We start from the raw sequence: 288,358 nt of genomic DNA on the forward strand, positions 1-288,358 counted from the left end.
TGAGAAGAGGAAAGAGCTGCCTTGCTCACTATTTCCTCAAACCATCATTGACTAGGGCATTGAATTTCCCAGCATGCCTTTGGCCAGGGCCTTGAATTTCCTAGCATGCTCATGGACCAGTACTTACTTCTGAAGGAAGGGACTGGAGAGAGCAACAGAAGCTAGTCAAATCCATCCAACTCTGGATGAGACCATATATGTACAAATACATGAGCAGAAACATCACTATATTAACAAACATGTGAAAACGCACACCTTGGAATGCCTTAGCCTGTTGTTTTATGTGAATTATTCTTGAATCCTCTAAGAGAGAAGTGTGTGTGCCTCTGACAGTAAGAAAAGAAACATATTTATCCAATAAACTTTCACCTGCATTTCAGAGCGTCACGGCAAGATTAGGGGTGGAAGGGTAAAAAGGCAAAAAGAAAGGAATGGCACATTAGTGCTGTCTACCACTCACAAAGCCTCCTGTGGTTCCCATTTCATGCCTAGGTTCCCTACCCTCCCCACATGAACTGCTTGTTCGTTAAATTGCTTCCAAACACACCTTGTCTTCACTGGGGCAATAGTGGGGAAAGGGAGAAGAAAGGTAAAAGATCAGAATGGAAAGTCCTAGAGAAATTTATGATTAGCTAAACAAGAGCCAAAAGAAAGAAGAAAAAGAGAGAGAGAGAGAGAGAAGCCACAAGAAAATTTGCTGATGTGGACAGGGCTGGAAAAGTTACCTTGGATGATACATGCAACCTCAAAGCAGGCTGAGCTCTGAAAACAGCGTTCCCCTCCTTGACCATGACCAGAGGACCACACCCCTGCCACCCTTCCTTCCCCGCCAGTGGCTTTTCCATCACCTTCCCCAGACATCTCCCTCTTCTGTTTCTGAGCAATCATTCTAGTCCGTGAACAGTGCCCTTACACAGATGTAAACAGTTCTCACCGCCCTGTTCACGGCAGGCAGATCTCATTCTGTCTGCCTCCTTCAATCTCTTCTGAAGATAAAGACAAAAAGAATGGTGAGTTAACTAGGTTTCCAGGACCCAGCAACCAAAGACCAAATGGTCTGATTTGGAGCAAGACTGAGAAGAGGTAGAAGAAAGATTAGCAACACTGTAAATTAGCTTATAGGAGCTACAGTACACGCTCTTGATTGCAGCAAGGAGGACCTCCAGCAATTCAGGGTATTATTCCTGAGAATTTGACTCATGCTTGCTGCTTTGCTTCAAGATCTTCCTAACTTTTTTGTGGTTCCCATATGCTGAGAAAGCCATTCTTTAGAAGGGAACTGTTATCCATTCCTCAAGTTGTACAATCATCAATTTGCAAAACCAAAGCTTATTACTGCTCTGCCAGATTTCATCTGGCCCCAAATAACTAAGGGACCAGGGCTGGTCATTTGCATGGCATTTGGGATCCCAAAAAGAAATACTGAAAAGAAGCGCTCATCCTTAAAACATCGGCTGAAATGATCTTATAGCAGTTTTTCAACTCTGTTAGCCCCCAGAAGGCTTGCAAATCCCTTCTGACACTAGACACGGGCCAGTAATGATCTACCAGATAGAAATTGTACAAAGGAGTATAGTATTAGAGCTCCAAAATTCGACCCCAATTCAAAAAATCACGGCCAGATTTCCTTTCAGCCCAGCCTAGGTTTTCAACCTCTTCTCTCTGGTCAACTTTGAAACAACTGGCTCCATACTAGGATAGCTTCTTTATTTCATTTACAAGTCAGGGGAGAGGTGGTCACACTGTATACATTCAGATATGCCTGTCTCCAAACCAAGGCACATTTGCGTACAACCCTAACCCATTAAACCATCCATGCCTTCCTTGCCAGAAACATTCTAGCAAACCCAAGGAGCGAGGGTCATCTCTACCTTTTTCTCAGGGTGGATCAGTCCTAAAAGAGCTCTCGAATACATCTTGTTACATCCCTGTCTCTAAGATCTCCACTTAACTTTTCTACACTTTTGAGTCCAGGAAACTGAGGCTCTCTTCCACACTTTCCTACCTAGGAGAGACTTCTATCCATTAATAGCCATTCTTTCTCACTCCCCACCCCCAATCCAACATTTCCTATATTTCTGAATCAGCAGTTGTGCATATCTGGCACAAACAAGCTTTTTTTTTTTTCCATTTGTTACATCCTAGTCTTCTGTTTTCCTCAGTTTTATTGAGCTCTAACTGACGTATGGCATTGTATTATTGTAAGATGTATGCCATAATGAATTGTTAGGTGTATATTTTGCAAAATGATTGCCACAGTAAGTTAACATCCATCACTTCACATAGTTACAACTTTTTTCCCTAAGAGATGGCAGATTCTACCAATTTCAGCATCCACCCCTAATTTTTTCTGCCTTCGCTCCAAAAGCTTGGGGAAATATTGCCAAATTACTCTGCTAATCCTACCTTAGCAAGAGGATCCACTCCAAGATTTAATCTCCTTCCAGATTGTCTCTATAACACTTCTTTCTGATTTTTCCATTTCCCTTGGAAGGGAGACTGGTTCTATCTCAATCTGGCGGGACAACAGATCGTTTTTAGTCATTCGCTTTCTCACTACGTGCTGGCAGCAGCTTCATGTGTCCCCTTAACTCCTTAGTAACTTTTGATCTTTTAATAATCTGGAGAGTAGTGAGGTGAAGGAATTGACAGCCATCTGAAGAGAATTCTCTGGCTGATATATCTATTGTCTGTTTTCTAAGATTTCTCTGTCTTCTGAAACACCTCAATCTCCAAGGAGAATTGGGCTGAGTACTCATCCTATGACTCAGTCCCCGCACCTCATGTTGGGTGAAATTATGTCTATGTTGAGATATTGTATACCCATTTTTCTTTTCTTAACATCATACTTAACTATTGCTACGAACTGGCCCAGGTCCAATCAGTGAAAGAGAAAAAAAAAAAAAGTGACTTGAAGGATATGAGAATCTAAATCATAAGAGAACGATTGTAATATTTTTTTTCTAAGGATGTTAGGTCATATTCCATTCCCAGTAAGTTCCATTACATCAAACATCTCTAGTGAGCACAATAATTTCTAACACCCAGCTAAGGGACCACTTATTTCAATAAGTATTAGATGTATCTACCTACATTTAAGAACATCTTAAGAATCAGGTAGATCCAACAAACATGAAAAATTGTTCAACATCACTGGGCATCAGGGAAATACAAATCAAAACCACAATGAGATACCACCTCACACTGGTCAGAATGGCTAAAATTAACAAGACAGGAAACAACAGATATTGGTGAGGATGAGGGAAAAAGGGGAACGCTTACACTGTTGGTGGGAAAACAGCATGGAAGTTTCCTCAAAACAGCATCTGAAGTTTCCAGGTTCCACTCTGGAAAACAGCATGGAGGTTCCTCAAAAAGTTAAAAACAGAGCTACCCTGTGACCCAGCAATTACATTACTAGGTACTTATCCTAAAGATACAAAGAGTGATTCAAAGGGACACATGCACCCCAATGTTTAAAGCAGCAATAACCACAAGAGTCAAACTATGGAAAGAGCCCAGATGTCCATCAACAGATGAATGGATGAAGAAGATGTGGTATATATACACAATGGACTATTACTCAGCTATTGAAAAGAATGAAATCTTACCATTTGCAATGACATGCACGGAACTAGAAGGTGTTATGCTAAGTGAAATAAGTCAGTCAGAGAAAGACAAATATCAAATTATTTCACACATATGTGGAATTTAAGAAACAAAAACAGAGGATTGTAGGGGAAAGGAGGGAAAAATAAAACAAGATGAAGTCAGAGGGGGAGACAAACCATAAGAGACTCTTAATTATAGAAAACAAATGGAGGGTTGCTGGAGAAATGGGTGGAGGGGGTGGGGTAACTCGGTGATGGGCATTAAGGGGGGCACTTGATGGAATGAGCACTGGGTGTTACATGCAACTAATGAATATCTAAATTTTACCTCTAAAACTAATAATACACCATATGTTTATTAAATTGAAGTTGAATTAAAATTTTTAAAAATAAAATAAAATCTTAAAAAATTAAAATAAAAATTAGGTAGATCCTTGGGATTATACAGGAAAGTTGCCCATGGAATACTATAGTCACCCTGGTAAATTTCCTTGATCCGTGTCCTCATTTAGTCTTCTGTCTACCCTCTCTTGATGCATATAGCTACATTAAAACCAAAAAGATAAAGGCTTTACTGTGATCTGCAATGTCTGATGTAATCTGATGCCTGTTGCATTTCCAACCTACTCACCTGCCCTGCCCATCTTTCCTTATTTATTTTTTTAATCACATCAGCCAGAAATATACCATGTTCTTCCCTACCACACTCTCTGACAATCTCTCACATGCTGTTCCCTCGATCTGGAAGACTTTTCATCTTCTCTAAAAAGTCACTAACTTCTACACATCCTTCAGATCACAAATACTATATCTTCCAGAAAGAAGCCTTCTCTGCTGTTACCACACTAATTCACTCATGGTGAACACTTGTGGCTTTTGCGCCCCTTTATCCATTCAACTTTCTAATGATAAGCCTAGTCCATCATTTCTGAGGAACCATGTGCTGTCCCCTCATTCATAGACCATAGTCTCCTGGTGGGGATCCATAGAGTCTAGACATAAGCCAAAATGATTTGTACAGACATGGGTTTATTAACCAACCAATCAGAATTTTTTAAAAAGATTTATTTATTTATTTATTTATATCTATTTATGGGAGGGAGTATACACACAAGATGGGGGGAGAAGTAGAGGGAGAGGGAGAGAGAGAATCTCAGGAAGGCTTCCCTGAATGCAGAGCCAGGCTTTGGGCTCCATCTCATGACCCTAAGATCATAACTCAAACTGAAATCAAAAGTCAGATGCTTAACCCACTGAATCCCCCCAGAAGCCCCTACCCAATCAGAATTTTTTTTAATCTAAGAATGCTAGAATACAGATTCTTGTTCTTTTCCATTGGGCTTAAAGCTGAGATACAAGATCTAAAGCTACTTCATTTACAAGCCTTCTGAAAAGGGCATCCACAAAGTAGGAACAGATCTGTGAAATGGAGAAAAATAAACCAGGTTCAGATGGCTTTGGAACCCCTATTGCCAGATATGCCTACAGATTTCAACTTTTTAATTACGTGAATACATAACACCCCCCCTCATTTCTTAAAATTTATTTTGTATCATTGATGTATTGATTTTTTTTTATTTTGCTTAAGCCATTTGATTTGGATTTTCTTCCATTCTCAAGAGAAAAATCCCTGAGAGCCCTGTGTTTTCTTGCATTTTGGCAAGCCCTGATGTGACTAAGCTTTGTCCAATTTCTGTTTTTCACATTAGATTGGGAATTTTATGAGACTGGAAACCATGTGAGTCTTATTTATTGTTGTGTTCCAGTTGCTAGTACAATGTGGAGCACGTAGTAAAATACCAATATTTTTGAATGAACAAAGGAATGAAGAATGCATGAATGGGAAATTCAAGGATTCCCAGTGCCTGTCAGGCTCTTTCTTTCAAGGTCTTAACCTCAAAAACGAAACATAGTTCCCTGTGTCTGATGTTGATCTTCATGTGCTGTCAGAGGACACTCTTGCCCTCCTTTTCCTCCTCCATTCCCCAGAAGAGTAACTTATCCGTGTACACCTTAGCTGTGTAGACAAGTAGCCTCCTCTCCCACTGCAACAAGCCCAGGAACTCTGCTTTGGTTTGGTTTGAGGAGGAAGTGTTCATGCAATGAACACACTCTCTAGCAAGATCATGTGACCTTCACTCCTGAGCCATCTTCTCCAAATACTTCTTTACTAACAAAGACAATAAGTTCATCTTCAGCCCATTGGCTCCATAGGCTGCCTCTCAGTGTCTAAACTGGGACAAGAAACAAATGAGAAGCTATTTACTCTCCCTATGAACCCCAACATCCTGTTTATTGGGTTGGAAGTCTTCAGAGATACACAAAGTTTGCAACTTGGAAAACCAAGTTGTACTTCAGTGGGTCCAGGATTGAAGGCTTGAGGCCCTAGATTTTAGCAACTGTGGGTATTGTGAGGTTTTGACCTTATGCCATGGGACTGGTTTTTATAGTTGTGTGGTTGACTTGTAACTAGAGCAACCTGTGGAGGCGGATTTCAGCCTTAGGCTTTAGAAGTAAACCATATGGGATTCTGACCTTTGTAAGTCACTATAGTTTATGGCAGATTTAGGTGCAGGTGAGCAGCTTTTCTTAACACCCACAGACCTTAGCAAAATGCCAAACAAATGGGGAGGGAGGGCTTAGTAAACACGTGCAAACTGTACCATTTCTGGCAAGGATTCGATCAAAGGGAAAAGTCCTGCTCATCCACCACTTTGGGCATTGTGGTAGAACAGGGAAGTTGCTGGGGCTGAATGGGGACTCCTCCAGTTGTGTTTCTTAGTCCAGAAGGTAGATCTAGACATTAAACTTCAAAGGTAGCTACTTTCCATTTGTGCAACAGAGCATTATAATGTGAGATGTGAGCTTTAAATCTGAAACAAGTAAAGGTGTATCTGAGATCAGCTACACATAATTTTATCTCATCTTATTCTGAAAAGGGATATAACTTTAGAAGGAATAACTTTGCATTCCTGTAGCTGACTCACAGGTTCAAAGTCACCCCCCCTCAGTAAACTGAATAACTAATCACAAAGGTTTAGAAGGAGGTTTTAGACTTCAGAGTCCCACACTACAGCTTCTCCCATAGAATAGACTGTTTACATAAACAAATGAAAAAGGAAAGAGGGTTTTTAACATTTAAAAAAAAAAATTCCATTCATTATCTTGGGATGATAGAGAAACAATTGAATTGTTATTGGAATTATTACAAAAATTATCAATGGAATTACTAAAAACTAAAAGACTAGAAAAGAAATTTAAATACCTATGTCTATAACACTTGATCTCTGGGAATCAAGCCAGCTCGGGAGACCCAAGAGAAACTGGAATAGTTTGCAAAATCAAAACATTTGAGTCATACAAACAGAACGAGGGCAATAAAAGAGTAGGAAAAATTGTTTAAAACCTGGAAAAAAACAAAAGGGGAGGATGGTATTTTCTTTCAATATCATACGAAAGCATTGTATAATAAGCCAGCCTGAGGATGATTTAATTTTCTTGGGGAATTTGTTTATGTTTGGCTTTCCCATTACAATTTGATTAGAGCCCAGACATTGTAAAGTTTGGGTTAACAAGAATATTTGTCTGGTAGAGAAGATAATCCCAAAGGTTAAGTTTTATTGCCCTGTAGGACATTAACTGATTTGGTGTCTACTCTAGCAACCTTATTCCAACATTCTTTTCTTTAATGCCCATAGAATACCTAGTTCCTCACAGCTCCTCACTTTGAACCAAGTTCGCATTTTTACTGGTTCCCTCAATAATGAACAATTATGAATAAGGTTTGAGAAGTAATCCTTCCGTGTTTGAATGAGAGTCATGTTTTTAACTTTTTGAAAATGGTTCTTTAGCAGTTTGCGAGGTCCTACTGAGATGCCCACAGAGGCAATTAAGCTGTAATTGTCCATTTCATGGATTAAGTCCAAGAATGTCATTTCTTGGTTCCTATAGGGAGTCTCAAGAGGCACTACAACTTAATTGATCCTGACTCCTCTTTTTTGGTCTTTTTTTTTTTTTTTAATCTCATTCTGCATTTTTATTTCTGCTTCTGTACTTAACCAACCTTGGTTCTGGCTCCGACTGGTTCATGACCAAGGCGCTCTTCCCCATACATGGCATCACTGACAGGCAACCTAGTCTTAATGTCTGACCCTTTGGTGATCTTTCTTGGATGATGGGGATCTCTTCTAAGGTGAGACACAGCAAAGACTCTGGTTTCTTGACTTTTGTCTTGTTGTCTCCTCATGAATGCAAATAAATACTATATACCCTCTGTGAAAAAGAATAAATCTTTGAGACCTAGTCTGGTGAGTTTCTATGTTTACTTTGACCCATGGCCAAAGTTGTAAAATTGTATCCATGAGTGTGAAACGTCTTTATCTCTCAGTGTGTGAATGTGAAATAGTTTTCTACCTCTGGAGTATATTAAGAAATTAGATCATAAAGCACTTTAAGTTAAAGAAGCTGTATTTTAATTAGTTTAGAGAGAATAATAAACACTTACATAAAGCTTCTTCCAGAATTCAGAATATTTTCCTAGAAAATTAAGAAACTAAACATCTCGTACTTTGATTTTTTATAGAAATAAAAATTCTTTCTTGTAAGAAATCACTCTATGAAAAGTATTTTTATGTAAAGATCCAAATTTGTGTAATTAAGGTGAACCCCCACTGGTTTGGTCATTTCATTTGAAGACATTTCATATGAAGACATATTTTTAAATATGGATATATTTTAAATATGTATAATATAAGCATATGTCTTATTTTTATAAGTTTTGAATTATTCTCTCATGAAGGAATTAGTTATTCTGAACTTCCTAAATTTCTTATATTGGCTTAGGGATCAGGTTAGCCAATATTACTCCTACATAATCACTATGATTGTGAAAACAGAAACACTATGTGTTCACCTAAATTAAAATATAATTTCAACAAAGTTTTTAAATGTTCTATAATGTTTCAGCTTAAAAATAACTCCCAAGATTCTTTGTTAACTTTAACTAGGACTATCATTAAATTTGGCTAATCTTTGCACACTTCGATAATCTCTAAGTAAGATAGAATACTCAAACACTGATCATAATATATATCCTAATTTATAAACCTTTGTTTCTTACTTTTATGTTACATGTTATATGGTATGGAGTGAATATAAGTCTGGGTCACACTATTGGTGATATTCATTTTCATCCATTTAGAAAGGTGAGAGCGTCTATAGGCAGTTGTACCATGTTATAGCTTTGTAATTCTGCTAAACTGCTTGCACGTGGACAAGTAATTATCAGTCATCTACCTTCCAGTTTTTTCCCTATAAAAGTAGAAGTTAAGTAATTTAGCTACAAGTTATAGTTAATATGGGTAATTATGACTATACTAGTGGAGACAGTGTGCATAATGATAAGCATGTCCTTGTTTGTCAAGAAAAATATGAGTGGAGGCCAGAAGGCTAGAGACCCAGGACAGAACTGATGTTGTAGTTTAAATCCAAAGGCTATTTGCTGACAGAATTCCCTTCTGGGACAAAGAGCCTTTTGTCCTAAGTTAAACCTTCAACTGATTAGATATGGCCCACCTGCATTATAGAGAGTAACCTGCTCTACTCAAAATCCACCAATTTAAATGTTAATCTCAGCCAAAAACATCCCCACAGACACATCCAGAACAATGTCTGACCAATTATCTGGACACCTTGGCTTAATGAAGTTGACACACAAATTAACTGACATACTATTGTTTCTCAGGTGCCCAAAATGCTGTCTTAATATACTTTGAGAACTCTTGAATTTGTTTTCCTGAGATCATATTCTAAATTGGGGAAAAAAAAATTAACCACTATAGTGTACACCTGCAACTAACATAACACTGTATGTTAACCATACTGCAATTAAAATCTAAAAACTTAATACAAAATAAACAAATAAATAAATTGGGACACACACACACACACACACACACACACACACCCTGCTAAAAAGCAGTTTCATTTACATCCGAAACTATTTTGGGGAATTTCCAGGAAAGGCCTGGACAATCACAAAGATTTATTCTTTCATGTAATATAAACACAAATACTAGAAGTGATTAGGTATACTTGGTATGGCCTGTACTTTTTAATTAGCTCAGTGATATTTCCAGAGCTGCATGGGAAGGGTTGTTAAATCAAAGGATAATTTTATGTAGGTAAAATGTCATTAATATAAATATTTCAGAGAGTGTACACTTTATGAATTAAAAGTACCTGGAGATTTATTAATGTCTTCACTCTCTATAATATGTTCTTATCCTCAGGAGAAACATTTGTCAAACCCTTATGAAACAGTTATGTATTGTCCTCCAATAGAGAAGTTTGCGTACCTCATTTTGGATATTATTGATGACTGTAATAAATTAAGGACACAAGCTATGATTAATTTAATTTCACCCACAAATATTTTCTTCTTCACCCTAATGCTTACCTGAAGGCTCTCAGCCTTTTTTCTGTGTGTTCAACAAAGGACAATCTCAGAGCCTCATGCAAATGACTCTATTTTTAATTGCTGAAATTTCAGAGTAGAATTTCCTAAGTATGGGCTTCAGAGCTTAAAACTTAAAGGCATTTTAATTCAAAAACAGATAAATTCAAGAGCACAGATTGAATCCAACATCTAGCAGCACAAGAATTGATTGCATGGACAAAATGAATCGATAAGGGATAGTTCATTATGGTTACTTACTTGGCAGATTCCTTCTTCATATTGAATTTTCTGATGGAAATAATAAGGAAGACCTTTCCTTTCCTTACATAATCCACCTCAAACTTGCAGTGTGGTAAACTATGCTTTTGTGAACTTAAACTTGTGTAAATGATATCTGATTCTCAATGACCACTCAGAAGTCAGAAGCCATTTGAAGGTTTGCAGACCACATGGTCTCTGTTGCCACTGCTCCATTCTGGTAAATAGATTGAAATAAACATGGTGGTGAGTATATCTAAATTCTAAGGCAGCCATGGCTTATACACAAATGAATACATATAGTTGTGTTCCAGTAAAACTTTATTTAGAAAAACAGGTACTGGGCGTGCTTGACCAGGTGGGTCATAGTTCACCAACCCCTGGTCTCAAGCATCCATAAATGTCTCATTTGCAGCCCTTGGACCTTGACTATTCCAGTATCAACCTAATTGCTAAGTCTAATGTTTATCAGGCAGAAGCTTTTGTGGGTGAATCTTCTTTAGGGTCTTTGGATTGGTGAGGCTTTTCCTCTACCTCTGTCTAAATGGATATTTTATCTCTAATGTGGAAGAGGCACAAGTCATCTTCCACCCGAGTGAAAATTAATTAAGAAACACAGGAGTTAGGTAGGAACCAAAATGGCCCTTTTCGTGCAGATAAAATGTATTTTGGGAGAATGTAGCTGAGGTTTGCCGCCAAGTGGGAATGCTAGTACTTGATTCTGAGTTAGGCAGTCTTGTTTACCCAATCACAGGTGCCGTTGGAAGCAGACCTCTCCGTGCAGACCTATCCCTGTAAGAATCAGAGAGCAGATAACAAGAATGAAAATATGTTGCGGTAGTAGCTCAGCAGAGACGTGAGAAGGGCGCTGTATAATTCATGCTCGGCTTTATCTCCCAAATTCTCAATCAGAAAAATAATTCCTCCTCCCTAGGGGGGGAATTGCATTGGGGCATTCTGAGGCCAGGAGTATTTCTGTAATGGAGGTTTATTCACAGTGAAGTATAAACCTGGGGAAAAAAGAAAGGGTTTCTCCCAACACCTAAATAATCTCTGATCCTTAAACGCTCCTGATCAAAATGTTCAATAACCTCTCTTTCCTCAGAGCACCAATTCTAGTATCTTAGCCTGGTATTAAGATGCTTAACTATCTGGCTCTAGTTTACCAATGTAATCTTATTAGCTACGACCTACTGTGACTCTGGCTAGATGAGTGGAATCATCATTTCTAGAATATGACATTCACATTCCTGCCTCCTTTATTTTCCCATGCCACTGCTTCTACCCAAAGTGCCCTCCCTAATTTTCTTCTTTGATTCCTATCTATCCTTTAGGGCCCGATCCAGTCTCTGGGGAAACTTCCTTGGTCATTCTAATTCTCTTCACCCTTGAACTTCTAAAGCCCTTCATGACCGTACCACTCATTAGGTATTGGTAGTGTGTGTTGTCAGTAAATTATGCAGGATGGTATTCTACTGCCAAACTCAGATCTTTTTTCCAGTTCCTTAAAGATCGGAAACATTTTGTAGGATTTTTGGATATTCGAAGTGACTAACACAGTAATTTCACCTAAGGTCGGTACTCAAATGTTCACCCGTTGATTGTACGTACCTTTTAGAATGACTTGTTAAACGCTTACAAATTTCTAACACTACGATTCTTCACTAATCCAAGCTACTCCCATCACTAAAAATTAATGAGGAATTGCTCTATTCAGAATAAGTCTCCAGGCAATTTTACATGTTTTTGTGCTGTTGTTGACCCAGAACGATGAAATGAGTTTTCAGCCGGGTTGTTCTCAGCATTCTGGAAATGCAGGCATGCTGGACTTCCTGTCCACTCCTTCTGGGAACAGCTCCGATATTAAGGTTATTTGCTTCCAGGGATAGAAATGGAGCAGTATCTTTCTTTCTCCTTCAAGGAAGTGTCGAATCATCTCTCGCAATAAGACCAAGGTAATTTGGAAGTGTTAGAACACTTGTGTGGATGGCTTGCGTTCTTCTAAACAACACTGTTCTGTAAAACATCAAAGTTAATCTGTCAAAGAAGTTTTTTTGCATCAATAGTTTAGTGCAGATGTAGCTCCACACTGGTAAGATAGTCTTAGAAATTTGAAGTGAATTTTAGGTTGTCACAGTTATCAAGAGGGGATACTACTGCCATTTAGCAGGCAATGGGCAGGAATGCTAATCATGGATGTATAGAACATCACCATGCAATCAACAACTGATCCATACTCCAGAGAGTTTTCAAATGTCCCTCCAGGCATTTACATGGGTAGAAACCGATTCATAAATCTCTGAGCCTAATACTTAATTGCATTTACATATAAACATCTAAGACCTAACTTTTGTATAATTTTAAAACATAGTTTTGTGCAGTTTGAATTTTCCATAAATGCAACTGCTACATTAATCGAGAGAAGATTGCATTTTGGCTTGCATGGAAATTTAACAAACTTTGTTAATCATTCTGAAAGCCATATTTCCAATGGCAGAACCACTTCCATCATTGGAACCCCCATTGGAACACACTCTTCAGATGTAGAATCATCATTTCAGATATTTCCTCTGTAAAGCATTTTTCATAAACTTCTTTTCTCCAGCTCTATTCAATCCTAATCTACCCTGACCTTATCAATACTAAAAACATCATCAATTATACTTATTTAGGTGGGCTACAATTTTTATTAATGGTCATGTCCCAGTTTCTAAACTGTGAGCTACCTTAGGAGCAAAGACTATGCCTTATTCTTTCTTATATCTTTAAAATCTCACATGGTACCCGATATATAAAAGGCACTTTAGAAACGTTTTGTGACTATGTTCAATAATCCTTATATTTGTTTTATAAAAAAATATTTATTTAGCATTTACTATGTATAAAATAATACTAGATGATAGGAACATTTCAGGGGCAAATCAGAGGTCTCTGATCTCATGGAGCTGATCCTCTAATCGGAGAGGGAAAAAAGTAATATTTACACAATTTTTAACTTTGGTAGAATTGTCATACCTACTACAGTTGACAAGCATAAGGTGCTGTGAAAGTGGTAAGTGGAGACCATATCCAGGCTAGAAGAGAAATAGGAAGTGATATTAAACTGTGTCAGCCATCTACTCCTGCATAACAAATCAACCCAAAGTGTGTGGCTTAAAACAACCACCATTTATTGTTCCTCACAAGTCTGCAGATCAGTTGAAACGTTCTGTTGATCTAGGCCAGGCTCTGATCTCCACTGGGCTTCCTCATGAGTTTGTGGGCTGGGGTTGGTTGGTCTGGGACGGCCTCAGCTAGGATTCTCTGGGAGATCAAACCAGGGTCATTCACAGGGTGCTGGTGGGGTTTCAGGAGAGGAAGCAGAAGCCTCAGATTCCAAGGGTGGGAAAAGAGAACTCCCACCTCTCAATGGAAAGAGCTACAAAGCCATATGCCAAAAAGTGCAGATGGAGGAGAGGTAGAGAATTATGGCCCTTTTTGTAATCAGTTGCACCAAGGTAAGACCAAAAGAATAAGCAGGAGATAACCAGATAACTGCTATCTGTGTGTAAAGACCCTAAGGCAGAAAGCTTGGATCCTTCCAGGAAGTCAAGAAAGCCAGAGAGGCAGTGTGCTGAGCGAGAAGATGAACTGTATCAAAGGAAGCTGGTGAGGAAGGAGGGACCACAGGCGGCAGAACTGCGTCATCTAGTCATGTTAGGATCTGGACCTTTCTCCAAGAAAATGGCTTACACACACAAGGGACGTGGTCAGAATTTAGACTCATGTATATTTCAGATCTCTTATGTTATACATGGACCACATTTCGGAGAAGTTAAATTAGTATTTCTTGGACCAGGTCTCTGTACTAGTAAAATCATCACAGGTCATACCGGTGTGCAGCCAAGGTGGAAACTCTCTGTATCAGAGAGAGGCAAGACATAGGAAGTTATTAGCGCCGGCTGTCCAGGTTAAAGATGGTAGTAGCTTGAACTGGTCTCTTTACAGAGCGAATGAATGAGTGAGTAAATGAGTGAATGAATGACATGGAACCTGAGTGAGAGGTTGAGGACCTGCCTCAGAACTGCCTCATTTCAAAGCACAGCTCCATCGCATCCTAGCTGGGGGACCTTGGACACCCACTTACTCTCTTTGAGCTACCCTATCTTCATCTCCAAGATGAGGATGGCAACCATACCCACCTGTGCAGTGTCTTATGCAAATGGATGAGACAACCCTCCCAGGGCACCAAACGCTGTGCCAGTAGAATGGTAGGCACACAGTGAACTCTGCCATTACTAGCGAATGGATGGTAAATGGATGAGAGCTCCAAAAGGCCGTGGTCTCACACAGTAAGCAGCTTCATCCCCATTAGTCTCCCCGAGGACACTCTATTCTAACTGGAATTATGCTATGCAGTCCCAAGTTGGTTCATGTGGTTGCGATTAAGCCAAAGTCTGAGCTGGGACGAGATAGTGTCCATTTCTGCTTGGCTAGCTGTCGACCCCCGGGGCTGCTCCTCCTCGGGTCTAACGCTCTGTCATCTGGCTTCAGCCCATCTGGGGGAGGACAGGGAGAAGCCAGACAGCCATAAATCTTGCTGTCTGCTCGCAATGTCTGCTGTCTAGGGAGGACTGAGAGGAGCTCCTGTCAGGGGGAATGTATAGCTCAGTAGCAAAAGCGGGTGCCCTTTGGCTGTGCCACAGCCCAGGGTCAGCTGAAACCCTTTCAGAGACAGCAGGGCTCAAGTGGGGCCTGGGTTGACCACAAACTCCCGTGCAACTCAAAGTGATAAGCAGAGGGGAAAGGGAGGGCACCAGAGCCTTAGCCAGAGCTGTCTCTGGAGCTAGGGACTGGAGTAGAGTTCAATTCCCAAGAAAGAGGTGATCTTGCACCATTATGCATAAAAAAATCTTTTGAATCAATTACCTGTTTTAAGGAGGCCTGGATGGAAGATGGAACACTAAGATAGCGGAATGGTAATGGTGATTGTCTCTGAGTAGTAAGATAAGGGGTGTTTTCATTTTCTTCACCCCCCTCAATATTCTCATGTTTTGCCCCTAAGCATGCATTTTAATAATCAACAAAAGTGAAAATGTTAAAAATCCAATGTTTGGGATGTCAGAACTTTCCCCAGCATTCTTACTGAGTTAACAAATTGTTCTTTACAATGCTCTGGTGTGGTCCTAGAGAAAGGGAGGTTTCACTTACAAACAATCCCAACGTACCCCACTGGGGTGTCTTAGCTAATGATGGGACCCCCAGGAAGCAGACCCACAGTCTCCCCTGCCTTTCCCCCTTTATGCCTCCTCTCCATCAGTTCTTGCCACTTGAGATCTCCTGTACCCATTCCCTAGGACTCAAGAGCTCAGTTTATGGTATAAGAGGTGAGGTGAAGGGGCACCTGGGTGGCTCAGTAGGTTAAGCCTCTGCCTTCGGCTCAGGTCATGATCTCAGTGTCCTGGGATCGAGCCCCGCATCGGGTTCTCTGCTCAGTAGGGAGGCTGCTCCCCCCACCCTGCCTGCTTCTCTGCCTACTTGTGGTCTCTCTTTCTCTGTCAAATAAATAAAATCTTAAAAAAAAAAAAAGAAAGAAAGAAAAGAAAGAAAGAAAAGGTGAGGTGAATGTAAATCAGACACTTCTCAGTCATCCAAGCCTAACTGAATCCTCAACCCAACCTCGTCATCTGTAAAATGGAGATAAAAGCAGTGCCTGTATCACAGGATATTTGTGAAAATTAAGTGAGACCCTAGATAGAAAGTACGTAACAGCACCTGGCCTAGAGTGACATTTAAGGAGGTGTCATCCTTAGTCCATCCTCTCTTGCTATACCGTACTGGATGTTGACTGTCATCTGTGGGCTCTGGTCCTTTGCCTGACAGGAAATATAACAGGAAATCAAAATTAAGTCACATAGTAAAGACAGGCTAGTTTTTTATTATGCCAGCATGTGCCCTGTTGACAACACCTGGGGGGCTGAGGAATCTGAGTGGAGACGACCCTGCCCCAAATATCTCCCCACCTGAGAAGATACCTCTGAAACCGATGGTGGTGAGAGGCAGAGCTGTGAAGACAGACCTTGGTCCACACCCTCTGTCCCGTCATGACAGCTGTGGGACTTGAGCAAGCTGCTCTGGGGGTTTTTATCTCTCCCTGCGGAGAGGACACCAACCCTGGAGAGCCGGGGCACAGGTCCTACTCCGTGATGCCTTCCAGCATGTGCCTGAGGGCTCCCTCGCTTCTCTCAGGCTCTACTCAAGCAGCAACTTTGTGGAAGGCCTTCTCTGATCTCCCTGCCTCCCTTACAGACGCTCTCCTCCATCCACCCCCACACAGGCCCGGACTGGCTCTCCCTCACCTCCAAGATGGACACCACAGCTCCAGGGGAGCGGAAGTCCTGATTGGTCCCAGCCAGTTAATCACTCACTGATACAATGCTGGGCTACTACAGTGCTCTCTGAGCCTCAGTTTCTCCACCTCTAAAGACAATACCATACTTCCCTCAAACAGGTGGAGGATAAATTTCAACTGTGGAAATAAATCTGCCTTGAACACTGTAAACCACCATATAAAAAGGAGATGTTAGCATCATTTTTTTTTTTTTTAAGTAACTCAGCAGTTTATTTCCTGGGTGACACCCTAAAATAAGAAAAAAAAAGTTCTAGTCAGAATGGGACAAAGAGCACGCTTCATTTGGGATCAACATCTGATTTGAAACCTTGCCTCCTCTACCTGACTCACTCAACGCCCCTTCACCCCCTCATTCCCCCGGCAGGCCTCCCAGCTAGCTGCACTGGCACTGCTGGGAGCTGGGCTCCGGAACCCTCCATCCGCCCTCGCCAGCAACATGCCTTTGGCACATCCCGCCCTGGAGCCAGCCCAGGCTTAGTAATGGGATACAGAGCTTCTCGCTGGGCGAAGTAGAGTTTGCGTCAGGAGAGTTGTCGCTTTCTGCTGGTTGCCTGGTGACCCTAATGGAAAATGAGCTGTGGAGGACAATACCACAGAAACCTCTCCCTCAGCTGGCGGGCTCCACGGAAAGCCCAAGTGCCATAGGAGGTGGAGGGGGCTGCCTCCAGAAGCCTTGTCACCCGGTGCCTCCGCGTTGGTGACGGTAGGAAAAGGCACACGAGGGCAAGGCCCAAGGGGGCTGGGCCATAGCAGGGCTCTCCTTTCTGCCTGGCCTGTTGCTCATGAGGGAAGGGTGGGCCCGGAACACTCATGAATGCTGGCCCCAGGCCCAATTTTAGATAAAAGCGCACACACACACACACACAAAGTTCCATCTCTGTTGACACTTCCTGGCTCCCACATCATGTGAGGCACATTCTGAAGCTGGATGAAGCCCTCTCTCAGACTCATTGTATTGATCATATTGAGAGACAGGGAAAACTGGGCATCTGGAGTGGAGGGACCCAGCCAAGAGCAGCAGCTCCCCCAGGACTGGAGGAGGCTTTCTGGTTGGGTGGCCTATAGGAGAGAACACCAGGAGGACCCTGGTTAGTTGGGAAAATATGTGGTCAGGGCCATCAGAGGGAAAATAAATTACGGAGTACATTTACAAGAGCTTGAGCCAAAGCCAGGCCTGCTAAAAAGGCCAACTTATCAAAAATGTGCAGAGGTCCTACTGTGTGCCGGACACACTCTCCCATTCTCATCTCATTCAATCTCTAGGTGATTATGATAATATTTGTAGCTATCAAAAATCTGGATTTAGGGACGCCTGGGTGGCTCAGTCAGTTAAGCGGCTGCCTTCGGCCTGAGTCACGATCCCAGCGTCCTGGGATCGAGCCCTGCATCCGGCTCCCTGCTCAGTGGAGAGCCTGCTTCTCCCTCTCCCTCTGCCTGCCGCTCCGCCTACTTGTACTCTCTCTCTCTCTACTTCTCTGTCAAGTAAACAGATAAAATCTTAAAAAAAAAAAAAAAGAAAGAAAGAAAGAAAAAAAAGATAAAATCGAAGCTCAGAGAGATTGGACAATTTGTCCGAGGGTCACACAGCTACTCGGAGTCAGGATTTGACACTTGCTTTTCTGATTTGAAGTCTAGTGTTCGTTCCCTATCATCCGCCCGTTACGCCCCAAAGAAAATTCTTTTCCACCCCCACACCACCCGCACCCCTCTTTCCCTCCCCTGTTCCACTTCACCTTTACCCAGTCTCTGGCAAGCAACATGCCCTGCTCCAGTGGTGCCTCAGTCTGACCTCGATTCATGGAGAACAAAGGTTATTTATTTATTCAGTCAGTCAGTCATTTGGTCCTTGATCAACTATTCTTTTTTTTTTAAGATTTTATTTATTTATTCATGAGAGAGGGAGAGAGAGAGAGAGGCAGAGCGAGCAAGAAGCAGGCTCCCCACTGAGCAAGGAGCCCGATGTGGGACTCGATCCCAGGACCCTGGGATCATGACCTGAGCCAAAGGCAGACACTTAACCGACTGAGCCACTGAGGTGCCCTTGACCAACTATTCTGTGAGGCAAATTTCAAGCCCCCAAGCTAGGGGCTGGGGCTGCCACAGCAAACAGAGAGACTCACTCCCCATCCTCAAGGAGCGTGTCATTTATTTATCCTTTAACAAGATAGTTTCCAGACTTGTGAAGCAGTTTCACAAATATGCGACAGCCAATACCCAGCTACTCGCGGCGCTCCCCATTAGTCCTCCTGCTATATTTGGAAAGAAATATAATCTGCATTTTTTTTTCCATCCTCCTCTATTCAAAGTACCGCCTGAGCAGCACGTCCCTCATCTTCCCGGTCAGGCTAGTGATTAGTGTCTGTCCAGTGAAAAGGTTATGAAAAATAACAAGTAATATTGTCTTGATTCATATTTTTGTTTTAGGATTGAAAAGGATTTTGCTGAAAGTATTTCAATGAATTTGTTACCAGCACTTACATAATGGTCTGAGTGCAATGAATAATGGCTGAGAGCACAGCTGAGATCAATCCCATTCATGAGCAAATGAGTCAGGGAGACCCAGCCAGGAGTTCAACCCTCCCTGTCTGCCTCCAGGCCTCGGAGTTTGGAGCAGCCCTCAGGTTTCTGGGTGCTTCAGTTCATTTGTACTTGGCTGAAGACAGTTTCCTGTTTCTAAGAAAAGACTGCTCGGATGTCTTCTGAGGTTCTTTGGACAGCAAGTCCTGCAGGCCTAGCTAGGCACGGCCCAGGGGTAGCGCGGTGGGGGAAGGGAAGCTACACAGGCAGGGTTGGTTCTCATTAATCCCCTGCCGCCGAGAGGCGTCCTGGGATTCACAGAACAAGGCTATTACAAATATTTGTCAGACTGGCTGAAAAATGAAGAGAAGGGTAAGGACTGGGCCAAATAACACCCCAGCTCTTCGGAGAACATCTGGATTTGCTAAGCCTCAACCGAAAGACACGACAGGAAAGGGCCCAGGGAAAGGGACAGGTGCGTGTCGCACCTTCCAGCCCTGGCGGGGGAAGCCGCCTCCCTGAGGCTGTGGCTCAGGCTCTCTCCGGGCTGGGCTCCCTGCCTGCAGCTCTCCAGTCCTACAGATCACTTTTCCAGCCACACGGCAGGCCGTTACCATGGAGGCAGATGTTAGGGCAAAACAGAGCTGTCCGATCTTCACCCTGTGGCTTGCAACCCTAGGCCCAATGTGGAGGAGAGCCATGCTGCGGCCACAGGCCTCGGTGGGGCGCTCTGGGGACAGACGTATTGGGGACCGCAGGGAGGTGCCCTGGCAGGAATGAGACCCCCTGGGGAAAACCCAGAGGAGGGCGGAGCGGAGCCCTTCTGCTATAAGGAGGCCAGCTCCCCAGCCACCAACCCCAACTCCACCCCAGCAGGACTCCTCTCTGTCCCAAGGATTGGCTAGCCACCGTTGACAGCGTCAGGCAGTGACTTACACAGGCTTTTGAAGGGAGAAACAATGCACTGAAGGTTTATCAACGTGGGCCCCGCAAGCAGAGCCGCCAGGGTTGGAATCCTGCCTCTACTGCTTAGTGGGGGTATGGCCTCCCTAAGGCCGCTCAGGCTCCCTGAAGCCTCAGTTTCTCAATTAAGAAAACAGATTGTCACCCATTGTCAGGTTGTTGTGATCAGCAGTTGAGATAATCCTCCCAATGGATCTCCTCATTTTCACTCTTGCTTCATTCTGATTCTTACCAAGAGCCAGAGAGCTCTTGTTAAAATGTGAATCAGATTGTGTTGTTCCCCTTCTGAAATGTTCCAGTGGCCTCCACTGGAAATAAGCGTCTTAGCGTGTCCCACAAGGCCATACCCACCCCCCAAGCCACTGCCTAAAGCTCAGCTCCTAGTCCAGTCCTACTCACGAATCTGCTGCACCACCCAGGACCACTTTCAGCTCATCGAGTTTGCCTTTGCCTCAGGACCTTTGCAATGGCTCCCAGGAACACCTCCCCCACTTCACATGGGTGGTTTCTTGGTTGGTCCCTTCTATCTTAGTCAACATCTCAGGAGGCAACCTTCTATGTAAAATAGTTCTGTTCCCGCCCCCAGAGACTCTCTATCCCATTTTGTTTAGCATTTAATTCTTGATAATCCTTCATGTCCGAAATCATCTTCATTACTTTTGTATAATTGTTTACTATCTTTCTCCCCCAGAGGAAAGTAAGCCCCAGGACAGCAGGGATTTTGTGTTCAACCTTATTGCCAGTTCCTACAACAGTGCCTGATGCATAAAGGGCACTTAAATAAATGTCTCATTAAATTAAATTATTTAATGAAATGTCCGTTAAATAAATTGGTTGGTTATATTATTAACTGATAGCATAATAAACATATATTACTAACTCTAACACACAACCTTGTTTTCGTGGTGATGGTAGTCCCCTCAGACACAGCAGGGTTCATCAGATTTATGGAGGTTTTCACATTCACGCCTTACTTGAGCCTTATGGCTAGCCCACACAATGGCCACCATTATTTTCCCTTGTAGATGAGCCTGAAGGAGACTCGGCAACATGCTGGACCTGAAACCAGGCCTTCGCCTCCAAACACCAAAACAGAGTTTCAACCACCTACATGATCCGCCTTGAGATAACATCACATCTCAAGCTAGGAAAAATTCGTGCTCTTCAGAAGGCCTCACTCCTGAGGTGAGCGGAGGCGAGGACTTCAGGCCCTGTGGCAGGCAGTGGTGGGAGCCCCCTCTGGTCACCTTTCAAATCTCAGTGGCCTCCATTGCCGAGAAGGGCTGTTTCTGACTGGTGTCATCGCGGTTGGCGGATCTTCCAGCACTCCTGGTCTGAGGCAGAGTCCCTCGGTCTCATTAGCTTTCTCCCTGGCATCCTTCCCCTAGCCCATGTCTGTTTAAGGCAGTTAGAAGATATGCAAATCAAGGCCTGGGAGAGCCTACTGTGGGCTCTGAGGGCCCCAAGAAATCAGAGCTTGCTTAAAGGTCACAGCTAAGGGAAGAGGGTTTGGAACCCACTCACCCACTCTCTTTTTTCTCGTGTCTCCAAGAGGTCAACAGGGAGTTCCCCGTCCGAGGGTGGAGCACTGAGGCCAAAGGAAGAGAAAAGGCTCTGGGGCTAGAGCCTTTGTGCAGGCTGAGGCAAGGGGGCATTCCCTTCTTCACACTGTGGGACGCATTCATCGAAATAGGCAAACTAGTAATTGCACAGGAGTGACGACCTATGAGGTACCTCACTGGGCTCTAGGATATTGTGGAAGGACCCAGTTCCCTCTGGCTGAGATGGTTGGTCCTAGGATGTTCCCCTTGGGTCACTCAGACCCAAGAATATTTACCACTGTTCGCTGGCATGCTCACCTTTCTCGTTCTTTCCATCACGTCAAATTGGGAGAGGAAGGTTGGAGGGATAGAATCACCTGCCTCTTCTCACCTTTCCTTTGGATTTGCTCAAGGAAATTATATAGCTGTGTCCTGGCATTTCCAGGAATAATAATACTCCTTTACCCATTTTCAGTAGGTAACAACAGCTAAGGCTTCCATTCTCACCCACATCCAACCACTGGAATGGAACTAACCAGAACCACCAGAGCTAGAGAGCTGACCAGGAAATATTCTCAGGGAAATGGAAAAGAAAGGTGCAGAGCGTCCAACTTCTGGAGACCTGTCGTCTCAGTACCGCACATATCAGTAGTGGGACTAGTTAAGGTAGCAAGGATAGGTCATGTGACACTGTAAGGATGTTCAAGGCTAAATGTTGACTTAGGATTCAGAGCTCTCAGTTTCTAGAGAAGGAGCAAACACAGCTGCGATGTGTATACCCTCTGTAGTCAATCAGCCGGATTACAAATAATGACTTGTTAGTTGCTAATTTGGGCAGGATGTCATCCTCTCCCTGCTGGCCTCAGTGTTCCCATACACAAAATGGGGGTGATTAGAGTACTTTTCTTTGAGCATCATTGTGACAATTAAATGACATAATTCATGCAGCGTGATTGGCACAGTGCCTGCCACAGACCCAGAGAATGTTAGATGTTGTCATTGCCATTACTATTATCATTCAGCTGAGGCTGTGTACGCTGCTGGATTCAAACATGCTGGTGTATTTTTGTCAGATTCATAGATGAGATTACCGCCAAATTTTTACTTTTATTAGCCTTGTAGGGTCTTTGGAGAGAACTCATTCAAGGGAAAGTTGGAGCTAGGTACAGCTATAGCGAATTGTCTCAGAAGCAAAGCTTTAGCCAAACAAGGCTGTGGGGCGATTCTCAGAGGCTCCTGTAAATGGAATCAAGGCTCTTCTAATGGGACCTTGCACTTTTGTCTCTAGTAGGGATGGGGGGGTGGTCATCTGTTCACTTCAATTTAGACATTCACAATCTCTCCATCTCCCTTGGGCTCTGATATTAGTCATTTACCTCTTAGTATGAATTCTGCCTGGCTCTCAGCTCTCCCTCACAGTAGAAGCATTGAAAACTCATTCTCTGGGTCAAATGGAAGTTTGTAGCAAGTGTTGTGGAAAGTGAGAAGTTCTTCCTTGAGATTCTAAAACACACATGGGAAAGACACTAGTACAATGGGAACTTTGAGTCCTAGGTTGTCAGGAATAGTCTCAATTTCAAATAATCTCATCTGTTATTCTCATGACCCATCAACTTTTTCTGGAAACTACATATCCCTGGCTTATCCTCACACTTGGATGTAGTACAGAAATCCTTTTTTATAACATGCAAGTCTCAGATTTGATCTGTTAGAGGCAGCCAGTTCATTAACGAGAAGAACTCTAGATGAGAATCATTTCTGCTGTCAGCTGAGGGCTTTGATGGGCTAAGAAGTGGAAGAATTCATGGAACATAACTCAAACCAAGCACTATACCACAAAAGCCTATTCTGGATTCTTTCAAGGCCTTCAGAAAGAAACACCAGTCCCTGAAGTTTCAGTAAAAATCTCCCTGCAAGAATGATGGAATTCATAATAGAGAAATAGATTAACACCATCCCTTGGCAATCATAAAACAAAATCTACTTAGTCCTAGCACGGCATCACTTGAATTTAAAAGGCTGATGTAGCAAAGATCTGATGCCTGAACCATCTGTGGCAAGTTTCGGTGTCTATCAGAGGGATGGGACTGGAACTTGATTGTCCTAACAGATTCATCTGTGATTGTCTTAGCCCGTGGAACCTAATGCCTTAACCTCGCTCTCATCAAATGTCAACATAAAATAGCTTCATTGGGACGCCTGGGTGGCTCGGTCGGTTAAGCGTTTGCCTTTGGCTCAGGTCATGATCTCAAGATCCTGGGATGGAGCCCTACATCAGGCTCCCTGCTCAACAGGGGGCCTGCTTCTCCCTCTGCCTCCCACTCCCCCTGGTTGCGCTCTCTCTCTCTCTCTCTCTCTCTTTGACAAATAAATAAAATCTTTTTTTTTTAGTAGCCCCATTAAGTAGAAAGCAGCCTAAATTTAAAAGATGACATTGTTACAGAGAAACTCTGTTTCACCACCAGCCCTAGAGATTCCACAAACGGCATTTCCTATTACTTAATTTTGATGCTCTCAGCCTCTGCCTCGCTCTGCTCTCATTTGGCCACTATCCCAAGTCGTTTGGGTGTGCTCTCCCGACCCCTGTTTACTTTGCTCTAAAGTCTGTGGGCGGCAAGCAGGGAGAGGAGCCCAGTGGCTCAGACCTAGCCTCTGCAGAGAGAGTTCCTCATGGAGGGACACCCTTGTGCTTAGCGGTTTGGGGCAGGCGAGTGCAGGGAGGGCTGTCAGGGCTCAGCCACCTACAGACTTTGACTCTGATTCCTACCTCAAGCTGTAAGGAAGGGTCTGAGCCCTCATCTGGACTCACGCACACAGGCACACACACACACACACACACACACACACACAAATATATGCTGCCCCCATCCTCCCACCTCCCACTCATTGTACAGAGGAGAAAAAGAGCCGGGATATCCCACGCCTGGCTTTCTTTACCAGCGCTCACCAGCCCTCACCAGCCTCTGCCGGATTTGGCTCTTTCCAGTGAAAAATGAGCCCTAAAGCCCTGGAGCCTTCTTGGTGATTTACCGAGAACTTTACTTCCACATGGGCTTTCCGGCTGCAATAGACCCCAAAGAGGCAGGGGGAGGAAGAGGGAGAAAATCATAAATGGATAGTGAGATGAGAAACAGATGTTTGGAACCTTCACTGGCAGGGAATTCTCCACCTCGACCTGCTCTCTTCATGAGATTAGAAAGGCTGAGTCCCTGAGAGCAGACTTCTACTCTACCTGCATTTCTCCTGCCTCCCTACCAGTGCCCTAACTGCCACTCCATCTTGTAAAAGTCTTCATGGCACCTTGCCATGTGGGTATCTACCTGTTAGGTTATTTCTTTCTGATAACAGATGGATGCTAGGTGCTCTGACTGTAGGCATGTATTAGACACGATCATTTGGCACTGAGCAGCTCACGAGCTAGCAAGGGAGACAGAAATAAATAGGCAGTTCCAAGATGGTAGAGTCTATCCTAGGACAGAGATCGATACTGCACATTCTGGAAGCACGTGGGAGGGACTCTGAACCCTGTCTTAGGGCTCAGATGAGTGCTGGAATGTCAGAAGACATGTGATCTGGGTTTTGAAGATGTTAGTAGATGGAAGGTGGTAGAAGTCACTTTGGATGTATTAACTTAGCAGCCTTCAAGAGCTTCATATATTTATTTAGTATAACATAACGGTTAGGGGAAACCTCTCCAAAGCCGGGCTGCCTGAGCTTGAAACCTGGATCAGCAACTTATTATCCCATCAGGCAAGTTAATGATTCTCTGTACCTCACTTTCCTAATTTGTCATGGGAAGACAATTATACCTGTCTTAGGGCTGCTGCAGGAAATACGTGAAATATTATTTGTAAAGCCTTTAGGTGAGTCCTTGGCACATAGTAAGCACTCTATGTTTTTCAAAGAAAAAAAAAAGGAAAATTCAAGAAGTATTTTGAGCCTGCTGCATATCAGGCAATGTGCAAAGTCTTCTGGATACTTAAAAGTCATAGTCTGTCTTTTTGAGGAAGCCCTGAACGAGTGTGGTTGAATTCTCAACGAATTATGATGCGGTGGTGAGAGGGGGCTGGAACAACAAGGAATATCGTTGTTTGTCTATAACCAATGGGGGATCAATGGAGAAATTCTGAATTGAGGATTGCTATGAGGACATTTGAGTGCAAAAAACATGACTCTAGCTCAGTAAAAAACAGATTTGATAATTAAAACTGTATGGTATCGGCCTTAAAAAAGACATTATAGACCAATGGAGCAGAAGAGAGAACCCAGAAATAAATCCAGGCATATATGGTCAACTGATCTTTGACTAGGGTGCCAAGAATATACAATAGTAAATGACAGTTTTTTCAACAACCAGTGCTGGGAAAACTGGATATTCACATGCAAAAGGATGAAAATGGACCCCTTTTACATCCTGCACAAAAATCAACTCAAAACGGATTAAAGGTTTAAAATGAGACCTTAACTGCAAAACCCTTGGAAGAAAACATAGGGGGAAAGTGTGGCATCTTCTCCATCCTTCCAGATGATCGAACCTGATCTAGGAGCCAGCATGGACCCTTCCACGGCCCACCCCCAACCTCTCATACTCTATCACCATATCCTACAGAGTTGACTTCTTTACTATCTGCCAGATCCCATCACTTCGCTCCTTTTCTGTTGTTAATGCTGCCTCTGTTTCCGTGCCACCTCTGGTGAGTACAGAACTGCTCTCCCTTCCTCCAGCTCTCTCTTCATCTCCACTGAGTCAGTTCCTTTCCTTCTTCGGTTCCTTTTTCTTCAGAGAAATGTTTGTTCAAGTTCTTCTTAAAATTGTGCTATTTGGGGATTTTTTGCTATTGAGCTATAGGAGTTCCTCGCATATTTTGGAAATTAACCCCTTATACCATATATATGCTTTGTAATATTTTCTCCAATTATATAGGTTGCCTTTTCACTCTGTTGGTGCTTTCCTTTGCCATGCAGAAGCTTTTCAGTTTGAAGGAGTCCCACTTGTCTATCTTTGCTTTGGCTGCCAGTGCCTTCGGTGCCATAGCCATGAAATCATCAGACCAGTGTGGTGACACTTTCCCCCTATGTTTTCTTCCAAGGGTTTTGCAGTTAAGGTCTCATTTTAAACCTTTAATCCGTTTTGAGTTGATTTTTGTGCAGGATGTAAAAGGGGTCCGTTTTCATCCTTTTGCATGTGAATATCCAGTTTTCCCAGCACTGGTTGTTGAAAAAACTGTCATTTACTATTGTATATTCTTGGCACCCTAGTCAAAGATCAGTTGACCATATATGCCTGGATTTATTTCTGGGTTCTCTCTTCTGCTCCATTGGTCTATAATGTCTTTTTTAAGGCCGATACCATACAGTTTTAATTATCAAATCTGTTTTTTACTGAGCTAGAGTCATGTTTTTTGCACTCAAATGTCCTCATAGCAATCCTCAATTCAGAATTTCTCCATTGATCCCCCATTGGTTATAGACAAACAACGATATTCCTTAACGTGAAAGAGCCCTTCGTGAGCTGATCCTTATTTTTATTCCCACTTATGAGGATGTCTCTGGACATCCTCAACCCCTCAACCCCGGTGACACAACCTTCCGTGAAATCGCTGTGCTGTTCACGTGACCGTTGCTCTCCATGTTAGGAATGGCATCCTAATTTACTAAAGAATGCATGCATCCTCTGTAATAAATTCTCTGATTCCTCCAGTTCTGCCTTTATCAAAGTTCCTTGCACCTAACTACACAATGATGGGGAGAATCTGAGGGGTCAGCCCACAGCACCCATTTTTCCTACACGAGCTCTGAAATAAATTTTTAAAAAAGACCCAAAAAAGCAGATGGAATGGGATCCCCAAATGTTACCCTTATCAGTAATAAAGCCAACATCACACTGTGAAGTTAATAGCAATGGGCAACTGGATAAGGGAGCTTCCTAATAATGACCCCAGAATTTGGCCATCTTAACCTTCAAGGCACAGGTTCTGATGGGCTGGGTCAGTCTTCCTCACAACAGGGCCGACCACTGTAAGATTTAGAACGTGGGCTAACACAGGAGGATATGAATCCCTCATAAGCAGGAAAATGAAGCCATATGGGATCGGGAGGGAGACAAACCATAAGAGACTCTTAATCTCACCAAACAAACTGAGGGTTGCTGGGGGAAGGGGGTTAGGGAGAGGGTGGTGGGGTTATGGACATTGGGGAGGGTGTGTGCTATGGTGAGTGCTGTGAAGTGTGTAAACCTGGCGATTCACAGACCTGTACCCCTGGAGCTAATAATACATTATATGTTAATAAAAAATTAAAACAAAACTCAGCAATCAAACATATTAGTCCTTGGAGTGGGGCAAGTAAAGGACAGAGAAAGGCTAGGAGTGTTACACTAATGGAGCACCCTCCCCGTTAAAGAAAACACCAGGAGTAGAGAAGAAAATTACCTATCCCTTCCACTACACACACATACACACACACAAACACACACATTATAACTCCAACTCATGTTCTATGGTATTTTCCTTTTTTGTCTATGAGATTAAAAGATACTTGTAGACAAGAAATATGACTTTTCATCCTATATAAGTATAAATCAAATACTTATACTTGACGCAAAGTGGGTGTCCTGCCTATTTGTCAAACGCTGTTGAAGAGTGAAGAGCCAAAGCGTAGCGGGTTCACTGGAGAAGGAACAGCTCTTTTGGTAGAAGTTGGAAGGGAAGGAAAAATTGAGAGGAAGACTTCATGAAAGAAGGACTATCAGAGCTGGACTTTGGGAAATATGTAGGTTCTTACTACACAGAAAAGCCAAAGACAACAACAGTTGCATAAACCCAGAAGCGTGAGATTATATAGCAGATCCCTGGATGAATGTTGTATATAAATGTGGGAGATGAGGCAGGAAGGGCTAACTGTGTTTCTCCACCCTGGAATACTTAATAGAAATACTGAAAAACTTAGCAGCCTAAAGAGTGACTCTTTCCCTGAGTTTAATTTTTTTTTTCTTTTAGTTTACTTTTAATCATTAGTACTATAGGGACAGTATTTGAAGGTATAGGGAAGCCTTTTCTAGACCTGTCTGCTTACTCTCCGTGATCCAAAAACAACTCGTACTAAGAGTACTAAGAGCCTCTGGGCTCACATCTGGGAAAACCCACAATGCTGATGTCACTCCAGCAGTATGAAGCAACGGGGAGTTGGAGGCCACAAACCTTGGCATCAGAGGAATCACATACTGCATGTCTAGATGATGAAGAATGAGAGTCTGAAAAGGCTGCTGGTTGCAGATGGTATGATTTTTCTGTTTAAATAAAAACCAGGAAGACAAGATGATGTTTTCTTTATTTGCATTTTTAGGATTTTTTTTTTTTCATGAAATAATCACCAAAAAAATTCCGGCATAAAATTAAGCTTTATTTACTCAGGAAATCTGTATTTGAACCCTAAAGTTCATCAACAATGTGTGGAATATATCCCAAATTTTTATTTTGGGTAATACTCGAGATTCTATGATGTTTTGGTGACTCATGTAATGACCACCTACAGGGTTTTCCTCCTGGACCCTCTTCTGGGAACAACATGCCCCACCCATGGGGCCAGGTAACCAGTCATATTTCTGTTGTGTGACCCTGACCCCTGGTTATACCTAATTGGCTCAGAAATAGGAACTTGACTCATGCAGAGAATTTGGGATTAGGGCTGAGTTAATCTGTCCTTTATGTGACTTAAATTATAAAATCTAAACTTGGGAGCTGATGATCTGCCATCTGTTGCCTTTGTATGGACTGAATAATAGAGATGGATGGTGAGCAGAAAGGGAAGAAAGATGCCTACATGGATGGCCAAAAAACTTGGCGAGAGACTGGACACAGCAAAGGAAGGAAAAGGAGTGGTCCAGGTTGATGTCTCCATTTCCAGCCATGAATAGTGTAGGAAATTGCCATACTAATAACAGAATAGAAGAGCAGATAGGAAGGGGATATGGATATTGAAGATCAATATTACAACAGTGCTAAATGAAGTTATGAGAGTTGATAAGTTCTTGAAAGGGTGCACTCCCTGAGTGTCAAGCCCAGATCCTCTGAGGCCAACCAAAATCAGGGGCAGAAGAAAAGGAGACTCTAGGAAAGGAGTATAGGAATGAGTTAAAGACACAGGAGAGATGTTCCATTTTAGGAAAAAGAAGAAACGTTAGATTCTCCCTCTCCAATATTTTAGTTATCTATTCTTTTAAAGATTTTATTCATTTATTAGAAAGAGAGTGACAGAGAGAGCGCCAGCAGGGGGAGGAGGGGGAGAAGGAGAAGTAGGCAAGGAACCTGATGCGGGGCTCCATCCCAGGACCCTCTGAGATCATGACGTGAACCGAAGGCAGACACTTAACCCACTGAGCCACCCAGGCACCCCTCCAATATTTTGATTATCTAAGTTGAATATTAAATAATTACTTGGATGTCGTGGGACAGACTACGGAGTTCTTATTTTGATTTAGATATAGTTCCTCATATATACTGTCTTAGGACTGTAGACCATTTTGGAGGAAAACATGGTAATATACATTAAAATTGTTACGTGCCTAGACTTTGACTCAGTAGAGCGCCTACCCAGACAATCTTCTCTAGACACTGCCTGTCCTACCCACAAGAGAAGCTCCCTGAAAGAGGGTACCTTTCCCATTGCTACAGGGCCAGAGGTGAGCATCTGACCCATGCTGAACTACTCAGAGCCCTTTCCTTGGGATTTTAAAAATTATGACTGAAAAAGAGAGAGATTTGGTTTCTTGTTATATGGTTGGACCCATGCCACCTAAACTCTGGAACTTTGCAAGGCCGTGTTTCCTATGAAGTGGAGCAAGAGAAACAGTGGAAGCTTGCCTAGAAAGAAAAGGAATAAAGCTGCAGAAATACAGAAAGGAGAAATCAGAGATGGACAGGAAGTCCTGATGATCTTTCAGTCCCTGGTTCTGGAACCTTCACAGTTCCAGCTGCCTTCCTGACCGCCACGGAGGCCCATCACTCACCACCGAATCCATAAAATGCGTATTTCCCTAGGAGACCTCAAGATGTCTTCTATTACTTGTAGCTAAACAAGTCTCAGCAGTAATCCCATTGGATGGTGATGGATGTTAACTAGACTTATTGTGGTGATGATTTTGCATTATATACAGATATTGAATTATTATGTTGTCTACCTGAAACTAATATAATGTTGTGTGTCAATTATACCTCAACAAAACGTTTTTAATAAAAGACACTAAGAGTTTGGCCTTAGGAAACACTAGCAGATGTGTGAAGTTATACATACGTTAAGGATAAATGTCACTCTTCCCATAAAATCCAGCAATCACACTCCTTGATGTTATCCCAAAGGAGTGGAAAACTTCCTATACATAAATACCTCAGTAAAGTTTCTTTATGATGTTATCAGTGGCTGGTTAGCTCAGTTGGTTGATGTCCAATGCCAGTGAGGCCAAAGCCATGAGCTTGAGTTGTTCATAGGCAAGTTAGTTTCTCTATTTCCAGCAGCAAGAAAATGCACCTGTATTTTTACTCAAATTTGGGTCATTGAATTGCCATGTGAATGGCTTATAGAAACTCATAACCACTAAGAGGAAAATATAATTTCTCCAAGTAAATCGTTTATGGGCCATGGATCTTAGCAGATCCTTGGCTGTAATGGAGAGCATTGTATTTTCTAAAAATTGTTTCTAACTAAAGTACACTAAACTGCACCCAATGTAAAGTGTATAATTTGATCTGCTTTGAAATATGTAAGGTATCGTGAGACTGTCACCACAATCAAAATACAAAATATTTCAACAACTTCAAAATTTCCTTCATGTCCCTTGGTAATCCATTCTTCCCTCCCCCTTATTCCCGGGTAAGAAAGAACTGCTTTCTTCAAAGCTGAATTATTTGCTTTTTTCTATAATTTCATATATATGAAATCATACAGTAGGTACTATTGTATCCCTTATTATATTTTAATATCTTTAGAAACTAGCTATGCTACCTTTCTTATTCCTGCTATTTGTAATTTGGGTCCTCTCCATTTTTTTCTTTTTTCCTGACCAGTCTAGTTAGAAGTTAATTGATTTTTAACTGTTTTGTACATTAGAAAGTTCTAAGTCTTAAAACATCACAATTGTAACTATGTGTGTTAATCATTGTTAGACTTAATTGCTCCAATTTTACCATATATATAAATACTGAATCATATGCTGTATGCCTCAAACCAACCTATTGTATGTTAATAAAAATATTTTTTTAAAGCTTGAAAAGAAAAGAAGTTAATTGATTTTAATGAGTTTCTTGAAGAACCATCTTTTAATTTCTTTGATTTTCTCGGGCGCCTGGGTGGCTCAGTGGGTTAAAGCCTCTGCCTTCAGCTCGGGTCGTGATCCCAGAGTCCTGGGATTGAGCCCCATGTCAGGCTCTCTGCTTAGCGGGTAGCCCGCTTCCTCCTCTCTCTCTGCCTGCCTCTCTGCCTATTTGTGATCTCTGTCTGTCAAATAAATAAAATCTTTTTAAAAAAATTTCTTTGATTTTCCCAATTGCTTTTCTATTTTCTAGTTCATTGATTTGGGTTCCGATCATTCTGTCTTTTCTTGCTTTAGGTTTCATTTGCTTTTCTTTTTTTAGTTTTATTTATTTATTTATTTATTTACGCTTTTAATTTCAATTCCGGTATAATTAACATACAGTGTTATGTTAGTTTAGGGGGTACAATATAGTGATTCAAGACCTCTGTACATTACTCAGTGCCTATCACGGTAAGTGTACTCTTAATCCCCACCGCCTTTACCTACCCCCTTCACCCACCTCCTCTCTGGTAACCTTGAGTTTGTTCTCTATAGTTAAGAGTCTGTTTCTTGGTTTGTTTTTCTTTATTTTTTCCCCTTTGCCCATTTGTTTTGTTTCTTAAATTCCACAGGTGAGTGAAATCGTATAGTATTTGTCTTTCTCTGACTGACTTATTTTGCTTAGTATAATATTCTCTAGTTCTACCCGTGTTGTAGCAAATGGCAAGATTTCATTCCTTTTTATGGCTGAGTAATAGTCCATTGTATGTGTCTACCACAGCTTTCTTTATCCATTCATCTGCTGATGGACACCTGAGCTGCTTCCGTAATGTGGCTATCATAGATAACGCTGTAATAAACATGTGGGGTGCATGTATCCCTTTAAATTAGTGCTTTCATATTTCTGAGGTAAATATCCAGTAGTGTGATTACTGGATCATAGGGTAGTTCTATTTTTGACTTTGTAAGGAACCTCCATACTGTGAGAGCAGCCAGAGTGGCTCCTCCAGTTTACATTCCCACAGAGTGCAGGAGCGTTCCTTTTTCTCCTCATCCTTGCCAACACTTGCTATTCTTGTGTTTTGTTTTTAGCCATTTCAGCAGGTAGGAGGCGATATCTCATTGGAGGTTTGCTTTGTGTTTCCCTAACGATGAGAGGTGTTGAGCATCTTTTCACGTGTCTGTTGGCCCTCTGGAAGTCTTCTTAAAGTGGAAGCTGAGTTCATTGATTTGAAGCTTTTTTTTCTTTTTCTTTTCTACTATGAGCACTTCTGTGCTATAAATGGTCCTGTAGGTATGCTTGAATCCATCTTCTAGTGTTAGGTTTGTGTGTGTTCAGTTCAAGATACTTGGCACTTTCTCTCTTGATTTATTCTAAAACCCAGGAGTTATTTATGAATGTTAGCTTTAGACTACTTGGGAATTTTGTTCAGTTCAAGATACTTGGCACTTTCTCTCTTGATTTATTCTAAAACCCAGGAGTTATTTATGAATGTTAGCTTTAGACTACTTGGGAATTTTCCAGCTATCTTTCTGATACTAATTTGTAATTTAATTCCATGTGACTATAGAACAGATTTTCTATTATTTGACTCCTTTTAAATTAATTAGATTTGTTTTATAGTACAACATATGGTCTGTCTTGGTAAATGTTTCATTGATACTTGAAAGTATATTCTGCTATTGTTGATACAGTGTTCTATAATTGTTAATTAAGTCAATTTGATTAATAGTGTTGGTTGAATCTTCTGGATACTTACTAACTTTCTATAATTTCTATCAATTATTGAAATCTTTGACCATAACTGTGGATCTGTTTATTTCTCCCATTGGTTCATCTTTTTTTTTGTCTCATGTTTAGTGTAGCTCAGTTATTAAGGGCATAAATATTTAGGATTATTATATCATCTTGGTGAATTGACTAGTTTATCATTATTAAATGGCCCTCTTTATCACTCATTATATTCTTTGTTCTAAAATCTACTTTTCCTGATATTAATATACCTACTCTAGCTTCATTTTGACTGGTATTAACATTGTATATCACTTTCCTTCTTTTAATTTTAACCCATTGATTTGGGTGTACCTTTATTTTTGAAGTGCATTCTTCTAGTGAACATATAGCTGGGGCTTCTTTTTATCACTGTGACATTTCTGACTTTCAATTTGGGCTATTTATTTCTATTTAATGTGATTATGTATGTGATTGGTTTTAAATTTACCAGCTGTCTAATTTTTTCAGTTTGTTCCATCTGGGTTTTGTGTCTCTTCCCTATCCCTTATGCTCTCTTTTGGGACTCACAGCATATTTTTATTATTCTATTTTATCTCTTTTTTGTATTTTTTTTAATGGTTGACTTAGGGTTCATAGAATATGTCTTTAATTTATCACAGCCAGCCCTCAAGTAATACTGTACCACTTTACATACATTAAAAGAAACTTAAAACAACACACTTCCCTTCCCTGCTTCATGGACTTTGGGTGACTGTTGCCATACATTTTTATTTCTTCATATCTAATAAGCCCCACATACAGTGCTCTTATGTTTGCCTTAAACAATCAGTGTTCTTGCAGAAAGATTTGCGTACCAAGAAAAAAGTATATTTTATATTTCTCCATATTATTACCATTTCCAAAGCTTTTAATTCAGTTGCACACATTTCCATCTGGGATTATTTTCCATCCTTTCTGATAGCTTTTTAAAAAATTGCTTATCTTGTTTTCCACTTTTTAAAAAAATATTTTAAATTTCATTTTAATTCCAATGTTGTTAACATTCAGTGTTACATCAGTTTTGAGTGTACAATATAGTGATTCAACAATTCTATACATCACTCAGTGTTCATCAAGATAAGTGTGTGCTTAATCCCCTCCACACATTTCACCCACCCACCTCCACCTCCACTCTAATAACCATTGACGTGTTTTCTATAGTTAAGACTCTGTTTTTTGGTTTGTCTCTTTTCTTTTCCCTTTGTCCTTTTCTTTTGTTTCTTAAATTCCACATATAAGTGAAATCATATGATATTTGTCCTACTTTGACTGACTTATTTTGGTTAGGATTGTAATCATTAGATCCTTCTCCTGGTGTTGTACATAGCAAGATGTTTTTCTTTTTTATGGCTAAGTTATATTCATATATATACATGCCACATCTTCTTTATCCATTCATCTATCAACAGACACTTGGGCTGTTTCTATAATTTGCCTATTGTAAATAATGCTGCAATAAACATAGGGGTGTATATATCCTTTCAGATTAGTGTTTTCATATTATTTGGGGAAACCCAGTAGCATCATTACTGGATCATAGTATAGTTCTATTTTTAATTTTTTTAAGATTTTATATATTTGACAGAGAGAGAAAAAGCAAAAGAGAGAACACAAGCAGGAGGAGTGGGAGAGGGAGAAGCAGGCTTCTCACTGAGCAGGGATCCTGAATTGGGGTTCAATCTCAGGACCCTGGGATCATGACCTGAGCCAAAGGCAGATGCTTAATGACTGAACTAGCCAGGCACCCCTGTTTTTAATTTTTAAAAATATTTTTATGTATTTATTTGAGAGAGAGAATGAGAGAGAAAGAGAGGGCATGAGAAGTATGACGGTCAGAGGGAGAAGCAGACTCCCCACTGAGCATGGACCAACCCCCACCCCAGCCCAATGCAGAGCTTGATCTTGATCCTGGGATTCTGGGATCATGACCCAAGCCAAAGGCAGATGCTTAACCTACTGAGCCACTCAGGTGGCTCAGGATTTTTAATTGTTTGCAGAAACTTCATACCGTCTTCTGGAGTTGTTGCACCCACTTGCATTCCCAACCACAGCTTAAGAAGTTCCTTTTTCTCCACATCCTCACCAACACTTATTGTTTCTTGCGGTTTTGATTTTATCCATTCTGACGAGTGTGAGGTTATTTTATGTTCTTCTTGATTCAATATCTCTGTGTGCTGTGAAATGATCACAGTAAGTCTAGTTAACATTTCTCACCACATATAATTACAAATGGCTTTGAAGACTTGATGATTATCATAGTGCAGTTCTGCTGGTGATAAAATATTTTAATATTTTACATCTGAAAAAGCCTTTGTTTTGCTGTTGTGTTTGATATCTTCACTAGGTATAAATTCTAGGTTGACTTATTTTTTTCCCTTGTTCTTTAAAGAGGTATACTGTCTTCTTGCTTGAATTGCTTTTGATGAGAAATCTGCTATGATTCTTACTCCTTGTTCTCTGTATATATATCTTTTTTCTTTCATCATCTTTAAGGTTCTCTTTTTTATCACTTTTCAGCAATTTAATTTATGAGTTTTCAGCAATTTAAACTGTCATGTACTTTGCTATAATTGTTTTCTAATTTCTTGTGGTTGGAGTTAGTTGGACTTTATACCTTGGATCTTCGAGTCTATAGTTTTAAGCAAATCTGGGACAATTTCAGGCATTAACAATTTCTTAAATATTTTTCTCTATAGCATTCTCTGACCTTTGGGGACTCCAGTTACATGCTTATTCAGATACCTAAAATTTTCCCACAGGTCACTGTCTCTCTGTTCATTTTTCTTTCAGTCTTTCTTTTCTATGTGTTTGATTTTGGCTAGTTGCTATTGCTAGTACTTTAGCTTCGCTACTTTTTTTTCCTTTCTGCTGTGCTAAATCTTCCACCATCAATTGTATCTTTCACCTCTTCCCTTACAGTCTTCATCCCAGAAGTCTTCATCCCTGGGTCTCTTTTTTTTCCTTTTTTTTTATGTTCCACATCTCTACTTACCATGTTCAATATTTCCAATAGCTGTTTGCACATGTGAAATTGTTACACTCCTGTAATATCCTGGGCACTAATTCTATTATCTGTGTCATTTCTGGGAAATTTCCTGACCAATTTTTTTCCTTTTTATGGGTCATATTTTTCTGCTTCTTTGTATGCCTGGTAATTTTTTATTGGATGCCAGACACTGTGGGCTTCTTGGATATTTTTGTATTCCTAAAAATACTTGAGCTAAGTTACTTGGAAATAGTTTGACCGTTTTGAGTCTTGGTCTTAAGCTTTATTAGGCAGGAGTACACTGTCTTTAGACTAGGGCTAATTTTGTTCCATGACTGATGCGAAACCTTTCTCTGTACTCTACCCAATGCCTTGTGAATTATGAAGTCCAAGAACAGGGAAAACTAACCAATGGTCATAGTAATCAGAATAGTGTATATTGTATATAAGTTTTACCTCAATAAAAATCATTTTTAGTGTTAAATACACACATATTAATAGTTAAGAACGTAAGATGACTTGTAAAATTATCTTCTGAGTATTTTTCAGTTACTTAAATTGTCAATAAATGTACAATCTTTTTAAAACATAGATAAAACTATGGGGCACCTGGGTGGCTCAGTCATTAAGCATCTGCCTTCAGCTCAGGTTATGATCACAGGGTCCTGGAATCAAGCCCCACATTGGGCTTCCTGCTCAGCAAAGAACCTGCTTCTCCCTCTTCCCCTACCCCTGCTTATGTTTTCTCTCTTGCTGTCTCTCTTTGTCAAATAAATAAAATCTTTAATTTTTTTTTTTTTAAACATAGATATGGAGGTATTTCAGGGGCGGGATTCTCTGTCTTGTAGAATGGATGAAGGAGAGGAAACAAATGTTTACTGGGCATTTGCCAGATATTAGCCCTTTAAAAGTCACTTTATGACATTGTTCCATTCGGTCAATGTGAAAATCTTATAAAGTAGATATTATCCCATTTGCAAAAGGCAAATAGTTATTAGTTCAATGTCCCTAGGCTTGATTGTAGGTCTGCTGGCTTCTGGAGTCCACGTTTTGATTCTAAAAAGAGACTTAAGCTCCTGGTATGGTCTTTTGAAATTCAGAGAATAAAATAGGCTTGGCGGGGTGGGAAAGTCCCAGGAATATATCACTGTCCACAGGCTGATGAATTGGCACCCGGACTGGGGGAGTTCACTCTCCTGGCAAAGTGCATTTTTCATCAAAGCAGTCATGAATCAAATATAGTTCATCTGAAACTCAAGGAAGTCTGATCTAAGGCAAGAGAATTGGGTGTTTCAGAGAAAATCCAACCAACCTAGGACCCTGCGTAGCTAATGGTGGGAGCCGGAGTGATGTTTCTTCCTAACAATTTGTCAACATCTTCTAAGGACAAAGGCTGCTTTGTTCACAGATGGAGTAACCCCTCCAAGGTCAAGGGTCATGGCTGTCAGGTTACAGAAATGGGTGCATTCCCTGTATTGGCTGCCTCCTGCCCAGGCAAGCCTGACTCACAGGTTGGTCACCTGTCTGGAATGGACTGTGGGAGAGCACACCAGGGAGGTCAACCAGAGAGCAGTGGTCCAGAGCAGTTTCCTTGTCAACTTGTTCAGGTCACATCGGCTCCCTCCACTTTGTGTTGAATGCTGTTTCTTTGTGTAGTGAGTCTCTTTCAATATCTACAATGTACTTTGACTGCTGGGCTTTAAAGAAAAAAAAAAACTCATTTGCTTGCTGTTTATTGATCCTTTTCTTAAAGTTTGGGATAAGGAAATTCTGATTCCAACCCCCCACCCTCACCCCCCAAAAAACCCTCCCAGGTCCAACTACAAGGGCTGCAGGGAGATCTGGGATTGACTTGAACCTAAAGCTCTGTTTAGAATGGGGTTGGGGTGGGCTCTGACGGATTGTGTGCAAGCTGGTTGGGGTTCTCTCAAAGCTAGCCTGTGACCATTAGGAGATCGTCGAAATCCTAGTTTGATCATCAGTTACCTACGGGAGTTGGCAGAGAGGAAGATTATGGCTCTCTCACTCCAGTGGCTCCAGTGTCCTTCCTTGTGTCCTTTGCTTGCAAAATGGGAGCTGGGGGAAAGAACCAGAAGAACTGAGCCTGACTCCCCACGCCACCCCCACACACTGCCTCTTTTATAACAGGGCTGGGCTCTGCCAAATCCTCTGCCAAAGGCCAGGCCCCAAGCTCGGCAGGGGCTTCCCAGTTTCCATGGCTCATTCGCTTCTGAGACTTTTGGCTGAGTTGCATCACGGGGGGGGGGGTGGTGGTGGTGGCTAATTACTGCCCTTTGTGGCGCTGTTGAGTGCTACCTTCTGACGTAAAAAATGGTCTGCTGGGAACTGGGCTAAAACCAACATACAACCATGTATTGCACAGTTGTTAGGAAGCCACCAGGAAGGCTTACCCACAGTGGTTTTTAAACATATACATGCAAACCTTCTTTCCTCTGTGAGCCAAGAGCAGCCTATCAACGATTGTTTTGAAAAACACACATAGGTTGACCTTCCCAACCTCAAGGGAAGGACCCTCTCCGAGGATGGGTAGGAAGATTCCATGGAGAATGAGCTTCACCTTAAACCCTTGGATATTCCCTAGTTTCCTAGCAGAAGCAAGAGGAGAATGGGAAAAGCAAAACACTTCTTGAGTGCTTACTATAGGGTGAGTACTATTCTGTGCATTTACTATAAATGAACTGATCCTCAAAATTGTCCGGTGAGATAACTGCCCTCATTGTCATTTTGTGGAAAATGAGGCTCAGAAATTATATGGATTCTGAAAGTCACATAGCTTATTAAGTGGTGGAGTCAGAATTTAAACTCAGATTTTAACTGAGTGCAAATGCCAAGGTTTCTCCACCATGAACAGAAATCTTGCTGGCCCACAGCAATTACTCTTTTAGAATAGTCATCTCCAAGCTTTTCTGACCCTATATTCCCATCAGTAAATATCTGAAGCACCGCCTCAGATATATGCATATTTATTTATAAATTCGAAGCACTAATTAATATCTGTCAGCATTGATTGATAATATAATACCCCATGGCATTAATTCTCATTAGTGACAATAGTTGTAAATCAACATTTAATATTGAAGGGCACCTGGGTTGTTAAGCATCTGCTTTCAGCTCAGATCATGATCCCAGGGTCCTGGGATAGAGCCCTGCATCAGGCTTCCTGCTCGACAGGAAGCCTGCTTCTTCCTATCCCACTCCCCCTGCTGTGTTCCTACTCTTGCTGCATATCTCTCTGTCAAATAAATAAATAAAATCTTTAAAAATATATATTATATATAATGTTGATAATTTGGAAATTTTTTTGGCCGAATCTAGTTAAATTACTGTTGTTTTAGCTTCAGTGCGTGACTGACAAATAATTTGTTCCAGGAGTAGAAGTCACCTGGCTTCTTTTCTTGTCTGTGTGCCACAGTGGTTTCTATGGGTATACCCCAGTTTCGTTGCAGAAAACACTGGAAGGCACTGGTCCATTCTGCGAAGGTTATTTGGTTAAAATTAGATATTCTGGTTTATAAATCTACTCACTGTGTACATGTAAACCATAAAACACTGTAAGATGCTAAAAATGAGAAAAGAAATAAGAGCACCGGCGTACACACCCCTTTTCCATCGTATAATTCCCACTTTCCCCTAGGGTGCTTGGAATATATGCAAATGACCCAAGGAAGGCCAACCGCAGGCACCAGGATCAACATGTATATTCAATATTAGTAAATAAAAATGCATTTCCTAGTTTTAGCTAACAACAGATATGACTAGAAGTTGTAAATGATTTCTTCCATACCCCACGTCTTCCTCTGCAATTCCCGGAGCGTGCCACGACCTCCCTGGGAGACCCCTGCCCTAGAGGAAGCTGACGCTATATTCCCACGCAGATACAGAAGGCTGAGGTTTTGGAGGAGAAAAGCAGCCCGTTAGGAACTGTGGATTCAGCACGTGGGGCTGGGATGAGAAGATGCCCAGGCTGGAGGTCCACAGTACATGTGCTCAGAGCACAGGCAAAGGAAAGGCTCCGGGGCCATCCGTCAGACCCCCACCCAGGAAGGGTCCATCAGTCCCACAGCCTGGTTTTCTGGATTTTGTCCTTTCTGAATCCAGGTCTTTGAGAGGCCTCCCTCCTAACTGCGTGAATACCAGAGTAAATGAAAACACTCCGCATCACAATGACCCCTTAAGGTTTGAGTTCCAAGATGGAAAATAAAGGCATTTCAGCCCTTCCATGGATAAAAATAACTTGCTGTCGATTTTGAAATCCCTTTCATTTGTCTCCCACAGACCAGCCCCATACAATGGCACTTTGTGTGAGAACTTTCGGCATGGGCCAGCCAGGCCCTGCTTCGTTCTGCCTGCCAACGGGAGGAGACAAGAGGCGGGCTCCGAGCCCGGCGGTGGGAGAGGACTTTGGGCAGGCCCGACGTTGCTGTTGGACGTCATTCAGAAGTCCCCACTCCGTGGGGGAGTCCATAGAGGAAAGCAAACAGAGCAAGGAGTAGTGGAAAATGCTGAGTCCTGGAGCTGGCTGGAACAGCATTCGCCTTTCCATGCTTGGAGCCAGGCGTTCTGTGACACCCACAGCTGTTACAGCGAACAGGGAGGCCTGGGCACCCAGCGTCCCCAGCCAAGGGCCAGGAGGGCAGGGAACAGATGCTCCCATCTCTTCAGACAGGCCCTCCAGAACTAGAGCCGGTGCTGTGCCCTAATGATGAAGTCTTCTCCTTGTCCAGGGAATCTGGGGGTGGGATGGAGTGGGAAAATGTTTTCAAAGAAAGGAGAGGAAGACTGTCTTGAGCTGTGGTTTCAGATTTACTAATAGCTCCCATTTCCATGATACTACGTGTCAAACACCAACATAGATTAATCAGCAATCGCCATATCGGTGGGGTCGGTACTATTGTTCCTGTTTTATGGATGAAGAAATTGAGGAACAGAGAGGTTAAATAATTTGCCCAAGCCACACAGCTAAAAAGCAGCAGGACTAGGAATTATCACTGTGCAGTTTTGCCTCAGAGCCTGTGTTGTTCAAAGTTACAGACCTTCTCTTTAGCCTGTCACGTATATTTCCTCTCTAGGAATAGACAATATGAAGGACAGAGTGAGGGAACTCAGATGAAGAGTAAAAGGAATGGATGAGGAAAGAGTGAGGCGTGATCCCCAAGGACGGGAATAATAAAAAAAAAAAAAAAGGCTGGAGGCTCTCAGTCCAGGAGAAGTCGTGTGAAACCAAGGTAGAGAGATGGCAGGAAATGCTGGGTAGGGAATGGAAGCCATGACACCACAGGCCCAACAGACACCTGTTCTTTTGTATGCCCCCAAGAGGACTCTGGAAATAATACTCAGAGATCACTCAGCAAATGGGGCTCAGACAGCTCTCAGGAGGCTGGAGAGCAGGCAGCTGGAGCAGAGAAACGAGCACCTTCCCTCTCTTCCAATTACAGTCTGGGTTGGAGGCAGGTGTCCACGGCTCAAGGGAGAGATTAGGCCCCTGATGAGAAGAGACAGCTTGTGTCAGTTACCCAGGGAGGCCTGTCACATCCATTTGTAAGCTGAATAGTTCCTGTCCCTGGAGGAAGGAAGGGAAGGAAAGAGTGAACGGATGGAGGAAAAAGGGAGGAAAGGAAGAGTTAAGTTATTTGTAGGGAAGAGCCCTTGACCTTCATCAGACACATAGGATTGGCCTTGGAGTCAAAAGACCTAAGATCTAATTTTGCCTCTGTCACTAGTTAGCAAGGTGATCTCAGATCAGTCACCTAAACCCTCTAACCTTAAACCCTTACCGCTATGGTTCTTTCCAGATCTGAACTCCACAGAATGGTGATCTTGGGACCAAGGACAAGTCATCTTTCCCCACCCCCCAAGTTCTGGTCCTAGCACAACAGTCCACCACCCATCCACACCAACCAATCACCAAGTCCTAGCTATTCTATCTCCCGAGTACCTCTCTGATCTGCTTATTGCTGTTTCTCTTGGAGACAAATGAAGCCATTTTCTAAATGGTCTGCCCACTTCCATCCTTGGGCCCTCTAATGCTTTCTCTGTTTACAGACAGAATGATTTTTTTAAGCATAGATCAAATAGTGTGACTTGGCCTGCAGGAAGGTCCTCAGGCCTGTGCCTTGAGCTTCCCATGGGACATGAGGCTCTGCATCATCTCTCCTTCTCCCTCTCCCCCTCCCTACTCCATTTCACCCTCAGCTCTGGTACCTCAAAAGGACTTCCAGCTTCTCTAGCAGCCCATGAACTTTCTCACCTCTAGGCCTCAACCTGAACCTCCTTCCCTTTCTGCTTGGCTCACTGCTTCTCATCTTTAGGGCATAAATTCTTCCAGCTGGGTGCTCCTCCTAGATGTCAAACCATACTGTACTTGCCCTGGATAGTCATTGACCCTTTACCTGCCAATAGTCTTCATCTACTAAAGGCAGAGTCAAGGTAAAAGTTGTGTCTATCTTTTCCTTACAGCTCCATAATACTGAGTTCAGTGTCAACCACAGAGCACGTGTTCGATGAATGTTCACTACCTGAATAATTTGTTGAGTGGTATCCTCACATAGGGCACCTTCCAGCTATGACATACTATAGTCTCATAGACAGCAATCCCATACCTCCTGCATGTTCAGTTTCTGAAAAGCAGATCTTAGACCTTCCACCATCCTAGGATCTCCTGATCCCAGCCTGAACATGAATACTTAGCAGATTGCCGGACTCTATCAGAACTAATAGAAAGAATTGCCATGATCAATTATGAATCAACTATGATCAATTATGAATCAACTTTAAACTAGGTTGTGTTGTCTGGCAATCAGATGAGATCCAATACAGTAGAGGAAGAAAGAGAGGGCTGGGAGGACTCGGGGACAATCAGAGTTACTTTCTAGTAGAAAGTCTGGCTAGTTCTAGACCTACTAGAACAAGAGAGCCATCTAAGATCCATCTAAGATCTAGACATACTAGAACAGGAGATCTTAGATGGATCTCCTGTTCTAGTAGAAAGTCTATTTCTGTCACTAATCAGGTAACTTTGGGCAACTCTTTTGGCCTTTCTGGACCTTGAGTTCATGCATGCCTCATTGAAGAGGCTGGACTAGATAATATTTTAGGTCCCCTTTAACTCAAAAATGTAGAATTTCAAATTCTGGTGTTTGCTCTCCCACTCAACAGCAGCTAAGCCATCCATGGGTTTTGTAAGGAGACTGTGTAAAGTATCATGGAAGTGGAAGGAATTGCTGTGAATAATTATTCCAGGACAATGGGTTGACCCTGGGACTGTCCCAGGTACACCAGTCTTTGTGGTCACCCTTGTTTTAATTTAGCCTCTGTTGGCAGGGTTTCAGGTTTGTGGTTGTTACTTGTGGTGGCCGAGAAGACGATTTGGAATTTGTGGGATTTCTGTATTGGGATTTTAAGCAGACTGCACACACGGGTACCCAGAATAGCTTACATGCTTCACCATCATGCAGGAGGCCCAACCAGTTCCCCTACCTGCTCCCAAGTCAGAAGCCTGAGCCCAGATGAGTCCATTCCCTACCCCAGTGGTCTGAAGTTGGTCAGTGAAGAAAATACTTTAAATCCCCTTGGGTTCAAGTACACAGCTCTGTGCTATGCTCATGAAACCTTGACCATAGAGAAAACAGACACCCTGAATGAAATGTCTATGTACCCTCCAAACACTGGTCATTGTCTTCACCATCACTTACCCTTCCCCTAATATGTATAAACATCTCAGACAAAAGGTGCCTTGGCTACACTATGATAGTAAACTTTCTTATTCCTGTGGGAACCAGAACAAATGGGACAAAATCGGTCTGCCCAATAAGTAGATTAGCAGAGAAGATTCAATTACTCTCAAGTTCAATTACTCTCAAGGTTCTGAACTTGTGTTTCCTTCAGATTTATATAAGCAAGGTCCAGTTCATATGAACACTATACCATTCTCAAAGCCCTTTCAAAGTTCCCAATCCCATCACTCCTTCTCACATTTGGAATATTCTTGCCTCAAAAAGGCAGTCCCAGATCAAGGCCCAGAGTCCTCATCAAACTTTCCAGCCTTGTGAAGACTGGGGCCACCTCTTCGAGTCACTATTTCTAGCACATCTGGGGGACAGCCCTCAAAAGGGAAGAAGAAGCGTCACAACTGAAATTTTGAGATTTGCCTGTAAAAAGATGAAAAACAGCCTGCTACTGCCCAGGGTCAGTGTGGAATGCGCAGGGAGAAGAAGGTAGTGGCTATCTCTTGACCCCTTATAATTCCCACAGGTGGCTGCCAGAAACCTCCTTGCCCCTCCCCATGGTATCCCGTGGAGTGAGCAAAGCTGACCCAACATCAAAGCTCTGTGAAAATACGGTGGCTGAGAGAGCAGGGGAGCCTGAGTGGCAGGAGGAGAGATTAAGGACAGGGCTATGAACTCATGAGGGCTTTGGGAATCACACAGTACGTCATGAGACCTGGTCACTGTTGATTGTCCCGCGTTGCCATGGACAGATAAGCGTCACTGTCATAACTCTGGACGTCAGCAACGTTGAGATAGACCAGGCAATTAAATGAACCTGGTTTTCTCAGTACAGAAATATTTTCCAGGAAAATGGAAAAGGGAAAAAGGATCGGAACCCCGAGTAAAACAGGAAATGGCAGTGGTCAAGGGGCAGAGGCAGAGCCACCTGAGTTTCTGATGTGCAGCTTGAAATTCTCAATAAGGGCTTCTTACCTCAATTTCAAGCCTTTTCTAATTTTCATCAACTGATCAACTCCTACTTTTATCAACTTCCTTAAATCTCTGTCTCCTTGTAGGAGGTGCCAGGCAAGTGCTTTTCTCTTCTCTCCTTTGCTGTTCTTAGGTGAGGATCCTCATAGCATGGAGGAACCCCAAGAGCAGTGAACAACCAGCAGCACGCTGAGTCTATTTCCCCACTGAAAGGCAAGGGCCACCTGCCCAGGTCAAGTGTCCCTGCATTTGAGCCAGAGAAAGGCCTCTGTACCCCTGAACTTGCATTATAAACTGCTTTCCCGGAGTCACCCCTGGGGACAGGCAGAGGAAATGTTGTAGAAGTGGAAAAGCTTCCTTCTAGGGAGAAGGCTGTCCTTGTCCTGTGTTTGATGTAGGAAGTGTACCTCCTGGTAACTGGGGCTGTGGCTCCTGTGGACGGGGGCCCATTAGCCAACATCATCAAAGGAGACCTTCTGGAGCTGTTGGGTGGTAATGTGGCCTAATGGAAAGAACAAGGGCTCAGAAGTCAGGTGGTGCTGATGAACATGATGACCTTTTGTACTCCCTTCCACGGTAGGTTCTAGAATAAAATGAGCTTCCTGCCAAGTAAATATGGAACGTGAATAGATAGATATCTTCATAAGGGTCACAAAGTCAAGTTCTGCAGGGACCGGGCAAGAGTGTAAATGTGTGGGGCTGACCTCCTGGAGAAAGGAGACCCACGTTCACTTTGAGGGCACCTCACACTCAGTGTCAACCACAGGTGCTTGCTATGAGGAAATACCAGTTATTCAAAGACCTCCCATGACCCTACTGGATACATGGGTCCCAACGCTGTGAAGGCCGAACTGAACATCTTTACGGTGCACCATCAGTCTGTCCACATGTAACTTCTCACCTACATTGCTTGCCTCATTTCACCTAAAACACAAATCACAATCCTCTTCCTTTTCAGGTTAAAATAGTTACACCTCATTATACAGGAAGCTCTGTTGCTGTGTTTTGTTTGTTTGCTTGCTTATTTGTCTATGTGGTTTGAGTGTCCTATCTCGCTCTAAAGCCATACCTATTGTGAGCCAGATTAGCCTTGGGCAATTACTTTATCCCATAGCTTCCCAAAAGCCTGTCAAATCTTGATTTTTGATGACCCGCTTCTTCTGAATGACCCCCCTTTCCCTTGCATCTTTTTTTATCCTCACCCTACCCTACACCCCCAAATCCTGCAGTCGTTTTAGAAGACACAGTCTCTGGCCCAAAAACAATATGGTAGCCTTGGCAGTATCATTAAGAGAAATCACCAAAGCCCCGTTACCTGAGACTTTCCCTCTCAACTCTAGCTCCTAGTTGGAGAAACTGAGGTCTAAGCTTATTTCATTCAAGGATATCCTGTATCTTTTAACCTGGTCAGCATTAAATCAGATACTTTGGGAGAGAACAGCCACTTGGCACCAAAGGTAAGCTCTCCAACCAAATTCTTGATGGAGGCAGAAACCTATTCTCTGTGCACTGTTTGTTCAAAGGGAGAGAGCTCAGATGTGGCCTCAGGTTGGCTCAGGAGTTGTGGCTTTGCTTGGGTTTGCAGCTGAAGTCTAAAAAATATAGGGACCTCAAGCCAACTTCCCAAAGTCTCCCAGTGAGTGGTGGCAGCTTGACTGAGGTGTAGAACACCGAACCCCCTCATGGCCGGTCCAGCTCTAGAACCACTAGACCACACAGTCAGTGTTCAACGTGCACTCAGCAAACCTCAACCTCCAGGCTGGGAGAAACAGATTTTCCAAAAACAGAGCTCTCTTTGTGAACAATTCAGCAAAAATTCTCTTTCCAGCTGTGAGTAGAGGACTCAAGTTGCAAATGCTGGTGTTAATTAAAAACATCCACCTTCTACAGTTTCAACAACAAGAGAAAAGTACCACGTAGGATGTGTTCCCAAGCACTCCTCCCCGAAGCACTTATAAATATGATTTTATTTATAACACGGGCTGCTGAGGTTCGGGCTGATATTATCATTCCCCATTTTCAACCCCCAGTGGAAGAGTTGGGCCAAAGGAGACAAATGTGATGGGTCCCAATTTGCACAGACCAAAATTAGCATCAGAAGAACAAACCAAAATACTGTTCATGTCCAGAGCATGAGCTAAGCTGTTCAACTTTCCGTGTTCCTATCAGGAAATTTACTCCCTTGAAATCAAATGTTTATCCGTTGAGTCACTAGAAAACTTGTTTCACGTGGGCTCTTCAGTCCTTCAGACATGAATAAAATGTGGTGTGACGAGGCCAGGCACATTCCACCAAGGATGACCCCCATATATTCAATAATTGGGATAATGCACTATACTTCCCTGTATTCTCATTACACGTTTATTAGGAAATCTTTATCTGAGCTGGTCTTGAGATCGTGAGATCAGCAAGACTGAGCTGCCTTTCTTCCTCAGCTTGTCTCTGGTTGGTGAGTCTGTCCTGCTTTTCACACATGCACCAGACAGGAAAGAATCGAGCCAAACCCACATTGTTATGAATGAATTTCTTTGTTTTTAATCTCACACAGTTTAAAATACAATATGAAATCAGGCTACAGTATATAAAAAACTCTCCAGCAAAATGATGTGCCAGCATCAGCTACTAAAATAAACAAACAAAAAAACTCCCCCATAAGAAATTTTTTTTGCATTAAAAAAAAAAACACATAGACACTTACATCGCTACATCTCTAAGCTACCTCAGTTCTGATTTTTAAAAAGCACCTGCTTTTCTTTTTTTCATCTTGCTTTTAAATTTTCAGCTTTTTAAAAAATATAAATTATATGAAAATACAAGTTGGAAAATAGTCAAACACAATATAACATCTTTTTCACCCCTATACTTCTCAGCTTAAAAAAAAAAAGTATTCTTAAAAAAAGTTCAGTAACTGAGGCAGTATTCCTGATAGAGATAATTTCATTTTAATATATATATACTTTATATATGTATATGCATACATATATTTATGGTTCCTTGAAACTTCTTTGGAATGTAGATATGAGTTCAACACATTTATATAGACCCCAACAGAAAGCAGCACGCACAGCATGACTAGAACAGAGAAGGTGTGATTTTTCACCATGAAGATTAGGCAGGTTAATGCTCTAAAACCCGGAGTGTTCGTCTCCAAAGTGAGGAAAAGCACATCTGATCTTTGAATGCTACCTCCAATCCCCAAAGCCACAAAACCAGGGCTCTGTGTAGGGAAGTTCTTCCCCTGCTGGGAGAAGGAAACAAAAGTGACCCCGAACCCGACAGCCAAAACCAACACGGGTTAAGGCATCTCCAGGAAAATAAGGGTTTCATCATCTCAACCAGATTTGCCCATCCTTCCTCTGAAGTTAACATGTGTTTTTAAAAAGCATAAATGCAACAAGTCTGCTACATTTCCAGTGTATAAACCACCCACCACTCTTCCTGGGATGGTCTCTGGCCCCTGGACAGAAGGAGAAAAAGCATCTGGCCAGATGGACAAAGCTGTCTTCTCTAACTAGCGCACTATCTACAAATACTGAAAATGGCGGACCTAGAGAGAGAGGCATCTTAGCAAACAAGCGGGCTGAGGAGCAGGAGGAGACACTTTCTTATCTCTTATCTGCTATGGAGTTCTTGCAGGACTTAGACATGCTCACACAAGGGGAGTTTCCAGCAGAAACGCAAGAGGAAATGTGGGTGCACTGAGAAAGTCATGTTCTGCCTGGTTGCCAACAGCAAGCAAGACCGATGCCCTGCCTTGGTTCTACTCTTGCCTGTTGCTGAAATGTGGAAAGACTTAACCGAAAAACCCAGGTATTATTTTAGCGGCAGTTCTACATGTCTGCAAGCATGCACACACGCACACGTACACGTGCACGGGCACACACACACGCCTTTGCCAGTGCCCAACAAAGATCCCATAATCTAAGAGAAAACAATGTAATCCAACAGTTCCGCCTAACACTCCCTGAGCAGCTCCTAAAATATTCGAGAGCTTCATTAAGGCACCTGCACCCGGAAGAAGATGAGAATACACAGCTGGGCCAACTCTGTCTTTGCTTTCCAAGGAGACACTGCAATTTAACAGTGTAAGGAGACTCATGAATCACAGAGCTGGTTTCCTGATAATTCAGGGTCTGCAAGAGGACCTGGGAGTAAACAACCCACTTTCTGGAAGCTATGCTAGCAGGTAGTTAGTACTTCTGGTCTCTCCCTTGGAGCCCAAGAAGGGCTCACCCTGAGAAGCCCACCTTAAATATCTCTTCGCCTCTCCCACTGAAGTCCGCGAGAGCTGTCCCTCGGTCATCATCCTTTTTAATCAGGCATCTATTGGGGGGGGGGGGGTTCAAGTGTTTTAGGCACTTTTCTTCACTGGTTAGATGTCGGTTCCCACCCTCCCCACCCTGGAGAAAGACCCAAACCTTTGCAGACCACCCTTCAGCACTGCCCCAGTCAATGGAGTTTGTCGCTGAACTTTGGAGGAACCAGAAATCTACTCGAATCGCACGGACCACCTCATTTTCTTCACTCAAGCTCCTTTTCTTATGTTTCTTTTGCCTTCAAGTCATTTGTCTCTTCTGCAATTATTAACTTTCACTTACCCTGTGCCAAGATAACAGATCCAAGCACGGGCCCAGATAGGGTCTGCACTCTTCACGCTGCATGCACAGCCTACTCGACACCTGACTCCACCAGCTGACACTCCTCAAAGGAAAGCCATGCATTTCTCCTCCCAAAGACAGCCAAGCCACATTTTACTTCCACGCAACCTTAATTTCCATTGTTCCTAAAGCCCAGGACATCTAAACGGCTTTGCCAGCCACTCTCCATCTCATGGCATGACAGCATTGCTCTTTCTCTCACCAATCAGAAAGTCGGACATTTCTCTCCACTGGGTAACAGGGTGGGGGGAAGCAATAAATGTGGGATGCCGGGACAATGAGACATAAAGGAGAAAGTGTAGAGTGCTGGTGTGGAATGACAAGCATTCAGGACTTACTTCCTAAGACCTGAGGGGTAATGCCCATGCACACAGCTTTTATTCCAAGTCATAAATGTTACAGGTATAGAACCGATAAAGAACCAAGACAGTCTTCCTCCTTCGATCTCCTTTCTATGACCTCAACAGTGCTCCTACATTGACTGTGGTCCAAAACCAGGGCTGCAAAATACATTCAGTTCAAAGACTTAATGCTTCTTAGTTCAACGTTAAGTCCAAACCCCGAGAATCCACTAATGGTAAGTAAGTAGAGGGGTGTGATCATTTTTTAAAACACAGATGAAATTCACATGCACAGGTCTCTTGTACCCAAATCAGCATGATTTTTTTCCTTCATATAGAAGTCATATGAATTTGGGATCCCCGATCTCAGTGACAGCACTTTGCATTTCCAGTGGGGTCTATATAAACAGTTTCCTTGCACTGTGACAGAATCCTCAGCCGGCAAATAAAAAACAAACTTGCATGACACCGCAATACTGAGACCACCTTAGAGCTTAAGACGATTTTTAAGGAAAAAAAAAAAAAAATACTGGCACAAAATTTAATAAAATAAATTTTAACACAAAAACAGTTTGGGCTCTTCCCCACTGAAGTCCATCTTTGTTTCGAAAGTTGAGTAAAAATTAAATAGTCCTTGGTTTTTAGTGCATCCCCCAAACAAATGTTTCATCCCACCTCCCTCTTTTTTGCCCTCCCAGACCTAAAACCAAAAGCAAATTAATTGCCTTTTCATGGGTCTCAGAACTCCTGATGTGTCAATTTCTTTTGCTAATAGGTCCATAACTCAAGACATGCCTTTTTTTTTTTTTCATGGATGATTTTTAAAAAATAATGGGACGTGTTAGTCTCCCCCTCCCCTTAAGCCAGATCCTTCAAGCTTCTAAGAAGAACCCTTCTCTCTCTCTTCCTCTCTCTCTCTCCCTCTCCTGAAAATTTGCTCATGAATTTCTCGTCCCACCCACCCCACAAGTCCCGGCTCTCTTTTTCCAACTGTTCACAATTGATTAAGCTGCAGCTCACTTAGCTCCCACCCCTGAATGTAAAAAACGAGTTCTGGAAAATTAAAAATAGAATAACGATTAAAAATTAAGAGTCCGACCAACATGGTTGTTCTTCGAAATGTCTCAGCAGACTTTTCCCCAACCCCTTGGGTGTCCATCACTCATCGGCATCGGGTTTGACATCCAGCATGGCGTGGAGCTCCTCGGGCGTGTATCCCAGAAGGCTTTGTAGGTCGCACACAAAGCGGTACACGTAGCGTTTACCCGCGGTCTTGTGGATGATGTTTTTGTCATAATAGTAGCGTAGGCCACGGCTCAGTTTCTCATAATTCATCTTGGGCTTGTTTTTCCTTTTTCCCCATCTCCTGGCCACCTGAAATTAAACGAATAAAAAAGTGAAAAAGAGACGGGGTAAAAACCTAGAGGATAACCCAAGTAGACACGCTGATATGCCTGTGTATCCATCCACTCATGGTGACCCATGATGTCCAAGGAAGATGGGTGGAGACTCACGTGCACGGGAGATCTTGTTCTCACCCATCTATTCTGAATTCCCATTTTTAAGAGATGGGCAAGATTCTTTAAATTAATGAAAATACATTGATCCTGTGTTTCTGTGTAATGAAATGCTGGAAAGTATTAAAGTATTGGGGGGGGGGAAAAGACAACACTACACTACAGACTCTCCTCTTTCCTTCTGTTGCTGGTAGGCTATGCTCGCTTTGCAAGCGTGAAATTTAGTGTGAGGGAGTGGAGCCGATCATGCCTGCGTTTCATCAAAGGGCAGCATTTTTTCCGTACTGGGCGTGCTATCTTCTCTTGTCTGCCAGACCAGAGATGTCATCTCTCTTGTTCAGTGTTTTCAGCTCTGTCATGCTCAGACTAGGGCCTGGCAGAGATATGCATTTGTTGAAACCGATATATTAACGAACAGATTGTACTGATCTTCCTGTCCGACCCATTCCAGAAAAGGCAACCCATGTGTATGAAGGGCCCACAATGTGAATCCCGGAACACAAATGGGCAGTGTCGCTATGTCCTCTGCTGTCTGAAGGATGCAACTCAGTCTCAGACAGGCTACGTAACTGGCTCAAGATCATACAAGCACCGAGGGGCAGAGGTGGGGCTGGAATCCTAGGAAAGGGGCAGAGGTGGGGCTGGAATCCTAGGAAATGTCATCCCGGCCCACATAACCACTTTCCAGAGTTCCAGAGTTCACTCTCATCCCCCTTCCACACAGCGCTCGCTCGTCACTCCCTTCTTACCTCATCTGGGTCAGAAAGCTTGAACTCCCAGCCATCTCCTGTCCAGCTGATAAAAGACTGACAGGATTTATCAGTGAGTAATTCCAGAAGAAACTGCCACAGCTGGATTGGTCCACTGCCTGAAAACACAAGCCATTGTGAATCATTACACCAGACGCTCAACAGCACCAGCAATGAGTCCCATTACGCAGCGCCCCTCTTGCCTCCTCTCCAATCTGTCCAGCCCCGGGAGGATGAAGGCGGCATACAGCACAAAAGTTAGAGGAGGTACTGTGAGTTCACAAGGACTGAAAGGTAAAAAACTTTCTACCCCCCCCCAAAAAAAGCACTTACAATATACCATTGTCTTATCAATATTATTTTGATTGACTTAACGTTCAGTCCATTTTTACTGCAATGAAAATTCTAGAAAGAAAATTACTGGATCCATCCTCTGAGACATTCTAAGGCAGCATAATCCTTCGTGCCTTCAAGAACTAAGTCATGTTTGCTTTAATTAGTAATACAGTCATTAACTAAGGAATACCTTGCCACTTCCCATCTTAAGTCAAAGCTCTTAAGTGCTTCTCTGTATTAGAGAGCCTCCAGTCCCTGATTTGTAAGTGACAAGGATTGCTATCCTAAGGTCATCTAACAAGGACACAGAGGTTAGACATTCTTTTGGTCATAAGGTCATAATACTCTCCACCACCATCCCGTTCCCCCAGGCCACTTACAGGCAGCCTCACAAACTAAGAAAGGAGAGAATCAGCACTGTATAAGGGATTAACCTGCCACCCATGAAATCTTCAGAGGTCAGGTGAGGGCGGTCTCAGAAATTCTTCCTGGGTCAGTGTATTCTAACTTACACACACACACACACACACACACACAGTCCTCTTGTCTTAGCCACCAACACTGCCAAGATCTTAGTTCTGGAAAGCCAGACACACTCTGATAGTCCACTTATCTCACACTAAAGGATTTATGCTCATAGATTTCCTTGTAAGATAACTTTCTATTCAGATATGACAATGCTGCCAGTGATTCCAATCTCGTTCATGGGCGTAGCTGGAGGGAGAAACAACATGGTTCAACATTACGGTTCAAGTCCGTGGTGCTTGCTACAGGTCTACACTTATAGCACCATCTTAGAAGCCATCTTGGCAGAGGAGGAAAGACGAAGGAAGCAGGAGCACTCCAGCTCATACAGAGACACTTGACTTTCTAAGGCTCTCATCCTTAACCTGAGCTTCAGATCTGTCTGATCCAAAGGAAAGTGAGATTCAATGGGAAATAAACTTTTTTCATCTAGAAAGAGAAATGTTCTTATGATCTAGAGGGGTCAACTCTTGTTATACCTTATACTTCTACAAAATATGTTCCCATGCATCATTTTGCTAACTCCTAAAATCCACTCCCCAGCCCTCTCTACAGGCAAGGCACAACGAGTCTTAGTGTTTCCGTCCTATTAAGAAACAAAAAGAAAAATGTTCAGAAAATCAAGGTGACTTTGCTCTGGGGCATGGTGTGAACGTGATGGTTCTGGGTCCGGTGTCCAGGCCTCCAGACTCCAAGCAGCAGGGCAACAGCAGCTGACGTGGACATTCACTGGACAGCCAAAGGAAGCATCCCGCCCCCCCCCCCAACCCCAGCGGCTACTTGCTGGGGGCAAACCCCAGCGTGTCTCCAGCACAAGCCAAGCTAAAACTGGAAGATGAAACAGCTTCACTTCATCCTTCTAAGAATGCACCTTGCACTCTCGAAAACCATCCTGTAAGAAATACCTTATGCATATTCTAGAATGAGATGATCCCGTGGACCTACAAAATAACTGAGCATTCAAAGAAACAACCCAGAAGGTGACCCCAGGAAAGCCTTACCCTCTTCTGTTTCTCAGCCTGTTAAAACACGGTTTTGCTTACAACTCGGGCATACTGGCAGGTTTCATGGGCCTTGAGTTCAAGGTGCCAGTCACTACTGCCTGCCTGGGCTCACAGGACGACACGGGACATTATGGGAGGAATTGGTGGAGAAGCCATTCTGGACAGGAGGCATCAGTCCACACGTCTCTATTAAGAAAGGCTGTGGAATCTCTGCTAGCCAAGAAATTCACAAATAGCCACTGAAACAACCCGGCAAAAGAGCAGCCTTCCAGAAGAGGCGCAAAGAGGACACTACACCCAACAGGACAGCACTGTCTTCCTACTCTTTGGGAGAGAGACATAACCAGGAACAGTCAACTACTCGGAAACCGCGTGAAGGAGCCCTGGAGTCCGCAGTCAGTCGTCTCCCGGGCCACGCCCACAGACAAGCGACGGAACACGGAGAGAGAGGAGTCACTGTAAGACCCCGGATGAGGAAAAGTGCAAACGAGAGCTCGGGCGTGTCGCACACTCACGTGCACTGGACACTGTGCGTAATGCTTTATGTTCATCTCATTTATTCCTTATAGTAACTCCAAGGAGTAGGTACTAGGACTCGCAAATTTGTTTTTCCATTTTCACAACAGAGGACACTGAGTTCCTGGGTCACTTGTCCCCTGGCCTCATCCAAGGCCATTCGGAAGTAAAATGGCCGTGAATGGAACCCAGGTGGACTGACCCCCAAATCCTTCAGCTTGGCACTGCTTTGTCCTTATGTAAGACCCACCCAGAGGCAGAAATCTGAACGGGCGGCCTGGTTGAGAGGAGCCACGGGATAAAAGGACCAAGCTTTAAAAAAAAAAAAAAAAAAAAATCTCTTCCTCACCGCTTATAGCAGACACGGGACACTGGGCTGGCCGGTGGTTTTCCTGATTGACCATCCAACCACTGGGGACATTGGTATTCACCTTGGTATGTCCAGCCCCATGAGTCCGTCCCCTCCTGGTAGCTGTGAGGCTAATGTTACTTCACTGTTTCTCCCTCTCACTATTTACCTACAAACCTCTTTCCCATTATCTTCACATTCCTTTGGGGAGTGGAGGGCTAGTCACACCAAGCTCAGCAAAGGGGAAGGAAGGACATTTTGGGATCCTTCTACCCAGGCAAGTCCTAGTCCCTGGCAGGGAGCAGCAGGCACATCTCAAGTCCTAAAGAGAGAGACTCAGGAACATATCCCAGGTCCTCGCCCTTGGGATCCCTGGGGCAGCCAGAAAGTGCAAAGGGGATGCGTAAGCCCTGTCGCCGGAACCAGCTCACGGAGGCACAGATGTCAGACAGAATTATTCCTGCTCTTTCTCCTGCCCAGTGCCATTTCCCAAACTGAAATGTCAGAGGGACAAGTTCTATCTGTCTGTGCCAACCCTGCCTCTCTGGGTGGCCAGGGGTGGGAGGGGGGCAGGGTAAACCCTTATCTGTGGGTTTGGTGGGTTTTTTGTGTGTTTTTTGTTTGTTTGCTTTTTGTTTTTTTGGTCTCATTGTGAATTTTCCTCTGTTCAAAAGGAACATAAAACTGTGAAATCTGGGAACTAGGAGCCCAGGTCGTGGGTGAGATACTATCAGCTTTTTTTTTTACTATTAACAACAAAGGCAAGAGGGAGCATATATAGGAAAGCCAGATGCCTAACCAAAGCACAGGAACTTGAACAGGGAGGAATGTCTCTTGAAAGCTTCACAACAAGAAAGTCAAAATAGGGTGATGTCAGCTCGAGTCTCTGTTCCCTGACTCTCCAAGGAAGATCCCGGAAGCCCAGCCAGGGCTGACAGGCACACGCAGGGCTCCTGCCGTGGGATTCCTAAAGTGGCTGTTCGCCCTTCAGAAAGCTCAGGATGTGGTGCCAAATGAAAGGAATCCATGAGATTAGCCCCCCTCCAAAGATTCCTCCCTTTGGCTGACTCCCAAAGGGCGCTTTTGGTGGTGGGGAGCCATAAATAGGAAGGACGTGGAATTATTCTCCCAGTTGGAAACGCCAGGTCTCGGTAAGAGCTCTGGGTCCGGGGTAGGTCCATTATCCAGCTGGAATTGTGGACAGTCCTGCACAGGAGCCTGGTCACGTTCATTGCAGGTCTGGGAAGGGATATCAGGATCCCCGGAGGGAAGCACACAGCTGGCAGGGAGCTCCAGGATGGCAATGCACACTGGGTGACCCCGCCTGTCCCATCCATGTCTATAGGCCCACAGGAACTTCCTAGGCCCCAGACTTGTTGAAACCCGGAAATGAGACTCGCAGTGCTGGTCACAGACTCTCCCAGAGGATGTTTCTAGGTGGCTTAGTGTATCTCAGCCCAAATCCCTGGGGCTGCAGGGCTCCTCCCTCCCTCGCCCTTGCTCCAACATATCCTCAAATTGTAAAGCCTCTTCCTCATTCTCCCTGTGCCTCCTCTCACTCTGGGCCCAGCCCCATCCACCCACCCAACTGGACGGTGCTCCCAGTGACCTTTGTCCCAGGGAGCAGAGAATGGTACTAAGAATAGTGCCAGTCATGGGAAGGGGGAGTTCACACACTCAATGTGACTCACAATGGTGTCCCTGTCTGGGGGCCCCAAGGCAGTCAACGGCGTCCTTCACCATGCTGCCCCGGGGTGTCACACATCAGGAATCCGGTGGCATCACTGGGAAACTATGCTTCTCAAGTATAAACTCTCAGCCACAACAACAGAGGGGTCCCTGTTAGAAGGAAGTCTCTCTCCGAAGAAGTGAAGGAGGGAGGGCTACACACACATACACACACACACACACACACACACACACACTGGCTGGGCCCCACACACCCTGACGACTGCTCCCTCCAGCCCCCTCGCCGGCTGCAGCTGGGGGATTTCCTCTGCTGGCTTTGTTCTTCTAAGCTTCTGGGTAAGAGGAGAGTTCTTAGTACAACAGTGACAGTCCTGATCTGAAGAACGTGACCGAACCTCAGAAGCAGAAGTGTCAGGTGGGGACCCTCAAAGCACTTGAGATCCAAGTTGTTAGTCTCATTTTTTTTTTTTTTTTAAGACAAAGCTTCAGGTAAATTCCTTCTCATCCAGGTGATGTTTTAAGTCCCTTCTCTTTGTCTAGGAACTGGAAGGCCCACCATCTCTCTTGAGGAGGGCTAGTTATAAAAAATCCCCTATAGTTTTGCTGCTATGGTTGCATGTTCCCCAACTCCAAGTCTAAGTGAACAAGTTCAATACACAGCCATGGGCAAGGACAAGATCTTACTAAGATCCTCCTGGGAATCATCCTTTCCACTTGACCACCTGTCAATGTCTTCTCGTTTTCAGGTCCATGGTCACGGACTCACTGCTGGTGAATGGCAACCGGGACTGGACGGCCATGTTTCCTTTTCCTTTCACCTGCAAGTCCTCAGCCCCTCGTCTGTGCCCCAGCGTGTGGCTAACCTATGAGAGGTGCTTTCTGTGCAGACGGAGGTCAGCACGGGGCAGTCGCGCTCTCTGGTAGCTTCTTTTATGGGTTTGCTTCTACCGAGGCCAAGCCGGATGGCCTGTCTCTCTCGTCATGGGATGCACACTTTTACAGCAGAGATGGTGCTTTCTCACTGGTGCAAGGCAAAGCGTAGACGATGCCTCACCCCGAAATACCAACAGTCCGAAAGCGACTTGCTGTTGAATGACACCTGCCGTTGGCCCCCTGTGCACCTAGACTCAAGCTTCGTGAGCCTTCTTTTCTCGGTGGCAGGTATGGGGTTTCGGACAAGTGCTCAACAGACATTTACTGGTTCATGCTGCTGAGACATTCATCCTCCCTCTGCAGAAAGGTGTCTACCCCAGCTGCCTCTCTCTCTATTAAACCCTATCCGGGACTAATCAACATGAGTGACTCCCAGGCTGTAGGAGCAACATGTTCCCCCAAATAAAAACATACCCACACGGCCTGTCCTTTGGGGATTCATTTGCTACTTTGAGAAGTTAATCTCTTCATCTTGACTCTAAAAGTCAAATCAAACACCTCAGTGCGAGCAAGACACCACATTTATTTTAACCTATGAAACTCGCATGGTTGGTCACCCTTGCAACAGGGAAGACTCTGCCCTCAGAGCACACATCTGGCAGGTGGTCCTAAAGCAGAGGAACGGGCCTTGACTGCCCCTCCCTTCCACCCAGGTGTCTCTACCCACAGCCAAACCAAGATGGCAAAAACAGCACACGCGAATCCAGAAATGACCCATCTGCTCACCAATCTATCTTCCTCTGCTGCCACCGTGAAGGTGCCCACCGTGGCTGGTACGGGGTGGAGGGACCCCGGAGCCTCATAAGCACCACGCCCTTCCTGTCAACCCGCTTCTGAACGATCATTCACAGAAGATGCCCAAATCCCTGTCCACTGAGTCCTTACGAAATGAAGTTGAATGACAAACAGGAAACCTCCTGACAGTGGCTTGCCCTCCTGCTCCTGACAGTTTCTTGCCCTCTGGACCCAAAGCAGCCGTGAAGCGCCGATGTCTTCTGCCTGGGGATAAACGACTGTTGGATGGTTTGGCCACCGAAGCACTGGGAAGATTGTTGAAAGGAAAGGAAGGGCAGAGACTGCTTGATATTTTGGCATGGGGCTATGTCTGTAAGTACCTTTTTCCCACTTCTTCGGAGTGATGCCCATCTCCTGCCTCCACCCCAACCTGATCTCCTCTCAACTCCAGCACAATCTAACTATGGTACATTGCATAACCAGCCAAGAGTGCCTTGGTCCAATGAGTCACATATTCCATCACTAAGTTCCTGTATCAATGGCTAATAACTCAAGGGTAGCAGTGGGGCATACAGGTTCTAGTAATTCAGCACACAACCACAAAGAATATTATCTGACAGGGGCTTGAAAAACACGCTCCATGAACATAATGGACGATAACTTTACGAACATGCATGGGTTTATTGCCAAAAGAGCCAGCAGCTGACAACGGAAGCCAGTCAGAAAACAGCTCTCAAATCATGTGAAACCTGCTTTTGATGTCAAGTCTGTGTCCCTGGCACGTTAGACCAAAAGAGAGAAAGAATTTCAAAAAAATCAAAAACAAACAAACGTGTGAGGCAGTGGAAAACTGGAAGAGGAGAGCAGACAGTACCCTCAGAAATTAAAAAAATATATATGCCCAAGGAATGCCCCAAGTGGGGAGGTCAAGCCTCCAGCACTTTGCTCCCACTTCCTCCCTGATTCACTCCACGAACTTACACAACTAATTTAACCTCTCTGGGCTCTAGTTTTCCCATCCCTAAAATGGAAATAGTTATCCCTGTCCTCCCTACTTTATAGAGATGTCCATTGAGTCCCTGTTATTAAAAAACATATAAATATAAATTTAAATACACACACACACACACACACACATATATGCAGTGCTGAACATTTTAGGAACAATATAAAATATGACAGTGGGACCGACTAGAAGAATGAATCAACAGAAAATGTATTTTTAAAAGCACACTTTTCAAAGAAAGACAAGCAAAAAGGATGAAATTTTAAAAAAAATAAACACAGCAAAAACACAAGATAAAATTCAATTATTCTTCCAAGAATTAAATTGGCCTTTCTCATGGCAACTTTGGAAAAGGATAATGTTGCAGGCTACGAGTAAGGTTAAAGTATATATATGTGACCTTTTTAAAAAATCCTGTACATGAAAACAACCAGTGTGGATCTGTTCAAGCTCAGGATAACTCTGTGAAGTGCTGGCCCTGATTCAAAGTAGGTGAGCACAAAAAGAACACATGCAAACTGTTTTGCAAGTGAAAGTATGACAGACACTTACGGTTTGGGGAAATCTTGGCCACAGACAGACTTAGATCCTCTTTTCCCCCAATGTGCTTTTCTCCCTAATCATTTATGCTCCTCACAAAATACACTCTACCTCATTATTATGTAGGGCTGACCCAGGAATGCAACAGCATTGCCCGCCAACGTCGGGCCTAGAGACAGAGCCCATGCCATGAACCAAAGGTAAAGCCAAAAGTCCTGTCCAGCTAATCAATGTCTAAGACAGACTGGGCCACAAGCCCAGGTGGCGGGCCACAGGTCGGCCAGGCTGTCCCACCTGGGACAGACATAAGCGAGGCTCCCCAGCCCGTCTGTCTTGGTCCTGAGAACAAGATCACCCCACGCTTTAGCATGTGAAGGAGAGACCCTTGTTTTTGCTTGGGCTCCTTGCACCTGCACGTTTCAAGTCCACCTGTGTGGGGGTGGAAGGAGAAAGGAGACTGGTCTTCTCTTAAAGGGGCAGCCTATATTCAAATGCAGTGCCCCCTCCCTCCAAACCCAAGGGCTCTGTCTACCCATACTCAACCAACCACTGAGACACAGACTTGGACCGAGAGCTGGGGAAGCTCAAGTCAGGAAGTGGGTTCTTCAGAGCTTTTCCTTCTGATGTCTTCTAGGTAACTGACTGTTTTCAGAAGTCACCAGAAATGGGTTACGTTTGGATTTGAGGGTACGGGGTGAGAATTTTGTTCGAAACCCAAGAAATGCTTTTTTGAACCAATGCAAATGTCTAAAAACAATGCCTCCCTACGATGTATCGAGGTAACAGGAAGAAAGAGAGATGTGTTTGTTGATTAGGATTAGAAAGATGAAGTTGAGGAGTCTGAAGACCATAGTTTGTGGCCTGAGTGGAACCTCTGGGATTTAATTTATCCTCGCCATATAGTTGCGCCTGCATATCAAGGGTGAGAGGAATGACGAACAAAGTCTGCTAGAAGTCTTGGGGAGGTGACATACATCCCAAGTGGTCTTCAGGGCACCGAAGTTTTCAAACTTTAATCCAGAAAAGAATTTTCATGCACCCCCCATATGTAAGGCATGGTCGCCACATTGGGTTGGACGACAAAGAGAACGTGCATGACAGCAAGGGGCATCAGAAGAAACATGTTTTGTTCCACCGTTGTGTGAAGAGCTGAGAACGTCCTACTTATGCCTTGCTTTTAAAGAAGAAAGGACCGAGAACATAGCCTTGGGGACTTGCACGAGAAAGTGCATCCACCTCGGCTCTGAATGTCAGTCCCCTCCATAGGGCTGTGCCCCGTGGGCACGGCTCCAGCAAAGAGCCTTCCAGCGTCCCGCCAAAGTTCAAACTTTCACATTCACTCACCTTAGGAGAACTTTCACTCTTGTGATTCTCAGGGAGAGGTGAGTCACACAGAAGACAATGCCATATGCTTTGTTAGAGTCAACGGTATAAATGCACGGAGCTCTGAAGCCTACCGCGGGCCACCGGGAGCATCGGGACCAGGGTCTGGAGCCCCACTGTACTAACAGCCAGACAGAAAAGCCATGGCGGCCTATCTGACAACACACAGTCATCAGTCGGGCGTGATGTGGTAGTCACCCGAGCGGCGGCAGCCACGACAAGAGGCGACTGAGACCTCCCGCTGCAGGAGGAGGGAACGCGGGCTCCTCCACTGGGCAGCTTTGACCTGAGGGTTTCCCGGGAGCCTGGCCAAACCTCTCTTGGACCCGAGCTGCAGAGGGAGGCTCTTCTCTATCCAGATCCTCCTTCCCTCTCTCCTTTTCCAGGGGAGAGACCTGCAGCTGGTCGAAAGCCTCCCCCGCCCTCCCTGACCATCCCCCACTTTGTCCTTCACAGATCCCCCCTCACACACCAACACATGTCTTGCGAGTCTAACCACGTCTTGCCATCTGCACCTTTGCAGACCCAAACAACACAGGAACATGTCCACTGAGAGTGACTGTTTCCCAACTAATTGTCTGACAACGTGAAAAACTTCAAAAGGCATCTTCCTTGTGGTTTTCTGTGTGACTTCAGGCTAGACCCCTTTCCCTGTCTGAACCTTGATTCTCTCATTGGTACAGTAAGAATGACTGAAGCTACCTTGTGCGATTGCTGGTGACAGTTAAAAAAAAAAAAAAAAAAAAGGGTAATGTACCTGAAAGCGACTAGGACACAGGGGGGGCTTAATGCACCGGTGGGCTGAGCTGACAAGCTGAAATGACCTGATCGGATATTAAGAATCTTCTGTGACCTAAGTCACTGCTACCAATTACTGGCATTTGCTAAATAAAATACACTGTCCCCTGACCTTGAGGAATATAAATATAGAATTATAGCAGAGGGGCTCCTGGGTGGCCCAGTCGATTAAACACATGCCTTGGGCTCAGGTCACGATCCCGGGTCCTGGGATCGAGTCCCACGTCGTGCTCCCTGCTCAGCGGGGAGCCTGCTTGTCCCTCTGCCTCTGCCCTTTCCCCCATCTTGTGCATGCTCTTTCTCTCTCAAATAAATAATAAATAAAATCTTTTAAAAAAAGAATTATATGGGAAAGGTGGAGGTTGGGGGATAATACGGAACAGCGGTACTTGCTATGTGCCTAGCGGGTTCCGGGTGCTTTCCACAAACTCTGCCTTCAGTGCTCCCAACAACCCCCTGAGATAGAAACTATTATTATCAGCATCTTGCCGATGGGAATCCCAAGGCACAGGAAGGCGAGCCTGCCTGAGGTCACACATGGTCCAAGGCAGAGCCGGACCACACTCAGGCTGCGTGGCTCCCGACTCTGGCTCTTTACGCCTACGGGAAACATACCAGGGCTCACGGAGCCTGGCAAGGCCTCCCTCTCAGATGCTTTACCAGGACTGAGAAGAGAAGGCAGTTCCAGGGGACAGGCGGTCCAGCCAGGGGGCTGCACAGGAAAGCAGCCGTCGGCGGGATGGGAAGAGAACAGCTTCCCTTGAACGGAGTCCCCAGGTGGAGGGACCAGTGAAGGTGCCACTCATTCCCCAGAGCAGCGAAGGCCATACAGGAGAAGGATGCCAAGGGGTGCGAGCAGGACGATCTGGGACCTCTGGCAGGGCCTTTCCCAGTGGAAGCTGCAGGGAGTTTCCCAGGCCTGCTGGTGAAGGGCAAAAGGTACCGAGGCCTCGGCAGCACCCGGGCTGAATTTGGCTCAGTGGAAACATTTTACTTCAAAGACAAAAAAGGTGGAGCCTCTAACTGGAGACGGAGCCGAATTCCAGAACCGTCACCACCCAGTTCCAGCCTCTGTAGTTAGATGTGGTTAAAGAAACAGTGACCCACAAAATGCGAGACTTCGGGACGCCTCCCAAACAGGCAGGGGACCTGTCCCCAGAAGGAAGGGGTCACCTGGTGAGTTTCCTGCCATCCCAAACCCACACACCCGCTCGGCCTCGGGTGGCTGGAAACAGCACCAGGGACACGACGCACGTTTTGTGAAGTGGAAATGGGTAGAGTCGGTTTGCAAGGGGTTGCTGTAACTGAATTAAGACAAGGAGGGGGTTCAGTCAGCAGAGGCCTTCATAAACAACTGGCGGAAAAGGGGAACCTCCCTTTCCATATTTTTTAAAAAGACATTTAGGAAAAAACAACAATAACAAAAAACGAACAGGGAGGCCGAATCCTGCCACCCTGTGATCTTTGCTCGTGGCAGAGGGTGAAAAACGGTCAGAAAGCCAGGCAGGAGGCAGAGCAGTGAAAGTGCTCTATGGGGCCACAGAAAGGGACTTCTCCTCTCCCAAGGGGTTTCCCTCCCCCATGCTCCAAAGTATTTTCCCATCAGTCTCAGCACTGGGCAGCATGTTAACCCACAGCACGGAGAATGGGAATCCCACCCAGCTTCTGAGATGCAGGTCCCATTTAGGCCACAGGGGTCCTCCTGGCTTCCTGCAACCTGGTAATCACAGGGCCTCTGAGCCAGAAAGGCAAGACGCTCTCTCTGGGCCACTATTTCTCATTTCTAAGCTCTTTTCTTCCTTTCCATCCAGGTGCTGCCCAAGGATTCTCCACAGGGAGATGTGGTAGGCCCCCCTGAAAGCCTGAGGGCCAGCTCCAACTTTGCCTGTCCAAGAACCTCAGGGCCCCCGGAAAAGGCAGCTCAGGCCCCAACAAGGAACCAGAGTTCTATATTCATGTCAACAAGTTGTTTCTTCTTCAATTCACAGTCTTATACTGATAGCATTTGTACAAACACAATATTCTAGAGCCTGGGTGGGGTAATCACCCCTCCCTTCACCCTCAAATTAAAAAGCTCCACGCTGTTCCTGATAACATACCCACCTGGGTTTAGAATTTTAGAACTCTTGTGCACAAATTCACACTGCACTGTGACCCCTCTCCCCTTTCCTTATCAGGAACGCAGGCTCAAACCAAAAGCTTCCTTAGTTGTTATTCGTACCCGAGTGCCCTGAGAGTATTTTGTAACCCAGTTTTGCTTCAGAAAACTGTGATTTCAGGTAACGCTGCCAAATCTCAGGTTTCATTCTGCACTGAAGGGCTTTGAAGCACTTCCTTTGCAATGAAGTTGTTTATTTTCAAAAACATGTTTTAGCAGCAGCTCTGGGTTACTGAACCCTAAAACTTAACTACGAGCCAGAACTCCAAGGTTCTGGGCTTGGCCTAGGGACTTTCTTACTGTATGACTTGAGACTGTCTCTAGAGCTTCCTAGGACTTGGCAAGATTTCTTTCAGGCCAGAAGCAATTTGAGAGAACCTAGAGAGAATGTACGGGGCTTCTTCCTCTACGGGACTAGCACTGTGTGTGTGTGTGTTTGTATGTGTGATGTTTCATGCAAAAGTATCTAAAAGTTGAATTTCAGATAGTGCCAGATTGAGCCATAAGGAGAATGAGGGATTGCATTTTCATAGATCTGCGCAGCACTAGAAGACAGAATTTGGTGACGGTTGACAAGTAGCTTTGGGTTTAGTCTTTTTCAGTCTTCCAGATGAAAAAGAGACCCTTGCCACCTCGTTCACAATATCTCAACTGTGGGTGGGGACATACCCGGGCACAGGAGAACAATGGCTTTACTACCAGGCCGGCTCAGAAACAGCTGCAGAAGTGCTGGGAACAGATGTCTTATCTGCACCAATGCCTTATCTGTCTGGCAATCTGGAATGAAGTTCAGCAAAGGTGACTTGTAGGCCGATGACTCCAGATTGAAGCCAAAGGCTAGTACTATGTCCTACACAGCCCTAACCCATATACAATTGGTAACAAGTGCTAATTGGTAACAGGTGAGACTCAAGGCTCCCTACTCTACTGTAGGAAAGCAACTGAGATAACCCATAGGTATTCTTTCTTTAACACGGGGAAAGATTTCCTGGTCAAGTGAGACATCTGGCACTTAAGATTCAATTCAGGAGCTATTTCTGTGTACATGCCAATTATCTGGTCTTGAATAAGTCACTTTTTGTGCCTCAGTTTCACCATCCATTAAATGGGGCTGGGAGAGGAGAGAATACCAGTTGACAATCCAGTATATTTTTCTATAGCTCCTGCATTTGGGAAAAAAAAAAATCATAGATCCCTACCTTTTTCAGGGATCTGGAAAGCATTTTGCTTAGGTCTATTAAATAGATAGAAAACACTGGGGCACTTCTCTCGGATTGTTTTGTAATTAGATGGGGTTCATAATGTATCTTCAAATAAGAGAAAATGGAGCTTTCTGATTGTATCAGTCTGATAACCGTAAGCAGTTCACAGTAAGGTAAGAAGGTACATTTTGGCGGAAGCCAGCACTGCATTTGATGTATTCTTAACTCCGCGCACAGGCAGGCTTTCAAGCCATGTTATCTGCCCCCACATCTTGACCTAATTTAACAAGTTGCCATGGGAGCCCAGTGAAGGTTGATGCAATTTTCTTATCTTCGGAGGAAGAATGTAACTGTGCAAGAGAATGTGAAAATTCAGTTTCTAACTGATTTCCACACGTACAGTGCAGTAACGAAGACATCACATGAAGAAGGGAAATGTATTCCTTTGAAGGTGATATAGACAAAGGCCCCCCGCGTGTAATGGCAGGGAAATGACTCTCTTCCCGGCTCGAGGGAGCCATGTGTACACACTGTAGTTCAGGCCAAAGAATGCTGATATAACGATGCCACTGCTCCTTCAGGGCGGCCACATATACTCTGGAGTATTCGGATTTTGAGGGAATGAACAAAAAGGAGGCAGCCCGTGAACTAGAAAACGGGTCTGATTTTTATGAGCAATAAAAAGTTTGCCAGCATTTAACCAATGCTTCCTACTTTCCAAAGCACTTTTCCAAACTTCAGCTCACCTTAACACATCTATGTAAGGTTAGGCGTAAGGTCATGCTCCCAGGCTGGTGGAGGGGGCTGCCTAGGGATGTTCCTCTATCCCTCTCCCCGCTCCCTAGGATGTACCTGGAATGATGAGGGACCACAAGGAACGTGCAAGGGCAAGGGAACCACCGTGTAGAATTAGTCTGCAGGGTGGACAGATACTCGTAGGCACTGAGCCCAGGGTAAACGTCACCAAAATTTCAGCTGGCCCCCACATGCCTCACAAATCCTGACCTTCATTCAGACCGCAGCATGAAGAAAATCCAGTCCAAGTCTAAGGACAATTATAATATCTTGAACTCGACCAGATAATGAACCCCCCAAGGGCAACTGGCGCTCGACATGTGCTCAGAAACATTTGCTGAAACAACGGATTTATTAAAACGGAGCTCCCGGCACCCCATGTCTAGTACAACGTCTAGCACTCATTTGTTTAATTAATTGATTTAGTTAAATTACATTTTCACAGATCTCCCACCACCAAGATAAGGATGAACACTTCCACTTCACTAAAAGTAGAAAAGGGTACAAGGTAAATTTGCCTAAAATCACACAGTGTGCTAGAGCTGGGGCGGGGGAGGGGGCAGGGGACTTCTTGTTTTCTGGGCTATTGTTCTTACCACCGTCTGAGATGGTGGGAACAGTTACATCCCCAGGGTCAGAGAGCAACACTGGGTGGTGAGATGCTTAAAACGTACTTTTAAATTCAAGGGACTACTTTAGTCTTTGAGACCTTTCACTAAGTCACCTTGGCTTTTCTTCCACTCACTCAATGTTTTATTCCCTTAGAGAGAGAGAAAGAGAGACAGAGAGACAGAGGGAGGAAGGGTGGGGGGGGCGCTGAGAGCACCTTTTAAAAAAACCCATCCAGATAAAGGGGGACATCCATCATAACTGAGATCTCCAGGACATAACTACGTTTGTGCTGAAAGAACTTTCTAAGGCTCTTATTGGTTTGGCTCTGAGTCTAGATCGCCAGAGAAGATTCTTGGGCAGCACACGGATGTTAGCTATCTTGACGGCAGTTCATGTCTCTAATTTGTATTTCATATTTGTTCCTAGTTCTTAGAATTCCCAACTCACCCCTTTCTGTCTCACCCTGAAACTGGGACACTTGGAAAGATTCCCCAACTCTTTTCTTCGGAGATACTAAGATCATCTCAAATCACCTTGAGTCACTCTCATAGACTGTTAGCTCTGCAGATTTCTCCCAACAGAAAAGGCAGTAACTAATACATGTCACACTTTCAGAGCGGTTTCTAGCTGAGGTGCACATCAGGCTTTTACCCTTACCAGAAACTTCTAGATCTTCTGCAGTGCAGCCAGAGATCCTTACCAGAATCTTATCCCATGAAGGCTGACCTCAACCGTAAGGCTTTCTTTGACCATAACCTGACTTTAGAACTTCAAGTTAGTTTATTCATCTCGTTATCCACAAAACCACCCTAAGTAGCAAACTTTTCATTATGACGTACCTAGCTAAGAGAGAATAATGCCATGGGAGAAGAACGGTGATCGTCAATGCTGGTGGTTATAAGGGAGATGATGCCAGAAAGAATACAGAAATACTTCCAATAAGGACAAAGCAATGTAAGGGCTTGCTGGAAGCTGCAGACGAGCTGGACTTTACCCTTGGCAAATGGCAGAGCCCAGGGGAAAGGAAGCAAGCACCACCAGTTAGAGACCCCGCCACCTGCAAAGTCCTCGGGATCATGCTGGAGGCTCCCTGGCCCTTCCTTTCTCCCCTTGATTAAGCTGCACTTCTCCCTCCTTCATCAGTATCCAACCGGAGTACAGGGCTTAAAATACCTAGGAGCTAAAGCTACAGGAGCCAGCAGTCTCACACATCTTGAAAGACACTGAATGTGCTTCTCCTCATTCCAGGCGTCCTTAATGGAAAGGGGCCTCCTCTCTAACAGTCTGCGGTCCAGAGATGGAAGAGGATTCACTTGAAAGGCAGTATGTTCCCACTAGTGACACACTAGTGATGTCCAAGCAAAGACTATGGGAGGTTCCAGTAGGAAGAACAGGGTAGGGGGCGTTTACGTCTTTCCAGGTCCTGACTCTCTATAGAGACCTTGTCACTTCCCCAAAACACAGACATAAGTCCTGAGCACCAATTTGTGCAACGCACAGCCCGAGGAGCTGTGTGGGATGTGGCATAAAAGGCGTACTTCTGATCTCTGAAGGAGTCATTTCTCCAAGCTTCTGAGTTGTTCAAAGCTCAGCTGGCTTTCCTAGTAAAATCTCGAGACCTCCCTGACACAAGAATAAGGATCAAGCACGCTCCTAAGATCAGACCGGTACATCCCTGGAAACGCAGGTAGGACAGTTTGCCTCCATCCACAGAAAGGGTCCCCACGTGTCAACCTGTCCAGCGTGGAGCTGAAGAGAAGAGTGGCCTACACCACAGCTGAGTGATCAAAGCTTAAAGTAAGCTCCACTCACAACACAATTCCTAATTCTTAGAAAATACTACATTCCTACAGAAAGGATCTAAGTTAACCCGTGAATGCTCCTTGGATATTTCTCAGATACACTCATCACATATCTCCAAGGTTAGGCAGCACCCGTGCTAACAACTCACTCAGACAATGAACTATTTTATCAGCAGCTTCTCAATCAAAGCCTAAGCTCTCAACATCCATCTTCCTTTCCCTATGTTCTTTCTTCATTCACCACTGCTAGAACTTTCACTCCTAGAGGAAAGTCAGTAATAAAGCTAAATGAGAAAAAAACAAACAAAAAAAGGGTTTCCTACAGAGGCCAAGATCTGGACAGAGCATAGGGTGACTAAGGCTTCTCTTCCTATTTGAACAGCTAGCCTAATGAGAATGCTACTACGGAAGAATCTAGAGTGTGGCCATTCAATGATGCCCTTGAGAGAGAAGTTCTTCCTACCACTCTTGGAAATGATCCCCTGGGATAGAACGATACTGTTTACTTCCAAAAATCGATGGCCATTCACAAACAGAGTGGTGTGAGAGACTGACCAGACCTCCTACTGTCTTCTTCTCCCCACTCAGCCAAAAAAGAGAGTCTCTAGGGATCTGTGCATGATGCCTTCCAGCACCGAGCCCACCCATGGCAACAAGCCCACAGAGGCTGCTGAGGTAGGGGCAGGACGCCTACCTGTGTAGCCAGCCAGGGCAGCAGCAGGAATGACAGGCTTGTCCTTGTTGAGGTCAGCACGGTCACGCACATAGTCCTTGAAGGTGCCCTTGGGCTTGTGGTTGGGCAGGGCGGCTGGATAGTCCTCTGAGTCGAAGCTGTCATAGGAGGGGACGCGCTGCAGGCTGTTGAAGGATGACTGGCTGCTCCAGGACTGGGTGAGGCGGTCACAGCTATCGTAGCTCTCCACGCTCTCAAAAGAGTCCTGGCCCCCGAGCTTACCTGGAGGTAAAGGAGGTGGGAAGAGGGCAGGGGAGGAGGAATTGGGAAGAGACAACTGTAAAAACCCTCTTAGTGAGGACGGATTGCTAATCAGACCTGCAGGAGGGATGGAAGAAGGGAGAGGCCAGTGGAAACGGAAGCTCAGGGGTTTACGCTGGGGAAGGGCGCCCCACGGGGCTGAAATCATGCTGCTCTTGTCTGTCAGAGAGAGACGGCAGTCTGTGGGGCCTCAAGATTCCTGGGGCCGGAAATCCAAAAGTGGAGAATCACACTGGATCTTACGGAATTTCCGGCTGACGTATTCGACTCAACGAAGAGATGAAGAAATTGCAGCAGTCAGGCTCAACTCCCTATTCCCACTCAGGCCAATGAGCTGATTTCAAAAGGCCCAATTTGGCAAAATATTTTGGTCATAAGAAAAAATATTCCATTAGACTAAGAGTGGATTGACCTTCCCTGACCTTGGAACTTAAGTGTTATTTTTTAGCATTTTTTTCCAAATACTATTTTAAAATGAAATCTACGCCCTGCCTCCATGCCTTCTCAAATAGAGAAAGAAGTTATGAGATGCTTTTTCCAGGAGGTTAAAAAAAAAGAACCACTATCGCTCTTCTAAATAGAAATCCATGGTCTTCATCTTCTCCAAGTACAATTTTGTGTTTGAAATTTATACTTCAGTGGGGGAGTGGGGGCAATAAAACATAAAAGAGTTGATTGAAGGGTTAAGGTCCATAGCTATGTCAGAAATCCTTTACTCCATGAGTTGCTTAAGGCATTCTTAACTGACCACAAGATCATGCAAGTTCATTAATTTCCCAAACCAGGTTATAAACAGCTGCTATGATTGCGTAATAGCTCCTAGAGAAATTTCCATTGGCAAAAATGCCATGAAAAGGGAGACAAACCAAAGAAAATAAATAATTTGGAGGAAAATAAATGTATCTAAAAGCTGAAAAGCTCACAGGAATATTTTCTGTGTTCCCCTTTCAGAGACTTTTCAGGCAACCTAAATTAAATTACGGGAGACTCCATGACCGTCTCAGGTCAGCACAAGCCAAGAGGCAAACGGACGTGACAGACGTGTGTGTAGAAATAACAGGTCAATCCTCCATTGTTTAGGGGCGGCAGGTCTGCTATAAAGTTCAAATCCCAGAATGCGGCTGGCCGATACAAGCTAATACTGGTGGGTTTCTGGCATATTCTCCCCTTCATAATAGTGAGGATTGGTTAAAAGAATGGAATTCAAATACTTAATTATGGTGTCCAAACCAAAATTAGATGTATAGTAATTGGGAGGGAAGATATGTTGCTCATAAAATTTAAACACGCAACCAAAAAAATCCACAATAAAAGGTATTCAGTTTAATATATACTTTTTGCAAAGCCACTGTTGTAAGAAGATTTCCCAAACCTCTTATCCCCTCCAGTGTTGCTGCAAACAGAATGGTAGGTATATCCACTTAATCTCATTCCTTCCTCGAGTCGTCCGAAGAAGAGTAATCTCCAGAAGGCAAACTAGGAGATCTCCATGAGTTCCTGGCACTGCCTACCCCACCCACTGGCATATCTGTAAGTTTTTTATTATCCTAACAAATGAAAGAATCATCTCTTCCAGAAATTCACAGGAAAAGACTCAAGAAAACAGCCTACAACCGGAATCCAATAGCCTCTTTTTAACAGAACAAGGAAAATTGGCGGCATCTCTTCAAGAGGTGTTTGCTGAGACCAGACACCCATCTTAATGGTCATTCAGGTTCTCCACAAGGCAAACACACCAACAGCTTAAGAAAGACAACTCATCTCTTCGAACACCCAGCAAGTGACTGATACTTAGGCAGTATTTCTACCTCAATCTCTCTGAAACTGTCACTTTTCCATTTGAAGGGCACGTAGACTGAACTTTCCAAAGCAGGCGAGCTGAGTTTCCAAGGAGCCCCAAGAAGCAAGGGCACGAAACTAGGCCATAACCACCCTCTGGCAGCTTCTCAAACATGAGCCAAATGTAACTCTGTTGAGAGTTGTGGTTTAGAGCAGTAGGCTGCTTTCATTTTAGCTCTATTTCACAATCCTGGAGCTGGGAACCTTCGTTTACGGGTATTTTCTCCAAAAATGGGTTGGCTCCAACTGGATGAGGCACTCAGTTATGCTACTGTGCTCAGGCAGGGAAGCCTGTGTCCTCTAAGACGCCCACTGGCTACCTTCTCTGTGAACTGTCTCAGAGCAAGGCCTTCCAAAGCCATCTGACTCCACCAGACAGACCTCAGAGCACGCTACGCAGCAGAGGGGGACCCTCCCCAGCCATACTCTGGACAGACTGACACAAAGACAGTACTTAGAGTCCGAAGAAGGGGGACACAGAAGCGCTTTGTATCCTATAATGCGGTCCACAGATACTGTGATCATTACTACTAATCACCAGCCAACAGTCATGCTTTCTGTCTAACCAATCACCACGCGTCCGAGGGCAGGTCTGCAGGACCTCTAACATGCAAACAGCAGCCGTGAACAACAAGGGCTTCCTCTCCAGGGCCAACGCCATGGTCGGTTTGCTGTGAGGGAGGGGGAATGGGGTCAGAGAGAAACAACTCCTGCCTCTTTGTACAGGTCGCTATCTGGTCCCCAGAAACTGACATGGGGTTGGAAGGATGGTGGAGCCCCAAACCCAGGACTGAGAGAAGGAGAGAGAGAAGGGACGATCATAGAAAAGCAAGGCCAGGCACAATTTAGAAACAAGGTGACGGCAGAGCTCCCCGAGTGACTCCATGGCTAGGACCAACCCTCAGCCCTGGCCTCATCACATACATGCACAGAAAGCCCCGGGAGAAAGAAAGTGGTTTTGTTGCTTTGACCTGCCTGAGGAAAAAAAAAAAAAAAAGATACACACACATGTGTGTGTGTATTTAAATAGACATGCATCCAAAAATAAGAAAAAAGAGTCAGAAAGGGGAAGGCAAAACTGGTTCCACCCATCCCCTTCAGTCTGAGACACAAACACCCTAGGGCCCTAAGAAGGAAGACTGCAGGTTCAGATTTTGCTAGGGACTTTCCCTCTGCAGGGCCTGCCACTTTTCCTAGGGCCTGCTGGGAGGAAGCATGAGACTGACGGTCGAAGAAGACGACAACGACGTTTATGGCCCCTGGTGGCTGCTGGGTGATTCTTCAAAGTAAAGATGTTTTTGGGCTCCACTCTGAGAGACTCAGAGGAGGAGAGCAGGGTCAACCCTGAGCAGAAATCCCTATGAGGCCTGACTCCCGTGACTAAAAGCCTCAGATCACCACTTGGATGAGCTCCTGTTCTCTCCCTGTCTGTAGTGTTTTCACCTTTATCCACTCGAAAAGTCTTTTTTTTTTCAACTCTCTAGAAATTAGCTAGTTCTTCCTCGATGAACAAATCCCTCCGTACAGGGGACTGAACCTCCCTCAGACACAAAGCTATCCAGGCACCTGAGGAATCAGGCTGCACCTCTGAGCATTAGTGTCCTGATCTTAAATTCAGGTGTACTTAACCGTTTTCTTTCCTTTTCTTTTCTTTTCTTTCTTTCTTTCTTTTTTTTTTTTTTAACAAAGTCAGTCAGCTCTATTTTGAAACATTTACTTCACTGTCGGTGAATATTTTATCATTATCATAATGGTCATGTCAACAGGAGTACCTTCTTTTGGAAGCCTCTGGCCACCTCTTTCCCTGGTCCTTTAGCTAAATACACAGTTTCACCACACTGCTGATGACTGGTTCCAAATAAACCGTTGGTTAACCATCTTATATCTTCCCAAACCAGAGAAGTCACAGGAGGCTGGAGAGCCCAGGCTGAGATGCAGAGGTCATTCAGATAACATGCCCGGGTAGGCAGTCTGACACAAGACGACTCTAAGAGGATTGCTAGGCTACATGGGAAGCTAAGGGCTTTCCAGGAGGGTCACCTGAACCATTCTTATTGGATTATGTCTTCCCCAAGCAAAATGCTCTCAAAGAAGATAAATCACACCTTAAAAAACAACCACCTTCCACTAGAGTTATCACTTAATGAAATATTTTACCCAAATGAGAAATGGGATTGGTCATCACGCCAATTCCACCATGGACACACGGTCTTTGTCATCATGGCGGACTGGGCCACACTTTCATGTTGGAAAGCTCTTAATATCTAGACATCCTAACGGAAAGGCTGAAACTCAGGAATATACAGGGCCAATAACAAAGAAAAAAATAACGGGACCTGAAAAACTCACAAAGTCAGTTACATCTGAAAACCCAAGAGCTTCTAGAGAAGAAATCTGACCCACCACGACTGGTCCTCCCCATGCACATGTTGTCCGGGGTTACGACTTCTTGCTTGATGGCAAAGTAGTCAGTCTGCAAGGTGTCTGTCTGCAGAGGGTCTCGGAGAATGACCGAGGGGTAGTCGTTCTCATACTTGAGGGAGAGGAGCTCCTCCGAGCTGATGGGATGGAGTGTCTGGTAGGACTCTGTGATGAAGCTAGGCTCTGAGAACTCTGAGGGAGGAACACACTGAGCATGCTCGATACCATAACCTGGAAACAGAGAACATGTGCCGTTGGAGAGAGGGCCAATTTGGACCTACAACAGGCAGCTCTTCGCCATTCGCAGCAGCCCCACAAGACGAAAACAAGCTGACTACCTTAGAGAAGGAAAGGAGCATATGTTAGGTCGGAAGGGTCTGGGTGCTTCAGCTTGCTCAACTAGTTAACAAGAGACTTCCCTTTTCTGGCTTAATTTACACATCTCTAAAATAGGGATGATTGCAATCCCCCTCAGAGCGCTGTGAAGAAAAGCAAAGACTACGTGTGTAAAACGCCGGCCAACCCTTCTTGCTCTCGCCATCTCAATACTTAATATCATTGCTGCTATTAGAATAAAAATCAAAATAAAATAAAAAGGTAAAAGGAAAACAAACCTGCTCAAGACTCCGCTCAAAAGCAAGGTCATCAGATAAGAACAGCCCTACCCTAATCCGCTTCTTCTGGCCCCCTCTCCCGTAGGGTCAGGTATCGTTTACCACAAGGGAAAAAGGCTTTACCTTCTCTAACAGAATCTAAAGCCACACGGCACACTCTTGAGGAAGGATCAGAGGAAATGCTGTCGTATCTACTAGTAAAAGGGGAAAGAACAAGGGCCACAACCAAATCCCTAACCCCAACATCTGATGGCCACCATGGTACGCAGGATCAAGGAAGATCAAAGTTCAGGGGCCAAGTTGCAGTCCCTCTACATGACTTCCATGCTGAAGGTATTGGGAGAGATCCTGGTGTGTAGAGGAGTTGGCAGGTTAATAAAAATACCAACATGTAAAGAGGTTGAAGCCTCGTGCCTCGGGGGAACAGCAAAATAAATAACAGAGAGGCCACATTGAAGAAAATGTTATTTTCCACAGAATTACCATGAAGGAGCCTGAGGTCATGTGGGACGGGAATCCTTTCCTAGGTTCCCACTACAGCAAGCAAAATGAGAGAAGAGCGGGAGACAAACTTACTAATGAAGTAATCCGAGGTATAGCGGGATTCTGGATAGGTAGGGTTGACTCCATTCACTTGATATGGTTTCACATCCTCTGTAACAGACAGGGTGGGGAACCAAACAGAGAGGTCAACCGACAAGTAACGTTTGGCCTAAAAGGACCTTGGACGCAAGGACTACAATGATCTCAGTCCCTCCTCCAAGAAATCGGCATGTTCATTAACTGAGCTGGTGTCTGAGTCTACCCTGACTGGGGCCTTGTCTAGAGATGAGATCACAAAAGTATGGCTAAGTCGATTATTTCAGTAGCAGCAAAATGGGATTTAATATCTTGGAAGCAGCACCAGTGAGTAATCCCTAAGGCTTGGGAAGGCATCCCACCCTCATTCTGATGCATGGTTGCTCCACGTTACCATGAGAGGCTTCAAGATGTCTTGGGAATTTACCCGAATCGGTCCCGAATGCTCGAACCAATCGGTTCCAAAACTTTTTTTGGAAATATATTATCATCTTCAGGTGGTTATACTTCAGGGCCTCCACTTCTAACAGATGTCTGGTTTTTGTGTTGTGCTGTTGGTTTTTTTTTTTTTTTCCCATCACCCCCAGGCTCAGAGAAGAACGGGATACTGGTGAGGTGACCATTGGGTGGATGGATACGGTGGGGCTCGCGTGAAGACAGAGAACCGTTATCACCAACTGCTGTTGGCAACCAGGTGCCAGCTCCCCTTGGCATGAGAACGGAATGTAGGTGAGCTGAGGTGAGCTGGGGGATCCTCTCGTTACCCTGGAATCCAGTGGTGTGACCCCAGACATTGCATGGAATGCTCTGATTCTATTTCCCTGCAAGACTCAGACACATAGAAGGAGTGTTGGCTTGGGTTTTTCCTCCGATATCTGATAGCTTGTTGGGAGCAGAGGCTGCTAGGAAAACAAGTTTATGCCTGTACAGAGAAAACAGTTCCCAGTGGAGATAAAATGATTAAACTCTGCTTTAGCCCCTTATCAGATTGAAACATCCCTGTCCCTTTGGCCTTCCACCCCACCCCAAACAGCTATGTTCTGGGGCTGTGTTGTTCTGGTTTAATTACAGAACAAAAGCTGTAGCCTCCACACACACCTAGAGCTGGGCTCTTCAAGAGTCTAAGGAGAAATGGTTCCTACCACCTTTCCCAGTAGCAAATGGGTGGGATGATAGGACGTTTTGTCCTCCAATATTCTCAATGACTTCCTGATCAGCCTACACTCCTGATCTGAAACTGGTCCTTCGCAGGAAGGTAGGTCACACCCATCTTGGCAGCCCAGACACAGCCCTGCGAGTCCATATTATTATACAAAGAATGCAGGGCAGGAAATTAAATCAAAAAGACCAAGTTTAAGGAAATGAGCGATCTTGAGGAAACCACCTAATCTGCCCTCATTTTACAGATGAGGACACCAACAGCACACAGCCCTCTTATTTCATGGGGCTGTTTTGAGAATCCAGTGAGAAAATGGATCGGAAAGCACTCGGGAAACAGGAGCTGTGCTACAGTTATTAGTCATGACTGTGATCACAGGTACTCTGGCACACCTGGTCGCTCCACGGGGACAAATACAGGGAAAGTGCGTATTACTGGGATATATTTGGGTTACACGGTCGGGTAGAATCCACCATTGTGTTTATACACCAACGATTACATCAGCTCTGTTAGGAGCCTGCCCTGTCTTTTCCCTCTATAAACAGGTCACTCGTGTCAACACGTAGGAGTGGGTGTTGGAGCAGTTAACACGGACACGGCCTCGGGCCTTCGGGAAGCCTGGGCCCCGCCGTCCCCAGCGGAGGCAGCCGCAGCAAGATTCACCTAGTTCTGGACTGTGTTTATTTATTTATTTTCCAGCGCAGACGCTGAAGAGAAGGAAGAAAGATAACACTTCTGGGCCCAGAGGAATCTAATTTGGGGCTCTCCTGAGCATTACGGAGTGGAAAATATCCTTACACAAAGGAAGGTATTATATGGAAGAAAAGTGCTAATCCAGAGCTTTGCTCCCTGGCCCCCCCACCCCCACCGTGGCATCTGCGCCAAGGGTTGGAGCTGGTGACCACAGGGAAAGGGTGGGCCTGGGTCAGAGAGGGCAACGGGCTTCTAGGCTTACAGTCAGCTGGAGGGCACCACTGACTGCTGGTAACTGCAATTTATTTTAAGAAGAAATTCAGAAAAATAAGTGCAAAAACACCCAAGTTTGCAGCCTGCTGCTGTTTCTATACTCGGCCAGGACTGTGGTACATGAGTCACTTGGTCCAAAAAGGTTGGAAGAGGCTGGTAGGGGAGGCCATGTCATTACAAGGTTGCAACACGGTGTCCCGACCTAACCCCCCATTTGTGCTCCTGATGAAAAAGGTAGCCCACAGCGCGCCAATCCCTTCCCACCCTCCCAGGCAGGGGGCCAAGAAGCCAGTCTTAGTAAGTAGCTCTGAGAAGCGAAGCTCTCTAGTGGAGGTGGACAGGTATCACACTGCCATGGATCAAGGGACTGTGTATTAAGGGGCCAGGAAAAAAATACAACCAACGATCTGTCTTGGGAGCTGGCTGCTGACCTTGTTCGAATAGCCCATGAGTCCAAGGTAAGGACTGGGATCAGAATTCCAGCTAGCCAAATGCCTCGGGAGTGCCATCTTGCAAAACATTAAAATCTGAACCTCCGATACATAAAAGAAAAAAACTGACATTTATTGAGCACCTGCTGCATTTATTGAGCACCTGCTGCATGCCAGCCAGGCATGTCTCCAGAGACAGTATACACCATCATGGGACACCCACAGGTACTGGCATGGATGTCCCACCCTCAGGTATCCTCCCCCACCCACCGCAGCAGCAACCCCACACGGCTTCCTCCTCACTCCCTCCCCACACCTTTACCTTTCTGCAGGATCTCGAGATGTTCCCACAAGATGTCCCCAACGAAGTCCGGGGCCAGCTCGAGAAAGCAGTCCTTCCCGAGTGCACAGAGGGCTGCTCCATTCATACAGAACTTCTGGAAGTCCACACCTTTCAGGCTGAACTCATTCACGGCCCACATCACCCAGTCCCGAACATGGGTTTCTGTCCACTGCCGGGGGTCTGAGGAAAGAGATCAAATGAAGACCCAGCAGGTCAGGCTTTCCCTTGTGCCCAGGCCTTAGGGAGGACACTGAGGATCTGTTCTCTGATTCACAGGTTTAGGAAGCACCAGCCTATAAAGGCATGTAATGGGGCACTCTCCGTAACCTTCTCCCTGCCCCACACTCAACATCCCTAGCCTGCAAGCTCAGAGATCACGCCGATTAGCCAAAAAGTAAGATAGAAGTAGACCCCCACACCTCTATTCAGACAGAGACTGATGAACCTCCTCTCTCACAACCTTACTTTCATGAGGCTTTTTTTTTTTTTTTTAAAGCCCAGGACCGAGGAACAGAATGATGTCTTCCATAGCAATAAGAACAAAGTCAAGTGCGTTCTGGAGACTGCTCCCTCCTATCCCTGCTCTTCGCTGTCATGATTGACCTGAGATGTTAGAATTAATCATTTTTATCCTCGCTAATGATGGCTAGTCATAATCATAGCAACTAGTAATAGTAAGCCATTCAAATGGTCCTTAGTCATAACAGCATTATCAGGCACCTGATTTCATCATACCAGACACCCCGCAAGTGTGGAGCAGCATCAGAGAAGAGACAAGACGTGCTCTTCCCGCGTGGCTGGGGTTGAGCACGACTGAACCAGCGTGGCGCTCTCAGAGCTCCGAGGATGGCAGGAAGGCCGGCTGCGGGGCTCACAGTGCACCTGCTGCCCAGCCACACCCCACCCCCTTCAATCCAGCAGATGACTTTATGAGATGCTAGAAAACCCAAGCTCAATATTCACTTGATTCTGCTTTGTGATGCTAATAGGATGTTGGGCATTGCTGTCAGCCGAGGTTTGTGATGAAGCAGTATATACATGAGGAAAGGTTTGGAGGTACATTCACAGACTCTGTCTAAGATGTGGGTGTGACTGGACTGGAGGCAGCAGACGCATCGCTCTTACTCGAGAAAAAAGTGTTCTCTCTGCTCTCAGTTGCTCAGGAAATGTTGCCTGCTGGAGGCTTAAGTGTTCCCCAGTCATTTGTCCTTTCTGACCACTCCAGTCCCCTTACATCCCTGAACAAACCCTTTCAGAGGAGAACACCCATGCATAAACACATTTCACCAAAGCACATGGAAAAGAGAAGAGCAATCAGTTAAATTCCAAGGAATGTATCTCACTAAATTCATCCAGTGATGGCCCAGAATGACTCTAAGACTGTTTTCCAAGCTCAACTGTGCTCTGGAATTACCAGGAATTTCAACTTCACGGGCCTGGGACACGACCTGAGCTGTGGGATTTCTTGAAGTCCTGAATCTCGTGTGCAAACAACTTTGGGAACCACTGTCCAAGACCAAGATGGCAGTGTCAAAACCTGGGAGATGGGGAAGCACTGGCATGGGCCTACGATTGTTCTAGGAGACATGTGCCGCCATTTCCAGGGCCTGACGGAAGTGGTTAGTCATAATGTCTATCTCACACTACAGCTGAGATAACGAACCTCACCCAAGAGTCTGATCCCATCCCTCTCTTCTCCCAACAACAAAACACACCTTTGGGAATTCCCAGGCGTTGCTGTTCTTTAGAGAAACCACTGAAAGTAGCTTTCAATGCTTGAGACATCATTTCTTTGCTGCTTGGAGTCAAGAGTGGGACATCAGCACATTCCATATCTGTAAAGAAAAAAATAGATGAATAATAAAACAACACAGGTGATAAAGACTAGACACTGTCGTCATCATTAAGCAACAGATACAAATATCAAATCATTATGTCGTATACCTCAAACTAATATAAGCTAATTGTACCTCAGTTTTAAAAAAACTACTAGGTAGTTAACCACCCATAAAAGATAACAGGGCATGAATGGCTTGAAGAAGGCAATCTGAGAAATAACTGTACTAATGTCCTCACCAGGGCAGGTAAAATTTGGGGGGCTTTCCACCGTGTGCTAGGTCCCTAAAAAAAAAAAAAAAAAAAGACCAAAAAAAACCAAACCTGACATTTGACTAGAATGTTCTACATCCTTGACACACAAAAAAAAAAAAATTAAAAAATGCTTACTTTTTCTGCAGAGCTTTACTAATTCAGTCATAGCCCCTGCTCAACCTTCACATTCACTGAGAGAATTAATGTTGCTACCTACTTCCATGAAAAGGAAATGACAACATTCATTCATTCAATGCATCATCACTGAGCACTCGCTATGTGCAAGGAATTAGGGAAGCAAGCAGTAAGCAAGACAGAAATGATCTCTGCCCTCATGGAGCTGGATATCAGCGGCTGCCAGGAGATTCAGGCATTATAAAACTAGTTAATACAATTAAACATTCAAACACATCAATACGTGTTTCATAGGAGATGCAGAAGATGAGAAGTTAACATAGAACAAGAATTCCCGGAAGTTTGGAGGACTCAGAAAAGGCCTCTCTTAGGAGAACAGAGATGCTTGACGTGAGATCTAAAACATGCATACTTGTTTAAAAAAGAAAAAATACTCTAGACCAGTATGCCCCAGGTGTGGTCCCCAGACCACCTGCATCATCATCATCATCATCACCGGGAAACTGTTAAAAATTCAAATTCTCAGCTCTGCTCCGGACCTCCTAAATCAGAACCTCTGGGAGGGGGTAGGGGGAGCCCAGAAATCTGTGCTTTTAACACACAATCCAGGGGCTCCTGATGACCACCCAATTAGAGAACCATGGTCCTAGACAACGGGAAGAGCACAGACGAACTTTATGAAATGGGGGGAGGAGGGGAAATGTGGCCCATTTTCCTATCAAAAAGATCAATGCAGTTGGAGCAGAGGAACCAGGACAGTTGATTGAGAGGAGGTGGCAAGGTAAGCATGGGCTTTTTTAAGGCACCCTAATGGACATGAAGTGGTACCACACTGTAGTTCTGATTTGAATTTTCCTAATGACTAATGAACGTTAGCATCTTTCCATGTGCTTATTGGCCATTTTTGTATCTTCTCCGCAGAAATGTCTATTCTAGGGTTGTGCTCATTTTTAATAGAGTTGTTGGGCTTTTGTTGTTGAGTTTTAGGAGCTCTCAATATACCTGAAAGAGCTGAAGCAGGGTCCTAAAGATAGATTTGTATACCTCTGTTCACAGCAGCATTGTTCACCATAGCTAAAATGTGGAGGCAGCCCAAGTATCCATCAACATATGAATGGATAAGCAAAGTAGTATATACATACAAGGCGGTAGTATTCAGCCTTAAAGAAGGGCATTCTGACATGGACTATGGCATGGATGAACCTTCACATTATGCTAGGTGAGACAAGCCAATCACCAAAAGACAGATTACATGAGGTCCTTCAAATAATCAAATTCATGGAGACAGAAAGGGGAATGGTAGCTCCTAGAGCCTGGAGGGAGAAAGGGAACAGGGGGTTGTTATTTAATGGGAACAAAGTTTCAGTTTTACAAGATGGAAAAAGTTCTGGAGATGGATGGTGTTGACGGTTGTACAACGCTATGAATGTACATAACACCACCGACCTGCACACTTGAAAAGGGTTCAGGTGCTGAATTTTATGGCAGGTATATTTTATCACAATATAAAAATGGAAAAAGAGAGAGAGAGAAGATCACCTATTTGGTAAAGAATGGTTGAGCAGATAACTAGGAATAGTGGGAACACTTGGTAAAAAGTTCTTACAGTAGCTGTGGTGAAAGGGAGATGGTGATACATGTAGCATAAGAGGACGAAGTTGAAGTGCATATGTGAGGTAATATCTACCCTGAAGGTGGCGAGGAAGAGTGAAGGCTCAAAGTCCGCACGTCCATGAACGTGTCATCCTTTGCTACATCCATCTCTATTTTTATCTCTATGTCCAATCCCTCTTGTAATGACAGACAATGTTCAAAGCAAAGATACATAAATATGGCTCAGGTTAAAAATCCCCAGTATTCACCTTAAGTACAAGTTCCCGCAAAAAGCTCATGGGCAAAAAAAAAAAAAAAAAAAAGTAAAACAAAAAACCAAAACAAAACCCCTGAGAATTCCTACTAACCATGGCATGATCTTAGGGCAGTGGTACACTTTGCTGTAGTAATTTCCAGAAGCCCTCTTCCTCACCCTGGGTCTTGAGGGTATCATATGAAACTGACTCATACAATGGCTGGGTTCCAGGCAATGCTGCCATTGGTGTTCCTCAACTAGCCATCCCGGCCCCCTGACCAGTAAAAAAAAATTCCCTGGACATCTGTATCTGTACTGGCTGAATTAAATGGAAACACAGAAGGGAAAAGATGATGACTGGTGATCTCTGAAAAAAGGAGCAAATAAATTGCCTCCAAACGTCAAAATGAACGGAAACTGCATTGCAAGAGAGAAGAGCGAGCACTTTCTCTCTGGTTTGCTTTGAGTGATGCCTTCAGGAAACAGCTTGCAGTCCAGCTCTCCCCTAAAAGCACAGAAGAACTCATAGCAGCTACTCCCCAGGCCCTGCCACCGAGGGTGGATTTGAAGTTCTAGGGAGGGGAGAGCTTGGGCTGCCCTGGGCCAAGCCCAAAAAAATCTAGTAATCTAGTGGAAAAATCAACATGCCTCCAGGAAGGTTGACAAAAAGATGGAAAATCCCAGATTGTTAAGAGGGAAAAATGGGGGGAGGGGATAAAATTTTGATTACATAACATCTAGCCCTTCAAACAATGGAGTAATCATCAAATGAGTCACCGAGACAGACATCAATACTGCCCCTTTGTCCCCACTCTACACACCCAAGAACAGCCAAGTGCCAGGTCCAGAAATGTCTCCACTTAGAGTAGAAGTCGGTGTCACCTCAGAGAAAGGGACTTTTTATTTCACCTAAGAACATTCCTTTTGAAAGCATCCTGGCCTCCTAGCACAGGGCAGAACACAGGAGTCAATCAACAAATGTTTAGTGAATTCACTGTTTTCCAAATTTGAATCAACTTCCCATCCCTTCACTCCTGTCCAACACAAATGCATGAATTTGAACTGTGTGGGTTTTGTTTTGTGTGTTTGTTCCCGCCACTGATTTATGATTCGATGAAAAGAACTTTACTGATGGCGGAAATTGTCCAGGACAACACATGTGGAAAATACAGGCCGGGCCAAAGGCACAATGGTTGTGCGAGAGGCTGGAACTGAAGGATGGGATTGGCTAGGAGGCCCCAGGCATCTCCTACACGGAAGATGTCAAGGGGATGTGAAGGCCAAGGATGACAGCAGAAAGCCTAAGAAAGAGGTTTCCTGGAGTCTACTTCCTATAACCCTGCACGCTTTGACAGTAGGGTCTGGACATAACCACTGGCCTGACAACACTCCATGCAGGTTCCTGCTTCCTGTTAGGGAACCAGCCCTTCCAGGCTCTCACTCGCTCTCTCCAAGAGAAGCAGCTGGAATACTTTTGCCTGTCTACCTCAATGCCATCTCCAAAAGCCTGGTCCCCATGCTGTCAGCTGCAGCTGCGCCATGCCCATCAGCTCTGTCCCTGGCTGCTGGATCTCTTGGAAAAGTGCTCACAGCCTCACAGCCCAGCTGGCTGGCGAAGGCCAACCCCGCACACTTGGGACACCTGCATTTGGGCTCGATGAGCTCAGGAGAAGGCATGTTATTGCCCTTGGACACAAAGGATTCAGACAGGAAAAGTAAGAGCTTTTCTCCCTTGTTAAACAGCAGGGAGCATTGGTTTAAAAAAAAAAAAAAAATGCAAACCCTCCCCTCTCTAAGTGAATGAACAATTAGCCAGGATTGGCTTTATCAGTAGTAGCCTGGGCATTGCATTTAAATGATGATGAATAATCATATTTGGAAGCAGACATTAATCTAAAAGATTAAATTGTCTTCATAGAAAATATGAACGCAAAAATTCCACCTATGGTGCTAGTTTGTAATCGCAGCAGTTCTGTTAATTACACTGATTGACAACAATAACAAAATCATTACACAGGTGGAGAATCCGACCTAGTTTAGCCCAAACAGGCCTCTCTGTTATTCCTGCCACATTTTAGCTCATGGTCTGTTATAATAGTTTTGCATCAGGTACCAAATATTTCTAATTGGAGGGATGGCATGTAGAAATTAATCAACCCCCCCCATCCCGGAAATTCACTAACTGTATTTCATGGACAAGTACTAAAATTGCCTTTGTGTTAATATTTGTAATTGCAGTATCTTAAATTCAAATAACACACTTGTCTCAAAATGCTGAGAACCTGTCCTGAAGATATATTACCCCAATACAGTAGAGACTCTAAACACAACACATGGGAAACTGAAAATATTTACGAGCATATTGGATTTCCTACCCAGCGATTATCCCTCAGGACCCTAAATGTGAGTTAATATTTATAAGAATCACCCAAAGTTTCAGAGAAAAGAGTTGTACAGAAGCCAGTGAATGAGTAACAGGCCCAAACTCTCATCTTAGCAAGACTGCACAGTATCGAGTCAGAAACGAGCAGGTAGCACTTCCTGAATTAGTAGGGGCGTAACAAACCAGGGCCATTCTGAATGCATGGAAACATCTGCTCATTTTGCATTGTGGCCTGACCCTGAACAAAAGTTTATATGCAACCCCAAGGATGTTTTAAGTCAAATGCAGAACAACGGTTTCAATTCAGTTATATGTAAGTCAAGGGTAAGGGCTATTCAATGTCCAAGAACCTGTCCAGGATGTTTTCATGTGACTTTTCATGCCATTCTGTTCAGTTGTTTGGAACCAAATGGCTCATATCAACCATGTTACATAGACTCTATGCCAGAAGTGATGTTTGTCCCAGGAGAAGTAAGGACAGCACCTTATTGACCTAAGATGTCTCTCTCCTCAAACTACACAATAAAGCAAAGCATTTAGGATCTGAATCTGAGGGTTAGTTGATGAGAAACAAAGCTAAGAACTAGAAATGCCAGGTGAATTATTCCAGTCTGCACAACCATCTAACTGGCCAAACCCTAGCAGGTTACCATGATGATACTATCTATGAGGGGGGGGGTGCACAGGTTGGGGGGGGGTTACTCTTCCCATCAAGAGCAGCATGCAAGAAACAACAACAATGGATAATATGCCTGACATCTGAAAACCAGTTTATGGTCCACTAAGACCCTTCATGAATACTATTTCATGGTATCATACATGAAATTTCCAAGGGTCCTTGGGAGGTACTACTGGATCCCCATTTTACAGATGAGGAAACAGAGCTCTGAGAGATCAAAAGCTTTGTGTAAAATCACAGGGCTGGACCTCTGTCTTTCAATTCTTAAACTCAAGCTCTTCCTACTCCATTCCACGGCTGCAGCAAATAGGATTAGATCAGAGATCCAAGGAAACTAAAATTTGGACAACTCAGAGAGAGAAAATGGGACTTCTATTTGTTAGTTGGAAAGTTAGATACATTTGAGAAAATAATTAAAAACTTAAAACCTTTCCTGGGCTGAACAAATCCAGAATTATGGAGCTAGCTCCATAAAGACATAATTAAAAGCCATTTACAGAATCAACTGTAATCTTGCCCTTTCTCGGGACCATGGGTAGCGACGCTTCCTTCCTTCCATACAAAGTGACACAGGTTAAATGACAACCTGGCTTCCTTCCCTGTCTGTGTTCACCCCTGAGTCACCTTGATGGGCAATTGTGTGCATAATATAAGGTTAATTAGTTACATAAAGTCTTACTGAAACATGTTTCTTAAAGTGAAAAGAAACCAAGAAGAAGCCTTCTGGTCCATCCCAGGAGGAAACAGAACAGTAGTCCCAGCTGGAAAGAGAATTCTGAAGACAAGGAAAAAAGACATAGTGGGGCACGCACAGGGCTTGCCTTGGCTTGTTGGTCAAAACCCATGGACTCTTATCTCAGTTTTGCCACTAGTATAATCACACTGGATAAGTCACTTAATCAGTGCCTCGCTAAAAAGAAGTCTATTAATAGGTTCTACGTTAATGTTGAATAACATTTTTAATTTCCCTTATCGCAATTTTCAAACATCCACCAAAGCGGAGGGAAGAGTACAATGAAATCATATTCGAAATCTATCAACACTACTGGTTCCTAATTCATCTCCTTCCCTACACACTGAAGAACTATAAAGCTAATCCCAGACCACATGTCATTTCACCCACAAACATTTTATTGTCAGGCAAACATTCTCTAGATAAAGGAGGATCATAATAGGAAAGCTGACAAGAGACAGATAAACTCTTGGAAAAGGAAAATAAGGCTTCAGATTACCTTCCACGGTGCTTACAGCTAGGTCTACATTTTGTTTAACAGCCCATCTGAACCACAGAGCTTGTCTGAAAGCAACACTGCCATTATCTGGAAAGTGAGGACGTCAGATCAGAGAAAGAGGAGCTCAAATCAGGATGGAAAGCCAGTCCCTTGGATTCCCCTTCCTATAAGCAGAGAGCATGGGGATCATTCTTCCTAACGGTTCATGTCCGCATGACCTTATAACTGTAGCTAGGAGCGTGCAAGAAAAGGCTGGGGACGCTGGCGAGAATCCAAGGGGCAGTGCCAAGCCGCCTAGAAAGTCCCAGTGTGGGAAAGAAGGCATCTTTACTCCTTTAGATCAGTAGAAATAGAAAAATAGAAATAGAAAAAACTCTGACCCCAGAGTTGACTGTCCCTGGAAAGCTGTTACTGGTCTCTAAGAGGACTTACCCCGTGAAGACACTAATATCTCATTACAGTGTGACAGGGAATCTCAAATCCCTTCTCTGTTGCTCTCTCTCTCATTCGTGGACAGTGGATTGGAACTAGGGATCAAGAGACCTGTCAGGGTCCTCTTTCTCCCACACTCCTGATTCTAAATCCTGTGAAAGGCACTAGCAACTTGGCAGGCGGGCATTCCAGTGGAGGGCGATGGTCTAATCCACAAAGCCTCTGGGCTGAGGTTACCGCAAAGAAGGGAAATAAATGTCCCTCCCCGGCCCCTCAGCTCTGTTTTCACAGACCTAATGATGGGACAGAGTGATGAGGGACAGGCAAGGTGGTGCTCTGGCAAGCAGGGAGCAAGGTAGGGCTTGGGCGCCCCTTCTGAAACCACCCATCTCGACCCAACAGTCCATTGCTGCCCCACATAAGGGGACACCAGGAGCTCTGAAACAGACTCCTATCAGTTAGGAAAACCTACAACCAGGCTTCCGCCCTCCTCTTAATACCTAGTCTCCTACAAGTCACCCAACAATTAAAAAAACAAAAAACAGTCCAAAAAAGTGGTACAGAAAAATTCCCAATTCGCCCTCCAACAACCAGGCTGACCAAAAAGGCAAGCCAGTGTCCAGTTACAGCCTCTCGGCCCTGCTGCCCACGCACACTCCCACCGGGGAGTACACAGGGCTTGGGTACCCCGGGGCCACCTCCGAGGTGGGCGCCACTTCTTGGCCGGAAGCTGCCACAGGACAAGAGAGGTGGCCTCAAGGGAGGCAAAGCATGCTCCCCACCGCACTGGGAAACCGGCCCCGGGTCCCGCAGCCGGGCCTGGGAAAGAAGCCTTCGGAGAGGGCTTCTGAAAATCTGAACATCTGTAGGAAGTGACTTCAGTGCTCTCCCTTCTTCCCTCCATCCACCCCGGCCCCATCCCCCACAAGGAGTTTTAACACATTATTACCACTGAAGTCCTGAGGATTTGGTGACTCACCAGGCTCACACATGGTTCCAATGAGCCCTTGACCATTACATGGTAGGGGAGCAGGAAAAACAAATGAAAGCGGTTGTAATTCGGCAGCGCTGGAGTTCAGACCTGCCAGACAAAAGGGATTGCAGGCATGTTCCCAAATCCGTTCAGGCACCTGACATGCAAAGCTATTTTTAATCACTGGATTTATTTCTTTCCTACGCCCTCCACCATCCTCCACCTCAGCAAATGTTTCGAAGTCAGAGCAGAATCCAAATTAATTCCAGGTGTTCAGGGAAACCCAGAGAGGCTCTTCCGTTCCAGAATCGGAGCCAGAAAACAGAACTGCCCCCTGGGTCCTGCAGCTAAATTTTCTTGCTCTCTACTTAAGAGTAGTTCAACTCTCCTACCCTACACATTGGGCACATGGCCTGAAAGAGGAAATATTTGAATGAGTGCGCCCCGCTGGAATGACTCCTCGGTTCTGCGTTTTTTCTAGCAGCCCTGGCAAGAGAAGGTGCACAAGGACAGGTCTCCAAGAGCAACGAGACGGAGCATTCTTTCGTTATCCGGGATTCTCTCCCCACCTTACCAGGACATTTTCTTCCGTCCCCCCCCCCATTATTTTCATTACTAGGAGGTGCTCAGTAAGTAACCAGTGACTTGGACAGAACTAAAAAGCATCTTGTAAAATATCAAGACTACAAGAAAAAATACACAATTTTACTTCCTAATGCTTTGAGAGACAGCGAGGAGAAGGAATCTGGCAATTTTCCCAGGTACAAGGAAGCAACTGAGAAAATAAGAAAAAAATGAACACAAAAATCCGATTCTGAGATGTCAACGGAAATTGACATCTCCTCAATCTGGCTCTTTGCTTTAACGGAACAGACTAATATCTGACCATTCTGCACCCTCCAGTCTGTTAAGGGGGAAACCTGTTTCACAGCAATTATCATCTCAAATGTGCCTTGCCAGGACAACACCTCACAGCTCCAGGATCCAGCGCACCTAAGAAGCCTTTTGGTTTCCAAAAGGCCCTAAGAGTGCCATTTCAGAGTCAATATGGCACAAAACAAAATTGTAATTTGGGGCTCAAAACCCTTTTCTAGGTGTTCGAAATTTGCCAAACCCAAGCTGCATTTTATCCTCGTCATTCACGTGCCCTTCGATGAAAGACACTCTCACGATTTAAAATGGGTGGCTCAGTGGGTTAAGCGTCTGCTTTCAGCTCAGGTAATGATTCCAGAGTACTGGGATCGAGCCCCACGTCGAGCTCTCTGCTAAGTAGGGAGCCGGCTCCCCCTGCTCTCTCTGCCTGCCTCTCTGCCTACTTGTGATCTCTCTCTCTGTGTCAAATAAAAATAAAATCTTAAAAAAAAAAATAAAAATAAGTACACTTAGCCTCTTTAAAAAATAAATAAATAAAAAATAAAAGAATGTTTTAATTGTGGAGATTCGGATCCCTGCATAAAAAGGGACAGCGCAACAGAGTATTTTAAATAATCAAAAGTTCTGACATGATCCTTTCAAGCCATTTATTGCGTATGTCTCATGCTTCATATCATTTGCTATGTAGAGGATTACACTTGACTCCCACCACACCACACATTTTACAAGTCCTGAATCTCCCAGAACTGTGTGACTTCTTTGTCATGAAAAATACAGAGAAAAACAAAGAGCCCCGTTTCTGTATTACTCAGGAGGAAAGCCTGAATTGGCCCCTTTCGGCCCCAAAGCTTTGCAGATGGCCTCAGGATCTCCTATGGGCTCTTCTGTCACACCTCTAGGTGAGGCCAAACTCTGGCCCTGCCATCAGCTAAAATCCTCATGATGGGACCATAAGGCTTTTGGTGCCAACGTAGCCCAGGATCACCCACTCAAGAAGACTCGGGAAAATATGTGACAGGCTTCATCTTGTTATAATCCCAGCATCCTCTTCTTCAACTTCACACATGGGCCTTTGATGCCTCCCTCCCTGAGGCCCTGGAGATGCTCGTTAATTGTGGGCTGAGTAATTTATTTTCACTTCACTTGCCTCCCGCCCTTGATTTTTCAGGACTGTTATCAGAACAGAATCTCACATTTTACAGAACCTTCTCCCCCATATTCTAACATAATCCTGAAAACGACCAAGTTTGTGGCATTATCTCCACCACATAGGTGAGGACACTGAGGCTCGAAGAGGTCACTTGAGTGACTTTGCTAAGATGGTCAGGCCAGTGCAGTGGTCCAAGCAGCACACAAACCCAGATCCTCAGATACCAAAGCCAGGTGTTTTGTACCCAGACCTATTCGCAGAGGTAAAGCAGGGCCGGCAGAAATGCTGAACACCAGGACATTTCTTTCCGTTTCCCCCCATCATTTTCATTATAGAGAACATTCCTCCCGGAGAAGGAAAGCACCTCCTGAGACCCTCTGTAGAGAGCAGTCACATCACCAGAGCCAAGGGGTCTCACCACACATTCTACCCCAACCCGCTCGGCTCAGGGCCCATCTGACCCTTGATCTGGGGGGCAAGACAGGCATGGCGGGAGTCAGGGGGGCAGTGCTCATGAGGATCACCAGGAAGGCCAGGCTGGCCAAGGTGGAAGATGAGGAGTTTTCTCCACGGGCAAAGGAAAAATCTGGGCAAACAAATGGAGTGGAGCCCGTTTATTTAGGCTGGAAGAGGTAAAGTTTTTCTGCACTTTTGAACTGTTTTCTCAAGGCCTGACTCTCCCTCCCACGCAGGAAACAAACACAGAGACAGGCCTCTTGCAGTGAGGGCTCTACTCGCTGAAGGCTAGCCCAGGAGAGGCAGAAGGAAGAGGGGCGCAGGGTGGGCGGCAGGGTCCACAGGCGGGGGTGGGGGTGGAGGGAGCTGGGGGATGGGCAGACAGGGAGAAGCTGGCAGAGGAGTGGTAGGGGAAGAACTGGCAGGGAAGGCAGATGGCAGAGAAGGAGAGAGGGAAAGAAAGAGGGCGCAGAGCAAGGAGATACTGGGAAATCTTAAACCAGAATAAAGGCCAGAGCAGAGAGTGGGAGAGGACTGGGAAGAGCCAGCACCTTCCAATTAATGATGTTCAGAAAGCAGCATTTTTCCATAAATTTTGAAAAGGAAATTCTCTCTCGACTTTCTTATTTATTTATACATTATATAAATACATTTCTAAACCAAAAAAGGACCGTTTTTTCCAATGGGAAAAAGCCTTGTCTGAGATGAAAGCCAGTCTTCAAAAACCCCTTGGAGGAAGCTAAAACCCCACATGTCTTGGTGCTACAGAAAGAAAAACAAAGTGGACATTCTTCCTGTGTTCTAAGGCTTTTTTATGCAGATGTGTTTTTCTTTTAATAAATAAATCTGGACAGAGAAGGAAAAAGCATACTCATACACATTCACACAGTGCAACTGTCTGCTTTCAACCCAGGGAAACCACAGTGAAAAAGAAGAATGCATAAGTCCATTTTCCCAGTACAGGGACAAATATTCTCAACAGGACAGACCACAGCCAGGGACATGATACACTCTACATATGTAGCCCAAGGTCCCCAGATGGACAAAGGACGATGTGTGAACGAGTAATAACAATCAGAGGTAAGATCGGACCTGAGACCCAAACAAACACCATGCTTCCCAGAAGGGCCCTGGCGGTCCTGTAGGATGCCACCTGACTTGCTAAGACATTCAGTTGCTCTGTCCCTTTTGAGCCATTCAATTTTCTTTATGGACTGCAATCATGATTTCTTAACGATTACACACATTGAGTTCAAATCTGCCCTCTAATGAGTTCTAGGAGGAGAACTTCTCCTCTGAGAAGGAGGGCTTTGTCCCTCCTTCTGTGGGTTGAGACCACGTATACAAGTTTCATCTTTCTTCATCTATCAGTTTCCTGACTGCTTTAACATCCCTTTGTCACCACTTCTATCCAGGTTTTTAAATTCCTTGGTGGTGCCTTCAAGCATTCATGATGGGCTCATTCTGTCCAGCCCCCCACCCAGAAGCATTCCGGCATGCCCATGTTCCTCAAAGGCATCAGGAGCATTCCCAGGCAAACACTGTGCTCCTCAGGAGGAAAGGAGACCTCCCCCTTCCCCTACACCACTCACTTCTGTGGGTACAGACCAGCACTGAGTTTTCCAACAGCTACACGACAAAAGCCACTCAAAGTACACTGAAGCTGAGCCAGTTCTCTACCCGTTGACTGAATCTTATTAACCTCAGTGGAAGGCTTCACATTTATCCATATTGAACTTGACCTCGTTTGTTTTGATCCCTGTTTCCTGGTGCAGAGATCTTTTTTTTACATTACGAAGCTGTCCCCTTCCCACTAGCTTTGCACCATATGCAATTTAGTAAGTATGTTTTCCTTATCCTTCTCTGATATGAACCCCTGATAAAAATGTTGAAAAGGCAATGACCAAGTCCTGAGCCCCGTAACAGCAGAGACCACACATCATTCTGACACGCATTCATCAAGACCGTTTTGGGTACAGTAGCTCAACCAGTTACAAATCCTCCTGATTTTACCATGGTTGGATCCATGTAGCCTCAACTTGACCACAAATATATCATGGAAAGACTTGGACAAAAGCTTCAATGGAATAAAAATACAAAGCTCAAAGATTCAGATGACATGTCCAATGTGAGACCAGTTCCCCCCAGGTTCTCCCTAAGTGCCAGACAAGTGGAAAGGCAGCAGAGGAAAATGGAGCTTGGATTCAGATCTGTGCAGGACAGAGATAGAGAAAGAGACCCAGAGAGGGAGGGGGTGGGAGGGAGGGAGGAAGAGAGAGAAGGAAGGGCAGGAAGGAGAATGAGAGAGAGCACTTGGAGAGAGCCCTACAGTCACTTTGCATCCAGAAACAATGGGCACTTAGAGAACAATGGCTACAGACAAAGTCTTGGTCTATTTATATCTGCCACTGTTAGTCCCAGACAGGAGGAACTGGAAGTCTGCCCTGTATGCACGGCTCCAACTGGACCAGAGCTGGGAGGAAGATGAGGTCACCAAGAATGCTGCCTCCTTTGAACAGGCTCCTTTGCTGCTTGCATAGTTTCTTCTTAGCCTAAAGGATCTCTTTAGCCAAGTAAAGAAGTTTGCTTGCCTACTGCTAAAATACAGCCACTGCTGAGAAGGCCCGGTCACAAATGGAACCGCTGCTCAGCCCGGCCCAAGGCAATTAAAGCCTTTGTCTACAGAGGTCCAAGGAAGGTGGGGATGTCAAGGGAAGACTAACCAGTAGATGGAGGTTAACGCTAGGGTTCCTGGAACAAGAGTCCTATCAGATCTGTTCATTACACTCATCTCAGGGCTCTATAAAAGAGCTTTTCTGTGGGGAAGTTCCCTCCTCACTTCTTGGGAGCTAGCAAAAACAGGCTAGGAGCTGAAATGCACAGATTGTGTCTCCTGTCTCATGAAGTTCTCTGCCTCCTCTTCTGACAGTCTCTCTCTTTTCTGGAAAGGTCATCTTCTGCTCTAACATGACGTTGGCGTGATCATCAATTCCAATCCTTCCTGTGATACTTACTCTTTTCTTTTATAGGGTTCCACTTTTCCTTTAAGTTTTTATTCTATCTTAATTCCAGTATAGTTAACATACAGCATTGTATTAGTTTCAGGTGTATAATATAGTTAAGCGCTTAGTTAGATTCTTAATCCTCCAAGAGGCTGACTAAAGAAGATCGGCAGCGGCCACATCAGCCTGTGATGGACACCAAAATGAAGACAAACAGAGCTGAGCCAGGGAAGAAGGAGGAGGGACCCAGCAGTGAGCCCTGTGGCCGGCCCCCTTGTCGCCCCACTGCATTGTCTGTTTCCCCTGACGGCCTTCAGCATCCACGGGCGACCGGTAGCCAGCAACTGTGTCTCCTGGATCCAGTCCAATCTGACAGCCTCCTAGAAGGAGTGAGAAGCTGGCATCTCCCAAAGGCATGAAATTCAGGGCTTCACAGAGATCCCCTAAGGAGTCATTTTAGCTTCTTACTCACGCCTGCCAGTTCCTACCACCAGCTCCCCTCCCTGTTCTTAGAAAACCAACACTAAGGAGGCAGAAAAGAACCCAAATAAGACCATTTTTCTCCTTGTCATTGAACTAGCTGAGGGTGTGTCACTGAGAATACCCCGGGTCCTGTCACCCCATTCACAGGGAACTAGAGACAACGTTGCTGGACGTGAAGGCTGAAGGCCTGAGCAGACCAGCGCTGGACCCGGCTGCAGTAGGCGCCACCGGCAACCGGTTAAACTAGAGGCGCTATGTTCCTTTGCCACCTCACCCCTCCTCGGTGACTTCAGAAGGGCCTGCGTCAAGACACTCAAGGTTTCGGCCATCCGAGGATGGTCTAAGAAACCTGAATGACAGGCTAACTGAGATCATCTGTACAAGGCCACCACATGCAAACACTCCTGTACATCTTTCCTTCCAGACAGATGGTGGAGACTGAAACCCGGCTGAGACAATGGACCGCCTAAATCAAGATCTACGTGGGCTCGTGGACCACCTCTCCTGCTCTACTAAACTCACCCCAATACTGCTTCCTTGACCCTCTCCCCCACCCCATCCCTAACATGCTCCAACAGGCTAAAGATTCCCTTCTGCTCCAAGGGCAAGAGAGCGACATGGGAGCCATATGGCAGCAGCGGGGAGAAGGCGGAGAGACACACATTCCCACCCTGAAGTGGGGCTGACATCAGAGGAGATGCGACAATTCCCACCCATCGGACGTTTGGCAAGTGCTGGGGTCAGCCCTTCTCTAGACCTATCTGTCTTCCCAAACGCCTGCGCGCCAGATAAAATGCACCAAAGACCAATGGCATGGCCCGAACGGGGAACATCTGGAGTTCAGAACATCGGACTTTATGGATTCAACAGCTCATGAATTAAAAGCCGCATTCAGTTTAGTAAATCCAAATGCACGTTCCTAATGAGGAATCAGAAATCCTGTTGCTTTGAGGGATTTAGCTAATAACTGCAGGGTATGGGCTCAAGTTCCCTGAGCTGCTAAGTAGGTACTCAGGACCCGGAGAGACGGCTTCAAAAGGATTATGGGTATTCTCCCGAAACCATTGGGTTCACTGCTAAACCTATCATCTGAGGCTACTCCAAGGTTTGTTTAGACCTACCTAATCTGTAATTTTGGCCCCTATATCTTCAACTTCGGCCTTTTTTATGGCGTTGGGCAGTAACTATCATCCCATCCACTCTACTTGTGTGTTCACACTTTTCCTTGGCTCTCTGTTCCTCTCTACCGACCTCACTATAGCTATATGACACATAAAGCCTTATCTGGGGCCCAAAAGCAGGAAAGAGGAATTTATAGAATTCGCTGTAAAACTTTAACAACTCCTTGGAGGGATGCTCTCCTTCCTGGCAACTCGACGTAATTATAAGATGAATGAAAAGCAGGCTGTGGGTAGAGAGGAGGAGGAGCCAAGCTCTGTCACTGGTCAGGGGTCCTGCGCTATTCCTGGAACACAAACTTAGAACTCAGACGTCAGCTAGATCAAACCCTTTCTTCTACAGATGGGGAAAATGAAACCCAGAGAGGTGACATCAACTTGTCTTTGGTCACAGGGTTATTAATTTTAGACCTCTTGACTCCCTGTCCAGTATTCTTTTGTTTTTTTTCCTCCATACCCCTGCTGTTTATTCATAGCAGTGGACTGGGAAAGAGCTGGTCTCCCTCATAACTTTACCACTATAAAGTGGTGTCCTTATGGACAAACACTGCCCTTCTCCAAGTTCCTAAGAACCCAAGAGGAACAATCCATCCAAAGATCTAAGAAACGTGACTCAGGACTATAAAGACCCATGATGCTACCTGTTCCCGCTCCAGACTATAAGCTTTTAATGTCAGTTGTCAGCCTCTACCGTAGTTTACTTGGAGTGGAAGATTCCAGCCAAATACCAGGAACTACAAAGCAAGCAACCTTTAATACCTAACTTCAATTGCATGATACCACTGTGTCTAACAGCTCTAAAATTTGAGGGTGCTGTTCCCACCAATTCAGACAGAGTGAAGGCAGCTTTATCTAAAAAGCACTGAAAGGAAGAACAGATGACCACCATGCTATTCAAAGGTTCTAGAACGTTACCATTCCGGTCCCGATGGTATTCCAAATAGAGTAATGGAGACACAGTCAGAGAGTTGAGGGGTAACAACAAACCCCACTAACGGAGCCAGCACATAAAATCAAGGGCATTGGCCTGTGCATGAGGCCATATGTCTGACTCAATGTCCATGTCCTAAAGCAACACCAGCAGCTCCAGTTCTAAATGAAATCCATTTGGAATGCGGGGAGTTAAGGACCTAGGGGGAAATACACCTAACTGTGATCTCTTCACCTCTCCGGGTTATTTATTTATTTTTTTTTACCTCTCTCTCTCCTTTCAGAGCAGACCGCTCCTCAGGGCCCCAAACCGTCTGACAACCCCACCACTGCCCACAGCATCGCCCACGCCGGCCCGGAGCAGACAGCACCGGATGCCTCTCCCAGTGGCAAACCCTCGTGGCTGAGAAGTCGCCAGGCAGACCTGATCTCCAGATCAATGGGTGTGAGAGGCCAACGGGTGGAGAGCAGAGAAAAAGTGATCAATGCAAAAGGAGGAGGGAGCAAAAGCCACTCTCCATCTGCCCGGGTCTGGTGGGAAGGGGAGACTGAGATGCGTAGCCCTCAGCCCTCATCCGCCGCTAATAAATGGCTCTGCCTCATCAGGAAGCCATTAGGAAATTGCAGCCACCGCAGCCCTCAGCTCTCGGACAGAACGGTCTGCATGCAGATGGTGAAAGCACTCATTATCTCTGCCCAGACATCCACTGGCTCACTGCACAGTGGAGCCGAAGCAAGGGAGCCACCAAAATAGAGCTGGGGCTTGCCTAGCGAGGCAATAGCGAGTTAGGAGGCCCTTACAGCCGGGGGACAGGCCGACAGCCCTCCCCTCAGCAAAGTGCACAGAGCATCAGGGGAGAGTAGTGGGAGCTCTTATCAAGACACACGGGTCCATCTCCTCGCGTTCTCTGTTGGATGGCCTTGCCGGCATTCCCTTATTCGAAAAGAGCTACTGTCTGCCAACAGCTATGGGCTTTCTGTTGGGGGTGATGAAAATGTACTAGAATTATGTATCAGTGATGGCTGTACCACTCTGTGAATGCACTAAAACCCACCAAACTGTACACTTTCAAATGGTGAATCTTATGTTATGGAAATTAAATCTCAATCTAAAATATATATAATATATATATTTATAAAATATATAATATTCTTATATATATTACATATGTGTGTGTGTGTGTATATATATATATATATATATTTTTTTTTTTTTTAAAGAGCTGGTGAGCCACCTTCTACTAGCCAAGCAATACCCTGGTGATTGGGAGACAGACCTTTCACCTGGATTTTCCCTTTTCATGGGGGAAACAAACCTCACACAGGCAGACAAGCAGTAGCCACACAGACACATCTCGTGATGAGCGACAGAACGACGACTGAGACCAAAGGTTTCGCGATGGAGACGAAGTGAGACAGGAGCTGGGCTCCAGAAGCCTTGGGGAAGGGGGCAGGAAAAGGCCTGCCGATGTCCCGTGTCAGGGGTGCGAGACAACAGGGGGGTCAAAGTGTGATGTACGCCTCCAACAGATGGCATTAGAGGGAAAGGGAAGCCGGAGGGGTTTGGACTCTGCCATGTGGAAGCCTCCCGAGAGAGCAGATAGGCTCTGCTCACTGGAGACTACGGGAGAAGCCGAGCAAGGTCCACTTCCAGACTTGCAGTGTCTACAACTTCCGGTGTCCACAGCTTCCGGGGCGGGGCCACTTAGGCGAGGTCTGGGAGGGAGGGTCACAGACCAGGAGGAAGCAGAACACCTCACGTTCCCCTAACCCAAAGGTGTCCTCAGAAGACACTGCCCAAGCACTCAGACTTGGGTCTGCCAGGCTTTCACGAGAAAACAAATCTCCATCAGACTAGGTTCTTTCTGGACGTTTCTCTCCCCACCCCTGGAGGGAGACAAAGGAAGGGCAGACAGAACAGAGCTTCAGCAAACCAACACCCCCCCCCAGCCCCCCCCCCCCACCCCCGCCAGGTTCACTGGACATGAACCCAAGGAAGGTGCAGTCACAGCACTGTGACCAAAAGAGATCTTTTGGAAAATTCTTTTCCAAGAGGGATCATGAGTTCTGTCCCCTGGAATGCCCCAGAGCAGTTCTGATTGGTTCCGTGGCCCTGACTCAGAATGAGCACAGCTCCACCCTCAGATGAGTAAATAAACGGACCCAAGGAATGGAGGGAGGGAGAGGAGAAAAGAGGACAGGCAGGGGAGAGCAGGACAGGAACCAGAGGAAGGCAAGTGCTGACTCTGGTGCAGGGAGCAGACAGATGAGATTTCGAGTCCGTTCCAGAGAGTGGTGTGGCAGAATTCAAGGAAGAATTCTCTGAGCCTTACACCCCACTCCAGTTGGGATACAGCCCTGCCTTGGCAGCCTGCTCATTGCTGCTTTGTAATATACTGAATTAGTCACTGGATTAGCAAGCACATTTACACACACTGGCACACAGCTGTTTAAAGACACAGGATCCCCTTTTCTAGGGGCCAGATTCTGGCTGTAAATCAACCATTCCAATCGGCCACAGCCCGGCTCCAGTGGTGCGCGGTTCCTACGGACGTCTTCAGCTGCAAAGCACTTTAGGGAGACTCGGCTAGAACTAGGAAGATCTAAGAGGCATCTGCAGGGGACAGGAGGGGCAGCCTGTGGAGAGGAAAGAAAGTGGGATCTTTCAGTCCTGAGGCTGATTATCTTCAGGAGGTTGTCAAACGGATTCACTGGCCTGGACCTTCCCAGGAAGGAGCGAGCTCTCCTCCTGGCCTGCTCTTTTCACAAGTAGCAGAGGTTCCGTCCCAGACCTCAGACGCCTAAGGTTGCTCCCAAGCAAAGAAAGGATTCCAGGGCAAAGAGGAGAGTCCTTATGCAGCTAAAATTATTCTATGCCCTCCCTGATAACTGCAATTCCAAGAAACGTCCTTGTTGACGAGGCAGGGGCAGTGCCTGTGAATAATGATTTCAGGTTAGAAACGTGACCAAAGCCCTAGCTCAAGTTTGGTTAAGTATGCGTGAGAGGAAGAGATACTGCTAACTGGCCACAGGGACTGCTCTGGCCCACTGGTTAGGGGGGTGTCGAGTGGAAAATTTTCTGTAACCAGGTTAACAGTAACCACAGTTTTAACAACCACTGTAGTCATAAGAGCGCTGTCAGCGATGAACACGGTGGCCTACAAGATAATGATAAAATAACATTTACTGAGACCCTGTGGCAGTGGAAAAGTATTGTCTCGAATTATCTCAAACCCGGACAACAGCCCAGATCGTTCTTTATTCGGATCTCTATTGTAAGGATCAGAAAAAACAAGGATTACAGAAGTTAAATGCTCTGCCTAAGGACAAATTAGCAAGCAGAGGGCCTGAATTCGAACTCGGGACTGGCTCACATCAAACCTGCCCTTACCAGGACACCGTGGTGCCTGCAGTGGAGACACCCTCGTCACCCAATAAGGAATGACAGACTGTGATTTGGGGACAAAGATCACTTTCCACAGAGCAACCTAATGTAAATCCCCTTCTGGACTTAAGATGTCTCATCCACCAAATGAGGAAAAGAGAATAGAGATCTGAAGATGATGGGAAGAAACTTGGGGCACACACAAATCCACCTGGCAAACAGAAAATACAAATTACTGAAAAGGGTACACTGCAGTGAGGTGTTTTGAGAAGATTTGCAAAGAGATCTGTGACTGGTTTGCGTAGGATGAACCTATCTTGCACCACCAACTTTTAGAAATTCAAATATTAATTCCTTGGAATTGGTGTGCCCATAAAAATGCTGAAAATATTCTCTTCTTAGAAAGCAAGGCAGCAGAGGGCCACCAGAGACTGGACCCATCTTTGCTCCTTGCTCGCTGTCTGCAGCATGTCTGAGAGCAGAGCAACCTGACCGAAACCTAGGAACCTAGAGGCAAGTCGCCAGGGCCCAATCTCATTTAAAAATAATTTTTTTTTTTGTTCATCCAGCACCCCAGATCCTTTGGAGACACTAAAGCTAGGATGGCATTTCACTTTTCCCCCATCAGCCCATCCATCGCAGAAGACAACAGGTGAGGGCGTGGAAAGCCAAAAAGCCCTCCTAAGAGAAACCTTCAGAAATCCAGAAATAAAGCAGTAGATACTTGATTTTTAAAAAAAGCAAAAAAACAACTTCAGTTGAATCAGAGGTTAACTGCAGGTCCGCTGTGTAGACATTGATTCATTCCATGTGTGTTTGTTTATCTACAAACATTCCTGTTGCATCAAATGGCCTCAAGGCCTAGACTTGTGCCTCTGAACGTCCCCTCCCTGGAGAATTCTCAAGCAAGGGTGGGGCTCTTACTTCATTCCTCGATTTCCCAATCTGGGAAATGGGGGCCAAAGCCCCAGCTCTGTACATAAGTTGGTGAGTTGAGTTAGCGACTTTTCATTCGTGCATTTTGAATTTGAAAATGCATAGTGACAATTGTAGGAACTTTTTTTTGGGGGGGGGGGCTTTCTCTGTATTACATATCCCAATGGTAGATATTTATAGATCTACTGAATGTTTTCTTCCTTACCCTGATAATCATGAGGATCCTGAAAGAGCATAACGCACAAAAGAATGTTCCAACGATCAAAGCCTCTGATGAGAATGGTAGCAAATTCTCCCTCCAAACAGATTCTAAGTTGGTAGGACTTTGTAATTAGAAAGATCTAAGCTCAAATGTATGACCTGAGAACTCTAGAACCTTGGGAAAATTAATTAAACCTCTCTGAGACTCAATTTCTTACTTTCAAAATGGGGATTAATAAACCAAGCTCACCAGGTTGTTTAAGGAAGGTGATTATTGGTGCAAAGCAATTTATTTCCCTCACTCCTGCAAACTGAAACCCAGATACATACAAAGACCAAAAACAAGCACCCAGCAGTTTTGAAGAACGTTTGGTTTCCATTAGGAGGCAAGGAAGGTGTAAGATTGAACTCTTGATCTGACGTGAAATCAAGGACGCATTTCCTGTACACACACATGACTCACCCTTAGTTTATGTATTCCGTATTGTAACTCTGTATCAGCCTCTACCTAATAATGTTTCTTGCATCACCAATGACTCTAGAGTACTTTCTAAACCTGAGCTCATGAACTCTCCCACTCTCTCCTAAGGAGAGGCAGCTCACTCAGGAGGAGCGAGCACCCTTCTTTTAGAAGAGTTGAGAGATGATACAGAGATGTGGAGATACTCAGTCCTCCCAGAGTAAAAGGACTCAGCTCTCCGCATTCCCACACCAGGCAGCAGGAGATAAAATGATGACCACCTACAGAAGACGACCTGCCCAGTTTCAAGCACAGAAAACATTTAAACTGGGGAAAGGTAAGACCAGAGACTCCTTAGGTTTGACCCAAACTTCCCACAAGTGGAGAGCTCGAAGCCAAAGTTCAGGTTGAGAAGGAGACACACTTCCACCCACACTAAGATTCACCTTCCAAGAGTAGATTTTCCCGGCAAGCATTAAGTTTAGGGCTAAGATTCAAAAGTGTCAAACTTAAAATGATTATCTCCATTTTTGCTGCCATCAGGGGTCCTCATTCCCATCTCCTCTTGCCCTACAACCCAGAGCCCTTCCAAGGGCACTGCTGGCTACGTAGGGTTACCTTCACCTCTAGGAAAACAGCAACATGCCAAGGGGACACTTCTCAGGGTAACAACCTCTCATTCTGCCTTGGAACGCTCTAGTTTCCAGAATGACCAACACAAATAGGGAGGGGACTTATTTTTATTGCTAAGGAACAACACATTGGATGAGTTTGCTAAACTCAGAGTATATACACCTGGTGCCATAGCAAATGCCCCTGCCCCAGGGGGGAAAAAAAACCTACTCATCTAAGATGTCATTCCTTCTTATACAACTCTTTGGCACAATTCTTGCTCATAAAATGTAGTACAAGGTTCTCGGTTTTGGCGGGTTTTCTTCCCCTCTCCCCTCCAACCACCTGAAGTTCCTGCTAGTCATCAAAATGGACTTCATTTGCTAAAATGGGTAAACAGAGGCACAGAAGATTATATATCTCAACACAGGAAAATGGGCTGGACAGGGATTCTTTTCAAAATGCTTTATATTTTAAAAATAACATATTTCTCAAAGTCCAACGTCAACCCATCCCAGAGGGAAACTGCGTATTTATCTAGAAGCTAGTGGAGTAACTCACTTTTTTTTTTTTTTTAAACTTGAGAAGAAACTAACTTGCCATCCTACTTAAAAGTTGGCCAGTGGGTTGGCATCATGGAAAGCTATGCAGATTTCTCAGATCCTGTGTCGGAGTCATCTGGGCAACCTACTCAGAGCTCAATAATTAGCCAACTGTGTGGGACCAACTAACTACATATAAAATATGTGGGGGAAATCTATTTGTGGCAAAAGAGGAGAAGGTATCTTGTTGGCATTTCTGATCTCAAGTTCATGTTTATTACTGTATTATGATTACTAATAATTACTATTATTATGATTGCTATTTCATTAACATTGAATGCACTATGTACTCGCCAAATCAAATAGTGAAAATGTATATGGCTAAACAGAAATGTCAGGAAGTTTGGGGAACAGAGTTTCCCGTTTTAACTCTGCCACTGAACTTGACCATGTAAACTTGGGGGCGGCGGGGGGACTCAGAATCACTGCTCTGCAGTTGCACCATTTATAAAATGTTGCTATCTAAAAAAATTACCTTGAGGTTCAAGTGTGGTGAAGTCACGTGTCTAACTGTAAAAGTGCTACCAAATTATAACCCAGTATTAAGAGAACTGGTCGATAATAGATACAAACAGACCTGAGGGTTTCCCCCAAATTCAACAAGCATCCCAATATTTCTGCACATGTTGGAGGCAGCAGACCCGGAACTTCAGAGTGAGTGGGTCTGAGTCTAAAGCCCTCTGCTCACCAGCTGTGTGAGCTTGGGCAAGTTGTTGAACCTCTCTGTTTCTCCATCTGTGAAATGGAAATAATACTTAGCCATTAGGGATGAGGGTACAATAACGAGGTCCTCAGCATATGAATGCCCTCACGGATTAATAAGTTAGCACCTGCTAACTAATAGGCTAAAAAAAAAAAAAAGGGTCAAGATGAGGGGAGAGAAGCGCCCACATAAGTACCAGTAGATAAGGTGAACCTTCATAAGAATGGCAGTTTTTCTTGTTTTTCCCCAAACTGGCATGCCGCCCTTAGATGCCTGCTGCTGACAGAAAAGGGGAAAAGTGTGACAGGCCCTTCTCAAAGTGTAGAAATAACATCAAGAAAATGATTTTCAGATAACAGCTGTGTGCAGGCGACACTCTTCCACGGCTGCCAAGAGCGGCCTTTGAGCAGCAAGGCCGCCTGGGCTCACCACGCCCCGACACACTTGTAGCTTCAGGGACACGGCTAGGGCAGCTAAAGCAGGTGGTGTCTTGTTGGCCCCTGACTCCACAGGACAGCCAGCGCCTGCAGAAGGGTCAGCTGCTGGCTGCGTGAAGAGCCAGAAGCCAGCGGCCCAGGCCCTTCCCTCTATACAAATAGGAGGCAGGGGCCTTGACTCACTGAGTCTGTCAGGAAGAGGCACTGAGACGACTTTCAGCAGAATGCATTCCTGCTGCAGGAGGGGACTGTTTACCTACCAAGCAGCGCACAGAGAAGTAGCAGCTTAGACGGAATCGGCTCACTGCTCAGACCACATGCTCAGCCCTGAGGATGCAGCTGGGGCCGGCTGCTTCACCTTCCAGACCCCTAACCTACATCTCCTTCCTCCAGATGAGACCCCACACTGGAACCGCCTTCCGCTGCAACTGTAGCAAAGGCTGACGGGACGAGGAAAGCTGTTTCACGGAGGGGAACCAAGAGGAAGGCAGGACACCTGGTCCAGGGTCACCCCCAAGACAATGTGCCCTAAGTTTCTCCAACATCAAGCAAGGCCAGGAACAGTTCCCAACACCTCCCTGCAGAAGACATATTAACCTTCACAGATGTATCCCCAGTAGATCGGCAAAAGTTGAGGATTAGGAGAAAAACAGCCTCGTTTTGCCCACCTCTTGAGTAACATATATGTTCTCTCCGAGCCTGAATTATTTCAAATGTTCTCTAAAATCATAAAATGTCAGGGTAAAGAGAAACCTTACAGGTCATCTTCTCTGGTTCATGTATTTGACCGAGGAAGACATGAGGGTCAGGAAAAATGAAATGACTTGCCCAAGGTCACGCAGACAAACAGGTGCAAAGCCATGGCTAGAATCCAGGGCTGCTGACCCTCCGAGCAATGATGGGTCCCTATACACCGTACTCACAATATTTATTCCTACTACACTGCTAAGTCTCCCCTTCCCATGCATGAATCCTCACTGTATTCATTTAATTAGTATTTCAGTGATAGAAGACAACCTTCGCATAATGTACAGAATTCACTGAAGTTTTAGGCAAGGAGTATCAGAGAGGAAAAACATACAAATACTAGAAGTATAAAGGTCATCACACGGAAACTCTTCCACCAAAAATTTCCTGGTGATGGATTTTCTGAAGGCTATTTTAAAATCATACTCAACAATACACTCTGATTTTAAACGTGAACGCTAAATAATGAATTACCCTAGCACAAAACTGTTACCACACAAAAATGACATTCGATGAAAGCTGTTTTAGTTCCTACTAAGTAGTAAGAGTTCCTAAATGCTTCAAAAACTGCGGATCTACAAACACTCCCCGGGTTTAGGAACGCCCTTGCCTGACCTAGATTTTTTATTTTCCATTCGTACCTTGAAAATACGTACCTGATTGATTCTGTCATCTACTCTGAGGTTTAACGCCTATTCTGATAAACTGATACAGAGGTTTTAACAACTAACAGTATGAGTGGGAGGTAAAGTAATGCTACCCCAAAAAAATAAATAAATAAATATATATATATGTATGTGTGTGTGTATGTGTATATATATATATATATATATATATAATACATCTCAGAAACCTATTCAGTAACACTTCTCTGTCCTTAAAACCTTCCTACCTTCAAAGGCAAAATTAATTTATCCTGAGATTCAAAATGTTCTCACATGGGCCCTGCCTTCACGTTTCCTTCTCTCTTCCCTTTCTACAATCAAGGTAGTTTTCTTCGTATTTATGTAAGCCTTTCTTTTACTCTAAACTTTCGGCGTTCTTCCCACACTGTTCTTTCTATCTAAAATAATCCTTTCCCTGTTCTTACGCCTCCTTCAAATGCTTCTGAAATAGCCATGTTCTCCCTGAAGCTGACCTGTGAAATTATTCTAGCCTAGAAGTGTTGGAAGAAAGAGCCCAACAGGCACAGAAAATATAAATAATCATTGATCCACACGCAGGTCCATAAATTCACACAATGGTCCTCTTGCATTTTCAGCCATGGAAGCATCTGGAACCCAGGGAAGATCTCATCTGATTTACCCCGACCAGCCATGCATCCACAAGGGATTTAAAGGCTCCTAAAAAGATTCCACATATGAAGAATGGAGAGCCAAGGCCACCCACCTAACCACCTGAGACTGGTCCCTATGAGGAATTTCCCAAAAGTCTATGAAATAATCACTTAAATGCTTTTATTCATTTTCCTTATTTCTTTTTGTTCCTTTATGAGTTCTTTCATACTTTCCTACTCTTTTTTTTTTCTCTCTATTCCTTTTTAGCCAAAAGAGATGTTGTAATTGAATCCACCATTCCCTTCCTCCCCTCCTAAAGCACTAAAGGCTTGTTTTTTACTTTTGTTTTTGTGTTTACCCATTTTAGTGGTACAAAAAAAAAAACCCTCTATTTTTTTCTTGCCCTTTTTGATCCCATCAGTAAAACATCTCATCTTGGGCAAGCATTAAAACAAAACAAAGCAAAAATGTTAATTGTCTTCACTTGTGTAATGATGACATCTCCCCCCCAACTCAAAAGTTCATTTTCACACACACACATATACACACACACACACACACACACCACATACCCCACACACACAACATGCACAAAGTTTACAGTTCCTCTGCAGAACCGTGCAAAGCAGAAATCAACAGCTTAGCATAGCTCCCCAAAGCTACCAAGAGGTTTCAAATGCTCGAAGTGAACTTGTTTGAGGTTGATTTGTAGTTATTTCTCGGGCTCTGAGAAATATTACATTATGCGTCAAAAACACATTTAAAAATATTACTCACGGTTGGGGGAAACCACACTGAACTTGAATTATTTCAAACTCTTAATATGGCCCTTACTTTGGAAGGTCTAAACCCCAAGGCTAGCAATTGAGAACAGATATTACAGAGAATATTATCATCTAAATTCAGTGTCTAAGTGGTGTGACCCTCATTTGCTGGGAGAGTCCAAGCTCATGTCCATCATTCTAGTATAATTATTCACAGTGCCCATTACATTCTCAAAAGTGTCCCAGTTTAGATGATAAATTATAGGAACTTACTACCTAGACATCAACAAGTTCTGAAATCCAATAGCCTAAAACCGGTCAATACTACTTTGGGTCTTAAAGCACCAGCTGGGTCAGTATTTTACAATTCTCAGGGACAGAACTAAATGCTACAGAGAAGGACAACTGAAAAAAGTTGATGGGATAGTAAGAAGCGACATTTGGAGTGTCCAGTGAGAGGCTTGGACCCAAGCAGCAGAAACTGGAAAGCACCTGGGAAATATGACAAAGTTGGCCAAGTAATCAATAAATATTTATGACTTGAACAGCAATATTTTGAGTGTGTCTGTAAGCATGGCTCCCTGCCAATGAAATTGGATCCTACTGCAACCTACACCACAGACCATTTTCTTTTTGTATCTGCACGGAGACTCTAAACTTCACAATCAAAAGGAAAAAGTAACACAGATAGGCACGGGGCTTCGGAAAAGTAGCCAAGCAGAAACAGCTTCTTTATGCAATTTGAAAAACATCTACTGACATTTTGAAAAAAAAAGGGGTCTTTAACCCAACTGAAAAAAGCTAAGCTATAGACACATGACAAATCGAAATGATAGATTTGAGAATTGTCTTGACGTTCTCGATGCTGAGTTAGGGACTGCGTGCATAGCAGCTGTAAGCCAAGAGTGGGCCTAAGAGCCCGGGAAGATGAGAGAAAATCTCATCAGACATTCTGAGCAGGGAAGTGGGGCCAATTTCATTCTGGAGTAGTCAGGTAAAAACAAATATGGAGTCACAAATCCACCTCAATGATGACTGTGTGGGTCCCAGGATATTAATTACTTGGAAAAAATGCTCCCCATAAGGCAGTGATAGAGGAACCCATACCTTACCCAGGACAAGTGATCGGGGCATCTGTTTCTTGATTGGCCAGGGGTCATGGAGGACTGGTGGGTCCACAGGTAGAATCCCAAAGCTCGCCCTCCCTTCTTGGACACACAGCCCCTTGACCCATTAAATGGACTTTAAAATACTACATTGTAGCTGGAAAAAAAAATAAAACACTGGGTGTGTAGACAGCAAATGTAGGGGCCTATGGCTTCCTTTGGAAGCAAGAAAATTAAACCACAGCCGTATTAAGAAAACAAACTAGTTGCTGATCTATGTCTCTCGTCCACCAGATTGTGAGTGAGATTATATGCAGAGCTGTGTCTGTGAGGCAAGAGGCAAAACAGGCAGCATCAGGAGGCTCCAGGAAGGATGTGACCTTGGAAGTGAACATAATCGTCTCCCCACCTGCGAGAGAGAGAAGTACATCTGGAAGACACTGGAAAAACAAGAACCCAGGTTCTCTGCTTGGTGATCTGAGGCAAGCATAGCTCCAACCTTCAAGTGCCTTCCTAAGGCACCACAACTGGACGGGCGGGCCTGGAGAATGCCCACTGCCTCTCCCTAAGCCCAGAGGGAGCCCTGCACCTTCTCAACCCCCAGAGAACCCATCATCACTGCCTCCTCATATGCCCCCTTTGTATGTATACATACATATACATATGTAATTGTTTACATATATAATTGTAATTGTATATACACAAATATATATTACATATCACATATATTACATACATATGTGTGTAATTGTTTTAAACATATGTCCTTTTAAATTTCCAGAGTTACCATGAATAACATGCTTTTTTCATTTCAGGTATAAAATGCCTACAACAGCTCATCAATTTGTAAGTTTCTAACAGTGTGGCCTTGGTCGGATTTTGCATCTCTTTGACTATCACTTTCCTCATCTGAAAATACAGATAAAATAATAGCTCTCCCCACCTGAGTTAGTGTGAAGGGTAAAAAAGTGTTATTTGATGTGAGTGTGCCAGGTACATAATGTAGGCCCCATAATTTGTCATTTGAGAATGGCAAGAATCTACCATCAATGCCAGGCCCATGGGATACCACTATAGCCACGGGTTATTCATTCCACAAACCAGAGAGACGTCCGGAATTATGCTGTTGCTATAGCCATTGTAGAGTTATCTGTGCTCTTTGAAAGAGAGAGCCCCGCTTTCCTGAAAAATCCGGACCGACACTAACCAGCTCTCTGTCTTACAGAGATTTTGCTGGAGCCCAGAGCAAGCTGGGTTCTGGGAGGCTGACCACGGGCTGGTTTGTCTCCTGGTTGGGGGTGGGGGGGGGCGGGGATTATGATCCTCTTACAGGGTGGTCTGGTCTCTTTAAGAAAGAAAAAAAAGTTACATAGACAAAAAAACAGCAATACAAACCAACCAAAAATGCCAGGAATGCAAGCTCTGCCAACCAAATAAATAAATAAAATGTGAGATACTTTATAATAACTGGACATGATGCCTTTCTCAACTCTGCATAACTGAAACACTGTTTTTTCATCAGTCCTTCAAATGTCCCCCTGGTCCCTACTCTTGGTGGCCTTCTTGCTTAGAGGTAGCCCTGATCACCTCGGTCACCTGAAGTAACTGACCAATCCTTGGGCCTTTCTTTAGCTCTGAGTTAGGACCTGGAGATACTCCCACACTCGGAAAGTTACCTGGCTCGCTGCGTTAGCCCTGGGAGGCAGAGCATGGAACCTCACTGGCATGAGATCTCAGCTAAGGAGATGAAAGTCTTCTCTTTAACTTGAATCTTCTTTCCCTCTCAAAAAAGGGGGGGGGTGTACACAATACAGCAGCAGCAGCCCCTATGAAACATTTCAAGGGCCCCCGAAAATCCTGCACTGGTCAGGCTCATTTGTGTCAACTTGTTTACTAGTTAACTGTTATGGATCCGTACTGCTTTCAGACGGTGTGCATACCAATAGACATAATTCTCCTATCAACCCTAAGAGATAGAACAGTTACTACACTCATTTTGTGGATGCAGGAGCTAGAGCACAGAGAGAGGAAGTAATTTGTCCAAAGTCACCCAGCTCGTAAGTGGCAGAGCTGGGATTCAAACCCAGACAGGCTGGCTCCAGAGTCTGGGCTCTGAACCACGGGGCTCGTTAGTCACTAATGGAGGGTGGTCCGTAGGGGTCTGGAAGCACAGTGAACGAGCAAGCTTAACAGCCTGGGCAGCTCTGCCCTTCTCTCCTGTCTACACTGATGAAGACACAAAGACTGACCTAAGGGATGGCGAAAGCAAGAAATCTTCCTGTCTCTAAGAGCAATATGGGTCCGCGGTGGCCGCCCATCCCCTGCCAGGACAGCGAATATCCACAATTAGAACTCCTGCTTGTCTCTGGACGTTATGCTCACCTCACCTAGAAGGTGGAATGGGGAAGGAAGGGGAAAACGAAGCGGCTTGGGAATGTATTTGCTTTGGCACCCAGCCTCTGCCCTTCTCGGTAAGCTCCACACCAGGAGGGAACTCGTGGACTCTCCACTCTCCGTGTCTCTGTTTGTTTTAGCCCATTTAAAACCCGAGAGCCCCTGCAATCACATACTGCAATCAAAATGGTATACCCACTTTACGTTTACAAGGGATATCCAGTTCCCAGGTTATTTCAAAATATATGTTAATTTGGTACTTAAAGCTGTTAAATCCTGGGAGGTCTCGATCTAGAAGAAATGAGAATAAAGGTTCTGGATCAGGTCTTAGCCACAAAGACAGGCAAATAATCCAGGACTCCTGTTTCAAAACCTATTTCCCCACTGCCTCCCTATTGGCTCCCATATATTGGTTGGGGAGGTGGGGTGTAGGGAAATCCTGGTTTAATGATTTAAGCCAGATAAGAACCCAAACTAGTTGTCTCCACACATAAGAAACTAAACGACCCAAAGAATCATTCTGAAAAATATTTAAGTCACAGCTGTGGACACAAAGCCACGCTGTGAAAAGTTAAACTTTAAACACATGTCCTATATGGTCTGATGGGCAAAGCAAATCCCCACTTAGCCAGTATCTTCTCCACCCACCAACAAAGGCAGGCAGCCCCAGCCAATGTTTCTTCTAGCCGTGCACCTGCAAGCTTAAGCCTCAACTGAAGTTTCTTTGCTGCGCTCTTCAAAAGTAACTTGCAGTGTTACTCAAGGCAACATTCACTGAGAAGTTAAAAAAAGGGACTAATTTTACTCTAGCCACTGACTTACAAGATTTTCTTAAGTAAGTGACTTACCTTCTCTGGGCCTCTATTTTCCTCTCTGAGATATGGGTACAATATTCATATATACCCTACTAAAAAATCCAGGGGGGAAAAAAAAAAAAACTAAAACTGTTATATGTATTTGCCAGTTTCTCTATTTTCCCCAAGACAGGACCAGAGGATCAAATCTCATTATGATGAGTGGCAGAAAATTGCCCAATTTCTCTGACCCGTTGAAATTTTGTTGTACCGAAGGCTGCTTACAAAACCTGATCAGTATCTTGTCAACCTTTTTTTAAAAAGAGAGGCACTGTAAAGACTGTACAATAGATGTTGACTGTAGCATTAGTGCTTACTGTCCCCATTTTACAGATGGGAATGCTAAGCAAAGTTACTTGCCCTGAGGCTTATTTTTTATCAATAATCAAAATAACACCACCATATGCTCAAAATCTCTAATATATAATATTAAATTACCCCCCCCAACATGACTTCAGCTGTTTACTGTGATCTAAAACATGTGTTGCCAGGGGCACTTTATTCCCAGCACATGAAATCCATTGTAGGTATGGAGACTGACCTATCTTACACTATACTTCCCAGACAGCCAACTCTGTCTTTCTCCATAAATACACATACAAACAAGCCATTCTTAAGGAAAGAACCTATTAGTTGAGTTTATATCTTTGCTGGCAACTATCATTTCTTTGATACATGGCTTGGATCAACTGTGACTAACAGAATTCATTCTGGCTTTCTCGAACCCCAAACACAACCAGCACAGCGACATCATTTCTGAACTGTAGCTCTAAGTGCCTGAAATGTCTCCGAGGTTCTAGTTGATCTCAGCATTGCTCTGACCATGTCATCATCCTTGTGACAACAAACAAGCTTAGCCTTCTTTGTGCACTTCCCAGCAGAACTCCGAATACTGGGGTTGAATGTCAGGGGTTCTAACAGGAGAGGACAGGGCCAGGTCTTCATTAACATTTCGGGAAGCTCTCCAAAGGACAGAACATCAGCTTGGCTTGTGTTGGAAGTTTAAGCAGATGAAGAAAGGGTTAAAATAAGCAAGTGATGATGGCAGGGCAAGGAAGTGTTAACCAAAGGCAAGACTGGCTAAACTTCTCAATAATCAGATACAACAGAGCAGCAGGTCACTGCAATTAATTATTTTCCAGAAAGCATCCCCTTCTCTGTATATCTTATTATATATACCTTTACCTCTAAAATCACTAATCTCGAAAGGATAGCTGGCAGTTCCTTATTCTAAAAGAAAACATCTATTCTTCTCAAACCGCCTTTATTCTAGGACTTCTGGACCCTGTGAAACTGCCAATGAAAACTGATCCAATTTTAGGATCAAAAATTGTGTCTAAGACAAAATCAAATTTCTTGCCTATCCCCTTCTTCTAAATCCTTCAAAGAGTTGGATAACACCACCCACCAAAGACCCAAAGTCACGTTTGGGGTCAGGATGTTTTCCCTCTTGTAACAGATCTTTGGTACCAGAGGACAAATGTATGGCAGATGAGAAAGCTTTGGATAAAGTAAGTAACCTGCATGAGTAGAATTGGGATGTTTCTAGAAGTTAAGATGATCATTTCAGTTCTCCTACCACCTCCTTGCCCTCAACCCAGAAAAGAGGAGCTAGATAGCAAAGGGACATGTGACAGAGAAGCTCAGGAAGGCAAGATGTTTGAAAATGTGCTTGTAGGCCGGCCAGTGAGACACTGTTTCAGCTCTTACTGCTCAGGGCCCTCCATCCAGCTCCAGTTCTGGGGGATGCAGAGGCAGCGGCTGATGTCTTCTGCGCAGTGTCCATCCCCCCTAACGCTAAGGAATAAGGCCGGAGCATGCTCTCTCATTAGGAAAGATTTTTTTTTAAAAGGGGGGGGGCAGGAATAAGGGTGCTGGACATTCTATAAGCTTTTTCCCACTACTCACAAGAACACAGCTGTGAAAATAAATACCACCCCCCAAACAGGGATCTCAGGCCACCAACAGTCCTCCTTCTCTTCTCTACCTTGCTCCAGCTGCCACCAGCATCGCCTTGCTCAGGCAGAAACGCACTGCCTGGGAGGGAACAGCGGAAAGGGGGAGAAGCGGAGGGGACCCCAGCCTCTGGCCGAAAGCCGGCGTGGGGGCCTCAACAGTCACCACTCACCCGGGGAGGGGAAAAGCTCCAGATCGACTTTTTCCGTCTTGATGATGGTGAGAGTCGGTTTGAGATCGACGGCCGCCTTCATGGTGCCAGGAGTGGGGGGCAGACAGGCTTATAGCAAGTTTGCTGTTATTTTTCTTGTTTGTCTTTTTTATGGGGATTAGTAACAGGGGAAGGGGGACGGGGGAAATCCGACTTTCTTCCCTAAGATCTCAAATTCCCGCTGACTTTTCCCCGGAGCCCAGAAGGTGCGCGCCCGGCACTCTCTCCCGGGAAGTTGGCACTTTGCGGAGAAGTGCGCGCGCCCCGGGTCCCAGCCTCGCCAGCGCCTCGCCCCGCTCCTCCTCGTCCTCGCCCCGCTCCTCCTCTCCGCCGGCAGGCAGCTTCAGCTCGCTCTCGCTCTCCGGAGCCGCGCTCTCCCTCCCTCCCTCTCTCCCGCCTCTTTAGGGCGTTTCTCGCGGCGCCGAGCCTGGGCCGCCGGGTCTGCGCGCCCGCCCCCCCCCCATCCCCCAGGATCTCCGCAGGCGGGGGAGCGAGGGGCGGGGCCGGCGGGGCGGGGGCGGTCCTGGGGCGGGGCCGGATACCCGCGGCCAATCGACGGCGGCGGCCCGAAAACGAAAGGAAGATGGGGCGGAGCTCCGCGGCCACCCGCGCCCGCGCCCGCGCCTTCTCTGCCCTGGCCCAGGCGCCCGGCCGCGGATGGCTGAGCGCGGACCCGGCGGGACGGCGAGCCCGCTCCCCAGCCGGCAAGGGCCCAGCGCGCTCGAGCAGGCTGGGTGCAGAGGTGCCGCGGCCCTTTCGGGAAAGTCCGTCTGATTCGCCACGCATTCTTGAGGACTTGGTCACCGGCTCCTGCCCCACTTCCCAGTAGCAGCATAGTTTTCCGAGTGCGTGTACATCATTCATTCACAAAGACTGACACACAGGACGTGAGGCATGCGGAGGAAGGGGCGTGCGTGCGAGCGCCGCAGGGGGTTCTCCAGCCAGTGTCCTCTAAGGGCTTTGGGAGTCCTGGACTCTCGCTGGTTAGTGAGTCAGGAATCGTGCAGTGTTTCTGGAGGAGCTTTCGATTTTTCAGGGCCCCCCTACCCCCCGCGTGTCATGGTTAAGAAATCAGTTAAGAAAAGACAGAGGCAGCGTTCTGAGCAGAATTCTCGCTGCCCTTTGAGAAGGATCAAGCCCAAGGCAGCCTCCTGGAGACCCCAAAACAAAGGCCCAAATGCTTTTTATGTATTATTGGGAGAGCAGAGAACAGGGCCCCCAAACTGGAATGCAGTCATGGGCTTCCATAAGCGTCCAGTTTACCTACAGCAGGGGTTGGGTGGAAGGGGAAGCTATTACTCTATTCTTCTAATTATGTCACCGTTGGCCTTTCCTTTCACAGACTCTCCTCCACTAGATAAAACTGACAACCCTACTACAACCACTACCACCAGCAAAAAAAGCGGCGCAGAGGCTCTGTGGTTTTGAATTTCTGGAGTACATCATTCGCAGCTGTGACAGAATCAGTGCACAACCCCTGTCCCATTTGGGAATTCCAGACACTTTGGACACCATAACACGATCCCCAATAATTCATGACTTTGCACTAATAATGTTGGTTATCATGAGTGGAGCTAGTTGTTCTAATTAACAGATCAACCAGTAAATCTAGAGCAACATACACAGACATACATGTGCATAGCGAGATCCAGACATTGAGATCTACCTTTGATTAACTAGAAGATTAAACAACAATCTTTCTGAACAACCTCAAAGGAAGCTATTTTTAATACTGTTTCCTGATTTCTAAGCCTCTGTTGAACAACTACCACTTGCCTGCAACTGACTTAGATCAGTTTTAACACAACTGCTTACCTTCACCTAATCCCAGTTTTGTCTCCTTGAAGCCTTGGTTAGCTTGCCTGTTTCCCACAGCAGATGAGAAAAGGAGCTAGGAACAGAAAATCAATCTCTGGTTCCAGGTTCAAACTTCAGATCATGCCCGTCCTTCAGTGACCAGAGAAAAATACTTGTATGTGACAATTCTAATTTTTGTAGGATTGTTGTAATCCAGCTGTTTCCAAAAGGTATGAGAAAACAATGCTGGCCTCCAGATGCCAAGAACAGACACTTTTGATCCTGGGAAAAGCCGGGGGAGAGGGCTGGAAGGATGAACTGGATATTTACACGTCCGAAGGAGCCGCAGAGGAAAGGATCCTGAACCCATCCTCTGCTTTGCCTCCTCTGAATACATCAGCAAAAGAACTGAGCAAATCGAGAGCTGCTTTGGGGGAATCTTGTTTTATTGATGTTGTGTTAAGAAAATGCTGTTATTTTTAAATCCAAGTGTAAGTACTTACTTTTCTACTTGCAAACAAAGCTGCTTCAGAGCCAGTCTTTTTTCTCTTCCCCAGAATCTTCCTCAGCTTTCTCCCCTAGACCAGCCTGAACTCTGCTGCCAACACCCTCCACCATCAGACACTAAAAGAACCCTCCAGAATCCAACCAGAAACACTTTCCACTCCACGCCAGCAGTAGGGAAACTTACTCCTTTGGTTTTGCAACAATGATATCTCACCTAACTATCCATCACCCTTTGTAGCCCAGTCCTGCAGCACAGAAGCTCAAAATATGTGAAAGTCCAAATCAAGGAAGGGGATTATTTAAGACAGGAGGGTGGGGGAGATAGCCAGGGACCACCAAAGACCTCCAGGAAATCTCTTTGTACTTGAGGCTGATTGTGAACAGTGAAGTTATCACAAATCATGCATCTAACTTCAGATCTAACTGAAACTTTGCTTGGGACAAAGAGCACTGACGTAAACAAGTTAAAATATGTTCACAAATGTGGGATATTAATAATCGAATCAGGCCTATAAGTATCAAATCAACACTGATAAATGAAATTTTCATTCCTTTTGCGACAGGAGTAGATTCTTGTAAATCTTCTATGGCTCTTACCAAAGCCTAAAAAGCAATCCCTAGCCCAGTGCCTGACACATTGCAGACACTCAGGAAATATGTATTCAGTAATAAACTATCAACTTCCTGGTCACCAGGGGCATCTACCTTACCACCAGCTTTCTCTAAGGCAAAGGTTTAAGTGAGTTGTTTCTGCTATGGCTTGTGAAGAGGAACTAAACCATGTCAACCAGTCCACCCCTAGGTCAGTCCTTTGTCCTCCATGACAGAGCAGAACCCCTATTGCCCAGCATTCATGTCCACTCGGGTTCACTTGTGCCTCAGTTTCCCCACCAGCAAAACAAGAGCAACTGGGCCTTGCCTTCCAGCTACTTAGGCAAGTGGTTTCAACTTGTGAGGCACTTGAGAAAAATCAACCAAGGAAATACTTCCTTGCTTATTTTTGTAATGCAACAGTCTGCTCCTCCTACAATTGGGAGAGAACAGAATTGTATTTTTAAACATTCCTAAGACCTAGGGAATTACACCCAGCAAGTGCTAAAACTCCGTAAAAGAGGAACATCATGTCAATGATTATCAAAACAGGCTTGCAAGAGTTGGGGGACCCGGATGTGAGGTTAGACATTAATGATATCAAGGAACTAGTCACATTCTTTATAGGAATTCCCTCACACGCATAGATGTCCAAAACACAAACTTTCTCTTTACTACTCCGCCCCTTGACTCCACACCAGCCTCAATTAAAAAAGAAACAGAAAAATACACGGAGTTTCAAACAGTCATGGAAGACAGACTGTCCCTCTCCACAAGCGTGCTAGAAGTTATTTGTCTCTTTCTTGAATCTTAAACTTCACCAAACCAAAGAACCTCTGAGTTTTGAGCTAAAATATGCTGTATTGGAGGTAGGTGCAAAAACACTCCGACCACTAACGGCTGATCCAGAACAAGTTTATGACTCACAGATGTTGATTTACTGGTTTAAATGTAAGATTAAAAAAAAAAAAAAATCCTCCATTAACAACCTGTCTGAGTTGCGTTTGTGGTTGTTTTTTCTCTGAGAAAAGGCATTAGTCCCCGTCACACAGGGACCTAGAAACAGGCCTCTGAAGCTTCACTCTAAAGCAAGTGGTTTCTCTGTGATAAGTTGAGTCATTAAAAAAACACAGTGGGGCAGAAAACAGCCTGGGGCTCTGATATCTACCATTATCAAGCAGCAATAAAATGGCAAATTGGAGATCGAAAGGAAAATGGAAATAACTCTCTTAATTAAACTCTGATGCCAGAAGGCCTGAGGGTCAGTTTAAGAACCCAAGTGGCAGGCTCCGAGCTGTTGGACTGCGGGCTGGCTCTGTGACCTCAGCAGAGCCACTTAACCTTTGTGTGTGACAACCTCATCTCTGTTTCAGGGAATAAAATCACCCCTGGCTCTCCCGACCATGTAATACACACTCATTAGCTATTGTTTAGAAGGTACAATAAACAATGGGCCATAAGAAGAGCCATAGTTAGGGGGAAGTGGGGGGGGGGCGGGGAGAGGGGCAGGGAGAGGGAGGACTTGGGGGCTGCTTGGCCCCGGGAAAGCTTCCACAATCAGACAAAGATGAGAGTGAGCAGTGCGGACTCTGGTGTTGGACTCCGGTTCGAACTCTAGCTCTACCCACTAACGGGCTGAATTCTTGCTCTGAAGTCACTTACCCTAAAACCTCAGCTCCTCCACACTCAAGGCAGAGACAATAATAGCACACACACCCCCCTTTTAAGGTCATTTGGAAGAGTAAATGGGATAATGCATGCAAAGCACTTAGCACAGTGTCCAGGTCAGAAAACGTGCTCAGTTAAAGCTAAATCATTGTTCCTGTTATTAAAATCCAGGATGAGGTAGAAGAGTCAAAAAATCCTGTTCCGTCTCGAGGACCATCCCCTTCTCAGAGTAACTTGGATCCTCTGTTTACCTGAACCGTCTTCAGGGAGAGAGAGGGAGAATGATCTTGTTTAATTTAAAAATCTCTCCAGACCCCTATCTCACTCAGTTCCTGATTTGGAAACCTGCCCAGCTTTGGCCTCCTTTGAGAAATCCCAGCACCACCTGGTTAGAAGAGAACACTGTAGATCTGTATGTGTTTTAAATCATGGAAAACCCGTAGTTCAAATTCAGAAGGAAGAGCCTGTGGGTGGTACCCAGTGGAGCCCTCATCCAGCGCTTGGCTGTCACATGACGGAGCTAGCTGGGAGTCTCTTAGAGATTTCCAAGTCCAGCCCTCCTGCTCGCCAGAGGGAAGAAATGAGTTTGAGAGAGTAGGTCATTCAGCCCAGAGCCACACAGCCTGAAAAAGTCAATGTCAGTCCCACAACAGTATCCCCTAAACTGTAGTTCCGTCCGTGGCCATCTCCTCGGGTCTATTGATACCACATTTGGGGAAGCCACGCCATTGGGCATGGTCTGTTACTGGACACTCTCGAGACACAAAGCAGGATCCAGTGTACACAGAAACGGATAGATGATCAGCCTCAATTTCTAGAAATCTGACAGTGTTCTCTGCACCCGATGTGTTGTCTTTGGGCAAATGCAGTGCAGGATAACCACACCAGCATTCCCTGTGGGGGCCAGCTTGGCATGGGCTGTGGGGAGAGAAAGGGTCTGGGTTGGCTCTATGGCTGTCTGCAGTTTCTTTAGACTGTAATTATGAACCATTCAGCTGCATCTGCAGCCCCAACAATGTGGAATGGATTGGCCTAATCCACAGACCAAGAGACACTATAAAATCCACGAGTTTAGACATCACGTATTTCTCCAGCAGCAGATTGGGCTCTGCTCCTCCAGAAAGAGGTGAGGAGCTGCCTGTCAAGCCTGCAGGGTTCCAAGGTTTCCTCCACACCCACACTGAGCCCATTTCCTGGGATTGTTGCGCCCTCCTGGGCCTGGATAATGCAGAATGCAGGCTACCCTATGAGCCTTCGGGCTGTGTAATTTGGATTCCAATTTAAATTGTCCTAAATTGGCCTCTTGAGGAGGTAGAGGGATGATAGCCTTAGCACAGGTGGCAGGAGAACCAGTGTTCTTTAATGACCTGCAGAAGCAGTGAAGGAGGGTCTTAGGAAGGAGCTCCATACCCCAGGAGTACAGAATCCTGGCCCCCTCCCCGGGCTGCAGGTGGTTTCTTCTGGTGGAAGGCTAAGGCCTTCCTCTGATCTTACCCTGCTTTTCTCTTGGGTTACAAAGACAACAGCAGACTTCAAAACAGATGTTCTCTGCAGTTGTGGTTTGAATCTTAAATTAAGATAATTTCATTGTAGAATCTTCCCCCTTTTCCTCCCCCTTGCATTTTAAAATGCCAAGGCAATTGCCCCAAAAGACTAGCATTTACCACCCCCAGAGATGAAGGAACAGAGATAGGGTGGGGAATTTCTCCAGCCTGTTCCTGATGCTGGAAGGAAGGCAGAGGGAGCTGATAACACCAGAAGAAGAAATTGTCCTGACAGGGGAAAAGGACAATGGTACAGGAGGAAGGACTAGGAAGGGAACTTCTCGGAGAACAAAGGAAGGACAAGATGGGGTCAGGGGCAGGCATGAGGAAGTATAGTCACAGCAGTTCTATGTCCTTGGCATTTGGGGATCCCTAAGATCTCAAAATTAAATTAAAGCCTGGTAATGCATCCAGTATGGTCACAGAGCCCATTTCATGGTCCTGCATGGTCATCAGCTATGGAAGGACAATAAAACAAATCAATAGGAGGTTCTCTAGCTGAAAGAGTTGCACAGGATGGTGAGGGGAAGAGAGGGGAAAGGATCTACAGAAGATGCAAGGGGAAGGCCACGCTGGAAATCGACCTCGAACACAGACTTTCCCCTACGTGGACGTGCTGTATGTAAAGAGTCTCCCACCCCACCCCCACGATGTTCTCCTCTTGTGCTCACCTGGTGAACATTTGAATGGCCATGTCTCCCTCCAACGCTCCCTAAAGGCAGCAACGGGTCTCAGCCATCACAACCTCCGCGGCCCAGCTCAAGAGGGCAGGAGCTTAATAAACTCCGCCAGTGATTGAATTAATGAACAAATAACTTCCTAACATTTCAAATATGGATCTTTAACTCAGATATCCATCTTCCATCTTATTTACTTACTTGTTTCTTTCTTTGTTTCTTTAGTTTTGTCTAATGTACGACTCAAAGTTGCCCAAAGTTCAAGAGTAAAGACCCAGCCATGTGATATTTTCCAACTGAAAATGTCTTTATGAAATTTTACTGTGCTCCTGTCCTCTCCGATCTCCTTTAAAGGAAAATGTTGCTTAAGGTCAACATATTCATTTTATTTTTCATCTGAGCATATTCAGTATAGGTGTGAAAAATGGCATCTGGCTTACCACAAAGCCAACTAGTGGCTTTGTTGTCAGTCTGAACTTTATACAACACATTGTCCATAATCTTACTCTGCAGCTCAGAGGCAGTCTTCAGCACTTTCTGAACTTTAAGTTGAATCTTCTATTTCACTGATTATCATGAAGGTAAGATGCCCAACCGTTATTATATCCATTATTTGTAAGAGTCCAGAGAATGCATGGACCCATTATCTCCATCTTTGTGAGGAAGTATAGACAGTCAGATGCTTGCAGGGAGGCCAGTACCTGTTACAAATCCCCTTTACCTTGTCAAATTTGCTCTAACTGGTCAGGTTCCTGGAAGTATGGGCCATAGTGTAGGCATCCCCCAGAGTGAAAGAACGAGAGCAGGGAGGGAGTGAGAACAGGGAGGACAGAAGGAACTAACTGACCCACTAGCACTTAACACACACACACACACACACACACACACACGCAAAAACAAACACCTAAAGAAGGCCTAACCCCTCCTGCTGGCTGGACTGTGGCAGACCACTGTTCCTGTACTTGGTTATATCTACTACTGGATAATGGAAGTGTTGCAACAGAAAAGCAGCTGATCTTAAACCATAGAAACCAAGGAAATAACGAGTTTGGTCAGGGTCCACCTTTACCACCAAGCTATGAGGATCATGAACGCACATTATTTTATATCACCTCAACCGGAAGACCTAGGTCCTTTTTTTTCTTGGGCCTATTATATGAGAAGAAGCCCAAGAAAAAATTCAGTATGTTACACAGAGAACATCTTCCTAGCCAATAACTATAGCACTCTGTGGGTCATCTACAAACATCTTACTCAGGAATATATTCCTGTCTCACGTTAAGCATCCTTCATTGAACATTATCGTGTCGTAAGGAATTCGTACGAATACTACCTTTGGCCCCTGCTAAATCATATAATGTGGAGGGCTTTTTAAATTCCCTTGCTGTTTCAGACCCCCCTTTGCACATGAACTGCCCTAAAAAATGTGCACAAAATCCAAGTTTCATAACTATTCAGGAGCACAAATCCATAAAAAGAACTCTAGGGTGTCCAGGGTAATTATTCATTTTTGGAAATGACTAAGTACCCAATATGCCACTGATAGAAAGTTGACAGTTGAAAAACAGCCTCAAGAAGGGATATGTCAACTTCTCCGGGATTGCAGCTCGCATGTAATGCTCTGCTCTTGAGGGCAGAGGAGAGATGAAGCTTTCTTTCACTTGCAAGGAGCCAGCTGTGCTCGCTTTGCATCTTATATCACCTCTCGGGAAGGAGTCAGGATGGAGTGGATGGTCCTGGCAATGACGCATGAGGCGGAGCAGACCCCAGCTCACATCTCATCTATCTGGATTGGCTTCTATACAATAAAAACCTTTCTTCCTCGGAGTTAGTGAGGAGGAGAGCAGCAAATCCGACACATGTGACATGCAAGAAGGCGCCATTTAATCAGTCAGGCCTGTGAAGCACTTTCAAGCATTCAGGGCTTGCAGTGGTCGGTAATGATAGGTAATGCGGAGCACGAAGCAAGTAGAAAATAGAGAAGTTACTTCTTAATGGAAATGTATTTCATCAGACTGATCAGAAACATGTGTTTTCCCGAGACTGGGAAACCATCTTGAAAGACTTCATCACAAAAAGGCCTTGGGTGGGAAGAGCCACTAGGGACCTGCTGAGGAGGGGAGGGGGGAGGTGCAGCTGGGTGGGGAGCTGGCAACAGACTGTGGGAGAAAGAATAAACAGCAGTCAGCTCTCTGGTGGCACGTTCCCAGGAGAGATCCCTTTCCAGGAATTAAAAATTCTGAATAATGTTGAGAATTGTCAAAAATCAAAAAGATTACGGACTTTTCTTTCAGGGAATTCCACGGCATTGAGAGAGACCAGATGGCTGGCAACAACCATTCCCAGATCCGGGAGAGGCCCAGCATCCACACGGACTCTCCATTTTCAATGAGCTAACGTTTTTCTGTCATGGAGAATACTTTTTTTTTTTTTTAATTGAATTGAATTGGGCTGACGTGTAGAGGTAAAGAGACAATTCCAAATAAGTGTTCCTGCTTCCAAATAAGTATTCATGCTTCCAAATAGCCCATGGGAGGATGGGCAGTTGCTCATCAAATCGACTCTCGGGTTTTGGTGTCTTAACTTCATAGAACGAGCTTAAGCTTAAAAACAACTGAGGAGGCAATGCTGTAGAGTAGTTAAGAGCACAGGCTTGGCAGTAGACAGACAGAAGGTTGAGTTTCAGCTTGGCCCCCCTCCAGCTGTCAGTCCTTTGGCCTCAGAAAGCCTCATTCTTCATCTCTAGAGTGGAGGTGATCACCATGCCCAGCTCACAGAGTGGAACCAAAGATGGGATGAACGTGTGCCCAGTAATGTGTCCCGTGCCTGACCCAGAACGAACCCTTGACAACACTTTGCTCCTCTCATTCGCTAGAAAAATCAGAATTGTGACTTTGGATTTGGTGAGCATAAAATTTTCATAGAAGTTAATCCATGCTGTGGTATGCAATGTTCCCACAATGGGATTAGGATATGGTGACCCCCCTGCCTTGGTGTGTGCCATTAAATCCATAACAGAATAATAAAGATAATTTTAGGTCTAAGTAAGCAAAACACACCATCCTCTTGGATGAAAGGGGATTGGTTCCTGTTATAGAGACATGACATAGGGGTCAGAAGTTCTAATCGTATGGTCACAGCTACATTACACATTAGCAGCAAAAAGGAAAATATTCACCCTTGGGCCTCTTCCAATATTGGAATGTCCCCACTCTGGGCTGCAGGTCTCAGACCCATTCCATGATTCTGTACCACCTGAGCAAAATAAGAACTTGGCTTGTGCCATCTGGCTTTCAAGTTGGTCAGTGACCTAGGAGGATCTCACGTACTATGTAATACATACCCTGTACCATGCTGTCGGAGGCATTCCTCCAGCCAGCCCCCGTTGGGCAGTACGCAGCCATAATCACTCTACGGAAGTCTTGTCTTATGTATTCCCATCTTACATTTCTCTAGGCTATCTGTCTCTTTTTCTGACAGCTAGAGTTTTCTAACAACTTGGGCTGCAACCCTGAACTTCAAACCTTCTATCGCGCCATACGCATGCATTTTAGTTACAGAATTCTGGACCCATGTAGCACCCTTCAAGCTCGGACTTGCCACCCAGAATTCAGATGAAGTGTTTTACTTGCTGGCATCAAAAACACATGCTGACCAGTGGCCCAAAAGAGCCCAAGGAGAGGTAATTCATGTTGCCCCTTCTGCCGCCAGTCAGAGCCCTCATTACTCTGTGTTGCCCAAGAGTACCCAGGTTTTCCTATTTCGGGGGCACCGGCTACATAATTTGTATGCTGGCACCACCAGTGCCTGGCACCTGGCCACCCAGGCTGGTATATTAGAACACATATAGTCTCCTCACTCGTTGCCTGCTCCATTTTGGCAAGATTAATGCCACTTCATTGGAGAAAGTGGACTTAATTGGTTTTCTGGGGGTGTTTGGTTAAGCCACCCCACCCCCGCTCCAAGTTGATTAAAGTGTAGCTTTGCCCTTTCCAACAACCGTGGCAAACAAATGATGGGGAAATACTCCAAAACGCACATGGCTGGGTCCTCTCGTTCTTTTTTTTTTTTTTTTTTCCCTAGTGACTTTGGGGAGGTTTGGGCACTGATCCTGCATACACAATACCGTTCTTGTTCTTCTTTTCTCTACAGAGCAGCCTTGAATAGCTCCGTCTAAAATTATAAGCAGGGGCAGCCCTAGGCTCCAAGAGATCAGAGCCCTCATGCTGGGTCTGAACAAAGACCTTGCTTTTCCCCAACAATTAGCCCTGTAAAAAAGGACATCTATCTCCCTCTATTAAAGCCACCACGTGCCTTCAAGTCAGCCCATTGTAAAGCTAATTAAATAACACGCCTCTCTCCCCATGCAGGTCTCCTGATTAGCTTTCCTCTGTCCAAGACCTCTCTGCGAGATGCTTAAAGATAGGCCAGCGTTCGACTTCTCCTAAGCTCCCCCTTTGAAAAGCCATCTTATCAATATCGTTGAGTTTGCTCATGCTCCGTATTCTTCCATTAGCTCAGACTTTAATCACCTCCACCTTCAAAGAATAGATACAATTTATTATGACCTACTATTATTATTATTTGTTACTATTATTTAGCATTATTTAAAAAAATAATAATAAGCGACATGGGAGGGCCAAATTTCTGTCCCAGAAAGCTTTGGCGGAAATGCACCCACATCAGCCTGAAGGCACTGTCACCAGCCCTGGAGTGTAGAATGTGTGAAGAACTTGCAACAGAAGTCGCAGAGCCTGGGGAAGTCACCGTCACGCCAGCCACAGGGGCCACAGCCCCATCCGCATCACCCAAGTCCTCAGGCGGGGGTGACGGATGATGCAGGAGCGCTTGGAAAGGTACGCTATAGGAAAGCGAAGACAAGAGTTCAACCCAAATGTTGTAAACATGAAGTAGAAAAAATGAATTTTGATCTTAATAATAATGAATAATGAATTCCTTCCAAGCCTGCTAAGCAGATAAAACCCAACCACAGCCCAAAGACCAAAACTGGCCCCTGCCCACCTTCCAGCCACGCTTCACCCACAGAGGGACACTGCACTCCAGGGCACCCCCCTTGTGTGTATCTTTCGAACACACCCCAGTGCCTCTGATGAGGCACTGCACTTCTGCGGTCCTTGCCCTCTCCAGGAAGCCCTTCCCCCATCCCACTCTTTTCTCAGGACAAAGCAGCAAACGTAACTCTCCCACCCCCCACCCACTTTTCCCACTCCCTCACTCCCCCTCCATCCCCACACCATGGAGGTCTCCTGGGTCTTCCGGGATAAAATGGGGCACTTCCACCTCTGCTCTCAGAACAAACTGCCTCCCAGGCAGGACCTACAGGCTTCTCTGACTGAGCATTTCCAACACTGCTGACCACACACCTCAGTCCTTCAAGGGCAGGAACCATATTCAATTCAAGTGGTCATTTCCAGCTTAAGATACAGTGACTTGGACATCGTGACATAGTAAATGCTTAATAAATGTTAAAAGAACAAATAACTGAAAAAAAATGAATGAAAGAAATAATGAATAAATAGATGCATGAATAAAACTAGCATCTGATATGAAATGTCATCAGATGTGGTAGCCTCAGGCCTGCTCCCAGCTTCACTAAACATGGCCCTGGGTGCTTGGAAGAGGTACTGTTATCTCAGGATGTGGTTCTCCATCCCTCTGAAATTGTCCGATCTGGGGGCGCCTGGATGGCTCAGTCAGTTGAGCGTCTGCCTCATAGTTTTGGGCCAGGTCATGATCTCAGGGTGGTGAGATCAAGTCCCACACTGGGCTCCACGCTCTGTGCACCGTGTGCTTGAGAGTCAATCTTCCCTCTCTCTCTGCCCCTCCCCCACAATCATGCACACACTTCTCTCTCTCTCTCAAATGAATAAAGTCCTAAAAAAAAAAGAAATTGTCAGATCTCATACGCATGCATACTGATGCACATACTTCTCAGATACATTTTTTTTTTAAATAATAGAATGGAAAGAGAGCAGGCCAGCCATTTTCTAAATCTGCTTAATAGTTCTAGAGCTTAACTTTTCAAACAAACTCTAGTCTTTGAGATCTCTAGCTCATCGAGTCACTGGACCATATAAATCTTCCTTTCCAAGTGTTTTTAAGAAGATTCACCAATCTTCTTGAATGTCTGATACTGATGAGTGGGTAACTAAATTACAAAGTTAGCCTATATATATTTAAGTTTCCCAAGAAATACTCATAGAACTCCAAATTAGCAAAAGGACCGATGAACGGAAGGGGTGGGGGAAGGAAGGAAGGAAGAACGGAAGGGGTGGGGGAAGGAAGGAAGGAAGGAAGAAAGGAAGGAAGGAACAGAGAGAGAGATAGAAAGAATTAAAGCATGTGGCAAGAGATTTTGAACTCTGCCAAAACCCCAAACATTTATAAATAGCCAAAGTCACTAAAAGATTACTATCTTTAAAACGTAAAGGCCTTGGGTGCCTGGCTGGCTCAGTCAGTTGGACGGTGAGACTCTTGATCTTGGGGTTGTGGATTCGAGCCCCACGTTGGGTATAGAGCTTACTTAAAATTTTTTAAAAAATAAATATATAAACAAACAAACATAAAACCTCACAAAACTCATTATCTGATGATTTGTCTACAAAGTCACATCTAAGCATGATAAATTTGGGTTGGTTCTTTCCTTGTTATTTTCCCATCACAATCCCAACTTCTAAAAAAGATGTTTTTCCAATATTTGAGGGCACCTTCCACAGAGAGAGAAATCAAGGCATAAAGACAGACACAGAGGAAGATTCCATGGTCCTCCAGCATCAAGAGATAACCATTTCAGCAAAAGAGTTTATAACCTCCAACCTGAAACTGAGGGAGAAAACACTGTCTTTCACTTGGTAGTCACTTTGTTCCGGCCAACTTCCTACTTGCTAAAGTGGAATGCCCACTTTATAATGATCATAATGGACTGAAAGCCGTAAAATTAGATTCTGGCTGGCAATAAGCTCTTTATTACTTGACTTTACTACAATGTGCCTCCATTCTCAGATCTTGCCTTAAGGAAGACCCATCCTAGACCTCTAAGATATGTAAAAATAAGATAATAAATGAAGATAAATAGATCTACATTTCTATATAGATCTGACGCCTCAAGATACAGCTTGGTACGAATACAAAGCAGCCATTGAGCATTGAGCGTGTAAAAATCACACCTGTTAATTTATCAAGGCCAGATCAAATAAACTACATGACAGAAATAAACTATTAAAACAAAGATAAATAGAAAACATGGTAGCAAGGGAAGAATGATTGGAAATAAATATAAGTGTGAATGCCACCATATTAATCAAAGAGAAATATCAGATGCATATAATCAATGCACTTTAAGCAAAGAGTAGGAACGTTAGATAAGAACCGGGTTTTGTAAATGTGAGTTCTGTCATGGAGGTATTGGGTACAAAATTAAGTACACTGGGTAAACACAATATTTTTAAGGTCCTAGAAAATAGCATATTTTATGTGGGAGAGATATGGCTGCTTTCTAAATCCAACTGAGGTTTTCAGCAATATTAAAAGCCATAAAATAGAAAAATCAAGACACAAAAGAACCTTCTCTTTAGGAGGAGGAAGAGTTCGGAATTGACGGTATATTGCAGCCGTGTTAAATGTTCATGTCAATACAACCCAGTCGGCAGGTTATTTAAGCAGTGACATCAGAGTAAGCTGGCCATGTAACTCCGCAAATGGGATCCCTTAGGAGAGCCATCAGGCGCCACCCATGTCATGCTACCTTCACAAGAGTTTGGGTCATTTAAAATTCTTTATGTGTCAAGCCTCAGAACTGAATGTGAGTAAGCACGGCTCCCTTCCTCTGATTGAAGGAACAGCAGTACTGTCCCTTGCCTGGCCTGGAAGGTCACAAAGCACTTCCATCAACATCATGTCCCAGCATCCCAGAGATATGTCTAGGAGGAAGGCATGCATCCCAGCCCTCAGCATGCCAGTTTCTGTCCAGGGTGGAGGAACTCTCCACTGTTTTTGCTCAACTCGGATGCATAAGAGCTATGCAAAATACTGAAGACACACATTTGCTCAGCTTTTGCAAATTATTCTTATATCCCACATCTCTCTCACCTACCACTTGGAAATCTTTAAATGTGGTTTTTGCCCACCAAGTCTTTTGTCTTCCTTTGTTGGATTTCTTATTAGACCTTTCATCACTTATGTACCATAAGCCATCTGAGTCCTTATTTTCCCACCAAGAAAGGGTGAGGGGGGAAAGGAGGGAAGGCATGGTGTGGTGGAGAAGAAATTATCAATGCATTAATTCCCACCCAACTTCATTCAGAATAGAAATAAGTGGAGCCATCGTTGGGGAGTGGATAGAGTAGGGTCCCAAGTGATGCATCTGATTGAGCTCAAGGACGAACCAGAGGAAGAATGAAATCAGGGTCGGGATTAAGGGAAAGGGGAGGAAGGACTCAGCTCCCTTCCCATGGGAATTAAGAGGCAAGGGAAACTGACATGGAGTAAGCTCTGGGCTCAGAACATTCAATGTCTGCTACACGTCTCCCTCACAGCTGCAGCCGGGAAACGTTGGGAAGCGTTAGAAGTAACAGCAGCTGGTCACAAAACACATATTTCTAAATTGTTTTTTTTCTATTTATATATGTAGACTGGGATTTTATAATAACATGTCCCAATAGTGACTTCAAGACAAGTAGGACCTACATTACAAAGGCACGAACAATACATTCTGGGAAATGTTCCATTTTTCTAAAGTCACATACCCCCGTTCTTCACCAAGGGCCAAGTGAGCACCTGAAAGAAGAGAGAGAGAAAATGGGGAAGGGAAGAGAACTTGGGGGCTCGATTGCAGATATAATAACTTATCGACACCTCTACTCTGTAAGAGGGAGTTCCACTTCCCTCAGATTCACAGTGGTGATTCCTTCAAGATGCCCAAATCGAATATACTAATTTTATTAAAAGTCCTATATATCACAAACTCTATAGATTCAGAATCTTTGCCAGACAACGGTTAGTGGCTTTTTTTTTTGAAATCTATCAAAAATAAGACCAAAAAAAGTAAGAAGAGAAATATCAATATTAATATCTTAGAGAAACAAACATGCATTAAATGGGATTTATACAATTAAGTCACAAAATGAATTAATAAACTTTTCCTTAGAGGAGTCTGCTGATTTTTTTTTTTTTCTTTTTGGAGTTAAAGAAATTCTGGGCGGTTTATTTATTTACTTATTTATCCTTTGCTTTATTGATTCCTCTTAACATTCCTAAGACTTAAAAACAATACACCAAGAAAGACAAAAAGAAACACACTGAAGTAACTTAAAAATAAAATACTGGGGGCACCTGGGTGGCTCAGTGGGTTAAAACCTCTGCCTTCTGCTCTGTTCATGATCCCAGGGTCCTGGGATTGAGCCCCACATCGGGCTCCCTGCTTAGAGGGAGCCTGCTTCCCTTCCTCTCTCTCTGCCTGCCTTTCTGCTTACTTGAGATCTCTGTCTGTCAAATAAATAAAATAAAAATCTTAAAAATAAATAAATAAATAGAAATTAAAAAATAAAATACTGTTTGTTTTGGTTTAATCGTGATACAAGAGGTAAAGGGAAAGTGTTATGTTCCACTTTAGAGATGAGGAAATTGATAACTATTTAGCATAACTAGATTTTTAGATTTTGCATTCTTCACTAATTGCACATAGAGTGGTCGCTTTCTGCAGTCTTTTCCTCATAACTATTATTTCATAGATCCTGTGCAAAGCCCAGCACAGAGTTTAATATCAGGCTACAGAGTCAGGCTAACCTGAGCTCAGAACTGGGGTGTGTAACTTAAGAACAGTGCAACTTTTAGCAATTTACTTCAACTATATAAAACTCAGCTTGCTCCCCTATAAAATGGACTCTCAGATTTTCTGGTAAGATTTAAATAAGATAATATATGTAAAATATTTAACAGTATCTGGCTCAAAATAAACAATAAGTGACTATTTCTTTTCAGGTTAAAATTTTTAAAAATCACATTCGAAACCAGACTTAGAACTCAAGCACCTTCAACTCGCTAAGTTCACTATCCATCAAAAAATACTCATCACAGTGAGCAATGTTGAAGAATCACTTGATGCAAATGAATACCTATGTTATAGATAAGAAATAAATAGGTGGCCTACATATTTAAAAATATCTGTTTACAAGAGTGCCAAGACAATAGGATAAGAAAAATTTTTACTTAAGTAAACTCTGTGCCCCCATTTGTGGGGCTCACACTCTTGACCCTGAGATCAAGAACTGCATACTCTACTGACTGAACCAGCCTGGCACCCCAGGATAAGAAAAATCTTTTTACAAATAGTGCTGGGATAATGAGCTATACATATACCAAAGAAAGAAATTGGACCCCTTACTTCACACTATGCACAAAAATTAACCCAAAATGGATCATAGACCTAAATGTAATAATTAAACCTATAAAACTCTTAAAAGAAAATGTAAGAGTAAATCTTCATAACCAGGGTTAGTCGATGGCTTCTCTGCTGTGACACCAAAAGCATGAAAAACCAAAGAAAAAATAGATAAATCAGGCTACCATAATGAAAAACACTGGTATCACAAACCAAAACATCAAAAAAGTAAAAAGACAACCCATATTAAGGGAGAAAATATTTGCAAAGTCTATATCTGATTAGGAACTTAGACTCAGACTGTATAAAGAACTCTTATAACTCAGTAATAAAAAGATAACCCAACTGAAAAGAAATGGGCAAAGATTTAAACAGACATTTCTCCAAGTACAAATCGCCAATCGACAGGTGAAAATGGGTTCAAGATCATTATTCAATAAGAAAAATCAAATCAAAACCAGAATGAGATACTATTTCAAAGTCACCATGAAAGTTATCAGATATTGGTGGAGGATGTGTAGAAATTGGCACCCTTATACATTGTTGGCAAGAATGTAAAACGGTGCTGATACTTTGGATAACAGTCTGTTAGTTCCAGAAGAATTACCCTATAACCCGGCAATTCCACTCCTAGATATAAAGCCACGAGGAATGAAAACATAGTTTCACACAAAAACGTTTATGTGAGTGTTCATAGCAACATTACGTATCCCAGACATAAAGTGAATACAGTTCAACTGTCTGTCAAATGATGGGTAAATAAAATGTAACATAACCATATAATGGAATATTATTTGGTGACAAACAACGAAATATTAATAAATAGTACAACACGGAAAACCTTTGAAAATGCCAAAGAAGCCAGTCTTGAAAGGCCACATATTGTAAGACTGTATTTACAAGAGAAGGCCAAAAGGGGAAAATTTATAGACAAAAATTAGACTGGTAGTTACTAGTGCATGGGAGTAGGATGGATGAGGGAGGTGACTGCTAACAGGTATGGAATTTCCTTTAGGAGAAACAGAAACATTCTAGAATTAAATTATGTGCTATTTGTGCAATATTGTGAATATATTTAAAATCCTTAAATTGTACACTTTAAATGGTCAAATTGTATAGTATGTGAATTATTTCTCAATAAAGTTCATCTCAACACTGTCCAAAAAAAAACCCAAAAAACAAAAACAAAAAACAAAAAACCTTCTGCTTTTCCAGAGGTGAAGTCAAGAGAGGGAGAGAAAGAATTTCCTATCATTCAGTAAAGCCTGCCCAGTGGAGTCTATGAACATCATCTCAAGACCATTTGCTTAACCAAAGTTCAGTGGAAAAACATCTAACATTTCCATGACCTTCTTTTCTAAACTTCCTAAGTGGCTCCGAGAAGAGGCTGCCCAGGGAAACTCCAAATGGAACCTAAAAATATTATCTCCTGGCTTTATAAACATCAGGAATGCTAATGAAGTGAGGAGCAGCAGACCTAGCGAATGGAACATTTCCTTCAGGTTGGGAGGCCCGAGCAGAGTCTGAACTCATCTCTGAAGGCAGTCGGGAAGGCCCAGGAGGGGACAGATGAGGGCCAGGGAGGTGAAAATCAACACAGGGTGAAGAAGGAAAGAATAACAGTGAACGAGGATACATAAAGCAGAGCAAGAGTGACCGCTATTCTAAACATCAGTGAGACAACCCCCTTTCAGATCAAACTCCCCATCCTCATTCTGCTGACCAAGTTTGGACAGATGAGTGCTCCTCGAGGCAAACACTCCGTATCTTCACTTTCACGTGATTTGCAGAGAGGCCAGAGAGGAAACAGGTTGCCTTGGTCTCTCCTTACTCCGGTGTGCAGTGGGAATATTCTTAAAATTCCCACTCTCCCGATGCTCACCCGGCTGCCCAGCGTGGGTATGTCGGTCTTAGCTTCCCATCCAGCTTATGTTGATGCTCCTTGAGGACAACCGTGCCATCCTACTTTGTATGCCCAATGCCTCATGCAGAATTAAAGGAACACAAGTAAGCCTTGATTGATGACAGACAGAATAAAAGTGCTCTAGTTTAACCAAGACCCCAAACCAATCAAAAACCTTGAATTACCTCTGGCCCAGTTGAGGACCAAGACACCAAGCACCCCACCAGTAGCTGTGACGCTTGGGCAACCAGGATACAGATATTTATCACATCCTCTGCTCTATGGCAAGTACTGGGCTAAACATGGGGAATATGGAAATAAATGGTACATTCCCTTGGCTTAAAGAGAGAGAAACTGAAGACAAAGAACCTTCTGGAACAATCTTTGGATTTTGTTCTGAAGAGTTTAAGGTGTGTGTTTTGTTTTGTTTCGTTTTGTTGTAATTGAATAACTTCTTAACTGATTAACTGATTTTAAAATCCTGGGCAGTTACCACAATCATCCTGACAGATGAATCTCATAGCCCTGTCTTGTTTATCCAATAGACCTCAATTGAATGCCTGTGACAATCCAGGTACTCTGCCAGGTACTAGGAACAGGACCAGGACAAAGGTCTACCCTCGAGGTACGTATAGGCAAGTAGCAAAGACAAAAATCAGTGATTGCAACACAGTGAGATAATCTACAATTCAGGTACTTAGGTATTGGGGAAATACAACTAGGGCCTAAGCTAAGAGATTGACAATAATCATCATCAACGTCGTCATCATCATCCTTATAAATTCGAGAGATATTTAGGATACAAGATTGAGAGGACTTGTGCCCAACTCAGTATGGGGATATGGTGATCATCTGCTGCTTTTGCATCCCTAAAGCTTTCCCCTGTCTTCCCTTACCAGATCCCTCCAACTTCCCCTACCAGACCTCTTATCACACTTCCCTTCTAGGAAAGACAAGAAGACATGAGCTAAAGAGAGAAGGAGGAGGAAGAGGAAGGAGAAGAGGGGAAGAAAGAGACCCAGGAAGAAGAGAGCAAAGGGTTTGACAAGATTATCGCTATCCTAGGGTTCCCTGGACTGGCTCTTCTGGACTCTTCAGTTCTGTGAGTCAAGAAATTCCTTCTTCAGTTTAAGTTAACTGAGCCAGATGTCCACCACTTGCAAACAAAAAGAACCTCCAACAACACTAGCGTTAAGGCAGAAAGGAGAGAGTCAATACTAACTACTAGTTTCCTAGGCTGGTGACTGGTAGATTGCTTGACTTTCTCCAAGACAGGATTGGCGGTCTAGGTAGTGTTAAAGAGGCAGGAGAGAAAGGGATGATCTCGGGTGTAACTTTGAGACAATGTGTGATAGCCAGGTGAACTATTCACAGGAAAATATTCACGGAGTAGACTTTAACATTAACCACTAACTGATGAAATGGAAGTGCCCTTTCCCCCTAAAGTATTCTTTAATTTATAAACTTTCCTTAAAGGGGTGGATTATTTTTATAACAATTATTACCAAAAAAAGAACCCTCTCACATTTGCACATGGCAAAGTACTAGTTCCCAGCCAGAAAGAGGGAAACAGTTACATGATTTAAAGCAACCCAAACGGCACAGATTCTCTCTTGCTTTTGTAGCGGGTCTTCCCCTTCAGTTAGAGGGAGAGGAGAACGATGAACGCCCACCTGCCCACCTTCCACAGCTATCGGGAAATATGGGAAGCTAAAAGAGTAAGTGACCAACAACAATGGGAAAGAGGCAGAAGGACATTTCAAACCGTCTTTCTTTTGCCCCCAAATCTTGTTGGTTGAGTTCTCATAACACATGCCTAGCTGAATCCCCTTTTTGCTTCACTCACTGGAGCAGAACGAAAAGATTATTCCCCAAATCAATAGCTTTCTTTTCCTATCTGACCTGCTCTTTCCCACTTGATAGATTCCTAAAACATTCCCTTGAAGTTCTTCCCTTAAAAGGTTTTGAAATTTGTGTCTTATGTGATAGGAACAGAAGGATAATAAAAAATGACTTAACCTACTTCTGAAATACCCTGAAGGACATTTGAGGGCGTAGGCAATTCACAAACTCCTTTGATAATGGATTTCAGAGTTAAATTTCACCATAGCTAATCTAAACCTCTCTTTTCCCATTTTTTCCCCCCATTTTTACCCCTTAGTCTTCAGTGGATCTAAAGAACAGCTGGTAACTCCCGGATGATACTTGATGATGCTTGATGAAAACGATACTCTGCATCGTTTTGAATCTTAACTGATTTCATACTTAGTTCAACACATCGCTTACCTGAAGTTTGATTTCTATGAAAGGTAGTGAAAAATCTGAAGAGGAAAAGTAAGTCAAGCAAGGGAAGAGGAATGGACACTTGGTGTAACACTTGATGTCACAGCACCAGTAAGGCTGAATATCATCTTAATTGTAGAGACCATAGTAAGCGCTAGAGAAAAGCTGTTTTCCTTGTAGATTTCATTGTAATTCTCAATTTTTAAGTGCTCTCTGATATAAAAACAGGGAGAGAGCAAACCAAATGTTCCTTCAACCCCATTAAAACTTGTGAGATCAGGAAGAAATGTTGAAAGGGCAGATGGAAAAGCGATTAATTGTTTACTAAAAAAACGAAAGAAAGGAAGAAAGAAAGGAAGAAAGAAAGAAAGAAAGAAAGAAAGAAAGAAAGAAAGAAAGATTGAATTTCCCTCCTCCTCCACAGCCCAGTAGTAGGGCTCAGAGAGGCAGCCCCCACCCCCCACACCCCCGCCCCCAGGGAATTGCAGATAAATGCACTGGGGTTTAGAAGCCCCATTCCCTCACCCCTCACCCCTGCATTCTCCCAATTCTGCTCAGAGACATTTCAATTCCATTCTCTTCCGAGGCTCCCCCTCTCCCATCTCCAGAGCAGCAGTCCCGAATCACATCATTGAGTTTAAAATAAAGAAATGCTTTTCCTAAAGAATTCGCACACAAATAATCTCATTACCCCAGTGCTTAGGTTTATACAGCAGCCGTCTTCTGCCAGGAGGGGAAGAAAAAAAAAAAAAGCACTCTACGCTCACTCACATGGAACAGCTGCGGGGAGAAAAATGGTATTTAATTCATTGTGAAATATTCAACAATGGCTACACTGCACTTTTAAAAGCCTTTTGATAGTAAAACCCACAGAGAACAGCCCATCCTGTGTGCTGAAAAGCAGCTTCCCCACAATTAGTCTCTCTATTCAGAGGTCTGAGAAGTCTGTGTAAACTTCAGCACGTGCTGTGTACACTGTGGATAGCTTCAAGGGTATAACCTTTCACAAACTTCTTGGGTTTAGTCTTGCTCAGCAACTCTGTCTGCTCCCAAAGCTAGCTGGTAGAGAAGGACAAATGGAGCAAAGGGAGTGTGATGCTTAGATGAGAGACCCTAAGGGGACTCTCAGCAAAGGAAAACCCGCTCCCCCAAAGGGCCTACAGATGACCGAGCTCCCTCGTGCCGATGTCAGACCCAAAGTAAGAGAGAAGGTCCTGAAAGACTACACAGGCTCATTCTCTCTACCCAGCTCTAAGATTTTCATGGGTCTCTCTGGTTTGTAGGACAATGAGGAAAGCTTATATTCTCTTACCCTCTAGGGCAGACATTAACCATTAGGGATGAGGCAACAATGAAGACCTAAAAAACATTTTGGGGGCAGGCCAAGTTTGCATCAAGGTCGGAGCCTGCGCTTTGCAGTAGGATCGCAGATTAACTGACCCTCTCCCCACCTCCCAGAATTATAGTTAGACTTCTTTGGGAGGTCAGGTCACCCCACTGAGCCTCATTCATCTCATCTGTAAAATGGGTCGTAATATCATCTTCAGAGGAATGTTTTAAGAGCAAAATCACCACACATGTGTGATTCTTAGTATAGAAAGTATTTGATGAATGACAATTACTCTTTCTCTCTAGCTGTTCTAGAAAGAAGACAGGCCTTCCCTCAGGACTTGCTACAGTAAGATTATTTAAAATTGAACAAGAATAGGATATGAACTATTTTTTACTCTATATTCTTAAGTTTTTTTAGTAATCAGGAGAGAAGCAACAGAAATAGAGATAGGCACAGATACCTAACTGGAAATTCTGAGGGATCTGAATTATTTTGGAAAAAATAAATAAATAAAAACCTACCAAGAGCCAAACAAACTTTGCGTCATGATAGGTTAGTGGCGGTGTTTTTCAGGAATTCTAAACTCAGATTTTCAAAATACAAAGTGTTGATGAAATGCCCGAATATCTCAGGTATGGTTGAAGCGACCACTTTTCTGTTATTTCCAGGCTTTCTTCAAGTCTCTGGGAGCAGGACCACAGAAGTTTCAGCCCCTTTCCTTATAAAACCCAACATTCAACTCATCAACCTCACGTAAGCCATAAGCCCTGTTCAGTGAGGAATGTCCATCTGTTCTGACCAAAGAAGGAAATGCTAAGACACTACTGGACAGTTCAAAGGAGCTGACCCAGGGTGGGGTCATCTCACTCCCTAGATCTGAAACTTCTGGAAATGGTCTCCACTTGACGAAGCCAGTTTGTGACAGGCAATAGAACAGTCAGTGGTTCCACAAGAGGCCAAAGATCAGAAATGGGGGCCGAGATCCTTAAGGCCGCACAGAGTTGGAGGCAGTTGGGTGGAGGTATGTGGCATCTGGAGGTGTATGTGGGCACCATGATTGTTTTTGTACACATTGTTGGTGGCGGTGTGGGCTCTGGACTCCTGCCCCCTTCAGAGACAAAGTTTCTTCCACTCACTCTCCCCCCACCCCCCATACACCCCACAAAGGGGCAGGTGGAAAAGTCTATCACCAGAGGCACATCTGTGAGAAGGAGAGTTCACGATGTGACTCTCCCCTGTTTCTCTGGAGGGGCCTGAAGTGCTCCCCTCCCCCACTCCACCTCACAGTAGAGAGGCCACAGGCCCATAACCTCCACGGATGTTCGCAGAACTCATTCCATGGAGCACAAAATAAAAGGAGATGTTAAAACGAAAAAAAAGGTGGAGGGGGGAGCGGGAAATATGGCTGGACTTCAGTCAAGACTTCAATGCCCAGTGTCTCTGGCACAATGGGATAGAATCCGCTTCTAGATTTCAATACACTCTCTTGGGACTGACCAGAGTGGTGAGAAGGGATTGATAGGAGGTGATGGTCCCCTGACTAGGCCGCCAGATGGGGGCAGGGTCTGGACTGAGAGCTGATGGACCACTCACCCTGGCAGCCTCAGGAAGAGCCAAAGGTTGCCTTATAGATCAGTGTAAGGGTAATTTCTCTCACAGTGCAATTAGGTCTCATGTTTGACCTACGACCTCTGGTCCATGCGATATTTATGCTCTCCAGACAGGCAGCAGCAAGGTAGAGGCTGAGGGAAGGCATTTAATAGGGAGGGGAAGAAAAGGGGGGCAGGCGAGGAGGGGAGGGCGTGGGGAAGGAAAGAAGGAAGGGAGGAAGGGAAGGAGGGAGGAAAGAAGGAAGGAAGGAAAAAGGAGGGAGGAAGAGAAAGCACAGAGGGAGGGAGAGAGAAAGGAAGGAGGTAGGGAGGGAGAGAGGAACCTGATCAATTTACAGCAATGCATGAAATCATAAATTGAGAGCTATGCTTTGGGGTTTGCCGTTTCCACGTTCAGTGCGGTGCTTTGTTCCCCACCATAGTTCTGTGAGGTAGGCACGACTATATTACAAAGGAGAGAACGCGGCTCAGAAGGGCTCAGCATTTGCCCTTGGTTGCAGAGCTGGTGGGTGGCAGGGCTATAACCTTGACCGAAATCCTTGCCATCAAACCATCCCTCGCGCTCCTTTCTAAACAGTAACAATCCCCACGTGTGCTCTGGGTCGAGCGTTGGGCTCCCTCATCTATCTCTCCATCTCCCCGACCCACCTAGAACTCCCCCTGACCTCTTGCAAAACTGCATCTGAGCGCAGAATCTCTTCTGTTCCAACGGTCTCTCTCCAAAGCCCGGCTTGGGGCAGATGTGCTACCACAGACTGAATGGAGGGCATTCAGGCCCAGGGAGTCCACTCCGCTCTCCTTTCCTCCCTGCCTGGATCTGGAATTAAACACTCGGGTCCTCGTCCTCGGACGCCCTACCTCCTGGCTCGCTCTGCCCGCGCCAGCATCGCTGGCAGCGCCGGGGTTAACCCGCCAGCCCTGCGGAGCAATGATTTCTGTTTTATTTCAGCAGGGGAAGTGTGTGCCTGCCTGATTAGCCTGATGGTTTCCTCTTTTCCCATAACCTCCAGACCCCCATGGCCCAAGTGTTTACTCTCTGAAATAAAAAATCTGCTGGTGTTTTTCTTTTTGTGTGCTCGTGTATTTTGGGAGGATTGCAGAGGAGGGAGGCGGGGTAGGGGTTAGGGACGCGGAGGCTGGGGGAGGGAGCGAGACGCCTCCCCCTGCGGGCGGCCCTCCCCCACCGAGCCTCCTCCAGCTGCGGGCTCCGGGCTCAGACCCCTGGCCGCAGTGCAAGAAAGAAACTTATTAATGAGGGAGCTGGGTCTCCTGCTTCAGCAGCTATAAACACAGCGAACATCTGGAGAGAAAGAGTAAGAGTCTCTCCGCGGCCAGACACTGAGAAAAACAGGCTGTCTCTGCGCATCCAACCCCCTACCCCTGCGCGGTCCCACACAGCAGCCCTCTCCTCCCGGCTGGACTCCAGCTCCCACACCATTCACCCTGCCCGAGCTTTCCATTCACAGAGCGGAGCCCGGCTGGCCGCGGCACCCACCGTCCCCACCCCCCGCTCGAGGAGTTCCAGAAGAGGGGTCAAACTGCTTGAAACAAGTAAGAACTCGCTGCCCCGAGGACCTTTTCCCAACTCGGACCAAATATTTGTGGTTTGAAAAAGTTCAGAGAAATTTTTTCTCCCCAGCCCCCTGGGAGTTTCAGAGCAAGGCGGTTACATCCTAGGATTTTTGAGAAGCAATGCATAGGAGGACAGCCAACAGCAGGCTTGCAGTCTAACTGGAACTCCACTCAAGTGTTCTTCCTCTAGGGAACCTTCCTTCGCAAGCACCTACACAGATGATTCACATCTGTAAAGTCCTTGGCAATCCATACTGCTCTGGGCTGCTAGGCACAAGTCCAGAGTGAGACACAAGTCTCTGGTCCCTAAGGGAGCGGAGCTTCTCTTCATGTTCCTCACCAGGCTCCCTTCACTGGTAAAAGGAGACACGTGAAGGGTAAGGTTGGCAGGTGTCAGAAAATCAGCCTCAGGCAAGAAGAGTGGGCAAGAGTGGGTAGGACATCTACTTTCCTTGGCTCATTTAAATTCACACTCAAATCGTACTGAAAGGAAAAAGAAGGAAGGTAGCAGCATTTATTGATCACCTGCTACAGGCCATGACTTTTTTAGTATATACCCCCATTTAAGGGGCACGAGACCTCTTTGCAGTCAGCGCAGGTGTCCCACCTATTAAAGGGGAGGGGACAAGATTCAGGGCATGTTCTTGCTCTTTTCCACCACACCACTCCTCAACTCTTCACTTGGACTCAACACCCTTCAGCTCATACTCAAACATTTATACCACTAAGTTCTTGTAATGGGCATATGACCTCGTACACACTTGAAAGCTGGCAAGAGGTCAGGAGATGGGAGTAGAAAGGAGACGGCAACATAACATTGGCAAATGGGACCAAATTCAGTCCAAAGCGGGAGGAATATCCTTTGCTTATGGAGAACGGGATCAGACAGTCATAGAAATCTCATCAGAAGAACAAAATAATACAGTGAGGGCGAAGGGTATCTTTTTTGCATATTCCCCGTGAGGAATGACCCACATCACAGCATCCCAAAAACACATACACACATACACACAGGATCAGGACTATTTTTGAAGAAAAAAGAAACTGAAGCAGGTCCTCCACAGAAGGAAAATGTAGCCGGAATGAGGAAAGATTAGACATGTGTAGGAGACACAGTTGGAAATACTGTCCTTTAAAACCGCGGGGCCATCTGAGATGGTCGGTGGTGAGGCCAGAGCTGCTGTGAGTATAAACACTTCAGAGCAAGGTGAATCTCCATTCAACAAGTCTGCCTGGCATTATCTCAATATTCTCAACGCTTAAAAGCCAAACTGGAGGCATCAGCTTCTCCTGCTGAAATTTCCCACCTGGTTGTCAATAGCCCTTTCCAAACACTGGGCCTGGTTTGATCTCTCCCAGCCGCCCTGGCTGTCTGGGAAAGCCCCAGGAGAGACCAGAAACTCGGGCTCCCAGTACATCTCCCCACTTGAACTTCCAAAGTTTATTTGAGAAAGACATTCTTTCCTCCTACCATTTTACTAGTAAATTTACTTTAGAAATATTAAATAGCAAGATCCAAAGTCACACACTCACACTGCCAAGCATTATCTTATGAGTAAGTGTAATATTTCACGTGGGAGATAATTCTTCTATCCTGTAAGCATACCCCACTCCCCCCCCGCCCCCATACACACTTGAACCAAGTCGCTTAGAGACAAGGAGCGAGTCTTCCCCTTCTCCAGACATCTGCTCCATTTCCAGTACGTGAAACTGACCACTGAAAGTGTTCGACCAATCAGCGGGGCACTTTATGACTCAATGATACACTGACATTTCTGGACACTCAGGCGCTTCAGGGCAATGAGTGATGACAGCAAACATTCATAAGGTGCTTGCTAAGTGACAGCGCTGTTTCAAGCTTTACATATATTAACTTAGTGGTTTTCAAAGTGTGGTCTCTGGGCCAGGAGCAGCAGCAGCAGCACCTGAGACCTTGTGAAAAAAATGCAAATTCTTGAGTCGTCCCCTGGACTCACTGAGTCAGAAACCCTGGGGATAGAACCCAACACCCCTGTGTTTTAATAAGCCATCCAGGTGATTCTGACATGCTTTGAGAACCACTGGTCTATGGGAGGAAATGAGAGTACAGAGATACAGTAAGTTGCCTAAGGTCACCCGGTTAGGAAGAGTTGATGTGCAAACCCAGGCAATCTGGTCCCAGAATCTGGATTCTTTACCAATATACTATACATACTTCCTCTCTCATGAAGAATGAGAAGTGGAAGGTAGGCTGCAAACGTGGGTAGATGTGGTTTTTACTGTGTTCAATGACCAAGAACGTACCAGACTGCATTATACAAGAAGAAATAAAGTATTGTCTTGCTTCTGAAATCGAGGATCACAGTAAGGAAACCATAGGTTCATTCCCATAAGGGTAAGTTGGGGGTACTGTCTTGTGTAGCCACAGACTGCTTTCCAGCTCTGAGTAACAATTTCCCAAAAGTGAACCTTGGGTTAGAGCATCCTATCCATAAGTTGGGCTGATTCAAGACAAATCCCATGAAACAAAAAATAAATTGACAGTATATCACTTTGGAAGGGTGCTCAGTAATCATCCTATTTTCTGATACAGCTTATTGCCATTCATAATATGAAAATTAAGTATGAACGGCTGTCAACTGGGGACTGACTGTGGGCTTGTAGCGTGGGTGCCCAGGCGGGTCTCTGATGTCGGTTTTCTAGTTCCCGATGGAAAACAGGCATTACATGGCTCCAGTCGGGTCTGGGCAGCGCTGTGAGCTCACGGGCTTGACCCAAAAATGGCCTGCTGTCTCTTCAGTCCCTTCTCAACAGGGCTGTGGTTAGGAGTGCATCATAATAGTTAATGGCAGTGAAGTGTTAATGATTTCTTAGAGACAAGGAGTATCAGACTGACTTGAACGGTGTTTCTTGCTCTGATGATTGAGAGAAGGGGCTGATGCTGGGGACAGAAGAGTGGACACAGGAACAGGGAGGAGGCTGGGTCAGTGGGCTCCACTCCAGTCAGACTATAAACAGTAACAGACATTTCAGCCCTGTCTTGTGTAAGGGGCTCCATTGATTCACAAGGCTCCCTGACAGAGGGATGACGAGGAGCCGAGACAGAAAGGGCCATTCATTCATGCAGAACACCAGCTCCCGGTCCCCATTGGCTCTTGCTAGTGGCTCCAGGCTGAGAAGGAGGAGGGGGAAGAGGCGGACGAGGAGGAGGAGGAGAAATAAAAGAAAATGATGACTACGAGATTGTCATGAAGAAATGTACAGCTGCGCGGGCAATTGCATGCAAATGTGGCTTCCCTTTTTAGCCGTATAGTTAATGTCCTCAGATTCATCTGTTTTTTTTTGTTTTTTTTTTTTTCTCTTTCATATCATCTTCCCCTCCCCTTCTTGCCTTGTCTTCTTCCGGGCTCCCCTTCTCTTGCCTTCCCATTCAGCTTTCATTTTCTCTTCCCATCCTGCTTCACCTGTCCACCCATACCTGTATTTTCTGTCCATTCCCATGCTTCTCTGTCTTCCCGGGCACCCTTCTTAGCATCTGTTCTGTTCAACCCATTTTCAGCTGTATTGGTTACTAAGCATTCTCTCCTGCTCACCTGGTAGGCTCTCCCGCAGTCACGTTTCCTCTCAGCTCTATGCCCTATCTTCCCACCCCTCTCCCTCACCCCCCTCCTAGTCCTCAGCCTCGGGCCCCTTTGTGAATAAGAGCCACTTTATTAGGAAAGGGCCTGATGTTCCTCAATGGCCCCTCCTGCCGGGTATTCCAGTCACTGCCAGATGTGGAGTCCTTGGAAAAGAAGTTCATTCATTCCTTCTGAGAACACAAAACGTGAGATGGGAGCGGGGGTGGGGAGTGGCCATGAGACGGAGGACGGGAAGGAAACTGAAGTTATAAATAGGATAAAAGAAGATGAAAAAAAAAAATGTAGCGTATTTTTTTTTTCTCTCTTTCTTCTTACTCAACACATCTCCAAGGAAATGTGCTGCAGCTGGAGAAATCATTGGTTGGTCCATGTCTTCATCTCTCTTCTCTATAACCCCAAATCTCCTTCCAAAGGACACCCATCACTGAGGAGGGCTGGACCACAGCCCAGAAATAATCCCTGCAACTATTTCGTCTGGACAGCTCAGAAGGCAAAGGAGGGGCTGGAGGAACTTCGGGTTCTTGCCAGATATTTCTATCAGAGGGAGCCTAGGGCAGAGGGAACTACAGACCTCACAGTTGCCACCAAGGCACTGCTCCCCATGGAGGCTTTCTAGTATTTCTGAGCTGCGGTTGACAACAACCAGGTCATTTTAAGACTAGTTATTACAGGCACTCATCTTCCCATCCTACTCAAAAGCCACTGGTCTGTGTGACCCTGTCTTCCTTCTTCTTGCAACAACGAAGTCGACTGTGGGAAGAAGACTATATTATCCCGCTGTGACTCCTCACATTTTAAAGAAGCTTCATCCCAAGAGGTTCTTTGTGTGCGTCACAGACACGGTGTCATTGGCCCTGAAATAAAAATTCTTTGCTTTCAAGAACCTTGACAAGGAGGAGAATAAAAAATCATCTTCACTTGGGAATGTATGTACTTCTCAGCCAGGGGAAAAAAAAAAAAAGAAGAAGGACCATGTCTTTTAGCTATGAAGAAGGGACCTTCTGATCTTGAGGCTACAGACCAGCATGAAATAACCTCAGCTCTTAACAAAAGGTAACTTCCAGCAAACAGAAGCACCAGCCAGAGCACAAAGTGTTATCGCAAGGTAACTTTAACCTGGGTTGTGCAGGAAGATAAAAGACGTAAGCCTGGTGGCATCAATAGGATTCAAGAATTACACAAATGAAGGCGCAACCATCCTGACCTTTTGCTTATGCAAATAAGATTTGTTAGAACAGTTTGTTAAGGATGACTTTTTTTCATCCCTTAGAATCTTCAAGTCTAACCTGCAAACAGCTGCAAAAATCTTCCCTGTCTCCTTTTTAAATGGATGGGTAGTTGAGACATTTGTGTTTATGCTTGGAAGAACCAAGCAGAAAGGGAAGCGTAACACACCAAGTCTGAAATCCAGGGGTGGTGCTGAAAAATATCGTAAATATCAATGGCTATTGAGTCCAGAGACTATGAACACAGAGACTGTTTTCGTTCTGCCCTAGAGAAGAACCAGACAACTGGAGAGCAAGTCCCGTGCCTTCCCCACCCCCCCAACCCCTACCAAGTGCTTCAGCATCTTGCTTTATGCCTCTATATTTCTGGTCAGAGCTAAAGTAAGGGCAACAAAACAAACATTTATTTTCTGTCTCTGCTATTATAAAAGTAGTCTACCATATCGTTATGTGGAGTAAAGAAACACCGAACCGAAGAGTTGTATTTAAGTGAGCTCCCAGTGGCTTTCTCCCTATATCGTGCCTCAGGAATTACATATTTTCAACATGTGAGAGTAATGAGATTTCTTAGGCTAGGAATTCATCCTGGGAGAAAATACAGATTTGAGCTGTGTTGGTTTTTTTTGTTTTTGTTTTTTTGTTTTGTTTTGTTTTTGTTGTTTTTTGTTTTTGTTTTTGTTTTTGGTATTTGGGTATATATAATCTGGCCTCGTGATAAATTGAACTTAATACCCGAGTCCATCACTTCAGAACCCCCAAATCAAGTTTTACATTTGGCATCGAACATAAAGTAACAAAAACGCTGTTCACAGGTCAACGCGGACTCCTGGAATTTGTGAGATACACAGTGACTTCTGCAAAACAGGATGGGGGTGAGGACTCTCAACCTGTCAGGTCTTTGGGGGAGGGGGACACAGGGAAGAGCTCTCTGGAGGAATGTCATTCCTGTTCACCAGGGGGCAGCATGGTGACCAGCAAGTCAGGGAGAGAGGGGAATGCTGGGAGGAGAGGAAGGAGGTCTGTGAGGGAGAGCTGGGGAAAGAGAGGGGGCAGAGGAAAAAGGAGCCAGATGCCAGTGGGCACAGGCCAAAACGTTGAGGACAATGGGGAGAAAAAGATGAGTAAAGAAATTCCCTTTTGTAAAATGGCCATTTATCCGGCTCATACTCTCCGACTGCAGAACTTCTAGACCCTTCGTCAACAACCGTGCCGAAACGGGTAAGTCTCAGGAAATGCATGGCGCACAGAACTATTTATAGAATGAAGACCTGAAGCAACCTCTCCTGGGCTCATTCCTACAGTTTCATCTTCCTGTCGCTGGAGAATAAAGTAACGCGGAATTATGGAGAAGTCGCGGGGCTTTCCGTTCGAGAACAATAGCATCTTGTCCCAGCATAAGCCATGGCAGCTGTTCTTGCTACAGAGAATGAAGCCCACATCACCCTTCCACTGTCTTCCGACTCTATGCGTGGTCCGAGCCTTTGTTCACATTCCTACCTGAGCCACAGTGTTCCAGACCAGTGGGAACTTCCTGAATGGTCATCTCATTCCAGAAAGGGTAGTAAGCTCTTTGCGGGTGATAATTGGACTGGAAGCCATAGGCCATTCGAGGATCTTCATAGGAGTTGATAGGTGCTTGCCTCTGTGACAAGGGAAAAAGTAACGAAATATATTAACAGGAAAATCTCTGTACTCTAACCCAAATGGAATAACATCTTATCATACAACCACATGTGGATAGGAGTCATCTATTCATGATAGATAGCAGAAGAGAACCAACCAATGGTCACATAACCAACCCCCGCCCCCCCAAAAATACAGAGAGAAGCAAAATACAGAGAGAAGGAGAAGGGTTTTTTGCTTAGACTGCACATCCAATGATTTTCACTGATTAGCAGGGGTCCATCTTTATACAATCCCGGTTTTTGAAATTTTTTATGATCTTACTCTGTAAAAACACCATAAATGGATATTCTTACAGGACATTCTAATCTCATAGAACCAGTGGGTGACAGACGCCAAAGGAAAACCAAAATATGGGCCTATGTAATAATAATCACTCGTTTTTCAGTTAATCGATTGTGCATGGGTTTTAATAATAGTGATGGCTACACAGAAATTTTCAGTTTCTTGCAACATTTGGGGACTGGTGCCACTCTTTCAGGCATTTTGTGAAATTCATAAAATATATCATCCACCCAGTACGCTTTAAGGAAGGCAGAGGTGCTTCCTTAAACACACATGGGAAGCATGTTATGCAGTGTTTGAGATCTTATTCTTTGAAGCTAGATATCTTCGTGGATTCACATCCTGCCTCTATCACTTACTAAGGGAAGGCCTGGGCCCGTTCTTTTATCTAAACCTCAGTTTACTCAATTATAGGAAGAATTAAGTAAAATATGTGTAAGAAAATTATATTTAAAGCAAAATTAAATATGAAATGTAAGTATACATTGTCTACATGATGCCTAATAGAAGGTAGATATTATTTTGATATAACAGACCCTTCACATTCCTGAGATTGAGCAAGAGGGGTAAAAGCAAGACACAAGGAGCGCGTGGGTGGCTCAGTCATTAAGCCTCTGCCTTCAGCTCAGGTCATGATCCCAGCGTGCTGAGATTGAGCCCCACATCAGGCTTCCAGCTCAGTGGGGGAACCTGCTTCTCCCTCTCCTCCCTGCTCATGCTCTCTCTCACTATATCTGTCTGTCTCTCAAATAAATAAATAAAATCTTAAAAAAAAAAAAAAAAGTAAGACACAAAAGGAGATAGCAGATTCACAGAAAGATTCCTGAGGAGTCTAATCTACACTGGCCCTTCCTTTACTTTCTTTTCTTTCTTTTTTATTCTTTCGATCTTCTCTTATGGTTTCTCTACCTTCATAAAAACCACAGTTAAGATAATCAAACTCTGCTATAATTTGATGTGGTTAAGTCTACTGATATTAAAGGGCTAACTAATAAATATAGCTACTTAGATGGTATTTTCATCCATGAAGGGTAGCTTGCTAACCCCCAGGAAGAGCCTCTTATTGGAGAACCTCTGATGCCCTCTCTCCCCGTGAGCTACAGGATAAGAGCTCAGCGGTATTAGAGTCAAACATTCGCTATCTACTCTCTCTTCCCCGTTTTGCAACTGTCCATTAACTTAAGCTCAGTAAAAATAACAGAAGAGAGTATATTGGCCCAGAGAAAAATGACAATCAAAGCCAAAATATAGAAGGACATTTGTGTGCATTAAATAAGATGACGTTTTCCATAATATTCATAAAATCATTCAAAGTAGGTCTGGATGAAGTTTACTTTGGGGCTGTTGGACTTCTAACTGGGCTAAAGGTGCCAAGAACATAATAACATCCTCGGAACTGAATGGAGTCTCCTTGAGTTATTGAGTAGCAAAGGCTACCATACTTAGCTTCTGCTACTGGACACTGGTGAGAACCACTAGAATATAAATGGAGCAATGGTGTGTTGCTAGCTATTTGTGTTTGAGACCAAAAGATTTAGGGAAATTAACGCTCCCCAGAGCTTCAGTCAGAAAATGTTTCCTGAATTCTGGTTAAAACCATTTTAGGGACATTGTATTTTCATATTGCAAGCCTCCGAGGCAACAACTTTTGAATCCCCAAAGATAAGTAGGTCTTCAACAGCCCTTTGCAACTGAATCAGTTTGAAACACATTTCCTAGACTACCTGTGTGCTCTCAATATCCATCCCCATCTTTTGATATTTCTCTAGAGTCTTCTTCAAAATTCAATGTCAAGGATCAGAGTTGCAAGAATTAGGTCTCAAGTGAGAAAATTTTGATTCTAAATTATATAAAGGAGAATTCTAAGTTGCCTGCCCCTGTTCTTTTGGGACAGTGTATGCATGGTTTGCCTAAACCCTCCTTGTAAGAGCCTTGAAGATGGCAGTAGATAGTAGGAGTAGAATCCTTGTAGATAGGTACAGGTAGTTTGTTATAGGCCCTGCAAGGGTATTAAAAACCTTGGTTTTTGCATTTTATATCATTTACTTTTTTAATATATTTGTTACTTAAGTATAGTTGACATACAATGTTATGTAAGTTTTGGGTATAGACCACAGTGGTTCAACAATTCTGTATATTACACTATGTTCCCCATGAGAAGTATAGGCACCATTTGTCACCATACAATGTCATTACAATATTACTGATTATATTCCCTGTGCTGAACTTTTTATCTCTATGACATACTTATTTTATAACTGGTATTTTGTACCCTTAATCCCCTTCATCTTATGCGTCCACCCCCCAAACCCCCTCTCTTCTTGCAAGAAAACAGATTGTTTTCTGTATTTATAGGTCTGTTTTTGTTTGTTTGCTCATTTGCGTTTTTTTTTTTTCTTTCTTTTTAGATTCCAAATGTAAGTGAAACCACAGTATTTGTCTTCATCGGACTTATTTCACTTAGCATAATACCCTCTAGCTCTATCTGTGTTATTCAGAAAAGGCAAGATTTCATTCGTTTTTAAAGCTAAGCAATATTCCAGTGTGAGTGTGTGTGTGGGTGTGTGTGTGTGTATGTGGGTGTGTGTGTGTATCTCACATCTTCTTTGTCCACTCATCTACCCATGGACACTTAGGTTGCTTCCATATCTTGACTACAGTAAATATGCTGCAATAAACATAGAGATGTAGGTCTCTGCAAATTAGTGTTTTTGTTTTCTTTAAGTAAATACCCAGTAGTGGAATTATTGAATCATATGGTAATCCTATTTTTATTTTGAGGAACCTCCATACTGTTTTCTACAGTGACTGCGTAATTTGCATTCCCACCACAGTACACAAGAGTTCATTTTCTTCATCCACACCAACATTTGTTGTATCTTATGTTGTTGACTTTAGCCATTCTGAAAGGTGTAAGGTAATATTGCATTGTGATTTGATTTGCATTTGATGATTGGTGATTAGTGACGTTGAGCATCTTTTCATGTGTCTGTGGGCTATTTGCAGTCTTCTTTGGAGAAATGTCTGTTCATGTCTTCTGCCCAGAATATTTTGAATTTTTTTTTTTTTTTGGTGTTGAGTTGTATAAATTCTTTATATATTTTGGATATTAAACCTTTATCAGATTACCATTTGCAAATATCTTTTCCGATTTGCCAGGTTTCTTTTTGTTTTGTTAATGGTTTCCCCCACTGTGCAAAAGCTTTTCATTTTAGTGTAGACCCAACAGTTTATTTCTACTTTTGTTTCCCTTGCCCAAAGAAAGCGAATTATAATTATATAAAGGAGATATCTAGAAAATATCTAGGAAATATTGCTAAAGGCGATGTCAGATAAATTACTGCTTGTGTTTCCTTTTAGGAGTTTTACGGTTTCATGTCTCATGTTTAGGTCTTTAATCCATTTTGAGTTTATTTTTGGGTATGGTGTAATACAGTGGTCCGGTTTCATTTTTTTGCATGTAGCTTTCCAGTTTTCCCAACAGAATTTGGGGAAAAGAATGTCTTTTCCCCCATTGAACATTCTTGCCTCCTTCATTATAGATTAATTGACCATATAAGTGTGGACTTGTTTCTGGGCTTTCTATCCTGTTCCACTGATCTATAAGTCAATTTTTGTGAGAGTACTGTTCTGTTTTGATTACTACAGTTTTGTAGTATATCTTGAAATCTGGGATTGTGATACCTCCAGCTTTCTTCTTTCTCAGGATTACTTTGGCTACTCAAAGTCTTTTGTTGTTTCATACAAATTTCAGGATCATTTGTTCTAGTAATATGGAAATGTTATTAGTATTTTGATAGGGATTACATTGAATCTGTAGATTGCTTTGGGTAATACGGATATTTTAACAATATTAATTCTTCCAATCCATGAGCATTGTATGTCTTTCCATTTGTTTTTGTCATCTTCAGTTTCTTCCATCAGTGTCTTACAGTTTTCAGAATACAGGTGTTTCATCTCCTGGGTTAAATCTATTCCTAAATATTTTATTCTTTGTGATGCAAGGTGATATGGAGAAATTTTTCTCAAGTTTACATGTTTAAGCTTTCTCTGCTAAGGAAAGGCCACTGATGGCAAAATGTAATGTGCAAAGAAGTGTCGAAGGAAAATTATCTGCATGCATTCTGCAGGGGAGAGATGGAAGGCCGAAGGAGTATTTTATGGGTTAGGGATAAAGCCCTGAGGTTCTAGACACAGGCAATGACAACAACATAGCAGTGTGATGAGTCAATTCCCAGCCTCTGATTAACAACCATGCTCAGCATCAGACTGAATTTATGTGGCTTTTTTTTTTTTTTAATCACTCCTGCCTCAAACCAGGTTTTTGTCAGGGATAGTTCATATATTATTTTATAAATGGAGATTTATTTTAAGACATTATTTTCTCTTTAGCCGTCCTCAGGGGAGCCAGAGGACCCTACTCTTAAGAATGAGAAGGAGGTAATGCACTAAGCTTACCATGAACCACAAACGTCTTTGCTAGCAGATGCTCCTGGAAGCACCATGACTCTTGTTATCTAGACACCTGCCTGTTTATTAGACATTTCACAAACTGACTTAATACCTATTTCATAGAGTATGAAAATGACATTTTTACTCAAAAGAACCACATAGCTGGTTCCAATTCATTATGAAACTGTCTTCGTTGAGGAGCAAGAGGCAGGTTATTAACAGGTCAGAAATCTGGGCTGCACAACACCCACCCTGTTGCTTTAAAAAAGCGCCACCCAAAATAAGTTTGAGTCTCTTTGTTGACACCGTCCTTTCCTGGCTGCAACTGGAGGTGAACTCATAAGATGCGAGCAACATTTTCAGTCCTTGTCACAGTTTTAAGAAACCACCCGTCCTCACTCATTCACGCCACAGGTGATTTTTGAAAGGAACTAACGTACACCACACACCTGCTCTATGCCAGTTGGTGTGCTAAGCATTGTGCAGAAATGGTCACATTTAATCCTCACCACCCTCATGCAAGATTACTATTCCTACCCCTATTATGCAGAACAAACTGAGGTTTTAAGACGACAAGTAGTGGTACTTGGGTGGCTCATAGTTAGTTAAGAGTCCGAAACTTGATTTCAGCTCAGGTCATGATCCCAGGGTCCTGGAATCAAGTCCCCAGTCAGCTCTGAGGTCAGCACGAAGTCTGATTGTCCCTGTCCCTCTCTTTCTCTCTCTGTCTCTCTCAAATAAATAAATAAATAAAATCTTTTTTAAAAACGAGGACAAGTAAACTTCCAAAGGCCACACAGCTAATAAAATAATAAAGATAGCATTCAAACCCAGGTCTATTTGGTTTCAGACTGTCTTTTCTTCTACCTGTCCAACATGAAGCTTATGTGGCCCTCATACAGATTTCTCAAGAAGGGTGACTGCTGTCTTAGGATAGGTACTAGGCAAATTATGGCAATGGATATTTGTGGAGCAAATTTATATCAGTACACCTAGTCTATGCCGAGAATCATGTTCGATGCAAAGAACATAATATGAACAAGAAATGAACTTCACCCTTAGGAACATTCAGACAAGTAAACAGGAAATTACAGCAAGGAGATGGGACAGGGTTAAGTCCCAACGTGTAGGGGGAGGGGCATGATAGCAGGTAATACTTCCTGGAGGAAGCAAATTAAGGTAACCCAAGGCTGGGTAAGATTTAGCCTAGAACATGTAGTGAAGAGCCTAGAGAGAGGAAAAAAAAAAAAAAAAAAAAAAAAGATGATCACACACCTTAAGGTGAAAAGGAACATGTAATACTATCAAAGGAAGAATAAGAAAGATTCAGATAGGTTATCTAGAGAGATATAGACTGTGTCATTTGGTGGTGAGAAGCTTGAGGGAAAGTTATGCTCTTGGACAATGTGGACACTTGCCATGGAGGTCAATGAGTAAGAAGCAAAGCTGGAGGGACAGGACAAGATCACAATGTTGAGCGCTGTAAATACTGGACAGGAATTTGGCTCCAGGAGAAAGGCTTTGGTGTCTGCATTAGAGGTAGTGATATGGTGAATCAATATGTTCTAGAAGACTCCTTTGATGGTGCCAAGTAGGATGGGTTGGGCAAGAGGAGGAGATAAGGAAGCAGACATAGGCACTATAGTGCCTCACAGAGCCATACGGGAGACTAAGGTAAAGAGGGGGAAAAAATCAGTATTACTAACCCTAACTTTATTTAAAATTTTTATTTTTTTAAATAATTTTTGCATTAATTTTGACTTCTGAAAATTTTGCATTAAGATATCATTTAGCTTGATTCCTGAGGGCTGGGGCACCCATTATGTATTACCCCCACATGAGTGTTCCAGGAGCATCCTGCTGGTTGTGGTGCTAAGCAGCAGTCCAAGTATGAGGGCAGAGTTAGATCAAGGTCATGAATGTAGAGGTAAAGAGGAAACAAGAAATGTAAGTATGTTTCAAAGGAAGAATCAACAAGATTTTCTGACTGTTAGGTGAGTGTAAGGTGAGACAAAGGTGAGTGTAATACATAAGAAAGGAGAGAGGAAGAGAATTTCATCCTCAGTTATGTTTAGATGGAGTGATGGCAGGTTGGTAGGGCAGGGGTTCCTGAAGATGGATACAGGATAGAAGAAGACAAGAAAGGGTGCAGTTAGATCTAGAAACATGGAGCACCTGGTGAGAGTATAAAGTCAAGAAAAATGGCAGTTCAAACAAAATGGAAAAAAAGATTAAAAATGGGTCAGTGTAAAAAAAAAATGGGTCTGTAAAGTTGCCTACAGTTATAAGAGATGAAAGGGGAAGAAACAACCAACAGTGGCTGGCTGAAGACAGAGGAAGAAAAACAAGAAAGCCTACAGAGTTGTAGAAGCCAAATGCAGAGCTTCGGAACCTCGGGTGGTTGCCCAGTGGCCACCAAGGGAAGGATGGTAGCCACAGAGCCTTGGAGCGATTAGATCCCCTCCCCTAGGGCATCTCAGGAAAGTGCACGTTTTGCCCTGCTCTGTCCCACACATGGCAAGGTACCAAGAGAAGGGCATTCTTCTCCCTATCCCTTTGGGGGCTGTCAGAGGACACAGCCCAAGCCCACATGTTTCACCTTTATGACACTGGAAACAAATAAAACAAAGCCCCAGAAATCTGGAAGCTACTGGAATGATGGGCACACCCTATCCCTGCTCTGCTTTGAAGGTGAGCCCACTCTAATGACTAGGACCACATATGCCCTCATCCATTCGCCCTCCAGTCAAGGTCTCCTCTACTTTATTACCTCTACCTAGCTCCACCCCCCAAACTTCAGAGTCAGGGACTCTATCTTCCTCCCAACCCACGACCCCCTGCTGCTGTCTCTTCAGGAGCATCTTCTGCCAAACCTTTTGCGCATCGTCTGCCTTGCCCCTGCCCCAAAAATTTGGAAAAGAGGGAATAGGGGAATATTTTCACAAACCATGCTGAAGTCCGCAAGATTATGCATGATCTGTTCTTCAAGTTCATGTCCACCTTTAGCCAAGCAACCGTAAATGTCCCCGTGTTTGCCTACTAATGACTCAGCGTACAAACTCTGTGGGAGCAAATCTGGCTTTTCTTTGGTCAACTTCAGAATCCAGGGCCATGAGTATATGAGACACAATAACTATCTAGATGCTGCTGTTTAAACAACAACAACAACAAAACAAACGTGTTACACCCAGGGGCGAAGATGAATTAGCACTGGATGTGCGCCTCTGCGGGAACAGCCATGTTTCTGGAAATGGCGTAGATGTCCCCACACTCTAGTAGGAAGACAGAAGACAGAAGACGGGGAATCAGGGAGCCCGGACTCACATCCTGCCCTGCCCCTACGGAGCTGCGTCACCTCCAGCTTGTCCCTTAACCTCCAGATTTTGTTTCCTGATCAGGCCGGCCTCAGTGATCTCCAGGCGCCTCTCCAATCCAGTGACTTCTTCTGCGGATCGATCCACGTTCTTTCTCCCAACCTGGGACCCACAGCTTTCATGGGTGGAGGAACCTCTAGAACCAAGAGTTGTCCTAGTCGTACGTAGTTTGGATTCATGACATACAAGGGCCCCCTTTAAATTTAGGAACACCTTCATATTTTTCCAATTCTTTCCTAAGACCATACTCAAACACTGCTTGGACCCCATGTCCCCCGTTTCTCCACAGAGAACTGTGAAGCTTCAGAAGCACCTGTCTACCAAATAGCTCCCGGGCCTCCTGCCTTGTCGATGCTCAGGAAAAGTCGGGGCAACCAAAAGACGGTCTCTCAGCTTCAACCCTTTCTTCCCATTGCACGCAGTGGGCCTTCCACATGGGGCCGAACTCCACAGGCTTTAACCTAGTCTGGGCTTCCTCATCCTCAGAGGATACTTGACAAGACGCCTGCTTTCACTCAGCCCCCAAGATGTCATGAAGAAACTCTTGGAGCAACGCTAAGGGGGAAGTTTGGGGCCAGCCACGTCAGGGCTTCAGGAGGACACGGAGGCCCATCTGCTTCAAGAGGGCACGTGTGTCCCACTCTCTGGAGAGGCAGAGGGGAAGGAGGCAAGCAGAAATACTCCTGAGCTTGGGTTCAGCTTTCCTCAGCACTGCCATCGAGCAGGAGGAGGGAGGGGAGGGTGTGGCCGCCACGGGAGAAGCAGGAACAGACAAAATAGGAAACTCTCAAAGGGCAGTTTAATTTTAGACTCAAAGCCAGGAAATTCTTCTTAAAACAATAAGAGTGATGGGCTTGGGCCTCGGTGAAAGGGCAGGCCTGACCGCCTACAGGTTTCTGAGGGAGAAACGCAGAGCCTGGACCCGTGCCGCAGAGACGGTCTCCTCAAAATCCTTCTGGAACTGACCACAGCTGAGGTGGCTCGTGGCAGGTGGAGACCACAGCAGCCTCCACCCACAGCCAGCCTTTGGTGACCCCAGCTGAAGCTCCAGGGTCACTGACCTTGCCACCAGCCTGAGCGCCCGCCTGGTCTTAACACTTTCCTGCTGGGAGATCTGCAGGGAGATACGTGAGATACGTCTGCTTCTATCTACTCCCTTAGCGTGAAGCCTACCACCTCCCAGTGACTGCAGAGGTGACAGCTTTGGGCACCCCACAGGGCAGAGGTAGAGGGCCAGATGACTCAGAGCCTCCATCCGGGCCCAGGGCTCCTAGGTGGAAAAAGTCACCCAGGCTACTGGACTCAGCAGTAATTCCAATTTGCTGAGTGCTCTACAAAATGCAGTTTGGGTTTTTTCCTAAATCCAGGAAGATCACCTCATCATAAATAAGGCAGCTAGATGCGTGAATGAAAGTCTATTGTAAGTGCTTTGACGTTATCATGTATCTAAAAAATGAGGATAAATTTGGTAGTTTAAGGAGTGTCCTTAGACAGGAGTCAGGAGATCTGGGTCGCATGCCGCTTCCTGCCAGCTCTGTAAACTCAGGCAACTTACCTAATCTCTGAGGACCTTAAGTTCCTGATATCGGGAGATGGCCTGTAGGTTGTTTCTCTAGGTGGTGCCGCCTGAACCTAGTATCTTAGAAAAAACCCCCTTTTCAAGATGCTGGAGAAGTATACATGATCACTGTTTCCCAGCACAAAGAGTGATGGATGTAAATAATTTCCCTAAGCATCATGTTCCAGCAATCTCTCCAGGGGTAAAGCCATCACCATGACAAGTAACAAGGGAAAAAAAAAAGTCCAGTGTTCCCTTATATTCCAAATTTCTTTTGTGTCTTTCTACTTCTCTAACCCCAAATGCTTTATCCATTGTTCTCCAGGATTCACACAGAGGAGGAAAGAACGTTCTGTGCTAGGCTTTACAGCAACAATCGAGAGCCCTTCCCCAGGGCAGAAGGGACACCGCGGACTCCCCAGTGACCACTCCAAGGCTGGAATCCTAAGGCATGCGGGCTGGAGGTGAAGAGTGTGCGAACAGCCCTGGGTAAGAAGCGAATTGCTTCCCAAGGAGGCCCAATTAAACTGCAATTACTCAAGATAAGAGAACCAGGTCTGTTTACACAATGGGGTTGTAAACCACCAGCCCATTACAAGGGAACTTTGATCTGGTGGCGAGGGAGCTGTTTCTGGTCCAGGGTAGTGATGAAGCAAGGAGGTTGCACAATCAGAATGTCTCCATCTTCACCCCAGTAGCCCCCATCTTGCTCGGGCAACACCCTCGGATGGGCAAGTGGAATCATCTCCACTCCCCCCACCTCCATGTTCCCATCCAACGTGATCAAGAAGTCCAGAGAAGAGCACAGAAGAGACAGTGAGCATAAGGGATAGAGAATTAGCTGAGGTCATATCTGGGGGAGGCATTCAACAAGTATTTTCTCATTGAACCATCATGATGGTCTTACATGCAAAATTATACTCCGCCTCTCACACAGAGGAGGACACTGAAGTTCAGAGAGGTTAAGTAATTTGTCCAAGGTCACATGGCCAAAAAGTAAGAGACCAGAATTTAACCCACATCTCTGACTCCAAAATCCTTTCCATTATAATTGGATGGGCTGCATTCCACAGCTGCCACTGCAGGCTGTCTCCCATCTCATGTAAAAGAGGCAAGAACAAAGTGGGTCTCCCTCCTGCCTCCCCAGAGTGCCAGAAGGCAGAACCAGAGTTATGTATCAAAAAAAAAAAAAAAATCAATTGATCAATCACTCGATGACAGAAGGAAGAAAGAACATGTACAAAAGAGGATTTGCTCAAACCACAGAGTGGTTGGCAAGATCCAATCTCAAAGGTCTCTGTGTTGGCCAACTGTGCCTGAGGGTGTGGTTTGGAGCTTATTTTTGCAAATGCACTTAGCTAAGGCCCATGGCCACGCTACCCCTTTGGCAGGCACCACACTGGAGATTCGGAAGGGCTGCCAGCCCACCGAGTTCCACTGGAAAAGGACAGGAAGGACAAAGGGCAATGCCTGAAACCAGCCAGTGGTGGGCAGCCTTCCTCGGCCCCCCGGAAAGCTGATACTCGATGTGCTCTCCCGCATACGAGCATCACCCAAATTACTCAGTGATCCTATGTCTGAAATAGCCCTGACCTCATAGCATGTTATTCTATATGATTATAGCCATTAAGTGTCTAGAAAGTATGATCCCATTCATCCATTCATATAATAAAGTCACAAGCCAAAAAAAAAAAAGGGGGGGGGCTTTTGTTGGACAGTTTCTGAAATGCTTCTTTCATAGTGACCATATTTATAAGAGAAGAACATTTGATCAAGAAAGTGGAAGAATGTCAAGTTTTTCCATGCCTTTATTCCATCTCAGGGAACATAGGATGTTGCCTAAACCCCGAGCCTTATCCTAGGAAATTTTGGCATTTGGGACCAACACAGTCACTCTTGCCCCGGCATATTACTCTATCCCCAAAGGCCTGAGCTCTGAGAGGAGGTGAGTGGGCGGTGCTAGTCCTTTCCTCTGAACAGTTCAAGGTGCTTCCTAAAGTTTGCATGGCCCAGGGGTCATTAATCCCGGGGGGACCTCCTCCACACATCCTCCTTGCTTTCAAGGTGGCCAAGGACTGGGACATGTTTGGTCAAAACCAGGAGTGGCCCATCCCTCCCATTCCTGCCCTCCCCCAGCTCCACAGCCTCAGTGGCACGGAGGAGAGGATGACGCATGAGGGGATGAAGGGACCAGCGCTGCTGGGGACTTCCAGGGCTCACCATGGGCTTGCTGAGGTAGCATAACAGGAAGGAGCACTTCCTCCCGTTGGATGAAAGGGTCCCTGACACACAACCCATATTCGTACCTGAAAACGTCACCCCCTCCCACACAATGGCCAGACAACTCCCCAAAGCGTTGTTGCTCGACCTCCCGGCTATGACGCCACTTTATTCATGGCCATCGTCCCCCGGAGGACTGACCTTACAAGGAGGAAAGCACGCATCCTGACTTTGACAAGCTGACCCTGAGGCAGATAATGTGAGTTTTGTGTAAGAAGGCCGTTACCTGACCGTGGAGTTTGTAACTGTTGCTTATGATGATTTTAAGCCTTCTTCTGGTACCCCAAATGATCGAGTCATGCTGATGCTACCTCTAATTTATGAATGAGCAATCAGAGAATTAGCCATCTTCGGGGACTAGAAAATATTCGTATCCTGCTTTAGATGGAACCAAACTTTAGACTGAACAGTGAAAGCAGCAGCCAAAGCAGAACCCCTCATAACATGAATATATTCTCACTTGTTTTTCTTTTGTAAGGTTTCCCTTTCTGAAGTAGTAATTTACACATTGCCAAGAGCCGCTGAGACCAGTCTGTACATGGAGGACCATCCTACCTTCAAACCCGATCCCGGGGCTACTGCCACCAGGACTCGTAAGCCTCGCCGCTACGGACGTGTGGGGCCAAATAACCCTTTGCTGTGGGGACACTGTATCGTGTGTATTGCGGGATGGCTGGCGACATCCCCGGCCTCTGCTCTCTAAATGCCAGGGGATGCTGCTGTCTGCTTTTAACAATTAAAAATATCACCAACTATCCCTTGGGTGCGCAATCAGCCCCATTAAAAACCCACTGCTTTACCGTTTTCCTTCCACCCTCAAATTCCCACACCCAAGACAGAGTTTCTTTTCTTCCCGGCCTGGCCTAACCAGACTGGAGCCCAGGGCACCAGGCAGGAGGACGCGGATTATTGGATTAAGTACCATGGGTTGACCTCTAGATAGAGTGGCTCCAACAGAACTGAGCAGGCCCCGGTGTCTGCAGCTTTGACTTTCTTGTTTGGGAAAGTTAATGAAGCTGTGCTCACTCCTCCCCGAAATCTTCGATTGGGATCGAGGGTGTGAGGTCTGTCAGTTTTGCTAATGCCAGTGTCCCAAGGTTAGAGTCTGCAAACAATTTACAGATTCTTTGTTTCTTATGGTGCTGGCTAGGGTTGGAGGTTCTCTGTGGGGGCTGGTTGATTGAACCTGAGTTTGTACCAATACATTTTATTTATTTGTTTGTTTATTCATGCATTCATCTGTATTAGGGAGAGCGCCAAGGTGAAGAAGTCACAGGACTTGCCTGCTTGCATTAGGGTTCTGAAAAGTTGCCTAACTAGTCCCAGTGATGGAGAAACTGAGGCCCAGAGAGAAGTTAGGCGTGAAAGTGCTGGAGCAGTAGTTAGCAGTTCTTACGCAACCTTCTGCTTTTACCCAAGCAACTCTGAAATTCGCAGTGAGAAGGATCCCACAGGTTGATAATGCTTTTCAGATATGGCTGTTGGGGCTGGGAGCAAATGAGTCCTTTGTTTTGCAACCAGTGGAGACCATTTAAAATGCATTAAAACTAGCCAGTGAATTCAGTTAGGGGTGGGGTCGTTTGTTGAAAATATGTACCCAGAGCTGGGTTTTGGTTTTCTAATTTCATACAATTTCCAGACACCCTGCCAAGGTTAATTTAATACTATACCTATAGTTTGCATACTTGTAATACCAGGTATTTCGGTGTCTAAAATACAATGCATACAAATTTGCACGGCATTGCTTTTTTGCAGAAGTTATTATCTTGTTTACTTTGATTACCATACTGGCAAAGATAATTAACATAGGCTGGTTTTTAAATCTATTCTTCCAAGCCAATGACATATTTTGCCCTGAAATTTTGCCCTTTATTTGTTTTAACAAATCTCTTTAATATCATCTTTAAGAACTATTTAATGTAATTTGTGCTGACCTCAGATGATAACCTCTGTGTGAGAAGCAGGAGGAGGAGCCTTTCCCTGACAACTTTTCCAGTCCCTTCTGTGACCAGCAAGTGCAAGACTCTGGGCGATTTCTACGGAGCAAAACTGAGAGACGGCTGGTCAGGACTTGTGTGTGTGTGTGTGTGTGTGTGTGTGTGTGTTTCTAAACATATTTCTGGTGTTACTCTAAACTTTTTCCTGATTCTAATTTTTTTAGAAAAGTGAACAGGGGTTATACAAATGCAGCAGCCATTTAAAACAGGAAAAAAAAAAAACAAAACAGGTATTTCAGATTAGTCACTGAAGAAAGCAGTGATAATCACTCCTTGAACACAGAATAGCTTTTGAGCAATTATTTTTTCAACGATATGGAAAATAACTTGTGAATACATCAAATCTTTCAAAATACAATTACAGTGAGTGGGCGTGGTTAACGTAAGGGTACCCGCATTAGAAATTCTGCAGATCCTCAGGCAAGACGGTCCAAGACCAGAGTCAGAAAAGAGCTCTGGTCCCTTGGTGTCTCCTTAGAGCCATAAATGTACAGGGAAGATCTAGCATTAAGCTTATCTGTCCATTTCCAGAGTAAGCGAAAAAAGCTCAACGTTTATATTGGCTTTCTTCATATGAAAACATACAGAATTTGGAATGAATAGTCAATAATATATCAGCTAGTATTAAAGGTTCTTTCAACATTGCAATTGATCGATGATAGCATCATGGGATCTCTCACACAATCAATTTATAAGAAATGCTTCTAAACCTTCTACTTATCAACGCACTGCTTGGGTGAGGGTTTTTTCCCTGAGGTCAAGAAACTTTATCTAGTCCTATATTTAAAGTTCCTTTTACCTCTCTTATTCTGGGATTTATAACATTTTCCTGTAAACTTACTGTTCCATTTCTCAGTTTTAAATTCTGTGATCAGAAGGCTTATGATATTTAGCTTTCATGTATGAGGCCCAAAATAAGTTTAACCATGTTAAAGCCAAGGTATATCAATATGTGAAAAATTTTCATCAAGTGAACTGAGCAGTGGAAAATCACCAGCTTTTAACCATTAATCGTGCTTGAGTCATTTTCTCTGAAACTCAAACACACTAAAAAACCTTTCTCAGCAAATCCATCAGTCTTGGATTTTTATTTTACGTGCCGATAAAAACACAGATAATCTCACAATTTAGCTCCTCCAAGAGATTCAAGGCTGATTCCAAATCTGGAGTCGGGTCCCGGCTTCTCTGTCCAAGAGAGGTCAGGACGCTGGAAGGAAGGGGAAGCCAGGAGAGGCAGGGTGGGCAAGGGGAGAGCAGGGAGCAGACCCCACTTACCGCCATCGCAGGACGTGTTGCTGAGTAAGGGGCAGGGCCACTGGCTGCAGAATCCACAAAGTAGCTCATGGTCACTTTCAGCACCTGCGTGGGAGAAAACCTTCACTGAGCCACTGGTTGCACAAATGTGTGCACTAGAAACCAGAGGGTTCGAGTCTTAGAACTGGGTGTCTCCTAGGAACCATAGAGCTCACCTCTTCTTTTTTTCAATATTTCTTTTGAAGAGGGGAGGAGGGGTAGGAGAGGGGGAGACAGAGAGAATCTTAAGCAGGCTCCACGTGGAGACTTACATGGGACCCGATCTCACAACCCTGAGATTGCGACATGAGCCAAAATCAAGAGTCAGACACTTAACCGACTGAGCCACCCAGGCACCCCTAGAGCTCACCTCTTTATGCTGCAGAGAAGGAAATGAAAAATCAGAAAGATAAAGTGACAGATCACGGGCACGTAGAGAATGGGCAGACCCCAGACAGAGCCCGTCTCTTGACTGCAAAGTAGCAGGGATAGTGCCTAGCCTCTGTGAGCTGCAGTCAAGAAGCAGGAAAAGCATCTACAAAAAGACCCTTTTGCAGGGTTTCTGGACAAGAACCAGGTCTTACGTGTCATTTTTAGTAACATCCCCATCCATCACCCTCCCTCCACCCCAACCAGGCCTGGCACATAACAGGTGCACTCAGCACACAGGTGTGGCATAAATTGGATAAAAGAGTAAAAAAAGAAAGGCCTGAAGGGAAGAAGGATGGAAAAGCCCGACTGGAGAGACACATCCACCAGGACCCCAAGACACAGATAAACAGAGAGAAGCCCTGAACAAGGGATGGAACATGATTCATCTGGAACAAAAGGAAAAACACTATGAAATAATTCTTGACCAGAGCTGTTATCTACACCAAAAATCCGACTGTCGAGAACGCTTGAGGAATGTTCTGGCTGAAGGGATTTTCCAGCTGGTTGTCAGTCATCAGGAAAATCATTTATGTATCAAACATTTTTGTTAATCTAAATGCTTCCTAAAGTACATTAGTTCACACACTTTAATCAACTCAATATTATATACTGAAAAAAAAGTCTTTCCCAAGTGATTTAGAAGATTTAGTTCCTAGGCACAGCGTTCAAAGAATGATCGAAGGCTAAATTCCTATGGTTAGGAAGTGACGTTTTAGGGGTGCCTGGGTGGCTCAGTTGGTTAAACATCTGCCTTCAGCTCAGATCATGATCCCAGGTTCCTGGATCTAGCCCCAGCTCAGGCTTCCTGCTCAGTGGGGGGTCTGCTTCTCTCCTCTGCCCCTCCCCCCACTCGTGCTCTCGTAGGACCGTGCTCGCTGTCTCTCTCTCAAATCAATAAAACCTTATTTTTTTTTAAAGTAACATTTTTGTTTTAACTTGACTGTTTCCGGATTGTACTTGTCTTTTCCTTTATTCTTGCTAATATGTAAAGCCACCGGCACATTTCAAGGAAAAAAAAAAAAGAGTATTATATGTCCTATGTTCAGTTTGTGGTTTTGGTTCACTGTCTTCGTTCAGTTGACAGCCAATGAGCCTATCTTCCTTCCTATGAAATGTATTTAAACGATATAGTTAAACCGGCTCAGCAACAGAAAATTATACCGACTAAGGACTACAATTACAGAGAGGCTAATATTGCGTGGTTGAGATCAGTAAATTAAAAATCGTCGAAAGACGTAACTTAGCCCAGAACTTGTGCTTCTTGTTTTTAACTAACCCTTTACTTTTCTTATGATGCATTTCTCCAAAAATAGATGCAGACAAAATAATATTAATTTTTAAAAATAAAATAACTAAGGGGGTACCTGGGTGGCTCAGTGGGTTAAAGCCTCTGCCTTCGGCTCAGGTCATGATCCCAGGGTCTTGGGATCAAACCCCACATCGGGCTCTTTGCTCAGCAGGGAGCCTGCTTCCCCCTCCTCTCTCTCTGCCTCTCTGCCTACTTGTGATCTCTCTGTCAAATAAATAAATAAAAATCTTTCATAAATAAATAAAATAACTAAGGGTAACTAGGCTATGTTAATCAAGATGCTATTCCCTTGTTTTTTAGGGGGAATTGACCTCCATTGCAGCAAAATGGTCCCTTAACAATTCCCGGTGGTGAAGCTTAAGAGAAGACAAAGACTGAAGTATGCAAGTCCAAGGACATTGTTAAAATCCAGTTAATATCCAGTTAATATCGCCTGTTTCTCAAAACAATGAGGAGCTATCTTGAATCAGACTGAGCATGACATATGAATAAGGTACATACAACATAGGTCAACAAGGACTGATCCTGACCATATACTGTGAAGATAGTCTCAATGAGTTCAACATTGCCTTCCTACCAAAGCATTCCTTACCTTTAATCTTGAAATCGAATGCAAAAATTCTAATGAATCGTCATCAATCTACACATCCCCACTTGAAAGTTTTTGATCTACTCACAGATGAAACTTACAACTCAGCAACACAGAATGTGCCATCCTGAAAACAGATTAACCATGATCAGATTCCCTAGGGTACAACTGGCTTTCCCTCCAGAGCCCTGCAGGACAACCTATACCTTTGGGACCTGTCAGGTATGGGAACACTCTTTGTGCCAGACATTCGGCCCTCCGAGTTCCTCCCAAAAAGTCCCATGGACCCCCTGAGTCATCACAGACCTCCATCGTTCATGCAACAAGCACAGTGAAGGCGTCATTTGTTAGAAACTTGTTTACCCATTCAGTAAATCGTTACTACATGTCTGCTGTGTGACAGGCCCTGTTCTGGGCGTTTGGGACCCACCTGGTAAACAAAGATCCCCAACCTCATGGACCTTACATTCTCTCCGACTCAGAATGAAGCTGAGAAAGACAGTCTCTATCTCCAGGCAGTGGCGAAGACAGACGTACATAGGACTACAATACAAGGTGATGAGCAGTTTATCAACAATCTAGAAAGAAATAAGCGGTCAGTCCTACTAGGTGTGGGGAATGGGAAATCGTGGAAGATCGCAGCGTGCGTGAGGTGTGACCTTGTGGCCATATGAATCACCCCTATACACCCACAAGTGGCAAAGATCTTTCCTCTTCTGAATTCCTATTTTATTTAAGTATTTGTAAGAAAAAGGATTTTTGGAAGGGGCAGCCTTGTCTGGAAGCCCAGCTCAAGGGCATCAGGAGTTTCAATACCAGCCAGACAACACCCCTCAGAGCAACACAGCTTGGGGAGAGGTTCGGTGGAAATGTGTGTTTTCTTTCCAGCAGACAGAGCGAGGGAGGAAACCTATGGCCCCACATATGGTTCATTCAGCGCGGGGCTGTGTTCCTGCGGCTGCGTTAGATGAATGACACTTCCCTTGGGGAAAAGCCCTTCGCCCAGGGAGGAAGCCAAAAAGAGGGAGTTGCCAGAGCTCTCAAGGGCTCTCATCTCAGGAAATAACTCTGGGACAGAAATGGATTACTGCTGTATTATTTTGTGGAGAAAGAAAAAAAGAACTCACCCTTTCTCCACTTGTAGATTGTGACACAGAACAGCTGCTTGGGACGTAAACCCTTTCAGGAAAAGCAAAAAGTGTCTGGGTGATGCTTTTTTTTTTTTGACTTGTTGGCCAAGGAGAATTCCCTCCCACATAACATGAAACATCAGCTGGACCAAAGTTTTTGTTGTTTTTTGTTTTGTTTTGTTTTGGCATCATAAACGTTTATTACCTAAATACAAAACAACTGTGTGGCTTAAGATTTACTGCCCAGCCTAGAAGCATCCAGATGCCCGCCAGAGCGTAGGAACAATGTGAACACCTGATAACAGAGTTGTGTAGAGCTGAGCTCAGTTTTCTTGAAAGGAACCAGCAATGGCCAAGGAGCAGATAAATGTGTCTGAAGTGACTTAATTCTCAGGATCCTGCCCTGGCCTCCAGGGGTAGTGCTCCCCGACGGCCTTAGGGCTCATGCTACCCAACACCGATGCACCTCTGCTCCTATAACGTGAAACGTGTGTTCCCACAAGCTCATGGGGCCAGTCCTCGGTTCCCTGCCCTTCTCGCATGACCTCCTCTGGTAGAAATGCCTCCTGTCCTGCTCCTCAGCCACCTACCTGCTTCTCCTGCTGCTTTGAGACTCCTCTCAGAAGGTCTCGCTGCCAGGGACCCTTCCTGCCCTACCCTTCCCTCCCGGGCAGGGCTCGCTGACCTTCCCCCTGCTCCCCTTGCGTGTTTCTGTCACTGTGCCTAACACATTGGTTTATAAACATCTGTTTCAGGACGCCTGGGTGGCTCAGTTGGTTAAGCGGCTGCCTTCGGCTCAGGTCATGATCCCAGTGTCCTGGGATCGAGTCCCACATCGGGCTCCTAGCTTGGCAGGAAGCCTGCTTCTCCCTCTGCCTCTGCCTGTGCTCGCTCGCGCTCTCTCTCTCTCACAAATAAATAAATAAAATCTTTAAAAAAACCACAACATTTTTATAAACATCTGTTTCTAGTTGCCTCTCCCACTAAACTCTGAGTTGTCTGAAGGCAGGCACTATGTCTTTTTCATCTTTGTATCTCCAGACTTTCAGACAGACGAGGGGACATAAGAGTTTTTTTTTTTTTTTTTTAGATTAGTGAATGAAAGAATGACTTGGTCTCCCAAGAAGGAAAATATAAAGTGGATCAGATTTTTTTTAGATTCTCTAATCAGAGAATCTGAACAGATCCCAGATCTGAATAAAGATCCACTTGAAATAATAGGTGAATGGCTCAGTCGGCTGAGGGTCCGACTTTTGGTTTCGGCTCAGGTCCTTGTGATCTCGGGGTCCTGGGATGGAGCCCCAGAAGTCACCACTCAGCGGGGAGTCTGCTTCCTCTCTACCTCTCCCTCTGGCATTCCCCTCCCCTTTGCACGCACACACACTCTCTCTCTCAAATAAATAAATCTTTTAAAAAAAGAAAGAATAAGTTTGTTGCGTGATCCATTTCTAAGCTTTCACTCTTAATGTCACCTAGTCACAGAAGTGTTTTCCACTACCCCATGTGACACTGAGCTGCTTGTTGATTGTCTCATCAACGCACGCCCCATTAGAACTTACGGATTTCGTCTGCGTCTTCACTCTCTGCTCCAGGCCCTACACAGGTGCTGGTGGGATACGGCCACACAGAGACTTGCTGACTCTCAGAGTTAAGTTAGAAAACACGTACATGCCCTTTAACTCACTTAAGTCCTCCTTTTCTTTTTTTTTTTTTTTTTTTAGAGATGAGAAGACAATGGGCAATGCTGTAACCCAGTCAAGCTGAGATTTGAGTCTAGGTCTTCAGCCACCTTCCCCTGGGCTCCTTCCTCTCTTCTCACTCTCCTCAATTTTCCAGATGAAAATGCTCAATCCGTGCAGAGGACAAAAAAGATAACAGTTTTGTTTATGTGGGTGTATCAGTCCAGTAATGGACGTTGAACAATTTTGTGTGGGACTCAGGGGAAAGCACTATTCTTTGTAGAGCATGCTACCCAACGGACCTCTTCTAGACCTTTCCACCCTCCGCAAGCTTAGTGACTTGGGCCTGACCTGCAGGCTGAAGATGGCTTTCACCCAGATCCCTGCAGGGCAGGGTGAGGGAGGCTCAGAGGGCAGAGAGGCTGGGGAGGAGCAGGGGTGTGTCAGACCTAGGCAGAAAGAGTAGGAAATCCCAAAGAGAGAAGACGTTCTGGAAGGCTGAAGCCATTTCACATCAACTCTGCCCTGCTTGGCTGCATCTCTACAGCAGCACAGTGACATCAGTGTTTTTCATTTTGGGTTATGTGCTCTTCAAGGAAACACTATGCCATTACAGAAATAGTAAACTACACTTAAATGATTTTTGTTTCTTTTGAAAATGATGGTTTTTGGAAAAAATAATATATATTTATTGAAGAAATTACAATAAAAACACAGAAATGTCTAAAATAAATGCCAAAATCACCCTAAATCCCACTATCCAGAGGTAATTATACTAATACTCTGTTCAATGTTCCTCTGGGTGTTTTTTAATGTGTCTTTCCGAATGTAAATATAACATATACACATGATCATAATTTTACTTTCATGGTATAATTTTCTATATGCTATGTTGTTATCTGCTTTTTTCATTGACATTTGACATGATGTTATGAAAATTTTTCTACTTCAAGGAATATAACTCTACATTCCAAAGTTTATGGCTGTCGAGTATTATGCTCTATGTATGCATTATTTTTCACTTAATGAGTCTCTTGTTACTGTATAACTGACTTGTCCCAGTTCCTTGTCATGATAAAGGTTCTAAAATATTTTCTCTTGTCATTAAATACCTACAAGTGGTATTGTTGGAACAAGGAACGAGTACAAAGTGCCTTCCATAACAGAGAAGCCAAAGTTACACAGCCACCAACAACGGCACTGTGTTCTAACTTTGACCTTACCCTCCAGTCTTCCTGTTAATGTCACAGGTCAGGAATCATGGCTACAATCTATGCTAGATATAAAGATGGCACATGAAGGATTCAACTGTGAAGTAAAGCTATGACACATAAATAATGTAGATAATTTGCTATGTAAGAATTAAATAGATTTGCAACTAGGATTCAATATCAAGAATTTAGGATTCCCGTCAATCTGTATTAAAAAGACACCCTTTTGGGGCGCCTGGGTGGCTCAGTGGGTTAAGCCTCTGCCTTTGGCTCAGGTCATGATCTCAGGGTCCTGGGATCAAGCCCCACACATTGGGCTCTCTGCTCAGCAGGGAGCCTGCTTCCCCCTCTCTCTGCCTGCCTCTCTGCCCACTTGTAATCTCTCTGTCAAATAAACAAATAAAAAGTCTTAAAAAAAAAAAAAAAAAGACACCCTTTGGGCCTAGAATGCAGGAGGAAAAGAATTTGACTTCCAAAAGGACTATCCATTCAAAGAAAAATAACAGAACCTTTGCCAGGCTAAAGACATTGCCATCCATGTCAAGGCAACACCTTAAATTTCTAATGAATAGTTTGAGTTTCTTTTTTATGAATGCCATGAAAATCTGGTTTTAAAGACTCAGAGGGAGCATTCCTTCTTTTGGGAAGCTTTCCCTGAACCCCCTAGGAAGTTAGATGGACACTCTCGACCCTCCTCCACAGGACTCAATGTAACAATATGCCTACTTCGGTATTTGCTATTTGGTTCAGAGTATTTCCTTTATAAATGTCTGTTTCTTCTCCTCAATCCTGAGCTGCTTGAGAGTGGCAACAGCCTTTTCATATGCTACATAGTAGACATGCAACACGTTTGTTGACTGAATGAAAGAACCTGTTCTTGAAATAGAGTTAGAACGTGTAACACAATGTCTCACAGCCTGAATATACTCAAGAGAGTGAAGATATCTCTAGAACAACAACAACAAAAAAGACCCATCACTTGTGATGACATGTGTCCATATGCAACACTAAGATTAGACTTCTTCAATGTTCACTGCATGCAGGATCATATTTTTCTTTAAAAAAAAAGATTTTATTTATATGAGAGAGAGTGAGCAAGAGAGCAGAAAGGGTAGGGAGGAGAGGAAGAAGCAGACTCCCCACTGAGCAGGGAGCCTGACCCAGGACTCCATTCAGGGACTCTGGGATCATGACCTGAGCCAAAGGCAGACACTTAACCAACTGAGCCACCCAGGTGCCCCAGAATCATATTTTCCTTTAAACTAACAAATGCACCAGATTGACAAGTTTATCTATTGTACCATTCTCTCTCTTAACTCTCATAAGTAGCTCACTGGTATTTTTCCAGTCATTTTGTAGATCTCTCCTTTGATCTGGCAGGGTAACTAAAGCTGCCAAGTTCAATTCCCCCAAGAACACAAATTTAAGCGTATTTAGATCATTTCCTAAGGAAACTTTGTGATTACAATAAGGAGAAAAGAAAAATAGTTCGAGGGATTGGAGATGGTTTCTCTTCCTTGCTCCTAAATTTTAAAGAACTTCATTGTCTTGACTGGGTATTTCAACAATACAGTAGTAAACATTCCTTCTTATTTTAAGTGGCCAACCCTGACCCATAAAGGCAGTGTTCTCATTTGCCTTCTGTGTCTTAAACCAAACAGGCCACCTTCACTAAATGCACAAAGCAGCCACTCAGGGTACAGCTAGCATTGCAGTCTTACTTCTCCCCCGCTTCACTGATAATTAGTGCTCCAAACCTTACTTGAATAGAGGCATGAACATGACTCATAGCCATCTCTTATTTCTCTAAACCACCCCCATCTCCTAACTAAGCATAACACTTTCAAGTTCTGTATAAATTGACATAGCTCAACCAATCTTTCTTGGAAGACTATAAATAAACTCATGTTATCATACAATTGCAAGAGTATATTGTTTTGCCCTTCCTCAAGGAGTAACTCGTAAATATGTCCTGAAAAAGAGAGAGAATATGAGATGGTTTTAGTCTGTTGTACCATAGCAATTAGGAAATAAGGAGTACCTCATAGACTCTTTTATGTTTCCTCCTCATGGAAACAAATCCTTCCCAGTCACACTGCTGGAATGGCATTGTCAACAGTGGGCAGAGTGGAGTTGCTTCTCATAAACATCAAGGGATACACCCAAACCTGCCTGCTCTTAAATGCGAGGAATTTATGAACACAATATTAATCCTAATCCCTGAAACGTAGCAGAAACTGGCACTCTACTTTTTTCTGGGCAATCAGGCTTCATGTGGGAACATCATCTGGGAGACTAAGGGTAGCAGTCAGTACCCTATTTTACAGTAAAAGTGCCCACAGCCTCATCTCCAAATGTCATTCGTCAAATGCTGTATTTAACCACGAAATTCAGCAAATGATCACAGTTGGCCACCATGCACATCATAGTTATCTATGAATAGCTGAATCGATAAATTAAAATTGTTTCTTACTAAGAAACTAAAAACAAAAAAAGAGCAAGCTAGAGAAATGACATTAAGTACTTGCTGCTTCACAGTGACAGATCTAGCGGAGGTCACGTTATATGAGATTCTTGGCCAAGTGGAATCCAAAGAAGGTCTGCAAGACTAAAAATGTCACCTCTAACCCAATGGATGCTGCCAAAGAAATCCCTAAAGAGCCTAGAATTTTAAATAATTACTTTTCTACTCACAGCGTGGAGAGTACATTGGATACAATCTAGAATATGGAGATGGTTTGGGCTCCTAAGAAGCGCTCAACAAGACTGAAAGACATCATGAACAGAGGTAGCTACTAGGAAGACATGAAAGGGGAACAGGATAGATTTGAATAATGCCCTTTTCAAACTGAACCAAGGGAGACCAGCTGCCTCAGATCTCTCAAATCCAGCAAGAAATTTCTTGGACTATGTCAGATGGAGATTTTCATGGTGTTGTTTTATTTGTTTTACTGCCCAAACTGTAAGGTTCAAATTTTCTGAATATGATGTTCAACAGCTTGCTGTCCTTCTTGCAGAAAGAGGGACTTTGCAAATTTAGTCAACTTTGGAGTTGACCATCATGCTTTGTTTGAATACACTGGGCTCAGAGAGGTTAAGTTTATCAGCAACTAAGAGCTCTGGAGTTAAGGACTGTGGGTGAACCGGCATCTCCTCACTGAGCCTATGGCCAAAGGCAAGTTTGTTAAGCTCACAAAGTCTCAGATTCCTCAAATATCAATTGGAAGTAATAATACCCATCCTTTCGGGATCATTGAGATGGGTTGGATAAAATAAACGTGCTTAGCAGAGTGCTTTATGCATGATAAAATGGTCAACAAATAGTGGTTCTTATTTATTGCTGTTTTGTCATAAAGCCTAGCACCAGTAAACATTCATACTTTCATAGTCATAGTGAGTTTTATTAATTATTATTTTCAGTGCCCAAAGGAGCAGACACTCTTCATTCAGGTATTAGAGCTAGAACCCAGATGGCCGAAATCCCTTGTCCCTTTTTCTAAAGGACTTGCATTTAAATAATCAGAAAAGGATTCCCTTCCGTAAGCAGAGGTTGAGTAGGCATTAGTTAAGAATTTCCCTGGAGAAAAGAGCCACAATTTCTGTTGAATGGTAGTCTATTTGTACCATTGTTATGCATAAAACCGAGAAGTAAGCATTTTTCTTACTGCGAGGAGCAAACTCACTCAGAGACTGCAAGGCACAAAGGGGGAGATATGGTAGCCTCTCAAGTCAGCCCGACATGTTTTTGACTTAAATGTCTATCTTTGGTGGAGTAACACTTTAGCAACTAGATACAAAATAAAGAAGTAGTCAGCTGCTACAGAAAATACTGCAAGAATTTTTGTTCATTCGCGTTTTTTAATTTTCTTGTGTGTGTTTTGGTTTTTCCCTCTAGAGCTGCGCTTCCCCCAACTGATTTGCATAGGAATCACCTGGGAATCGCGTTACAATGCAAAGCCTGAGTCAGGAGGTCTGAGGTACAGGCGAAGGTCTGTATTTCCAGCGAGATCCCACGTGATGCTGATGTTGTGGCCCAGAGGACCTCAGTTGGAGGAGCAAGGAAGTGTCTGGACAAACTTGGTTAAGTTCATGACTGATTACAACAAAGCAGGTGTTGAGGGGACAAGGCCCCCTGAGGATCAGGCAAAAAGACATCTGTGGCACAGGCTGAGCAGAAGTTCGATTTTTAACTTTGCGACAGTACAAGCCTGGCCAGGGAAACCCGTGCGGCTCAGGACCTGTCCCTGCCCCCAAAACCACGTGCCCGAGGATGGGCGCGTCTGACAAGCCTTCTAGCCTTTCCTAAGAACCTGTGGTTGTCGTTACTTAGCCTCGAATGTCAAGAAACTGCCATCGCTGTTCTCTCCCCATTGACAGGAATCCTTTCGTTTAAAAGGTCACCAGGGGCACCAGAATATGATGAAGGAAAATAATTTGCATTGTATTTTTCACAATTTTAAACGTCCTAACACTTTTGGAAACTCTCCGGTTTGTGTTTTGCGACTTCTGAGGCATTGGAGATGATTTCCAAATGAAAAGGTCAAAAAATTTAAATACAAAAAAAGGCTAAAATTCGGGAGGGGGGGTTCTGCTTTTCCACATCACTTGAAAATTTCTAGATTTTATTTCTCCCATTGAGAATATTTTCTTGACATCTTCACCAAGAGGTCACTTCTTGACTCTCCTAGCGAGTACTATCCCAGCCTTCTCCTCTAAGTTCTTGAGACAGCAGCAGCCCTTAGTCAACTGGAATATCAAATCTATCCTCTTCTATGAGAAACAAAATTGATCAGAAATAGATGTCATTCCCTGCTCCAGACATGATTTCTTGCTACCTGAAGTCCCAAGACACTCATAGACTGTGTCACATAGTTTAGCATTCATATTGTCTTTTATTTTCAACCTCTTTTCAGGTAAGACCTTGCCTCCTAAAATAAAATTATGTTGATCTTAGAAATGGAACATCCATTATTATTCCTTCAGTATCTATTACATCACCCAACACAAGGCTGGAGACAACACAGAAATTCAATCGATATTTGTCCCAAGAGACACTGGAGGAGAGATACGCTGATCTGGTCAACTAGACCTTTAACTTTTCTAATGGTCAGTATCTCTCTGACAATGAATGGTCAATCTGCAGATTCCCCTTTGGAAAAGAGGCCTATTCCATAGTATTCTCCCAAATAAGAGCAAATCATGAGTCAGAGCAGAAGAATTCAGCCTAAACTCGTGTCATTATCTGAAAGCTATGAAGGTTGCTTTGCAGTACAGTGCCAGCCCCAACGTCTGGACTCACAGCCCCTTGGTTCTAACCGGGTCCTACTCTACCTACATTGGTCATATCACCAAGCTCAGGGTCTTCAGCTGTTAAATGGGAATAACAAGGATGTCCACCTCAAATACTTCGATGTGGGTTAAATGAAGTAGTCTGTGCAAAGCACTCAGTAAGGACCCCCGAGCATACTAACTTTAAGTGCTCGATAAATATTAGGAATTATTTTCCTCCTGGTGGGGAAAGTGAAGGAAACCAGGTGTGATACTCGGAGAATAATCCAAATTAAAAGCTGGAGTTCCCTAAAGCTACATTTTCAGTGGAGCAGGGACGAAGGAGATGAAAAGACACAAAATGAGTTGTTTTCGGATCTGAATTTTCCAAGGATCGAAAACTCACAAAATTTGCCTTCAATGCCACTAAATTGTTGCATACCACATTCAGTTTGCTCAAATACCAAATACTTTTTAATTTCTATATGGAAAGAAAGAAAGCAGGGGGTGCGGGTGTGTGTCCCAGCTTCTGGGATATCACCCTTCCTCAGGCTGTTTGCTGCAGAAATGGGAATTTTCAATGGGTAATTAGAAAAGGAGAGTCGTTGGGGTGCCTGGGTGGCTCAGTGGGTTAAGCCTCTGCCTTCAGCTCAGGTCATGATCTCAGGGTCCTGGGATCGAGCCCCACAACGGGCTCTCTGCTTGGTAGGGAGCCTGCTTCCTCCTCTCTCTCTGCCTGCCTCTCTGCCTACTTGTGATCTCTGTCTGTCAAATAAAAAAAATTAAAAAAAAAAAATCTAAAAAAAAAAAAAAAGAAAAGGAGAGTCGCTGTGGAAAACAGATCTGTTCATCAATAAATAAAATCAGGAGGTACACCAGAATGGGAATTTTCAGTAAGAAATTCAGGCATACACTGTGGCTTTGAGTATAACCAAAGAGAGGAGTGTCAGGACTAATCATCCCTACCATTCCTCTGTCTTCTGCCTTCCCCTCCCCCAGGGACCTGCACCCACACACCCAACCTGTTACAATATTACTTAGGACCGCCCCTCAACAGGATTGGCACTTTCACTCTCTATGCTGTTTACTCCTGTTCTCTCATCTTTGTGGAATAGGTGAGGCACAAATCATCATTCCCATTTTAAGAACAGTCAGGTTAAATACCTGTTCTCCGTTACCAAGCCAATCTCTAATGGGACCCAAATGCACATCCACATTCTTGATGCCAAATCCAGCGGCTGGTTCCAGTTCTGACCCTGTTCGCCTTTGAACTTCATTATAATCTGAGGCAGGCAACCGGCCCAGGTCCATGCTCTCACCCAGCTCTCCAGGGTCAGGCATTACCAGGTGTTGAAGGAGGACCCCCTTTGCCCACCTTCTTCCAGACTCTACTCTCGGACCTTGCGGCCCCTCTACCCACTAGCGCGTGGGTGGAAGGAGCCTATAATCAGACTCTGCCTCCCTCCTCCTCAGCAACGGAACCAGGACGGAAGATGCTGTGTGGCTGCTTTTCTTTTGGCTGTTTGTTTTTTCACTACTGAGTTGGCAAGGATGGGAGTTGTTGATTTACAATTAGAAACAGCATGCTTCTTCAAATATTAATATTAATAACTACAGTACTGAACACATGAAAAAGGCCTTTCATCTTCAAAGCACTTTGCAGACATTAACTCATTAGCTGTCCCTTCCCTCCATTCAGGAACAACAGGTAAGTAAGAATCTCAACAGCAACAGTGGCCACCCTTCCAACCCTCCACGCATAGGACCCCTGCCTGCAGAAGGGGAAGGTTTGCTTTTTAGGTAAGAAGGAGACGACACAATCCGGAGCCACAACAGATGAAGAGTCATTTTACGAATCATGTGGAATTGCCAGGGTTATCATTTTAGAGGCTTTTTCCTGTTGTTTCGGTGATATGTCGCTTTTCGGTTGCCCAGCAATGGTATGAAATAAGGGGGAAAATGGTTTAAAATTAAAAAAAAAAAAAAAATCTTACCCGAAAGGCAATAAGGAAAATCTACAAGTGAATGCCTTGATCTCAATAACCCAGAATCTTTTTGAACAGTTCATTCACGTTTAAGGCTGCTTTAAAACGTGGGGTAACAGGGGCTTGTTAACAGCAGATGAGAAGCCACAGAGTGGCAATGCAGGATAAAATCACCCAGTGGAGTGGAATGGCCATCCATACCCCCTATGGTTTCGTAGCAGCGCCAATGAAGTCCAGCTCTGCGGGGGAGAGGAGAAAAGCCCCGTGACTTTGAGACTCTCCCTGTCTCAGCTACAGCCCCCAAAACAGGCAGAACATGGGAGAACTAGGAGTCACAAAACAGGGAAAAATACCAAAAAAATACAAAACAGAAAAAAAAAAAAAAACACAAAACAAACTGGCTAGTTTGGCTTGCAAGATTCAAACCTGTGGCAATTTCCTCTCTACAAAAATTCATTAAGCTGCGAGGCAGAAAAAAAAAAAAGAAAAAAAGCAATAGGTTTGGTAGGAGTGAAAGAGAAAAAAAGGCATTTCTATGTTTAACTACGGCTTTATTTCTTTGGAGCTGCTCCCATATGCAAGGAAAATTCAGAGTTTCTGACAAGTAATCTGCGAGTCTCTAAAACGTGTGTGATTTTGCTTTTATTAAGCAGGGAGAAGAGTGAAACACTCTTGATTTCAGACTATTTTAAGAATGTTAAGAAGTATTTTTGAAAATTGTTATTAAGTTATTGAATGGAAAATATCGGAACATGTGAAAAGAGAAAGAGAAAACCCGCCTGTATCCTGAAAGTCCCCATCAATTCACTGTTTAATTCCCCAGAATGAAACAAAAAGGGGGGGGGCGGAAAGGAAAAGAACAAAGTTTTAGGCAGAAACTCACACTTCACTTACTACTTTGCCGGAGAGCCTGGGTGAAGAAAAGGTCCTGAGTGAGCTTCCCTCAGTGTCTGTGGTCTCTTTCCAACTACCTGCAGGAATCCTCCGCTTGATGGCTATAGAGGATGCAAAGACCATAATCTTTCTAATAGAGCTGCCTCCTTAAATTGGGGGGTGTGGTCAAGGCCGGGAAAGCTGGGAAAAAAGGCAGTGTGCCCCAAGCCCTTGACACCGCGGAGGCAGACACTGGAACAGGCTCTTTGGTCTAGGTGGAAAAGCAAATGTTGTTACTGGCTGGGGTCACACCGAATCACACCTTATTTTCTATCCTTCAAATTATCCTTCAATTAAATATAATGCAGCCATGGAGAGTAATGGGGAGGGAGATGAGCCAAAGAGAACCAGCTCAGTGGGATAACCTGTCTCATCCTCTGCTGATGCATTAGATTTACTTTCTACTGAATATGTGAATATTCATGGATTCTATGGAGTCCCATTAACCTAGGCAAGGGGTCTGGAAATGGAAAGCTTGCTGTAGAATCAGGTCCCCAAAGGCTGTCAGAAAACAGGATATCTACCAAACAGTCACCTGCTCTGGCTTATTTAGCTCTGTTAACCTGATGTGAAATGTGATGTTTCCTAAGGAGAAGGAAATAATTATATGGAACGGAGCACTGGGAATTCTTAAAAATAAAATTAAAATACCCTATTTGTGTAAGTCTGGTCTTAGGTGATGTCTAAAATAGATTAGTTTCAGTGGTCCTAACTCTGGCACAACAATTAAAGGACAGAAATGTTCATATATTTCCCATTTAGAGCAAATGTGAGCAGTGTGAAAATCATACATTTGTTTTAGGTGAAAATATACAGCTTCTTTTATTTACATATTCGGAACCATGATAAGAATGTTACATTCATGTAAAATCATTTCTAGGAATTTGGTTATTTTGTTAAGAGAAAAATTTTTTGAAAAGTCATTATTTGGCTGCTTAATTTAAGAGTTTTATCCTAAAAGATTCTATCTTTTTTGAAGAATAGATGGGAGATGGATTTGTCATGGTTGGCTCCTTTCCCCTTCTAATGAAATCACAAATGCACAACTTGGAAAGTCTATGAAAATCTAATAAATGTCCCTCAGACCAACAGCATCATTATCCTTCACTCTATAAAGCTAGCAATGTAGTTAAGATGGTGTTGTAATTAAAATGAGATTTTGCTGCTCATCTTTTGTCTATGCACTTTAATATGGCTTCAAAGAAAGGAAGAGATAATGCCATTTGGTGCAGTATTGTCTAATAAATGTCTGTGCCAGGCACTGTGCTAGACACTGGAAAAAATAACAAGTTTATGCTGTCGTGGGAAGATAGACATAAATCAACCATTGCAATACAGTGCAAGACATGCTATCTAAAAGCTCATGGTCAATTAAACCCATCACAACTAATTATAATTGTATTTACTATGTTTACAAGACATTTGGAAAAAAAAGCAGAGAAGACATGGATTCTTGTCCTCCAAGAGTACACGGTGTGATTTTTAAGAAGTTCTGGAGTTGGACATTGTCTACATAAGAATTCAACAGTCAGCAATGCTTGAGGACCCTAGCTCCCTCCTCTACCTGTCATGGTGAGAAAGAGCATAAACTAGAAATCTGAATGATGCCAAGTAAGTCATCACTGTTGTAAGTTGCCTGGCAATGCCCAGGAAAGCAGGAAGTGTTGTTTAAAATGGTATTTTCAAAAATGCAACATTAGATCGGTATCCACAGGCAATAAATGAATGAAGCTGAATCCTCATCTCACACTATATACAAAAATTAACTCAAAATGGATCAAAGACCTAAACATAAGAGTTAAAACCATAAAGTTCTTAAAACAAAACATAGAGAGACACTTCACAACACTGGATTTGGCAATAATTTATTGGCTAGGACACCAAAGCCCAGGCAATAAAAGCAAAAATAAGTGAGCAGGAATTCACCAAAATTAAAACATTTTGTGCATCAAAGGACACCAACAAGAAAGTGAAAAAAAAATGGGAGAAGATATTTGCAAATCCCTGATAAGAAATTAATATTCAGAATACATAAGAACTCCAAACAAAACAAATAACTCCATTACAAAATAAGCCCATTACAATATGGAGTTTTGTACAAATAACCCCATTACAGAATGGGAAAAGGACTGGAGTAGACTTCTCAGCAAAGATATGCAAGTGACCCATAAGCTCACAAGGAGATGAAGAGGCGGTCAACATCACTCATCATCAGGGAAATGTAAGTCAAAATCACAATGAGATACCATGTCACACCTATGAGGAGGCTCTTATTCAATAAAACCAAAATAGAACAGTACTAGGAAAGAACAGGTGTTGGTCAAGACGTGGAGAAAGTGGAACCCTTCCACAGATCCTGGTGAGAACATAAAACGGGTGTAGCCACTATGGAAAATAGCATGGCGGTTCCTCCTAAAATTAAATGGAGAATCATTATAGGATTCAGAATTCCCTTGTAGGTATACAGCCAAGAGAATCAAAAGCAGAGACTTAAGCAGACATTTGTATACCAGTGTTCACTGTAGCATCACTGACAGTAGCCAAAATGTGGAAACCACCCAAATGTCTGTCAAGACATGAATGTATAAGCACAATGTGATGGTTACAAACAACGGAATATCATTGAACCTTAGAAAAATGAGATTCTGACATACTGTGACATGGATAAACCTTAAGGATAGCATGCTAGACAAAATGAGTCAGACCCAAAAAGACAATTATTGTATGATTCTACTTCTACAAGGTAGCTAAAAGAATCAAATTCTTAGAGACAGAAGTAGAATAAAATCGACAGGATCAGAGGGGAGTGGAAAATGGAGAGTTAGTGTTTCATGAGGACAGGGTTTCCCTTTAGAATGATGAAAAGTTCTGGACATGCAAGGTGGTGGTAATTACTTCATACCACTGAACTATATGGTTAAAATGATGGGGCACCTGGATGGCTCAGTCACTAGATCATGTGATTCTTGATCTTGGTGTTGGAAGCTCAAGCCCCACACTGGGTGTAGAGATTACTTAAAATTAAAAACTTAAAAAAAAAAAAGATGGTTAAGTGGTAAATTTTATGTTGTATGTATTATACTAAAGTTTAACTTTTAAAGATTTTATTTATTTATTTATTTAACATAGAGAAAGAGTGAAAGAGCACAAGCAGGGGGAGCAGGGGAGGGAAAGGGAGAAGGAGACTCCCTGCTGAGCAGGGAGCTGGCCACAAGTTTATATCTCAGAACCCCAAGATCATGACCTGAGCCGAAGACAGATGCTTAACTGACTGAGCCACCCTCGTGCCCCTGTACTAAAGTTAAAAAAAAAAAAAATACACTGACTTGAAGAAGAAAATGTAGGTTACCAGGGTAAAGTAGTCCATCTGCAGAAGGAATGCTTTCTGATCGACATGGATGGTATGGGACAAAGGGAATGATCCTCCAGAAGAAAAGGGTATGTACCTGTAGCAGCATGGGATCTCCCCACTATATAGAGCCCCTCGGTCAAGTCATTTTTCAAAGAGAAGATAACATACCAGCCCAATTTCATGAGGTTGTTGAGATGACTGTATAATTGGATGATTAGTATAAACAATTAACTGCAAAGGACAAAGCTGGTTGTTCTTTTCCATGCTCTTGGATATCAAATTCTATGGAGAAGGACCTCAGGAAAGATGACTATATATTTCAAGATACTCAAGGAAAAAAATATTTAAAAACCCAGTTACCTAGCAAACATATATCTTTGGGAATATCATGGGAAAGAGTTAAATTGAAAGAATTGTTTGCTTCTCTAAATATCTCCATAGCCCAGCCTGAAGGATGGTAGTTTCGATATAGTTTAGACACATTTGGAATAGAGCCTGAATGAATTTCTAGAATAATTACCAAACGATTTGCTGCTCTTACTGTGAAGAAATCTTTTTCCTTCTCTCAGCATAACAAATGACATTGCAAGTTTGTATTTCCTAAGAGGAAAAATGGAGAAGAGAGGGAGGGAGAGGGAGAAGAAGAGGGAGAGGGAGAGAGAGAGGGAGAGAAGCAGATGCCCCGCTGAGCTCAGAGCCCCACAAGGGGCTCGATCTCGGGACCCTGAGATCAGGAACCAAGCCAAAACCAAGAGTCATATGCTTAACCAACTGCACCACCCAGGCACTCCAGCAATCCACATTCTAAACCGCCATCTGCACACAAAACAAGTTTGAACTCAGCAATGGCATTAAATTTAATGAGAAACTAAGCAAAATAATCATTTATTGCATTGTACATACTATCTCTTTTCTCCTTCCATCTCCCTGAAAAAACCTCCGATGTTTAAGAAGACTCCATACATGCAGGAAATCAGCATCTAAACATATTATCAAAACTGAGTGGAGGTAAAATCCAGATACCGTTACAAATGCAGTTGTCACCAAATATAGGAGAGGCCGCAAAAGATAAGATGAAAGGAGAGCAGGAAACAGAGAACCTTTGTCTATTCACGCTCCAGCTCTGGAACTTTTTATCCTGTACTTTGTAATGAATCTATCTCCCTTCCGTGATCAAAAGCCAAGTCTATGTCTTGAGCCCCAGACGGATCAGCAGTGGCACACACACGTGTGTGCACACATCTGGCTCCCAGGTGCCTGTCCTTCTCTGTGCCAGCGAGCCGATGGAGAAGCTAGAGTTCTTGGCATAGCCCTCCCAGGACCCCGTGGTTGCTCGAACCAGCTTTCCTGTTGTTTCCGTCCTCTCTCCGATGTAAAATGGGCCTGGAAAAAGGCCCCAGATAGACACTCTGCAACGTAGGTTAGATCAGGCTTGTGAAAGACACGTCACCATCCTGGTTCTCTTGGGTTCACGGAACATCCTTTGAAATCCACGAATTCGAAAAGTTCCTACAGAGCAGAGCGGCTGATGGTAAGGTATATTGGAGCCCGCAGAAACCCGTCTCTAATCACTCTCTTTTTGACTGTGTTCCTTTTTCTGTTCTTTGCCACTGTGTCTCTTGTTCCCTCCTCCCTCAAAAGACCTTTACTTTTTCCCTCTGTCAATCGACTCTGACACGGTTAGCTTTAAATCTCTATTTTTTTTTTTTATTTGAGAGAGAGAGAGTGAGAGAGAGCATGAACGAGGAGAAGGTCAGAGGGAGAAGCAGACTCCCCGTGGAGCTGGGAGCCGGATGCGGGACTCGATCCCTGGACTCCAGGATCATGACCTGAGCTGAAGGCAGTCGCTTAACCAACTGAGCCACCCAGGCGCCCTAAATCTCTATTTTTAATTATACAATTAATTTGAGGTTGTAGTATATTCAAACAACACACAAGAGTGTGGATAAAAGCTCAGAACTACCGCCCTTGCCCCCTTCCACCTGATCTCACACCAAAAAGGTACCAAAAAGGTAATTTACGGTTTGATATGCAGCACCCCCCTCCCCACTTGTCCCTACGCCTTTCTCAAGAGTTATGTATATGCATTGTTCTGAGACTTCCAGTACATTTCCTGGTGTTGTCTTTCCACATTTCTCAATGGAGCTCTCTCATTCATTTCAGCAGGAAGTCTAATCGTCCATCACATGGCACGTGAATATGGATGTCATGAGTCTAACAGGTTATGGCTTGACAGGTCTAAATATCATACCTACAGAATGATACCATTTGTTTGCAATCTGAAAGCACTAATCACCTACGTCATTTCTGGTGGCATGGGAGATGTTTGTTTGCTTTATTCTTCTTACATGTTTGTGTTTTCTGCTTTTCGTATAAAGTTGTGTTCCATTTGTATTAAGATTAGCAAAATTTTCAAGTGTGTGATTTTATTGGTCTGATCAAGATCACAGTAGAGCACCACATTCTAACACAGTGTGATAGACTTGAGATTATACTGTCCCAACTTGAATCCCAACCCTCTTCTTCTTATGTTACCTTGAGCATGTTAAGTTTTCTGACCTTTAGTTCCTCCAGTGGAAAACAAGGATAGGGATATATACACCTCAGGGATTATTGTGAGAATTAAAGAAGCATTGAGGCTAAGTATTTAATCAATTAAGTTTGTACCTGATCAACATGAAACATTGTTATCAATGGCAGCGTAGGCTTGCATTTCCTGGCCACCATGCCCCATGAATCCTGAGAATGCACTTCCTTCATGGCTGGAGTGTTGGGCTCCTGCTCCTGACAGGAGAGCCTGATGCAGCACTGAGTAATGCAATTAGGACAAGCTTGCTGAGAAACGGGGTCCTGCTGGGTTTGTACAAGGCCAGCCACAGCTTCTTCGTCTTGGGGCCTCCCAGCAAGAAATGTTGCCCATGTTAATTTTCCCTTTAGAAATAGTCCAATGATTACAGATTGAGTCCAGTCTTGGAGTCAGGCCCTCCTCCCCAAGATGATAACAGCACCAAACTTGAATTTCCCCAAGCAGATTTTCTAGTCCTCATTTAGAAGGAAAACCACTTTCAATGGAGGGACACAGAGACCATTAATCTATTTCTTGATTTAACTAGATAAACTCCTTCTTCTTCATGGGAGGCTGTCAGGGTTTCTGGGAAGCAGTCTGAGCTCTGCTTTCTCTAGGTGCTCAGGACTGGTTGCGTCTGCGTGAACGTACGCTCTCTCTGTGCCTTGGACATCTCTCTATTTTTGCCCCTTACCTGGACCAAATCAGTAGCATCTGTTCAGACAAGATACGCTTTCCAGAACAGCACCATCATGACAACAATTGCAGCAGCTATGAGCTTGTGAGCTGGGAAGAATCTTGAGGGATTCTGCATCCTCATCACCTTTCAAGTAAGTAAACAGAATCGGGGAAATCAATCTTCTAGTTAAGAAAGTTAATAAATAAATTTGTGACTTCTCTTCAAAGCCAAAGCATTAGCCTATTTATAAGAACCATTGTCAGCTGCATCTTGAGCATCCTGGGTAAGTCTAGAGGTCTATGTTTGAAGCTAGGGTAACTAGCACTACAGGAGAAAATTCAGATTAATTGAACTGTCGATGAGGTTATTGTCCCGTTTTTACATCAGATGCCTGGAGACTCAGTACACAGCTCAGTCCCCAGTAAACCAGGGAGAGGAAAGAGCAATCCAATGTACCACCAAAATATCACCGTGGATTTGCCATTTCAAAATGTGCTGAGGACCAGAAGTCCAGTTAACTGCAGTCAGCTACAGGCATAAATGCATTGAGAGATTTATAGAATGCCACATTCATCAGTTATTAGTGGGCTCTCTTATTTTGGCCTGGTGCTGATGAATGATTGGAAGTAGATTGGTTTGTTTTGTGCTTTTTGGAACACCATGTCCATCAACTGCCAGGTTTGCTGTCGACATCTTTATCCTTGATGCTTCTCTTTCTTCCTCAACATAACCAAGATGATTCCTGAACTCAGGGACCAGGGGGACAAACCAAAGTGATCCATATGTCTACGCCATTCACCCATGTGTGGTTTCAACCCGAATTCTACCTCTATGAGGAGGCTTTCTCTAATCACACCCTCTTCCCTCTCTCACTAGATTGTCTTCTCATGACATGTTTTAAGAGCATGTCTTTCTCTTTTGTAGCAAAAATGATGTTGTAATTACTTGTGTAATGTCCATCTCCTTTGTTTATTGTAAAATCACGGGTTGGGGGAATGGGGAAGAAATGGATCAGTCTTGTTTATCATTCTTCCTATAGCTATTATCATTATACCTAAGACCTAAAGTAAAGGCTGTATAAATATTTGATGGATGGTTGAATGAGTAGATGGATGGATAGATGGATGGATGGATAGATCGATGGAAGGAACAAAGGAAAGAAGAAAGGAAGAGTAGATGGATATTTGAATGTCATCTCTACATTCTCTAATTTGCCTATAATTTCTTAACTTTGGTTCTTTGATCTTTAATTCTCCTTTCATTGCTCCTGTATTGTCACATACTTTACCAAACTCTGGCACCCAACTCTGTCCCCAGAAAACACATCACACAACTGTTTCAGCATGAACTTTTTCCCAATCAACATAAAAATAAACCTGTCAGGAGAATAATTTATCTTTTACATAGCATGAAGTGAAGTGAAGAACTGACAGTTAACCAGAAAATTCAATCTGTGTAAACAGGCAGAATGAGTCACCACTTCACACCAGATTTCTTTTTGTCTGTTATCTGGGTAATTCAGCCTACATCTGGAGTGTTTTTCCTTTACTATTTGAGTAGAAGCATCAGTACAGCCCTCATCTTATTTTTCCTTAAGGATGAGAAAAATAGAAGTAATTGACTTGTGATTGCTGGGCTGAATCTAGACTGTTGGGTTTTGTTTCCCTCCTCGTTTGTTTGCCAAGAGTTTCAGGTCTCACAAAAAATCTGAAATGTGTTACTCATTTTTATCAATGGCTGTTGGGAACAGAAAACTCTTCACAGTGTATAGGTGTATAGAAAAGGGATCCCAGGACTGATTCAGAATGAGACGAGCATAGAATATGGAAAGAAACACTGTGATTATACAATACAATTTTTAACTTCCCTTATTGCATACAAATCAGTTATCTAAAACACCCATTTCTTTCTTTCTTTCTTTCTTTCTTTCTTTCTTTCTTTCTTTCTTTCTTTCTTTCTTTCTAAAGGGATAGCTAAGGAAATCACATAAGTTTGAACTCAAACGTTGCACCAATCAGAAAACATCTGGTATAGCCAACAATGCTGACCTTGCTCCCAGGGAGAAGCTTGTGACCAGAAGAAATTTAGCTCATTATGCAATAAATTGAAGTCCTAATTAAGGTTGCCGCCTCTTGCAATTTGAATGATAGCCCACCCCTGGCCAAAGCACAAAATAATTCAGTGGAGCACTTTTTTTTTTTTAAGATTTTATTTATTTATTTGACAGAGATTACAAGTAGGCAGAGCAGCAGGCAGAGAGAGAGAAGGAAGCAGGATCCCTGCGAGAAGAGAGCCCGATGTGGGGCTCGATACCAAGACCCCCGAGACCATGACCTGAGACGAAGGCAGATGCTTAACGACTGAGCCACCCAGGCACCCCTGGTGGAGCACTTTTTATCTTATTTTGATGGCACTTCAAACATGGGTTTTTAGAAATTCTGGGTGTTTGGATAAAAGGTACCTCCAAAGAGGGCCAAAAAAAAAAAAAAAAAAAAACCCAAAAGAGTAAAAGTGGAAAGAAAAGTATTATCGCGCCTTGCTTAGTGTAAGGCAGAATTCTCTGGTGGGTCAGAGGTAGAGAAGGGCTGGTATTTGCCCAGATTGTACACGTCAGCTCTAAAGATGAACAAAATTCAAAGAAGCTTTGAGTGAAGAATTTATATTGCAATCGTGCTCTTCCCCTTAAATCACTTCCCAACATGGAAATTCAAGGACTTTAATCTTGAATCCAAGAACAATTCTGCCTTCTATCTCTTTTTCCAAATAATTACCTTTCTTATTTTTCTATTTATTTTTTTAAAGTTTTTTAAATTGGGGTGCCTGGGTGGCTCAGTGGGTTAAGCCTCTGCCTTCAGCTCAGGTCAGGATCTCAGGATCCTGGGATTAGCCCCCTATTGGGCTCTCTGCTCAGCAGGGAGCCTGCTTCCCCCTCCCCCTCTGCCTGCCTTTCTGCCTACTTGTGATCTCTCTTTCTCTATCAAAATAAAATAAAATTTTAAAAGATTTTTCTAATTAATTAATTAATTAATTTTGTAAGTAGTTTAAAGATTTATTTATCTGACAGAGAGAGAGCTCAAGCAGGGGAAGCAGCAGAGGGAGAGGGAGAAGCAGGATCTCTGCTGAACAGTAACTCCGACATGGGGTTCGATCCCAGGACCCTGGGATCATGACCTGAGCTGAAGGCAGATGCTTAACCAACTGAGCCTCCCAGGCATCCCTATTTATTTATTTTGAAAGAGAGAGAGAATGGGAGGAGGGGCAGAGGCAGAGAAAGAGAATAAGTATCAAGCAGACTCTGCACTGAGCGAGGAGCCTGATGTGGGGCTTATCTCATGACCCTAGGACCATGACCCTGAGATCATGACCTGAGCCAAAATCAAGAGTCAGGCAATTAACCGACTGAGCCACCCAGGTGCCCCAATAATTACCTTTTTTATCTGAAAGTAATAGATGTTTACTGTTGAAAATATGGGAAATAGGAAAAAGTAAAAACAAGATTAAATTCACCTATAATCCTCCATTCTGAGGTAGCCAATGATAATAGTTCATAAAGACAATTTTTTTCTAGTTTCCTTACATAGATAAGTATTTTTAATTTATATAAAATGAAATAGATCGTATTACATGTGATATTTAACCTACCTTTTTTTTTAAAGATTTTATTTATTTATTTATTTATTTGACAGAGAGAAATCACAAGTAAGCAGAGAGGCAGGCAGAGAGAGAGAGAGAAGAGGAAGCAGGCTCCCCACCGAGCAGAGAACCCGACGCGGGGCTCGACCCCAGGACCCCGAGACCACGACCTGAGCCGAAGGCAGAGGTTTTAACTCACTGAGCCACCCAGGCGCCCCTAACCTACCTTTCTTAGTTATAAGTCTTAACTTCTTTTTAATGCCATTAAATGGCTGCCCTCAATGGCATTTTTAATGCTTCATGAGATGCTTGTATGTATTCCTAAAAAGTCCAGAAATTTACTGTAGGACCGAGCTTTCATTTTATACTCTACGGATAATTAAAGAATCACAGGACCTGAATGCAATTCCTAAGTCTACTAACTGGCTGTTATGTTTGGGGGCAAGGTCTCTGGGCATTGGTTTTTTTGATCTGTGATGTAAAAGGTTATATAGTTAATTTCTAGAAAGTCCAAGAGAAGGACCTTGGGGACATAAATTATATAATGCATAGTTTCTTAACTATTCCTCTTTGCCTATATGTCTACTCCATATGAGAGGGATTTCCCCTTTTCCTTCATACTTTGATTTGTTTTCCTTTTATTTTTCCATTTCCGTTCTCCTGAAACAATGAAATGTGATGCCTTTGATCTGCTCATCAGAAGATGGGTGGCTGGATTCTTCTTCCCCGGCTTCTGCAAACTTGGCACCACTCTCCTGCTGTGAAATGCAAGGTCTGTTTGGAGCCCCAGGCCCCAGACAGGTACTCATACAAGTACTTCTGCCACCAGGCTCACTGGAGCTCCATGCCCCTGGTGTAGAAAATCAAGTCCTGGAGCTTCAAGTAAGTTTCTGCCTTCTTGAAGTCTCCAGCCAGACTATAAGAAAATATAAAAAGCACATTCATTTTCTTTGGACCAAGAACAGAAATGTTAATCTCTCTTGCTTTTAAAGGGCCCAGTAAGGATTTTGTGTTCCACATAAAAGAGAAGCTAGGAAGAGACAATGTTTTTCCACTGTAACTTATGAAAATGGATGGGGAACTCAATTTGCCCATGAATTGGAATCTAAAGGAATTCCTGAGGTCTGATATAGTAGTTCAGAGAAAGAACTGTCAGGTTCCCTGAAACTTCTGCCTGCAATCCTATAGCACTGAGTTCCCAAGGTATCTTTCATGTCCATGGCCTGAAAGGAAGGGTGACCCTCCCCCATCCCTGCTACTTCAGGTCTCACCAAACTATCCATATAACGGGCCCGAGACTGACAAAGATCAAGAGATGAAGCACAGATCTGAATATTATCTCTGTAGATTTCTGGAGTCTGTCAACTTAGGTATCTCCACAAGAGCCAACATCTCACCAGAGAGTTTTCTGTAGCCCATCCATTGAGAAGATGTGAAGAAGCCTCTGATGTTTTGCTTTTATCATGAATTCCCCTGACTGCAGAGACTTGTGATTCTGGTGTGAAATAGGAGGAGAGTGAGGACTAGTCCTGGCACATTTCATTATCTCAGGAGGTGCTGATATTCCCACATATCAGCAAGCAGGATTCCAAAGGATGATGGCATCAGATCATGGAGTATCTTGGGAGACATTTCCTTCCTGATTATTTCTCTCCCATCCCTGTCAGTGTTACTAAACACAGCAAGAATATTCATGGAACCAGGCACCACTCCCCACTCTGCAGCCTAGGATCCTAGCAGGTCTTTTCTCATTGAGATGTTGCAAAATAAAATGAGATAATAGAGACAGAAAATGCTTTGAAAGTCAAACGCTTTGCATATGAAAGGGATTAGAGATTTTGTTTATGATAGCTCTGATGAATCCTGCCTTGTCTCATTGCAGCAGTCTGTTCTAATATTTCATTGTTAGAATTGAAATTGCCTCATAATAGACAAGTGTCATAGACTTGAATCAGTAGATAAACATTAAGGGGAGCATATTTCAGATCAAAATGATGAAGTGCTTTTGAACATTTAGAGAGCTTTTGAACATTTGGAACCATTCAAAAAAGAAATGAGTGCCTGGAAAAGCACTGGGTAAACTGAAATAGAGCTGGAGAACCAACCAGCAGGGATGCTGTAGAGAAGTTTCTTGCATTGTACCAGACAGCTAAGGTTCCGTCCGGCTCAGAGAATCTGTGAAGCCACTATTATGATGATCTCTACTGCTATTTTTAAGTATGTAAAGGGCTGTAATGGAGAAGATGAAGTTTTTTATTCCAAAAGCATCAAGCTAGGCCTAGTTGATGGAAGGTATAAGAAGCTGAGCTTTGGCACAACAGAGAAACAATATTCAAGCCTTTATAAGTAATTACTTGATTCACACTTGAGTAGATGTAACTACGGATGCGTAATGAGACCAAAGCTAACCCACGAGTCTTAGACCACAAAGTCCTGATGTTCAGTCCAGTTCTGGGTTCCTGTCTCATGCTTCCTTCAGTCCAAGACCACACATACTTGGAAAACTCATATTTTAAAAATCAGAGGAAAGCCATACAGTGGTGACCACTCACTAAGAATCCTTTCATGGTCTTTCTGCCTTATAACCCCTTCCTTTATTAGACTCTGTCTCTTGGGGGGATGGGGAGGGATTAAGTTCTTATGCTTGTGCTACTCTCAGACCTCCAGCAACTAGATTTAATTGAGTAAAAACTCTTGATGGGAATTTTCTATTTGTTGTTAGGTGTTCGTGCTTTTACTACCATTTGGAATGCCCCCGTAACACAATCCTACTCAGTTGTCACCTCCTCTCTGAATCTTCCCTGCCTGACTTTATCTTATCACTGCCAGGAGCACTGTGGGATCAGGTGTTCACCTTCCCAATTCACATTTTCAATTACTTTGTACATAAATACAATGTGTTTGCTGGCCTTACACATTACTTACTTGTGTACATTCAGGGTAAGGATGGTGACTTACTTATCTTTGCATCTCTAGCATCTTACTTGGTACTTGGCCCTCAGGAGCCTCCCAGTATAGGTTTATTTGATTGAAAATATACATAGGTTTTAATTTATTTTAGAGCCTAGAAGGTTAGTTGTGAATGGATCCTGTGGCAGTCTCCAAAGCAACAAAATATGAGCATCTTAAAATTTTAGATACAGTTAGGAATCTCCCCAAATGCCTTTTTGATCTACTATGGAAAAGGCTGAAAGACCAAGAAAGTTCCTACCTCAGTGCCTTTGTACCTGACCTTCCTGCTACAGTTCTACATAGTTGCCCCTGCCACTCCTCACCTGTACAAAATAAAAAAATCTATCCCCAACCTCAGTATTCCCCATCCACCTTACTGTTTCATTTTTCTTCATAGCACTTGCTTTTTCTGGACCTACTTATGCATTTGTTTATTGTTTGCTGCTTCTCTCATCATAAGGAAAGACACTTTGTAGGTTTTGTTCATTGCTGTATCCCATAGAAGAATGCTTGGCATATAATAAAGGCTCGGTATGTGTTTACTAAACAAGAGAATGATGAATGAATGAATTGTTAAAAAAATATGATTTCCCAATAAAAATTTAACATCCTACTCGGAAAAAACTCAAAGAACTCTCCTGGGACAAAGAGCAAAATATAAAGAGATGCAAAATATCAAATGATATAAGTTTAGAGACATAGAAGATCAACTTGGGATGTCCAAACTTCACCTCAAGAAGTTTCCCAAAAGAGAAGAGAGAAAATAAAGGGTAGAAAATATCAGAAGAACATTTATGAGAGCCGAAGAAAGTCACAATCTTTTTTTTAATTTCAATTTTTATTTACCTTTTAAGTATCTCTACAACCAACATGGGGTTCAAAGAGATCAAGAGTCACGTGCTTGACTGACTGATCCAGTCAGGTGCCCTGAATGTCACCAATCTTATAATTGAAGTTTCATCCAAGGATAAGATAAGATTCAAAAACCTTTTAGAAAGAAGGTAGCAAGTCATTTACAAAAGAATGAGAGTAAGATTGGCACCAGGCTTCACATTACAAGCACTGGATGATAAAGGATAATAAAGTCATGTCTTAAAGATTTTGAATAAAAATTATTTTGAAACTAGAAGTCTATACCTAAGCTATCAAGCAAGTATAAAACAAAATAAAAACAGTTTCGGGCATACAAAGAATGTGAAGAGTTAGTTTCCATGAAATCTTTCTGAGAGGAAAAATAAGATGTACTTCAGCAAAATAAAAATAGAAACAAAAAAAAAAAAAAAAAAAAGAGGAGAAAATAAGATCCAGGCAAAAGGGGGCCTTATCCAGGAGACAGGTTTATAGTAGATTTTAAAAGCAATTAAAGAACAGGAAAATATCTTTAAAAGAAGGTAGATTTCCTTGTAACATATAATTTATAAAAAGTTGGATAAAAGGTGAAAAAATAAATTGCTTTAATTAATAAGGAAAAAAAGCAATCAGAAACACCAGGAAAAACAAAAAGGTATTTAAGAAAATCTATGATGAAAAAGAAAATGTGATCTGATTTTAACTGATTTATGGAATAAGAAAGAGAATTCTTTAACTCCTAAAATTTGTCATGCTTTTCATTGGCACACATGTATATGACATAGAATTATACCTCATTCTATAAAGTCTAATTACGCAATTTGGTTCTGTGGTGAACCATCTTAATATAAATACATAATCTTAATACAAATGAGATATCAATTTTTGGTATCAATCTATAGACAAAACATGACTGACTTAATTATGGTTACAAATGAATGCAAATGTAACTTTGATGATATGAAGAGGTAGAGAGTATGTAGAAAGGTAGAAAAACATAGGAGTGCTAATTTCCTCATTTCTCATGATCAGAGATGTTATCTAAAGATGATGCACCAAAAAATAAAAATTTGAGATGTACTATTCAAATTTACAGTGATAACTAAAACAAACACCTAAAAACTGGAAAATCACTTAAAGATTCAGAAGCTAGTGAGGTTGGGTATAGTGTAAATGAACCACATATTTTATGTTTTGTATTGATGGTTAATTGACATGGTTTAAAGTTATTAAGTCAAGAAATAACAGAAGTAAATTGCATAAAATATGGAATTAACTATCAAAATACTAAAAATAGAAATAGTTTAAGTGGCTACCTTTTGGGCGTGTGACTCACTATGAAATGGGTATGTCCACTTTCACTTCTCATTTCATAATATCTGTTTTGTTTGGCTTTTCATTGCCTCACAAATATATACATATTATATATTAAAATCTCTGCTTTTTAAAAAGATACTATTTATGTTGGGAAGATACTGGCTTATAATCATTTCTCTTATGACATTTGAGGTGTCAGCATGAGATAAGCCTGAGCAAGAAAATCCTAAGAATGAACATTTGTCTTTATTTTTCTGATTTCATTTATAAATGCTATGAGGACCTTTGGAAAGACAACAGAAGTTGGTATTAAAAAATAGGAATCTTAGATATATCTCTTAATAAATTCCTATATCTCTATCTTCTCATCTTTCAGTGGGGTCTTTGCTGATGTTTTACTCCTTTATTCAGTGTCCCAAGGAGATGAGAAGTTCAAATCCCAAACTATAGGAAACACTGCTGGTGGTTGTTTTCAGACTGCGTGAACCAGGAATTGTGGAAAAGAGAAGGGTGGTCTTTATGAATTTGTGGCATGCAAATGAATGTGCCAAATGTTTAAATTACTCAGTGTGATTTCTAAGTCAACAGCTTCCATGCTCCTTGTGGCATAATCAAATTTCTGCATGAAGAGCTGAGTTACTGAGTGCTCTGCCGCCGGCCGCCCACCCAGCTCACAGCACACCTCAAAAACACTGAGGTGGGGCAGAGTGGAGAACTTTCTTCACAGAGACCTGTAGCCAGCCTCATCCTCCTATCTCAAAGACCTGGATTTTTGACATTTTTCAAAAGGCTCTGGATAGCCATCCATTCTATTGCATCAGGCTGTGAGAGGACAGTGGAAGGTGTCTTGCAAAATTCCTCCCTCCCCCACTCACATGTATGGCTTTCCTCTCTCTAAACAAAGGGCTCTCCAGTTTCCCTTTCCAGAGTGGTGGTGTTTCCACGGGGTACATTGGGTTGGGGTGGGGGTGGACAGGAAATCTACAGAAAATAGAAAACAAAAATGATTTGTGCAAATTCTCATCTGGGAAGCCGGCATTCCTGGTTGCCTGCATTTATAATATTAAGGGGGAAATTACAAATAAGGCAGTCAATGAGTTAGTATGAATCAGATCTTTGTTCTTTGGCAATCCCTGCCTGGAAAGCTGAGTTCAGCTTTCTCATTGACTTGCGGCATCAATATTATAGAAATGGATTCAAAACGAGCCCAACGCCCATTCTCCTACCACCAAGACAGAAAAAGTAGGAGAGGGTGGCCACACAGCTGGATCCCCTGTGGTCTGGCTTAGGAAAGGGGCAAACTCTATGCAGTGCCTATGTACTCCTCAAAAATCTGGAAAAGAAATGAGAAAACGGTCCCATGGAGGGACCTAAGAACAGAGAAAGGGAGCCAATAAGAGTAATTTCTCCTGGCTCTGTTATATGCCACCCACATCCATGGGCTAGATACTTTCTCTGAATGCCAAAACTGCCCTTCCCAGTCACCCTGTAGCCAAAGAGTAGCTTGAGAAGGCAGCCAGAAAATGCTACAGCCCAGGCAAGCAAAAGAGTTTGACTATGTACAAGACCATGGGGTGGAAAGAGAGAAAGGTAAATACATTTGTAGATCCCTTTTGAAGTTCAAAATGCCTGCACTTTTAACTCGTTTGTCCTCCAGATAAATTTGCGGAGCAAGCTGATTTTCCCCATTTAATAAATATTGAAAGAGAAGCTTCGGATTTGATCTGGATCATAGCCATTCTGCACAGATAGGATTGCTCTATCCCTTGGGCTTCTTGTTTTATGGTGTTTTCCCCAGAGCACATTACCAGTAGATGTCATTATCCGACCAGCAGATAAATGCTTGACAACAGAAATTCTAGCCACTTGGTGGGAAGGCAAGGATCAGGGGGAGCTTAGCCAGAATTAGAAAGGCTTGAGAACTGTCTTCCCTCCACAGAGCTAGAGGACTAGATTTCATATGATTTCCCAACATCTTCTTATTTCCTTACTTATGGACACTCAGTGACACCACACTGCCTCTCAGATCTTCTATCTCGTTGAGCCCCACCACCCCCAAAATGGAGGTGTTGGACCACATGTTTTCCCTCCAGATTTAAAATATAATCCCAAGGGGTTTATTTTGATATCATTATTATATTTTATTTTGTTGTTACTGTTACTTAACCCTCTCTGGTCAGGAGTCTGCTACACGTCCTAGAACAGGTGGGTTCCTATAGCTTCCATTCTAATTTTAATTTCTACGTGAACGGAATAAACATGGCTGCCTTGATATCTCATTTTCCTGTGCTGATGGAAATTAAAACCCAGTCTCTCTCTCACTGGACAGCATGCTGTTTTGATGCTCCTGCCATTATTAACATGGCAGCTGTCATAGCAGTTACCATGGAAAGACCCATTAGCTCATCTGATCCCATTTCCCTGCCAGGACAGGATATAGGCCCTAAAATTTTTTCCTGGTCTAATGACTGCTTCAGGGTTTATTTATCCTAGGTTACAGCAAACATGGCTTCAAAAAAACAGGAAATAAAGTCTCATCTTAGTTAATTATGATACCAGTTATAACAACATAGTGGAGGCTTTCTGGAAGCAAAACTTGCACTTCCATACAAGGCTGTGTTGGAACTTCATCTATCAGAGAGCAGGAGGGTGCAGCTGTGATAACTCTAATAGGACCTCGGGAATATTACATATTCCTACTGTTACATTTCATAGGGCCATCAGAAATAAAGAAATTCTATCCTTTGTGCAGTTCTTAAACTGGTCCTAATTGACTGAGCTCCCTGTGGGCAAATTGTCTCATTTGTGTTTGATTGTGGCCAGTACTTAAGAGATGCTCAGTAAAGTTTTAATTAGTTAAGACTGATTGAAAAGGAGCCCAGGTTTAACAGAGAAGAGGGGAAAGAGAACAAGGATTCTGGGTTCTTTGTATGGAGAAGCTTGGGTAGATGACAGCTCAGCTCAAGTGCAAGAATCATTTCCCCTACTAAGTACTACATTCTTTTCTTTTTTTAAGATTGTATTTATTTATTTGTCAGAAAGAGACAGAGCTAGAGAGGGAACACAAGCAGGGGGAGTGGGAGAGGGAGACGCAGACTCCCCGCTGAGCAGGGATCCCGATGCGGGGCTCAATCCCAGGGCCCTGGGATCATGATCTGAGCTGAAGGCAGCTGCTTAACTGACTGAGCTACCTAGGCACCGCTAATTAAGAGCTAACACTTACTGCATACTTACTACTTTGTCCAGTACTGAACTAAACCCTTGGCATCTGGTAAAATTATCTGGTAACAACCCTTAAGAGAGGTGGTATTAGTATTCTCATTTTGCTGAAAGAAAAAACAAAGCCACAGTAAGTTAAATGATTTGCCTAAGGTCACATACAAGTAAATCTGAATTCAAATTCAAGTTGCTCTGACTGGCTGAAGCCCGTATTAGTGACCACAATGTTATACAACCTTTCTGCCTTTGGTTTATTTTTGGACAATCCCTGCTTTCAGAGAAGAGAAGTGAGAGGCAATACCATTGCTGTTATTCATGAGATAATTTTAACTCTTAACCCATTTCTGAGAGGTGGTTGCTTTCCTTTTCCACCTTCCTTGGTCCTCAACTGACCCTCGCCGGGTCTTCCGTTGTCCTACTCTTCCACTTTTCTCCTTTCAGCCTCTTTCCTACAACAACCCTATATGATGGGTGAACTAGGAAGCACAGTCATGGTCAATAACTCTGCTAACTCCACTTTCTTTCCATTCCTGCCTCAAGTTCAGAAGAAGACATCATCTCTTGGGTGCTACCTTCCATGACTAAGGATCTAACAACCACTATTATTGGCATGCAGTTCATCTGACACCTTCTTTCTCGATGTCTTATTTGATGAACAGGACTATAGATACATTAGGCCAGGTGAGATTATTAATTTATTTTACAGATAACAAAACTGAAGCTCAGAAATCAAATGGTGTCCAATTTAATTTCAAATCTCATCTGCTTCCCTCCAAACTATTCTCTAATGAGAATCGGACCTGCCTGTTCATGCCATCCTAAAGAGGTGATCAGCTCCATCCAGGATTTCAAGTCCAACCCAGGCAGCACAGGTATCATTCATGTAGGTGAGGTTTTCTTGGTAAGCAAAGGTTTTCTCTGAGATCTCATTTTATGTTGGGCATTGCGTCCCTCTTCTCCTTGTGTGTAAATCACGTTATTTGGATTTCCTTTAGTTGTTTCTGCATTGCTTTAAACATTGTCTTGATATAAAGGGGAAAATATAAGGTCTTAGGCATCAGTACAAAGTTTATCAGTGTGCCTAAATGGAAATATGTGCATCATTACTGAGCATAAAGAATAGGGAAGTGTAAGTCGAAAGACCGGGATTCTAGCACAGATGACCCAGCGAGTCCTAGGAAACCTTGGGAGGGTTTTGCAAGCTCTCTAAGACTCCATTTCTGCAAAAGGCTAGAAGGATTCATATAGAGTCTCAGCATTAAAAAAAATCAGTGTTTTTAGAATTCTTGCCCACTCTGACCCTGATCTAAGCTAGGGAAGTGTATTCATTCTAAACAATTGTTACTGTAGAAGACCAGGGTGTTTCCTTTATGGGGTGGCCAGGCAAAAAGACATAGGTGAGAAGAAGTCCAAGAAACAGAATATGTGTTGAGTGGAGTGGGCTGGTCCATGGGGGAAAGAACAGAAGTGCTGAGAACTTTCCCTGAAGAGATACTTGGAGCCCACTGAATGGCACTGGTGACTCTCCATGGGTGGCCTTCTAACTCTCTTTCTTCCAAGAAACCTGGTACGAAATAGGCTTAGCAGGATTAACTCTTCCAAACAACGTGTACTAAGCCCTTCTGTGTCCAGATATTTGATAAGAGCTAAAAATAAAAGATAAAGCAATATCGGTTATTCGAGCTTACAGTTTATCAGGGAGCAAGAAACTAGATGATCTACATTTTTAGTGGCAGCTTCTCAAGTGTTAGATGAGGGAAAAGTTTGGGAAACTAAATCTGATGATCTCTAGGGATCCTTTCATCTCCAAAATTTGTGTAATTACTCTTTCTATTTGAACATGATACTATCTAGGGCATTTTTTGCAGATCAGAGTCTCCTCATTTGCCTCCTCACAGCTTGAAACCCTGTATTGGAAATCCTACTATTCCTTCCTTCATGGTTCAACAGGATACATTATTTTACACCAACTCATCAAGGTTTCCAACCACTGGCTGTTATGGCAAGTCCTGGTTCCCCATCTATGGATATAGCTCCTTCAGGCCAGATCTAGACTCTTGTCTATTTTGTTTGTTCTAACCTAACAGTAAGCACCTCAGATCTGTTCTCCAAATGCTGTAGTCCTTCCCCAACTGGGCACGTGGTAGAATCTCACTTCCCTGTGCCCTTGAAATTGGGAGTAGCCCTAGGACTTGCTTTCACTGACGAAATCCGAGCCTTTCTGGCAGAAGTTTGGAGAGCCTGTGCACAGTTTCAGCCATTCTGTTTTTCTCTCTGGTATGTGTCAGGTGACAGCTGCTTATCATCCTGGGCCCACCATCACTCAGATGCTATTGAACACAGCCCCCCAGCGGTCACAGCCGCCGTCAACCTGTGATCTCCATGCAGCGGTTGTCGATGAGTAAGGAGTGTTGCTTCAAAGCCACTGAGGTGTTTGTCTCCGCAGCATAACCTAGTCCAGACTGAAGGCTACTGAAGTACTCAGCAAATGTTTGCTGAGCTCTGGACCAATGGCTTCATGATAGCAGAAGAGTAGGAGGTAAATCAATCAGGTTGGCAATGCCCTGGGGAGAAGCTCACCTCCACTGGAAACTACTTTGCTAGCTCTCTCCAACTTGCTGTTGTGGTTCTTGTTTCTAGAAAAGTACTGACATTTTATATCTCTTGGCATTTATTTCACTTGGAGTCCACTTTACCTTAGCAGGAAATGTCTGTCTTTGCCTCTGAGACATTCACTTAATCTGTCTACCCGTTACTGTTTCCTCATCTGGAATCTGAGGGTAAGACTAGAACTCCATTCTGAGGGTTATTGGTGACATAAAAAGGTAATGTTCCTTAATAATAAGAAGGCATCTTTATATTTTGTGCTTTTTAAAAGTAGCTTCAAGATAAGTAAGGTCATTTTCTTGAGCACTTAGCACAGTAACTACAACATAGTAAATCTCCAAAAAGAAAGATAACTCTAAGGAAACAGAAGGATGTGGAAGCATTCACTCAGGGCCATGGAACATAAAAGGAAGCTCTGCATGGGCTCAACTCAGCTTCCAGGAAACTCTAAAGTGCTTGCCCAGAGCACAGTGATGCAGCCATTGGCCTTCACCCACACCATGATGATTCATTTTCCAGATATCAGTACCTGCCTAAACCTCAGCCAGTTAAAAGTGCTCTCTGAACAATGCTCAGGTAGCTTCTTGAGAAGCTTAGGAGACCATAGAGAGTAAGGTGTCGAATGAAATGAGAAGCTCCTTCTTCCTGGGCTGAGTTGCAGGGGTAGCCAGGACACTGGAGGTGACTGGCTTTGGTTCTGGCTACCTTACTCTGAGACACTGGCCAGAGGCCCCAGGACAAGAGAGAACCTGGGAGGTCCTTTGTTCATCTTCATTGGTGGGGTGGGGAGGTCCTCCTGTCTTCTTGTTCCAGGTAGATGTAGCCCCAGAAAAAGCAGGGAAAGAGGAAAGGCTTGCTGTGACTTACCCCCACCTCCCTCCTTCTGGGCCCTCTCCCTTACCAGAGTTCTTACCTGGGCCCACACACTCAATGCTCTCTGCCCCTGAGAACACCATTCTCCCTGGTAGACTGGAGAAAAGGAAAGTTTGGAATAAAAGATCTGAAGCTGAATGCTTCCACAGCAACTTTTAAGTCGTGGCCCAAATAATAATTAATTATTTTATTATCATTTAGCAATAACAGATTTGGGGTTGATTTGGACAGCAGAGACAAAGAGAATTTCATTGTCACCCTTGCAGCTGAAGTAAAATTTAGCTGGATGAAAGTCCCGAACCGGCTTCTTCCACTGATTTTTTTCCCTCAACCCTTTCACTCAACACACATTTATTCTGTGCCTCCGAGTGTACTAACCGGCGTGAGTAAGGAGCATGAAAGGGTATGAAAGGCGGAGTCCCCAACCTCATCGCGCTTACAACCTGAGGAAGGGGCCAGCTACAAAAATAGCTTGTAAGGCAAAGCAGCAAAAGCAGTGTTTGAAATATGGCCAGCGTACTACAAAGGAGGAACACCGACTGACCCTAGAGAGTTTGGGGAAGGCTTCTCCGGGGAGGACGTGGCCAACCTGAGCGTGAACCGTAGCCATGAGTGCGACAGGGAGAAGAGGAACAACGAGAGGCAAGCAGGGAGGGGGTGAGAGGGGCAAAGGTTAATTCAGGCAAAGGGAGGCAAGACAGGGATGTGGGCAAGGAGGAGAAGCCTTTCCCTTTTGCTGCCACATTTAGTAGGAGGTGGAGAGTCATGAAAAATATAGATGTTCCTCGCACCCAGAGAACTTTCATTTTAGAAAGTAAACTCTAAAGTAAAGCCTTGATTACTGGAACCAGTCTACAGCCAGTCCCGCACACATTCCCAGGTCCCCTTAATCCATGCTGAAAATGGAAGGAAGACCAGAGTGCGATCGTCAACATGTTCAAAGCTTCCTCCAGGCCTTTCTCTCCCTCTCTCTCCCTCTCCTGTTTTCTGTTCCTTTTGTGAGTACCAAACCTCCACTGGTAGGAAGCATTTGTCTAAAAATAGCCCTTCTAAAAGACCCAGTCTTTTCTGAGTTTCATAAAACATCTGCTGAACAGTTTCCTATAACTGTTTTTGGCCATTAAATCAAAGCTGGGAGAAACAATGTTCTGTTTCTGCCTTTAAAGCCAAGAATTGCCATCAGACCTTCCTCTCGGACCCTGACGACAATAGGGCCAGAAATAGCCACAGGAGGCTTTGAAACACCTTGAGGCCCGGGTCCAAGAAGAGAGTTACTAGTGTCTTGTTTTTCTTTCTTTTGAAAGCGGCTGCTCATCTCGCAAGAGCAGAAAAGAAACTTGGAGAGGCAAAACCTCACAGGAGAGGCTGGCTTGCACCATGCAAATCCGCACCTGGGCCGGCGGGGGCTGGCGTGGCCGGGTTGTCAGGGGACAGCCACGTGGGGAGCAGAGCGTGAGCCGCCTGGTGGCTGGCTGTATGTTCGTGTGATGGGGCCGACTCCCTTCTATGCCACGTCTGAGACTTCGTGGGGTTGCCGCTGGTTCCCGTGGCACGGAAGGTGGAAGTTCGCACCATCCAGAAAGCATCTGGGAAAACCAACAACGAGGCTGATCTTGCTGCCTGGGAGAAGCTTGCGACCAGAGAAAATCTGGCTCATTATGAAACGACATTGAACTCCTAACTAGAGCTCCCCTTGCAGTTGGCCACATAGCCCGTCCCTGGCCTGAGCACAACGTGATTCAGGGATATTGGCTGGTCCAAGGGGAAAACTCACAGACACAGTGTCTAAAGACCTAGTAGGTGCTGTCCAGAGGATGATTCCCACTAGCTGAGGGTGCTTGGCAAGACACCCCCCATCTCTGACCTTTCCAACCGCGGTGAGCTGCAGGCTGACCTCTTGTGAACGGGAGCATCAGTACGCAGACCGTTACCCAAACCGCTGGGCCTTGCAACTGAGGCAGATGGCAGTGGGAGGAGGAAGCCCCGGATGGTGCGGTCAGGAAAGTGCCCAGGGCCAAGCCTGGCTCTGCCCACCAACAGAGCAGTAGGTTCAGAGCTGAAGGTTGGCCAAGGGGCCAACGTGGGCAGAGCTGACGTCAACAGCAGTTCGGGGAGCTGAGATGGCTGGGCACACGGTTCCAGCCGGATCCAGTCCCCTGGGGGACAGAAGGCCTGGGACACCTTCTCTCTCTAGGACATAACTTTGGTCTATGCAGCCAACTTGAGGGTTAGAGGAAAACACTCAAGGCACAACAGGAGAGGGACATGTGACGCTAAGACCACAGGGCACGAAGGATTCATCTCTAGCTTGTGTCAAAGGTTCTCCATAGCACATCATTTGGGCCTCAAGACCATGCTCTCTGAAAATGGTGATGAAGTCAAATTCAGGGCATACACTGTGCCATTGTTGGAAGCAGCTCAGAACGGAGGGGAACCCCAGGACCCGCCCATAAGCACAGGTGTGAATGGGGGGTACAGGGAGCCAAGAATACAAAGCTGGACTTCACGACCTGTCACCCTCTTCCCAGATTCAGCTCCCTCTGCTGCTGCGTGCTCTCTCTCAGTTTGTGAAAATGGTCCTGGGCAGGTTCTAGTGGAAACTGGTTTCCGTGTTCCATGTTCGATTAGGTCAGCAGGCAATGGAGGCTAGCCCATCTAATCTGCGGGCATAGTTAGGTGGATCCCATGTCTGTGACTGTGAAGGTAGGATGGGGAGGGAGAGCTGGTGTGTCCTCCCCATTGTTCATAGGCTTGTCCTGAATGCAGCCAAAGGATGGTCATGCTAGGAGAGAGGTGGGCTCTTTGTCTTTCCGGCTCCCTCCTTCGTCCCTCCCTCCCTCCCTCCCCTCTTTCCCCCTCCCTTCCTCCCTCCCTCCCTCCTTCCCTCTTTTCCTCCCCTCTCTGTCTAGATGCCCAGTGGTACTAGTAATGTTCTAAGAAGTGATAAAGTAAAAAGATACAGATTCATATTTTATCCAAAACAATGAAACCAAAAGCCGTTTAAGAGAAGAAACAATCCTAATACAGTTAGGAAACTCTCCCAAAATCTTCCTGAAAGCCCACGATCCAGGAGATACCTACAACGTCCAAGCAAACAACTCAAAGCAGGCCAACATTTCAGCTGGTTTACAAGATCATTTCTGCACACTTTTCACTTTTTGAAGTACAATGCAAAGTCTGTTTATAGATCTATATTTATTTGCTAGAATAACAACAGCATTGAACGGGCTGCTTCAGGGTTTACCTGTTGCAAATTAAGTGTGTGGGCACATGTGTGTACATGGGTCTATGTGTACATGTGTGTACGTGTGTGCGTGTGCACACCAACCTGGGAAGTAGTAATGACTACTAGCTTAGGCTGTGCTCACGGCTCCCGGGTCCCCGAGCCACCCTCCTTGTTTCCCAGCCATCACACACAGAAGACCAGCCCCAGTCCCGGCCCTCTGTCTTGTTGCTGATGAACAAAACTATGCCTCCTCCTAGTGAAACAAAACCAAGTAGAAACACAGAAGCCGCCGAACCTCAGTGGGTCGTGATGGTCGCGTCCCGTACTATAGCTGTGGGAAAAACCTTCATGATTTTTTTTTTTTTTTTGAATGATTGACCTCAGTTTGCCATTCTAGTCTTAACGTGCCTGCCCAGGGAGGCTTCTGTATATCTGGGCCTGTGTTACCAAGGTAGAGCGGTGGTCAGCAGAACCCTGGGCTTGCGGGGACCCCTCAGCCCCGGGTGGGATGTCTCAGGCAGCCACGCCCTACCCCTTTGCCCCTGGAGACGCGTGCTGCAGCATCACAGGCCAGCCCTTCCCAGGAGGCCCGCTGGAAGCCAGGTCGGAACTCCCAGGGCGCAGGCCTGAGCCTCTCTGGAAATGCCATGCTCATCTTCTCATGTCTGTCCTTGTCCCCAGATTCAAGGCACATTCCAGGGGGCTTGGAGCCCTTGGTTTCTCCCCTTCTGCTTTTAAAGAAGACTTTGTTTTGCTTCCTCTTTCCCTTTCCCTTCCTGTAGAAAAAGACCAGTATATTCCTCGTGGGATGCAGATGTGAGCGGGACACCTGCTCTGGGGAACAGCGGGGAGGACCGTTGGGGCCCCTCAGCTGTGCCCACAGGGGGCTTGCGCTGCTGAGCCAGGCCCGGCAGCTGGCTCCTGCCCTTGGAGGTCGCTCAGGTGGCTGCCGTGCCATGTTCAGAATGTCCCAAGGCCACGGGTTTCTGTGTCCACAGAGACAGGACTTTGGGCCTTTGTTCCCTGGGAAGCCACGGATTTGATGGGGCTCAGAGCTGGCCACTGGGGCTCAGAGCTGGCCACTGGGGCTCAGAGTAGCTTTCTTGAGAATAAAGAAGCCTGAAGATTAGAGGGGCCTCTTACAGCAGCATTTCATGGGAGGAGGTGACCAGAGATGGCAGCCAGGGAACATCCTCCCGGGACAGGGGGAGCAGCTGCCTGCCCAGGGCAAGACTGGGGGAAAACATGGATCCTGACACACGCATGCACACACATGTGCACATACAGACATACACATGCGCAGCCAGACAGACCCAGGTTCAAGGTTGGCTTCCCCTCCTAGCTCTGGGTCTATGGGCTAATTACTCCTTCTCTCTGAGCCTCAAATCCTTCATCCAAAATAGACAGATAGATGATAATAGATGATAGATGATAGATAGATAGTTAGATAGATAACTGTGCTCTCTATAGGCTTCTGCCAGATCTAGGAACACCATGGGAAATAGTGCAAACACACTACTGATGTGGTTACTGTCCAGGGAGAGGCACATTACAAACCAGCAAGGACCCTAGTAATATTCATTTACACATTGTGACAACAAGCTCCGGAGGAGGGTCCTGACAGAGAGCAGCAAAGAGGGCTGGAGGCCCCCATTCTATCTGGGATGGTCCCTGAGGAAGGAGTGTTCAGGCCACAGGCTGAGGATGAGAAGGAACCAGGCTTTGAGCCCAGTAACGTTCAGTCCATCTCGCAGCAGCTCTGGTGTGAACCAAACTCTTGGGACACAAAGACAGAAGTCCCTGCCCTAGTGGGGCTTACAGCTCCGTGAGGGGAGAGAGCCCGTAAACAGAGAGCATAAGAAATAATGATGGAGGCACAAGGGGCAGAAGGGGATGGGGTGCTGGGAGGGGATGGAACAGAGTTGGCAGGGGGGGTGGGTTCCTTGTTCTTTCGTACAGAAGGCTCAGAGCAGGACAGAGGGCAGAAGTGACATTTGGCTAGCCCTGAGGAAGATGGTGGAAGAAGAGAACCTGACAGGGTGGTCTGTCCCCTCTGGCTCTTCATGAAGCAAACAGGGGACAGGCCAGCATGGACTGGGTTGGGGAGGCAGCCATTGCCAAGCTCCCTCGAGACATGATATGGCTCTGAGTGGCCGGTGGCAATGCGGGGGACAGGAAGCAGCTGGATACCGGATAGAGTTAAGGAAGTAAAGCCAACAGAATTTGTCGACAGGCTGGATGTGGTTCTAAGGAACAGGGGAGGCAGCATCCAGGGATCTGGGCCGCAGAATTCGGAAGCACAGGGAGAAGGCTGGAGTCAGGCGTCCCATCGCGGCCACGTGAATTCTGAGGGGTCTGCTCTGTGGGCGTCCCTTGTGTGTCCGGAGTCAGAGGGGGTTTGGGCAGGAGACACAAACATGAGGTTGACCTCCTACATCACTCCCTTCTAAAGCCACGAGGCTGGATGTGTTCCTCAGGGAGGAAAGAAGAAGGCAGAACCGAGAGCCAAGGACCCTCCAGTGCCGAGATAGCGGGAGGGCGAGGAGCCAAGAGAAGGGGCTGAGTAGAGACCACAAAGCAGAGGCAAAACCAGAGAGAGGGCATTCTGGAAGGCCCTGCAAGGAAAGCATCACCAGGAGAGATGACGGTGTCCCCTGACGCTTGAGAGGGAAACAAAACAGAGCACAGACAACGGACAGTCTTATCTCAGAGTGACCTGAAGGGGTGTCCAAAGCCCCATCCCCCAGAGATAGTTTCCCTTCCTGCCCCGGGGCCTGGAACCCAGCCTAGAAGCACCCCCTGGGGACAAAGCCACGAAGGCCAAGGCCTCCTCTAGTCTGGGGGGACACCACAGAGGAACAGTCTGTTCCCTGAGCTGCAACCAGCCTTCCCCACAGATTCATAAGTACTTTGGTGTGAGGAAGAGACAGGGTCGGTCTAGGCTCAGAAAGTGACACTGCCCCCTGACAGAAGGGGGTTGGCAGAGGACTTCTCTGGTGAGAACGGCTTGGTGAATGGACATTACAGGCTACTCTCAATATTCCCACTCTCTCAGCAATTTTGACATTTCCACCCACTCTCTAAACCCCTCTCCGCTGACTGTGTAGGCAGCTGAAGGCAGCTGGACATGAGAGGAGGCCCGGCGGTAGCATCTGTGGTCCCTGGGGGCGAGGAGGGACAGCGCCCAGGGCCGGCTCATCTGCAGGCCCTGGAGCCACCTTCCTGTCCCCTGCGCCACGGTGTTTATGGAGAGGAAGGCAGCAGGGCTGGGCCGCTGAGAGCAAAGCCAAAGGCCTGGTCTGCTCGCCGCTGATAAGTGATTCCGCGAGACAACCAGAAGGAATCCAGACAGAGATCTAAGAACATCCAGATGCTCCGCACAGCGGCCGGTTCCTGAGGTATGACAGGCTTTCATGTGCGCCCCGGCTCCTGGGGAGAGGGGCCTGGCTGCCGGCCACCCCCCTCACCAGCTCAGACCCAGGCCCCCCAGGCAGGGGAGGGGACCAAGTCTGTAACCAGATCTCCTCTGCCCCCGCCACTTCTTCTCTGTAACCCGCCCCCCCGCGAAGGCACCATCACAGCTCTGTACCAACGAGGGGTTCTGCATGTCCCTCATAATTGAAAGGAGGGGTCTGTATCTGACACCTGCCAGGTTCTTCAGAAACTTGAATAGATTCAGTCCTTACACACCATCTAGGAGGTAATTATTATTTGGTCTCCATTTGACAAATGAGAAAAGGAGGCTCAGAAAGATGAAGTCACTTCACCGAGGTCACACAGCTAATAAGTGGCCGCACTGGGGCTCCCATCCCCTCCCCCCCCCTCACAATGGCCATCGTATCCCTGCGCTTGCAGGCGTAGCCTGCCACGGAGCCTAACTTCCTCGGTAATCAGGGGAGAAGGACCACTCATATCTGACAGGCCATTTTTCCACTCCCCAAATATCTGACATCAAGAAAGAAAGGGGACAAGAGAGGATTGAACAAAAGTGAGGTACTACATACCAAGCACAAGTTTCTGGGTCCTCCCATCCCTGCTTCCCTCCACCAGAAAAGGAAAAGTAAATTGCCTCATGCCTTCTCCCCTGAGTTTGACAGAACAGGAAGCACAGGACAAGAGCAGGGAGGGATGAGATGAGGGGTGTAGAACTGTGGCTGCTCAACTTGGTCCCTGTCGAAAGACCATAACCGAAACGGGATCTTTCCACGTGGTTGGGGAAAAAGATGAGCTGTCCTCAGAGGGAGGCTCTCCTTCCTACTCTGTGACCACTTGTCATCCTACGGGACTGATGGGATAAAACGCCAGGAAGGAGGACAGAACTGGGGAAAAGAAGAAACAACGGTGAATGAGGGGAAGAGAGGCAGAGAGAACAGTGAGACAGATGGACAGATCCAGAGGGAGCCAAAGAACAAAGGACTGGGTACGCTTACTTTTGAGGTCTTTTCCATCCCTCCAAGTCTGGGAGATCTGATGATTTGGGGAGGATGACCCAAAATCTGGGGCTCCAGAGTGTTCACTGAAAAAAGCCAAGAACAAAAGCAAAGGAACGTTTCTAGGCTAGCGCAGCTCCTGGTACATAGGAACCAAAGACTGACAGGGACCAGCAGGGAGAGAACATGGAAAGCAGAGAACAGGGATGGGAAAAATGAGAGTGGACCCAAGTTGAGCAAAGACAGAAAAGTCACTGACAGAACAATTGGCGGGATGGAAGAAGAAAATCTCTTCACCTAACTGTATTCCTAACCTTGACCTTCAGATCCAAAGCAGGGGTCACATAGTCCTCCACCTCAGGACTCTGTTGGCTCATTCCCAGCCCTGAGATCCATCTGTAACCATGGTGACCTCGTGGGGGGTGGGTAATCTGAGGGCCCTACTAGACATGAGCTCTGCGAGGACAGGAAGAACGGCAGGTACTCTGCGAACACGGGGTTGGGTAGGTGTACGGATGGACTAATTCACAATGGAGCTTCTCTACTTTGTGGGACTGACCCTCAGCTGGGCTCTCTCTCAGAGGTGCCACTCCTGTTCCCCTGGGCTCTGGCTGCTTTTCCCAGAGTCCCGTCCTGCTGAAGAGGGTGCTACTTTCCCCATGCCAGCTCTGTCTCCACATTCGTCCCTGTCCCTGACTTTCCCCCAGGGAGTGTGAGAAGTCTCTTCTGGAGCCAGGAGACAGAGAAGAATTTGGCCTAGCACTGGGACGGGAGGGATGGGCACAAGTGTTGTCTTTTGTGTTCCTTTGTCTGCCAGGGTTGGGGTTGGGGGGTAGGTGGTCAGGCTGGGAGGGTACAAGGAGCTCTGCTGTCCATACAGCTCCTGGAGGACTGGAGAATATAAGCCTGCCAGAGATGGATATTTTTATTGCAAGGAATGCAAGAAAAATCAGGAAGGCAGGGATGTCCTCTCCAGGCCGACCCAGGGCTCAACAGAAAATGAAAAGATGAACAACTTCCATGGTGTGTCTGGGAGGTAGACCCCTTGCGTCCTGTACCAAACGGCTTCTAACTCCAAGTCAAATCCAAAGCATGTCTTCTACAGATATATCCTGCCCTGAGCCAGGTACTACGTATACTCGGTATTAGGAGCAAAGCAAAAAATAATACCCACGAGGTCCCCTTCCCAATGGGACATGTGGGCTACTGGAGAGAGTGTGTCAGCAAGGAACTCGTCTGATGGCAGGTGCATTAAGTGCCGTGTAAGAAAAAAGCCTAGGATGCAGGGCAGTCCGCCTCCATCAGGAGAGTGTCCCCCTACCAAGTGACTTTAAGTGTTCCCCTAGGAGGTGAAGGGTGAGTAGGAGCAACCCCGGCAAAGACGGTGGTGAAGGATGTCAAGCGCAAAGGTTGGAGGTAGCCTGTCACCTCCCAAAGGGACCGGTAGGGCAGCAGTGCAGTGAATAAGAATGTGTCCAGGTCGCCCCACTGAGGATGGGAAAACAGAAAGCCTGGGGACACACCATTCTTGCCTGCGGAGTCAAGATCCTGGCTATTGAAAGTCATCTAAGGCGCTAGAGCAGCATATCTGTGAAGTCCAGGCCTGCACCTCCCTGACCCCTGTGGCTCAGGGACAAGGTGGGTCTGCCCAAGAGGTCCTTAAGAAAGGTAGGGCAGTATAGGGAGTTGGGCACGACAGACCCAGAAGCCCCAGGGTCCCGAGGGTGGGTGGGGAGGACACTGGCAGTGTAAGAAGATGGGACCAGGCCCTGAGCCAGGAGTGAGGTTAACCCGGGTATAAACAAATACTAAGCTCAGCATTATAGACTGAGGAGATTGCACAGATTTAGAAAAAAGAATGGGCTAAAATAATTTGGAAGTCTTAGAGAAGAGAGTGGAAAAGATTAAATTTAAGGAAAGTCAAAGGATAGGCAATGTAGGGACAGGTAACAAAGAGTGGGGTTCATCCCCAGGTGGGGAACAGAAGAACAGAGCTGAAGGAGGTGTGCACCCCACACGGGAGAGGAAAGCCTGACGGGAGAATGAATGGGAGTGATGGGTCTGACTGGCCAAGCTCTGGGACACCTTCTGAATTCCGGGTTGAGGACTTCCAGGAGAGGCCACGGGAGCAGGGAAGGGTTCTGAAAAGTGAGCAGCAAACTAACAAAGACAGAAAAGGAAATTTCGTTAGACAGCGCTGTGCAGCCTAGAAGGGGAGGAGAGAAAAGCTGGTTAGATGACACAGCGATCTGGGCCCTAAGACAACGGGATGAAGGGCGCCACCGCAGGTGGGAGGAGAAAGTGCCAAATCCAAGAGGCATTTCCAAGGCAGCAAGAGATTTCCTGTGGAGGTGGGAATTAGACTCCTCGGTACACACCAAGATTTGGAGCCCGAAGGACTGGAAGGATGGTTGTAATAGCAAAGGAAGGGTGGGGAGGGGAAAATAGAGAACAGATCGGCGGAGGGGCACGTTTATTTGGGAACATTTTTTTCCAGATGTAGGGAAGGGCAGAAGGAGAAAGAGAGAAAGAGAGAATCTTAAAGAGGCTCCATGTCCAGAACAGAGCCTGTTGCTCGACTCGATTTCGCAACCCTGAGATCATGAAATCAAGAGTCGGACGCTGGACGCTTAACTGACTGAGCCTCCCCAGTACCCCTATTTGGGGTCATTTTAAATCTTTGCAAAAACAATTTCGACCTAAAAGCCAACGGTTGCCACGTTTATTTTAAGCAGCAGGCAGACTCTTCGGAGGAACCTAATACATATGGTAGATCGAAAGGGAGACATGCTAGTTTAAAAGTAGGCGTGCTTGGAGCTCTGGCCTCCTCAGCACCCCTCCACCCAATCTCAGATCCTCAGGGCTCCTCCGGATTTCATGGGAAACCCACTGCTACAGGCAGTTAGAGATACTGACCCAACTCGGGTGAGAGATTGACGTCAGAGATGAAGACGTAGGGTTCCCGGCAGAGAACTGATAACTGGAGACATTTATGACATATCTCAGGAAGAGAAAACAGTGGGGATCAAGGAGAGTGGCTGGTGACCTTGAGCCAAGACTCCAGACAGCTTTGGTTATTTCAAATGTCAAGTTCATGTTTGTAGTTCATGTGTGCAGTAGACATGTCTTCTCTCTAGGACCCTCCTTCCACGCTCTCCGCTACCCTGTGTCAAGGTGTATCTCTTGTCCAACGTACACTCCCCTCCCCTCTTTCTCCTCTTCCTCCCCTTGCTCTCGCTTCTTTCTCCACTGGCATCTTTCCCTCTCCTGCCTCGGCTCTCAGCTCTTCATCTCCCCCTCCCCCGACCGCTCCTCACAGGGGTCTATTCTGTCATGGTTTATTTTTAGCTCCCCTGCCATCCTGAGGATGTGAACAATATTCCTGAGTCATGGTTTTGCGAGGAAGCAGAAACAGAGAGCTCCCTCGATGTCTCTGAAGATCACTTATCAACCCCCAGCCAGGCCCTCAGCGGGGAGAGCATCACCGGCCGGTTCCTCTTCTGGCTGGAATCCCCAACTCAGCCTCTTAGTCAGAGAAGCAGCTGCTTCTGCAACTTGAGCTAAAGTCACTGCACCCACATCATATCCTCCACCGGGCCCATTCCAGGGAGAAGGACCGTGCAAGCCTCTGCTGAGTTCCTTCCGAAAAAGAACAGGTTCCTTCAGAAAGGGAACAAGTGTAATCAGTTCTAAAGAGCCCTGAATTTGAGTCCAGAGACTTGGGGTTCAGGGCCCTGAGTAGCTTGTCAGTTCTACTCAACAAGTATTTACAGGATCCCTCCCCTGTGCGAAGTGTCCGTCTGGGTTCTAGATTCACACAACAAAACTAGGCAATTACGCTAGATTAGAAGGGCTTCTATTTACTGCATAATTACCGTATGCAGTGCAACAACAAGATTCTCAGGGGCAACTCTGACACTATCCGTAGGGAGAAGTTGAATCTCAAAGGCCTTTAAAAGATATACATATTATGTATTTACTTGAGCGAGGGAGGGAGAAAGAAAGAGAGAGTGTATGTGCACACGAGTGGGGGGAGGGGCAGAGGGAGAGGGCGAAGCAGACTCCCCACTGAGTAGGGAACCCCACATGGGGCTTGATCCCAGGATCCCAGGATCATGACCTAAGCTGAAGGCAGACGCTTAACTGACTGAGCCACCCAGGGGCCCCTCAAAGGGCTTTAACAGAGCCATACGGTCAATAAGTCAGGGTTTAAAATCACTGAAGTGTCATCCGAATTCCAGGCATTTCCACACCACCAGTCTGCCTCCTTGGACCGGCGCTAAGCTCTGTCATTAACACAAAAGAATAGCAACGGAGTCTTGTAAATGTATCCACTTGCCAGGGACTCCGGCTGGTGGTGTGAAATCAAGAGCTTCAGCAGCACACCCACGGTGATTAAGGATTTGGAGCTCCTTCTCCCCGCCGGCCAACAATAACGGAGCAGGTGACGTGTTCAGCCTGGAAAGGGGGAACAATCTTCAGATCAGGACGAACTGATGACTCCTCATAGACTATCCCCAGCTGCCCGAAGACCCCAAATGAGAGAGAAGGGATTTTTGTTTCTGTGACATGGTTTCCCCCAGTTCTATAATCTGAACATCTACAATGTTGTCAGGCAGTAGCAAATAGGACAGAATTATTAACTATAATGTTACAGTTGTAAGCCTTAGAGACCTGGTTTCTTCCTGGCCATTTTCCTTCCACATTCTTCTCTCTCTGTTTCTGTCTGTCTGTCTGTCTGTCTCTCTCTCTCTCTCTCTCTCTCGTGTGTGTGTGTGTGTGTGTGTGTCTCCTTTCTTCATTCTCTCCTTTCCTGGCAGCCCTCCCTTCCCCCCAACCCAAGACACGATTACCTCTGACTTCAGCTTGAGTGTCCCTGTTTGCCTTTCAGATGTTTTGGGATTTCCCAACAGAAAATGTAAACTGATGTGTAAATCACACGGCCGGGTGAGAGGTGGGAAAGCGAAGTAAGTCCTGAACAAGACTCAGAGACGACTTTCTTCCAGATGGACATGAACAGTCCCAGGGGTGTTGCTCAAAAGGGAGGCTGGGCTGCTGACCCTATTGCAAGTCCCGGGACCCAAATGATCCCTGTAGGATATTAGTCACTCTATAAAGCCTCTAGGCCAGTTTCCCAGGCTAGGGAGCCCTATAGGCAATCTCCCATAGGGTCTCGGAGCCTGAGAACTTATGCATCTCACCGCTCGGTGGTGGACTCATGTTGCCTCAGACTGGATTTTTCTTAAAACATGACTTAGCAAATGTCCCGAGACAAAGCTGTAAACTTTCTCTACTCCTCTCCCAGCGGGAGCTCTGCGACCCATCAGGTCACCCTCCTCCTGGCCACTAGGCATTTCTGAGCCTCGAGGACCCCAGAGTCTTTGCCACATGTGTTTCCAAGAAGGCACACCCTGGGAGTGTCAGAGATGGTCTCGGGCCAGACGAGGTGGCAGCTAAGAGCTGGGAGAAGACAGTCAGCTCCCCGGGCACAGGAGACACCGCCTCTGTTGACAGCCCTCAAAGATGACCCGGCACGAATCCCTCCCACTGTCATCCTGTTCTTGGATTTGTCGGGTCTTGGCTTCAATTCCTCTCTTCTCTTCCCAGCAACCAATTTCATCTTTGGATTCCTTTCCACGTTATTACAGTTTTCTGTCACCGATGATCCAGCAAAGCAGCGGCAGAGATGTCTTAGCCGTGACAGAGCAAGAGAGCATATCCCGTTCCTTCACGTTCCTTCAGGACCTACTCCGTCCTTCTGTACCACGGGCCCCCCAGGTCCACGGCAAGGAATTCCAATTTAGAAGATGAAGCAAGATCAGAAGGAGCAGACGTTGGGACAAGAGAGGAAGGAGGAGGGAATGTAGCCGGGTGACAGACAAGGAGGGCGCAGCTATGCCAGCTGGGTGGCAGGGTGTGCAAGGGGGGGGCTCAGCCCTGGCTCCCAGGCCTGACACAGTGGGGGCTGGGAGGTGTTCACACTCTGGGCTCAGCACAACCAGATGCCCAGCAGGAATGACTCCCTGGGGCACTCCTTTCTTCCTGCCTCGCTCCCCAGCCCCCTGAGTCCTAGCGGCTCAAGATGAAGCCCAAAGCCTTCCTCCTAAAAAACCAAAGTGGTATTCAACGGTATTTTCGCTCTTGAGAATGACACACGTGAGTAGAGTATCTGGGCTGTAAGGCAGTGGAATCTACCCATCAAGCCAGTAACATAGAAACCACAGCAGATTCCAGAACAAAGGCTTCATCCTGTATTCCAACCAGCACAGACAACTGACCACCTGCAGAGCCCACGTCTCAACCACGAAGCAAGAGTTTGAGTCCCACCCTGGTGGGGGCGGGACAAGGGGGACAGGGAGAGATATCTAGAAGACTGGAAAGGCAGAAGGAAAATGGCTGGGCCCTCAGGAGGCCTCTCTTGCCAGGTCTTAGACTGACTTTCTGAGCACGAATGCAATCTAACCCCCTGGGTGTGGGGCTGATTTACACTGGCCCGAGGTGATTTCCTGTTTTTGAAGAGAAGAGGTGGGTAGGAGCTCAGAGGCATGTTCTGGGCACCCGGCAGCTTTGACAAAACAGTCCTCTCCTGACTTCAGCATTACTGGGGCAGATACACAAGATAAAATTACTCCCTGGGCCAGAAGTTTTTTAAAAAAAACCAGGCAGGCTCTGCTCTTAGGAGAGGGGAAGATGCCAGCTTGGGGGCTGGGCTCTGGGGGCCTGACAGGGGTGGGCATGGGCACTGGGTGAGCTCCCAGGCCTACGGGCTTTGGCTTTGGCTGCCTTCGCTCAGCACCAAACAAAGAACGTGGCACCGAGAGTGACAAGAGAGTCAGAGACAAGTGCCAGCTGCTGCTGCTGCTGCTGGGAACTGGCTTGCTTGCTGCGTGTTCCTTGTTTATTCACCGGAAAAAGGCTCACGGTGCAGAGGCCGCTGGGCAGGTGCCGCGGGACTGAAGGGCACTGGCGGGTCAGTAGGACCACAGCCCGCTCGGGATTTTCTGGGCAAGACTCAGTTTCCAGTTGCTGATCTGCAGGTGTCCAGACGTTGAACCGAGCTTCGAGACCACGTGCCCTCTTGCAGCAAGGGAGGGAAGTCACTTGCCCTTTGTCCATGACCATGGACAGCACTAGATGGGGGTGGGGCGGCTGGATCTCGCTTCCCATCAGGCACGCACCCTGCTCAGGGAACCCTTCTCCCACCGCTCCCCCGAAGACCGCACACGGGCTCCACCCTGGTCCCCTCCACGCCGAGCCCTTGCTCTGAGTAACAGCGATGATCCCCACCTGACACGTTACTCGTTCCCGGGTCTTACCCCCATCTCACCCTCGCAATGTGGTAAAGCATCTGATAAGTAGTGTTTAAAAGAGCGAGCCCTTGAAGGAACCTCTCATTTACCCCTTCTCGGCCTCCACTTCTTCGGCGCAGGGCCCGTGTCTGACAATTCTGCAGCTCTTCAGGGCCTTGGAAGAGGAGGTGCTCTCATACATATACATGAACGTTGGCCGGTTCCGGTGGATTCTGTCTCTGGAAGAAAGGAGGGAACTGGAGGGTGGCTGGCCCCACAAGGGGCTCTGCCGAGGAGTACCCAGAATGCACATATCATCGGACCCTCCACTTCGGAAACTTGCTCGGAACCCCAAGCCTGGGTCTCTTCTGGCTCCCCTCCCCAGCAGGCTTCCCTTTTCCTCCAATGCTCTGTTGACATAATTTTTCCACCCTACATTCAGTGTAGTGTGGTCACTCAGGGTGACCTGGTCACTCAGGGTCTCCAAACATTTCTATACCCAAATGAACCAGACCTACCTCGGCCTGACCCCAGTTGAAAGACACAAAGTCCCTGGTTTAACCCAGCAACCCAGAACCACGGCAGCTGACCTTCCCCAGGGATGAATTTCTTTAGCCAGGAAAGCACAGTAAATTCAGGATGGGCTAGGAAGGAAATCAGGGTGGGGAAGGGTGTAAAAGTCCTCATTACCTTACTTTTTGGGGAATGCCTGCTAATTGCAGACGATTTCCCATGAACTTGTGGCGCTCGGCCCCCAGCCTGAGGGTGGCAGTTAGCGCTCATGGATGAGGGAGGTGCAGAAAAGTCGGGAGCTTACAGGGAGCTTCAGGGAGACCCAAACTTGGGGCTCTGGTCCTCCGGCCATGTGTGCACACACCGAGTCACCCCACAGGCACTAAGGGACACTACAAAAGAGCCCAGGCTTTGGGATCAGAGAGGCCTGAGAATGAATGATAAACCATTTTGCCATCAGTGTGACCTTGCAAAAGCCATTTTTAAAAAAGATCGATTGATGGATCGATTGATTGATTGATTTGACAGAGAGAGAGAGGGATAGAGAGCACAAGCACAGGAAGCAGCAGAGGGAGAAGGAGAAGGAAGCTCCTTGCTGAGCAGGGAGTCCAGTACAGGGCTCAATACCCGAGCTGAAGGTGGACGCTTAACGGCTGAGCCCCCCCCCCCCCCCCCCCCGCCCCGGCAAAAGCAATTGGAACTCACTGAGCCTCGGTCTATGTCATGTGAAAATGAGAAAATCGCATGCACCCCACGGGGTAGCGTGCTGCCTTGGTGAGACAGCCGGCAGAAGGTGCCCAGTCGGCGTCCAGGCATTGAAGATATTTGATAAGACCAAAGTTAGCACGTGAACCTTTGGTTTGGTAGAACACCAGGGACCGCACAAGGCCCAGCAAGGATTTCAAAAATAATACTATCCACTCTTTAAAAAGAGGAGAAAGAGATGAAGAGGAGAGGGAAGACAAGGAAGAAGGACAAAAACGAAAAGAAGACTTAAGAGCCGATAGCAGTGTATTTGAGTGGAAGGATAATAATGGCAGTCATTGTAAACTCAGCTCTCTGGATGGCAGAGGGGGCCCTACGAGCGAGGGGGGGATGCTCTTCGTAGAGGATGGCCTCACACGGTCAGAACGGACGAGGAAGAATCCAACAAGGAAGGAGAAAGGCATCCAGGCAGAAGGGGTCACACATGTCCAAGCACCAAGGCGAAGGCCTCCCCTCCAGGTGGCCTGCACCATGGGGTACACAGGGAAAGTAACAAGAAAGGAGACAAAGAGGCAGGCAAAGCCAGACGGTGAGGGACTCAGTTTTGCCTGACTGACTAGTGGGTTTTTATCTGAGGCCTCCGGGGTGTCTGTGATGGGGGAGGCGAGAGGTGGGGTGGGAAGAGATGTGACCAGATTTGTTTCAGAAAGATGACTCAGGTGGTTATGGAGAAGGGTGTCACAAGTGAGGGGAAGCTGGACCAGGGAGACGGTGAGTAGCCACACCAAACAGGAAAGCGTACAGGTAGATGGGCCCCCCCACGGCAAAGGAGCAGTCAAATCTCCAAGGCCAAAGGTGAATTCCAGAGTTGCTGAAATCTAGAATGCGAGTTGATCACCCAGCGTGCTCTGTTTCTCCTGCTCTGTGTGAAAGTCGCAGTAAACCCTATCTCTGCTTCCCAGCCGCTTTGTAATCCCAGAGATAAAGGTGAGTAATCCAAAGGAAAGGGCCCCCAAAACCAAAGGGAATATTTATTTTAAGGAGATTGACGTCTGTAGGAAGGGGGGAAAAAGCCTGCCAAGGCCTGAGCGGGGTGGCTGACATTCACAGATGCCTGCCATTGTATAAAGAGAGAAATTCCTCAAGATTGTGTTTGTCCAAGAAATCAGACAGTTTACGGTCCCTGAGTCAAAACACTCAAGGATTGGAAGCCAGAGTTTCCTGGGCTGAACCCAGTTACTAAATAAAATGAAAAGGAAAGAGCAATTAGACGCCATGAATTGTTGTTAGGCGGGTAGTGTTGGTTGCCAAGGCTCTACTCCAGCAGATGCAACAGAAAAAAGGCAGGAACAAGGCCCTCGGGTTTGCCAGCTCCCCATCCCCCAACCCCTCCTCCCCCACACCCTCCACAGTCCACCACCTCTCCAACCCGACTGGTACTGCTGGTGAGCCACAGTGAGACCTGCTGGGATCTGGAGATGCCCTAGGACCCAGGGGAGGCTGTGAACCGAGCCCCATCTTCAAGGCCAGCCTGCTCAGCATCAGGCCCATCCCAGAGATCCAAAGAAATTTCTGCTCTTCTCGCTAATTGAGTAACAGCCTTTGCTAGTGTCCAGCAAAGAATGACCCCCAGAAGGGTCTGCCTGTCCTCCTTCATCCTGATGGAAAATGCTATGGGGGGTGGGGGGAGGGGGACTTTATCACCTACGGGGGAAGGGGATTAACAGGGAAAGCCACCCACAAGGGAACAGTGAAAAGGAAAGGTGGCAGAAAGAGAGAGAAGAATAAAGGGGAGGCTGCCCCCAGAACATTCTGGAGCCGACTCACTTCCTCCTGCACCCCCCAGGGAGTCCAGAAGCCACCGCCGCCGCATGCAGGCTATAAGTAAAAAGCTCTCTGTTGGCAACAGAGTTCTTATCGGGACCACCCTGGCTGAGCACTCAGGGAAGAAATAGGGACAGTGATGAGGAAAGAGTGTGCTTGACATTGTAATGCCTCATCTGGGCGCCAAGTCACTGAAAGTGACCTGTTTGTAGTAAGTTACAATCCAGCTGCCTCCTGCCTGGGGGGGAAAATACACCAGGCCACTTCTGGCTGGGCTGTGTGTGTTTGGGGTTGCCCAGTGACCCCGGACATTGCTCAGCTGTCTCACACGGGACCACACCTCGGTGGCCCGCAGAGGGGTGCGCTTTTCCAAGCGGGGCTGCTCATGGAACCGGCGTTTGCTGCTCCCGGATCCTCCGAGATGCAAGTCCTAATGGCCCCCCTTGATGAGACAGCCTTCAGCTCCGCATTCAGCATAATGACAAGTTCAGAGGGATGTGTGAAAGCTCTTAAAGGTGAAGTGCAGAATCATTTCATAAACACATGAAAGAGGAAAAACCCCAGCCAACGTCTGTAAACTATTAACCGTATCTTGGTTTATTTAAAAGAAAAAGTAGATGGACTCTGCTTCCTTTTTTATAAATTAAAAGGTTAGTTTTTTTCTTTTTTCCTTTAAAGTCCTTTTTAAGGAAACTCCAACTTTTCTTCTGAGAACAGGACTGGGTGTGTTCTGGAGTCGAGGCTGATCTCGTCGGCATCAGCGCGACCTGGGGTGGGGATCAGCCACACGGTGTGGCAGAAACAGCCCAGTCCGTACTGCTCCACAGGCAGATGCCATCAGAGTGTGCGGAGGGCGAATAATTCATATTCATCTCAGGGCTCCACCTTACTCTCTGGAGATCTGCTTCCTCGGGTAGGTGTGGAGGGTGGGACCCTTGTTTTGAAACAAGCAGCAACATCCTTTATCTGAACACACTTCATTTTGTCAAGGGCGGTGTCAGAACCCTCCACGCAGGACCAGGGCTGGGGGACAGGGGAAAGGGAGGGGCCCTGCAAGGCAACACTTTGTCCCTTCTTTTTTCTCTCTCTTCTCTTTCTTTCTCTTTCTTTCTTTCTTTCTTTCTTTCTTTCTTTCTTTCTTTCTTTCTTTTTGCTGATCTTCCTGCTTCTGTTCTCACTCCTAGTTGTTTTTTTTTGTTTTTTTTTTGTTTTTTTTTTCCTCAGCCAAAAAAAAAAAAAGCCAACTAGACCAGAGTCAGACATTCAGGGCTAAATTAGCCATCTCTTATGAAGTGTTTGCATTTTCCACAGCAGCCGAATTCTCTGGACCAGAGCTGCAGGGGAGGATGGTGGACATAGAGCCAGGAAGGCCAAGACCAGAATGGGGGAGGTGGGGGGGCATGTCTGGCCAGGTCTTCTGAGCACATCTCCAATGCCACCAGAATGGCCCTGATAGTCAGGCCAGAAGTGAAGACCTTTTTGATAAAGATGACCTTCAGAGAGTGAGGGGTAGGGGGAGACCGAGCTAAAGGTGATCTTATCATCCTCCCCTGGGAAGTCCTGCAGACGTGCGGGGAGACAGCCAATGAAGCTGAGTGGGTTTGATCTTCAGCCCGCGACTCAGCAAGAGGCGAGGACCTGGTCGTTGAAAGACCCCTGGAGCTACTTCAAAACAGCTAGAAGTTCTGCAAAGCCTGGCGAGTAGCGCCGAAGACTTTAAACCACTTTCCCTCTCCGTACCCTGTAAAACGCAGACCCTCTTAAGCGATTGTTGGTAATGAAATGGGGTGATACCCTGGAAGATGCCTCCATTTAGACATTATTTTGCCAAATGACTTCCAGAAGCAACGGGACCCACCGTGTTTTCTCTGAGCGAGGTAGTAGCTCTTCCGCCCTTGGCTGATGATGTGAGAAAGAGCCATCTCACCAGGGCACACCGTTTCTGGGATAGAAGGGTCATCACAGGGCCTTGGACAATTCTCCAGGAACCCAGACCCTGAGCACGGGGAGGCTGACCGCAGAGGCAGGCCTCGGGGTCAGGCCAGAGAGCAGGAAAGTGGCCATGGCAAGGCCCCAGGGGGGCAGGGCCCATGTTCCACACGCTGGGCACTGGGGCTCTCCTGTTTTGAGCTTTCAGGGAAGCCACCCAGCTTGGAACCTCAGATCTGGCAAATAAGCAAAGGGAACATTGGTCCCAATTATTTTCCTGGGCATCCATTCTCTCTGATGTTAGATTCCCGTTAGCATTAACCAGAGGCAGAAGTTAGTTTTATTCTGTCGATGGGCCGTCAGGCTCTAAAGCACCTTTCCTGACAAGGTTAAGGGCACGGAGTCTGACACTGATAGTGTCTCACGTTGTGTGTGTGTGTGTGTGTGTGTGTGTGTGTGTGTGTTAAGGTAGCTTTATAGTTTTCTGTTTACAGTACAGGGAGCAAAGAAAAGAAACAACACACATTGCAATAAACTTGACTTCTGAAAAGTCCTCCCATTCCTGCAGTGTAGCAATGTTGTTTTTTAAGAGCTGATTCTTCATAAAGACAAAAGTCTTAGCAGTTTGGATTTCAGCTTTTGAGTTTTTCTTTTCTTTCCTTGGTATGTCATTTCAAATTGTGCTGCTGTTCCATTTGCCTGGAACTAGGTGACTACAGCTCAATGGCGCCCCCTGAAGGCCAATAGGGAAGGGTGCAGTAAAGAGGAGGAGGTGAGGAACCCTATCCCATCCCACAAAAAAGTCAGTATCTAGGTAGACCCAAAGGCAGAGTCAACAAACCAAGTAGATGTGTTACCAGCCCTCTCTGACACCCACAAGCTGTTTATGTACGTGCCCACCGAGATGAAAAGAGATTGGACTCTGGCATAAAACAAGCCTTGGATTGAATTCCACTGAAGATGAGTTAGTGCCTCCCCCTGACTCAGTTTCCCTATCTGAATAATATGGAATGCAAAGCAATATATTTTTGGTTGCTTACCGAGCAGCAGGCTGTGAGTGCACTCACAGAAACCCTATGGCTTACATGCCGTTATCCGTGTTATACAAAGGAGGAAACGGAGTCCCAGTGTGAGTTATAAACCTTCACGGCTGGTACTTGGTAGAACCAGATTTGCAACCTCATGATATAATCAGGAGCCTGGACTCATCACGTGTTGCACAACCTCCCATACTTCCCCCACGGGGGCCCTGAGGACTGAGAAGAAGATGGTCACTGCTTAACTCTGAGCTTGGCACAAAATAAACACTCAAGAAACAGTAGCCATAACCAGGTTCCCCTTCTTTGTCAGCCACTTCCATATGCATGGCTGGAGGAAAACACTGTGACTTCTCTGTGCCTCAGTTTTCCCATACAGAGAACGGGTCTATGGAAATGTCCTCCTAACTTAACCTAACCTAAGAGTTTCATAGAATCTACCAGATAAATCACTCACTCCACCCCTCAGGATATGTCCTCATCCCTGAATTGAAGTGGCTGGTGATCCTTAAGAACGCCGGTGGTGTCACTGAACACCATTCTGGTTCAAAGACAATGAAGTCATTTCTGTGGACCATCGAGAGAGACAAATAGCATGGACTATAGGCATGACAGCCAAGATCCATGGGCTACCCCTTGGCGCTGCCCTTGCTGAGGGTTCTGGAGCCGTCTTAACAGAAAGGCTGGGTGAGTCTTTACAATCAGCGAACAGCCTTGGGTGCAAAGAGGTGGTCCGAAAGCTTTGTAGGGTTCTGACCCACCCTTTGGGCTCAGTTGTCCACCCAGTGACACAGCACATCTAATCTCTACCTCATTCAATCAGAAATAGCATAAGAAGGAAGAATGCATGTAGGGTACCATGGGGTCTCTAATTAGCTGGGTTGAGCTCTACTTCCCAGTGTTAGGTGGGAGAGAATCCAAACGACTTAGCACCTCACAGTAAAAATGACCATACATGCAGGGAACTGGGCAAAAGACATGACGAAAAGGATGCTTGTTGCATTTTAAAACTCAATTAGATCTTGTGTGGCTGCCTTTTTTCACTTGGCGTGATGTCCTCCAGGTTCATCCATGTTGTCACATACAGAAGAATTTCCTTCTTTTTTGGAGGCTGAGTAATAGTCCATTACATATAAGTATATGCCACCCGTCTTCGCCCATCCATCTGTCAATGGACATTTAGGTCGTTTCCAGGTCTTGGCTACTGTGACCAGTGCCGCCGTGAACATGGGAGTGCAGATATCTCTTTAAGATCCTGATATCAGTTCTTTTGGATAAAGGCCCAGAAGTGGGATTGCTGGCTCATAGAGCAGTTCTATGTTTAATTTATAGAGAAACCTCCATACTGGTTTCCATATCTGCTGTGCCATTTTGCATTCCCACCAACAGCGTGCAAGGGTTCCAGTTTCTCCACAACCTCGCCATTGCTTGCTGCCTTTCTTTTTTAATAACAGCCCTCCTGCCAGATGTGAGGTAATAGCTCATGCATGGGAAATAGGCAAATGAGTTGTCTCATTAATGGGTAAAGAAACCAGTAATATTGGGGCAATCATCACACCACATCAGAAAATACATTATGTATACATCAAATAATTCAATTAACTCTTACTTTAAATTCTTGGTCTTCTTCTTGTTATTAACCTGTGACAATAGAAAATTCATTTCAGGGAGGACTTCCCAATTACATCTGTTACACACATACATACGGTGTTATTATACAAAGAAATTCCTTGTCTAAAGAAAAGGACAGGTGAATCTAGGGGTAAAAGGGGAGAAGCGAGAAGCTGTCTTCTACGGTGAGGGGATCTTGAAACATGCCTTCCAGAGGGAGGACAAATATAGGGGTATTTCTTTTGAGAAAGGAGAGGGGCTGAGTTCCTCTTAATATAGCAACAAGCATGAGTCAGATTTTCAAGGAAGTCTGGCTTTTGTCCCTTATTAGAAGATGCCCCTCTCTGCAGCTTCCCTTGACTGCTGCGCTGGGAACCTGTGTTCTGAGACTAGAGAGACCCCTTCTGCTCAAACGATGTTGGTGCAAGGTGGCCAACCATGGAGACCTCACAGGCAATGCGGGGGAAACGGAGATGCCCCAATCTGCCTGGGGTCTGGGCCGCCCCCACGAGTCAGGACACCCCTCTGCCCCTCGCTGCACACGCCCTGGGCCCCCATGTCATCCAGCCAGCTATTCCCAGCTCCCGTGACAGCTGCAGAGGACAAGGGTGGGACATTGCTGTCCATTTCCATGAAACTCTCAGAGCCCGCTGCAGGAGAGGGCAGGCATGTGTGACTAGAATGTGGGGGGGGGTCTCTACCAGAAGGGATAGCAGGGCAATGATGATCCTTTCGAGGACACACAGAACCTTCTCAGAGGCCTGGTGGAGGGACCCCGGCCTGGCACCGTGGGACCTCGGGTTTTTTTCTGGGGCTGGGGCATGCAGTAGGAAGCTGAGAATGGGAAAAAGCCAAGACTGGAGAGGCAGGAAGAGGGGATGTGGAAGGGGCCTGTGTGCCCCAGGGAGGGTTTGTGATTTGTCCTATTAGCAGTATGTGGCCTTTTAGGATTTCAGTGATGCTCAAGATTTAGAAAGGAAACCTGGGACTCCTCCAGGAGGCACAACTGGACTGGGTTTGGAATGACACAGGGACAAAGTGACAGGACAGTGGCCTCCCAAGGAGCCAGAGACATCTTCCCTTACTTAGCCTCAGTTTTTCTGCCCAAATGTCATTTATCACCTCTCTCCCAAGGACAGTGTGATGCATTTATGACCAGAGGGGCTAGCTACGGAGGTCCATACTAATTCCTAATTTAAAGCAAATAATCACAACGACAACAAAAAGGTCTCTATCCCTCCATGGGACTTCTGAGGCAACTAGAATCTAACTTAGAGGAAGTTTGCAATAAAGCAGGAGTAAAAAGATGAAAAAACAAATATAAGAAAGAAAAGCATGACTAAATTCACTTTTAGAGGGCATGAGTCTTTTAAGAAAGATAAATCACATCACCCTAGTCACCAGGTGACCCTCGTGATCGAAGAGGTCAGTAAAGAAATGACTCGTGTCCCAAATGGCCCAGACCTTTAGCATCTCTACAATCTGTTTTTAAATGCCCATGAAAAGAGCAATCCTGACAAGATGCAAATAGAATAACCGACCAGAAATCAGAAGCCTGAATTCCTACTCAAGTAGAGCCCTGCCCTAGCTGGCTCTCCCGGACAGACATCTGGGGCTGCCCTGGCTTCTGGGCTCCACCTCCTGCTGTCTGGGGATCCTGGGTACAGAGAAGAAGTGAGAAGTCCATTTGGCAACAAGGAGTAAACAGAGGGATTTCTCTGTGGATCCAGAAAGCAGCACAGTTCTCCGAAACTCCCTGGAGCTGCTGAACTGATTCCAAGCCCAGGGAATATTCCAAAGCAGGGGCTTTGCCTCAAAGCCCTTCAAGTGACCTCTCCACGAGGTCGGCAGTGGAAAGTGATGGCCCCCCAAGCTCCTGTTACCAACCAGGGGCTCCAAGTCCGGTAATGTGAGCCTTCCCTGGGGCCCCACCCTGTGGCTTTCTTGTAACCCTGACTGCCTGGAGCAGACAGACTCAAAAGCTGCTGACAGTCCTCTTTCTGGAAAAGAGCAGGAAATGGGGCTCCCTGAGATCCTGGAGGGTCTCCCCTCAAAGACCCTTGAAAGGCCAGGAATGTCCCCTTGGGAAGAAGGGCCATCCGACTAAAGCCCCGGAGGCTAAGGGTTTCACGGTGACCCCCAGCTATAAAGAAGTCCAGGTTCCTCCCTATCAAAAGCAGGGGCCTCCCTTGTGTGTCCCTATGCTGTCCCTACCTGGCACACTTCCGTTCATGCAGTAGGTGCTCAATCATTGTTGACTGCGTGCATGGAGTTGATAGCAGAATTACATCTCCTTTATCACCTCCATCCCCGTCATCACTGTCATCACCCAATCAGCAGCAGCAACAGCCGTCTTAACGCTTCGGGTGTCCCCATCCCACTGTCTTCAGCAGCCCCATGACTCAGACCTCGTTATCAGCCCATTTTCCAGATTAGGGTCTGGCACTAGCAGAGCTGGGCTGCACGTGCATAGGTCACAGCCTCTCAAAGGCACACTTCTCCTTGCCCAGGCCCCAGGCCCAGGAGTTCCTGAGACTCTGCCTCAAGAAGGGTCTCCTTCCCAATCAAAGCGTTGACAGCCAGGTCGGCACTTTCTTCCCATTTGCAAACCCGGGGAAATATTGTAGGTGTTGTCCTCCCTTCTGCCCTCATCTTCTGTTCATGCAGCAAAGAATTTTGGGGTCTCTATAGTGTGGTCTGCGGAGCACATGAGAGGAATAATGACCATGACACGTGTGGGTCTGTGTAGACGAGTGTCTGTGTGTGTTACTGAGGCCAGTGAGGAGAGAGGACAGGACGGAAGACAAGGGGGAGAGCAGGAGTTACAACAACCAGAAAACCCCTGTAACTAGTCTGCTTGCCTCTAACTTCTGCTGCCCTCACAACCACCACCCACCCACCTCCAAAAACCTGTCTTCCTAGAAGGTATTCGGAAAGCTATCTAAGGTACCTGCTGTCCGTCCCTCCCCACCAGCATCGAGATGTGGGAAAAGCATAGATAGCAGAACAAGTAAAACTTCAATCTGAAGTCCAGTCTCACTATTCCCTAACTGATAACCTTGCTAAACCTCAGTTCACAGCTGTAAAATAATTTTCCCTTCGGGGCTCACGGAGGGGCTGCCCCCAGGTGGGACAAGGCACATTTGGGGTGTGAGGTCAGGGGGTAAATATCAGGTAGGGGAATGGAGACAGCTCATGAAAAGTGGTCTGGGGAAGTATGCCTGGAGAGAGAAAGAGAAATTTGGTGGTAATTGGGTGTGGGAGCATGGTGGAGAGATTAGGGATGGGAAGGAATTCTGCACCTTTATGAGCTCAGGAGTGTAAGCAGCAGAGAAAGGCTAAGTCACAGGGAGAGCAAGGGTGACTTGGGACACTTGGAAACCAGCAGGTTGTCGAAAAGTGAGGATAGGATGGGGGCAAATAAGTTGGTCCCTCTGCTCAGAGCTGAGAGGGGAGGAGGGAAGTACAGGTGTGGAGAGGTAGAGAGAAATGCCCAAGTAGCCCACAGACACATGGGAATCGTAATTCCTGATAGTATCCCCCCGCCCTTCCCTTTTTTTTCTATTAAATTGGAGTAAGAGCCGCTGTGAGGACCAGGGAGTGAAATACTTGAAGGAAGTTTGAGATGATGGGGAGGGGAGAAGATGTGAGGGTTGAACCCCGAGTGTGGGTCATGGAAGAAGGAGATGATTAAAGCAAGTAAAAAAGCTGATGGGAACCTCTGAGTTCTAGCTGAGTTAGGAAACCGCAAAGTTTAATTGTAAAATTATACTTAAAACCAAAATGTAGTTAAAAAATGGTAGAGGATCATGAAAAGTCATACGCAGGGCCCCTACAGCTCCACTGGGGCTGGGGGACACAGAAGAGCGGATGGAACAGGAGAGAAAAAGTGGACAATGGGCAGAGGGGCAGGAAGGGGCGCCCTTGTGATGAGCCAACGCCGCAGGGATAAGCAGCACAGCCAGATGTAGCCGATCTCAAATACCTGAGCGTTGGTCCAAATGTGTTCGGAGCCCAAGCTCACCTAAGATCTAAGACAGAATTAAACACTGCATGGACTCTTAAAAAATAAATAAGTAAACAGAATCAGCATGGTACAAACATGTCCTGCTTTGGCCAGGAGATGACTAGGAGTCCAGCACATTCACGTTGGTCTTGCTGTCTATAAAGGATGGGGCTGTGAAAGCCTGAACCACCATCAGCTTGGGCTCCAGAAGCTACTCCCAACACCCCCAGCAAGCGTTTACCGAACGCTTCTCGTGAGCCAGACGTTCTAATCCCATCCAGGGTCCCTTCCTTTCTGGAAGTTTTCAGTTCCCGGAGTCCAGCCTGAGGCTGCTGCGGGCCGGTCACCGGGAGAGCCCGCCGCCTGGTGGCCACACGGCCTGCCTGCAACGTGCGCGCGCGCCACCCCGCCGCATGAGAAAGCGGTCGTTCCGGGAGACCCAGAAGCCCCACCTGAGCGGCTGCCCCTTCCTTTCCCCTTCTCCTCACCTGTTTCCACGAATTAGAAGCCACTGAAATGTAAAAGCAAATAAATAACAAATCGTAGCGGGAACGACCAAAGAACCCAAGAGAGCTACTGAGTGTCCCCTTGGCCTTCCTGCCCATCGGAGACGGCCACAGGCAGCTTGGGAATCTCACTCTTGAGGTGCCAAAAGCAACAGGAACCGCTGACCAGAAATCCATGTGCTTCGTCCCCTCCCTTTCCCGCTGGATTATTTTCCCATTACCTCCAGCTTTAAGGGGGACGTGCAGAGGACCCATGGGAAGCAGGGCCTGCTGGCAAACTCTGGAGAAAGACAGGGTTGGGCCATAGTTGCACATACATCAAGTGGATCTACGGAAGACCCTCCCGGTTTCCTTCATTTAAAAAAAAAAAAAATCCATGGTGTCTTAAGGAAAATGGGACAGGTAAGGACAGACCCCACACAGATGAATCTCTGTCCCTCTACAGCTCTAGTCCTTGACAATCTTCCAGCTTCCTTTTCTTTGCTCTCCAACAAAAGGGTGGATCCCAGGGAAGCTGAGATCTGTGCAGGCATTCAAGGAGAAAGGAGGCTCTGGTAAATTCTATTTCATTCCGTCATTGTCAAAGCCAAACAGGAAAATACAAGAAAAATAAAACCTGAATTATCGGATTTGGGTTTTAATGATCATGTTGACTATGCATTTCTTATTTGTCATATCTTTACTCTGTTCGATTGCTATGTTGGCATAGCCACAGGCTGGAATGAGGAGGGCTCAGCAGAGGGAGGAAGAAAGAAAGGGCTGGGAGGAGGAGGGAAAAGAGGGAGGAAGGAAGAAAAGAAGGGAGGAAGGAAGGGAGGGAGGAAGGCAAGAAAGGAAGGAGGGAAGAGAGAGAAAGGAAGGAGGCAGGGAGTGAGGGAGGGAACTGGGTTGACCCCATTTTCAGATGCCTAAAACCCACATCAACAGAGACTCTCTACTGTGGCATACACCTGTATCCTTCAGGTAATATCCCCCATTCTCCAGGTTCTTTAATTCCTAAAAGGCATATTTTGGGGTCTCATGCCTGTAGGACCCTTGAGGGGAGCAGAGGGAACAGAGAGGCTAATGCGTCCTATGGTATCAATGAGTCATATTTACCTCCTCTCATTTACCATTTGGAATTCCAGCAGCCTTTATTGCCCTGACCTCAGTGAGTGAGGGTTATGAAATGCTGATCCCTCTCCCAGGGGGATGTATTTGTAGGGCCGAAGGGAGAGTTGGGAGCTCTTTAATTACCTACAGATTTTATACTGCTTGTAGGACTGGGCCAACAGAACTGTTTTACCCAGAGCCGAAGGAGGCCCATGAGGGTCCCGCCTGAACGCAGGCTCCTGAGCTCACTGTCTCTGAAATCATCATTTGCAATCTCCAGAGGAAGTCTGAGGATTTGGGGCAAGTGGGGAACAGAGCAGAGATAAGAGAGAAGAAGGAAGCCAGCAAGAAGGGGAAAAAAGAACTCCTTTGGGAAGCCCTCAATGCGACTGAACTCTCCTGCTGGCCCGCACTGCTTCCATGGGCCGGAAGGTCTCTGCAGGATGTATTGGTCCTGATGGAAACAGGAAACTTGTGAAGAAGTATCCAGAAGAGGAAGAAATGTCTCAAAAGATAAATCAACACGCTGTAAACCCCATCATGGTACTTGTTTGGACACAAGCTAAGAAAAACAGGACACCAAATGATCCTGAAAACACACAGCTTAGCAGACCACGAATGGGGACCTGAAGACTGTGGGCTCTACGGCTGTTACCACGCGTCAGGAGTGCTGACCCCCCAAACCCACAATGGCTTTTCCTGAAATACCTAGGATTTCAAGCAAATGAAATCTAAGGCCATTATAACCTCAATGGATCTCCATTCCTCCCTTCCCTTTATAAGCCTAAGAAGTTTCCACCAGTTTTGACTCCACTTTTTTAGGAAATGATTTCTGGTTGCCCAAGACAGGGGAAGGGATCCTGCTGCATGCTCCCAGTTTCCAGGACCCTGTTATAATAATCTGTTTTATAATCGCTTGATGACTCACCTGAATCCTTTACTCTACAAGCCCAAATACGGCAGAGACTGGGTCCTGTTTGCTCTGATATCCACAGCTACGCCCAAGGCCTGGCACGTGGTAGGCCCACATGCGCCCTTCGTTCCCCAGCAGAGAACACGTATTCAATCAATATGCGTTAAATGGAATCATCTATTAGCCCTCCTTAATAATAACAGCAAATGTGTAGTTAGCTCCTGCTGATCTGCATACCTTGAACGTACTAACTCGTTTCACTTTTAGCAGAACCTTCTGAGCTATGGGCTAGAACTCTCCAGACAAAAGACGGACACACAGAGAAATGGAGTTTCTGCCCAGGGACAGCCAACTTTTTAAAAGGCTCCGGGGGATACCTGGGTGACTCAGTGGGTTAAGCCTCTGCCTTCAGCTCAAGTCATGATCCCAGGGTCCTGGAATCGAGTCCCACATCGGGCTCTCCGCTCCGCGGCGAGCCTACTTCCCTTCCTCTCTCTGCCTGCCTCTCTGTCTACTTGTGATCTCTGTCTGTCAAATAAATAATAAATAAAATCTTAAAAAAGATAAAAGGCTCAGGACCCAAGGCCCTCTGACTTTAGAACCCCTGCTCTCGCCACTATGCAATGCTGCCTCTTACAACTTTTCAAGAAACTTCCAATTCAACAAGCACTTACTTGACATCCATCTACTCCAGACCTAGAGGCACACAGAGGAGGAAACCATGATGCCTGTAAGGAATTGACAGGAACATCTCAAAGAAGCTCCATGTTACAGGAGCAAAATGATTCTACCACGTCAAGAAGATATGTGAGTGTGTGTGTGTGTGTATACTTTAATATGTGAATGACCAATAGGGTTTCAATTATAAAATGCTCAGGTTCTCTCTGAAGGAGGGTCTCTCTGACACAACACTAAAGACACCATGGTAATTGAGCTCTGAACAACAGGTCCCTCTCGAACATTTGTAGAGTCCAGGTCCAGAGTCCAGCAACATTCACTGCTCCCATTGTACAATGGAAGCCAACATTGCATATGCCTAAGTGTTTAAAAGTTTAACTCAAGCTAATATACTGATAAATGTATATGTTCTATCCTCCTGACTTGATAAGCTTTTACAACGACAACATGTTTTCTTAAACGTGTAAAGCTATGGGTCTTTCTTTTTTTTTTTAGATTTTATTTATTTATTTGAAAGCAAGAGCAAGCGAGAGAGAGAGACAGAGGAAGCACAAGCAGGGGGAGGGGCAGAGGAAGAGGGAGAAGCAGAGCTCCCTGCTGAGCAGGGAGCTCAACACGGGGACTGGATCCCAGGACCCCGGGATCATAACCCAAGCTCAAGGCAGATGCTTAACCAACTGAGCCACCCAGGTGTCCCAAGCTATGATCTTAATAATATTGAGAGTCAGCAAAATATCAAAGATGTCTGAATTTAGTTATTATTTTGAAGGCTTGATTGATAAAATGGAACAACAATGGGTGTGAATAAAATAAAAACAAATATAAATAATAAATTGTTCTATATATTTACTCTGTAAACTTTACTGCTCATGTCTACATTTTGGTCAAATCATCAATTATATTGTTATCACCAGAATTTTCAAATAATTTATGTCCTATTGACAGTGCTAATTTAAAGACAGAAGGTAATCATACTTAGGGCACCCAGGTGGCTCAGTGGGTTGAGCATCTGACTCTTGATCTCAGTGTAGGTCTTGATCTTAGGGTCATGGGTTCAAGCCCCACTTTGGGTTCCATGCTGGGTGTGGAACCTAAAAAAAAAAAAAAAAAAAAAAATATATATATATATATACATATATATATATATATATATGTAATTGTACTTAAAGGGTAAACATTTTGAATGTAGCCTATCAAAACCATAAATTGAAGTGAATACTAAAAGGAGAAAATGAATTATTGTTTTTTCTTTCCTCAGTGCTTTTCATTTGCCACATACGTCTTCACCATCACATGAGTCAAAACACCAACTATTTCTCTTGCCAAGGCTGCCTTTTCTCCTACCTCTCTCCATGTTCCAATAAAAGATATTTGAAACATTTACCTTCTCCTTACACCTCTTTACCCCTAAAGTGTTCTTTTTATGACATTTTTCCTTCCCCATTTTACCAGTTCATTTTGTTAAAAATACTTAGTTTCAGGACATTGTTAGAATGTCCCTTACAGTCTGTGTGATCTATGCCTTCTTTCCCAAATCATTATGTAGTGCTTACTGTACACATCCAAACAGAAGTTTAAAAACAAAACCTGAGTGGCTCAGTCGGTTAAGTGTCAACTCTTGGTTTTGGCTTCGGTCATGATCTCAGGGTCATGGGACTGAGCCCTGCATCTGTCTCCATACTCAGCAGGGAGTCTGCTTGAGATTCTTTCTCCCTCCGCCTCTCCCCCTTCTCTCTCTCTCCCCTCCCCCCAAAATAAATAAATCTTTAAAAAAATTAACTTGAGTGGATCTGGGTGTCTCCTTTGATTTTGCAGACTGAGTCTTCTTTCAACTCAGAAATATGTCCTTCCATACTAGAGCTTTTTATAATATTAACTCTCTCCTATGTGTCTTTTTTCTTTCTGGAGTTTATGTATCACTTCCTTCAGGAATTCTTCCTTCATGCGTTGGGAGTAGTTAAATAGTACAGTCCTTTACTCACTCATAGTACCATACACTTACCTCAACTTCAGATCTCAATACATATCGTTTTCTAGGTAGTCTCTCCCCACCAATGAACTTCAGGCTGCTTAAGGACAGACAATGTGTCATGTTCACTGTTGCATCCCAATACCTATTTCAGTGCCTGATACATGGTAGGTTCTCAGGAAATATTGGCTGCTATTAAATGAATGAAATAGGCTCTGACTTCCAAATACACTAGGCATTGCTGGCAAATCGTCTAGCAAGACCACCAGGCAGCTCCCTTCTGTTGATCCATGGGCATTTCTATCAGGGAGCCAGCTAAGTCTATGCAATGTCTAAGGGGTAACCATCTGTCTTGTTGATGCCCACCTAAGGGTCTCAGTCTGCCAGCACCATCTCCTCTAACTTTCTTTCTTTCTTTCTTTTTCTTTCTTTCTTTCTTTCTTTCTTTCTTTCTTTCTTTCTTTCTTTCTTTCTTTCTTTCTTTCATTTAAGAGGTAGAGTTTTGTGATTCATCAGTTGCATATAACACCCAGTGCTCATGATATCAAGGGCCCCCCTTAATGCTCATTACCCAGTTACCTCACCCCCCACCCACCACCCCTCCAGTATCTTTCAGTTTGTTTCCTATAGTTAATAGCCTCTCACAGTTTGTCTCCCTCTCTGATCTCATGTTATTTAAATTTAATTTTTTAATTCTAATTTTCTGTCCCTCCCCATGTTTGTCTGTTTTGTTTCTTAAACTCCACATATGAATGAAATCATATAGCATTTGTCTTTCTCTGACTGATTTATTTTGCTTAGCATAATACCCTCTAGCTCCATCCACGTCATTGCAAATGGTAAGAGTTCATTCTTTTTGATGGCTGAGTAATATTCCTGTGTGTGTGTGTGTGTGTGTGTGTGTGTGTGTGTGTACCACATCTTCTTTATCCATTCATCTGTCAATGGACCTCTGGGCTCTTTCCATATTTTGGCTATTATGGATATTGCTGCTGTAAACATTAGACTCTCTTTTCTAAGCAGGCTTTCAACATCCTACTAGAAGGAACAGAATAGTTTTAGGAGATGGACGAGATCTCTGAACCCCCCAGAGAGTAGAGATCTTCGAAGTCTTAAGAGGTGCGTGAGAGTCTGGAATTTTAAGTCCTTCAGAGTGCAGCAAAAAGAAAAGTCAGTCCCATGCTGAGGGGCACAGTCCACTAACCACCTGCTGCACATCGTTAGGCTGACTCTCACCCTGTCCTCACCTTTGCCCAAAGCTTTCATCTTACTTGATGAAGATTTATTTCTATGGTACCACCACTCAGATGGTAAAAGAAAAGTGCAAAAATGGCATCTGGCCTCAATTTGAGTTCTTCATGGAAAATTCTGCCAGCCTCCCATTTACTGTTCTTATTAAGACAGAAAAAACAAAAATTCACAATACCAACATTTAAGACTCTTGATAAATCCGGGAAGACCCACTAGCTGTGGACCCTATAGAACCTGGCTGATGAAAGCAGTCGATGGGGTGGGGAACAAGGCAGATCTGCTCATCGCCTCGCTTTGCTTCAGGCTACATGGTTTGACCGGCATCAGTAGGGAAGCCAGGGAGCTGTCCCTCTGTCTTGGAGGCACTTCTCTCCTCAACTGTGCCACTTCAGCAGCCCTCTCTCACGCTCAGATCAGAACCTGCTTCCATAACTACTTAGAGGCTGCAAATCTGAGGGGGGGGAAATAAATAAATAAAAAATAAAATAAAATAATTTAAAACCTTGGCAGAAGCTAGGTGCGGGGACTAGCAGCACCCTGTGGCCTCCTGCAAGGCTGAGCATCAGAACAAAAGCCAGAAGAGCCCAGTGAGGCAATGCAGCAGAGCAACAAAAGGAAGGTGAGTCCCATGGCTGCAAATGCTGGAGCTTAATGGTGTTCAGGCAGCCTCTATGTTCAGCTTGACAGAGCAAACTACAGGTGGTAGAAGATGCTTTCTCATGCCAATTGAGCAAGTTGGCTGAAAAACCAGCAGACACTAAGTCTGTATCAGCCTGACTTTTTTTTTTTTTAAAGATCAATTTATTTATTTGTTTATTTGAGAGAGAGTGCATGCGCATGCACATGGGCGAGGGAGGAGCAGAGGGACAGAAACTCAGGCAGACTCCCACTGAGCATGGAGCCCCGGGGCTTGATCTCTCCACCCTGAGATCCTGACCTGAGCTGAAACGAAGAGTTGGAAGCTCAGCCAACTGAGCCACCCAGGCACCTCTCTAACATTTTTTTTAAATTAACATCTAATGTATTATTTGCTTCAGGGGTACAGGTCTATGATTCATCAGTCTTACACAATTCACAGCACTCACCATAGCATATATGCTCCCTGGTGCACATCACCCAGCCACCCCATCCCTACCACCCCCTCCACTCCAGCAACCCTTAGTTTGTTTCCTGAAATTAACAGTCTATTTTGCTTCGTCTCCCTCTCTGGTTTTGCCCCATTTCATTTTTTCTTCTCTTCCCCCCATGATCCTCTGCCTTGTTTCTCAAATTCCACAAATCAGCGAGATAATATAATAATTGTCTTTTTCTGATTGACTTATTTTGCTTAGCATAATACCCTCTAGTTCCATCCGTGTCATTGCAATTAGCCTGACCCATATACCTGTTGAAATGAACAGGGAGTTGAACACGTGCCTAAGGATACAGAAGGCATACATAAGCCCTCTGCATACTGAATATTTGCAAACATTTTGTTTGGTTAGCTATGGGTCTTCTTTTAAAAAAAGATTTTATTTGTTAATTTGAGAGATAGAAAGAGAGAATGAGCACACAAGCAGGGGGGAGGACAGAAAGAGAGAGAGAGAGAAGCAGACTCCCCACTAAACAGGGAGCCCAACATGGGGCTCAATCCTAGGACCTGAGATCACGACCTGAGCCAAAAGCAGAGGCTTAACTGACTATACTACCCAGGCACCCCTGGTTAGCCATGGATCTTACAGGGGGAAAAAAAGTTACGGAGCATGAGAAAAGGTATATCATCTTAAAGCCTCTGGAAAATAGCAAGTCTCTAAAATGATGGCTTCAGTATATTGCCAGAAGGTATGGTCTCTTTGACCTAGTAACAGAACGCCTAAGGAGAGACAGGATATGATTTTTAAAACTGTGCAAAAAAATAAAAAGGAGATGAATCAAAATGTGGAAAATTACAAACTAAAGAAAAGTATAGTCTCAGAATTACATTAAAGGCAGGAAAAAGGAAAATGGAAATTGTAGGGGAAAAAATAACACAACTGATACCTGGAGAATAAACTTGAAAAGTTCTTCCAGACCACAAAGGAAAAAAGTCAAATGAAAACAGAAAAAGTATGAGACACGGAGGACAAAAAGTGAAGTTTGGGTTTAAGGCTGATAGTAACCCCGAGGAATAAACCAAAATTGCTCAAACCAGAGTAATAATCAGAAGCATAACTAAAGAACATTTTTTTTTAGCAGGAAAAAAATATCCTTGAAACCAAAAGTGTTCACCATGTCCCAATGTAAAGCAACAACAAGGAGGCATGTTCTGGAAATGTGTTATAAACATAAGATAACAGGGGGAAACCCTGCAAGTATACAGGTAAAAAAACAAGTTACCTATAGTGGAACAGTAAAAAATATTGGTGGAGTGTTTATGGAGGATATTGAAATACAAGAATTCCATGATCAGTGCTGTTGTCTTTCACCTCAAAAGGAAATGAGAAAATATTTCCAAGTATTCAGGAGCTCAGAAAATATCATGCTGTATGCCTTTTTTGAACACACATGCCAAATGAGGAAGGAATTTCAAAACTTAGGAGTGGGTATGTCATAAAAGCATCACACCACCAGGCAACATTTAAATGAATTACTTCTAAAATTAAATCTAAACAATGGTCCTAAACCATGGTTACAAAAATAAATGCAAATGTCAAAGTGTTTTCTTTTTTTTAAAAGAAGAATGCAGAGTGCAAAAAAATAATTCTTTTGCAACCATCATCTGGATTAAAGACTCAGGAAAATGGAAATGGTGTATGGAAACTGCTTAGCTGCATTATTTTCTATAGGAAATGCTTCAAGAAGCAACTTTACTCTTGACTTTGTATAATTAAAGAAATGCATATTAAAATATTTTTACAAATGTCAAGGTAACCGATGGATGGTGCAGTTAAAAGCGTAACTCATGGGGCGCCTGGGTGACTCAGTGGGTTAAAGCCTCTGCCTTTGGCTCAGGTCATGATCCCAGGGTCCTGGGATCGAGCCCCACATCAGGCTTTCTGCTCAGCCGGGAACCTGCTTCCTCCTCTCTCTGACTGCCTCTCTGCCTACTTGTAATCTCTGTCTGTCAAATAAATAAATAAATAAATAAAATCTTTTTTTAAAAAAAAGCATAACTCATTCCACTCTTTCTATATGTTTCTTTCCCCTGCAGCTCAGGATTACACAAACAACTGTGCCTTCTCTTCCCTCCAACCTATACCCCTCCTACCAACAATTAAGCACCTTCAAGTCTATGCAATCTTTAAAATTTATTTGTATATAATTTCAACCCTGCATCTCCTTCTAACCTGGAGATTGTCAGTTTGGGTTGCATATTAGAGTCACCTGGGAGCTTTATAAACTCTCCCAGTGCTTGGGTCTAACTCCCAGAGATTCCGATTTAATCGGTCTTGAGAATGGCCTTGGTATTGGGATTTTTAAAAGGCTTTCACATAATTCTCTCATACAGACAAGGCTGAGAACCATGTTAGTCCTTACTCTCTGATTCCCTTCTCATCAAAATGCCTAAACTTTTTCATAAAACCTGCTTCCATTCCTTTGTCCCCTAATATTTCTTCAAATCACAACCAGGCTTCTGCCCCCAACACAATCCTAAAACAGGTCTTGTTAGAGGCGTTAAAAACCCAAATGCCACAAAATCCAACAGCATGTTTCAGTGCTCATCTCTGCAGACTTCTCTGCAGTTTTAGATGTTTATTATGACCCCTTGTTTCTTGATGCACTTTCTTCCTTTAGACGCCAAGACTCTGCACTCTTCAGCTTGTTCTTGGACATCTCTGCTGCTTTTCGGAGATTTATCCCTTCCCCACCCTGACATCAGAAGTAGATGCTCCTGGGGGGAGGAGCAAAATGGTGGAGGAGTAGGAGACCTAAATATCATGGGGTCCCAGGAATTCAGCTAGATAATTATCAAACCATTCTGAACAGCTACAAACTCAACAGGAGATTGAAGAGAAGAAAAGCAGCAATTCTAGGAACAGAAACGTGACTACTTTCCGGAAGGTAGGAAATGCAAAGAAGTGAACCCAAGGTGACATACAGGAAGGTAGACCATGGAGGGAGGGGCCAAGTCCGGGCAAGTGGTAGAGCAACAGAGTACAAACTTGGAACATTTAGAAGTCTGCTTCACTGAGTGATGTCACTCCAGAGGCTAAGTGGGGGTGGAGCTCTCATGGGGAGAGTGTGGTTTCAGGACCCGCAGGGTCACAGAAAGATTGGGAGTGTCTGAGTGTGGCAGAGCTCCCAGGTATCAGAGCGGGGAAGCTGGCAACAGAGATGGAGACAAAGCGTGAGCCCTCAGCATGGGTTACCTTAAACCACGATCCAAGGCACAATTGGGCCACTGCTCCTTGAACAAGGACCCCACAAGTGGCAGATCCAGGGAGACTCACCTTCCTCCTCCAGGAGGAGTGGCATGGGAGCATGCAGCAGGAATCTGCTGCATCTGGAGACTCCAAACAGTGGCTGTGCACCAGAGATAGAAACTCTCAGTCACAGGCTGGGTGAGCTCGAATGCTGTCAGAGACCAGGAAGATGGGAGAGATTGACTGCTTTTCTCTGAGGGTGCAATGAGGAGTGGGATCCCGAGCTCTCGACTGCTACAGGGCCCAAGATTGGGAGGCTGCCATCTTCATTCCTGTCCTCCAAAGCTCTATAGAAAGCATTCAGGGAACAAAAGCTACCGAGCACGAACCCAAGCAGATTACTTAGCCTGGCCTCTGGCAAGGGCAGTGCAATTTCACCTCAGGCAAAGACATTTGAGAATCACTGCAATAGCCCCTCGCCCAGATGATCAGCAAGAACATCTAGCCAAGACCAAGTTACAGATCAATTAGAACTGCGGAACTCCAGAGCTACAGGAATACAGCACACAGAATTCATAGCTTTTTTCACATAATTCTTTAGTCTTTCAAAGTTAAATTTTTAAAATTTTTTATTTTTTTCTTATTCTATTTTTTAAAAATTTTCCTTTTTCCTATTTTAATTATTTTATCTTACCAATACCTTTTTAAGCATTTTTTAAATTTCCACTGTTATAGTCATATTCTATCTTTTCATTCTATTTAACCTTATTTTTTTGTATAGATATAGGTTTTTCTTTCTTTAAAATTTTGGGATACAGTTTCTTCTAGTAGATCAAAATATACCCTAAATCTAGTGCATGGCTTTGTTCTAGTCTTCAGCCTGATCACATTCTTTCCTCTTTTTTTTTTCTTTTTTCAACCAACTTCTTATCATTTCTTTTTTCTAGAATCTTTTCACATTTTCATCTTTAAAGTCATAGTCCATCCCTTCATAGTGTTTACCCTTATTTTTGTATATATATAAGTTTTTCTTTCTTTAAAATTTTGGGAGGTAGTTTCTTCCAACAGACCAAAATATATCCAAAACCAAGTGTGTGGCTCTTTTCTATTACCAGTCTAATATTAATATATATATATATATATATATATATATATATATATATATTACCCCCCTCCTTTCTTCACCCCCTGGTTTCAGGTCTCTTCTGATTTGGTTAGTGTATATTTTTCTGGAGTCATTGTCACCCTTTTAGTATTTTGTTCTCTCCTTCATCTATTCTTATCTGGATAAAATGACAAGGTGGAAAAATGCACCTCAAAAAAAAAAAAAAAGAACAAAGGCTGTACTGATGGCTAGGGGCCTAATCAAAATGAACATTAGTAATATGTCATAACTAGAGTTCAGAATGATGATTATCAAGGTGCTAGCTGGTCTTGAAAAAAGCATGGAAGATATTAGAGAATCCCTTTCTGGAGAAATAAAGAACTAAAATGTAACCAAGTTGAAATTTAAAAAAAGCTATTAATAAGGTGCAATAAGAAATGGAGGCTCTTGGGTGCCTGGGTGGCTCAGTGGGTTAAGCCTCTGCCTTCGGCTCAGGTCATGATCTCAGGGTCCTGGGATCGAGCCCCACATCAGGCTCTCTGCTCCACGGGGAGCCTGCTTCCTCTCTCTCTCTCTCGCCTGCCTCTCTGCCTACTTGTGATATCTCTGTCAAATAAATAAATAAAATCTGTAAAAAAAAAAAATGGAGGCTCTTACTGCTAGCATAAATGAAGCAGAGGAGAGGATTAGTGATATAGAACACCAAATGATGGAGAATAAAGAAGCTGAGAAAAAGAGAGACACAGCTCCTGGACCACAAGGGGAGAATTCGAGAGATAAGTGAAATAAGAGAGAGATAAGATGAAATAATATTAGAATAATTGGGATCCCAAAAGAATAAGAAAGAGGGGGGGGGGCAGAAGGATAATGGAGCAAATCATAGCAGAGAATTTCCCTAATTTGGGGAGGGAACAAGTATCACAATCCAGGAGGCACAGAGAAACCCCCTCAAAATCAATAAAAATAGGTCCACACCCCGCCATCTAATAGGAAAACTTACAAGTCTCAGTGACAAAGAGAAAATCCTGAAAGCAGCTCAGGATGAAAGATCTATAACATACAATGGTAGAAATATTAGATTGGAAGTAGACCTATCCACAGAGACCTGGCAGGCCAGAAAGGACTGGCATGATATATTCAGAGCACTAAACAAGAATAATATGCAGCCAAGAATACTATATCCAGATAGGTTGTCATTGAAAATAGAAAGAGAGATTAAAAAGCTTCCAGGACAAACAAAAACTAAAACAATTTGCAAACACCAAACCAGCCTTACAGGAAATATTGAAAGGGGTCCTCTAAGCAAAGAGAGAGCCTAAGAGTAACAGACAAGAAAGGAACAGAGACAATATACATTAATGGTCACCTTACAGGCAATACAATGGCACTACATTCATATCTTTCAATAATTAACCTGAATGTAAATGGGCTAAATGCCCGAATCGAAAGACACAGATATCAGAATGGATTTAAAAAAAAAAAAAAAAAGACCCATCAATATGCTGTCTGCAAGAAACTCATTTTAGACCCAAAGACACTTCCAGATTTAAAGTGAGGAGGTGGAAAACAATTGACCATGCTTATGAACATCAAAAGAAAGCTGGGTGGTAATCCTTATATCAGATAAACTAGATTTTAAGCCAAGATTATAATAAGAGCTGAGGAAGGACATGATATCATACTTAAAGGGTCTGTCCAACAAAAAGTTCAAACAATTTTAAATATCTATGCCCCTAATATGGGAGCAGCCAACTATATAAACCAATTAATTACAAAATCAAAGAAACACATCAACAATAATACAATAATAGTAGGGGACTTTAACACCCCCCTCACTGAAATGGACAGATCATCTAAGCAAAAGTCAACAAGGAAATAAAGCATTTAAATGATACACTGGACAAGATGGACACAAAACATATATTTGGAACATTCAATCCCAAAGCAACAGAATACATATTCTTCTCTAGTGCACATGGAACATTCTCCAGAATAGATCACATTCTGGGTCACGAATCAGGTCTCAACTGGTGCCAAAATATTGGGATCATTCCCTGCATATTTTCAGACCACAATGCTTTGAAACTAGAACTCAACCACAAGAAAAAAGTTGGAAAGAACTCAAATACATGGAGGCTAAAGAGCATCCTACTAAAGAATGAATGGGTCAACTAGGAAATTAAAGAAGAACTTTTAAAAATTCATGGAAACAAATGAAAATGAAAACACAACTGTTCAAAATCTTTGGGACACAGCAAAGGTGGTCCTGAGAGGAAAATATACAGCAATACAAGCCTTTCTCAAGAAAAAAGAAAGGTCTCAAGTATACAACCTAACCTTACACCTAAAGGAGCTAGAGAAAGAATAGCAAAGAAAGCCTAAACCCAGCAAGATAAGAGAAATAATAAAGATCAGAGCAGAAATCAATGAAATAGAAATCGAAAGACCAGTAGAACAAGTCAGCGAAACTAGGAGCTGGTTCTTTGAAAGAATTAATAAGATCGATAAACCCCTGGCCAGCCTTAAAAAGAAAAGAGAAAGGACCCAAATTAATAAAATCATGAATGAAAGAGGAGAGATCACAAACAACACCAAAGAAATACAAACAACTATAAGAACATATTATGAGCAACTATACACCAGCAAATTTAACAATCTGGAAGAAATAGATGCATTTCTAGAGACATATAAACTACCACAACTCAACCAGGAAGAAATAGAAAACCTGAACAGATCCATAACCAGTAAGGAGATTGAAGCAGTCATCAAAAATCTGCCAACAAACAAGAGCCCAGGGCCAGATGGCTTCCCAGGGAATTCCCACCAAACATTTAAAGGAGAATTACTATCTCTTCTCCTGAAACTGTTCCAAAAAATAGAAATGGAAGGAAAACTTCTAAACTCATTTTATGAGGCCAACATTACCTTGATCCCAAAACCTGACAAAGACCCCATCAAAAAGGAGAATTACAGATCAGTATCTTTGATGAACACAGATGCAAATGTTCTCACTAAAATACTAGCCAGTAGGATCCAACAGTACATTAAAAGGATTATTCACCACGACCAAGTGGGATTTATTCCTAGGCTTCAAGGTTGGTTCAACATCCACAAATCAATCAATGTGATATAATACATTAATCAAAGAAAGAACAAGAACCATATGATACCCTCAATAGATGCTGCTTTGACAAAGTACAGCATCCTTTCTTAATCAAAACTCTTCACAGTGTAAGGATAGTGGGTACATACCTCAATATCATAAAAGCCATCTATGGATGGTGAATATCATTCTCAATGGGGAAAAGCTGAGAGCTTTTTCTCTAATGTCAGGAACACTGTCACCACCACTATTCAACATACCACCAAAAGTCCTACCCTTGGTAATCAGAAAACAAAAAGAAATAAAAGGCATCCAAATTGGTAAAGAAGAAGTCAAATTCTCCCTCTTTGCAGATGATATGATACTTTATATGGAAAACCCAAAATACTCCACTCCAAAAGTGCTACAATTCATACAGGAATTCAGTAAAGTGTCAGGATTTAAAATCAACACACAGAAATCAGTTGCATTTCTATACACCAACAGCAAGACAGAAGAAAGAGAAATTAAGAGTTGATCCCATTTACAATTGCACCAAAACCCATAAGATACCTAGGAATAAACCTAACCAAAGAGGCAAAGAATCTGTACTCAGAAAACTGTAACGTACTCATGAAAGAAATTGAGGAAGACACAAAGAAATGGAAAAACATTCCATGCTCATGGATTAGAAGAACAAATATTGTGAAAATGTCTATGCTACCGAAAACAATCTACACATTTAATGCAATCCTTATCAAAATACCATCAATGTTTTTCAAAGAAATGGAACAAATAATCCTAAAATTTATATGGAACCAGAAAAGACCCTGAATAGCTAGAGGAATATTGAAAAGGAAAACCAAAGTTGGCGGCATCACAATTCCAGACTTCAAGCTCTATTACAAAGCTGTAATCATCAAGACAGGATGGTACCGACACAAAAACAGATACATACATCAATGGAACAGAATAGAGAGCCCAGAAATAGACCCTCAACTCTATGGTCAACTCATCTTCGACAAAGCAGGAAAGAACGTTCAATGGAAAAAAGACAGGCTCTTCAACAAATGGTGTTAGGAAAATTGGATAGCCACATACAGAAGAATGAAACTGGACCATTTCCTTACACAACACACAAAAATAGACTCAAAGTGGATGAAAGACCTCAATGTGAGCAGGAATCCACCAAAATCCTTGAGGAGAACACAGGTAGCAACCTCTTTGACCTCAGCTGCAGCAACTTCTTCCTAGAAACATCACCAATGGCAAGGGAAGCAAGGGCAAAAATGAACTATTGGGACTTCATCAAGATCAAAAGCTTTGCACAGCAAAGGAAACAGTCTACAAAACCAAAAGACAACTGACAGAATGGAAGAAGATATTCGCAAATGACATATCAGATATAGGGCTAGTATCCAAAATCCATAAAGAACTTAATTAAACTAAACACACAAAGAACAAATCATCAAGTCAAGAAATGGGCAGAAGACATGAACAGACATTTCTCCAAAGAAGACATACAAATGGCCAATAGACATGAAAAAATGCTCAACATCAGGAAAATACAAATCAAAACCACAATGAGATAACACCCTCATACCAGTCAGAATGGCTAAAACTAACAAGACAGGAAAAGACAGATTTTGGTGAGGATGTGGAGAAAGGGGAACCGTCCTACACTTCGGTGGGAATGCAAGCTGGTGCAGCCATTCTGGAAAACCACATGGAAGTTCCTCAAAAATTTGAAAATACAGCTACTCTACAACCCAGCAATCGCACTATTGAGTATTTATCCTAAAGATACAAATGTATTGATCCAAAGGGAGACATGCACCCAAATGTGTATAGCAGCAATGTCCACAATAGCCAAACTATGGGAAGAACCTAGATGTCCATCAACAGATGAATGGATGAAGAAGACGTGGTATATGTATATATTTCCTGAAAACATTTTATGTTTGGTCTATTTCTGTGTTTAGCTTCATCCCTAGATTAACTTCCTTCATAATGGCAAAATGGCTGCAGGGTCTCCAGGCTTTCCTTCTTTATAGCATACCACACAGAAGGAAAACAAAACAAAACAAAACAACACAAAATCTGTGCACCACTCAGATTGGGCCAGTTTAGGACACAGTTCTACTCCTGAACCAGTCACTGTGGCTTAGGGATGCTGCTAGTCCATTTCTCAATAGCTAGAGTTGGAGCTGTTGTAAGATTCCCTAGAACCATATGGACCACCAAACACAAATTCAGGGCCATTGGAAATGGTCAAGGAGGGAGTGGATGCTTGATGCACCTGTCTGTTGTAAACATTTAAAAATAAAATGCTTGCTTACTTAATTTAAAAGACTAAAAGTTGTAATGCAGTGAAAAGGGCATCAGGAAACAACAAGGATATTCCTTCCTTACCACCCCTCTGCTACATCATACTAGATACAATATTAATGAAATAAGAAAGGAAAAGATATACAGATTGGGAAGCAAGACATAAAACTGTTCCCAGATGACATGATGGTCTATGTAGAACATCCAAAAGAATCAAGGGAAAAACTCCTGGAACTAATAAAAATTTAAAGCAAGATTGCAGGATACAAGGTTAATATACAAAAGTCAATTACTTTCCTATATACCAACAATAAACAAGTTGGATTAAAATTAGAAACACAAATCACTTGCATTTGTGCCCAACAAACTAAAATGTATAAGAACTATATGAGGAAAAGTACAAAACTCTGATGAATAAAGCCAAAGAACAAAATAAATGGAGAAATATCCATGGGTAAGAAGACTCAATATTGCCAAGGTGTCAACCCTTCCCAACTTGATCTCTAGATTCAAGGCAATCCCAATCAAAATCCCCATAGGTTATTTTGTGGAGATCAACAAACTGATTCTAAGGTTTCCATGGAGAGGCAAAAGACCCAGAAAAGCCAACATAATATGGAAGAAGAACAAAGTTGGAGGACTGACATTACTCAACTTCAAGACTTACTATGAAGCTACAGTAATCAGGGGCAGCTGAGTGGCTCAGCCAGTCAAGTGTCCACCTTCGGCTCAGGTCATGATCCCAGAGTCCTGGGGTAGAGCCCCGCATTGGGTTCCCTGCTCAGTGGGGAAGCTGCTTCTCCCACTCCCTCTCCCCCTGATCATGCTCTCTCTCACTATCTCTCTCTGTCTCTCTCAAATAAATAAACAAAATCTTTTTTAAAAAGTTATAGGAATCAAAACAGTGTGGAACTGGCAAAAGAATAGACAAATTATCAATGGGACAGAGTAGACATCCCAAAAATAGACCCATGTAAGTATAATGAACTAAACTTTGACAAAGGCACAAAGGAAATACAATGAGCAAAAACATTCTCTTCAACAATGGTGTTAGAACAAGTGGATGTCCATGTGCAAAACAGCGAATCTAGACAGAGACTTTGTACCCGTCACAAAAATTAACTCAAAATGGATCATAGACTTAAATGCAAAACTATAAACTCCTAGAGGATAACACAGGAGAAAACCTAAATGATCTTAAGTATGGTGATGCCTTTTTAGATACAACACAAGGACACAACGCATGAAAGAGATCATTTATAAGTTGGGCTTCATTAAAATTAAAACCTGGGGTGCCTGGGTAGCTCAGTAGGTTAAGCCTCTGCCTTTGGCTCAGGTCATGATCTCAGGGTCCTGGGATTGAGCCCTGCATCAGGCTCTCTGCTCAGCGGGAAGCCCGCATTCCCCTCTCTCTCTGACTGCCTCTCTGCCTACTTGTAATCTCTCTCTGTCAAATAAATAAATAAAATATTTTTTAAAAATTAAATTAAATTAAATTAAAACCTGCTGCTCTGTGAAAGACAGTATCAAAAGAATGAGAAGACATGCCCCAGATGGGGAGAAAACACTAGCAAGAGACACATCTGATAAAAGACTGTTATCTAATACACACAAATAACTCTTAAAATTCAAAAATGAGGGGTGTCTGGGTGGTTCAGTCATTAAGCTTCTGCCTTTGGCTCAGGTCATGATCTCAGGGTCCTGGGATTGAGCCCCACATCGGGCTCCCTTCTCAATGAGGGGTCTGCTTCTCCCTCTGCCCCTCCCCACTCATGCTCTCTCTCTCTGTCTGAAATAAATAAATAAATAAACAATCAAACTCAACAATGAGAAAACAACCTGATTTTTAAAATGGACCAAAGACCATGGCAGACATCCCACCAAAGAAAATATACAGATGGCAAGTAAACATATGGAGAGATGCTCCACTTCATAAGTCATCAGAAAAATAGAAATTAAAAGATGATACAACTACAGACCCGTTAGGTTTTATTTATTTTCAGAACACCGACAAAACCTAATGCTGGCAAAGATAGGGAGAAATAGGCACTCTCGTTAATTGCTAGTGGGAATGCAAAATGGTATAGAACTTTGAGAGACATTTGGGCAGTTTCTTACAAAACCATATATATCTTACCATGCAGTCCAGCAATCGTGCTCTTTGGTATTTACCCAAAGAAGCTGAAAACACGTGTTCAGACAACAACCTGGCCAGATGTTTATCATAGTTTTGTTCATAATTGCGACGCTTGGAAGCAACCAAGATACCCTGCAGTAGATGAATGGATGAACTGCCATACATCCAGACAACGGAACATCATCCAGGGCTAAAAAGAAATGACCGTGAGCTATGAAAAGACACGAAGGAAGCTGAAATGCATATTTCTAAGTGAGAGAACTCAATCTGAGAAGGTCACATACCAAGTAGATGACATTCTGAAAAAGGCAAAACTATGGAGATAATAAAAGATCAGTGGTTGCCAGGTGGAGGTGGGGGAGATGAATTAGGCAGAGCACAGAGGATTTTTAAGGTAATGAAAATACTCTATATGATGGATAAATATCGTTATATGTCAGCCCCAACACAATGAATATACAATACCAAGAATGAACCCTTAGGTAAATTATGGACTCTGAGTAATAATGTATCAATGAAGGTTCATCCTTGGTTTAAAAAAGAAAAAAAGGTACCATTCTGGTAAGTGATGCCAATAATTGTGGGAGCAGGAGGTATATAGAAATTGTTGTGCCTTCCTCTCAATTTTACTATAAACCTAAAACTGCTTTTAAAAAAATAATAATAAATAAAGTCAGGACACCTGGGTGGCTCAGTCAGTAAAGCATCTACCTTTGGCTCAGGTCATGATCCTAGGGTCCTGGGATCAAGTCCCACATCCGGCTCCTTGCTCTGCAGGGAGCCTGCTTCTCCCTCTGCTTGCCGCTCCCCCTGCTTGTGCACACACTCTCTCTCTGACAAATAAGTAATAAATTATTTAAAAATAGCAACAAAAAAATAAAATTTATTAAAAAACGGGAAGAGGAGGAAGGGCACTGGACCCAAAATCAGACCTGAGTTCAAATTCTGCCACCACCTTTTACTTCCTGTAAGATTTTGGACAGTTCTCCAGGTCATTCGGCATGTTTTCTGCTCTGTTAAATAGCTACCTAAAAGCCCCATTCAAATAAATAAATAAACAAACAAACAAATAAATAAGTAAATAAATGCCCAGTCCTAGAAAGGAAGAAGAGTAACATGCAGGCCGATACAGGATGCAGATTTGGTGGCAGGAAGTTCAAGGCGCTCCCCGCTGATGGCTTCCATTTTTTCAGTGAAAGAGACATGCATCGCTTATAGAGCAGGAGGTGAAGTGGGGGTCCTTGAGGTACAGGGAGAGCAGAAAAGATTTAAAATCAGTGTTGCAAAAGTGAGAGAGGAATGTAGTACGAACATCCTCACAAACTAATAACTCAGTAAATATTTCTCAATAAAGAATAGCTTTAAAAATGATAAGGTTGCACTGTATGATGAGAACAAAATGAGCTACAAGAATGAATGAGCTATCCAAATATAAAATAAGATGATGATTGAAGTTAGAGGCTAATAAGAGAATTCACTTGCCAGACATTTGCTTTGGATTTTCTCAAATGCAGATGTTCTGTTTGAGTAAGACCACTTTAGAGGATGAACTCTAAGTATTTTCACATGGATCACCGCTATTCCTATGTAATTTGGACTCATGGCTGGGTAGCACAGCAATTTAGCTAACTTGAGCATCACCAGGACTAAACAATTATTGAATTTAACTCAACCTGGAAAAGGTAAGAGAAACTATTAAAAAAAAAAAAAAAAGGCTGAACACCTGGGTGGTTCAGCGGGTTAAGCCTGTGCCTTCGGCTCAGGTCATGGTCTTGGGGTCCTGGGATTGAGCCCCGCATCGGGCTCTCTCTGCTTGGTGGGGAGCCTGCTTCCTCCTCTCTCTCTACCTACTTGTGATGTCTCTCTCTGTCAAATGAATAAACAAAATCTTTAAAAAGAAAAAAAAAGGCAAAATGTCATTTTCCTGGAGTTGACAAAGGGCAGTGTAAGACACTGACACAGCAAGGGAATATACAATTGAGGAGAGCTTTTGTTATGTTTATGTTATGTAGGTGTCCTAAGAAAGGGACTTCTCAGCAAGGGTGTAGGCGAGCTTATTACCAAGTCCTCTTTTTTTTCCTCACCACCCAGTAGGGTGGGGCTCTATGAAGTACCTTCAGGCTTTTTCCTTCAAAGGCTCCCTCCCAGTCCTCAATTTCATCCCAGTGAAAACTTTGCTTGGCATTCCAGCATCAGGGGAATTCACCTTGGTGGGAAAATAAATAAATAAATAAATAAATAAATAAATAAATAAATAAATAAATAAATAAAAAATTAATTCTTACTTCTTGCCCCAACCCTCAACAAGAATACCGGAGCTGTTTCTTGTGAACCCGGCAGTCTTGTTTGACAATATAATGAGATCTGGTTAAACAGATGAAAAATGCCTTAACCTGAGTGTTTATCTCAACCCTGCCAAAGCTTTCAGCCCCCCAGGCACTCCCTTCTCTGCAGAAAGGGTCAAGAACCTTTTCTTGCAGCCCTTGACTCTGAACTGGCGTCTTGCTACACCAAGCCACTTTTGCAACAGCAGAAGGCAGGGGTTTCTGTCAGTTTGAATTTCCTGAAGTGTACTGGCCTGTGTCACGATCTCAATGGTGTCTGAGGGCAGTCTGTTCTGTCAAACCCCTGGAACAGAATGGAAAGGGAGAGGAGAAAGTGAGCATTAGAAAGGGCCGAAAGCAGGTTGGTAAGAGATATTCAACAGTGTCCGGCTAGGACTGGGCTGGGTGTGCGGGGGACTGGGACCCCACGGATGAAGAAACTTGAGAAAGCACCCTCTCAAGGTTCTAGACAACCAAATGCATAGTCTCGGCAGAGTCTGTATTCTAGGTGACTCGCTGATCATTTCTTTAAAGCCAAGTGTATGAAGAACAAAGTGAAAAGGAATTGAGAAATTACCCAATTAACGTAAATAAATTATGTAGCCAATCAGGATAGCTTTTAACGAAAATGCAATTTATTACTTGAATGTTCAGCGTGAGAATTAGTCTGACCCAGCGGTGATTGCGGACCCATCCACCTCGGGCATTTGCGTTTGAACCTGATCTTTTTCTCTGCGAATCCCTAGCACAGATCAGTAACGCTTACCGCACTGTGCTGTAGCCGTGGACTTACATGGATTTTCTTTACCTAATGGGGCGCCTTGAAAGCTAAGTAGTGTTTTCTCCTGCACATCTTCCTTCCTAGAAGGTGTTCTACAAATAGACAGTATTGAATTAATCAGTTAATTAATGAATAAAATCAGTTCTTTTGAGAAAGAATACAGAAATATGTACCTTGAGGGTTAGCACTTTGGGCTCTCTGGGAACCAGATTACCACGCACCTTTGTCCTTCCCCACCATGCTCCAAATAAAGGGATAGGTTTCAACACAATGTAACTGCCCCCAAGTGCTTCAGAAAGACATCGGCTTCCCCTCCACTTCCTGTTCTGATGCCAGGGCGGCATTGACATTCAGCTACCCGTCACTTGCATACTTGCCCCATGTAGACTTGATTTTCATGAAGGATAAGTGATTTCCAGAAAGTTTCTTGAAGGGGTAGAAACATATCAATATAGTTAGATATTCAAAAAGTTTTGTAGGAGGGCATCTGGGTGGCTCAGATGCTTAAGTGTCTGCCTTGGGCTCAAGTCATGATCCTGGGGTCCTGGGATCGTGTCGCATGTCAGACTCCCTCCTCCTTGGGGAGCCTGCTTCTCCCTCTGCCTCTCTTTCTTTCTCTTTCACTCTCTCTCTCTCTGCCTCTCATGAATAAATAAATAAAATCTTAAAGAAAGTTTCTTTTTTTAAGTTTTTAGGAGATATTTAAGCAAGTTATCATTACCTGGAATTTATTTTCTTTCAGTGGTTCACTTTATTTTAGAACATATTACACTGTAGTCTGAGCTAGTCTACTGTTTATTTCCATGGAGACTCTAAGCTCTTTGAAGACAAGGAAAGACCTTGACTTCTTACAAGCCACATGCTTGGCACACAGTCATGACTCGATATTTGCAGAATACAGAAATTAAGAATGTATTTGGAGATGAGCCCAAAGGAATCTAAGATACACCTCTAATTTTTATTGGACTTTGTCTCCCTATGAGGTGGACACTGTTGCTCTAGCTTACTCTTGATGACACTGACCATGGTAATGCAGACATAGAGGAAAAACCATAGACTTCACGTGCCTTGTGCGATGTGTGTATCTGTTTGGGGGGTTTTACTTTCTCTTTAAAGTGTGCGTAAGTGAAATGAACACCAAATAGTCTGGATTGCACAAACTGCCTTCCCCAAATGGTAGTCTGCCCAACACCCAAGGAAGTCAGATCTTAAAAATAGAAGGAAAGCCCATGGTGGAGAATGTGACGCCCTAGAGAGAGAAGGGAGGCCAGACAGTGGAGCTGTACAGGGCAAAAGGCAAAGCTGCAGGAACAAAGGAGATGTTGTCCCCCTTTTCCCCTTTGGATTGTTTCCACAAGGTTAGAACTGAAATAAAACGACATGTTACTCAGAAAATTAAGATGTCCCTTTTAAAAATGATCTCTCCAGTGATCATCAGGGCAGCCCGCATTCCGAGGGTCGTTAACCTTCTGCCCTCCATCCCTAACCCTGGGGGCACTGGGGGTATCTGTCTAAGAGACCGGCTTCCAGAGGGGGTCAGTATTCCCTCTTAAGAGCCCCCCAGAGCAAATGACTGAACAGATTAGGACGGATTAGACAGATAACAACTCAGACCCTTTTACAAGCACATTTTTCACTCGACACTCAAATTCCCTTCTGTGCCCCACAGTGTCACACAGCCCAACGACTGGATAGTATTACTGAAATATCTTTGCGCTAGCCGAGTGCGTGGAACTGTGCAAAGCCAGATGTTCCTGTAAGCCTGTTTTACTGAGTTATTTATATCCATATAATATTTGACATTTCCTGTGTTGTTAAAGAGTTGGGGGCCTTGACGTATTTTTAAGAGAACGATGCCGACTTTTTATTTTTTTCTTTGATGCCCAGCACCAGAACTAAGTAATAGAGAAGGGCTGAATTCAACAGATGCTTAGATATCTAAAGTCTACCTTATTTTAATGCCTTTCATCTTAAATGATCTTCATGAACGGCAAGATGCTAGAGTCATCTAGACGGAGCGTATGAATTAAGCCTACCATGCAATAAAACACATGCCCATGGGCTTAAAATAAGACAGCCATAGACAAAAAATTTTAATAAATATTGAAAATATAACCCACATTTTTAGGACTAAACTTTATGGAGTATTGATACATAAATTATATCATCCCTTTGAACTTGATAGATATGGAAAGGGCTAGTTAAAATATTTTCAGGCTTAATAAAATATTAGCTGGCAGATTTCTCTGGTTAAGTGAAATAATGGAAACTTTATAAAGCTGAAAGTATTTGGTTGATTCAAAGTGGTAAGAATATTTATACTGTGTATGAAATTTGATATCACAAAAAGTAATCATTCTGTTTTCTTTCTTTACTGTAAGGATCCATTCACAAATTATTCTCTTTATTTTTAAGATTTCCAAATTTGAAATAAACTTTCCCCTTTATAAGATGACAAAAGAATGGGGTCCTGGTTAACAGTCAATTTTTGGTATCTCTGCTGCCCAACACTGAAAGCAAGGTTTTTAGAAAAACAGAAGTAAGATGTGAATTATTTATGGGCTTTTTGGTCTTCAGAGGTGCTTTATAAACTTCTACTTTTTTCTAAGAGTTATTTATTTCTTTGAGGGGGGGAGGGGCAAAGAGAGAAAATCTCAATCAGACTCCCAACCAAGGGCAGAGCCCAATGCAGGACTCGAACCCACGACCCTGAGATCATGACCTGAGCTGAAATCAAGAGCCCAGCACTCGACTGACTGAGCCACGTAGGCTCCCCGTTTTATAAACTTTTTCAGAACTCCCTATGCTGTTTCTTTTTTTATCTTAAGATTAGTTTCCTTCTCCAAAAGCAGAAAAGGTATGCTTATGTCATTGTACAGAGAAACTTCCAGTCTTCCACTGAATGCTTTATTCCTATTCATCCCACTCTATACCCCTTTCCACTCTCTGAAGCTGAGGACCCTCCTTGTAAATCAAATCCTTCCCCCAGTTTCAGAAAAAAAGATGTCATGGCCCAGCCATGACAGTAAACCTGCCCACTCCAACCCAGCAGTCAAATCCCTTGCAAATCCGCTAAGCTGTGATAAGTCTCAAGTCTTCAAATAACGGAGATATCCTCTTGGAGCATGGAGATCAGGAGAACCCTCAGGACACAGGCTTGCTTTTTGTAGCCTCTTATTACTGATCATATCAGATTCTGCACTGAATCATGCCAAGATTGCCCCAGTACCAGTTGGGATATGGGAGTAGTATCTGAAAGGCCAGTATGATCTAAACCACTGACAAGGGCTTTACTCTGGATCTGTGTCTCCCAGATTTCTCCAGAACCTAGCTAGACCACTGGTCTCTGGCTCCCAAGTCAATATCTTTTCCCACCTCCTGAACCTTAAAATTTTTTCCTCCTACAAAAAAAACCCTACTCTTTTCTATCAAAGACTAGATTTTTGTTTCCCTCAACATTCGTCATCCAACTTTGCTTCTTTCCTATTTACTTTAGAAATTTTTCCCTACTCCCCTAACAGTGTCTGTCAGATGCTAGAAATTTCCCATTAGGAGCCACCCATAGTTCCCTGGGACAATTGTCCCATAGTGTTGGTCATAGTGTTTGGGAAGAGGTCAGATTTCTGTTCACAATCTTCTTTCATCAGCCTTCAAATATACACATCCAGTATATCCTCATGGCAACGTTTCCTATTCTGAAGTATAAATTTATACACCAAATACAAAGACTCAAATCCAAGAGATATTTCCTCCAGAAGATCTGGCCCTTTCTTCAAAGATACCAATTGATTCACCTAGTTGGACCCTAGAGTTTATGAAACAAAGGCCCCATGTTTTGACTTTGGGGTTGGCGAGCTCATTTCACATTTCACATTTGGGGTTGGCGAGTGACTTTCACAGTCACAAGTAATACATTCACCCAGCAAAACTGGATTAGTGGACGTGGATACATAAGACAATTCATCAGCACCAAATGGAAAATTAACAAAAAATATTATACTGGGTTTGGTAACATTAAAATTTCCAAATGTGAGTACTATATGCTTAAGTCTAAAGAATGACATCCATCCCCAAAAAATGGAGATAAGGAATGATGTAGAATCTAGAAGAGTTACGACCCATCGTGCATCACAGGTTCTAGCTTATGAAAACTGAATGTAAATAAGAAAACATAAGCAAAGCACCCAGTACGGTGTCCATTATATAATAAGGATTTTATAAATCATAGCTAGAATCATTATGGTTATTATATTTGGGATAGGTTGAGTCTTGCCTTTAAAAAAAGACATGGAGGCACAGAGAGGGAAAAGCTACCTTCTACCAGGCCAAACCCTCCTCTCCTACTCTTGCCTCAAATCTCTACTCTCAAAGCAAAGACCGCCTATAGAGTGGCCTATTCCCGATTCCCATCCTCTGAGCATAACATTCAGAAACACTTAGAAAACGAACATCTAGTCACCAGATGTCCCTAACATCTGGCTAAACCCATAAAACTATCCTCTACCACCACTACCTCCTTCCTAAACTCCAAAGTGCGGCGGAGGGGGGAAGAAACTTATGAAATCTCTGATGTAGTGAAATCAGATCTTGACATGTTCATCTTTGTGATTTTTTTTCTTTCTTTGTTGTATGCCCCGACTCTCTCCTCCATCGTTCAGAGACACCCACATGGCCATAAGGAAAAGTTTGACTTCTATAGCGAGAGGATTGAAAGAGAAGAAAGTCTAATATTCTATTCTTTTTCAAGTTTGAAGCTAAGCTCTTGCGAGTCAAAAGGGAAGGTCATAAGTGTAACCGGAGGTAATGTGTGTGCCAGAGCAAAGAAGCCAGAGAAGAGGAGGAGAGGAAAATGATCATACCCTCCAGGCTAGAGAGACCTGATCATGGTAGCCTGGGCTGGCAGTAGAGGAGTGGATGGGCGGAGGTCAAGGTTAGAACATGTCAGGGGCTGACTTTACTAGGGGCTGACTTTACTAGGAGTAAACCTGGGGGGATTCATTAGAGAGAAAGGAGATCACATGGAGAGAGCCAAGCAGCACACCAGCTCACCACACTGGGGGCTCCAGTAGAAGTGAAATGCCTGAAGACCGTCGTGTACTGTTCAAGAGGTATACCAGCTGACCTCAGTGCTCTCAGGGAAGGGTCTTCTGGCATCAATTTCTTGCAAAAAACCTGTGGCTTCTCCAGTAGAAGGACATCCTGGACAAGCTCCAAGACTGCTGAGCCTCATGTGGGGGTCAATCTGTGAACATTCCAGGATCCTCATGCATCCTTAGTACGGGATGTGTCACCTGACTCCTAACCAAACAAGAATGGTATAGAAAGGAAAACGCAAATAAAAATTTAAAATAAGAAAAAAAGAAAGCTCAGCATGGGTCCTTGGGTTGGCTGGACCAAGATCTTTCAACCCCAGCACTACTCTTATTTGAAGCTGTATAATTCTTTTTTTTTTTTTTAAGACTTTATTTATTTGACAGAGAGTTAGAGAGAACCAGGGAGCACAAGCGGGGGGAATGGCAGAGAAAGAAAGAGAAGCAGGCTCCCCGCTGAGTAGGGAGTCTGACGTGGGGCTTGATCCCAGGACTCTGGGATCATGACCCGAGCCGAAAGCTGATGCTGAGCCACCCAGGCGCCCCGGAGCTGGATAATTCTTTGTTGTGGGGGCTGTTCTGTGCACTGGAGAATATTCGATAGCATCCCTGGGCTATAGTCACTAGATGCCAACAGCACACCACTACTTCCTAGTTGCAACAACCAAACCATGTCCAGACACCCCCTACAGGGGTAGGCATGCAGAGCTGTCCCTATGGAACTATTGGTCTGGACAGGAAGGAGACCATCCCTAATTACAGCGAATCTGTATCTACCTTCAATATTCCAGTGCAAGACATCAGTGATATCCATGTATAGCCACAATTTGTGACTAGCAAGCCACTATCTCAGATGTGACACCAATAAGTGCACTTATTTTAAGAGTCTCAACATATTTAAAGCACTTGGTACTACTATCAATAATTATTAGTTCTTAATAATTATTCATTGGTAATACTTTTTAAATAATTATTAATATCAACACAATATTCTTACAACACACACATATACACACACACGCAAACTTTTAATATTAGAAGTCTGATGTAAACCAGCTCCAGGGCATGGGACACCTGGGTGGCTCAGTCCGTTAAGTGTCTGCCTTTGGCTCAGGTCATGATTCCAGGGTCCTGGGATAGATCCCAGGGCTCCCTGCTCAGCGGGCAGTCTGCTTCTCTCTCTCCCTCTGGGTACTCTCTCTCTCTCTCAAATAAATAAATAAAATCTTAAAAAAATATAACCAACTCCCGGGCAAAGGATTTCTGAGTGCAGTTAATAAGTTCAGTAGTTAATTGTGAAAGGGACATTTTTATTAGCCTAAGGACTTTGGGAGCAATAAATGGAAACTAGACAACAATGGTGCAAGTGGTCAAACCCCGAAAATGGAAACAAGTCTAATACAGAATTTGGGACTGCTGGCAATTGTTGTGGAACTGACATCCCTTGCCTTATTAACATTATACTCAAATATATATTAGTAAGCTTCCCCACTTAGTAGATGTATAATACTAATAAAAAATTAATTTTTGGGGGCGCCTGGGTGGCTCAGTGGGTTAAGCCGCTGCCTTCGGCTCTGGTCATGATCTCAGGGTCCTGGGATCAAGTCCCGCGTCGGGCTCTCTGCTCAGCGGGGAGCCTGCTCCCTCCTCTCTCTCCTCCTGCCTCTCTGTCTACTTGTGATCTCTGTCTGTCAAATAAATAAATAAAATCTTTAAAAAAATTAATTTTTGTAATTGCTTTTTATTCACCAACAAAACCCAGATATAATAACATACTATAGGATTGCACTACAGATTAAATGAACTAAGTCATTAAAGCAATCAGCACAGGGCTGGACAATTAATAGTATCTTAATAGAGTTAGCCACTGTTACTTTCACCATAACAGAATAGCGAATTGAACTGGCGAATGATGTGAATAAACACATTTTAGAGGTTTTGCAGCTCTGACTTATCGGATCCCCACTCAGCCTTGTGACACAGACACTGTGACCCTCACCCACCTTTAACACAGAAGTCAAGTGCTGCAGGTTGACCAGACTTGCTCCCAGACACATCACTAGCGCTTGGCAGCCTAAGACTTTGGGCTAGATCCTTTGGTCCCTACCTGAGTTCCCTTCCACCAGACAGCTCTACACCCTGCCGAGAGTTAAAACCCCTAGGTCAGGATGATTTCAGCTGACTCAGACGGCTTAAAATTCCTTCAAGTGAGGAATCCTCTTTGCTCATATAACTGGACATTCAGAGGTTGGGCAGATTCCAAGAACAAGCAACCAGGACTCTGGCTCCATTTCCCTGAGATGCTCTAGAGCTGCCTCCCTCTGGGTATCAACTTCATTCTCATGGCAGCTGCCCTGGGGCCATAAAATGGCCACCAGAAGACATTGAGGTGGATAGAGAGAAAGTGGCTATCTACTGCTTCTCCTAAATGTGAGAAAGAACATTCCAGAAGCCTCTGCCATCTTTGACTCCAGCAGAATAAGGCCACATGGCCACTCTTGAACTCAATGTGTTCAAGGAGAATGGCATTGCCCTGATTTTTGTTGTCAAGTCACAGCCCATTCCTGGAGCCAAGGGGGGCTGAGGCATCCCTGAGAAACCAGGGCATGAAGAGGTGTGCACTGTGCTTGGATTCGCTCAGGAAGGAAGGGAAGGACAGGTAGGCCTCCACCAAGCCCAGCTTCCTAACGAGGGCCACTGTCCAGTTTCCACTTCCTTTGTGGTGAACGTCCACAAAAAAAGAGTTCTAGATGAATTTAATAAAGCCCTCAACAAGGAAGTGGGATTTAAGGAGACTTTGAGAGAACTGGGGGACTCCTACATCCCTCGTAGAGGCATTTCTATCCAAAACAGGAGAAGCGGCAGGTCTGGGTGAAGAGGAGCTAATGGCATGAAATCCTCAAAAAGATGAAAATCCCATGTAACTTCCTTACAAAGCCTCAGATATCCCACCAAGGGCTTCACGGTCTTCCCTGACATTTCATTTGCTCCGAGTAACAAAAAGCAGCTCTACACCCTCCGTTTGTTATTTAACACATTGCAGAGAAGTTGGCCGGTAGGGTTTTTATGAACAGTTCCTCCTCTGGAACGTCGTCGTAAATCCTTAGCGGTTCTTCCAGGGTTGGGTTCACTCTGTTTCCAGCTTTCAGCCGCAGCTGATTCACAGATACCGCCTCGCACTGGCCAGAAGACGTCCCCCGAGGCCCGGGATGATGAGCTGAGAAACCCTTCCCAGCGCCTAGGGGAGAGGACTACTTAGACTATGCTTTCCTCATGGGCTTGGGGCTTCTGTGCAGTCCTGAGCGGAAAGCCACCGCTCTGGATGACCCGGTGGAAGGTGGAGGGCGGGCGTCCAGGGGCAGGCAGAGGGGATACATCGTTCTTACAGGTCAGAGAAGAGGAGAGAGCAAGAGGGAAGCCCAGAACCGGTGGGTGTGCTGTGGCTTTACTGTTTCCTGAGTGGTTCCCAGCTCCCCACCCAGAACCCACACTGGGGTGGAAAGGGACAGCAGCGAGCACAGAGTGAACCTTCCAGGCCCTCCACGATGCCCGGACCATGGGCCCCTCTTGCAACCAGTTCCTCTGCAACGCCCACCCTCCCCATCAACCCCCCGCGAGGTGCCGAGCCCCCACGCACTCGCAGGTGAATCCTGAGAAGTCCTATCGCTAGGAGAAAAGAACAGAACCAGTTCCAGTAAGTCAGCTGCCCCTTTAGGGCTACCCAAATATTCCCAGATGACTGGCGACCACCACTCCTCCAGGCACGCCCACACTTTCCAGCACTAAGCTAAGAACCGTTGCACTAGCATGGCCCCCAAACTCAGTCACCTCTTCAAATTTCCATGAGCAGCAAACCCAAAGTTGGGGGGCACGAGGGGGGAATGGGACAGAAAAAGGCCAAAAAGAAGAGCCGCTTGCTTATGGCATAATTCCTGGTGGCCTCTTTCTGTTCCGGGACCCGCGCAGTGGGTCTGGAAACCCCGGGCCGGGGGGCTGAGGTCTGGGGGTGCACCAGAGATATCCCTGGGCCTTGCGAGCAGAGCGTGCCTCCTCGCTCCACACATGTGCTCCCTGAGCTGCGCGAGCCCCAGCCCTTCTGTTTCTGTTTATTTGTCTTGCGTCGTGTTGTTTTATTAACCAGAAACTTGAAAAGGAGACTTTCTTTGTTGTATTGCCATTTGGCAGAAGACTAGAGGTTACAGTAGCAAGCGAGCCTAAACATTTTATTTATTTATTTTTTTAAATCTCGATGAAAGTTTCTTCCAGAGAGAAAAACTATATCCGATTCGTCTCCCATTGAACCTCCAAAGGACTTCCCACACCTTACCTTCAAATAACAGAACCCCAGCCAACGAAAATGGAAAAACATAAATTTGTGCACGTAAAATGAAAAATCAGAGGGTGCCGACAGGCCTGTGTCAACAGGGTATTTTTAGCTATCAGTGAATTTTTAGAATCAAGCTCTAAGGCATGGTTCTTTGCACAAGGACCTGGGGTGTGTGTTTTTAGGGTGTGTGTTTTAAGATAGCCATAACTATCTTTATCTCATTTTTATCCTTGTTAAGTGGAGAGTATCCCTACTTAAATGACGAGGAAAACAGAGGCCCAGTGCAGGGGAGAATGGTGGGCAGAAGTTTCTGGAGAGTGAAGGGCAGAGATGACCGTCTACGCAGGACAAACCCTTAATCACTACACCTCTCCAGCCATCATGCCCGGATCTTCATTTCTCAATATCCACTTGCAAGCCCCCTCCCAAGAATTAAATGGTGCCCTTTTATTGTACATTATGTTCATCTTTCTCCATTACAGAGCTTCTGCCCTAAGCTCAAAGGAAAAAATTCTGCATGGAAGGAGCTCTCTTGGCAAGGTTCTCAGAGTCTCTGTCCCGAATCCTCACCGAATGGTTTGAACGCAAAGGTGACAGTGAGTGACGAGTTCTGGCTGAGGTTCATTTATCTCGGGTCCCGCCCCAGGTTCCAGGGGAGGGGATGCAGGCAGCAGCTCAATTTTCCCTCTATTTCCCTCAGCAGCCACGGGTGGCTAAGTCTCAACGATCAAGCTGTGGCCGTTAGAGGGAGGAAATGGAATCGGAGGAGAGAGAGGCAAAGTTACCCACCATGGAGAGCCCAGGGTGCTTTGAGCTTTTCCAGGTCCCCGAGCCCCCAGCCCGGGCGTACCAGAACAAACCCTCTAGGGCTCAGACAGCCCATCGCATTTCCTGAGTTCCTTGTGAACCTGGGTCTTGGTCCCCACCAGTTCGGGTGGCCCAGTGGCTTTGGAGGACCTGTCTTGAATTTCCTGAAAAACTGACTCAATAGGGTCCTGTTGTACGCCCCTGTCTGGGCTGAGAATCAAGTGGAGGGGTCTTGTCCGTGCTCCTGCCCCAAATGGAAAAACTGGACTGCAAACCGCTTCCCTTTTGTCCTCAGTTTCCAGCAACTCTGACATGTTAGGGATCTAAAAGGAGGACACAGTCCTCCAGAGGTGGTGACAGAGACCCCTTTTACCAACATGTTATATTCGGCTCTCGTCTGTGGCCAGTGCTGATTCTGATCAAATTTCCCCCATGTCTGGACACTCATCCACTTAAATGATGAAAATGTGAGGCACAACAGAGGCAGCTTTTCCTACAATCATGCAAAAAGAGTGAGAGACTGAAAGATTTTCTTTAGAGTCACTAAACAGAATTGTTTATAAGCTCAATTAGATGAATTCCTAAAGCCAAACACATCTCACTTTTCAGCCTATCACAATGTGTGTGTGTGTGTGTGCGTGTGTGTGTGTTTGTGTGTGTGTGTGTGTGTGTGCCTGTAAACTGAAGAGAGTTTTCTTACCTTGATAATTAGGTCAGGCGGGGCACCTGGGTGGCTCAGTCGTTAAGAGTCTGCCTTTGGCTCAGGTCATGATCCCAGTGTCCTGGGATGGAGCCCCACATTGGGCTCCTTGCTCAGCAGGAAGCCGGCTTCTCCCTCTCCCTCTCCCCCAGCTTGTGTTCCCTTTCTTGCTGTCTGTCAAATAAATAAATAAAATCTTTAAAAAATTAAAAAAATAATAATTAGTTCAGGAATACTATTAGATTATGAGGCTACCTCCCTTTGTTTAAAAATCAGTCAGCATTCAGTTACTTATACTTCCGGTTTTTACAAAAATTAACAATTTACGAATACATCCCTGGAATTGAGACTGATTTCAATGGAAATAATTCAGTGATTTTTTTTTTTATTAGAAGTTTTTCTGGGGATGTTACTACATTTCAGAATAGGTAAGCTTTTAAAGTTTTATTTATTTAAGTAAATTCTACACCCGATGTGGGGGCTAGAAGTCATGATCAAGATCAAGAGTCCTATGCTCTTCTGACTGAACCAGCCAGGCGTCCCCAGAATAGGTCCGTTTTAGCGACTGTAGCTACTGAATTCTTTAGAGGTTGGCATAACCAAATTTCATCAGTGACAATAAAAAATATTTGAAACATTTAACATAAAAAGCTCGTTATTAATATAGCTAATATTTATTGAGAATCAGGTTCTGGACATTGTGCTGAGTACTTTAATACATAAAATAAGTTAATCTTTATTAGAATTTTTTGACATATTAGAACTCTTTGTCAACGAGGAACCATTACACAAACCTGGGTCTATTTGACCCAAAGCTAGAATATTACCAACCACACTATATTGCTTCATAGTACGGTTGGTGGTGGAAGTTTAATTGTAATTGTGAAATCATTCTTGACAGCACTGTTAGTCAATCAGATTTCTGAGCTCTTAATAGATACTCAAATTTCTACATATTTAATTCTTTTCAAGGAGTATTCCAGTAGTTAAAAGAATATCTTTTATGTTGTTTATATAATAAAAATATAGGTACAAATGAGTCTTTTTGTATGTACTGCATTGCATGATTTTTTTTTTTTTTTTGAGAATTACATCCCCATTCCTTGATAATCAAGGATATATTTAGGCTTATATTTTATGTCTCAGTACAGAACAATTTATGTAATGCTAAATACTGATATTTGGGGCTCATCTTAGCCACTTAGGACAACTTAGTGACAAATTGAGCAAAAATAGTACAACAAGGTCAGATGCAGCAATGAACACCAGTGTTGTATAAATTCTTTAGAAGATGAACACAAGGGGCATCTGGGTGGCTCAGGCAGTTGAGCGACTGCCTTTGGGTCAGGTCATGATCTCGGGGTCCTGGGATCAAGCCCCAAATTGGTCTCCTTGCTCCTCGGGGAGCCTGTTTCCCTCCGGCCCTCCCCCTCTTTGCGTTCTCTCTCTCTCTCTCTCAAATAAATAAATTAAATACTTAGTAAACAACAAAAAAAAGAACAAGATGCATGCAAATTTTATGTTTCTGGAAATTGTTTAAATGTCAGTTCCCTCAGTTTTCTCTAGGCCCATCACAATCTCAAACACAACCTCAGCAGTCTTGTTGAGATATCGACAAGGAGAATCTAAAATTTATATAGAAAGACAAAGGCACTTGAGTAGCCAAAACCATCCTGCAAAAGAACAAAGGCACAGGACTCATGTTATCCATACATACTATGATTTTAAGACTCACTACAAAGCTACTGTAGTCAAGGCCATGTGGTATTGGCAAAAGGTTAGACATACAGATCAATAGAACAGAATAGAGAACTCATAAATACACCCACACAAATATAGTCAACTTTTTTTTATTTTAAATTCAATTAATTAACATATAGTGTATTATTAGTTTCAGAGGTAGAGTTCAGTGAGTCAACAGTTGTATATAACACCCAGTGTTCATTGGGCTTAATGCCCATCACCCAGTACCCCATCCCTTTACCCCCCCACTCCCCTCCAGCAACCCTCAGTTTGTTTCCTATGGTTGAGAGTCTCTTATGGTTTATCCCCCTATCTCATTATGTCTTGTTCTATTTATCCCTCCCCTCCTCTATGCTCCTCTGTTGTTCTTAAATTCCACATATGAATAAAATGTTATGATAATTGTCTTTCTGTCATTGACTCATTTCACTTAGCATAATACCCTCCAGTTCCACCATGTCATTGCAAATGGCAAGATTTCACTTTTTGATGGCTGAGTAATATTCCAGTGTGTGTGTGTGTGTGTGTGTGTGTGTGTGTGTGTGTACACCCCACATCCATTCATCTGTCAATGGACCTCTGGCCTCTTTCCATAGTTTGGCTATTGTGGACATTGCTGCTACAAACATTGGGGAGCAGGTGCCTCTTCAGATCACTACATCTGTATCTTTGGGGTAAATACCCAGTAGTGCAATTGCTGTGTCATAGGGTAGCTCTATTTTTAATTTTTTGAGGAAACTTCATACTGTTCTCCAGAGTGGCTGCACCAGCTTGCATTCCCACCAACAGTGTAGGAGGGTTCCCCTTTCTCCACATCCTTGCCAACACCTATCATTTCCTGACTGGTTAATTTTAGCCATTCTGACTGGTGTGAGGTGGTATCTCACTGTGGTTTTGATTTGTATTCCCTGATACCAAGTGATGTTGAGCATTTTTTCATGTCTGTTGGCCATTTGTATGTCTTCTTTGGAGAAATGTCTGTTCATGTGTTCTGCCCATTTCTTGACTCGATGATTTGTTCTTTGTGTGTTGAGTTTAACAAGTTCTTTATAGATTTTGGAGACCAACCCTTTATCTGATATGTCATTTGCAAATATTTTCTCCCATTCTATGGGTTGTCTTTTAGTTTTGTTGACAGTCAACTGATTTTTGAGACAGGTAGGAAGACAATTCAATAAAGAAAAGATAGTCTTGTCAACAAATAATACTGAAACATTTAGATATCTATATGCAAAATATTAAGTAATTAAATAATGAACCATTATAAATACCTCAGTCTTATACAAAAATTAATTCAAAATACATTAAAGGCTGAAATGTAAAATTTAAAGCTATCCAACTTCTAGAAGAAAACATAGGGGAATATCTCCATGACTATAGGTAGGGCAAAGAGTTTTTAGATATGACAATCAAAACAAGACTCAGAAAAAAATATAAACCAGGCTTTATCAAAATTTAAAACTTTTGCTCAGAGAAAGACATTAAGAGACTCAAAAGGCAATACACAAAATGGAAAAAATATTTGCAAACATTATTGTGATAGAGGCACCGGGGTGGCTCAGTCAGTTAAGTATTTGCCTTCATCTCAGGTCATGATCCTCCTGGAGTCTCGGGATCGAGTTCCGCATTGGGCCCTTGCTCAGCCAGGAGTCTGCTTCTCCCTTTGCCTCTCACCCTACTTTGCTTTCTCTCTCTCTTTCTCTAATAAATAAATAAAATCACTTAAAAAATAAATGTGATAACGAATGTGTTTCCAGGGAATATGAAGAACTCCCAAAATTCAATAAGAACTCAGGGCCCCTGGGTGGCTCAGTCAGTTAAATGCCCAGCTCTGGGTCTCAGTTCAGGTCTTGTTCTCAAGGTCGTGAGTTCAGGCCCAATGATGGGCTCCATGTTGGGTGTGGAGCCTTCTTTAAAAAAAAATAATAATAAAATAAAAAGTCAACAAGAACGAAACAACAAAATCCTAGACTAAAGACATGAAAAAGCTCTTCACCAAAGAAGATGTGTGGATGCAAGCACACGCACACACACATGAAAAATATCCAGAATGGTTAGGTATTAGGTAAGTGCAAATTACAACCAAGCGCCCAAGTGCTCAGAAGTGTTAAAAGCAAGTAGAGCTCTCAAACCTATTGGTAGAAAGGCAAAATGGCACAACATCTTGGGAAAAGAGTTTAGCAGTTTCTTCTATAAAGCTAGACGTTCATTAACCATAAAGCCCAGAAATCTCACTCCTTGATATTTACCCAAGCAAACTGGAAACTTACACACAACCAGAAACCTATACGCAAATATTTATAGCTTTATTCATATCCACCAAAACTTGGAAATGGCCTAGATGTCCTCCAATAGGTGAATAGATCATCAAAACATGGTGCCTCTGTATGAGTACTACCAACAAAAAAATACTGCTTAGCAATGAAAAGGTACACACTACTAGTTCATACACCAATATGAATAAATCTGAAATACACCTACCAGAGAAGGAAGTAGACCCAAAGTTTACATTTATAGGACATAGTGAAACTGACAAAACTTTGAGCATGGAAAGCAAATCCCAGTGCTGGTCAGGGATTGGGGATGGGAGGATATTTGCATTGTCTCAAGATAGCCACCCCCACCCCACCGGGGCCCAGAAATACTTGTTAATGACAATGTAACTCCTTCCCCTTTCCAATTCTTGATAATTGTGAAGGGAAAAAATAGTAACTTTGTAGTGGCGTACCCTGGCCAACACCACGTTGATCAAGTGCTCGAGGTCAGCATCCCTAGTAAGAAGACATCAATGTCATGGACCCTCCAGGATGATGTGCTGTAAAAGGCATATCACCTCAATGGTGTTCCTCCCCAAAATACATATCTCTAGCTAAACATGGTAAGACTTCAAACAAACCCAAATTGAGAGGCATTCTACATCATACCTCACCAATGCCCTTCAAAAGTGTTGAAGTCATGCAACAGAATTTAAGACCAAGGAACTACCGCAGATGGAAAGAGGCTAAGGATACCTGACAATTAAACAGCATAGGGACTTGGACTGAGCCCTGGAAGAGAATAAGGATATTGCAGGAAAACTGATGAAATCTGAAGAGTCCGAAGTTTAGTTAATAGTATTGCATTAATACTAGTTTTGGGTAATGAGACCATGGTTATGTAATATAGTAACATTAAGAAAGATTGGGTGCGTATGCATGAACTATCACTCTCTCCTATCTTTACAACCCTTCCTCCTGGGATGGAAGGAAGGGAAAGAGAAAGAAACACTAAGTGTTTTAAACATGGAAGAGAAAAAAGAGTTATGAAATCAGTGGATTGGCAGTGATGTTGAGCAACCTCACCACCTTTTAAAGGAGATGGGAAGCTCATGAACCATGTTGATGGAAACTCAACAAGGAAACAGAAGATGAGAAGGGAAAAGACCTAAGTTCTAGCCAAGCCCTGTGGTTCCTCCGGCAAAGCATGAGAAATTACTTATATAATTATAGATAATGTCTGTAACACGTTACTTAGATAATATACGAGATGATTCTAAGAGATTGAAGTTTCTCACATATGATTCTGTTTCACCGTGAAAAAAGGTGGTGATAACAATAATCATGTTGCTTAATGAAATAAGATATTTAAATGTTTGGATATTTAAATACTTAAATAACATACTTAAATGTATTTAAATGAAATACCATATTTAAATGAAGCAATTTCTGCTTCAGAGTCTGTTTCTTCATCTGGAAATTGAGCATGAATTTCTCTAGGGTCCATCCAATGACATATGACTCTAAGTGCTACATAAAATACATAGACATTACAATAGTAGAACAAGATCAGATTTTCTACACACATTCATATCTTTCATTTAACAGAGGCAATATGTGCAATTTTTTTATTAACACAAGTGATCTTCTCAATAGCACACATATGAAAATTGGAATAAAAATTGACCCTGAAGTTAAATGCAAGAAGTGGGGAGAGGCACTTCTCTTTACAAAAGCATTATTTGTTTATGACATTTTTTAAAGGCAAGACTGTGGAATGCATAGGAATGTTTCCCTGGTGCATAATACGCAACGTAATTTTAATACAACTGATTTAATAGTAGTTTGTCAGAATTGTGTTGCTTTCATCAAAGCAAGTAGCTAAATACCCACACAACACACATATGTACCATGTGTCCGTGTGTATGTGGATTCAAACACATAATGACGGGTGGGCTCTTTTCTTATTTTATGTGTCAGAAAGCTCTATGAAAAGTGTATCAGGAAAACAATGATCTCCTTCACTCCAACTCACACCCTAGCTGATCTCGGTGGGTCCCTTCTTCCCCACCCTCCACCCCCCACCACCCCCTACTCCCCGCAGCAGCTGCGGGGTTGAAATGAGGAAACCTGACATCAGCAGCATGTTCCCTCCATTCCTGTCCCCAGTGGGTCAGGCAGGAAATGCCAGCCTCCTCACAGGAAAGCCTGTTGTGGTGAGATTTCCCGATTTACTTTATAAATGCAAGAAGCCCAGATACAGCAGGAGATAAGCACTCAAGATTGCAAATGCTTATCATCTCTCAGGGTTCTGGGCCCCACAGCCATGACCAGTTTCTTTTCTAGAGATGCAAGCCAAAATTCGGTTTGGTTCCAAATCAAAAAGCCTCCCCAACTGAAAAATTTGACCATCTACCCTTGTCAGAAGAAAACCATTGCAGACAGCTTGCTGAAGTTTGACCAGCAGTGGAATTCTCACCCCAGGAATCCCTAAGCAAGTTAAGAGACTCATCTAGGCATGCGGTTTGGGGGGTGGGGGGGGCGGAGATTGGGGTAGCTGGTTCCCCAAGCTCGTAACTGAAGTCATGGAACCCATTTGAGTCTTGACTCAGTGGACCCATCAAATTTTCCACGGGAGCCCTCCTCCTTGGCTTTGCTTTTTCACTGCTGGTGCTGCTTCTATAAACAGTTAAGCAGAGTGCAAAAGGTAGGGATCTCCAAACACAAGACAGCTCACTAGCTCAGTGGCTAGCTGAGTCAGAAAAGGACATGTGGAACTAGCTCCATTTGAAATCAAGCACAGTCTGGGAGCCGCACTGGCCGATCCACCCCTGGGTCAGAACTTGGAGAAGGGAGACGTAAGGACTGGAGGGGACATGACACACTTACCAATTTCTTCAAGACCCACTTCATTCCACCCCTCCCCGGCTTGTCAATTTTTATAAAGTAGAACCAAAATCATGACCCACAGAAGTTAGCGAGCAGGGTCCACCGAGTGTGAAACATACTTCCCACTCTGCCCACCTCCACATTACCAATCACTCTGGCGCAATGAGAATTTCACAGTCAAATATTCAGTTCATCCGTGCATCGCTCACAAATCTGAGCTTTTAAAAAGAGAAACGAAGATTCGTAATAAATCTATATTCCCCTTGAGCTTGGCCAAAAATCTAGGAGACACCTTACTTCACAAAGTCTGATCTAAAAACATACACCAAGAAAATGAAAACACACCCTCGACTTTTGATCTCTTATCTAGGGAAAGCAGGTTCCCTGAGAGGAACTCACAAGGCAGTGAGTCCCCAGTGTTTATTGTGTTAAGTGGGGGACATTGTTTTGTGTTCAGCTATGACGTGCATTGAAGTAATAGTGAGTGACTGTGCTCTCTCCAGGACCCCACTGTCCCCATCTATCGAAGTTGAGGGTCACCAAAATAATAATAATGACACAGCAGACCAGTATTTGATCAGACAAGCAGGTACAGAGCATCTTTTCCATCTATAAGTTGGAAGCGCTTTGTGGAAAGCAACTCAGTTCTCAAAAGACTATCCCTAGCTATTAGTATTAGGGGCATTATTGATATCTGTCTTTATTCAAGTACCCCCCACACCTTATCTCAATCCTATCACCTCCATTAAAAAAGCATACCCTAAAGACCTTTGTGTCAGATATAATTGGCATGGGTCCGGCTCGATTTTTGTCTAGGTTTTTTTCTTTTTTCTTTTTGAGGATTTTATTTATTTATTTGAGAAAGAGGTGCGAGCCAGAGAGCAGAAGCAGAAGGAGCAGCAGAGACAGAGGGAGAAGCAGGCTCCCCGCTGAGCAGGGAGCCCCATGCGGGGCTCTATCCCAGGACCATGGGATCATGACCTTACCCAAAAGCAGACACTTAACTGACTCAGCTACCCAGGCACACCCCCCTTTTTCTTTTATAAATTGGAATTATAAAGGCTGGCAGGGAGCAATGAATAATAGCGTCACTATTTCAGACAACACTGCTCTGGTGTCCTTGGTAGCCAGAGTCAGCATATTTTTACTTCTGTGGCATTTTTCTCAACGGCATCCCAAAGGGTTGTTTTGTTCTCAATTAATACAATCACCCTTCACCTCAAAGTTGTGGTGGACGTACAGTTGTCACACTCAACCCTTTTGAATCCTTTACTATCCCTGATTCATTCCCCCTAACACTGTGATGGCGACTCCTTCTACAAGGGGTTCTGAACTTGATGCTTTCATTAATGCTGTTCTCTTTCTTCTTCTAAGGGTTGAGTCAGTCCAGGTCAATAAAGCAAAGATAACATGAAACCTTTGCAAACCTTTGCCTTCTTAGAGGTAGCAAAGTGATACTACACAGGCCCTTTCCATGACCCATTTTCCTACCCCTAGAACACAAATGAATGAACGGATACATGAATGAATTATTCCATTCAATCAGAAAAAGCATCACCCAACCTGCAACCATACTGGAATGATTATGAAGGACTGGCCTTGGCCCAGCTAACTCTTATCTCAGTTTTCTCTTTTCTCTTTTAAAACAGGAGCAAGGATGAACGATGTCTCCCAATAAACTAAAACATTTATAATTATAGATGAGACTAGTAAAATGCTCTTTAGAATTATAAAAATTTAAGATAGAACAGGGTTGAGGGATTATCTAATAAAATTAATTAATTGATATTCATGGAGAGAGAACTTAAGGAGAGAAAATTTGCTAAGGGGGTTGAAGGAAGGAATATAATGTATATAAAAATCTTTGGTCCTAAAAGCTCCTCGTTGCCTTAATGCATCGTCTTATTTGTCCTCACCTCTTCATCCACAGTCCTGGGAAACTTCTTTTTTTTTTTTTCCTTAGAGAGAGAGTGGGCTGGGTGTGGGAGTAGGGGGTAGGAACAGAGGGAGAGAATCTCAAACAGACTCCACACTAAGTGCAGGGCTCGATCCCAAGACCCTGAGATCATGGCCAGAGCTCAAGGTGAGAGTGGGACTCGTATCAACTGAACCACCCAGGCGCTCCTGTCCTCGGGAACTTTGTATGTGTTTGATCTGCAGGTGGGGGTGAGGGTTGAATCAGTTAGCTTAGGAGAGGCCCTTTCTTTTGTCTGATCAGATCACAGATCTCTTGATCTGGCAGATCTCCATCCTTGCTCTGAAATCTCCTTATTTTGCACCCTATGCTATCCCATCCCAAGATCCTCTCTGTTACGCTGAGGATATGCATGAATGTGTGTATGTGTGTATGTGTGTTGGTATGTGATGGGAATCAAAGGACCGACCCGCTCACACGCGTCAGAATCCAAAGTGCCCCAGTCTGGTAGCTCTTCTCATGGAGCCTGTTCTACTCACTGCCTCCATTTCCTGGACTTATCACTCTGAGCAGATTTCCCACTTCTTCTCTCTCTTTGTAATTTCCAGGAGCTCAGTGTAGGTTTTCAGCCTTCAAGGGCTACAAGAGGACACAAATAATGAGAGATAAGGAGCATGACATCTTGCTGGCTACCCTTTAAAACCTGAAATTGCTTGATGGGAGAGCAGGAAGCAACTTCCTTCCTTCCCATCATTAAAAGCAAAGGGAACAGAAAATGTGGAGGACACTGAAACTCAGTGTCATTGAAGTCTTTATTTGGGGTGGAAAGAACCACAAAGATCAGAATACTGCTTTATACACGGCTACACAGGACCAAAAACACTGTGGATGGCAGTTCTTTTGGAGGGTTCCAGAAGAGTTGAGTAAAGTGTGTCAACATGGTCAATTCTTTTACTTGCTTGAGGAAACCAAATCATGGCAAAGTACTATTCCCCACTTGCATTAGTTTGCTAGGGCTGCCATAATAAATACCAAAGTATTAGTGGCTTAAACAACAGAAATTTGTTTTTTCATTGTTCTAGAGATTAGAAATCCAAGATCAAGTTCCCAAGTAGGTTTGCCCTCTCCTGAGGCCTCTCTCCTTGGCTTAGCACTGTGTACTAATCTATTCTTATAAGGACCCCAGTCCTAAGGGATTGGGGCCCACCCATTTTACCTTATTTATCTCTGTAAAGGCCCTGTCTCCAAATGCATTCACATTCCGAATTACTGGTGGTAAGGGCTTTAATATATGGATTTCAGAGGGACACAATTCAGTTCATAACACTATTCATTAGAGGCAGAACTAAAACTGGAACCCAAAGTTTCTAACCCTAGAACATTAATTTGCCTTTGATTCACATGCTTTCCCAGGTCAAATAATCTCACAGAATTATTGGAAGGCATCTCATGATGGTCTAGTTGTAACTCTCTCATTAGCCAAATAGGGACACTAGGTCCTCATGGACTTGCTGAGAATCATAGAACCCAAGGTGGCACCCCCCCCCCACCCAAGATAACCAACTCTTCTCCCCTAATGAATGTGTTTTTTGGATTCCAATCTCCCAAGCTCCTAAAGTCAACATCAGAGTCACTTGCTAATGACCAGGCTCTGGGTTGCAAATCAATGGCCCAAGGAGGCAGCCTGGTATGGGCTGGCAAGGAGGCAATAACCAGGGAGCAAGAGAGCCCCGCCCCTTTCCCTTTGGAAGCAGTTAGAGGGATAAGCTGGCTTTAATGAGTCTTCCTGCCCCTTTCCCTTCATTCTCTCCTTTCTTAGGCTCCATCTTATGGCAGCTGTTACCAATTTCAACAATTTTCTTCTGGCAAATTGAAGGCTCCAGGTGACAAAGGGAGTTGGCCGTATCTTTCTGGAGGATGAGATAGCCTGGGTCCTAATCCCACCCCACCCCTGCTCCCAGACAGGGTGGTTAGGGCTGCCAGCACTCCCTGGGTGGGCCTCCACAAGTCTCCCCACCCCCTCAAGTGTGCAAATAGGTCCTGCTCCGAAACCCTAGCTGAAAGGGAGTCCAGATCAAGTCCACTTCATTTTCAGCTCATCTGTTTTTCCAGGACCACCAAGATTTTATTTATTTGCATGATCCTCAGCGCGAATGCCCATTCTAGCTCTTAAAATTACATGAAGAGGAGGAAATAGGAGGCCATCCATGCGTGGGTGTGCACAACACACACACACACACACACACATAACACTGAAGGGTTTGATATAGAACTAGCAGAGGACACCTCTGTCAGAGACGGAGGATCTCATGATCCCTGGTTAAACTATTTATGTAAAAATAAAGTCCACCACCCAGGAGCCCTGACTTTCTCCCACCCTGCAAAGCAGAAAATGAATTACTGTACTCAGGTGAAATGTGCCTGTCAGTTTTCACTTAGTAACAGTGTGATGGCTTGGCTTTGTTTTGTTTTCCCTATTGTTCAGAAGAAGAGACAGAGTTAAGAAATTGTCCCACTTCAATGCTTGTCAATTTCACTGTGGACCCGGGGTATCCAGCCGGGAAGGAAAAGAAAGCAACACCTGCCTTCAGGGAGCTTACGGTCTAAGGAAGGGAGGCCAACCTTGGATGGAGAGGTCTATGAATAAGGGTGTGATAACAACTCTGAAACATAAAGAAGAGTTGAAAATCTGAAGCAGGTACTCAAGCCGTCTCTTTGGAAGTCCCCTTTCAAGAAAAGAAAGGAGACGGTGGGGTGGGGGGCGGGTGGGGATGTTGAAAAGAAAGCAATTTCAAATCTCCAGCTGTGCTGCAAAGAACCTCTCCTTAAAAAGCATGACACTGGTCTGGGATGTGTTGCCCGACAGAGGAGCACCTTCTGTTTCATTTGTGGTTGTTTGGAATAGTGTTTGTTCCCTTTGGGAAGGAAGACCACCAACCTCTGCACGGAATCCCAGGAACAAAACTATGGGGCACAGGCCCTTGTACTTCAGGCCCCTCCCCTCCCCAAGCCTCTCTTGTTTTCCTAAGCAATGGTCAGGAATGTGCAGGGTGGGGGCAGCCTGGCCGTCAGCCCCGAGCCCAGGCAGCCCCAGTCACGGTCCCGGGCTGGCCTTTCACCCCAGAGCTCTCCCGGCTGCTCTTATTAAGCAGCAAAATGTTTCAATATGTTGAGCTTTGGGGGAGGGACGGAGAGAAAAATCGGGATATTGTTGAGAAGGAAATAATGAATAACCCTGCCGCCAGTCTTCATACCCCCCACGTGGGGAGATCTGGGTGATAAGTGTGCTTTCTCCAGAAATGGAATCCTAGCAATTGCTTTTGGTCAGAAATTTCCAGAGCCAGCTGAGGGGTGGGGAGCAGGGAGGCGGAGAGGGAGCAGGTACCAAGTTAATTTTCTCGTGTCCAGAACCAAAGCAGCCAGCAGGGTCTGGGTACCCAAGAAAGAACGAGGAGGGAATGGCTTGAGAAACTGAGGCTAATTCTCAGAGGGAACTGAAGCTATGGTTTTCTTCTTACAAATGACACACTCTACCCTTACCTGTCACACAGCCCCCACTTGGCTTCGCCCCACCCCCAACAATGCACACCCAAGTTCAGCTGCTCTGGTCCCTGCCAAGGGCTCTGGACAGAGGTCTGGTGCAAAGCTCCTGGTTACTGGAGGCTCAGGAGATGCAAAGTCATGGAAGGGTGTGGAAACCACCAGCCTGGGAGGGAGCACACAGGCAATGCATCGGCATGGCAAGGCCCAGCCGTTTTGTGGAGAATGGCCCTGGACTGGGCAACTAAAACAGCGAATGTGGACAAGAACTCAGAAATCTGAGCCCCATTCAAGACCTGGTCTTGAAATGAAGAAGCAAGCCAGATTCCAAAATTTAAAAAAACAAAAACAAAAACAAAAAACCACAAACTCAAGGACCCAAAAAGGACTCCTGAGCAAGGGTGTTGTTATATGTAATTTAAAATTGAAACTCCTTAATAGGGTTGCTTCTGACATTTGCAAATCTCCTTGCTCATATAGACAATGCCTAGAAATCATGGGTCGGAAAATGATGTATTCCGGGGAGGTCCAAGTAAGGGGAAGAGTCACCTGTAAGTAAACTGAACTTAAGGGCTTGAAAAAGCCAAGAGGACTTCCATCACATTGCTTAAGTCTGAGAAAAAAATTATTTGCACAGCAATCATTTAAAGCTAATCACATAAAAGCAGGCCAGGGTCTCCGTGTCTCCCCTTGGCTTTATATCTGTAGTATGTGTGTGGTTCCCAGTATTCCTTGACATTTCCTAGCACTACCGTGAGGTTTCTGGAAAAGCAGTGAGGGACAGATGGGTGGCTGTCTATTAGAACAATTCATCAGACAGCAGTTGAAATATTGATAAGAAAACGGAAATCAAGTTAAAAGACGGGAAAAGAGAGAGGAAGGGGGAGTGGGATGAAGAGAGACATCAGGGAGGAGAGCTGCAGGGCGCACAGACCAAGTGGTTTCTATGCACACCCCCCCACCCCAGCTCATACTAGGACTGAGGCTGGCTGTGTGAAGGCACTGAAGAGGAAGGTACATTTTGACTCCGGGCAGCCAGCAGGTTTAATAGGGCACCGAGGATCGGGGGCTCTAGGCGCAGAGAACTGGCACCCAGAACTCGAACATCCTGGAGTTGCTGGACTTCTGCTCCGGCTGGCCAAACAGGAAAGGGTATCTAAGGTGAGCGCTCCCGTGTGTGAGATCCTTGGGGGAATGCAGGGGGTTAGTGGCGCCCCTTTCTCCACCGACTCTCTCTTTCTCTCCGGCACTTTCTTTTCTCTCTTCCCCGGCTCCCCCCTCACTTTTTTTTTTTTTTCCTGCAAATTCCATTCCAACTTTCAGAGAAAATGGGGGACACTCTCCACAAGGACCCCGGGGATAGAGGCAGGGAATGGGAATCTAGGAGCCCAAAGGAACATACCTGGTCCCTGAACTCGCGTATGTGTGTTGTGGCTTCAGGAGCCGAAAAGCTGGAATTTGTTAGTGAGGAGAAAAGTGCTTTATCAGAAACACATTGGCTGCCGGAGAAGCCGCACGCTGCCACGTTAAAGATGGTTTAAGAGAAGGACGGGAAGAGGGGAGAGAGACAGCCGCCGGACTTGGCAAGACACGGGGAGACTCACGCAGAGGCACCTGGCATTCTAGGGTGGTTTCTGACCCGGCCAGCCCAATTACTCAGACTTCAGACACCAGCTCCTCTGCCACTAGAAGTAAGGCTGCGTTATTCATTGTCTTTGTCTCTGCTGTAAAAACTGTTTTCTTTAAGAAGCAGGGGCTGGGGGAAAGGACCTCCCCAGACCTCAAGAAGCTTCTGCCAGTCTTCCTCCCCACGTGGTCCAGCAGCAGGGAAGAGGGGGACACCTGGACTCTGGCAGAGTCCTGGGGTTTTAGAGGAGCCAGGCAGGAGATCTGTGCCTGGAGGGCCTGAGCTTGGCAGCTCTGTAAATATCTGGTCCCTGGGCCGTTAGGCTGCATCCGAGGGGAAACCTACCTTTATCCAGGCAGCATTCTGTCTTCTGGCTCAGATGGTCCCCCGTCCCCTGGTGTCTGCAGGTGTGAAACTACCCAGGCCCCTGTGGGGAGATGGGTGTCTCTGATTGTGGGTAGGGGAGGGTTACACGGCTGTGGGAAAGAGACCCAATGGCTTCAGCTGGCTCTCAACCTTCAGGTCTGGAGGCAGAGGCGCAGGGCGGGTGCCCAGTACCTAACAGTTCCTATCCTCCCTTGCTGGCCCAGGCGGATCCCAGGCAGATCCAAGCATCCCAAATCTCGTGTCCTCTCCCTTTGCCTCCCTCCTTCATCACCTAACCCCACTCCGACCCCCTACTCTCTCACCCATGTTGTACTGTTGGGTGACTGAGGTTTCTCCTACCCAGGCTGGTTCTTGGGCCTTCCCCACCCTTCCTTACCAAGCCAGGATGTTTCAGACGGTCCCCGACACATCGTCTTACGTCAAGGTAAGACATGACAGCGTCTTTAAACAGGTAATAACCCCCGCCCCTCTGCCACCAAGGCCTGTGGTCCCTCCATCCCCTTTCTTGGGTCAGAGGGTGGATCTGGAGACTGGGGAATCCTTGGTTGAGGAGGCAGGCTCTCGGGCAGATACTGTTTGGGAGACTGGAAGTGGGTGAGCCTGGTGAAGGTTGGGCAGGGAAGCCCAGATGCCAGTCCCTGAACTGAGAGCCAATGTCCGATCCCAGTGGGTCTTGCGCTCGTGCCGCCGGCGCACAGCAGGTTTCAAGTTAAGAGTCTGCCTGTACTTGGGAGTGTGCATGTGAGTCTCTGGGCATGTGTGCGAGCGTATGTGAAGGCGACGCGCTTCTCCACTGGTTCGACACCCCGTCGGTCCTCAAGCACACCTTTCCTTGGCCCCACCCGCCCCTCCAAAGCGCAGCATTTGACAGCGTATAGAACGTTTTTTGCACTCATAACAGTTCCCAAGAATGTAAACAAAGCGAGGGAAGGACATCTGGGTTACACGTTTAAATGAAAATCCGCCAGTGGGGCGGGGCCGAGGGTGTCCGGGGTAGGGATTCAGGCACGACCTCCCTCCTTCCGGGTAGCAGCCGGGAGCTGGCGCTGGCTGAGCCTTCCCTAGTTCCGAGGAGGAAGAGCCCGCCGGAGTTCGGCAAACCCACCCCTCAGTCCCGGCCCCGCCCCTTATCCGTGAAACTCCGCCCCCTCCGGCCCCCACCCCACCTGCTAGCCGGCGCCGAGCTCCCTGCTGCGTCGGCGAATGTCACCGACCAGTGGGACAGCCGGCACTTGGCCTCCTCGTTGGGGTGCGGCTCTCAGGAAGCGCAACTTTTACATTCGGCCCTCCTCCCATTCCTCTACAGGGAAATTTGTTGAGACTGGGTAGTATCACCCCCCCATTCCCTCCCCCTTCCGAGGTCTAAAGAAGTTTTACAGTCACTTTGGGGGGCCAGGTCCTGGAGCCTTGGCGCGGGTAAGAGGTGTTTAATCTGTAATGAATGAATGAAAAATAAGTGAATCGATGTGTCTACAATCCATATAATGGATCGCTGGACGGAGGGCTCTCGGGAGGTGGCGGGGCGTACACAGGGAGACTAAAGCGCACCGGGGTTCCTGGCGTCCAGTTTTCCCAGAGAGGTTTGGCGGGCTGTGACCCTTCCCACCCCGGCACTCCCAGTACTCAAAACTAAAGGCGTTCCCACTTCCAGCTCTACCCCAAAGGCTGCACGTGGCCCCGGGGTGGGGAGTCTCTCTCCTACCCACAGCCCACCACCACCTCCCAACCCCTGTGTGCACACACCTCGGGGACCCAAAACCTCGGGATGACGGTCCCAAGAGGGGCAAGCAGGAGCCCAGGAGACTGACCCAAACGGAGAGTCAGAGAGAAAGCAAACCCGCCCAGGAGAGCATTGCTGTCCAGAGTGGGGAGCAGGGAGAGAGGCGGCAGTCTAGGAGCTGTGGGCAGCCAAAGGAGCCGCTCGCTGCAGGAGCTCTTTTCAAGGGGGAAAAATGGATTTTTCAGCAGCCACAAAGTTTGTATTGTTGCACAAAGGGGTGCATTGATGGCGGCGCAAGGTCTGCGTAGCAGGGACAATCTTGGGTCTGTTCCTCCGGCTCCCTACATCGACCATTTGCCAGAGGGGCACAAACAGTCCCCCGCTGCCAAACCCCTGCCATTCTGTGTCAGGAACCTCCGAGGTTGTTGACAAACACCGCACGGCCCCGGCGCCCAGGGCGGGAGCCTGGAGCCTAGCTGGGCTGCAGCAGCCAAGGGTGCCCACGCCACCCGGCAGTGATCTGGGTTCTGAGAACTCAAGAGTCCTCAGGGAGATTCCGCAGGAGAGTGCTGAGGGAGGGTACGGGGCTGGAAGGAGAGAGGAAAAGGGAGAGAGGGAAGAGGGGTGACTCTTTAGGACAAAGACATTGCAGTAGGTGTGTAATGGTAGTAACATCATGGTAGTCCTTGCCTTTGCTAGGCCCTGTTCTAAACATTGTATTTGTACTAACTCATTTAATATTAATAACAACCCTAGGAGGTAATCCATTTTGCAGATGAGAAACTGAGGTATTGAGAGATTAAGATAACAGAGCTTGTAAGAGGTGGGGCCAAGATACAAATAAGGGCAAAATTGTGCTGTCAGGCAAGTTCCAGACACTCATTTCAAGTTTAGAAAAGCCCTTTGAGGGTTAGGTTGTATCACAACACCCATGTACAGATGGAAGACACTGAGGCACAGAGAGGTTAAGAAACATGTTCAAGGCCACAGAGCTGGTACGTGCAGAGCCGGAATTCAAACCCTAGGTCCCACTGTGTGTCCTTCCACCTGGATGTTCCACTTGTAGATATGGGAAGTCATCCTGCCCCTGCAGGGTGTAAATCCCTTGTCAGTCCCAGCGCGGGGAGCACAAGCCAGAAAGCCCCTAGTCAACCCCAGCGGAGACTGGCTGGGTCCTCCACTTTCTCCTCTTTGCGAGTCTTCCAAACTCCTTGCTCCCGCTCCCTCACCACCTAGCCTGCAGGTTCAGCCCAAGCTGCGTTCTGGAGGAGACACCCCGCCCCCCCAAACCAGACCAAAGGAGGCTTCTAGCCCCAGAATGTTCACAGCGACCGACACGCCCCAGGGGCAGCATCTGGCCAGCAGGTCCTGCAGCAGCGTTTCAAGGACACAGGTCTGTACTTAGAATAAATGCCATTTGGGGCGGCTGGGAGGCAGGGCGGACAGAGATCGGAGAGGCTGAAATGCTCCCGTGCCCCCCCCCACCCCAGGCCCCCGTCTAGGCGCCGCCGCTGGGTGAGAGTCCCGGCACCTGGCTGGTCTCCACCTCTTGTCAGCCTGCGCTCTCTGGTCGGCCTGGGACTCCCCCGGGATTTCCTCGTTGACGCCGCGTGGTCTGGGGACCCGGCCCGGAGCGCCTCGGGCTCGGGGCGCAGAGACCCTCCCCCAGCAGAGCCCGCCGGCCCCCGGCCCTCCCGCCGCCGCGGCCTCCCACGTAGCGTTTTGAACCCGCTTGGCACTAAGGCAAGAACGAGCGTGGGGAGCGGGCAGGGCGAGCAGAGGCTCTAAATCTTCCTTCATTCTGTGAGTAGATGAAGTCTGAGAAACAAATTCAAAGCAGGCGCGCCTACAGAGCCTTCCTGCAGAAATATTCCCCGGCATTCAAGCGCATCCAGGGGCGGCTCGAGCTGCCTTGTTTGGCTAAGGTCAGACGAGACTCGAGTTCTCCAATAAAAATAAATCTCAAATTAATTATGGCCTGGAGCGAGGGGCCAGACACTTGAAGCTGCAGTTGTGCAGTCTGGAGTTTTGGCGCTCGCTCGCCGGTCCCTCCCCCGCGCCCCCGCCTCCCCGCCCTCCCCGCCCTTGCCAGCTCGAATACCACCCGAGGCCGCGCTGGACCCGAGGGGCGGGGGAGGACGGAGGGCGGAGGGACGGAGGGACGGAGGGACGGAGGGGGGAGGATCCGCCGGAGACACTCTGCCAGGCCTGGCATCTTTCGGGGTTTCAAGTGACGGGGCAGTCCCCGGGTCCGGAGGCACCCCGGGGACCCGGCCCCGATTGTCGCGTCCTCCCGCCTCCAACCTGGGCTGGACCGAAGAAGCCCAGGAAGTCGCGTCTGGAAAGTCTTGACCGGGTCAAAAGGGCTGACATTGAGCGAGCCAAGACACGTTTCACCCAGCCGCTCCCCCCCCACCGGGGGGAAGCAGGACTTCCGCATCTTTGAAAATACTGTCAAGTGCGGACGGTGAGAGGCAAGTCGTCCGACCAGAGTTCCAGCGAAAATGTTCAAAATCCAAATGTTTTCCTAAATATTCACCTCCATGTGCATGCTTTCTGTACCTGACCCTAGGCTTAGAACTGTGTCATGAGTTGTCTTGTGGGTCCCCCAGTTGGTAGCTTTTGTTTTCCATGCTGGCCCGGTTTCCTTGACTGCAGCGCCCCCCCCGACTTGAAAGCTGGTGGGCACTGATGGTAGCGGGCACTGGCTCCTGGGCACCAGCCCTGCCCAGTCTGGGAAAGGCAGGCAGGGCAGTCTCTGGTGAGCCAGGAAAGAGGGTGTGGGCAAGTGTGTGGGCTGGGGTAACCAGTTCCTCGCTAAGCTAGGAGAAGGGAGAGGGAGAGAGGGGAAAGAGAAAGGGGAGGGACAGAGGGGAGACCGGGAGGGGCTCCCCAACTCAAAGACACTTTTCATTTGTAGTGGGCCTTACCACAGCCTCTCTATCAATTTGTCTCAATGCAAACATTCAAAATATTCTCTTTGGCTGCTCGTGAAAACAATGCAAGTTGCCAGGATCAAACCATCTTTCCAGATGTCTGGTGTTAACCACATGAAACAGGGCAGACTTGTTTACTGTTGTGTTTGGTTAGGGCTTTTTCCCCCTTTGGGATTTAAAATAGAAGCAGCAGCAGGAGTTGAGCCTCAAACCCAGAGTTATATAAGTGGGGTAAACTTGCCCACCAGCATGTCAGTATGGGGTAGAGGGAGTCTCAAATCCCTCAGAGAGCTGTTGTTCCCAGCTGGGGGGTTTCTTTTTGCTGGTTGGAGGACCTCGTGAATGGAGGGGAGCTCCTCATGGAGGAGCTGGTAAATAGCAAAAGGCATGGCCTCAGGGCCAGTCCATGAGTCACAAAGGGGTGACAGTTATGCCAATGTCAGCCTCTCCCCCTCCATCTTCCAAATTATGAAATTGCCATAGCTTTGGTTCTCCCAGGAGAAAAAAAGTGCTATTGAGTTCCACAGCTAAAACAAGAGGGTAGGGGCACCTGGGTGGCTCAGTGGGTTAAGCCTCTGCCTTTAGCTCAGGTCATAATCTCAGAATCCTGGGATCAAGTCCCTCCTTGGGCTCTCTGCTCAGCAGGGAGCCTGTTTCCTCCTCCCCCTCTGTCTGCCTCTCTGCCTACTTGTGATCTCTCTCTGTGTGTGAAATAAATAAAATCTTTAAAAAAAAATAAAATAAAAGAGGAGGGCAAGTCCTCATTTTAATGTAGTTTCATATTGACCAACTCCCTGATGTGAAAGGCAGCTCCTGCTAAAAGGAGTTGGGGGTGCTAAGGGTGTGGGGGTGACTGTCCTGATCAGTGCAGTGTAGATAAGAATATATGCTCTTGGCCACCCCTCATAGGAGGTTGGAAGAGAAACCTAGCCAACATTTTTGCCATGGAGGTGACTTCTCCAACACTACGAGGAGTCTGGAAGGAAGGGGGAGCGGCTGGCTGGTGTGGGGTGGCCATTAACAACCTCAGTGTTTGCCCAGGACCAGGAAGGGGGCCTCCGGGTGGTAGAGTTGGAATCCCTTCTGCCTGAAAAAGGGGCAATGTAGCTGGGGGTGCCGGGTTTCTGGCCAGGTCTGGGTGGGAAGCGGTCTCCCCGCACCCTCCTGAAAGCCCTGTTGTCGTTTGAAGGTCGGCAGAGTCTGGGCTGAAAAGGAAACAATTTGGGGTTTGAAAGGATGTAATTCATTCTTCCTTTCCCTTTAACCTCTTTCCTCTCTGGAAAGCATGTGGAAAAGCTGAAGGGAAGAGTGAGAGCGCAGGCTGCCGGCCGAGGGGAGGAAAGGGTTAAGTCTGATTTCTTTTAATTGAACTCCAGAACTGGTGGCCCCAGGCAAAGGGGGGGAACTGACCCCGCTAGCGGTAACCAGATGTGGCGGTCTCTGGGGAGCCCCGGAGCAGACCCCTGGATTGAGAAGCAGACAGGAGGTGGGGGGGGTCGGTCCGGCCCCCACCCCACCCCCACCCCACCCCCACCCCACCCCCACCCCACTCCCCCATAAGCACACCGAGTCTCAGTTGCTGGCAGGCTGCACCCGCCACTCCAGGTCTGGTCACGTTCAGACCCGCGTCTGTATTCGAACCCAAAATTGGAGCTGAATTGATGAGACTAATTTCGAGAGGGGGTGGGGGGAGGGAGGGAGGAAGGCAAGCTAGCTTTCTGGCTCAATTGGTCCAGAAGAAATAAAGAATTAATAAGTCACCTTTTTCTCCGCTGTGGACACCCTTTTGAATTTTTTTTCTTTCCAATTGACTCGGATCTCCTCTGGATTTTTTTTTTTTCCTCCTTCCCCGGGTGGACTCTTAAATAAAAGTGAAAAAGTCCAAAGCGTGGTCTGGAGAGCGTGGACAAGGTAACCTGTTTTGGAGATTGGGGAGAAGGGAGTCAAGCCGAGAGCGCTCGGGGTGGGGTGGGGGATCCCCTCGCTGCGTCTGGACTCCTGAGGCTGCCCCAACTGGAGCGTTCGGCGGCAATGCAGGGGGGCCGGGGAGGTCTCCGGGTGGCGGGGACCGACAAGGCGGGCCGAGGGCCGGCTGGCCTCCCGGCTGGGTGCGGACGATGGTCCTGAGCACTGACCCCGGGGGCTCACCCAAGGGGGAAGTCTGAGTCTGTGCGGCGATCTTGCTTGCTGCGCTCTGGAGACCTGCTGACCAGCGTAGGAGGAATGTCCGCGGTAGTGTAGGTTTCTCCGGGGTTCGAAGTAGCACTGCATAGGCGGCTCTGGCCGAGCGCCGGGACTTGGGCCATCGGGTCCAGGTAAAGTGCGAGGGGTTTGACCCTAGAAGGCGCGGATAGGTGGCCTTGGGTGCCGCCGCTCCCGCCCTTGGCGGGCGCCGGGAACTCTCCGGGAGCGAAGGGCCGAGGCGCGCTGCCCCGAGGGTGCCCTTCTGCTAATAATGCGCTGGGAGCCTAGTCCGCGCCCATGACGGTCCTTCCGAAACCGCCCGGAGTCCGCGTCGACCCGTGAACCGCTCCGAGTCTGCCGAGGGCCCGAGTGGAAAAATTCCCATTGGATGCATTTTTTAATGGTTGGTTTGCTTCGTTCTGCGTCCGGATCTCCCCGGGCAGTAGGCTCCAGGTTATCCCCAGCCCGAGTAAACTCCCCCCCCGCCAATCCCCAATAAGTTTGACTCCGGCTGGAAAAAGCATTAATGAACGTATCTGTGGGAAGAAACGGAAAGTGAATGAGTCAGGAGGGCCACCTTCGGCCAACGGCCCGGGAAAAGGAAGGAGGCCAAAGACGTTTGGTTTTGGACTTTGGGGGAAGGTGTTGGGGGTGGGGGTGCAGACTGCGGGAATCAGGGCGCGGGCGCCGGGCGTGGACCCCGGCATTGTTCCCGGCTTGCTCTTATCTCCCAGGAGCAAGTATCCTGTGTGCGCTGCGCATGAATGTATCTGGGCATCTCCGGGTATATTTATATAGTGTGTGTGATGCGAAAAGCAGGACCAGCAGAGGGGAGGAAGAGGGGGTGTGGGGGGAGGGAAGGCAAGGGAGAGTAGAGGGGAGAGGAGAGGAGAGGAGAGCGCGAGACAGAGAGAGAGAGAGAGAGAGAGAGAGAGATAGGACTTCCTCCTCGATTCGCAAAGTGAAGTCACTTCCCAAAATTAGCTGAAAAAAAGTTTCATCCGGTTAACTGTCTCTTTTTCGCTCCGCTACAACAACAAACGTGCACAGGGGAGCGAGGGCAGGGCGCTCGTGGGGGGCACGCAGGGAGGGCCCAGGGCGCCAGGGAGGCCGCGCCGGGCTAATCCGAAGGGGCTGCGAGGTCAGGCTGCAACCGGGTCAATGTGTGGAATATTGGGGGGCTCGGCTGCAGACTTGGCCAAATGGACGGGACTATTAAGGTAAGCGATGGGGCAGTGGGTGCGGGAGCGGCGGGTCCGGCCGGGGCGGCTAGGCAGCGGGCAGGCTTGGCGCGGGGCGCCGGGGTCCCGGAAGACGTGGCTACTCTCCCTTCCTTCTGTGCCCCGGCTTCGCGCCTTCTCCTCCCGCGCTCGGGTGGCAAGTCTTACTCGCGGGGGCGACCCTCCGGGCTCACCACAGACAGCGATCTCCCCCAGGACCCCCTGTCCCAGAGCCGCGTCCGGCTCTCCCCTACGCGCTGCGGGCCGGGCTGCGGGCGGGGTCCGCATGAAACCTCGGGCGCGGATCCAAGCATGGGGCCGGAGACCTCCGGGTCCACCACTCCCACCCGGCAAGCTGGGCGCGTTGGTCCCGGCGCTAGGCACTCGCCTGGCGGCCAGCTTCCTCTTCCCCGAGGCCGAAGGCGACGGGGGCGGGAGCTGCAGCCGCCACCAGCTAGAGTCCCCCGCCTGGAGGGCCTTGGGGCGGGCAAGTGGATGGGTTGCAGGCGTATCGGGGTGCAAGTGAGTGCGCTTGGGGGTCTGTGAGAGCGGACTCCTCCAGATGGAAGTCCCTGTTTACATGTCAGCGCGGACTGGTTTCCCTTCCTCTTGGTGCTTGTGTTGCGGAGCTCTCTGGCCCTCGAGGGCTGCCGGCTCCCCGAGACTGCCGGGCCGGCCTCTGCGCTCCGCCGGCAGAGGATCCCTCTGCAGCCTGGGTCGGCGCCGCTGCCCCGCGCCTTGGCCGCAGCTCTGGCTCTCCTCGCCCAGCCGTGCGCTGGCTCCAGGGCAAGGGCTCCACCGTCTTCCCAAAGAGGGTCCCACGTCTGCAGAGCGGCTTCTCCTGCGGTGGCCGGCTCTGAGCCGACGGCCCTTGCGACCGCGCTGGCAAATCCACCCACCTCCCCACCCTCACCCCACACCTCAAGCCTGCCTCTAAGTTGCAAAATGCAGCCCAGAGGGATAGATGAGGGTCTGGGGTTTGTGTCAGACTTCAGGAGTGTTGATTGTCTGCCCCTCCTGGAAGGGGGAAGTGGGCCCGGGAGCTGAGAGGAGGGACACCCCCTAAAGTGACTGACCTTAGAGGACCCAGAGGAATGAATGGGACCAGGAGTCGACTTCCAGGCTGTCCCGCAATCCCAAACAGGAGTCAGTCTGGAAAAACTATTAGGCTGGTGAGGTGGGGACTGGCAGAGCCGGCCATTCCCCAGAACCCAAAGAAATCAACTCCTTGCTTGGGGCTGAGTTCAGAGGAGATGAGATGTTGTGCTTGGAGAATTTAAGAGATTTTTATCATTTGGGTGGAGTAGTGGTTTTTATTTTCTAAGGTTTTTTTTTTTTTTTTTTCTGAAAGTTTGAAACATGCTGACTTAGGTAAAAGGCACCAACAGAAGGAACTTGAAAATCTGGAGATGAGATAACTGATTGTACCAAGTTCAGGGGAAGCCTGTGTGAGTTTGGGTTCATCCAGTTTAAAGTGTGCGGGGGTGAGGAGTGCTCCTATGGCGAGTGTCACTGGTCACTTACACCTGTTTCTCTTCATGCTGGTGTGGGCCTGCAAATGTCTGTGTATCTCTGGTTTGATAAAAGGATGCTCCACTTTAGAAAACTCTCTCACATTAGGACACTTACCACTTACCCAGAAGCTCTCCCTCTGATCCGGAAGGGTGGCAAAATGGCTCCAGGGTCTTGATGTGGACACCCTAAGGAGAAGTGAAGCAATATCTCCATGATGCTTAGACCTCTACGGCCCTAAGCAAATGGAGGAAGCTGTGGTCTGTGTACCCAGGATGTGCTAACCTCTTTAGAGAGACACACAAGGATTGGCATGGCAGGCAGGGAAACCAGGCTGAGACGAGGGCCCTGGTCCTTAATGCTAAGGATGGAGGGGAAGGTCTTCTTTCTCCTGTGGGCGGTGGGAGCCTGTGAGTCCCTCCAGCCCCTCCAACCCCTCCTCCGGAGCACCCTTGTCCCTCCTCCAGGTTACCCGGTTCCTCAGACACACCCACAGAGCAGAGGCTTCTCAAGTCCTGGGGCGGGACTTCAGTCCCCAGAATGCTCAAGGATGGGGCTGTTAATGTATGCTTCGGTATTTAAATTATGCGAAAGCCACGGTTTCCGGTTCCTGTGTGACCTTTGGATCTTGAGGTTCCTAGACCCCATTCCTACAGGGTTCAAACACTGTGTTTGGAGGGGACAGTGGACAAGGGGAGACTAGTGGATTTCTAGCCTCTCACATGAGAATGTATGATCCACTGAACATGTCTGAACTTCAAAATCTTTGTCTAAATGAAACAGGGAAAGTCCCTCTACAGTATATCTTTCCAATATTCGGTTCCTAAAATATCATGTTTATACGTTCTTATAAGGACATAGACCTGCATGTCCATGAAATTCAGTCCTGTACAGATGGAGGTCTGTAGACAGAAATCTAGAATGTGTGTTCCCAGTTTGAGTGACCTTGATAAATCATCTTTGAGTAATTCTGGAATGTGATTTTTATGTACCTGCATATTTCTTCCTCAAATATAAGGCTTGTCAATATTTTAAAATACCTATGAGTCTCCATACTAAGGAGATATTTAGGCCAGGGAAGTCTGATTGCTTTGAGGAAGCTTTTTATTTTGTGCATAATTTGCAGAACTCCATGTGATTTCAAAATCTTAATTTTGCCACCCTTGTTGTAAGTCCTTCTCTGTCGTGCTCCCACCTCCTTCCCAAGAATGTCTCCTGGGAAGGCTTTCAGCGTCACGTTGGGAATACCAAAATTTGCAGGAGCCATTCTGCTCTACCCCACCCCTGCCCCCACAATGATATTATCAGTGTTGAAAATCACGTGATACTGGTTGCTGCTCAGAAGATGACCCGGTTTCAAAACCTGCATCTTTGTTCTAGGCAGTCTTCCACTGAATCTAGTTCCTCCGTCTATGAAAGCTTGATTCAATGCACATGGTACCATTAAAGATGGAGAGACAATCAGAGAAGATGCAGACTTGGTGAATGAAACAGGGAAATGTGGGGTGGACTTGAAGTTAGAAAATCTGAGTTCATTCTCAGCTGCTACTCAGCTGCTGTGTGCCCTATAGCAAGGCCCTTCAGGTCTTTGAATGTCAGTTTTCTCATCTGTAAAGTGGGGCCAAAGCACTCCCTTGCCAGAAACCACAGTGAGGATTAAATAAAGTCTGGTACCTTAGTGGAATGCCCGTTTGCTGAATTTCTCCTTGGGGTTAAGGGCTTTCAGGGATCGATTGGTCAGAGCATCAGATCACAGGTCTGGGTGTCCCATAATACATATTTTATTAATTCAACAATACTGATTATGTGTCTATTACGTTCCAAGTCTCTGCTTTCTGTGTTGAGAATAAAAGAGGCTATCAAAACCCTGCTAGAATGTATATCTCATAGTAGGGGCAGACATCTAAATAAATAATTTTGTGTGTACGGTTGATCCACTTTCTCAAGAACAAAGAGGCAGGTTAGGAGGTAGAAGGTGATGTGGCCATATCAGTCAGGATACCAGGGGAGGATGCTTCAGATAAAGTCACAATGGAGCAGAAAAACTGTCAGTCTACATCGTTTGCCTTGGGAAATGGCAGCACCATACAATCCCTTAAATGATGAGAGAACAAAATGGGAAACATAGGGGGAGGTCCCCACTGGCTTCTGTAAGCCAGCAGAGAGTGTGTGTGTAGCAGATGGGGGCCAGGAGGGTAGGTTAAGGCTGACAAGACAATGCTTTCCAGTCTGGAAACTTCGGGATGGTATCTGAGTAGAAAGCAGCAGAGTGAGGAACAAAGACTCTACGTCTGTCCTCAAAAATAGCTGCTGTCTTGACTTTGAAGAGTGAATTGTACAACCCCCCTCCCCTCCACCACTACCTTTTAACCTTCCTGCAGTCATGAGAATGCCAGGCAGGACAGCACTATGTCAGCGTCTCTGTCCCTGTGACCACATAGAATTGCTTCCTTCAGGTAGTTACCAAATGATGAATCCTATTTCCTTGGTGAATAATTCCCACGAAAATCTTCCCTCCACTTCTCCTGCCATTCAAAGTCAGATTTGTAGGTTTGCAACTTGAGAACTTTTAAGATTATTGAGCTCAATGTGCTTGTTCTGTGGGTGGGGAAACTGAGGCCAAGAGTTGTTTAATGCACTACCTAAGATCACATAGCTAACCATTGACCGAGTCAAGAGGAGAATTCAGGGATCCTAACCCTCAGGCTAGTGTTCTTTCCACCACATTGCGAATATTTCATTTGCTTTCATTATAATACCATGAGTGACAGAATCCTGGAGATCATGTGTGTGAGAGAGAGGCAGACAGAGACAGACAGAGAGAGAAGCCTTAAAAAGAAAAACCATGAGGAATTTGGCACTTTGAGCTAAAGAAGTATCTGTTATTTAATGAAAAATTTATCACTGCCATCCTGAATTAGATCCATATTTTAAAAAGAATTCCAAATTCTCAGATAGGATTTTTACATAGCTGTTTTCCAAAATAAATCCTTCTTTTCCTATGGACAAACAAAGTCTCCATTACCAAGAGGCAACGAAAAAATAAAGGATTTTGCTTAAATAACCAATAGGTCCCTCTACCGACCAGGGGCAGGTGGGCCGAATTCCTATTTCAATTCCTTTAATAATTGAGTATTTGATGATTTAAGCAAAATATATTCAGATGCATTACAATATAACTTATAGACCCATCTTTCAGACTGTGCAGTAAGTAGGTCTTAAATAACAACTGCATTAAATAAGAGTTCAGATTTCAATGTCTGCTCATATTTGGGGTTATCTGGTTAACTTGGCATTCGGTTTTAAAAAGTGATTGATTTAAACCCAGTCTGTTTTCTAGAAATGTAACATTAGTCTAATGCTAGTACTGAGTTGCCCCAGCAAAAAAATAAAAATAAAAGTAAAATTTGGGAAAATCTTCATGATGATGAATCACCAGACAGGATTTCTAATGCACTGAGGCCTTTATCCTACCTCAAACTTCAAAAACTATCCTCAAATTTATCCTATCTCAAACTTCAAAAAAATATCTTCAAACTGTAAGTCAAGACTCAAGCCATCCTAGTCTTCTCTGAAAAGAGGTCTTATTCTATCTGAAGCTTGATAGAAGGGTTTTCAGATTAGGGACTGACTCTCTAGAGTGAGAATTGAAAATCTACTATTTTCATTCATTTTAGACAATTAGCTACATTATGTGGGTCTAGAATAATGTTTTTGTTTTTTTTTGTTTTGTTTTGTTTTGAATAATGTGACTTTCTTTTCTTGGCCTGTCATTGGAACAGTCTTTCTATCTTTGGCTTGTTGTTTTGTGACAAACTGAGAAGGCTAAAGGACATTGGTCACTATGTACACACACAGACACACAGACACACACACACACACACACACAAACAATCTCACAAAATCATCAAGCAGAATAACAGCTTTTCTAGTAAGCTCAGATCTGTGCAGGTGTGTTTTCCTTGCAGAAGACTGTACTCTGCTTCATTTTCTGTTGCTTTAATGATTTACATCTACAGTGCTCATCCTATCCACATATCAGTTCATCGATGGGATGGTACTACTAAGTGATGTCACTCTCACTCTCCTACTGACCTCTTACACCCAGCATCAGTGGCCTATAGCCTAGAGATGTTTCCCAGAGGCAATGGGTAGGGTTTTGCTACCCCCATATCGTCCCCCTTGGCGCCAATATCATGGAAGTCTAACAGGATTAGGCTGTCTAGGGAATAATCCTTTTGGTGTGGGAAGCTGGCCGGCTTTATAAAGATCTATAACCTTAGCCTCATTGGCATCATAAACTGGTGCCAGCCATATTAATGCAAGACAGCAAACCATGCAAATCATTAAGGTCTTTTGCATGACTGTAATGCAGGGTAAGGGAATGGGGTCAAGGTAGATAGAATGCCAGTGGCAAAGAGGCTGCTTTCTGGAGACATCAGGAGGATAAGCCGGGTGTGTGCACAGACGAATGCAACAAGTGTTATGCTAGCCTCAAGGAAGGAAGGAGCAATTTCAACTGGAGAGACCCAGAAAGACCTAACCCCAATAGTTATTCATATGGTCCTTTCTATTTACAAAGCACTTTTGCATAAACCTTCATCATTAATCCTCATAACAGCTCAGTAGGAGATAATACCATCACGTCTCCATTTTGGATAGGAGAAGTTAAAGTTCAGGGACGTTAGGTAAGTTATCTAAGATGACAGGTGATGGATGGCACAACTGGGTTTCGAGCCTGGGGTTTCTGATTCCAGAATATTTGCTTTTTCTATACACACAGCCTCTTGGTATAGGTGGACCTGGACCTTGGCTGTGAAGGATGGGCAGGACCTGCCCAAGGAGATACAGTTCAGGGGCTTTCTCAGAAATCAGAATACTTTGGTGAGGGCGGCGGGGGGGGGGGGATGCATATGAAGGCAAAGGTAGGAGGGGAAAGATTACCTGGAATTGTATTCTGGACACCTTCAATACCGTAACAAGAATTTAGGTCTAGAAAGGAGGAATCAAAAAATCGTGAAGAGAGGTATGACCAACACAGATGTACAAATCTCTTAGACATGGAACCCTTCCTGTCCACATCCAGTCCTTAGGAAATGGAGAGGGAGTGGCTCCATCACTTGTCCACAGTTGGACACAGAGGCCCCAAGAAGTGAATAATTGACAGGATTTGAGAGCCAGTGATATGCTCAGGGAACCAGACCATGCTCTCAACTGTCTTTAAAGATGCCTGTTTATTAAGTAAGGAGTCAGGAGAAGGAGGAGAAACTCTACTTCACCAGAGCTCATAAAAATGTGATTTTTCCTTTAACTCATTTAAATGTGTCCTCTGTCTCAGTGTTCTAGAGATTACACCACAAGCCCTCTTGTTTTTTGTTTTTTTTTTTGAAGATTTTATTTATTTATTTGACAGAGAGAGAGAGATCACAAGTAGGCAGAGAGGCAGGCGGGGTGGGGGTGGGATGAAGCAGGCTCCCCGCTGAGCGGACAGCCCAATGCGGGGGCTCCATCCCAGGACCCTGAGATCATGACCTGTGCTGAAGGCAGAGGCTTAACCCACTGAGCCACCCAGGTGCTCCACAAACCCTCTTTTCAATTAGGCAGGCTATCCTGGGGGTACAACTTCAGTTCCCTTTGACAATGAGTCAGCAGATAGTAATTGAGAAGAGACAAAAGGAAACGTTATTTCCCTGAGACTCCAATCTAACTTCGATAGAAAGTCAAACAGGTCTGACAGACTTTCATGGTTTGGTTGTGCCCATCACCTCATGGTGAAATTTCACCAAGCACACCAGAAACTCGCTTATCACCACCATTCCAAATAGGATCAGAGAAGAAGTGTTCAGATTCATTTCCAGATCATTCAGTCCCACTTCAGGGCAGCTTCTGAGTTGCTTATACTTACAAAAATGAACCAAAATGCCAGCATATTTAACATTAGTTCCCCTCTTTGGGAAACAGGGTACCTGCCATTTAGTTCATGATCAAAATCCCAGAGTATGTAAATTTTTGAAGTTACCTCCTAGAGAATGTAGATTTGAAAACTGAAATGTTTTTGCATTTACCTCGAGCAGGGCCCATTTACTCAGACAGTGCTATGTGTCCAAGGTAACGAAAGACCCATGTCTCATAGCAGTGCACACATGCAGGAGGCCAGAATTACACGTGCCGTGGAACTCTAACCCGTGTGGGTTTCACATGTCTCCTGGAATCTAACATTCCAGTAGCAGAGTTGTTGGGTCTGGATATATGGGGATTCATTGGTTTTAGGTGTGAAGGAGTCCAAGCACGAAAAACTTTGCACTATAGTTCATATAGCAGAAATGTGGTAACAGTTATTATTGTAAAATCACTCCGTTTTCAAATTGTCTTTAAGTTAATGCTGTTTCCATCTGTGTAAATGCATAGAGTTAATCTAAATTTTTATGCCTGAAGAGTCATTTTGCCTTTAGGTATTCATTACTTAATTCATACTCATTCATTTATATTCAACCCTAAACTGAATGACACAGACAGACACAGTTCTCAACAGAACTCCACATAAGTGAAGAAAAACAAGTTGCCTATAATATTTCTTCTGATCCTATAGAGTATAGGGCTTTCTCTGCTTTTGGATTTTAAGCTCTGACTATTGGAGATTTCAAAAGCAGCAATACTCATTGGGCAAATCTTTATTTGTGGCTTTTTACCATAAAGAAATGCAGGAACATTTTCCCAAGGATAACATCTGGCTTATAATTTCCATCGCCCCTTCACTTTTGGTGATACTAGTCTGTTGTATGGACACGTTTGGAAAACCAGGGCTTCAGCCAAGGGAAGGACTTCTTATTCTCCCTTTCTTAGCTGTAGGTCCTCTGCATATATTTTAACACAGAGGAAAAACACCATAGATTAAGTGCAAAGATAAATGAGAATCTGAGGAAGAATATTTCTAGGGAATAAAACAAAAAAACAAAAGTCCCAGGATACCAGATTTCTTACAACAAGAAAAAGGTAGACCAGTTAGCAGAAAGGTAGGCAAAAATGCTATGACAGACAATGCTAGAAAAAGAAATACAAATGGCCAATAGACCTGTGAAAAGAATTGCAAGCATGTGCCTAATGATATTCAAATGAAAATAATGAAATTCCAACAAAGATTAAAACAGCTTAAAATTGCCTCATGTTAGAGTAAACAGAAATGTCACTGTTACCTTGTGGGTGGGAGTCTAGCTTGGTACAGTCA

General features: G+C 44.8%; 2 protein-coding genes and 1 long non-coding RNA gene across 8 annotated transcripts in view; 2 read left to right on the top strand and 1 right to left on the bottom strand.

Annotated features, from left to right (window-relative positions):
• Positions 1 to 51,334: 51,334 nt before the first annotated feature.
• On the bottom strand, positions 51,335 to 175,206 carry ETS1 (ETS proto-oncogene 1, transcription factor). Of its 6 annotated transcripts, XM_032868898.1 has the most exons (10): positions 175,138 to 175,206; positions 160,623 to 160,706; positions 145,216 to 145,360; positions 80,213 to 80,332; positions 78,477 to 78,677; positions 75,596 to 75,673; positions 74,388 to 74,636; positions 69,846 to 70,106; positions 52,769 to 52,887; positions 51,335 to 51,876 (listed from the first exon to the last, which is right to left on the bottom strand). In XM_032868898.1, the coding sequence occupies exons 2-10, from the start codon at positions 160,689 to 160,691 to the stop codon at positions 51,661 to 51,663; spliced, it is 1,458 nt and encodes a 485-aa protein (XP_032724789.1). In that variant the 5' UTR covers positions 160,692 to 160,706; positions 175,138 to 175,206; the 3' UTR covers positions 51,335 to 51,660. The 6 variants fall into 6 exon arrangements, with proteins under 6 accessions (XP_032724789.1, XP_032724791.1, XP_032724792.1 ...); XM_032868900.1 differs by lacking the exons at positions 145,216 to 145,360; positions 160,623 to 160,706; positions 175,138 to 175,206 and adding exons at positions 88,278 to 88,379; positions 112,950 to 113,416; XM_032868901.1 differs by lacking the exons at positions 145,216 to 145,360; positions 160,623 to 160,706; positions 175,138 to 175,206 and adding exons at positions 88,278 to 88,379; positions 102,169 to 102,217.
• A 95,488-nt stretch (positions 175,207 to 270,694) lies between these two features.
• On the top strand, positions 270,695 to 272,900 carry LOC116874280. The gene is made up of 3 exons (XR_004383959.1): positions 270,695 to 270,708; positions 271,905 to 271,985; positions 272,868 to 272,900. It is a non-coding gene; the product is annotated as an uncharacterized LOC116874280 (long non-coding RNA).
• Positions 272,901 to 279,314: 6,414 nt separating this feature from the next.
• FLI1 (Fli-1 proto-oncogene, ETS transcription factor) overlaps positions 279,315 to 288,358 on the top strand; it is a 114,802-nt gene continuing 105,758 nt past the window's right edge. The window contains exon 1 of the mRNA XM_032868905.1: positions 279,315 to 279,621. Within this exon, the coding sequence (XP_032724796.1) occupies positions 279,604 to 279,621 (18 nt within the window). The 5' untranslated portion in view covers positions 279,315 to 279,603. The remainder of the gene's footprint in view (positions 279,622 to 288,358) is intronic.

Source organism: Lontra canadensis, unplaced genomic scaffold (assembly GCF_010015895.1).
Source record: "Lontra canadensis isolate GAN:19392208 unplaced genomic scaffold, GSC_riverotter_1.0 scaffold36, whole genome shotgun sequence".
NCBI lineage: Eukaryota > Metazoa > Chordata > Mammalia > Carnivora > Mustelidae > Lontra > Lontra canadensis.

Bases quoted from the DNA above. Each gene is read 5' to 3' on its own strand.
- ETS1 (XM_032868898.1), bottom strand. From the start codon at position 160,691: ATGAGCTACTTTGTGGATTCTGCAGCCAGTGGCCCTGCCCCTTACTCA. The intron at 78,678-80,212 runs GTGTGTTTTGTT...CTCTTTCCTCAG, and splicing joins ACGCCTGGGAATTCCCAAAG to ACCCCCGGCAGTGGACAGAA. The intron at 51,877-52,768 runs GTAAGAAGGGAG...GTTTAATTTCAG, and splicing joins AGCTTTCTGACCCAGATGAG to GTGGCCAGGAGATGGGGAAA.